At 39.7% G+C, this 256,407-nt stretch overlaps 2 protein-coding genes and 1 long non-coding RNA gene across 8 annotated transcripts; 2 read left to right on the top strand and 1 right to left on the bottom strand.

Moving 5' to 3' along the window:
- Positions 1-28,709: 28,709 nt before the first annotated feature.
- LOC143150382 (uncharacterized) lies at positions 28,710-29,468 on the bottom strand. The gene is made up of 5 exons (XM_076318613.1): positions 29,411-29,468; positions 29,179-29,314; positions 28,975-29,067; positions 28,800-28,923; positions 28,710-28,745 (listed from the first exon to the last, which is right to left on the bottom strand). Exons 1-5 carry the CDS (start codon positions 29,442-29,444, stop codon positions 28,710-28,712), a joined length of 423 nt encoding a protein of 140 aa, XP_076174728.1. The 5' UTR covers positions 29,445-29,468.
- Positions 29,469-93,711: 64,243 nt separating this feature from the next.
- Mub (poly(rC)-binding protein mub) lies at positions 93,712-230,966 on the top strand. 6 transcript variants are annotated; one of them, XM_076319300.1, is made up of 8 exons: positions 93,712-93,907; positions 177,372-177,627; positions 201,524-201,580; positions 202,575-202,958; positions 205,587-205,709; positions 218,977-219,073; positions 219,957-220,236; positions 229,512-230,966. In XM_076319300.1, the coding sequence occupies exons 1-8, from the start codon at positions 93,867-93,869 to the stop codon at positions 229,594-229,596; spliced, it is 1,323 nt and encodes a 440-aa protein (XP_076175415.1). In that variant the 5' UTR covers positions 93,712-93,866; the 3' UTR covers positions 229,597-230,966. The 6 variants fall into 6 exon arrangements, with proteins under 6 accessions (XP_076175415.1, XP_076175414.1, XP_076175410.1 ...); XM_076319299.1 differs by lacking the exon at positions 229,512-230,966 and adding an exon at positions 223,627-226,548; XM_076319295.1 differs by lacking the exon at positions 229,512-230,966 and adding an exon at positions 223,627-226,548 and having other exon boundaries at positions 205,587-205,991.
- LOC143150365 (uncharacterized) lies at positions 230,735-233,382 on the top strand. Its single transcript, XR_012993041.1, has 3 exons — positions 230,735-230,746; positions 230,933-231,075; positions 231,148-233,382. It is a non-coding gene; the product is annotated as an uncharacterized LOC143150365 (long non-coding RNA).
- The last annotated feature ends 23,025 nt before the right edge of the window (positions 233,383-256,407 follow it).

Here is a 256,407-nt window from a genome sequence, read left to right as displayed (position 1 = left end):
AATAATTTTGTTTCTGGAACAATTTAACTCTTGGAAATCATTGATACGTGACATTTGCTTCAGCAATTGCGTTAGCTAGGTTGTGAACTATCATTGAAAATAATCATTTTGTTTCTGGAACAATTTAACTCTAGGAAATCATTGATACGTGTTATTTGCTTCAGCAATTGCGTTAGCTAGATATTGAACTACCATTGAAAATAATAATTTTGTTTTTGAAGGAACGAAATACTCTTGGAAATTATCGAAGTGTCGTTGCAACTTCTAATACAGAGTGACACAACTAATAATCCAAATATATAAATTAGGAATGCACTAGGTGTTCAACACGTTCTCATATAGATTTTGCAGACGTATTCTATGGCTAGAAATAAAATTAATAACACATTCTTTGCATACTGTGCATAAATATTTATTCGTTGCGTAAACGATATCACTGGTATTTGAAACTTTGTTTCAAGTATTTGTTCATTTAAGTAATGGAATATATCGTTATTGAAAATATTTACTATTCCAAATAAATCGATATTTCAATTATTTTCAAATAACTCTGCGGCAGATTGAAATATTGTGTCAAATAGCTATTTCTTATTTTAGATTAGAATTTGATCGAGTCTGTATTCGTTCGATAGTTACTTGTTCATTATTCTCGGCTGCTGAATCTGTAATAATTTACTCTCTTTATGAAGAAATTTTGTCTTAAAGACACGAATGTGTCTGTGATAAATATTTTTCCAATAGACGAACAACGAATACCGAATAAAGTCCATTCATTCGTTATTCTCGGGTACTAAATAATTTACTTTCTTCGTGAATAAATTTCGTACCGGGAGCAAGATTGTACTCGTTCGTTCGCACGAACTTTTTTGTTTGTAAATAATCAGAGAATAAAATCATTCGTATTACACGGAATGGAAGGTAAAGTTTTGAATGGCGAGCAAAGGAATAAATTTGTAGCTCATGTAGAATTTTGCTTGAGGAATATTCTTGGCTGTAATATTCATTCGGTGGAAGTTCGTGACATTAAAAATTAATGAACGAAAGACCAACAATTTTCTCTTCTTATTCAACAGTATCATATTATTTAGAAAAGAATATTAATTAATTTGGTTAGATTAGATTCAAAGATCAGTCTTCTCTATAACGTAGCACTATTGATTTAATGTTTATTTAATTAACTGATGTATCCAGAGAGTGTTTTCGGTTCACGTAACTGCTTCCATTAAAGTTGTTACGTTAATACTCAAATAATCAGGATCTGATTAAATAAATACTTTCTGAGTCGATAAAAATTAATCAATAAACGATCGAATAGTCTATTTTAGGATTTATGTGGCATGTTTAAAATTACATCTGTGTTATGTCAATATAGACGAATCGCGTTTCACGCCAATATTGAATTCAACAAATAGGGTTTCACGAATTGACGACCACTTTTAAACTATCAAAACTAAACAAATTGAACGATTTCTGTAATTAAAATACATTCAGGCCAGCTATAAATTAATACTTGGTATAACTTTTTTATTCTTATAAAAGTAAAAGTTAATTTATCGTTCATTTTGTCAGATCGATTCACATTGTAATAATGTGATTACAAATATAGAGAGTTGGTTATGAAAAAGCAACGATTATGAAAAGTTGTTACGTAATTCCAATTTGAAATTCTTGTGTAAATTTAACGGTAATTTAATGTAATTTAGGCATGTCATTGACTGTAATCGACAAATTTAGTATCTCATTTGATGTGCAGCTAATTTTATAGAATTGTATCGCGACTAAAAATATCATTTTTACTCTTGAATGGAGACATGTTCTACATAGTCTATCCCTATTTTCTATCTTCGAAGTCACCAGTGCCTCTAAATGGCTCTGTAACGTAATTGCCTCTGCAAAAGCTTTCGATCGGCTATAACCTTCCAGTATTTTCGCCGCGTCGTTGGCTGGAGAGATTTTGTCCACCCTATAGCGTATAAGCGGCATGATAAACTGTAAAGCACGATGGGCACGTTGATTCACTTAATAATTAACTCACCGTCTCTGTGCTTTTAAGATGTTGAATCATACGCGGTTATTTATGACTTGGAAATTGCTCAACACAGCACGTGTGCATTAGTTTTTAAAATTTCGATCAAATTTTATATTTGTCGAACATAATTTCGTGGACGGTAATGCACTATTTGGAAGTAGCCTCCTCGTTTACATTGACGGTGTATGTATGATTTTGGAAAATATTATTTCTATTTTATAATTGTTTGAAAAATATTGTGCGCTATCATTCTCGTGTTCTATGACGATCGGTGATGTAATAGTTCGAGAACATTAGTTTCTGTGCGATTACGAAGATGTAGTATCGTTCCAGGGTTACGTCATCATGGATTGTTATATTTCTCTTTTCAACTGCAAAACTATACTAGGGATTTGTGGTCCACATTTTAGGAAACACTGAAACGGGGCTAAGTAACCTAAAGAGTTTCTTTATAAATATCTGATTTAATTACACCTGGTGGTAGGTTTCATCTTAATATGACGCTTGACAATATGTTATTACTTATAAGAAATAGCTGCACGTGGAAGCTCGAATGAAAAAATGAAATGGCGAAGGTACGCGATGCTAGCGACGCACGAGGAAAACTATGGCACTAAATCCGATTTTTGGTCTTACGCTCCAATGCTATCTAATCTACTTCTTTGTTCAAACAGTGCTAGAGTTGTCTACGCTTCCATTCATCGAGGTGCACAGTTTGTTTTTCAACGTGTGAGATGTCAATTACAGAATCAAAACCAGGTTAAGTACCAGAGTTTTCGATGTCGGTGGTTGTCAACTAGTAAAAACATTTTCAAAATATGGTAATTGTTAACATTCTTGGGCGACGAAGGAACTCTTGGGACCTGGTTAGGACTAAAAAAAATACATACAAATTTTCGTCTAAATTTTCTCTCAAGTGATCAACTACTGATCACCTCGATCCTCGATTACATACCGCACAACTAATTAACCTTCTTACATAAAGGCTCGTTGGCTCCAGAAATTTGACCTACATAGTTCCGTAAGAACCAATGAAAAAAAAAAAGAAAGAAAAAAAGGTATATCAATATTCGTGACGATTCTCTCTTAAATGGTCAATGACTGGTACATTTGCCTAACAAGTGTCGGCGTCCCGGATCGTCAGCCAGAAACGCGCGCGTCGCCGCGGCGAAGTCAACGCACCCCCTTGCCCGATGTTTCCCTTTTACGCGACGGGATCGATTCCGGACCCGTTCGATAATCGAAAGTTCCCCGATAGACCGTGCCTTTCCACCATTTACGCCGTAGCCGCGGAAGATGAAGCGACTGTACGTGAATCGGCGCTGGCGGTGGCGGGACACGGACGAGGGGGGGTGAGGAGGCGGCTGACAGGACTGTGGATGTCGGTAGGGGGAGTTGGTGGCAGTGAGAAGGACCGAGAGACGGTCCATGGCGGGTGGCCTATGGTGGGAGGGGGGACGTATTGCAGGGCCTGGCAGGCACGACGATGCATTTAATAATTAACTCGCTGGATACACGACGATGGATGTCTGACGGGGTTTCGCCGTGGGGGCCCTCGGCGCGTGCAGGCGGGGTGGGGAGTGCGCGAGGGGATGGGGTGGGGGGTCCTGGGGGGTGGTTTGTTGCAGGAATATAGCACCGGGTAGGGCGAAGCGAAGTAGGAGGAGGTCAGAGGAGAATGGTGGTCTGGAGGAAAGTGGGTGGGGCGGCGTTGGGACGAGGGAAAGGGGTAGGTGCTTGGGGTAGGTAGGAAGGTTGGCAGCCGGAATGGCTCTCGTGGATGCTGCGCGACGATCAATACACCACGTGATGCCACGCGTCACGTCCCCCCCCCCCTCCCCCTACCTCCCACCCCCTCCAACTCTCGCTTCTCGCTCTCTGTCCGTCACTCTGTTCTCTTTTTCTCCTCGCTTGTTCCTTCTTTTTCAGTCTCTATTATAGTCTGTCTGTTCCGTCGCACTTTCTCTCTCTCTCTCTCTCTCTCTCTCTCTCTCTCTCTCTCTCTCTCTCTCCCCTCCCATTCTCTCTTCCTGCTCTCGTTTCCACTTACTGTCTTACTCCATCTTGCCCATTCCTGCACCCCCTTCTCCACCCCTTTTCTTCTAGCCAGTACTCTTCTCTTTGTCACGTTTCTCCACCTCTCCTCTCCGTCTAGGTCTCATTTTTTCTCCCTAATTGTACTCGCGGTTTCTTTTTTCCTTCGTTATTGTCTCCCCTTTTCCTTACCTTATTTAATTTAACCCTCTTTTCGCTGTCTTTCTCCACTTGTTTTGTCTTTTTGCCCTTCAAACTTTTCCTAACTCCCCCCCCCCCCCCATCCATCACCCAACCAAACGCTCTTTCCTTCTTTTCATTCGGCGAATGATTTTATTTTTCCCCGGTCCCTTTCTTATCTTCCAGGGAGTCTCACCGCGCGGTCGGCATTGCGTCGCGTTCACGCGTTTTCATTCCCCGATCCCTTTTAACTCTCGAACGTTCGCTATCTTTTGCATCCTCCGCGCGGTACCTCCCCCACTCCTCTCTTGCCTCCTCCCACCGTTCCTGCTCCTCTCTCTCCTTCTCCTCCCACCCGTCATCGTGCGGTTACAACCCCTGTAATTCATCCGGGGCTTCCCGATGTAACGACGCGCTCGAAGATGACGGCGCGACGTTTTATTTTCGTTTCTTTCTCTCTCTTGCTCTTTCTCTCTGTTTCTTTTTTTTCTTTTCTCCTTTCTTTCTTTTTTTTTTCACGTTTTCGTTTCATCCGGGGGAGAATCACTCTTCCGGAAAATTCACGCGAATCCGCTGTCCGCGTTCGATGGAACTCGTCGCTCATTCGTTTATCGAGAGGAGCTTCGATTTTTTTATTATTCCGTCACTTCGTTTTGTCCGGTCGTTATCGAGCGACGCTCTCCATTCCGTTCGCGTCTTCAATGAACGCGCGCTTTCGCGCGTCGGGACGCCCGTTGTGCGCCGTTGTATCTCACGCGAGACAAACGACGCCGATCGTCCCGCGGCGATCTACCAGCGCTCCCTGTACAACTGTCGCTGGGCCGACGCACACGTTGGCCAATTCGATCGCTCGTGATGAGAATCGAAATATCGAATATTCTAGGTACGTCGTTAAAATCCATTTACTTCCAAATGGGTAACGAAGTAACTGCGATGAAATTATTTATAGATAAAAAATAAGGGAGTATCGGTTACTCTGTTGCGCATTAATCGATCGACGGTGTTTCTACGGTGTGATTTTATTAGACCTTCTCGGGCATATAAAAAATAGTTATAAATATTCAACGTTGCGACACTTTTGCCTCGGTTTGAGGCCCTCTTCGTGCATTTCACCAAGTTTAAGAATAAAACCCTCGCAAATTGTTATTACACGCTGGAAAATATTTTAATAGTGCGAAACATAAAGACGGAATAACGAAAGGAAAATTTACGGACCACGAAGTAGGTTAAGATCGTTGCATGTAGTAAAGTCTACAATGGTAGAAAGAAAATTTAAGATTGTTTACCAACTTCTTGGTGAAATACTTGACATACAGAAAGATTTACATTTTCATCGTACTGTAAAGAATCAACGAGTGTTGGATTCAGTTCGTTATTAATATAGAACATTGACAAATTAACGATCTTTGACTTTTGTATCGTTTGGTGCGCTGATAGAGAAATACATGTTTAGTAAATTGTCTAAAAACAAAATGAAAATGGAAAGAAATGTTGGTTTTTACGAATCGAGACAAGGTGTAATTGAAAATTTCACCAAGTGATAGGTGATGCTACTCTAATCGATTAGATATTAATGAAAAAGTAATCTTATTCACAATTTAGGAAAATTCGTTCACAACTTTGTAAACATTTTATTCAAACATTGTGATCGTTCGTAACAAACCAATGTTTTCGTTCATATTCTATATTTTCTCTAGTTCGTTTATTTTTCCAAATGATTCCAAATATTCATTCATAATATTGAGGGTAGTTTGCATCCCCGAAACGCAAATAAACAAAGACACTTTAGATTGTCAATTAAGTGACGTTCCTTATGAGTGTTCAGTAACCAAGTTTGGAATGTGCATTGCAGAAAACACAAAGCTCTGCTAATAAAGAAACGAAGCGTTCGTAATTTTAATCTAGAAAATGGAGGTTTCTATTCTGTATATTTCAATACTGTGATTTATTCGAGTGTTTTAATATTGAAGTACAGAAATAGAGGAATTTAAGGAAACAACGTTAGAAAATTGAGGGATATTTTGGGCCAGGAAACTTTAACGAAAATATTGGGTTGTTCGGAAAGTCATTTCGTTTTTTTTGGTGAAAATGAAACGCTTTTTTTAGAGCGTATAAACATTTTATTAAATTATATATTCTCCATTTCGAAAAACGAAATGTCTTTTTTTTCTCGCTTTTTTTGGGTGAAAATGAAACACAATTTTTGTAAAGTGTATAAACACTTTATTAAATTATATATTCTCCATTTTGAAAAACGAAGTGACATTTTTTTTCGTTATCTTTGGTGAAAATGAAACACAATTTTTTTAGAGCGTATAAACACTTTATTAAATTATATATTCTCCATTTTGGAAAACGAAATGACTTTCCGAACAACCGAATATATACGTTATACCTAATCGATGCGATATAAAGATTCAGAAGTGACGTTATAACGATGGCACTCGAGCCTCGCGATTGAATATCTCGCGTTCCCGCGATATTCTCCTTTTGTACCCGCAGAAGGACTTCGAGAAGACAATCTTCGGAAAAACGAGAAGGATATCATTAGTCGTTCCGAAGACCCGCGCGACTTTAATTATGATGTAACCGGATCCGCGTCGTCTTCTGGAAAAGTGGGACGAGCAATGAAGGAATTCAGGGAGTTATCGAGATTCGTGTCCGCTTACTGAATTTCTCTCACTGGAATGAATATTAATCAAAACAACAGTCGGCAGAGGTACGTCCCCGCGAAAGGAAATGGGCGGCAACGGGGGTACACGGTTGCAGGGAATTCAAAGCGCGGAAAATAGTCGCGACGACCGATGTGACGTGCCATTTGCATGGAACACTCTGCTTTATATATTTCCCGTAAATTTAAAACACTCCGAAACACACAGATTGTTTTCCAACGATACGAAATTGAACATTTTAATAATTTCGAGACGATCGCTCCCCGTAGACGTGTAGTTACTTTTCCATTTTCCACCGTCTGGTCCAGGAGCTAATCAGATATGTACAATTGCGAAATATACCGAAAAAATATTGTACTTTTTCGTATCGGTGTACAACGCGAGACTATTTACCATTTCCACTGTGTATCTTTAATTACCATTAAATGGATCGGACGATGAGCTTGTTTGCTCATTAGACTTCGGTGTTTCTTTGGTATACAAAAGTGTAGTGTGCGGGAGTGAAGAAAAAATATTTTTCTGAAACGTAATCTCTGTACCATGATGTGTACAGTTCTCAGATCTCTCCTCCGGTGGTAAAATAGAAATATTTCTATTATCGTCGAGAAAGTATAATTTTGCTTGTTCGAATCGTTTTCCTCAACTCAAATAATTATCTTCCAAACTTTTTCCTCGATTCGAGTAATTATTCTTTAAATCTTTTACCCTGACCCAAGTAATTATCGTTCGAATCGTTTTTTTTTTTACGAGTCGACTCCATCTGACTGCACAGAGTGTCCGCGACACACGATGTCAAAAGATGACGCCATCGTTTAGTTTTATCGCGTCGTTTATAATTCGTGGTTATTGTTTCGCCGTTGAAAAATATTTAATACGCTTATCCGGCGTAATTCGTGCACAGACCTCCACTCGCCTCCTGAGGCACAACTTGCCCGATAAAATTTAATTTACGCCAAGTATCGCGGCGAGCAGGCGTTCGCCGACATGTGTACGTTATTGGTCTAAAGGGAGGAAATTACACGTAGAGTATATTCAGTACGAAACGCGAAAGACTGTGGAATTTTACGTTTGTTCCAACGTTGTTTGTTCGACCTTTAACGCGTCGGTAGATATTCGGAATGTTTTCCAGTTATTTACAGTGGTTCGTGTTGTTTCAGTGACTTCTTCCGCGTACCGATGCAGTCGGACGTGCAATATATTTGCTATCGATCCATCTTCTTTCAGTGCAATTTCAATAAATACCTTTTAATACCCTTCTCGTCATGTTTCATCCTGAGATATTAGTTAATATACACAAAGAACTTGCCTTTATTTAAAGCATAGTTTAGAGCTTGAATTTGGAGTACGACTGCTTGACTGAGACGTTGACTCGAGACTCGAATCAAAGATTGCTAGAGATTGACTCGGAACTTGACTCAGAAGTAGACTGAAATTCGAGTTAAACTTGGATCGAGCTTGACTCAAAGACTTAAAGTTAAACTTGCAGATCGACTCGTGTCGCTTTGGAGTTCGTCTCAGAGATTGATTCCTATTGATTCGAATCCTGATTCACGGATTAACCGAGATTGGCCTGATTTATTGCATCGTCCGTAATATTATCTGATCGATTATTGGTCCGATTAAAATAATATATTTCCAAGTACCAGCGTTTTGGAGATATTTCACATTTACTTGAACTATTGGGTCGTTCGGAAAGTCATTTCGTTTTCCAAAATGGAGAATGTATAATTTAATAAAATGTTTATACACTCTGAAAAAATCGTGTTTTATTTTCACCAAAAAAAAACGAAATGACTCTCCGAACAACCTAATACATCGTCCCAGTAGGTGAAATTTACATTTCTATACCAACCCTCGCTACACTTCGGCAATCAATGATCACGACGGAACTTAAACGAAAGTCAGTGAGAGACATCTAGACAGTGAACAACGAAGAACAACAATGGGTACCTATTCGAAATTACTAATAAACTGACGAAATGAAATGGCACTTACAAAGAACAGAGGGTAATCCCAGTTTACGGTACTGATATTTGACTCGGGATTGCCGTCATGGCTGTTCTTTATTGTCATCATTACCATAAACTTCGTGCATTGTAACGGAAGTGGATCGTAAACTTCCTTGAATATAATTAAGGAGCGGCGTAAAATTTCGAATAAGGTTCGTTCCTTGGAAAAATCCGACTGCGAGGACGCGCGCTCGCGCGAAGTCAGATTGTGTACCGTGGGGGATGGGGAGAGAGAAAAGAGGGCGGGGGACGGGGGTGTAAAATGAAAAAAAAAAAAAAAAGAAAAAAAAAACCAGAGAGGGAGAGAATGGAACCGTGCGAGTTGCAGGCGGCTTAAATATTCATCCGAGATCAATCGAGTGGATTTGCAATTTCGGGGCGTTTGTACTGCGCGAACGAGCCAGGGATAAACTGGCTACTTCATTTTACATGAAAGTTCCTTCCTTCTCTCTCTTTTTTTTTTTTTTTTCGTATATCGAATCCTCCGTACGATCAAAGCTAAGATGCAAATAGAATTTTCGGGTAGCTCGAGAACAAGCGTTTCCTTTAGTAGGAAAATAGTTTCCTTTATTCAGAAGAAGTTCTGATGGTTTCTTCATCGACCATCTAATTTTCCGAATTAAGTATCATTGAAGACGAGTGCAGTTTTTTCATTCTCGAAGAGTTTTGGGTAGTATTTTGCAATTGTAAAGAAAGAGTTCCAAGCAGAAATATCTACTCGATAAGCTCCATTCTTGAGATGCTCTGTTCTTTATGTTTTTTATTTGTTATATCGTTGCACACTCATCTAGTGAATTTTTACATTCTTTGCCTTGATAATTTCTCACCTCTTCGTATAAATTTGAAGGCTACGACGCGTCGATTAAAAGCTTATTTCGTCTACTTGAAGATGATCCATAACAGGAAAAACCAATAAACGATCCAAACAAATATTCTTTGGTGTAACGTCAATAAGCAGATACCAAATTCCATTATAAAATAGAGTGTACAAGGACTAGTAAATGTTCGTGATAAATTACGCATAGCAATAAAATAATTCCAATTTAAGAAACTAAAAATTCCAATTTTTACTCAAATTACTCTAAGTAATTTACCTCGAAAGGTACCGCCAAGAAACAACGAAAATCGAGGAAAATCCTCGACAAAGGTCCCGTAATATTTTCGCGATACCTGGACAGAAATAAAAAAAAAACTGCAACACATAAAGAGTAGAACCACCTTTGCAAAAATTACTTCAGGGATCAGCTTCCACCTACATTCGAGCGTCTTAAAATTTACAATGTTTAGACCGTACCGAGTACTTCTCGTGTGTACCAAGAGCAGGACTGTACTCTTCGGATACACGCTCGAGTAAACAATAAATCGGTATATAAATCGGAACAATTTCGTTGTCGTGTCGCCACGGACGATTAGAAAAGTCTGTTCGATCTAGGGTGAAAAATTGGTGTCGTAGAGGTGTCCAGGATCGCGCTTCGTGTCTTCGGTAGGCAGCGTGGAGCTCGTCGGTGACGATGGTCTGAAATTCAGGCTCTGAATGCACGCGAAGAAGCGACGCGGACGGGCTCAGTCTATGCACGGCGTGAATGCTGCCGGTGCAGTTGCAGTCTGGTGCGCCGTGTCTGGTCTTCGGTGTAATTGAATAGAGTACCGTCGGCGGTGGTGGTGGCGGCGGCGGCGGCGGCGGCGGCGGCGGCGGAGCAAGGGACTCGTGGGGGCGGAACGGTGACAAGAACAGACGGGCGGAGGAGGGTGAAAAATGAGAGAGACAACTTCTGACAGTGTAGGCCGGAACAGAGTCGCGCAAAGCGTCATTGTTCACGGATAAACCGGCGCTGCTCTGTTTCGTTGTCGTGAATGTGTTTATTCCCTTCAGATTGCATTCCCCGCGTATTGGTTCCCGGTGGGTTCTTGTACCGTTGGGGACAGTCGCTTGGAAGGGCACCCCCTGTTCCGAGTTGTTGTCGGCTGTCCTTCGATGTTGAGAATCAGACGATCGGGTCGAGAGGAATGTAGGCGCCATTGGGGATGGTTTTGGGCCGATTGGGGATTCCCATAAGGAATGCTATTATTTAGGTAACCGAGCGAAACAAAACCCTTGACCCTTGGGGTACAATGGTCGGGTTAAGGGTGACCTATATCGGTAAATACAAACTTATCGAATGTTTACAGGTGAACGCTCACGAGTACTATGAAAATGGAAAATTGGGGTGAGAAGTTTGGAAATGATGAGTAAAGAATGTTCTTTAACGTTTTAAATAAGCAATGTTTCTCGCGTACTTGTGCAAACATGTCTATCGCATAATGTTTGCGATATTTACACGTACTGTTGTTATAATTATTTAATGCACGTAGAAGGTCCCCTAGTACTGGTCATTTTAAGTTTTTTTTTATCGCAACCTGTGTCAGAAAGGGGGAAAATTTGTTTTTAGAAATTTAAAAATAAGAATAATGTACCGGCCACTTGTTTCGTTTGAAAATTAGTTTCGTTAAACTAAATTTAGTTTTGGATATTAGGTGGTTAATGAAAGGCGAATATTAGTTAAAATTTATTAGTTTACCAACGTCACAAATGAAATACTTAATGTTTCCCTGATCTGTGCACTGCACATGTGTCCATCTTCACACTGGATGCATTGCACTTACACTTTGTTGATTGATTATTTACACATAATATCTTCAGTGACTTTTTCATTACTTAATGCCTTCTCTGTATTGTCTATCAATAATTATCTATTCTATATTATCTACTAATAACCTTTCTCTCTTGTTTTTTTTTTGACTTTAACTGTTTGCTAGTAAAGTTAAGAATTAGTTTTGGTCAGTAGCGAGGAACCTTCCTTTATAACGTCCAGTGATCGTCTTTCGCGCCCAACGTAAACATAAACAGTGCCGGTAGTGTACGCATTATCGTCGACCGCCAACTCGACTGAATCTAAACTGACCCAACCATCGGATTGCGTGGACTAAATAAGCGTATTTATTTATACATTTCGATTTTCTGTTTTTGGGACCATTAGAATTTTGTGAACAATAATCAAAGAACAAATCAGGCGAACGAAAGTCTATTATTATTTCCATGTTTGATGCATCTATTATTATTAGGTTGTTCGGAAAGTCATTTCGTTCTTTTTTGGTGAAAATGAAACACGATTTTTTTAGAGTGTACAAACATTTTATTAAATTATATATTCTCCATTTTGGAGAACGAAATGACTTTCCGAACAACCCAATATATAATTACAGTTTCATATTTTTCTTTCGTCTTGGAGTTCGTTGGTCCTTTTCTCTTTAGTTATCGTCTTCTTTCAATATAATTAATAATTAAATATTACGTCAATTCCCCCCCCAGTAAATAGAAAATTTCTCCTTTTTAATATGCACAAAAGCATACATATCAAATTCGCATGTACTGCGTAGACAACCCCCTAATAAAAGGGTCAAGGAAACACAATTTTTTTAGAGTGTACAAACATTTTATTAAATTATATATTCTCCATTTTGGAAAACTAAATGACTTTCCGAACAACCCGATATTTCTTCCTCGAATAAATTGTAATTTTACCGATTTTAAGGAATTTCGATATTGCCCCAGATTTACCAATATTCGAGAGGGCTAAAGAAAAATAGAAGATTCACAGATATCCACTTAAGTCTAGTAGGAGTTATAAATAGCTATCCACTTTACGTGCACAGACAATTTCAAATCGATCGATTCGATAATCCCCGAAATATCGTGTCCACAGTTTTTCAGGTGAAAAAGTCGTCGAAATTTAAGGAGACAATCGCTCGAATTCGATCCGGATAATTTCTCATTCCTGTTGGTTTATCGATACTTTTGAAAGATTGGAGTTACGATTTTTCCGGATCGGTTGATTGCAATTAACGATGTTAGTACGGTTGGTTCCATTCGGGGGAAAAAATTGTCGAGGAAACAATATCGGAGAAACGTCTACACCGAAAGCCGGAGTAGGTACGTTTATCTTTGAAGCACTATTGCAGAGACGCTCTTTGTGCAAACGCTCAAGACTGTTCATTGCATTCCTGCAAAATTTGGTTTTCTTTCCCCGTGTACGAGCTTTGTTCGTGACAACCGCGACGTGATAAATTCACAACGTTTCGCGTTCGTAAACGATCCGGTTTGAGAGAAAAGCACGCGTTTGCTTTACTCCTGGTTTCGACAATGTAAAGCCTGGTTTAAATGGAGAAATCGACAACTCGGTCCGATATGTTACTTGAGAATAATTGATGTCGTAAAACGTTCGAAAAATATCAACGAAAGCTAAATGGAAATAGATGCATGAATGGGCGAAAAGATACGACTCTTTTATTACCTATTTGCACGAACAATCGTATGATATGAAATAGTGAATTGAGTTTTCATCGTTGTAGATTTTATTCGTTCAACGACGTAGCAGATTTTATACATTTTCCGGGTGTTGAAAAATATTTGAAGAATATCTGAAGAATATTTGAAGAATATTTTCCTGGGTTTATAGCAGTATCATCAATAAACACTTCAGATTCTGAGATCGGTATTTAAAATTGCAGAAAAGAATGATAAATATACTTTCTGTTTCGAAATTTCATGCTCGTCTCATTTTCAGAAATGCTCTAATAAACAATTGGACTCACGATAAAAAGTTACATACAATAAACACGTACCAGACCAGATTTTCATTTTCCCAAACCCAGTGGACCGTGATACGGAATTCCAGTTTAACAATATTGTATTAAAAATGTAAAATGAATAATTATAGATACCTCGTTTATTTTTTACCTGTCTGTACGTGTGTTATATTTCGTCGAGAAACCTTTATCGAAAAAGTTCCCTTGTACCTTTGTAAAATCGTTTTCAAAATATGCCGGCTGCACCCTTTAACATTGACCTGTCACACACAAAAAAAGGTTACGCACCCCTCTTGTTTGTTCGGGCGGTGAATTTTTCGTAAAACATTTCACAAAAATTATGTGCACGCGTATCGTGAACGCTCCATGTCGGTCCCATCGTTGCCTTCGATAATTCGCCCGCTTATTTTGAGAACACCCTGTGTATACAATCTGTTGCCAGTTTCGGTACGTGTGGAAACATCCGCGATATATACAGCGGTGCACGATGGCCGACACCTGATGCACACGCAGTCGGTGTCGTTATACATGCATTGCTTCTGCGGGGACGTTAATAATTCGCGCCGCGTTACGTAGGCGCTATTTGCATTCCTCGGCCTGAAGTTGTTGGCCGGCTGAGTAATGCACGATCTGCGTTACTGGAGTACGTATCGATAGCGTAGTTACGCGTCCGACTATTACCGATCCTCGCAAGGCTATTAATTACTATGTCCTGGACGTTGCACTGGTTTGACATTTGCAGACTCGGTTGCAACGGGAACGCAACTTGTTTGTTTGCTGTACGGCGGTTACCGTTCGCTACGCTTATGCAGTCGAGATTGGTGTCGCATTTATTTATTTATTTACACCGATGATGGAAATACGTTCATTTACGCACTGTTAACAATATCGCGATAATCGCTGCGCGTGCATTACAGTCGCGACGTTAAATTGCGTTTAAATTGGAGGTTACGTTGCAATGGCGTAGCAACGTATGCACGATAAACACGCGTGACTTGTAATCTGCAACGTGTTTGTCGAGGTAATAGCTTCTCTGTTTGACGGAATTGGATGGTTCTTTTTTTTTTTCTTCCGATGGCTAACATCTGACGAGCCAATTGCAATCACATTTATTTACGTTGCCCCGCCGTTGCAACCTAACCTACAATATAAACGCAATTTAACCTCGCGACTGTAACGAACGCACCTCGATTATCGCGAATATTGTTCGCGGACTCGTATTCTGCAACGTGTTTGTGTAAGTAATAGCTTCTCTGTTCGACGAAATTGAATGTTTTTTTCCCTAGTAGCTATTCTGTGATAAATCAGATGCAGAAAGATTTATTTACGTTACTGTGCCATTGCAAACTAACCTCGCAATTGTAATAAAAGCCTCGCGATATTGTTCGTGGACTCGTATTGACGTGTTTGTAGAGGACGTGTTTCTCTGTTCTACAAAGTTGAGTGTTTTTTTTTTTCCTTTTGCTAATGGCTACTAGCTGATAAAATAATTTAAGCACTATGCAATTGCGTAATGATGGATGCACAGTATACACGTGTGACTCGTATGTTGCAACGTGTTCGTAGTGGTAATTGTTTCTATTGTTCTATAAAGTTGAGTGTTTTTTTTTCCTTTCGCTAATGGCTACTAGCTGATAAAATAATTTAAGCACTATGCAATTGCGCAACAACGTATGCACAGTATACACGTGTGACTCGTATGTTGCAACGTGTTAATAGCTCTCTTTGGTAGAGTTAAATATTCTTTTTCTATTAAATACTATAATATCTGATAAACCAATTGCAGTAATATTTATTTACGTACTCTACGATGGAAATTATATCATTCACACATTGTTAACGGTATTAACGATAGTTGTGGAATTTGGGTACACTTGTGACGTCAAATTGCGTTTACGTTGCAGGTTAGTTTGCAATGGCGTAATAACTTACTTTATTCGCGTTTATTTTGAAGGTTAGGTTATTACCCAACGGAGTAATAATGTACGATGTAAACGCGTGATTCGCATACTGAAACCTGTTTGTAGAAGTAACGGTGTTTCTGTTCGATAATATTTCTTTTCTGCAATGGCTACCGTTTGATAAACCGGTTGCAACAGGGACGTAACATAAGTGGTCGCTACATCGCATATGTCATAATTGTGACGTTGAATTGCGTTCATATTGGAAGTTAGGTTGCAGTGACGGAATAACGTATACGCAATATTCACTCGTAACCCGTATGCTGCAACATATTTGTGGAAGTAACAGCGATGTTCGATAAAGTTGAATGTTTTTTTTTTTTTTATAATGGCTGCCATCTGATAAACCGGTTACAACAGGGACGTAACTTGTGTATTTACTATGTCGTGGTCACCGCTGCGACGATTATGCAACTCCAATCGGTACTGTATTTATTTATTTACGCTACGGTGGGAATACATTTATTTACAATATTATGATAATTGCAGACAAATATTATAATCGTGGCGTAGAATTGTGGTTTATTTTAAAGACGATGTTGCAATGACGTAACAATTTGTCTACAATGTACGTGTGTGTCCTAAATTCAGAAACCTGTTTGATGAAACACCTTCTCTGCCCGATAAGATTGAATATTTTTCATCTTCTCATTTATTTACACATTTTGAAATTTTAATAACCGTTCGTGCACAATTGATCGTAAATTTTCTTTGAATTAAAAATCGTTTGCGATTCACCGTTTCTCGTTTATTTCGAAATATGTTCTTTAGTTTCAATCACATCAGAGATTTCGTATTAGAGAATGAATAAATTCTATCTGGAAACGATCGATAGTCGAAGTTTTTTTGTAGTTACGTTTGATTGACACTTTGGGTAACATTTTGGAGCTGCTGACGAATAAACCGTTAAGAGCGGGTAACACTTACATTTGAGTACTTCTACGGATATACGGTTTTTAAAACTTACAAGTGCACTCACTTCACTTGTATGCAGTCGAGTGTCTCGTGAGTATCACGATACATCCAGCGAACCAAGGTTGCACAATTTTCTCGAGCAGACTCCGAAGGTGAATGCATTTTAACAATGACAAAGTGACGATGAATATTTAAAAGAATGAAAGCATGGTTGTTACAGCTGTAGCAAATGAAACTAAAACTCGTTTGCAAAGTAAGTTGTAAAAGTCAGTTGCAAACTACAAATTGAAATCCAACAATTTTTATTTCGAAAATGAAATCGTTGGGGTATAAAATAGATTCTAACTCATATATACACGTATATGTTTGTTTGAACTTTTTTTTTTTTTTTTTTTTTCGTGTCTCGAGCTCACCCCTATGTTATTCCCCATGTGTCAGGAGACACCCTGCGATACCGTTTTCGTTCCACAAATAAATCAGTAACATCACCGTGTGGTTTTTGCAAAAGCGTCGTTATAAAAAAAAAAAAAAAAAATTAAAACAGGAAAAAATGTAGCTCGTGAAAAAGCTACGGATGCAGGCAGGAAGCATTCTAGTCTATGTCAAAGGATCGCGTAACGTTTCATCGACGATGTTTGTACACGGGTGCACGCGTTTCAGCGGCGTGCAGGGAAGTTGACTGTGCTCGCTGCCAAAGACAGAGTCTCGTACTTCCAAAGGCATTCTCAAACGGCGGCTGTAGCGTAACTCATGCAATATATCCGACACTTACTTTGTGCCCTGGTTGAATTCGACTCCGGTCCGAAGGCAGACTTTAATTTTCTTCTTCGAATCGCGCCTCATGTAGCAGTTGATATAGCTAGCCATTCGAACCAATTCTTTTTTAGGTGTTGTATTGTTCCATAAACAATGGAAATTCTCGACCACCATGGAACAGAACCAACGTGTCAAACACAATGGGACTTTGGTTATTCGGACTGTCTAGGCCTGGGACTACTTCCCTAACCTTTTTTGTATTCGAATATTCTGTAATACGAATTATATTCGAATATTCTATAATTCAAATTATATTAGAATATTCTGCAATTCAAATTATATACGAATATTCTGTAATTCGAATTATATTCGAATATTCTATAATTCGAACTATGTTCGAATATTCTGTAATTCGAACTATGTTCGAATATTCTATAATTCGAATTATGTTCGAATATTCTGTAATTCGAATTATATTCGAATATTCTATAATTCAAATTATATTAGAATATTCTGTAATTCGAATTATATACGAATGTTCTGTAATTCGAATTATATTCGAATATTCTGTAATTCGAACTATGTTCGAATATTTTGTAATTCGAACTATGTTCGAATATTCTGTAATTCGAACTATGTTCGAATAATCTGTAATTCGAATTATATTCGAATTCGTTTAGAATGTAATGTAAGTCGAATTGTACTTGAATATTCAGTAGTAAAAACTCAACACTTGAGTATTTAGTATGAAAGAAATGGACAGTGAAATATTCTGGTTAGTAATACGTCAGTAATACGTTCTTCGTAGAATCGGCATCTCTGATAATAATTTTTTAAATATTACAAATACATTAAAACCTGAACTCTGTGACCCATTTGTCGGACGGAATAAAGAATACATTTTTCTGTGATCAAATTTCAATTTCGACAGGTGTGTCAAGTTTTTAATCACGTACGTAACGGGTTTTAAAATGAGATATTTATAGTATATCAGAAAATTTCTGTTTCCGACACAGACTTCGCATTTCCATACGCCGGAAACACGAGCGGTCGAGTTATCGCGGAATATGTCTTTATTTATAACATTCACCATGTTCCCGGTGTAATCGTAGTTATGAATATTTACCGTTGTACCTTTTTCATTTCGTAACGCAACGTTGCATTCGTTCGCTCGGAACTGTTTCAACAAACTGTTTTTCGTGAGCGCTGCGATTTATCGCACTCGATTCGATGCATACAGTGGGATATAAACGGTGCTTATTTGTTTTTCGTTTCATTTCATGGATGCGACTGTTGATTCCGGAATCTGTCGACGTTTCGTTCGATTTTTTTACAGTCCGCTAAAACCTCGCGATATAACAAATATCACTAATAAATAGAACTACAACTACTGTAACTGACGTGAAATTATATTACGGTCCAAACGGTTTTAATTATTGACAAAAATGGTAAAAATCGTGTTTCTCGTTTCACCGTGTTTTTCAATACCAACGACAATAAAAATATTAGTAACAACGACAGATGAAAAAAATTATTCAAGTATTCCGCATCCAGTCACCTTTGAAAGAATTTACATCTAAAATATTATATCTTACGAATTTAAAAAATAAATATAACTACTAACGTAACATATACATATAGTACAAATTAATATATATATATAGGCTTTATTATAGAAAATGCGTAATAGGAACACATTTTTTCTAACCTTTGCTATGTACCATTCGGTAGAATCCTCTTCATATTATGCTGCATTGTACTTTAAATAAATATTACATATTGCTTTGAACGGTACGAAATAATTGAAATTCGCAAGAAAATTCTTGGACAAACCCTTTAATAATCCTTTCCACACCAAGCGATAATGCAAATTTTTCGTTCGGACAATTGCGTTGTGAAATTGATCAGTACCGCTATCGTTAAATGTAACAATGTGACGCGAAATCCCCTCCAGAGTTTATTTGCACCCCGTGTAAGTTGTATCCACCCACAGCGTGGCGCGTGTATCTCGTTCTGCGGGATTGTCGCGCGACGATTAACTTTCCGGGCTGGCAAATCTGGAAAGGATCAATGAAAAATGGGGCGAGTTGGGCGCGTTTTTATAAGGTGAATCGACGTAGTCCTTTCGACGACGGGACAATGATTTACGCGGTCTGGATTCACGCCCGGCAAACAGGGACACGTGGGCGCACGCGCGCGCTCATGTGCGTTCCGTGGGGTGTGCGAAACCACGGCCTCATGAAACATTCATGCGGACACTGCCACCGTGACACCGCTTAAAACTGCGTGCAAAAAATGCACAAACTCGGCGCGAGGGTGATATAGGCACGTTCAAACGATTTCGCGGTTACGTGGTTTTCCGCCTTGATTTCACGTGAGCGTCTCTCGAAACGCCCCTTCGTTGTTGCGTCGTATTTCGTTACGCTGCCCGCGAAACCATCTATATTTACTTTCATTTTGTTCCTTCGGATATATTACAAGCACCGAGGGCGAAAAAAAAAAAAACAAGGAAAGAAAAAAAAATTCTGTACGTGCGATACTATAGCTTCGTACAGTATATTTCGCACAGTTACTCAAAATGTTTGACAAACGAACCAGCGGCACTCTGTCCATCGATCTTTCTCACGAGGCGAGACTCCGACTCCTCGAAAATCCCGATTTTCGTTCAATATTGTCTGATTTTCAGAGGGTGATTTTTATTAACTTTTTTTTCCATTTAAACGATTTTATTACACGATTTTTCAGACCGTGAGAAACTACTATACTTTTCTTCCAAGTATTTGTCTGTATTTATCACACTTTGCAAGATATACAGGAAAACATAAATCAACCTTGAAGGGGTGTTTTCATTCTGTGAAGTGAAAGAAAAGAATTCTTGGACTAGAGTATCCTCGGTTTGGATTTATATAGGAAATTATATAAAGCAGATTACCCAAAATAATAGGGGTAATTCAGGGGACCTTTGACGGTGCAAACAGAACGCAGGTGGAGTCGCAACATATTTAATTAACTTCTCCTGGTCAGTGCTCAGGAAACGAGCAGAGACCGGTTTGGACTTTTGAAAGTTCGGGGATCGGACGATGAGCAGGTAAAGTTGGGGAAATCCCCGCGATATAGGAGTGTTTTATTCCACCTTCCTCCACTCTCAATACGAGACGGAAGTAAGTCGAAGTGAGCACACATCGATCCTGGGATCCGTAGATTTCGTACGACCAATCTTCTTTAAACCGATAGAAGAGTTTTCGCGCGTTCGCGGATGATTCGCCATTGGGAACGAAAGATCTGTTCCTATTCAAGGTTGGTCTAATAACTCACAGTCTGGTTTGGGTTGCACAGCGTTTCACAGCCAGTGTCTGGGTGTTCCCGTTTTTTTTTTTTCTTTCTTTCTTTCCCCAAGCTCGGTCGCATTGGATTCTATTTTAGAGGATTTCGTGTGTTCCGGTTAGCTAGGACGAAACGAGCTGCCTTATTACCGGCCTACTTAACGTGCCAACTGCGTGCTTACGCGAAAATTCATTTAAATTAATTGCCGCCGCGAAACCCGGCCACGCGCTTTTAATTTCCCGCTAGATAGTTTCCCGCGCGCTCCATAATAGAGAGACGTTCGTCGTTAGCGCGTGGCGAATCAAATCCGTCGTTAACGCGCGTCAATTACGTTAATTAATACGACGTAATAATCCGACGCATTAATTGACTCGTTATCGCCAATCTTTACGCGGACCGTTTGTCCGCGCCTGCGTGCATTGTTGCACTTTATATCGATAGTGCAAAGCAGTTGGAATGCTGCTCGATTGGGAGCAGCGGTGGGCAGTGAATGGGCTTTAACACCGCATCGATTCCATCGATACCGGGCAACGAAGTATCATTTTACACGAAACCGTTTCGATACTTAACCGAAAGTATCGGACACGTGTCAATAATACAGACCGGACGAGAACGAGCGGTAACCGTCGGGGCACATTCTCGTTCTACGTGAAAAAACAAATCGAAAACATGGGGTAACGTTTTCTCATACGAGGCCTCGTTCTCGAGAAACTCGAGTTCGAAAACTCGCGGGGCACGCGCGTGTCGAGTATAGGCTGGTCAACGCGTCTGGCCATTAATCGTTGTTTCTACTTGTTAGAACGAATGCGTAATACCGTATTACGGTCGATGCGATGGTGTTTCCAACGCGAGTAGAAGTAACTTGCAATGGACAGACACGTTCGGTAAATCGTTCTCATCGAGCGCGTGCCCCAAAAATGTTCAAAACTCGTTTTCTCAGAGACGAAGGCTTGTATTGAAAAACTTCATTCTACATTTTCGTCTTATTTTTACACAAGGAACCTTCCTGTACACATTCGTACTCTGTTTACACGAACGTGTTAGATATATTTTTGCACAAGGAATCGTCCTATATAACTTCGTACTCTGATTACACGAACGTGTTACATATATTTTCAACTTACTTTTTCACAAGGAATCGTTCTATATATATTCGTATTCTGATTACACGAACGTGTTAGATATATTTTTGCACAAAGAATCGTCCTATATAAATTCATACTCTGTTTACACGAACGTGTTAGATATATTTTCAACTTATTTTTTCACAAAGAATCGTCCTATATAAGTTCGTGCTTTGATTACATGAACGTGTTAGATATATTTTCAATTTACTTTTTCACAAGGAATCGTCCTGTATAAATTCGTACTCTGATTGCACGAATGTGTTAGATATATTTTCAACTTACTTTTTGCACAAGGAACCTTCCTATATAGATTCATATTCCGTTTACACGAACGTGTTAGATATATTTTCAACTTTTGCACTACTCTGAATACACGAACGTGTTACACGTACGCAGTACACCGGGTTATGTCGTATTCGACACTGATCCACTCACTCGTGATACCACATTCCCCTTAACACCGAACCGGTGTTTTTTTCTCTCTATATAATAATACAACGTCGCCTCGCTAACCATCGCGGTTTCTGCCTCGTTAGATGTCCCGCGCCTATCCCCGCCACTTAACAACACCTCATTCGCTCCCACCGTTTCCCACTCTTTAACCGTATCCCAACCCTCTAATCGTATCTCGCTCGCTTTCGTCGTTTTACCGATCCTCGAGACGCACTCCGTAGACCGGTCGTGTCTGCAACAGTTAGCGACACCGTACAATGGTGACTTAATTTAACTCGCGGCGCTCGCAACTACGGTCTTGACCCGTAACGTAAACGTTTCGCGACCAGGCCTTCTCATAATACGTAACTATGCCATTCCGTATGACCCGATGAACTCTGCCACCGCGAAATTGCATTACGTTCTAATTATTCCTCGTAAACGACCGGTTTAAACGACGCGGCCGTGAACGCGTTTCAATTACTTTCCGCGCGCAGCCAAAGTTATTAATGTTTCGGAAAATAGATTAATGGCTTGTTTGACGCACGCCGACACATTAATTGCACTAACGGAAAGCAAAGTGTACTCTGCGGGTGCGTTTCGCCTGTTACCTCTCTGTTTAACTTCCCGTTAGAAAGCTCCAAACCATAATACAAAGGCATACACGACCGTTCGTTGCGTTACAGTTTAGAACCACTCAGGGAAGTTCCGTTTTCGTGGAACTACGGCCGTGCGGTGGCTGCTTGCGGATTATTACGACGAATAAAAAATTCCCCTCCAGCTCCGGAAACTGAATCAAAAGCGGAACCACTTGGCCCCGAACTCGAGGCTGGGTTTCTTTTAACGAACATCGGTAGTTCGAGGAAAGACACTGCGTTGCCTCGCTTAATGTTCGGACGATTGTCGATATGGGAGGTATAGGTAGAGAATTTATCGTTTTATTGTTCGATCGAAGTCGAACGAACTGGTCGATAAAGGCAACGAGTATCTTATTCCAGGAGATGGAATTTTCCTTTCTTTCTGTGAAAAAATAATTCCATCAGAGTTAAAAAATTACCAAACCATACCCCGTAACTAATGCATAATTCTTCACCGAAACACACATTACTTTTCCAAAACAATTTCTTCCCCACGTCGTACTTCGCGCAAACCATCGATAAAGGCAACGAGTATCTTACTCGAACGTTCCATCTTCGTGTGAGAAGAGTATTTTTTTAATTGTTTCTGTGTCGAATTATGTTTCTTGTTTTCAATATCAGGTGAATTGTACGTTTTTATACCGTATTCGTCCGATACTTTCATTCGTGGGAAAATCGAGGAGAATAAGTCGATCGAAAATAATCTGTAAGTATTATTTACGGGATATTAATTATCAATATGCGAGCTATGGGTAGAGTTGTTTTATCGGACTACAGTGGAGTACAATTTTGTTTTTACATGTATGTATTCACAGTGGTGATCGCTACTGATCGCGAATTCTTCTCTTGAAACTGGGTTATTATTCGCGATGATACAGGAGCTTTACTTTGTTTTGGATGACTATGCGTTTATTTTCGATTATTGCATTTTTCATGATGTTTTCCAATGTCCGAACGACCAGAGCCATTATACACGAGCAGAGATGATAATAACATATGGTTCTGAATTAATCATACTCTCCTGTGTTGCGTAAAGGTTAAGTCACCTATTCGATGATTACATTTTGCAGAATATTCTCTGGAAGAATGTTTTCACACGTATACTCTGTAAAAAGTTCCACGATTTTCGAAGCAAAGTGAATCCAGAATAATTATTAATTTCTCGTCGTTTACATTTTTATCGAGATACAGAAAGCTTGGTCCTTTGAAACTAAATATCCAATATTTTGCATCCGAGTGAACTATACAAAGTAAAAACTGCACGGAACGTGCTTTCCAGTTTCAGTAATCCGATTAAAACATACTTTGTTACGTAAGTTGAATCGAAGAATTTTCCTTTCTTTCTGTGAAAAAATAATTCCATCGGAGTTAAAATATTACCGAACCATATCCCGTAACTGATGCATAATTCTTCACCGAAACACACATCACTTTTCCGAAACAATTTCTTCCCCACGTCGTACTTCGCGCAAACCATCGTGAACGATAATAAAACTTCAAGATTTCGTCAATCAATTTGCAGACCTTCCGTTCATAAATTTTTACGATTATTACCAACGATGAATATTTGATACCCGTTGCTCGTAAATCGTAATGGGTATTATATTACACATCACTTACATTTCGCACATTTTTCACGACAGCATAAAGGAGGTTCGCAGCGAACGTCGACGATACCCTGCGTTCGATTGCTTTCTGAAATGTCCCCTGAGAACGAGAAAGAACGCGAACAGCGATGAAATCGATAGCCTTCGAAGAAACTCGCCGCGCATTCATAATTAATGGCGGGGAAATCTACGGTCGCGATAATTAGTTTCAGAGGTCTCCGTAAACGCGATGAATTTTTGTCTTCCGCGTCGTCGGGACGAAAAACGAGCTCGTTAATGGCTGGATGTAATTCGATCACGGACTTAATTATTCAATCACAGGGAACGTCCCGTGGGCGGAGAATGCGGAGGATCGTCGTTGAATCCCCGCGTATAAGCCACCTATCGGTGTCTCCTCCCTCGAAATGAGAAGACATCATAAATATGATAATCGGGCGGTTTAGACGCCGCGTGTTTGGCATGCCGATCAGTTCCTCATCGACCCGCTCTCGTCGTCTATCGTTCGTTTCTCGCGATTGGGACGGATATTCAACGTCCTCGCACCTCGTGATGCACATTTAATGCTCGCTACGAGACCACGTTCAGAAAGACGTTCGATGGAGCTCAAAATCTATTCCGTTTTACGATCCATTTTGAAATCCACTCGACGGAACGCGAACTGTTCAACGTGGAACCGGTGTTGGTATTTAAAATTTGTAACAATGATTTTTTCGCGAGCGGTATTTGGTACATGTGTTGACTGTTTATAAAGAAGTCTTCGGTTTAGGCGAAAGCCTTGGTACGACACAGCTTGCGCAATCGGCGCCTGGGAAGCTGAAAGACAATAAATGTTTATAAAGAAGTTTCAGTTTCGACGAGGTAACATTTCCTGGAAACTCTGTGGACTTTGGTAAGTTTATTTAAACGAAGCAACATCATTTGGGATAATACTGGTACCTTCGTTTCATGGTAACATAGTGTATAACGTAGTTTGTAGATAAAAAAATATTCGAATAGAAGGATTGTTTGAATATAACGTGGAGTAGTTACTCGCAGTAGTTTGTTCGATAAGTTTTGTCGTTTTTTCCATTGTAAGTAAATATACTATGACACTTTAACTTTGAACAACTGTAAATATACGACCGAGTCGACAGATCTATATGAAACTTCACATGTGTTCATCAAACAGTAATACCATCTTTAGAAAAATAAAATAACGAACCTAGCAGCTCCATTTCTTATCGAACGACAAAACTTATTGAACAACCTATTAGATAGTACCACATATGATGTATAGGGACGAGCCTTATACTAGGTTGTTCAATACTATACAGTACTATACTACATAGTACTGTTCAATAAGTTTCAACAGTACTATGCTATATAGCACTGTTCAATAACTTTCAACAGTACTGTACTATATAGTACTGTTCAATAAGTTTCAATAGTACAATATTACATAGTACTGTTCAATAAGTTTCAACAGTACAATACTACATAGTACTGTTCAATAAGTTTCAACAGTACTGTATTATATAGTACTGTTCAATAAGTTTCAACAGTACTATACTACATAGTACTGTTCAATAAGTTTCAACAGTACTATACTACATAGTACTGTTCAATAAGTTTCAACAGTACTATACTACATAGTACTGTTCAATAAGTTTCAACAGTACTATACTACATAGTACTGTTCAATAAGTTTCAATAGTACTGTACTATATAGCACTGTTCAATAAGTTTCAACAGGACTGTACTATAGAGTACTGTTCAATAAGTTTCAACAGGACTGTACTATAGAGTACTGTTCAATAAGTTTCAACAGTACTGTGCTATAGAGTACTGTTCAATAATTTTCATCCAACGACAAAACTTATTAAACAACCTATCACGTGCTACCTTGACCGATTTTAGTAATTTTGTTGAATATAGTTCCTAGAATTGGGAATTATATTTAAACGTAAAAGTCGCACTTCAAATAAGTGAAATTTTACGAGATTGGTATTTCTGATCTGGAGACTGATTTTCGTTATACTTAATTTTAATTCCTACACTCAAAATGCCTGAAATGTTGATCCAGTTAGTATCGATAACGTTGAAAGTTACACCGAAATGATCTGGATACAAATGAGATACAAAACTTATCGAGCAGCCTATTATGTACTTACCGATAGTACTCAAAACATAATTAAAAATACTGTAATTTGCCTACGCGTGCAACATAGTGACACCATGGTATATAGCGACATCTGTCCCAAATCGAGGTCTACACGCACCAACTCCGCGAGACTCCTAAAGAGTGCACTCCTGGAACGTTGTACAAATTCTGTGTTTCCAACTCAGCAACGAACGAATACATATAAGCTAAGAGTATACCCACCCAACAAAAAGCCACTACATTTTCTTACGTGTCCTCCTACTATTTTAGCTCCATCCCTTTTGATATATACGTTACTTAGAATCTTTTTCTTCCTCTGAACGTGCTCCTCGTTGTTTTATTCACATAATTCTTCCCCCTTGCACTTAGATACATTGTTTCGTCGTTTCGTTCGAAGCTGAATCAAGTTACGTTACGTTTACAGTAATGTATCGAGTATTGATAAAATTGTTACCCGGATTCGTGATTGGGAGTCATTCCCACCATTGTTTGTTTTCGCACAGACAATTTTAATATAAAATTCTCTACCAGTACTTTGCATATCGGTTGTCAGAAGTCTCAGTTTTCAAACATTATGTCGGGTAAAGCTTGTCAACTTATTTGGGTGATCATGCTGAAGAAAAAGTGTTAGATACACTCATAAGTCGATTTGCCTTTGTTTTCGAGATACGAATTTGTTTAGTTAGAGACTATTCTAGGTATACAGACTATTTTAAGATTATTCTCGTGTTTATCAAGACGAACTGTTTCCATAGTGTGTATGTATAGTTTGTAGCCATAAGAGCAAAACGTTGATGTAATTAATGATGTTTCGTCTTGAAATACCATGTATACTTAGGGTTAAAGTTAGGTGGTAACTCGCCTATTCACCATGGTATAGTCTGACTAACGAGAGCGATTTCAGGTTATTTTCAAAACTACTTATTATATCATAATAAACTTAATTTTAGACACTCTACTCACTTGATACTAATATGTATTTGTTAATACACTTTGTGTATTATAAATTGTCATCCATCTCTTAGGCATATTATCAACCAGTTTGACCCCATAGAGCCAAAGACCTTTGTACTTGACTTGACACTATTCGATAGTTCACACTTTCGTTTCTCTCGAAGCTATCTACGAACAATCACGCAAAAGACATCTAACGAACCGAAAAAAAGTGTCAATCTCCCTCTGAAAACTAACCCCCCCCCCCCCCAAGTATTTCTCGCAAAATGCTCGACACGAGCGACCAGTTGCGTTTCACTCCGCCATCCGTCTTCATCCAACGAATCGAAGGACCCCGGTTCGTAAAGTTCGAAACGGAACGGAAACACGAACAAGAAGGGCCGCGTTACGTGCTCCATTGACGTTGTTAATTAATCAAGTAAATTACCATAACCCTGGCAACGCAACGCACGTCGTCAAAGTGTTCTTCCAGGGGTCCCGCGATGTAGGCTCTTAATTATCGTCCGGCGGAGGTTGCTTTTAGTCGAACATTGGTTATTCGATTATGCACGGCCATGATTGTCCGTTAAAGTACCATCGGTAAACGTCGTTTATTGGACGTCTCTCGGTACGATCGGATATTTCACTTTTTTTTCCTAATTGTGCGTTCATGGTAACACAAACGCGAAAATTCAAGGCATGTGTGTCTCTTTGTATGTGTCTTTCTCTCTCTCTCTCTCTCTCTGTGTGTATTTGTGTTGTCCGCGACGTAAACAACACGATTACGTTCGTCAGGAGCTCGCGTGCCTATTTCCTCGGACTTTGCATGCGTCTGCTGTTTCCCCTCGTTCCCCCACTTTGGTACCGTACTGTTACGTCGCCTCTCTTTTCGTTACATTCCACGGTTCTCGTTCGCGCCCCCCTTTCGCCGACCCCGAGAATTAAAAATATTTAATTAAAATTAATGGAACACCTACGTCACATGCACAGGAGCTAGGTAGGTGGCAAGCTCGGTAATTGGAGAGGTCTGAACCGCGGGGTCTCTGCGCCCTTTTGTCCGCGCGGTACCAAGCATCCTCTTCCGTTCTCGCCGCCATGGGGAGCCTCGTTCACCCCCCTACCTGGCCCTCTACGTGACTGTTTCGCCGAATCTTTCTCGGTGTTACCTTCGCGGAAACAATGACACGTATAGGAGCTTGCGTTTCCTGTTGTGCAGGCTTCAGAGCTCGACCGACACACTGCTACCATCAGGCTGGGGAGAAGAGTGAAGGGTGTTTCGGTGAGAGAGAGAGATATATTTTTAGGGGGGTCTTCTGGTTTTTGGGACTAAGCACTTCTCTTTTCGTGAATTATAGCGGGTTGCTGTATCTCACGAGCAAGAAATTGCTTTAATTACGAAAACACGTTACCTAATACCAGGAACCATTGCGAGGGTAACTTGATCAGTGAGAAGATGTCTATGGGGTTGCCTGGAAATACAAGATGGTCGTTTTGAACATCTTTTGTGAAGATAATCGGACAACACAAAATCGATTGTATTCTGTTAACAAGGAGAGTTTAGAATATATGTTTATACAAACTTTTTTATTGCTTTTGGATGTACAATCGATTCTCGAAGTGCCTGTTCAGTGACTCCACCATTGATAGGGTAACTTGATCAGTGAGAAGATGTCTATGAGGTTGTCTGGAAATACAAGATGGTCGTTTTGAACATCTTTTGTGAAGATAATCGGACAACACAAAATCGATTGTATTCTGTTAACAAGGAGAGTTTAGAATATATGTTTATACAAACTTTTTTATTGCTTTTGGGTGTACAATAAATTCCTGAAGTGTCTGTTCAGTGACTCTTGCAGTACAAGGTTTGAAATTGTCCTTTTGCACGATAATCCTTCTTTTTGCTAATGGTAATAGTTCTCTTTGCTTCGTGTCTAAAAGTTCGAAGTGTAATAAGTGTACAAATAATACTTTCTTTGGTTGCTGGCAAACCTTAGGGAGTTTAATGATTACCGAGCCATTGTCTTTACCTTTTGACACGTTCAGACAACACCCATTTTTCATCCCTGATAAGAAGACAATGCTCGACTTGTCTTCGTGTAAGTGATGAGTTATAGATGATGGAGCGTTCAAGAAGATTTTCTTTTAGACAATTTGTGACTTACACAGCACCGCACTCAAAAACTTTTTACCAAATGTGAAAGACGATTTAATACAGTAGTATTGATTCTGTCTAATCGATTTGCAATATTTCCTACTTGTTACTAGAGCTGGGAGTACTTATCGAATTCTTCTGTATTCGAACATTCGAACACTTCGGTGATTCGATGCAGCAAGGAGAAGTGGATGTTATATGGTCAGACACGCTTTGCAATCAATATCACAGAATTATATCTGGGTAACTTATCAGACGTGCAATCGATGCAAACTCATTAGTCTTTACCAGCATTGCTATTTAACATTTTCGACCCTATTTTGGCTCCTCTGCGGAATTGAAATTAATGAAAAATAATATCGAAACTAAATAATGAAAATTTCATTTCATTGAACATGGATTGAACTTACATTTTTGTTAGATTATATATCTTTTGGTTAATGTAGATGGTGAAGGAGTTCAAAGGAAAGAGTTAAAAGTGTTAGATAAAAAGTTCTCGCACTGACTAATAACATTATGTTTAGTTCACATACTACCCGGTTTAAAAATTGTACTCGGCTAAAAATTCGTTGTATCTCAACAATTTCAGAGATATTTATCAATCGAGCTCCGTTCGCCTCTTTGGGAGGAACGTAAAATTTGGAAAATTTGTAATAATATTATTTTAAACGATAATTTGTCATTAGCGAGTTAAAGGAGAAAGCCGTGTGTTCGTTCGAAATAATTATCTAACGTAACGTTAAAATAATATTACAATGGGAATGAGGTTCAAAGCCACGTTCGAAAAACACAGATGTTTTTCAAAGAACAATGTTCTGTTATGCGATTCCCGGTTACTACGGTCAGTCGTTTAATCTAGAAGAATTTTTCGTTCTGCGTTAAAACGAAATCAATCAAGAATTCGATTTCCAAACTCGTTCGTTGCTCCATTGCAATCAACAAGTTTCATAAAAACTCTCTCTTTCTCTCCTTTTCTTTCTCTATTTATCATATATGTACGTGTACGCGTGTGTGTGTATGTATATATATATATATATATATATGTATATATATAAATATATATATTCCCAAATAATAAAAAAAAACAAAGAGTGAAAATAGAAAGCGTCCGCAAACGAGAAAAACGTTCAAAATTTATTTTCGTTGAAAATGAAACTGGCAATAAAAGTTATTGACGGAGCAGTGAGCAGGGTATATGGATATTCGTCCATTGAATATATTTTTCCATGGTAAAATGTTCGCGGAAAAATTATTTAAAAAGAATCATTTCTTACCACGTTCTCATTAAACGCTCGCAAGAGCTTTGTTCTCCGTTTAAACGGAAATCTAGCGGATTATCAGATTGCGAATGGAAGCACAATGTAATCGTCACGGTATTCCGCGATTTTTTTCTTTTTTTTTCTTTTTTGTCATTCCTCTCTTTCTCCTTTAAATTCGTCTGTACTGCAAGGCGTACGAGGCTGTAATTAAACTTCAAACAGTGCGTTCCGCGTGCACGGTGGCGGTGGGGGTTGCGAGGGGCCGGAGGGGGATAGGAAAAAAAATTTTTAATCACGCTGTGTGGATCTCCGTTATCGACGATGCTCCGGGAACTTTATTTCCTTCGGCGGACGTGCGTCGCCATCGCGGCTCTGCGAGAAAAATTCAATTTTCCGGCAGTTCTCCGTGCGTGCCGCGCCCCGCCGGGCTAACTAACCGGTTTACTTCCGATCGTGAGAAATAATAATTACGTTTCCGCCGACGGGGTTCCGCGAACGCCGAAAACTGAATAGCCAATTAAGCACGCGTCGTCGGATTGATACAATTAAAGTGTAATTTTCGCGCGAAAACTCCCGATCGAATTATCGATGCGCGAGCACACCGATATACACGCCAGGCAGTAAAATAATCCGTCACATCGACTCTACTATCTTCCCGATTGTTCGATTTTAACTGGAATCGGGACTGTTCGGATATTAGAGTATTCGACTGATTTACTATTCGAATGTTTGAGTAATCGGACAATTTGCACGAATACTTGAGTATTCGAACCATATTTGAGTTATTCAATAATTTCATATCAAATATTTGAGTATTCGAATTGTACAATTCAATATTCGAATGTTCATACTTGAATATTCATTATGGATGTATGATAGTTGTATTTAAGTACTCGAATATTTGAGTATCGAGTATCACTATTCGAATATTATTATTCGAGTATCGAGTATCAATATTCGAATTTTATATTTGAATATTCATTATGATGTATGATAATTCTATTTAAGTATTCGAATATTTGAGTGTCGAGTATCGTTATTCGAATTTTAATATTTGAATATTCATTATGATATATGATAATCGTATTTAAGTATTCGAATATTTGAGTATCGAGTATCAATATTTGAATGTTAATACTTGAATATTCATTGTGGATGTATGATAGTTGTATTTAAGTACTCGAATATTTGAGTATCGAGTATCACTATTCGAATATTATTATTCGAGTATCGAGTATCAATATTCGAATTTTATATTTGAATATTCATTATGATGTATGATAATTCTATTTAAGTATTCGAATATTTGAGTGTTGAGTATCGTTATTTGAATTTTAATATTTGAATATTCATTATGATATATGATAATCGTATTTAAGTATTCGAATATTTGAGTATCGAGTATCAATATTTGAATGTTAATACTTGAATATTCATTGTGGACGTATGATAGTTGTATTTAAGTACTCGAATATTTGAGTATCGAGTATCACTATTCGAATAGTATTATTCGAGTGTCGAGTATCAATACTCGAATTTTATATTTGAATATTCATTATGATGTATGATAATTGTACTTAAGTATTCGAATATTTGAGTGTCGAGTATCAATATTTGAATGTTAATACTTGAATATTCATTGTGGATGTATGATAAGTATATTTAAGTACTCGAATATTTGAGCGTCGGGTATCGTTATTTGAATACCATTATTCAAGTATCGAGTATCAATATTCGAATTTTAATATTTGAATATTCATTATGATGTATGATAATCGTATTTAAGTATTCGAATATTTGAGTATCGAGTATCACTATTCAAATATCATTGGTTGAATACTATAATTCAAATATTATTATTCGATTACTGCTATTGTTATATCAAATATTTTTATGTTTACATTCTATTTTCTTCGTTAAAACGCGAACTGTATATTATCTTAAATTTAAATAAAGTTACAAAAGTACAATCGACATAAAGAACTGGCTTCATACACCACTAGGCGAATACTACGAATATTGCAATCCTTGGATCACTGAATTATTCGAATATTCCAATAGAGAACAATTCTCGCTGAACATAAAAACATAACGTGACTATATATTTTAAGGTATATAGTCTTTACGTAGTATAAAGGAAATACACGCATATACTGGTACAAAAGGCCGGGCACAGCTGCCTTGCTATTAAGCCTATTCAATAATGGTACTACGCCGTAAACGAGAAATGCACACAATAAGAAAAATAACAATAAAAAAACGAAAGGATGAATAATATATATATATAAGAAATAAGAAAAGGTTGGGAACTATAGGTGTTAAAGAATTACCAGCTCGTGTTTCTAAAAAGAGTTCGGTCAAACTGAAGAGGGATCATTCAGGAGGAGGGATAATTCTGAGCAATGTATTTAAAGAAGAAAATACTGCGAGTGGACACGAGTAGGCGAGAGATTTGAAACAACGAGGCATTACAAAACTATTTTGTAAAAGTTACACCTACAATTGCCCAAAAATGAACGAAATAAGTAAACAATCTCGCGAAACGGTTCACAAATGTCAAGAAATTCTAGTACTCGATATTCTCGTTTCAGGGTTTATATCTACAATAATATTGATACCCAACATTGAGTACACTCGAGTCAAAGACTCGCATCGAATTAAGCTCCCTAAAAGTTGTTATTCCCCAAAGAACCAGACTTTGTATAAATTTTTTTTCATCCACGCCCATACACGATCGTTGACCGGTATATCGTCCGATCGGTCCCATCGCTGATCTCAATGAATAACAATTAACCGAATCAGGCACGCAACAACGCAGATCTCACGGCCCCTCGGTCCATCCACGCTATTTCCTCGAAATCAGTAGCCGGGTATTAATCATTGTGGTATTGCTTCCGATGCGTGCATCCTCTCTCTTCTTTTCCCCGTCTCTGTCTATCTCTATCGATATGACGATACGCGACATCGTGAATTCGTCCGAGGCCTGACCCTTTAAGCCAGACAGACTTTTCTATGGCCTCCACCTGCAAAGCTGTATTGTAGTGGGCCGCCCCTCCACCGTTCCCCTCGCGCCTCTCGCAAAAGAGTTTTTTGCTTCGTGCTCGCACCCACACGGCCGCGCGATCCTCTCGACACGCTCGCGAGCGAGCGAGTGCGCGCGCGCGCGCGAGCGGGAGGGCGGCTGGCGTGGCCGCGTGTATACACATTCACGATATATCCCATATCGTTCCGCTCGGGCACAGAAACTCCCCCACCGAGGAGGGCTTTCGAAGCTCGCGCCTCTCAGGCCAGACTGTCATTTCGATCCCGAAAGAGACTTCAGCGGTTCTCAGCGCGGCTGCATTTTCATCGAGGGGGCGGAGACAAAAATGAGGGTTCGACGCAAGTCTGCTCACGCGACTTCCGGAACGTTCGCCCGATGATTTCAGCGAGACGGTTGCGAAACTGTTCCGTCGCCGCGCTCGATGACGCTTTGAGGGCTCCGTAGCCCGAGTCTAAGGGATGCTTTTACCGTAAGAGAGTTTCGACGGAATGTTCGAAGGCGGTTTCCTTCGGATTTTTACGATTTTCGTGGAACGATGATTTTTCACGTCTCGTCGCCGGAATCGGAAATCCGTTTGCTTTGCAAGGTCGAGAATTTTATTGGGATTTTCGGTTACGGTTGCGATGAGATAATAGCTCGGTATTTCTATTTCAACGACGAATCAAACTTTATCGAATTACGGAAGGTGTATCGTTTACGCGCGTTCTGTACCAGATCCGCTTTCAGACTGACTGCGAATCGCAGTTCGTTATGGTAACGAACTCTTGTTTTGTTCAATAAACATCACGTGTTCGTAGAATAGAAACTTGTAGAAGATTCCAGGACATTCGTATATACATACACGTACATGCATATGGCTACCAGAGATGATTTTTCTTGCGACGTCTTTCGATGGTATTAGAAATTCAACAGATTTAGGTCGTTACGGGTATATGAATAATTTAAAATTCGAATATTTGGGTGTCCGGATGATTCGAGATTCGAATATTTGAATAGTTGAATGATTTGAGTATTCGAACTTTCGGGTATTTGAACTTTTGGGTATTCGAACCTTTGGGTATTCTAATATTGAAGTATTCGAATATTTGACTATCCAAATATTGGAGTGTTCGAATATTTGAGTATTCAAATATTGAAGTGTTCGAATATTTGAGTATCCAAGTATTGAAGTGTTCGAATATTTGAGTATCCAAGTATTGGAGTGTTCGAATATTTGAGTAGTTGAATGATTTGAGTATTCGAACTTTTGGGTATTCGAATCTTTGGGTATTCGAATCTTTGGCACTACGAATATTGAAGTATTCGAATATTTGACTATCCAAGTATTGGAGTGTTCGAATATTCGAGTATCCAAGTATTGGAGTGTTCGAATATTTGAGTATCCAAATATTGGAGTGTTCGAATATTGGAGTATCCAAGTATTGGAATATTCGAATATTTGAGCACCATGATTTTAATGTTTAAGTATTCGAATGGCATAATTCAAATATTTGAGCAATCGATTATCGCAATTCGAATATTTGAGTATTTAAATAGTTTCTGCACCAACTAATTTGATTAGTAGGATACGGACTACAAATCAAGTTCTTTAACTTCGTCGATATCCAACTAACGATAATCAAGTACTCGAATTTACAAAATTTATTCTTAAAATTCGAATATTAAATTATTCGAATAGTCTCAGCACCAACACTGACCAGGTTTTTTTTAAAAATAACAAACGTTTGTGCTTTAATTGTACAAGTCGGCGTTAGAAAAAGTAGTTATCTTTTTTATTGCACTGTTGAACGTTCGTACATTGATCCGACGAAAACTGGGACACGTACAGTCGTGTACTTGGGCATTGGTGACTTATTTCTTAAGTATTTAAATATAAAATAAACTATTAATTTTACTATGAAAATGAAACGTACTATTTATGCACCATAAAATGCTTTATTCTCTCATATTACAATATCGACGAAAAATAATACTCGAGACTTTCCATTAACATTCAAAGTGACGCTTATAGAAAAATGTGTCGGCTGCCTGGTAATTTATTTCATTCGAATACTTTCGGTACTCCGATTCGTTAAAAGTAGAAAAATTGCAAATGTAGTGCTACAAATATTCATCTATATTGACTGAAAGAGTAATCACGGAAACGATGAGTAGAAGAACACGGTTGATGGACGTAATCGCCCCATCTGAAACGATTTACACGAAACCGAGGCTATTTCTGCATACTATCGTTCGTTGTTTTTACTATTTACGTACATCGTCGTGCCGCGCGCATTAATTCCAAGCTTTCTAATTCACTTTTCCATGGTTGTATATTTCCCCGTTTGTTTTTTCATCCGTGTATTTGAAATTATAATATCGCCGTCGGAGATTTCGACTGGAAACGCAAGGAAAAGAAACGTCTAAGAAACAAATGATTTATTCGCGCTGGCGGTGAAATTAAAATGTGCACCGGTACTATGATTTGCTTTCACTCGTAAAACGAGTTAACTCGTTAACAGCGTAATAAGACAAACCAGAAAAGAGCCATTATTCGGAACAGCGTGGAACACGAGTTTCACTTTTCAGTTGCAGCTGCGTCTAGATGATTTCTGTATTCCGTGCCCAGCGTGTGAGCAATTCGACGATATCAATTATTACGCTTAACCACTGTCCCGTCATTTACTTAATCTTTTTCACATTTCCAGACATCGTGGAATTTACGACGCGACTGGTACCGATAAATTTTTATTCCCCACTGCGGCCAACGATCGTTCAATAAATTGCACTCCACTTCGCCGAAGAAGCGTCGGGAAAGTCCCGTATCGTCGTTCCAAAATTAGTTCCAAAATATCGCTTCCGTTCTTCCCAATATTTCTCACTTTATCGGTAATTCCGACTCGCTCTTTATTTTTACCACTTTCGTTACCCACGATCCGCGCGCGAATTTTTATCGCGTTGTTCGTTTTTTAACGTCCCGATTACTCACTCGAAGATTTCGCACGAAACTCGCGCATTTGGTACACAGTTGGTCAAATTTAATTCCAAACGACGAACGAAAATTGCAGATATTTATTCGCGAATAATAATCGGAGATCTATTCGTAAATATCGAGTGCAAAATATTTTTCTACACGACGAATCAAAATTACAAATTCACTCGAAATACAATTTACTCGATCGGAAGGAAATTACTTTCAATTTCGAGGAATTTCAACGATTGTGCGAAATCATTTTACATTGCCTTGGGGGGGGTTTTTTTTTTCGCTGGGTTATTTTTTTCGTCTTCCAGCGGACTGGTGAAGTTTTATCGTAATCGTTGCGCTCGAAATTGCAGCATTTTTATTTATTTAAATTCGCTCGAAAAACGATACGTCCGACAGTTTCCAACGTTCGTATTAATTTCGTGCACGCCATTATTTGCATCTGAAACTTTGCCACTGTTCGCAATATGTATCGGTCCTAAACTGTTGTTTGTTGACTGCGTTTACATGGACATGTAACTGCAAACAGTTTCGAACTGTCGTGTAAGATAATCCATTCAAATTAATTCGAGACCAATGAAAATATTAATACAATAATCTCGGCGTTCAATTCACTTCTCGCGGTTAAGATCGAATTTGAGACGATACAAGTTCGATTTTCGATTATAATACAAACGAGACTGGAAACGAAATCGCTGAGAACGAGACCGTAGAATTATCCAATCTAATAATCAAAGTTTTAAAAACGATAAAAGAATCGTGACAAAAAAATAGATTCTGACGCAAAGAGAATTTTTCCCCCCGAAACCCATTAATAATTAGCTCGATAAATAACCTCACCTTTATTATCTGCGCACCTTTATTTCGTGGGTAGGAGTTGGATTTAGTTACACTTAGTAACGTCATAATCCACTAAGTGCAAGTCCAGTCACTTCCCTCCTTCGACGTTGCTTAACATAATTTTATTAAACAACACCGCGCGTAATTTCTCCATAAGGAGAGCGTACACACTGTTCCCAATAAAAAGCAATTCACTCTAATCTCGTCTAACGTGCTCGCTATTTAAAATTTCTTTGGAACGTAACCTTCCTCAAAGTATGGAAAAAAACCTTGTATCGGAAAATACTTCGAAACCTCGGTTCCCCAAACTGTTACGCTTATACTATTATATGAATATAAGATTATTCGAACGGTTCTAGGTTGAATTCCACCACCAATCGTTGGAAAAAAACATTAATGCTTCGTACCTATCGTTTGTTCCGTAACTCTAATTTAGACGTTTACGATCCAACGGTGAAATTTTGCAACAGTCGGGAGTTCTGCTGTTTCGTTTGTAATAAAAATTGAATAACTGGTCGGAGGGTTCAATTCGGATGGACAAGGTTCCCCTGTCGGTGTTTAACGATCACCCGGTAGAATCGACGAGCGTATGCAACGAGTGGGCCCGTTGTAACGCTTCAGCTAGTCCCTCTTCCGCCTCCTCCTCCACCCCCGTCGACTTTACCCCCTCAAGAGAGGGACGGAGCCAGAGAAGCAACGGCAGAAGGGAGAGGGGGAGAGGTCGTGCAGACACCCCCCGTTCTCCACTCCGCGAGCCACCCACGCCATGATCAATATTACGCCCCAGAGCTACGGCATCCAAACCGACCTCGAGACGAACTTCTTCTTGTTCGAAGTATCCGACCGAGAGGAAAATGCAACTTTCGTGCGCGAAAGTTCGCAAAAAGTGGCCCGAAATCTGGAACCAGAAATTCGAAAGACGACCACGCGGACCTGGTGGGGGATTGGTTGGATGACGAGGACCCTGGAAATCGCGCGAAAGAATCATCGACGAATACGTCTGGGGACGAGGACACCGAAAATGGGTTTACGAAACGTGTACGGAACGATAGTCGCGATAATCGCGATGTTTCGACGGAACCACCGTGCCATTGGGAGTCGTCACGGGGGTCTATGATATTTTAGGGGCTGCACGTGTCACGTGTCACAGCGTGAAATCACCCCCTATTTAACGCGTTGGCTGCCACGCGACCATTGGGAACGATTCGCTCGGAGTTACGTTGATTTCTCAACGCCTTCTCGTTTGTTTCAACGGAGAGAGGTAATTCATTGAATTTTTCCACTCCCTTTTTTTTTATTTTCATACGTCTGGTATTTGCTCCGTTCGGAGTTTCGATTTTTCGACGCTTTCTCGTTCGTTTCAACGGACAGGTAATTCATTGAATTTTTCCCTTCCCTTTCTTTCATTGTTGTATTTCTAATTTATCGAATTTTTCCAAACGTTTCATTTTTGTATTTTCAATGTATTGAATTTTTCCATCCTCCCCTCCCTTTCTTTCATTGTTGTATTTTTTAATTTATCGAATTTTTCCAGATCTTTCATTTTTGTATTTTTAATTTATCGAATTTTTCCAAACCTTTCATTTTTGTATTTTCAATGTATTGAATTTTTCCATCCCCCCTTCCCTTTCTTTCATTGTTGTATTTTTAATTTATCGAATTTTTCCAAACGTTTCATTTTTGTATTTTCAATGTATTGAATTTTTCCATTCCCCCTCCCTTTCTTTCATTGTTGTATTTTTTAATTTATTGAATTTTTCCAGATCTTTCATTTTTGTATTTTTAATTTATCGAATTTTTCCAAACCTTTCATTTTTGTATTTTCAATGTATTGAATTTTTCCATCCCCCCTTCCCTTTCTTTCATTGTTGTATTTTTTAATTTATTGAATTTTTGTATTTTTAGTTTATCGAATTTTTCCAAACCTTTCATTTTTGTATTTTCAATGCATTGAATTTTTCCAACTCTTCGAGTTTTCTACTTTTAATTTTTATATCTTCCGTTTCTTCCGAACGGATATTTTTCTGCTGAAATCGCTAGGGATTTTTCATTCGGGGTTACATTCATTCTCCTTATGTCTTCCGGTTTCGAGTGGAGTATCTGTACAGAACCAACTATTCCGTGGAATAATTTTTCTATCCCTTTCTTTTACAGTCTTGTATTTTTAATCTTCATACTATTCCTCCCGAAATGAATTAATTCTTTTTCAGTTTTATATTTTTAGTTTTTATATCGTTTCTTTTTCGTAAAATGGGCAGTCTCTTTCGGAACCATTAGGGACTCTACGTTCCTACTTTCACCATACTAAGACTTTATGTTTGATCATCCTAAGCTGCTCACAATCAGGATTACACAGTCACTAAACGTAAGTGCCTCGGTATTAGACAAATGGATAGATTTTCTGGAACAAAATTTTATTCGAATGTAAAAATACAAAGAGTAGGCGATTAAGTTGAACCGATTATTAAAATCATCGATATTCACTGTTTTTTTATGGAAGTGGTTTGAGTAGAAAATTTGGAAAAATTGAACGCACTCAATGAGACACGATTCGTTCAATGATAAATTGACTTAATTTAATACGAAAATAGGAATAGACTCTGACTGTTTTACGTAACCGTAACGGTAAGTATACAGTACGGAAACTTACTTTCTCCCATAGAAATTTTAAAACATTCCAACACAAACGATAAGAACAATCGAGTCTATTTTTCTTGCCGCCTTGGGTTACCTCCTTCTTGGAATTTTTCTTTCCAAGACTTGTACTATATTTGCAACGAATGAAACAATGTGGATGCTTATGTTCAGACCTCCATAAACCATTTTTATGGGGATACATGAAAAGTTCGTTCGGTTCATACGTCTGAAGTTGATGATGGAAAGACATCAACGAATGGACTTGCTCTCGTACGTTCACGTATCTATTATTAGTTTTTTTACGACCAGTCGTTCTAATTCTTACAGCTCGTTTACAGGAAGAGAAAAACGTTAATGCTTTGTACCTATCGGTTGTTCTATAACTCTAATTTAGACGTTTACGATCCAACGCCGAAATTTTGCAACAGTCGGGAGTTCTGCTTTTTCGATTGTAAGAAAAATTTAAGAACTGGTCGGCGGAGAAGATTTTCGTTCGCGCATAAACTTAGGAAAACATTTTCAATTTTCGACACTGAATACGTTTTACAAGAGGTGACCCATTTTAATCTTCAAGGGAACGTGTGTTAGTTGCACGTTGAATGGAAAAGATATTAAACACACGAAGGTCGAAGATGCAGTTTTACAAGATCTCGCGACATATTTAGATCATCTCTGCGGTAATGGTTATTTCGTAGCCGAACAAAATACGTAATTCGTTAATTGGTAAAAAATAAAGCAAAAACAGGATATGACGTAACTCGCGGTACAGGTCGCCGTGCATTCCTCGTGAAAGAGTGACTCTAGAACGCGGAATAAAATTTTTTCGTACGAGGTCTCGTTTTCGAAAAATTTAATTTTGAAAATTATTATACATTTCATCATTTAGCGAACTTCAGAGGTGTACGTTTAGTTATTAATTTATTTTAAATATCGTAACACGAAGGTAACCGCTAAAATCGTGTGTAAATATTAATAATTAAATTTTCCAGTAATATGACGCAAGATTAATGGATAATGTTATGTGTCAACCGCGGTTTACATTTTTATTCGTCTCGAACGAAGTAATTTATCCAGTACGTTTCATCTGTATCTCCGTTTGTAAACATTATTTATGCGCGTCGACTATCAATGTACATCAGAAACTCGTCATTTAACGGTTGAATACTCTCAAGGAATTCAACAACCCTCTTATTGTTTCACGGTGTGGTCAGTAATTCCACGATGTTTGGATTTAGTCCGAGAACCGACCTCCGTTGTTCGTCTCTCTTGCATTCAATTAACATATGCTCGACCATCAGCCGGGTTTCGCACGTTACAGGTGGATTCATCTCCGTCCGGTTACGGTCGGTGTGCCCGACCTGCTCCGAATTTTCCCAAAACAAAATTACTCGTTCCGTGAAAACGATCAACGAAGAATCCGACAAATTTTATTTCCCCTCGGCACGAATTGCACTCGCCGGAAGATCTCTCTTCCCAGCGAGTTTCATCCAAAGATCAAAAGCGGATAATTTCCAACCGAGAAGTAGGATCTGCCTCGTTAACGAGTTCATCAACAGATCCAGGACGAAACTCCCAAACTTTTTCCCGTACGACGAAACTACACCTTTTGTACCAATCGCAATAAATTTTATTTCCCCAACAATGACAATTAACAATTCCCCAACGATAACGACTAACAATTCCCCAACAATGACAATGAACAATTCCTCGATAATAACGATTAACAACTCCCGACAATAACAATTAACAATTTCCTTCGAAAGCTGTAGCAGCTTGACGAATCGACTGCTCCGAAATGATCGAAGCTTCAACCCCCCCGTTTGGCGTCGTATCTCCCGATATGATCGTCGAATAATTCAGTAACCCGGAAGCGGAATCCGTTGTTCTTGTACGCGCAAGGACGTCGTCGTTGGTGCGGCCCGGCCGGAAAGGAAAACGTAAATAATTTTCGCGTCGACGCCAGCGTGGTATAGTCGGGCCGTCTGAAAGAAAAGGGAGCAGGCCGTCTACTCCCAAAGGGTGGCCCCCGGTATGCAACGTTCCTACTCATACTCCGCCGCGACAGCCGGTGAAGGGTGACGCGGGCCGCGGGCCGCGGGAGGGTGGCGAAAGAAGAACTCTCTCTCGCAGGGGTGGCAAGGAAGAGGCTGGAACAGAAGGAAAAGGAGAGACGGGGAATAGAGGTGGGAGGGAGGGGACGGGGCGGTGAAAGAGGGCAGGAAGAGGACGGAAGGGGGCCCGATGGAAGAAAAAGGGGGGTGGGAAAGAGGGAGTCAGAGAACTAGAGGAGTGTCACAATAGCCTGCAGATTGGAGAGGCAGACGTACAGTCCCTGACCTGGCCGTGTACAGTCCGTTTCGAGGGGCCGCGCGTCAGCCACCGCGTAAAATAATGCTCGCTGCTACCACCCCCCACCCGTCCGCTTCGACCCAACCGCCCTCCCCCTCTACGCCGCCCCATCCACCTCTCCCACTCTTCGCGAATCCGGTACGGCCGATCCTTTCCCGACCAAACCGCGATATTACTACTTGTACAAGTACAAATATATGCCGAACTACCCTTCTCGGGCAACGGTTCTCAACTTGGACCGAGGATCGTTTACTTCTACGTTCCGGTCGTATCGGCGCGACGAGCACCTTTTGTTTGTGTTTGGGATTGAAATCGGAGCACGGACGTGCAACGCCAAGGAAGCGGATCGAGGCGCGTCGGTTTTAACCTCTTGGTGCTCGCCGGTTGGATGCCGCGAACAATATTTGCCCTTCTTGACGCGTGTCGGGCTGTTTTGAGGCAAATATAACGAGATCCGGAGAGGAATAACAAAAAGAGGTTTGGGAGTCTGTTCGTTGTTGTTTGCGAAGAATCGAGTTGGACGTGGATCCTAGTTAGCGTTAGACTCGAAGAGTAATATGTCAAAGAAAGACACACGCTCGAGTTCTTTTATTCTTCGCGAAAGAGTCAATGTGAAAGATTGCATAGAGTGTTGGTTAAAGGAATCGAGTCGAGTCCTCTTGTCGCAATGTTTAGATCAGTCAATATAAGAGATAGTATAGAGTGTTGGTTAAAGGAATCGAGTCGAGTCATTTTGTCACAATGTTTAGGAAACAAAAATGAAAATATCCTGGTGGATGACCGCGCTCGATATTTGTTTCTGGATTCTCGATACCGCAAACTGCAGTAGCAAAATTTTGGCACACCGATCGGTAAACTTTTTGCCCGTTCGTCTGCCATCGCGCCACGTGCGCGCCAATTGCTCCATGCCTGCGTGATAAACGATAGAGAAATTTCCACGCTGACGACCGTATAACGATGACCTAGCATTTGTCACCGAAACCTGATCTTTTTTCAACAGCATCGACTTTCCATCCAGTGGGCTTGTTTACATTTGTTTTGGTTACATACATTGCTTGCCGTAGCTCATTTTCACTAACCCTTTCGACGTTAAGAACCCTCTGAGATACTCATCATTGGGGTGAGACCGTCCGACTTTTCTCTATTCGAATATTCGAATACTCCAATGCTCGTAATATTCGTCGAGTATAGTTTAAATACTATTCGAACACTTGACTATTCAAATACGCGACGATTCGAATACTTGTTTACTTGAATATTCGAGTACTCCAGTGCTCGTAATATTCGTCGAGTATAGTTTAAATACTATTCGAACACTTGACTATTCAAATACGCGACGATTTGAATACTTGTTTACTTGAATATTCGAATACTTGTTTACTTGAATATTCGAATACTTGTTTCCTTGAATATTCGAATACTCCAGTGCTCGTAATATTCATCGAGTATAGTTTAAATACTATTCGAACACTTGACTATTCAAATACGCGACGATTCGAATACTTGACTATTTGAATATTTTATACACTGATCAAGCGTCTGGATATTCGTGGTATTTGAATAGCGTAATCCAATAAGTAGTTCCAGTATTAGTACAAGTACAAATTTATATTTTTTTCATTTGGATAATAATATTTGATTAATAATAATCGAATAATAGTACTGAAATACTGGTGTTCGAAGCATAAAATTGTAAAATAAAATACCAATCCTGATTCACCCCATGCGGTATGCTGTCATGGTGTGTCTTTGGATGGGAACAATTTTTGTCAATGGGTAATCCATCACTCGAGGCACTGGAAAATGCATTAACAAATAAAATCAATAGTACCGTATTTGGCTTTTCGCGAATAAAGTTTCGTAACGTATCACGTACTATTAACTATCTTTGAGTTAGGCAAATTGCCGTTTGGCCAACGAGGGAACGCAATCGATATAGATTTATGGAGAATCGAATCGTTCTGAAATCTGCTGCGCTGCGAGTTAATGATCGTTATTTACGAGTCGCTTATTTATCGTGGTAGATAAAAATTCAAATATAAGACCGGGAAATATGGAGATAGTTAAGCTCAGAGTTTGCAAGGTTAAAGAACTTCTTCACCACTATTCCTTGTTAGGAAGTTCGTTGGTAAAGAATGAAGCTTATCGCAGGAAAAAAAAACAGGATGTACATTCCTGCTTTAGTTTTCCAAAGTTACGTCTTACTCTCAGGGCGCAATGAGGTAGGCGCATAATGGAGAAACTTTCTCCGACGAATAGAAAACTATACGTTTTCAGCAGCATCGGTGCTTTAACTTTACTTCTTGACAAAAATTACATTTTCTGCGATTCCTGGTTAACCATTTTTCTTGTCGATTTTACATTTTTCCTTCATTTCGCTCACAGAGAATGCTGAATAAAAAATCAATATTATTCATACAAAAGTTGTTTATCGTGTTTAATATTAATAGGAAAATGAATAATGGAAATGTAACTGATTTAAAATCACATCTTTTTAATTTTATTCTGAACGCTTTTTCAATACCGATTTAAAATCTCGTATAACATTTTTCGTGTCTTCTTCACACCTGTTCCTCTACTGTTAACACAATATTTTTTCTAAAACGAACGTATTCTGAAAACGACTAAAAGATATCTCGAAAACGATAAATCTTGTTCTTGTTACGATTACATATTATTAATATAAAAATTGTAATTTTTGATTAGTGGATATACTCATCTCCAACTTGCCAAGGATCGATCTCCTTTACGTGTCGTCGAACATGTAATGCGAGTCTCGTGCGCTGTTGCTCTGTCTCTCTCGCTCCCAGTGTATCTCGTTCGCTCTCCTCGTTACAAGGTATACGCATGGTTTGGCCTCCATTAGGATTAGAATCGATCGATTCCTGGAACGGAATCTCGACCTACCTCGTATAACTGAAACCCTGAAAACTCGATTTGATTTCAATTAGCCGGATATTATTATATTTATCGCTTCTTTCCACGAATATATTTTATTTCAGTAGGACGAATAAACTCGTTACAATAAAAATAAAATGAAGATGAATCGTCGCTGCAAATAAATGCGAAAATGATAAAAATAGATACCAACTTACAATCTAATCGATCTATAAACACTGTCGGATGTTCTATGAAATAACGAATAGTTTGCAAATGTGCGTGCACCATCGGAATAATTTGACATCGACACTTTAACGTACGATTTATTCGTTGTTTAAAATTTTACTGTCGGGATTTTTAGATATTTCTCGCGTGGTCTTAATTAAAATTCGTGAACGTGAAAGAGCAAAGTAGCCTGCGAGAACCCGTAAAGACGGCACAGATGGAAGCGTTGAGCGGGTCGGTAGACAAACAAAAATCCATTAATCCGCAGAAGTGCAATCACGACGTTAATAACGGTGGCTCGATTGAAGATCGAAAGTCTTCGTGGAGATAATGTAAAAAGTAGAATTGAAAGTCCGTGATTTTTCATATTTCACACTGACGATATCTGGAAATGATGGAACCGTGTAGAACTTAGGCTAAGAACGATAAAATGACCGAGAAAACGGATGCCAGAATTCCGAGAATAAAATGTTCGAGTATCGGATAATTCCAAAGTCTTGGTAGGTTTTTTTAATTAAAAATCAATGTGTTCGTCCGGGAATGAAATTATTTATTCGATCGATTGAATAATTATTTTTCAATCGGGTCGTGTTAAGTTCCAATCGGTAACAATTTTTTCATAAAATTAAATTCAAATTCATGAATAAACTTACCTCGATATTACCTTGCTCCATTCTAACAAAGTGCGATTACTTTATACTTAATTTTACGAGTATCGCCTACGTATGTATTTTACCGATTAATCTCTTTATTCCGATCTTATACCTCCAATTTACTTTTCGTTCATAAATATTATTCATATTATATATATTCATATTATACGATGGTTACTTCGGTGAAAATATTAGATCGTTGATAATTCTGCGATTAATTTTCAAATTCAAACCGACGATTCTTTTTCACAAATGCTTGTGCGATTGATCGTGTTAATTTTCGAGGGATATCCTCGTTTAAAAATCGGAAACGTTGATCAAAAAGATTGCTCGAGAAGCCCTAAAAATAAATTGTTCCAAGAACGAGTTTCCTTATCTTTATATCCTTTTGTACAAAATGTACTCTATTCCCAAAAGTGTTTCGGTGCCACGAGTTTCGTCTATATACACTGTACATTCGAAATCGGTTTCGCTGCTAATTTTGCGCTTAATCGTGCGATCATTAACTCTTAAAAGATTCATCGTTTCACCCGGACGTGGTACGAAAGTAGATTGCAAACGTCAATCCCGGCGCTCTCCTAACCGCGAATTAATTTTTAAGATGGTTTCCGCCGTTGGGCGATGTCGTCCTTCTTATTTCCAATTTGTAACATCAAGGTTTCCACAAATTTGCCCACGATTACCAGGGCCGCCCGCTTAGCCAATTTCGTCATATAATCTGCGAAATCTGTGCAATCTCACTCGTCTCGGCCGCGTTCTCCTCGTCTCGGATTACGCTAACTTAATGAAGTCCTTATTAACCGCGAGTTTAAACCCGCCAGACGAGAAGTCCTTGAAGTAGCTAGAAGCGCGGGAATCGGTCGATACTTTTAGTTTACAAATTGCTTTCGCAGTATCCACGGATGAAGAAATCCCGCGCTCTTTATTTACTAACGAGGAACATTTATTCCCATCGGAGGGGCTTCAATCGTCTCGGGGCTGTTTTCAAGGAATATTGCGCATCGAAGAAGTTCGAGGTCTTGGTTATCAGTGTTTTGCTCGGTAACCGGAAGAATCTTCTCAACGCTCGTCGCCAGAGAACCGGTGGAAATTTCTATCGATATTGAAAGCTTCCCGAAGTTACTTTCGCGTCTCTTTATCGACCACTATTCGCTATTAACTAGGGATCCACGGTTTTAGGTGACGTCAATTGGGTGGAGGAACACTTGGATGGTCATTCGTTTGAACACCAATCGAATTCGCGTTATATCGAATTTTAATTAGCGGGGTGACGTCGTTCCGAAGTATCTCGTTTTATGATTTGGTCAGCTATAATCGAATATCCACGACTACGAGCAGAATGCTCGATGCTTCTGACCGTCAGTGAATTTCGGATGATTTTGTCTCAAGTAGCTGAAATTACATTGTACGGGTTTCGAGTTGGTGGTCCGATCTAATTACGAACTCGTCTGTTTTTGTTTGTTTTCGTTCGAACGGTTCGTACTATCGAATCCAATTTCGAATGTATATTGAAATACATTTTTCCTTCGAATCGATTGAAATTTCCAATTTACATCAAAATAATAAATTCGTTTCGAATCAAATCTAACCATGACTCGCGTCGATACGAATCTACCACACTTCGACTTGAATTATTATTCGCCTTTAGCACGGTGTTAATCGATTTTAAAAACCGCATTCGAAAACTTTTTCATCTTCGTGGCGAGAGTAAATCAACATCGATATGTCCTTCACGATCATTATCAGTCCTCCCCCTCCTCTTCACAATATTTCCATGTTCACGGACAGGAATATCCTCCCGTGACGGTAAAAATACGCAGCCTCCATTAAAAAAAAAAAAGAATATATATATACATATATACATATACATTGATAACCTAGAAAAAAGAAAAAGAAATTTTTATCACAATATTTCCGTCTCCCAAACAAGCAATGTTTTCCTCCGAAATAAATATTTTCCAATCGTCGAGAAACAAGTAGGCCACCCAGTAGAGGTTTACCCGTTTAAAGCGATCTAAAAATTTGCACCATGTTGATCCGAGGTTGGGTAAACATCGATATCGTTATCGATATCGTCTCCGTGATCATTATCAGCCCCCACCAATCCTCGAAATATTTCCACCGTCGCGAAGCGGGGTATCCTCCTCGCGAGTCAGTAACCGGGGCCAAGTGGCTCCGTGTTCCGTCAGCGATATACACACCTGGCCCTTCCCCTCTGTCCCCCGCGCGTCTACGGTTAAATAGAAAATGTCTGGTGGGAGTCGTCCGTGCACGAAAATTTTCCTCCGTGAAAATGTCGACGTGCTTTCGCTCGTATAAATCCACTTTGGGCCGGGTTGCGCACGCGCGCGCCAAACGCGACCAACAGGCCAGACACGTCCTCGCAGCGTGTAACGTATAAATAACGTCAGACCGGCGTCGCGAGATCGTATCTCGAATTATGAATAAAATATCGTACGTCCCGTTGCGCGACGCGCCGCGCCACGCCGCGCCACGCCGCTCCACGCCGCTCCACGCCGCGCCGCGCCGCGCGCGGTATCGACCGTCTCGATTACGCTATCGTTCGTTCGTGTTGGCTCCGAGCGTTGATTAATCCAGCAATCGCGCGTCACTTCCCTGATCGAACTCGCGAACTTCCACGCGGACGTAATCGAATCGGTAGCTTCCGACCGATGGTACGTCCTAACGCTTTCAACGCGGCCATTTTAATATCGTTGTTGGTGTTCCCGCATGCTTTGATTAGGCGTGACAAATTTCCAACACGCTGACGAACTTCTCGCGGGATTCGTTTGCTCGGTTCAGCTTTACGAATTGATAAAGTAAAAACGATTCCTCTTGCAACGGATTCTTCTTCTGTCGCAAAAATATTTAAATCGTGGAATAATTTATAATTATCTGAAACGAGGAGCATCGATTCCGATGACCTTGATCTTGGGGGTGCGTTGCAGAGGGTTCCGAGTGACGTGCACTTCGTTCGAAAGTTACGGCGGGAAGAAAATTGAGCTTTTCGGAAAAGTGGCGCGTAGTGTTCATTCGTCGCGTATGTAAGAACGTTGTCCCAAAATTTCGTTTTAATATTCCGTTAATTAAGATCATTTATCGTTTAATCGTGCGTACTCGAACTCGAAGCAGACGTGGTACGAGTATTTTACGATTTCTGGAAAACAACAAAGTTCTTCGAGGGGTGTTTAACAATCAATTCAAACGCGGTTATGTATTCTAGAAAACTAGAGCTAAAACTTTCGATGCAATTTATTCACCATTTTGAGTTATTGGACTTTTTCCCCCCGAAAGCTCCTTAATTGTTTTCCAGAATAAGTGGTTCACTTACACATATCCTGGTCCAGGCAATTGTCTTCGAATTAATCATTCATCGTCGTGTATTTGACAATCACCGGTGTATTCCAACAGTATTTGAATTACACTTGTTCAATAGTCGAATCATCGACGAGTTCGAATTCTCGAATAATACGTGTAAAAGTAGTCCTGGATAGAGGGAGATCGACAGAAGATAGTCTAGGTTACATTAGAGTCTAGATTCGACAATGTAAGACTGGTCCGTTACACAAGTACCTTGATAATCGGTTCGTTAACAATAAATATAATATTTTTTCTGCTACCACTAAAGCACCAGAACAGAACCATGATAAAATGTTTAAGACCAAAGTGTCCTGTAGTCCACGTTGGATTTCACGAAGCGTCACCCTCGGATATAGTTTTACGAGTAAAATGATTCCTCGGCTAATAACTGTCCCGAGATTCTAGGGCTCTGGTGAAGTTCAACTGCTCAACTGACCCCGGATCACTCGTATCTGGCATCCCAAAATTCCTGTTTGCTAGGTGCCAGCAAAGCACTTCTCCGACTGTGGAGGATTCTCTTGGTTCTCGAATGGTTAATTTCTGCATGGCTTACAAAAGACTCGATTGTATTAACTACGGTTCGTCTCTCGGAAGATTGAACGCGGCATAAAATCGTATCGATCCGGGGATCTCAAAGGGGGCTCCTGGAAACTCGCACGTGCATCCGCCGGGACGTCGCGGTGGCGATTTTCCGACGCCACTCGTGTGCACCCTATTCGGTATAATTGTGTTTCAGAATCGATCAGGTAGGTGTGGCAGACGTTGCACGACGAACGTAATTTCCCGATTTAGTGTTTTCCTATTATCGTATCGTACCTCCGTGTTCCCTACCCCTGGTCTGCTCGCCTCTGGCATCGTTGAACCGATCCTCGAGCCGTGATATGTGTTGGTCCGATTGCTCCCAGGTCGTACCGCTTTGTTACGTCGATAACACGATCTACGGGACCCATACCCCCTGAGATTTCTCTGCCCGTCCGATGTAAGGGCACGTTCGCGACCGGTCAGGTGATCGTATGTTGTCCATCGATGTGACGGCACGTGCTGTGAACTTAACCAACGATGTTTATGGACGCAGAACGCCACACGGGTCCAAGGAGAAAGACGAAGGGACAAACGGAGGGTTGGAAGCTATAGGGGCCAAGTTGGTTCCAACCCTTTCGTTTCGAAGGGCGTGCGCGAGGGGTGTTTTCGAAGGTACACGACAGGTCGATTTGGGTGCCACGAGCTGAGATTGAGATCGGCTGGATAGGAGACAAGAGAAAGAGCGGAATAACCCGTTTGTGAGGGTGGAGGGCGTTTAGACTTGCTGATGGGGAGTGTTTGCTACCATTGTAATTACGGCTGATTGGGAAATGCTATTGACTGTGTACTTTCAAGTCAGCGAAAATTGTCCTTGAGATTAGACGGAGCTGTTACGTGGAAAGTGATGCAATATGTGGCGGCTAGGGAATGTTGACAATTGTCGTTCGCCGGGACTAGGGACGATCTGGTTACGTGGAATGGGAAACGAACGAGCGAAACGCTTGGAATTTACGTCTTCGATTTATTTTCGTACGAGGAATCGGCCCTTTCACGGTATACCAACTTTACGAAGTTCTCTCGCATTAACCGGAGGATTTCTGGGGTCTTAACCAACTCCGTTCCCGGATCATTCTCTATTCTTATTATAGGCATATTTTCTATTTATCGTGGAGAAAGGTATACAGAATACTTTCCAAAAGTAACGTTACTTTTCTTCGATAAATACCAATCACTGTTCAGAGATAAAATTTAGATTCGAGTGGAGTCTGAACGAAGAGCTAAACTTCGTCTTAGGGTTAATATTTTTGGATCGTTCCCTGTTCTCTTTTACCACGAGTAAACGTATAGGAAGTATCTTTTCGTGACGTTGTTTGTCTTTTATAAGCATTAAGATCTCGTCTTGAATTTAGATATACAATTTTGCTCCGTCTGTACGAAATCCAGCAGACGTCATCCCGGAATTAATACACGAAACCAAATGTTTGACAGCGTATCCTTCGTTGTGTTAAAAAGGGAGCACGTTCCTCGACGTGCCCGGAAGTCTTCTTAGCAAAGAGGCATTCAGGGCTACACTTAACCGGTGATGTTTCCGTCTTCGTGTCTCGAATATATCCCGTGGCGTGCTCGCAGCGCCGACAATGCTGTTGGTGTCTGGTACGCCCTGTTGGCGGAGTGTCAGTGCGAAGCACTCCAGCGGCCTTAATTGCCGTAGACTCCCTGCTAATTAGTTTACATTACACTCTCCGTATCCTCTAGGTCCTGGCCGGTCGCTCTCTATCCGCGTGCTTCCTCCGATATTACGAGAGGCTCTTTAACGTAGAGCGCCTCGCTGCGAATACACGTGTACGAACGCCATCCCCTGCGTCTGGCTACACGTGTGCACGTACGTCACGTGCCGCGTGATATCCTACAACCGTTGTGTGTGAGTGTGTGTGTACACGCGAGAACCGTGACGCGGTACGGCTGTCTTCGCAGCAATGCGCACTTGTAGGTTGAACGATTCCTCTTTGTAGACTTTGCTACTGCACCATCGTCGCAACCTGCGCACCTAACAGCGAGAATTAGCTTTCGGAACGAAAGATTAGATTAGAACGTGATTGGAGATCCTGCGCGAGTTATGCGGGACTAGTAAGAACGTTCTACGTAGGTTAGAAACTGAGTCGAAATCTTGTGCGAGTCAGGGATAGCAATCATTGTCTATATTTTTTAACGATGCGTATTTATGGAGATACAAAAGGAGACGTTATGAATCTGATGGGAATTCTGATAGAAATTATGAGGGTTTGCAAAGTCTTTAGGAATGTATAGAATCTATGCGGAGTCTGAAGGGTTCTGTAGGGACTTTGGTGAAATCTATAGGGATTTACAGAGACCTAGAGGAATCAATAGAGATCCAAGAGACCTACAAAGACTTATAAGGATGAATAGAGATCCAAGGAACTTGGAGAAAAAATGAAACACTTATAGAAACTTATGGATACCTATAAAGACTTATAGGAATTAATAGAGGTCTAAGAGACCTATAGAGACCAATACAGGTCTATACAAACCTATACAAACCTAGATAGACCTATATAGTCCTATAAAAACCTATAGAGACTTATGAAAACCTATAGAGACCTATAGAAACCTATAGAGACTCATACAGATGTACAGAGACCTACACAGACCAATACAGATCTATACAAACCTATACAAATCTACACAGACCTATATAGGTCTATAGAAATTTATAGAAATCCATAGAGACCTATAGAAACCTATAGAGACTTATACAGATGTGTAGAGACCTACACAGACCAAGATAGGTCTATACAAACCTATACGAACCTACATAGACCTATGTAAACCTATAGAAATCTATAGAAACCTATAGAGACCTATAAAGACCTATAGAAACCTATAGAGACCCATACAGATGTATAGAGACCTACACAGACCAAGACAGATCTATACAAACCTATACAAACCTACATAGACTTATATAAACCTACAGAAGACTTATAGAGACTGTAGTATAAATCTCTCTTGAAATTTCTTACTACAAGGAACTAATTATTATTGGGAACACGTGATTTAAGTAACTGTGCTATTTAACATTCTATCTCACTCAGCTGAGATAGTTAAATAATCTTGAAATATATAATATTCAATTAATTCGTCAGAAATGAAATAAAATTTTAATCGTAAATGAACTGTCGTCTTTGAATTTCAATCGATTTGTTGTTTAAATAGAAAACACTTTCTAAAAGTTTTCGTAATCGTTATACGACGTCCAAAATGAAACTGGTTGCAACAATTTCAATGCATTGAGTGATCAATAATTCTGGAATATCGATTTCATCATACAGTAACTGCGCAGAGAACGTTATGCTGTATTATTTATTTCCTTACCGGTAAAGGTGAACCGCGTAAGACGAGAACAGATATTCGAGGAAAATGCAACTCTAAAGGATACGACTGGAATCAGATTATGAAAAACGGGAAACGTTCCAACGCGGAGATGCAAAGAATACAGAAGGAAGATATTGTTTTCTCAAATAAATCCGCGAATAAATTTACTAATTCTTGTCACGTTCTATTCGAATTTACAACGCGACGAGTTTACACACAAAAAGGAACAATCGTAATTCTCTAGCTAGCGCAGTCAACAAGTAAATCCGTTGAATGTTCCAAAAAATGTTCCTATAAATTTACACGCACATATTCAATAATATACAAAATGATTCAAAAAAAAAAAAAAAAAACTCCCATTTAAGCGTTACTATTCGTTCTTCAATTCTTAGATTTAGAACGCTGTTGATAAATATTCGTATCGCAACTTTTAAACATATACATTCCTGTATATTCGAAATCAACGAGAAAAAAAAGAATTTTGTTTATCGCGTGACGTTCAAATTATGTTTCCAAGCAATTAAGCGTCCCGATTTTGTCGGGATACCTTGTGCATCGTTATCGTGGTTAATTTAAAACAAATGTTCCGAACGAATGCGACGCATAATTAATTTACCGCGCTCGGCCGACGTCAACGATTATTTACGCCTCGAAATTCCCACAACTCGTCGATTGTCCGTCTTTGATCGTTTCCTGGGTACTACGGCCACGATATAATTACAGACACCGTCGACGAGTATTCCGTTCGCGGATATAAAATTTCATTTACGATCGTCGCGATTCGCGGACGTGTCGAGCGGAGAAAGTTGCTGGCAAAAGTCTCGGTTAGAGGACAGTACCAACGGGAAAGTTTCCACGGCCTCCGAACGATATTACGTACGAATTGAGCATCGATATTCAGGTCCACCGAAAGTCGACCCCGCGAGAAGTTACGTGCTTCTCGCGACGTTCGTTCTCTCACCTGTTGCCAGGAACTGCTCTCCTCGCACGGTTCGCCCCGCGATTTCGTGTCTTATTTTCGCGGCTGCTGACGATCAAGCGCACTTACCTCCATCGGGTCGCTTCTCCTTTTTCTTCGTTACCCCTCGAGGATATCGTCCCATTTTCCACGCGGAACGAAGCGCTCGCAGGATACCCCGATAAGCGAGTTCGCGTTTGCGAGATTCTACGCGCGCTTATCGTACCTGGAACGTTCCTAAACGAAAATAAACGACCGCTCGAAACAATCAAGTATGCGCGCACGATGCGCCGGATGGTTTTCTCTTTTCGGAATAAAAACTACAGATATTTGAAAATAGTGCGAGCGTAATCGATGGTGCGAATTGTACTCGAAGTTGTGTGTACATTGTATGTTAATATCGGAGTGGTGTGATAAGATACTGTAACAGATCGTTGAAGCGCGATGAGGAAACTCTTATGGAAACTAAGTGACAATTTTCGTATCAGATTCGAGCGAAGAAAAATAAAAATTGGTAGATTTTTCGTTACATTTTCGAGACAGTATTGTTGTCAATGGACGAGTGAGATTTTCTCGACGAAAAATAAGTGCGCACGGAATTTGACTTGGTTTGTAATTTTTTGTCACTCGTGACTAAAAATAATCCGAACGAGGTCGTTGTTTGGATTCATTTGTCAATAATACTCCGCCGAGGATACAATGACAAGTTCTCGGAACCATCGTTTCTCAAGTATGCTTTCCTATTATTTTAATTACGAATAATACCGTTTCATTCGATTAATCGAATTTAATTAATTAAACGAAATGTACGACCAATCGATATTGAATAACGTCGCATAATGTATATCAATGGGTGGGGTTTGCCGCACGGTTGTTGAAGTACGATATTAAAATTAGTCCTTGAAATATTTACTTCAAAATAACGTAGCCAGTGATTCTTTCGTTTCGTGAGCCTTATTAGGATTTCCAAGGAAAACCCGTCTCCGTGAACGGTCGTTAGCTGTAATTCAGGCTCCATTTCTGAAAGATATTCGTAATGGGAGCGCGTTTCTGTTTTTTTGCCGTGAGGTGCTTGAATCGCGCTCCACGGATGTAAAGATAAGATACGAGCGAGCCGGGTCCTGATATCATGTAAATGGCGAGTGTTGGGTTGACTGGAATTATCTCGAAAAGGGTGTCCAGGAAATCCGCGTCGGTGCATTAATGTCAGCCGATGGACCAACCCCCGGGAGCCAGGAAGGAGAGATTATGGCACCTCTGAACTTCGGCCAGTGGACTCTCGATTAAGATCAACAGAGGAGGTCGGTTGCAACAGGTGAAGTCGCACGCTTTGCAGGATCCACGAGCTTCGTTTCGGTACACACAGTTCGAGTCTACGTGCAAGATAAAACTCCGCTGTGAAGGAAAACAACGTTCAGATACTGTGTACACGCGTCAATCTCATCCCCTATTTCTTTAAAGCGAAACTTGGAGGAAATTTCTGATCACGGGTTGAAAGTACAACAACCATCCGAACTTCTTTGAAACTTTTATCTTATCGACGAGCATATCGTGACTTCGGGATTCAATCAGACTCGGTGTATTTACGAGCTCGAGGATATAGATTTTCTTTACAGGGAAATTATTCGAAAAATTCTCATCACGAGACAACTATACGTTTTTACAGTTCTTTGAATATTTCGAAGAGAGACGAATCTCTTTTTCTTACGGACGAGTGTATTACGAGTTCGAAGTGTAGTCAGATTTGGAAGTTTGGAACAGCACGTTGGTAAAGGTTCTTTCGTTCAAAAAGATGCGATATTATTTTGGACGGTATACGAGATACCCGACTGTTCCGAGTTACGAGAAAAATATCCCAGCCCTCCAGAGATGCTTTACTTTGCATTTTTACTCGGCATGAAGTAGCCTTGACGGATTATTCCAGCGGGGCATCGCCGTGTAAAGAAACAGAGGGATATTTGTTGTTTGGTAGAGTGGAAGTAAAAAGTTTCACGTTGACCGAGATCGTGTATAGTGTGTGCATCTCAAGTCCGTCTCAATTCCGTCAAACTTCTGACGAAAATATGTACATACATAGCGCCAGACACAAGGAAGTGAAACAGTCGAGAAGAATATTTAGTTATGAGAACTTTTAGATCAATACTAATCCACGAATGTTGAGAATGTAACAAAAGTGCATCCATACGTAAATAACTTCGTATAACTATTTTAAATAACGAATAAACTTTTATTCGAAGCTGTATTTATTCATTAGTGATGAATAATTATTTTCATTCGTACTGGATACGATTCGAATAAAATTTCATCCTTACAAATATTTCTCGAAACGTTTGTTCGTACTACACCGAACTTTGGTAATCGCCGATTAAGTTGTCACTTTGGTTCAGCATTTGTATTTAAACAAATTGTAGCGTATTTAGTTATCGATGACAGGTGTTCGATGCTTCGTTTCATCGACTCGTCGCGACTGCGAGCGCACAAATATCTCGTTTAACTGTCCATAAAATACGTATCGCCAAATACGAAATCAAGAGATACGTTCGAACGAAATTGATCGCGTATCGAGTTCCATTGTTTCGGGGCAGCCCCGTTTTTATCCGCTGCGCGGATATTTCAAATCCCGCGCCCAAGCGGACCTACCCTCTGCCCGTGCGACATTCGAGTTTCCCTCTCGTCCTTTATTCCGCTTCCGGGATTGGTTCTATCGGTCAGCGCACATGACAAGGCTGATGCGCGTACCAGGATGCGCACGAAGCACGCGCGTATACGCGCCCGCGGACAGTGTCGCGTCAGCCCCCGGCCCTGCTACACCACGTACCATCATCCAGGTCCAGAACCTATACCTGTTCTTTCTCTCTCTCTCTTTCTCTCACTTTCTCTTCTCTTTTACCACCGACCGACCGACCGACCGACCTAACCCAATCGACCCATCCACCGACACCACAACCTGGCTAACTTATTCGATTGCCACGTTGTCGAGTCAAAAGTCGATCAACTAGTGTTTCATCGTCGTCGTCACTGTCGTCGTCGTCGTCGTCGTCGTCCTCGTCGTAGTGGTGGTCTGCAACGTTCGACCTTTCGACACGCTGGATTAATCTTCACTGGCAAGTCCTTTCATCCTTCTTTTTTTTTTTTTACTTCGATATTTCTCTCACGACTTTCGATCGAAATCGCACGAAACACGTTTGACGTTTACGGAAACCAACGCCATTGATTTCGAACGCGGTCACGTGACTACTGTGCAACAAATTCTTAACGCGTAATCCTTATTCGGTTTGTTTTGTTATCGACTTTCTTGATTGGTTCGCGCGTGTTTCATAAGTGAATCGTTTCCGGGGAGTCTATACATGAGTTTTAATGTGCAAATTGCATTGCGTAAACTCGCAGGTGACGTTGCGCCGCGACGCGGCGAATGTGAGGTTAGGTTTTTCAACGCGATCCTATCCGGGTATATAAACACGACGGTTCACGTGTCTACGTCAGGCATGATTTTTCGAGCAACGAAGTACACGTGTACGCTAACGTGTAACGATAAAATTACGATTACGCGAACAATTATTGAAAATATTTCGAATAATGCGCCGACGTGAATTTATACACGAATCCTGATTACTCGAACGATAGTGGATATCTATTTTACACGAATTGTATGGATATTTCTGAAAATTAAAATTAGAATTCATAATTTGTTTTACTATTCTTAATAGGTGCTAGCGAATTAATTTGATTTAGCAGGGATCTTGATAGTCATAATATACCTATTAATTGATAGAAAATTAGGAAAAATTTTGTTGCTACGAACAGATACTTGTCTGATAGGTTTACGTTGTAATACCACATGTGGTTGTTACAAATATTATGAATTGAACCGCGTTTTTGGTATGAATATTCTGGTTTAAGGAATATTACGTCATCGTACTTTATTTTAAAAAGACGAAATAAATTTAAACTCTTAAAAATACAAGAAATTAATATCAATTACTCTGGATCTGTTCCAGTAAGTAGAATACGTTTCTATAAAATATTCTACTCCAAAATGAAATTCACGAGAGTAGCTAAGCTCTGCTATTTTGTTACAACACGCACGATGTTTACTCGTCCAAACGAACAATAAATTATTAAGAAATAAATTTACTATATTTCCCAATATTTTACGAAAATAATTTTGTAACAATTAATCATACGTTTCTGTTGTATTTACTCCATTCGTCGTGGATAATCATGTCCGTATTGCTTAATATTTAACCATTTATTATTTTGTATAATCTGATTGTGATTTTAGTTTGTATTATCGATCGTCAATTTCAATTTCTCCGAATTACAATTTCCACCAACAGGACACGGTAATTATTCGTTCGGTTTCTGTTGTCATACATGTGTCTCGTTCTGTTAAACACACGGAAAAAGTTTCCGTGAATTTCAATTTCTCCGAATTTCAATTTTCACGAACAGGACGGTAATTACTTGTCGGGTTTCTGTTGTCGTGCAAGTGTCTCGTTCCGTTAACACACGGAAAAAGTTTCCGTGGATTTCAATTACTCCGAATTTCAATTTCTCCGAATTTCAATCTCCACGAATAGTAACGGTGGTTACTTGTTGTTGGCCTTTTTGTTTTTGTACACGGCTCCCGTCCTTTGAACGTCTGAGTCACGAGCAGATTCCTTGTACCTATTACTACGTGTTTGTACACGTACATAAATACTACGTTCTTGGAGTCCCTGAAACATAAGCACATTCCTCGTTACCATGGCTACAAACAGATACCTATTCAGTCACTGTTTCCACGCGGGTGTAACATCCTTTGAAAGTTTGAGGCATATACCTCGTTTCAATGACTGTACACAGGTACCAGCTGAGTCATTGTATCGCATTGCAATCATCCGATAGAAGAATCACGTCCTTCTGATCCGTGAGTCTACGGTACATGGCTTGTTGCTATAATTATAAACAAACACCCGCCGTGTCATCGTTTTCAACCTTCAACGATAATAACAAGTTTCTAGACATTCGAGGTTTCTTTATTTACAATTTCAACGGAATTGGTAAAACGATGATAATCATTTTCGAGACTTTCGAGGCTCTTTCTATATTTTAAACACGATTTACGAAAATAATCGTACGGTCGATTGTAATCGTACATCATTTTCGGTTTCGATGATTAGGATTAGAGTGATTGTATTTGTATCGATATAAATATGTGTGTATATATATATATATATATATATATATATATATACATATACATAGGGTGCGCAATAATTGCGAACGTTAGCTCGTGTTGTTTCGTAATTGCTTTTCGATTCGAAAACATGGCTCGGAAGTCCTAGTATAATAGATTCCCCGTTTTGTTAAGAGGCCACGAAAGTTCCGATAACAGGCAACGTATTGAAGGAAGCTCGATAGTCGTTTATACGGACGAAGAGGAACGGGAGGGAAACGGAACGAGGCGATTTTTCTCGAGGATGGCGCGAAACATTTAATCGAGTCTCTCGTTGTTTTCTTGCGGGTGGATTTTTCCCTTTTTCGACGATACTCGTAATTACAAAAGTTGCCGGGTTGAACTCTTTTTGTCACGTGCGCCGGCGACGTTCACGCGACTTCGTTCCTTTTACTGGGAAATTAAATGTATTGCGAGCTCGGTGTTCTTTGGAAACCTCGTGGACCGTAATTCTCGCGCGATTACACGTTGTTCTTGTTTACCATTTTTCTACACGTGCAGAATTGGTTCGCGCGAATCGCGTCCTTTGTTCGGGGATGGAAAAGATTCGTACGAGTAGCTCCCGCTTTCAAGAAACAAAACTGGAGCAGTCGATTTATTCGAATTGGGGGATAGATAGCGATTTTCATCTCGAACCGAAGCCAACCAGAATCGACCAGTCGCTTGAATTGGATGAACTTTAAAAAATGTTTTTTTATAATATCGTAGCTGATGAAAACACGAGTTCAATAACCTGCTGTACAATTATTTCTTCGGTTATTAAATAGAGGTATATTCGATTCGCGATTGGTCAACGAAGTATGAATTATTGCAAATTATGGTGCAAGTGAAAATTGGAACCTGGACTGAAGTTTGTTTCCTGTATTGGGAGTTTTAAAAATGTACTTTTTTTCTATCTTGCAAATTATCGTGCACAAGTGTTTACATTTTCATTGCAAATGTCTGAAATTTGCCCTTAATATCAATCGTTTGATCAATTTCCAATTTTTAAATGTCTAGCCAGAACTTAGAGTTGCCCTGTCTATGAATCAAAATATCAGTGTAAAGGATCCAAGAAACCATTAATCTCGGAATATCCTTATCGTGGACTCAAGCCCTGTTAACAATGGGTGTAACAGCGTGGAAGAGGGTAAAAATTTAGTCACCTAGATAGTTTATCGAGGACTCATATCCACGTGGTACAGACCTAGAGGGAAAAAGTGGAAGACCAGGAGTTACCCGAGCGAAAGCTAATCCAACTAAAAGTAAGTGCTGAGGAGATCTAAATCGTCTGCGCTCTGGCCAACCCCTAACGATCGCTTTTTCGCATTCAGTGACCGTAACTACGGAAGCTACGACATCGCGGTCCTTAACTTCGAAGGTCATTGCACGCAAATCGGGATTTTGATGATACTCGTCGAGTAGGGGAACGTTCTAAGTAACCGCGTTAAGTCAGGTATTTATAAACCCCGTAAACTCTTGCGCGAGCGTTAACTTAGGCATTATGAACGACCAAGTTATGCGTTTGCAGCCAACAGGTTTGTAAACAACGTTGGATCGCGTCTTAAACTTGGATAAAAGACGCGAGAGTATTGACCAGGACTCCTTTTCAGAACGATTGAAATTTCTCTTTTTATTCGTCGGTTCGTAGTTTAGTCTAATGGTTAAGGTAACAATGCAGCAGCGGCATTTTTACGATTAAAGACACTTTGTTGATAAATAGGGCTAGGATTATTGAAAGAATTTATCCGTGTTCGAATATTTGAATACTATACAAGTACTCGGTTGTTCAAATATTCGAATATTTGAATACTATTCAAGTACTCGATTATTAGAATACTCGAATATTCGAATACTATTCGAGTACTCGATTATTCGAATACTATTCGAGTACTCGATTATTCGAATACTGTTCGAGTACTCGATTATTCGAATACTATTCGAGTACTCGATTATTCGAATACTGTTCGAGTACTCGATTATTCGAATACAATTCGAGTACTCGATTATTGGAATATATTACGCATTACGAAGAGTCTGGATTATGGACTATAAATTATGTTCACCAAGTTTATCGTTTCTCTTTAAACTTGAATTTCATTTAAGATATTATGAAACATTCATAAAAATAACTTTCGATATTAAATTACCGTGAGTGTAGCGGGTAGATTGATAATGATAAACCATCGCACGCGATCTCGTGCCCCATCGTAAACTAATTTAAGACCAGGGGGCGGGGCGAAATTTTACTCGAGTAAAAGATGACGTATAATACCAGTTTGTTCTTTATTATCGTTATGTTAAAGGAGCATGAAGAACATCACGTTTTACGTCGACGAAAATATGCCGAGTTCCATTTATATTCATGGTTTAATAAAAATTTGTCGAGTTCCACAGAAGATGTTGGGTACGCGAAATTTCCACTGAGACTTTACCCAACCGCTGTGATATTTCGCTCATAACGCGACTGTGAGATTTTCGCAAAGTAACCAACGCTCCCGAGTTAAAGACGCACGGGAATGCGCGCTCGGCGTATACTTGTTTGTTCCGGCAAATATTATCGTTAGGGGAACTATTATTACATCTAGACAACAAGCGCGACAGAGCATCGTCGACTCGAAGCACGGGTCTGCTAATAACTCGAAGTCGGTGAAAATAGACGCGCGTTAGAGGGCGGTAAATACGCGTGTGTGCTTGGACCCTCGCGTCAGAGATCAGGTCGCCGACTGTGCACCGGTAGGGCTGCTATAGTTTCTCCAATTTTTGTGTATCCAAATATTTAAACAATCGAATGATTCGAACATGTGGTGAAATTATTATTTATTTTTATTGTATAATTATAAAATTTGCCTGTTCGAATACAATTCGAGTATTTAATTATTCGAATACAACTCGAATACTTGAATATTTATACTCAAATACCCGACTATTCGAATATTTGAATATTTATACTCGAATACTCGACTATTCCAATATATTTCGAATACTTGAATATTTGTACTCAAATACCCGACTATTCGAATATTTGAATATTTATACTCGAATACTCGACTATTCCAATATAATTCGAATACTTGAATATTTGTACTCGAATACCCAACTATTCGAATATAATTCGAATACTTGAATATTTATACTCGAATACTCGACTATTCCAATATAATTCGAATACTTGAATATTTGTACTCGAATACCCGACTATTCGAATATAATTCGAATATTTGAATATTTATTCTCGAATACTCGACTATTCGAATATAATTCGAATACTTGAATATTTGTACTCGAATACTCGACTATTCGAATATAATTCGAATACTTGAATATTTATGCTCCAATACTCGACTATTCGAATATAATTCGTATACTTGAATATTTATACTCGAATACTCGACTATTGCAATATAATTCGAATAATTGAATACTCATACTTGAATACTCGACTATTGCGATATAATTCGAATAATTAAATACTAATACTCAAATTTGAATATAATTGAATACTTGAAATATTGTCCTGCAGTATTTGATATTTGAATACTCGATGCCGATACTTATCTGAGTATTCGTAGTACTTGAATAGTATCAGGTGGACTGTATAATCGAATTGTGTACGTTCACTATTCTTTCTGGGACTTTATTCTCCTTTGAAATATTTTGTCACCAATATTCTATACGAAACGTCAGTCTTAAGAAAGAACTAATGCATTGTTTACCTAGAAACAGCTTCTTTTTTGCATCTCTGTGTGTTTATATTACAGAAAAGGTTCTTAGGGGAAGAATAATTTTCGAATACTCACATATTCGAATACCGAATTATTCGAATAGTGATATTCAGTGGTACTCAAATATTCCAAGTTTATTCGATACAATAATACATATGTAATCGAACGATCCTAGCCTATTTAGTAGATACGTCTTGATTTTCAATACGACCGAAACTTTCCCGTGAAAATATATAGAAAACGATGGCTTATGCCCGCGACATCTTTCCATTCCCTTGGCACGTGAATTGCATGAATTCTCTAATCTATTCGCGGGAAAATACGGCGCGACAGACAACGGCCGTGCAGAGATACTTTGCTTCCGCTTCGCTATTTTCTCAGTCGGTTCTAAGAACCTGGTTACACTGGCTGATTTGTAACTGGTACCAAAAAGACGCAACCTTCTTTAAGATCCTCAAAGAGACGGGTAATGAGAATACGAAACGTACTCGAGAATCCCATAAAAGGAGTGCTTCTGACAGATCGGGTTATTGCTCGGCAGTGCAGATTTAATGAGGATGCTTGCTGTTGCTTTCATACACGATGGATTTTCTTTGTCTAAGAGGACGTCGGCAGAGAAAATTGCTACAGTTCGCTTTGTATCTCGTGTAAGTCGGAACGTATAAAGGGCGTGAGTCTCGAGTTTTATGGCGGAGTAAGTGTTCAATTCTGAGTATCCATACCTCAGAATGTAAACGAACCATTTATCCATTTTGGTGAAAATTTTTCTCGAGAATCAGAAGTGTCTCATCGTGAGAGCTATGAGAAGAATTCATTGTCGTAGAACCTCCATTGTCCGATCATTCAATCATCCGAACAGTATGTTTCTTTCTGCAATTACAAAAGTGTATTTACTTCTCTATCGAATCATTTACAGGCTTAGATAATTCGGCAATGGCGTTCGTTAAAATTAATTTTCTATTTGAAAGGATTATTCGCAAGTTAACATTGCTATCAAATTATATAATTAATTAATAATACTAAGAATGATTTTTATTTAAAGAAATTTATTCTCTTTAAATTTATCCTATAGTTGGGAGCATGGGGGATGCTTTCGTCATTTGAATTAATTGTGAAAATTATCACTCGAGAGTAGGGAATGATAATCACTGCTATAGCACTAAATTGTTCGGAAAGTCATTTCATTTTTTTTTGTGAAAATGAAACACGATTTTTTTAGAGTGTACATTTTATTAAATTATACATTCTCCATTTTTGAAAACGAAATGACTTTCCGAACAACCCGATACAATTTCTACTCTTTCGATAAATTCTGACCTTGAGGTAGAAGGAAAAATATCAACCGATAATATCGAAGCCGTCGTGCGGTTTCGGAGATAACTTGCAACCAATTTGTTCTCCATTTTCCTCACTATTCTTACATGTGAACGAGCTTCAGCTCTCTCTCTCTCTCTCTCTCTCTCTCTCTCTCTTTCTCTCGCGTGTATCTTGACACGCTCGAAAATACCAGTTTTCCCGAATGGCGTACTAAAAGCGAAGCAAAGTGTTTCTGGCGTTTCTCGACTGAAACTTATTCGATTTTAGGGTTACAATATTAAAATGGTGCAGCGATGGAATAGCTTCGGGCCAGAGAACCCGGTTCCTTTCCCTTCGCTGTCTGGCTTCCTCGAGGGCGTTGCGTTAATATTGCAGGTGACCCGCGGGAAAGGCGGAAACCTTCGTACTTGGAGACGAAGGTGAAACGATGTGAGGGTTAGGTCTGGGTATCCTGAAAGTGCACCCGTGTAACTCGGACCTCGAGCTATACGGACATTTATTGCTATCCACTTCCGGGCCACGTTGTATTCGGTTGACTCTGACTACTTGCATCCGCACGGTTTCTCTCATTTGCTCTGCGAAGTATTCCGAAGTGTTCTCGACTTAACCTTCCCGCTCATGGCTCGTTAAAAGCACATTGCATTTTATGTTTTATTACGAAACATAATGGAAAACAATTTCACCCGTTTATTCCACGTTTTCCCGCATTCCGTACGTGTATATCGAGGTTAGATTATATAATAGTAGTTTAGCTGCATTTCGCCCCGTTGCACTTTTCTTTCGCTTTATTTTACATTTACCTCGTTTCTTTTCCGTTGTTCACCATCTTTTGTGTTTTCAATTCATAAACGGTACAATACAGACGTAAATAAAAACAAATAACTAGATATTTGTTGTATACTCCCAAATAGATATACCAACTTACCTTACGTTCAACGTGTAATTGAACTGCGAGCTTGCGTTACGTTATTGAAACAAATGAGTTCGTTTAAAGAAAAGGGTGTAATTAAAAATATAGGTATTGAATGTAAATTTTAAATTTGATTCGTCTTTACGTATACTGAGAGCAATCATTCTGTATTAAAATTCACACGGGTAACATAATTTATGAATTGTACGTCCCATCGTGACCGTTATCATGATTTTTGAATATCATTTTATATGGATTTATTTGAAACGGATATAAAAGGAATAATTTTAAATTTATTAAACGGGCGATTTATCTCGCGGCAATTTTTATTTAGAATCTTTTTTGTCACACGAAACTTCAGAAGCAACCAATAAAATGTTAATTCGGTACACATTGTATATTATTAAAAACGAGTTGCTTGAATTTCCTATTCTATACAAGTATCATTATTTTCGCCTGTTTGTCCAAGGTCTGTCGTTTATATACATATGTTCACTATATGCCCTATATTTGTGTTTTGCTCCTACCCGTCGTATTTTACATAAATTTCGGTAACGTTACGTTTTGGAACGCAATATGTTTGATACGCTCTTGTTTCGCTTTCTCTACGCCTCTGGGATGCATATTGCATTAAACATAGTAAAAGCGGGAAAAAGAAGTCGGAGGGTTTTCAAATATTAAAGGCAGTTTACGTACCGGGTGAAAAATCAACGGCGGGAAATTTTTACGCGAGTTTTTCCAACGTCACCGAATGTATCATAACTTCTGACACAATCTTCTCCCCGCGTCTAATATCTCACGAGGAACTGAGGTTTCAAACACACGTTCTGCCCCTATTTCATCCACGAATAAATTATTTACACCATATAATCTCCTCCTACTATTACTCGCTAGATGTTTCGCCGTTTCCGAATAAAACAGATACCCGTTACGCGAGTAGAATTTGTTTAACCTGTAATGTACATACTAACATTTAAAACACGACCTATTCTAGCATTCTACGTTGTATATGTAGAATATCATAAACTGGTATGTATCTCAAAATGGTACTCGTGTGACAGCTTGAGAGACAGGTAGACGTAATTAGATCGTCCTCGTGTATCTCTTGCCTCACGATTTAAGTTTCGATACCGCGTGTTATAATCACCATCAAGATCGCAACTATAATTGTCCTCGTGAATGCTATATTTCCTTTCGGAGAACGTTATGTAAATATTTTTTTCAATATTTTCAACATGGACAAGATTCACCCTTGGTTCTTACGTTCGGTCCGATTTCCTTACCACGAGTCTCGCACGATATTGCAGGCGAAAGGGTTAATAGCTGAACGAAGATAATTTCGTGACAACTCGACGGACAGTGCACAGTATATCGTTGCTCCGTATACATTTACTATATCGAGCAACGACGTTTCGTTTACGCGTGTACACGATGCTTTTCGAACGGTACACCCGGTTTCGTTAGCCGGTGCACGCAAAAACTGCATCCGTACTTCTGCATCAAGTTGCAATTACCATCTTGCCTGGGTGGGCGAGGAACTACCCCCTTGGACCTCCGTCTGCGTGGCTCTCGCTTTGTCTCTAAAGAAAGCTCCCCTGCTACCCCTCCACCCCCCGCCACCCCCTCTTTCTTCCTGCTTCCAGCTTTTCGTGTTATCTCGAACGTGACAGTTGACGGTGTGCGTCGAAACTTTTGTTCCGGTTACATGCTCGCAGGTATGCGAGTATTTACTAGAAAGAGGGCGATAGCAACCGGGGAGAGTCTGAATAAGCGAGAGAGAGAAAGAGAGAGAGAGAGAGAGAGAGAGAGAGAGAGAGAGAGAGAGAGAGACACGCGTTTGTCTGAAGAGGCGTCGTTAGTGCCAGGGGCGTAATTCGGCTATCTCTGTCGGCCCCTACGTCCGTTTGTCCGTCAGAGGGGCACAGACATAGAAAGGAAAACCTGCGACGTGTGTACAGGAAGTTTCAAAATCGTTGGCGCGATCTCGATCGATGAACAGAAACTCTGAACGTTTATAAACTGTCGCGCAACGAAACGCATTCGGTAATTTATTCGATTTTCTTGTCTACGCACGACGATAAAAATTCGTGCCAAGTTAGGGGAATATGATCGGATAGCCCTTCCCCTTGTCGACCGCGTCACGATTTCGCGCGTTTCGGTGCCTGGGCGGCTGCGCAACACAGATGCGCAGAATCATTATGTCGCCGACCGTACGACGGAACGGTCTCTCACTTTTCGTTAGGTCTGGGTTAGACGGTGGTGATCCACTTACGAGTACCATAAATCTAACGTAATGCTGTGTTAACAGTATGGATAAATTGAAAGTTTACAATGGATCGTTAATTTAACGAACGGATTATTATTTCTTTGATACGAATCATTGTACACTTGGAATGAATTCCAATGCGTGTAATAGAAATTCTGTAGATTCTGTTCAAACGATGGTACACGTAAATACGTTACACGTGTCTAATACATAGGCGTATGCATTAGAAAAATTAATACATTGCACATTTTAATAGAATTTCGTCTTCAATTCACTCGGACGTATTATATTACTTAATAGAGAATAGTGTAATAATCGGGTGTTGGACCGTACAATAATATTCAACTTTATATCGCCTTCCATATTTTTCAATTGAAAATATTGCGTCCCATTGTGCGATACACTTCGTATACGGTTGAAGAAATTCGTGGAGCAGGACTTTGGAAAATGCGCGGATAGAAGTCGCGTGAATATTCGTTGCTGGAAAATTCCGATGCTTCGACTTCGTTCGGATGTAATAGAGATCGCATCGAAATCGAATCACTGGATCTCCGTATCGTTCCGTGTCATTTGTTTTCTAAAGGTAGCGAGCTTTTACGAAAATAGGTGGCTATTTACTCGTGGAATCAATTTTAACTTCGCCGTCAGAGAGTTCTTATGCACTGGATGCAAAAATATGACGCGCCCCACGCTACAGATGCGCTATACGTGACTGTGAAGTGGGCGGTCCTTCGGAGTGATGCGCGAGACAGCTGTGCAGTTGCACGTTTTGTCCATCTGTAGCGATGGAATTTTTAGAATAGAGGATCTGGTTCCACTGGAAGTTTATTTTTCCACCGTATACACAACGTACCTTGTGTCAATCCGATGAAACAATTATTTTCCACTATATCAGGATCCTATCTTCGTTCGTTGCGTATTATACATAACGAACGTATAACGTACGTACATCTGGTTCGTGGAATTTTGATATCGTACAGTTGTGGTTAAAAATTGCTTCGAGTTTCAAGTGTTCACCTCTAAATATCTAGAAAGGAAAAGAATATACCGAAGTAATAAAAAAACAAAAGTATTATACGATCCGTGGTGAAGCGCACGCACGTTATAACGATTATTCATTCTCGCAGCAGCGCTATTTGAGGCGGGTACAAGACTGCAGTATTTCGGCATGTTTTATTTTCTTTCAGGTGGGCATAAATATTCGCGAACTCGTAATATTGCGACCGTTTATTTCCACCGTGGCGACGCGGCGTTAGAAAAGGAACAAGAAGTGTATTTTTCCTAGCTAAATTAATTCGCAACGTATCACCTGACAAGGTTGCTTCATTCCGAATGATCTGTGAAATCTCTGCCAGTAATTCACTCTTGGACGAGGACTCGAGCGCCGCTGCCAGTGGCTGTTAATTTATGCGCCCAGATATTCAAATGCTGCTGTCAGTCAATTCGTAATCGTGTAACTCACGAAAGTCCGTGCACTTTAATGGATGCTATTACCCTGTTTTTTATCCACCTTAAATGCCACACTCGTTGGACGTTTTTGTTTAACTTCGTGAATCGTTCGTTTCATTTTTAAAACATCTCGGAAATTTGTTAACGGTTTGCAAATCTTGTCAATTGTTTCGAAAAGTATTCATCAAATAGTGCTTAACGATGCAGGACGATTGAACAGGCAAGTTTCTTTTTTCTCCAAATTTTCGTCTTTTAATTTTCTTTTTCTTTGATATACTTTATTCTGTATGTAAATATGATTTCTCATTGTTTGCGAAAGTAAAGAGGAGAGAAGAGTTTAAGGATTCGTGTAGAGACGATTTTTAAATGATAATTTTATCGATCGTGTTGTTTAAGTGGGAGAATGGCTTAGTAATTTGTCTAGAGAAGATTGTTAAGCGGTCATTTTCTTCTATCGCGTTATTTAGGTGGAAAAACGACTCGAGGATTCAACGTGCAGTCGATATTTTTCTCAATCTCGTTCAGTCGTGTCGTTTAGGTGAGAAAACGGTTTAAGCTTCGTTCCGGTGGTAAATGGACTTCCCCTCGTAATGAATCAAAGGAAGTAGCATAATCAATTCGCAAAATTCTCTTCTCTTCTTTGCTTTTGGTTTCCCCGGAAGAACCTTGATGGAGAAATATCGACGGTGGCCTGGAAATCATTTGTTCTAATGGATGAAGAGGCTCCTATCGTCGAAAAGTTCGAGTCGTGGGAATCGATGTGCAAGATAATTTTCCTCGTGGTCCCTGGGGCGTGCAAGGTAGGAACTGGTCTGAAGTTGCGAGCACCAGGTTGAATACCATCCACTTTGAGAATTTTACGCGGTGGGACGCGAAAGGCTCAAGAAGTGACGAACCCGAAGCTTAATGGATCACGCAATCACGCACTTAGCTCGTAACATCGAATGAAAAATGAATAGGTGTTAATAATTTTGAAAATTTATTTTTTAATACCCATTAACGGAATTGTTGGAATACTTGCGTCACTGTGAAAATGATTAGTGTGTCTCCGTTACACGTGTATCTGGTACACAAAATTGTACATTGCGATCAATCGACACTTCATTATGAACCTTCCGCGGGGAAACTTTCCGTTAATTAAATTCGTAACTTCCAGAAGGAATTCGTCCAATGAATTTCGGAAAGTCAAGGTTTCAATAAGATTCTAAATGTAAATACACATCATGCTCGCGTGGAATTGAAACAACGATGTACTAGTTGCTTTTAATTGATTTGGAACGTTTTGATACGTGTCACGTGTAACGGAAATTTAACCGCTTTTAAAACCAAATTTGAAATATTCAAGTGTAGGGCATTGTCAGTGTCGAATGACGATTTTCTTCGTTGTGTCATTTAGATCGCGTAACGATTCAAGGATTCAACGTGCAGGCGACTGATAAATGATAATTTTATCAAATAGGTTACAGTCATATTGTATAGATGAAAGAACGGCTTAAGGATTTAGCAGACGATGTTGTTTAAGTGGGAGTTGAGCTTAAGGATTGCACGTAAAGGCAACCGACGAGTGATCATTTTATCAAGTAGGTCACATTCGCGATGCATAGATGGAAGAACAGCTCAAGTATTCAATATGTGAGCAACATTGTTTAGGTGGTAGAAGGGCTTAAGGATTAAACGTGCAAATGACTAACAAAGTGACAAGAGATCACTTTATTAAGCAGTAGTATTGTATAGGTAGAACAAGAGCTTAAGGATTCAGTATTTAGTTATCATTGTTTAGGTGGTAGAAGGGCTTAAGAGATCACTTTATTAAGCAGTAGTATTGTATAGGTGGAACAACAGCTTAAGGATCCAGAATTTAGTTAACATTGTTTAGGTGATAGGAGGGCTTAAAGATTAAACGTGCAAATGACTGACAAAGTGACAAGAGATCACTTTATTAAGCAGTAGTATTGTACAGGTGGAATAATGGCTTAAGAATCCAGTATGTAGTTAACATTGTTTAGGTGGTAGAAGGGCTTAAGAGATCACTTTATTAAACAGTAGTATTGTATAGGTGGAACAACAGCTTAAGGATCCAGAATTTAGTTAACATTGTTTAGGTGATAGGAGGGCTTAAAGATTAAACGTGCAAATGACTGACAAAGTGACAAGAGATCACTTTATTAAGCAGTAGTATTGTATAGGTAGAACAAGAGCTTAAGGATTCAGTATTTAGTTATCATTGTTTAGGTGATAGAAGGGCTTAAGTGATCACTTTATTAAGCAGTAGTATTGTACAGATGGATGTATAATGGCTTAAGGATCCAGAATTTAGTTAACATTGTTTAGGTGATAGGAGGGCTTAAGGATTAAACTTGCAAATGACTGACAAAGTGGCAAGAGATCACTTTATTAAGCAGTAGTATTGCACAGGTGGATGTACAATAGCTTAAGGATTCAGTATTTATTTAACATTGTGTAGGTAGTAGAAGGGCTTAAGAGATCACTCTATTAAGCAGTAGTATTGTACAGGTGGAACAACAGCTTAAGGATTCAGTATTTAGTTAACATTGTTTAGACGGTAGAAAGGTTTAAGAGATTACTTTACGAAGCAGTAATACTGTACAGGTGGAACAACAGCTTAAGGCTTCGATACTTAGTTAACATTGTTTAGGTGCGAGAGGAACTTAAGAATTTGATATACAGGCGCGGGTATTTTTTATTCGTGTCACAGTGGTATCATTGGATTGTTCGGAAAGCCATTTCGTTTTCTTCGGTGAAAATGAAACACGATTTTTTGAAACTGTATCAACATTTTATTAAATTATATATTCTCCATTTTGGAAAACGAAATGACTTCCCGTACAATCCAATATTTAGGCGAGAGAACGGCTTAAGGGTTGAACCTACGAGCGACTGCCAAGCGATAATTTTTTCCATCGCGTCGTTCGAGTAAAAGAACGGGCTAAGTTTCAAGAGAGGCGGAGAAGTGATGTAACGATGACAATAATCGCACGATCTACAGAAATACGGTAAAAATGGCCCGCATCGTTATTCATGCTGTATGCGAGTGTGTTAAATGTCTAGTACATGTCGGTGCAGTGGATCGATCGAGGATTCCGTCGGTGGCGGCAGTTTCGGCCGGTCGCTTGGTCTATAATTACACCGTGCAAAAACAATCCGTACTTCATGATGCATCGGGACGATGCGTGTTTCTCGGATCGACGAGGTAATTAGGCCCGTGGCCAAGACCACTTCTCAAATCGTGCACCGAATGTGAACAATACGCCCATTCGGTTCGCCTTGAAAATTATGTAAAATTAGCGAACCCACCGAGATCGTTGAGCTTCCCGATTAAATGACTCGCTCATTGGAGATTGATCGATCGTCTCTCCTTTTCGTAATCTGTGCTCGAATTCGTCACTCGTCGGACATGTCAGGTCTGGTTCAGGTATTAAAAGTTCTCCGTATTTTTCGCACTTGATTAAAGTAATTAGCGCATTTGCTGAAATAACTTCACGACTATCGAAGTTATCCAACACGTCGGTTCAAAATCTCATTCTGACAATTTCAGTCCAGTTAACACCAGATTTACCAACCAGTCGAAACGACTGGTCCCAACTGCTTTCAGAATGAAATTCGTTTGAAATTCCACAGCATGCTCATCCAAGACGTAATGATTTTTTATATTCTACACGTATGGTCAATTTAAAAAATTCCTCTTTTTCTTCATCGATTGATTTCTTTCGAGACACATATGAGCTATATATTAATATTCCGAAATCTATCGGTAGTTCTAGTATCCATCCTACGTCGAAAAGGGAATCGTAAAGATTCATTTCACGACCAGGTTGACTCCGGAATACTTTGCTTCTCGGTTGTTTGGAAATAAAAATTTCTCTCGTAAAGCAAAAGTTCGTCTCAGTTTGCTATTAAGCGAAACTCCAAGTTGTCGCGCGCACTTCGACAAACTCCTAGGTTTAATCAAACGAAGCGTTAAATTCCCGCGGGTGACTAATAAACAAACGGGACAAAAAATACCCGCGCAACGAGACGAACACGTTAATCCGCTCGTATACCGATCGCGCGTGCATATTGAATCCCGTAATTCCATTTCGGAATTTCTGGTCACCGTGATTCCGTCGACGCCTGCAGAAACGGTGCTCGAATAAAAATGATGCGAGCCGTGGTGAGAAGAAGTGTGAGAGAGAGAGAGAGAGAGGGGGGAGAGAGGGAGAGAGAGGGAGAGGGAGAGAGAGGGAGAGGGAGAGAGAGGGAGAGGGAGAGAGAAAGAGAGAAGAAACGAGAGACAGAACGACTGTGTCCCGGCTGAAAGTTGGTCGAGGACCAGCGCGAGGAGAGTTATGACTTACGTGGAACCTTTTGTCTTTCGACAATAGCCAACTTGGTTGTATTGCGAAGCGACGTTGTCATCCTCCCAAGACCTTCCGACTTTCATAGTTGAACCCCGCTCTCTGACCGTCGGTGTTCCTGACGGATAAGAGTCTTATGAGCAGCCACTCGCCTGGTATTCACGCTTCGTTGTTTTATAGAGTGAAATTGGTTTAAATCGCTGCGATTAAACGCCAACGGCGGAATTGGATTGGATGGTACAGTTACGTTCTTGCGAGGGAGTCTCTGATCGCTTTGATATCGCCATTTTTGGATCGGACGGGGTCGAAGTTGCGGGTGACAGTAGATAACAAATTGTAGAGTATTGGCTGCTGAAAGTGTGCCATTTTTAAGATAACCTCTCTGCGATGTTGAATCTTGAACATTGTGTATCTTGGACGTATAGTTGGTTAGGACACAGGAGGACGACGATAAGTATCAACGAGATGTAGGATATTGATCGATGACCTGCCAGTCATTTTTAATGCAAGGAAATTGCACGTATTAACATTTGGATAATATTTTCTGAAACACTTGCATACGTCAGTTAGATAAGATCTAGGAGATCAGGGTTTCTAAGTGTGTTAATAGGTTGAATGTTCATTGAGTCGGTTTTGGTTCAGATTCTCTCTGTACAAGTACAACTAATGCAGTCGATCCCAAAATTGTTCCGAAACTTACAAAGCATAGTTATGACATCGATGAAGAGAAAATTGGGTAAAAATGTTCGTAGCGATGAAAATTGTTTCTCTGGACGTTCAAATGGTATTTACACATTACACAAGTGGGATTGCGGATTTAGGACACAATGGTCACTAGCTTCGGGCAACACTTTGATTCGAAGTATCACCCAATTGAGTCGAAATGAACATAGGAACTTCGTTTCGTGTGCACACAGTACACGACGAGATGAAATATTGTAAACAAAAAACAAAATCATCCCTAACGAATCCACAATCCGAGTCGAACAAACTCGTTTGAGAGGTCAAATCTAGCAAAACTACATTCGATCGATTGACTCTTGTTCTTCAATTTTCATAAGGGTTCTCGTTCTAAGTAATGTGTAGTAAAATTTGTAATACTTTTTTTTTATCAAACTTCGTATATTGGGCAGTGGAAACGAAGGAAGACGCTTTGTAATATACCAATATAGGTTTGTCGAAGCTCCAACAACATGTCGCTTTCCAGTCACATCGGTCCGCAAATAAAATTCACTCCAATCGTGAATCGAACGTTATATTCAGCTTTGGCATATTGGGTGTCCCAGAAAGTCGAGGTCAAGTTTTAGGAGCATATGGTACTTATGGAATCGAGCAAAAAAGTGTGAATAAACATCGATCAAAATGTCATTAGTTTCAGAGTTATAAGACTTCCAACTATGAGTCTTTAGCACCATGACTATATTGCGTATCTACCTGCAACTTATCGAGTAAGTCGTTAGATCGAGTAATGTAAACACAACACACCAGTGCTACGTACTTGTAGATAACCGATGTCATTTTAGCGTCCATGTACGTGTAGAGCTATTTTACGTTTTACTTTGATATTCTCGGGGTAATGGTTCGTACTTTACCAATAGAAATGTTTTATAACTCCAAAACTATTGATATTTGGATCCATGTTTAGTTCGTTTCGATGAATACATATATGTATAGTATATATTCCTGTAGATGCAGCTTTAAGTGTAACTTGTTACCGATGAATAAGCAGGATCGCTCTAAACAACACTGAACCTATCCACCATTATTGATCAACGACAACTATCTACCCGTTGGTTTGCGAAGGTAGAACAATTTTTAGTATTTTTTTTTATCATATCTCGTATACCGTACAGTAGAGACGAAGGAAAGTGCTTTGTCATATACCAATATAGGTTTCTCGAAGCCCCAGCGGTGCGTCGCTTTCCAGTCACATCGGTCCGGAGATAAAATTCGTTACAATCGCGAATTCAATGTTCGTCTTTAATCTCAACGTGGCGATAGAGTTAACGAAGTAAACATGCTGTTGCACCATCATCGATCAACCATTATAACTACGTATTTCGCTTGTTTCGAGATGGTGGTAAAATTTTTAGTATTACCGTTCTCGGACCTAAAGAGATCTCGATTGTTGAGTAATCGAAGTCACGATCGACTGAGAAAACATTCACAATTACCCCGCGCAACTCCCTCGATGTTTCGTCCATCGACGAGGTGTATATTTTCGGTCTTCGAAATTCAAACCGCAAAGAAAGAGAATTGCCGTTGCATATTTAATTGAGAGAATTCGCGTCGCGGAGGTAATGTCGCGCGAGTAACCCAGTTTTCGCTCCGCGTGTATGAATTTTCACGCGTGCGGACGATATATAGGAAATAGGTCGAGGGTGATTTCAAGCATATAGGCGGTTTCGTTAAATGAATATTAATGCTTCTTGCGTCGTGGAGAAACGAAGCTGCCCTTCCACCTTCCTTTGCTCGTTTTATTCAACTGTACGGGAACCCGATATCTTTTGTTCCTCGCGGTTGAACGGAGAGACAGGGGACGGGTTAGGGAGAACATGCAAATCGAAGGGAAGGAGTTCCGCGTTTAGCAAATAACCCGATGATTGCATGTATCGAGTAGGTATGAATTATGCATTCTGGACGTACGAACTTTGCCCCCTTCTCTCTGCTGCAACTGATTTGTTAGTAACTGTCACGGTCTGAGGTAAAATTAGTCGGATTTTAGAGAACGATGAACTTCGGGAACTTAATCACTGCACGAAACAATCGAATAGTCAATTACACTAGCGATCGAGTATTCAAATGGGATTCGAATAGGGAAGTATTCGAATAGTCAGGTATTCAAATAGGATTCGAATGGGGAAGTATTCGAATAGTCAGGTATTCAAATAGGATTCGAATGGGGAAGTATTCGAATAGTCAAATATTCAAATAGGATTCGATTGGGAAAATACTCGAATACTCAGGTATTCGAATAGAATTCAAATAGACAAGTATGCGAATAGGATTCGAATGGGGAAGTATTCGAATAGTCAAATATTCAAATAGGATTCGATTGGGAAAGTACTCGAATACTCAGGTATTCGAATAGAATTCAAATAGACAAGTATGCGAATAGGATTCGAATGGGCAAGTATTTCAATAGGATTCGAATTGGCAAGTATTCGAATAGGCGAATATTCGAGTACAGAAAAATTCGACAAGAAGTTCGAGCAAGTTGTTAATGCTATTTTCAAGCAGTTGGCAAAATTTGGTTATTCAAATCAAATTGAAGGTAATTTCTACCGTAACCGATAGTGTTTAGTGTTTAGTTTTGCTAACGCGGTTAACTCTGTATCGTAGCTGGAACAGTCAACTCGTTGTCTTGCGGTGAACATCAGGAGAGGGAAGTTCAGTGTTTTCTTAGAGTCGTGGAAGATTCTCCATCAAAGAGTTGACGACTACGACTGAATTTTCTTCTGATTTGTGACGACGCGTGAAACATAGTCTCGCGGCAAGTACCACTTAGCGCTCTTCCACTGTATAAACACGAAACATTTGATTGTCTTCGGGAGCATCGGAATAAATTTACGAAAGTTCAAAGCAGAGAAATCGTGATAGATTTAAATTCTATTTGAGATTTGTTTCTACATCTCTGTGTTCCTCATATTTGGTAATTTTATTATATTATTTTTAATATACGTATTAAATTAAACAGACCCAATAAACATTGCTAACGTGAAGAAACAATTCAGTTCGTGCTACTGGTATCTCCTTTTGCCCTCGTTTTCAAGCTACACCATTTTGTCGAGAGACTCATTTCCGATTCGTTGTCAGGGAAGCAAGCCGCAAATAGGATGCATTCTATTTACCACCGGTGAACGTCGAGCGAGTTTAAAGTTTCCAGTAGCCATGACTAAATTATTCTGTCGACAAGTACGAGTAAGAACATAACAATCTATACACGCTTTAAGTCCAGCATAATACACGTTGACGGCCATTGTTGACCCTCTCAGCATGGCTGGATTTTCATCAAACTTTCCGGAACATCACCCAGCCTTTAGAAAGATCTATTATGTTCGCTTCGTCGGATAAGACGATTATATATAACCAGTACTGTGGAAGATATTAGGAATTTTCACGTGAATGGTTTCTGGATTAGAATAAAGGTTGTTTAGGTTTGCACCAAAGTATTAAGTAACAAAGAAGAATTGAAAAGTCAAAGGATGTTAGGTTCGAGGTTAGATTTCATTTCCATACTATAAATTTGACGTAACAAAATAGGATTCAAAGGTGTTCCTTAAATGTATGTTAGGTTTTCGAGCTTTCGCTTCAAATTAGACGATGCACAGGAAGAAAAGATATACAAACTCATTCGTACTGTAAACCAAAGATAAGAATACAGAACTCAAAGATGTTTATGAAAAAGAGATTAGGTTTGACATCCGCACGGTAAAGTCGTAAAATAAACAAACGATAAAATCTATGGCGATCAATAATACGTAACACACCGTTAAGGCATATGTGCCTTAAGTAGACGACCGCTACTATCGACAGATGCATCACCACCTCCTGTTGAGCTTAGGTAATCTCATTCAGTATTAAGAGTGTGGAAAATGGAGTCTTGGGTGTTGAAAGAGTTGCAGAAATTTTCGTTCTGTCGTTGTTGTTGCTATGTGTATTGGACGAAAGATCGAGCCAATATCATGTGACTCGTTTATAAATCGTCACGAAGAGTAATAGATAAGTTCATCCGCAGTTAGATTCGTTCATTCACTTTACCCGATTCAGACAATGGTAACCGACTGTCGCAGGCTCTTCTCTCGTCTGCGTCCAATTGTATATAACCATTGTACTCTCTCTCTCCGCTTATCTGTACTTCCCGAAGCCGTCTAGATGTCGTCCTGTCGAGGAATCCATCATCTGGGAAGCCGGCTCATCTAGTCGGTGAAATTGACTACGTGCACGAAATATCCTATCTGACTGCTACCAAATGGCCGTGGCAGGATGTGGACGAAAAGCAGGAAGATTAACGAATTTCAGGGTCAAAATGAGCAAGTACGATGGTTTCCCATCGGTTCCCGTTGAAATACGTCCGTGCATTTGTTCGAAAGTTAAATCGCGTCTAGAACGCTTTGCTAATAAAATTGAAACGTTCGTCCGGTGAACGAGATTTAAATGCAATCAGCCATCTTGATAATCGCTTTGTCGTCATTATTTGTGTATTTAAACGCATCTTTTACAATGGATTTAAATTGCTCCTCTGAAGCAATCTATCGTTTTGTTAATGTGTACGATTTTTATATCGTGGTTCTCGTCAGAAAATAGCATAATTCACTTGGTTTTGAACGAATGGTTTTCAATTATTTTTAGAGTCCCTTAATACCGAGCCTGAAAGTATACTTTTGCAGTTGTTGCATTTCGATGGTCAATAGTGTTCGTTTTGGGAAAGGTGAGACAGTAATTAAATAAATGAAACGAAGAAGTATTCAATACTTGGAGTGAATTGTGGCTACAAGGTTAATAATACAAACAGTCAGATTCTTTTGAGTCATCGGAATAATATTTCACTATTTCTTGTGACTGGAGAAGATTGCACAATGATGAGATTCTGTACGAATTAAAATTTTACGAAAAAGCATGGTCATAAATTTATACAGGGTGTTTCAGGATTATAGATGCAAATTGTAATTGTAGCTTGAAATCAAGGAATCGTGAATATTCACTTATTGGGACAATCTAATTGATTAAATGTACACACAATAATTTCATAAGTACAAATAATTAATATTACGATGTATAATAGGTTGTTCAATAAGTTTTGTCGTTCGATAAAACTTATTGAACAGTACTACATTGAACAATACTATGTTGGACAGTACTACATTGCACAGTACTACATCGAATAGTATTACATTGAACAGTACTACATTGCACAGTACTACATTGAACAGTATTACATTGAACAGTACTATTGGGTTGCTCGGAAAGTCATTTCGTTTTTCAAAATGGAGAATATATAATTTAATAAAATGTTTATACACTCTAAAAAAATCGTGTTTCATTTTCACTAAAAAAAAAAAAAACGAAATGACTTTCCGAACAACCTAATACATTGAACAGTACTACACTGCACAGTACTACATTGAACAGTACTACATTGAACAGTACTACATTGCACAGTACTACATTGCACAGTACTACATTGCACAGTACTACATTGAACAGTACTACATTGCACAGTACTACATCGAATAGTACTACATTGAACAGTACTACATTGAACAGTACTACATTGCACAGTACTACATTGAACAGTACTACATTACACAATACTACATTGAACAGTACTGTTCAATAAGTTTTATTGAGCAACCTAGTACTATACTGTTCACTAAGTTTTATCGAACGACAAAACTTATCGAACAACTTAGTAAGTTTACCAAAAAGCAATGGCGAACACTTCTATCGTACTAACGTCACAATTCTTATATACTCTGAAGGGCGAGCAAGGTCGAAACCATCTAGAAATTAATCACTTCGAATCGAATAATTAAGCCAACCATTCACCGTTCTCGAAAGAAAAGAAATTGGTAACGCATCAACCGTGGAGTCCGAAACGATCGAGGTGTATAATGATCCCGTACGATGGTTTTAAAAGCCCAATCCTACTTTTCCGTTAATTCTTCGTTCGCCATGTTTATCCAATCCCGTCACTAAACGCATTAACAACCTGCCGCTCTGATATTCGATATCGAGCGGGTAACTTCGTTAATGAACGACAGATCGCTATTATCTCGCGGGGACCTCTAAATAGAGCAGTATTGTTCAATGCTTTACGGCGAAACGTTATTAAATCATCGCGGTGTGCCTTGTAATTGATCATTACAATCCCGTGACGCGTATTTAGATCGAAATCGTATTTATACGAAGCGGCCGACCGCGTCGATACGTTCGACGATCGATCGATCGTACGTTTTCTATCGGGGTAAACCGATCGATCCTCATCGATCTCGCGTTCTCCAGTTGGCAGCCAGGCATCGTACGATAAATCATTTGGGCGGTGTCGTTCGTTGACCGAGACCAGGCAACCGATAATGCAATTTGCTCGCTCGATCGCGAGGTCGTTCCTTCGTGGCGATGAACCGGCGCGCGCGCTGCGCAGTTTTATATTTAATATCCTCAATTTATTGAAACGGGGACAGGTTAATTGGAACGCGCCTGCGCCACTGATGATCTTTCCTCGGCTATTTAGCGCCTCTATTTTTCGTCCGCGAGCGTTGTCGTCGATGGTAATTTGCAGTTTAAATGGAATCCAAACAACAGATTGTTTAATAAACAACGTTGAAATTCCATTTGAGGGGAGCCCGTGCACGAGTGCTAATATTGTATTAAGGACGAATTTTTGGACCGATGGCGTGGAATATATTTCGAAACAGGTGGTCAAAGTTTTTTTTTTTTTTTCGAATGCCGAATGTTTCTTGCTCTCGTGGTTCGCAAACAATCGGATCGTTTCGAAATTATTAAATCGAATGTGTACTCGGTGCTCCAATTTCTTGCATCACCATTATATGCATTTGCGCGCGCAGAGAGTTGCACTTTTGTCTTTTTGTACATATTTGACAGATTGCAATGACGTCACCTGTGAAACGGTGAAATTTGTATTCATATGTTGCAATTGATGGTAAAATACTGAAATTTTTACATTTTCAACATTCTCTTCTATCCTCGTTAGTTTCCAAGAGGTTTAACGAAATCTGGTCGGAAATACTAAGTGTAGTTTTTACTCTTTGAAAATGAATATCAATCCATAATGAAAATACTGTTTGCTAAGCTTCGTTGAAACTGGAGATCAACAATTGGATAGAGTAACTACCGGAGTTACGGTAGTGTCATTAGGACGCGTGGATAAACTCTTTGTTGCAATTCTCGATAAAAACCTGTATCTTTTCCATCAAACGTTAGAAAACAAAGATCCACCTTCGTTGCAACTGTTCACGGTGTGTTAACTTCCATGGGATCACCGTCGATTATATCTGGGTCTGTGCTCTGTCTTACAGACGATACATGGCTGTCCATGAGGCTCTGTTCACGAGATTGACGACAATAAGTGAATTTCGAGTCCTTCGTGGCTCTGGAATGCCTACTCCGGCGACACGACATAATTCGGTAATGTCCTTTTAGAACGACAGCCTCTCGTGTACCCTGTAGACCGTGAACCGCTTCGGAATTAATTTATCAATAACTCGCTGGCTCTGTCTCGAGCTTTTACCAATTTCCGATCCGTCGAGCAGAGTTCGAAAAGTTGGGCTATTTGCAGGATGGGTACGCAATCGACGTCGTACGAGGCATAGGCGAACGTACAACATGGTACCAATTGCATTATGGTATGACGTTGGTCGAACTTTCCTGCAGTTCGTAAACTGTCTAATTTGCGAGCGCGACCGTTCGTTAATTGCGAGACGATAATTAAGTTTGAGGGCGGGTGGGACATCGGTTCTTCCGGCTGGGATCGTTCGTTCTGGTTAATTTTCTCGGGAATCGACAGTTGCCTCGACAGTTGCCCTGATATCGAACAAGGGAAAGAATTTGGGAGTCGCCCCTCCCCTCTTCGAATTTCATGAAACTTTTGCGGTTTATATAGCAGGGGATATGTATCTTTTTTTATAAATATAAGGGATGATACTCTTCACCTTCTGCGAAACTACTATGGAAACTACTGGAGATGCAAGGAAGTATTTTAACGAATTTTGTACAGCTTTTAATGGATAATACCATCAGCAAATAAAGTTAATAAAAATGTCAATTTATAGGGGAAACAGTATTTCTTTCATCGAGAATATCACTTTAGGGACTTTCTTCATAAATAGATTTGAATTCTTTAAAAGTATTTGTCAGGGACTTGTAACTCTTCTGGATATATACATATAAACAGTTATCTATATACGCAGAGTCATTTGTTAATGTGTCTTTGACGTATCTGTGTGTATCCGACTTAGTATTCGGATTTCAAGAATGAATCAAAATAGATGTCTTTGAGACGAAAAGGTCAATAGGTAAAACCCTGCTCATCCTAAGTGTCAGCAATAACCTGGTCCAGCAACGTATCTGTGTGTATCTAGCTTACTACTTATGTTTAAAAAATGGGTCAAAATAGGTGCCTGTGAGACAAGACGGTCATTGGCCAATAGACCTGGCGCAATACAGGCAATTCCATACATCCTGGCGAATGGACTCGATGCAAAAGGTCTCTCTGGTAAAGGCACGCCCCACAGGCTTTCTTTTGCCCTAGGATATTATAGATCGATATCGAGTGTCCTTCTACAAGAGGACCGAGTTGGTAAAGGAAATGCTTTCCGACTCTAAGCTTCGACAACGACTTGGACTAGTCACGCATCTACCTGCATCTGACCTAGTATTTGTATCTGATACGGAGATAACGAATAAAAATGATACATCCCCCGGCAGTTACCTCTACCAAGAGATTTGACTCAGAATAGTTATTTTATTCGTCGTACTCGAATCATCGAGTATCTGTACAGGATGTGAATTTGGAAAGAGGACTCTATGCTTTCCATCAATTGCAAGAAAATTTACTCTCGGGTACTTTTTCCTATTGAAGTTTTACAAACAATTCCACATCTAGCAATTGCGTATCGAGAAGCCCAACGAGGCAAGACGGTTGTCAGCCAGAATGTGATCATTGTTTATGATTGTCGCCCATGATTCAAACATTCTGATTACTAAGTCTACCTGCCCCACAGAAGACGGTCGTCAAAATCATTGTTTACGATTGTCGTTAACTGTTGAGGTAAGAAACATCGTCAAACTTTCTGATACGACGTGGAAGGTCTCCCTGTCTCACGGAAAATGGTCAGAATAGGTCCAGGGGAGACAAGCCGGTCGTCAAGATCATTATTTACGATTGACCGTTAACCGTCTCGGTAACAAACATCGTCAAACCTTCTGATACGACGTGGAAGGTCTCCCTGTCTCACGGAAAACGGTCAGAATAGGTCCAGGGGAGACAAGCCGGTTGTCAAGATCATTATTTACGATTGACCGTTAACCGTCACGGTAACAAACATCGTCAAACCTTCTGATACGACGTGGAAGATCTCCCTGTCTCACGGAAGACGGTCAGAATAGTTCCAGGGGAGACAAGCCGGTCGTCAAGATCATTATTTACGATTGACCGTTAACCGTCACGGTAACAAACATCGTCAAACCTTCTGATACGACGTGAAAGGTCTTCCTGTCTCACGGAAGACGGTCAGAATAGGTCCAGGGGAGACAAGCCGGTCGTCAAGACCACTGTTTACGATTGACGGTTAATCGTTTCGGTAAGAAACATCGTCAAACCTTCTGATACGACGTGGAAGGTCTCCCTGTCTCACGGAAAACGGTCAGAATAGGTCCAGGGGAGACAAGCCGGTCGTCAAGACCACTGTTTACGATTGACGGTTAATCGTTTCGGTAAGAAACATCGTCAAACCTTCTGATACGACGTGGAAGGTTTCCCTGCTTGACGGAAGGCCTTTTTTCTCCCTGTAAAACGTACAGTATCCCCCGTTAAGACGCGCTACTGGAGGCGGGGTGTTCCCAAGCGCTGGTGGAACGAGAGCGCGGTGTATCGAGGTCGTGGGAGAAGCACGAGAAGGGTGCGGAGTTATTTAAAGCCGCTTTCCTTCGATAAAACGACGCGTTGTTTCGCGTTGCAGAGCGGGGCCGCTCCACTTTGTGGTCCGTTTCCCAAGGAAGGGAAGTGTTCTCCGGAGCATGCGAGGTTGGGAGCCTTCGTCGAGGCTCCCCGTGTCCGTGGCGCGTATCGCATGCACGGCCTTCTTCACCCCCGCGCGTTTGCAGGTCTACCGTGTCGTACCGCGGGGCTTCGCCTTTATTGGATGAGCCCGTACGACCGCTGCTAATTATGAAATCCCCTTAAAGCCGCCACTTCGGCGTACCGCGGCGCGGTTCTTGCGCGACCCGGACGAAAATAAACAACGGGCCCGGCTAAAATTCTAATTAACTACGATTTAAACGTTCCCGTTCCCAATTTTCACGTGGTTCGATTTCTTTTTTTTTCACCCGGCAACGGGGTGTGGGGTGAACCGGGTCGGTTATTCCGCGACGCGTAGCGGGATAACGAGCGACAGGCAAGAACAATTAAACAGTCTGATGGTCGTTTATCGGTTCCGCGGGCGAACTCGAGCCTTCGATCTGGCTAGGGGTTCTCTTTGTCGAGCCACCTTATTTTCGTCGACTTCTTCCTCGAGGGACATCTATTGGCTGCTGGTGATCATTAGGGTAGAAACGGCAGGCAATGGCGGGGCAATCTGAATGGGTAGTCTCTTTTTTCTTGGCGATGAAGATGTATTTCAGAACTACCACGTCTACACTCTACCGTGAAAACTTTTTATCCGTTGTTCCGACTCTCGAGAATGAATACACTCTGTTCTGGTAGTCGTTGCTCCGACGTGGCCACTGTCTCTACGCTTGAGTATGTTCTTCGTAAGATGGGATCTATTTCTTGTTTTTTTTTTTTTACATCGATGACGATAAATCGTGAGATGGGATCTGTAGGGAATGTTCAGTAGCTCTTCACGGCTATGAAAAGTTTTCCAGATTTCCTCGAGTCTGTTGTCCGAGGATCTTCGAAAGACAGCTGCGAGTGCTAACAGTTAGACAAGAGCCACGATCAAGCTTCGATACACACGATGTGCGACCGACCAAGATCCTCAGTTCGCGTTGCCAGTAAATTTTCTCGTGGTTGCTAGCTCTCGAATGCTCTTTAACATTATCAACCGTGGCTCTTACCTTGACACTAAGATTCCATTCTTCCTACTTCACCCGAACCCAAGATATTTGCATTGCAATGTTCCTGTTCGGTTCACCCCCATCTCCATCCTATAGATAATATGACGTCCGTTCTATTTTTATCGAGGATCCAGGGCGGTAAAGTGATTGAAACCTTGTTCGAACGTCTCTGAAATGTTGGAAACGAGTTCCTCTTGAGGTCGTTTGAAAACGGAGCTAACCAGCCACTCATTCTTTGTAATACTGTTTTCGTAATGTTAGACCGATGGCGGTGCACGTTGCTTAATGACCATCCGACAAATTGGCCCTCATTGAACGTCTCGGTCTTGGTAACAAAGGAATCAAAGATGAAGCGTAGATCCGCGTTTATTATCCTGTTTCTCGAGGGTATCCCTATTCCATGCAGATAAAGGCGCCTCTTTCTTCTCGAATGTTTTCGAGAAGAATAATCGAATATCCTGCGTTCAATTATCGGACCGGTTGTTACACAAACGTTGCATCGGTCTCCGTGCAAAACTGCTGGGAAACGGACTCGTCGATTCTGTTCTATTCTTCGTCTTCCTCCACGCGACGATTGTAAAATTCTACCATCTAATGGAAGCACAGCGATTCTCGGATCGGAGATACTCAACCTCGGTTGTTTTCGTGTATCCGAACGGTGTCTATTTCCTCGAGCGATCAACACTTTTCTTGTATCTTCAACCGTGATTCGCGCGTAACGTCCGTCGAGTCAAATTTCAAAAAACCATCCATTACAAAAAATAAAAATGTTCATCGTATGTTCGAGAGAGTATTACCAATGAATCGGCGGTGTTTTCCCGATGAAAATGAGTCCAAACACGACCACATTCGGATTATTTTTACTTCTAAGTCATTAGAAAATTTTTTTTCCAAATGATTCGTAACCGAATGACGTATAATTCAAAATAGTCCGAATGTGGTCGTGTTTGTACTCGTTTCAATCGGGAGGAGATCGCCAATCCGTTGGTGACACACTCGTAAGGATACAACGATAAATATATAAATTTTGATTTTCAATTTTTGCAATAACAGCGGTGGGGATAACAACATTTTCTCTGCGCGTGGAAAAATCGGTGTCGCGTTCACGTCACCGCGGTATCGAGACGGAATCGATGAAAAACTCGAGACTCGAAAATATTGTCGGCGCAGAAGCGAGAAACTCAACCGTACGGGCAGATTTTACTGATCGCCTGTAAACATTGAAATCACAACGAACCGCAAACTGATTCGCCCGCTGTGTTCGCGTGCTCGCACGTTTGCGGCGAATTTCATGGATTTGCATAACAGCAACGTACGTGTTGTTGATAGTTTCGCGTAATCGGCGTTCCCCGGAATTCGCCATTTCCCTTTCGTTTTTACGGTCCAGTATCGATTGTCACGAGGTTTGTCGAGCATTACGTCCAAGTTGCTGTTCCGTGAAAAGGTTTTCGCGAGTACCGAGTGCTTGCATAAGAGGAGAACTCTCTTTTATCTCGCGAGATTCGTCTATGAAAAATCCTTTCGTCGTTCTTTTATCGGATTTATCCGTGGAAAATATCTTGTCGATGAAAGGGTGGATGGAAATTAAGCAGATTGAATGAAGTGGGATCGATAGCAAATAATTTCAACCCTCTGGGAGAAAACACTCGGCCATTGAAATAAATTATATTGGATTGCATCCATTCGGCTGAAATAACGAGCTAGACTCTGGCGCGCATGACTTGAGCCAAAGTGTGCATACAGTGGGTACGAGTCGAACTCGTGACGAGATGTGTTATGCGATGCATCTCATAACGCGGGAATAGCACTGTTTATGTCGTGTGGCCTCTTTTATCGATACAGGTATATAAGAAATATTTTCGAGATGAATTCGATGCGGTACAATTATGAAAAGCGTTTATATAAACGTTCGCCTTGTTCGAGCTTGTATCTAGTAACTGATAAAATTTTATTCTATATTAATTTTGTACAGATATGTGCACTAAATACTCATGATAATAGTATATTTGCATGTGCAGAGTAATTAAATATATTGACACGTCTGGTTGTTTACACAACCATTTGTTCCAAATAGAATAAAAGAGTCAAGATATTAAGAGGTTAATTAGTCGTGTCCGGTATAGATTTTCATAAAAATGAATGTAATATTAGAGTGTGATTCTTCGTGAAAGAGTAAATCGAAAATGTGGAATACAAGTTCCCGAGGAAATCAGTTTTATAAACCATAGGGGTACATGTTCAATACGTCTAAACGAACGTGTCTGATCATTGCTCGTTATTTCTACTTATATATTGGTGCTTGTGAACATCAACGGTGATGTATGTTTTAATTGGTACTAACCAGTCGGAAGTTATTGCGATCGACAAGATATATAACACCGTGACACCAATTATGTTTACGAGAACAAGTGGAAGTAACCAGCAATGGTCAGACAAGCCCGTGCCCCACGAATATTTGAAACTGGTGCACAGAAATTTCATTCTATATTTTCACGTAAAGTCGTTCTCTGTTTACTGGTACTAGACTTTTCCGGTCACCCTGTACTTTCATAGAAAATACCAAAAGGGTAGCGCGAACAAAAACCGTCGCCGTAACTTTCACGGTGCACGTGCATAAATTTCGCGATACAGTTACTGCAACTATAGCGGCGTTTAAAAAGGCCGTGGCATCCAAAGGGTTTATAAAACGCACTTACCCCTTTCTCTCCACTGACAGCATAAAACGATATTAAACCTGCGGGACTGGGACGGAGACTTGTTTTTTATCACTGCTGGTATATCTCGTGAAACATCCTCTTAAGCGAAATTTTGCTCGAGGAGCGTCGTTTAGAACGCGCCCCAAACTTCTGCGTGCCACCGTAGAGAAAAACACGAGCGAAGATCACGTTTCGCCGTAAACGAGTCGAAGAGACAGATTTTCCACCATCGAAGCCGTAGTTCCGTTCGTCGTATTGGCAACAATGGTCAACGAGACGGGAATCACTGCTGAAAAGTGTCCCATTTTTCTAAATCGTTCGAGAAAATTTCAATTCTCTTATGCATTGCCGTGCAACAACAATGCAAATATTCTGAACGAATTCGTGACGTTTGCCCGATTAAAACGAGCCCAAACACGATCATGTTCCGACCAGTTTGAATTTTTCAAAATTGGAAATTTTGCAAAAAAAAAAAAAAAATTCGAATAAGATACAAACGAAAGTAATCCGAATATGGTCGTGTTTGGGTGCATTCTCATCGTGAGAATCCAACCAACTCGTTAGCAATGTTTTCGTACGAGTACAACGAATTGTATGAAAATTTTTATTTTCATTAATGAATCAAATTTGATCTCGCGAGTTTAAGGATCGTCGAATAAACGAAACGGTGATGATTCCCTTTCACGTATTCGGGACAACCAGCGGTTTCAAACATTCCGGTGATACTGTATTGTTATAGAATAAGAATTTCACCATCGAATAGAACACTGACGAAGATGGAATTTCGACGAGACGGATTTTGCGCTCGCGAGCGACCATCGAAGTCGCGATTTTCCTTTTTGTATGCTCGAGGGAGGGGTCGTGGGGCTGAGTGAGAAGGTAAGGTCGAGAGCGAAGGTAATTCTCGTGCGGACGGCGGAACGTAAAGGGCTCTCGAGACAAAGTCGATCGTGGAAACGCGGCACAATGGGAAAGACGAGCGGGCACCGAGATTCGGAAAAGTTTGGTCCCCCCGGTGTGTCTCCGGTGGTCGCGGAAACGACCGATCGATCTTCCTTTCTTCCGTGTCGGCTTCGATCCCCGATCTCGTCGCGCGGCAGTCAACGTTCAGAGCTGTTCGTCGTGAAAACTCTGAAAGTTTCGGGACAAAGTCTGCAGAGCTACAGACTGCGGCTGGATGAGAGCCCGATACAATCTCAACTCCAGTTTCCACGTTGGCTCTTCCTCCAGGACGACCGCTGGAACGATCGTATAATTTCGCGTGAAAATTTTATGGGTTACCGGGCCGTTTGGCTGGGTACATTTTGCGCCCCGTTTGGACGAGAGGGGGGCAGTCTTCCGTGCTATGTTTCTCGACTGCATCGACAATGGTTTTTGGATCCGATGTCGATGTACCGTGACATTGGTTCGAATCTCTCGAGTCTCTAACGATAGGGATATATGTATGTGTACAATTCGACTATTTCTTGCATCAAGTATCTGAATACTCATTATATTTGAGTAGTAGAAATCGTTGTAAGTCTGTGGAAAGTTTACGAATACTTTCTTATTTCAATAGTAATACTCGAATTATATCGGAGTAACATTGTATTACTATTTGGGATATTTAACCGTTTGAATAATGGATATTCGAATACTTAAATATTCGTAGTATTTGTAGTATTTGAATACTCACATATTTTCAGTGCGTTCGTAGAATTCGAATATGAGAGTATTTGTAAGATTCGAGTATTTAGATATTCAAAGTATATTCGTAGTATTCAAAAATTCGACGTATACTCGTAACACTTGAATACTCGAAGTGTATTCGTAGTATTTGAATACTCACATATTTTCAGTACGTTCGTAGAATTCGAATATGAGAGTATTTGTAAGATTCGAGTACTTAGGTATTCGAAGTATATTCGTAGTATTCAAAAATTGACGCATACTAGTAACACTCGAATACTCGAAGTGTATTCGTAGTATTTGAATACTCACATATTTTCAGTGCGTTCGTAGAATTCGAATATGAGAGCATTTGTAAGATTCGAGTACTTAGGTATTCGAAGTATATTCGTAGTATTCAAAAATTCGACGCATACTCGTAACACTCGAATACTCGAAGTGTATTCGTAGTATTTGAATACTCACATATTTTCAGTGCGTTCGTAGAATTCGAATATGAGAGTATTTGTAAGATTCGAGTACTTAGGTATTCGAAGTATATTCGTAGTATTCAAAAATTCGACGCATACTCGTAACACTCGAATACTCGAAGTGTATTCGTAGTATTTGAATACTCACATATTTTCAGTGCGTTCGTAGAATTCGAATATGAGAGTATTTGTAAGATTCGAGTACTTAGGTATTCGAAGTATATTCGTAGTATTCAAAAATTCGACGCATACTCGTAACACTCGAATACTCGAAGTGTATTCGTAGTATTTGAATACTCACATATTTTCAGTGCGTTCGTAGAATTCGAATATGAGAGTATTTGTAAGATTCGAGTACTTAGGTATTCGAAGTATATTCGTAGTATTCAAAAATTCGACGCATACTCGTAACACTCGAATATGTGCGAAATAATTGAATATTAAATTATTCAAATGGTCTCAGCGCTACTTGAAATAGTAGCTTCCGATAGCTAAATAAACCTAATGAAAATTTTTACGTATTTAACGTCTTTATTACTCGAACGGGGTGCAGATACGTAGAAACGAATTCGATGTAAAAACGAAGTTACATATGTATGTGCTTCGAGGGCACGGCTAAAATGCTCCTATTGAAACTTAACCTCAATTGGCGTCGAAGATCGAACAAAATCTTCGCTCGTTCTGTCAGAAAATTCAACAGATTCAGCGTCTTTTTCCCCTCAAATCGAAACGTTCTATCGGTCCAAACCAGGACGCTCCTTTATTTCCACGTAATGATGGCTTCCCGGTGTTAATTTAAGAAGACACGACCTAAGCGTTTCTACCTCACGTGCACCGTAATTAACAAGGCGCGAATTACCCCAACCTCGGGATACAAGCTTGCTCGCCCGATCCTACAACCTTTTTTTCGCTTAATGATACCGAGCGTAATTATACTATACATTTTAATCTTTTTCCACCGCTCTCTTTTACTTCACTGCTCGTTGGTTCACACGGTTTCATAAAGTGCGTTACTATAGTTCGTGTCTCGTGAAAATCTTTCTTCCTTCCAGTTTCTGGGAGTCGACGAGATTCTACTTAAATTATAGCACATTTCGTTAAGAGTACGGCACGTTGTTGGTCACAGTTGGAGATCAAAATCGTCATCGTCGCCCCGCTTACAAGTAAACGAACGGTCCCCAGTTTGTTTCTTGAAAGCGGACACCACTGTGTACCATCACTTGTTATACTTTTTCCTTGGATTCAAAACTACACGCGAAAACAAATTGGACAAAACTTTGATGGTTTCGAGAAACTATTATTTTCCTCCGAAAGTAACATTTTCTTGTAATTTATCGGGTTTGTTACGTTTCTACGGGAAATTATTACACACGCTTCTGTCTCCTTGTATCTTGCAGCTCACACGGAGATTGAATTCGATCGTTCGATCTTGGAATTTTTGACGAGAGAAAATTACGATCAGCATTTTCGTCTTTCGAAACCGTGTCAGCATTCTGTTCCGCAAGTTCCTTTCTATGTTCGAATCTGATAGATACGTTCAAGAGTTTCTTTATAGGGGTGACGTCCTGTGTCGTGTCAGCAAAGAATAGGCACCAGGCTTCTATTTGTATAACTGAATCGTCATGGATTCGGAGTTGTACATTTGGGAGTTAATCGTTAGGTAGACCGCTAAGTGGTCATGCGTCGTTAGATGGATTGTTAGGGAGGTATAAGGTCTTAATTGGAGAACTAAAAGTACATGAATCTCTGGTCGAACAGCTAGGTTGTCAACGGACTCCAGTTGGACATTTGGGGTATCGTGCATCCCTACTTGGACCACTGGAGTCTCATGCATCCAGAGATGGACTGTTAGAAAATTTCGGACCCCAATTTGGACAACCATAAAGTACCCCAATTAGTGGACAACCAACGAATCCTTAGATTTCTAAGGATAGGGTCCTCGGTTGAACCACCAGGGAGTTTTGGACCCCTATTGGGACAACTTAGGTAATCATGCATCCCTAATCTCTAGAGATTGGACAAATCTACTCTATAAAATCTGACTAAATTCCAATAATCTTCTCCACCTTGTTCTTTGCAACAACTTTCGGGCTACTTGCGTAACCACGTTTTAAAAATCGAATTATTTCTGTTCGCAGGTAAGAAACACTTATAATTGATATTTCATCCGAAACCTGCAAAAGCACACAAGGTTCCTCCAACGAGTAAGTAAATTCTACAACAGTTACTATTTCCGTACGTATATATTCCAGACGTGTTACCACTAATTGTTACCTCTCAAACCCTTCAAGGGCAATTATCCTGAACTGTGTTGACAAACGCATACCCATTGTTCCCCGAATCTCGGAACTTCACGATCTAACAGTCAAGCATCAACTTCGTTTAACAATCGGGCTCTAATTTCACGATTTAACGGTAAATTCGATAAATATTTCGCGTTCCGTGTAATTGTTGCGAAAGTTCGACTCGAGGTACGCGGACAACTCGAATGGGATCTCCACTGGGATTTCGTTTGCAGAGTTGTTACGGGTTTCGTTGTTGTCTGTCTCGTGGTAATCCGTTTCGGGTAAAAACACTCGAAGCTCGCAGATCGACTCGAAATAAGCCTCGAGGAAACGGAACACAGATTTTTTCGCAAGCTCTCTGAGAAGCACCCTTCGCTCAATTTACTCCCGGGGTTAATGGAGACCGCGGCTGGGGACGTGCTCGTGTAAAAATTAATCTCGCGCAACGATGATGTAATTTTGCATAATCCGTCGGAATCTGATATAACGCGGCGAGGAGCAGGGCTCGTTTAACCGAGCTTTGCGCCCGCTGTCGTCGCATATTTCTCACGGCACGATTTTTTCGCGGAATTGGCTACGTCGTCTGCCCGCGGCGTGAATTTAACGTCGCGTTGCCGCGACGCCGTGCTCCAAGAAACCGTGAAACCGTGAAACAATTTACATATCGGGCACGTAGACGGTGCCGGTGCCCTTGGAAAATCAATTTGTACAAAAGATGTGAAATTCTATCTCGTTCCGTTTCTCACTGTTTTACCGTGATCTTATCGCGTATGCAATCGACACGAGTTTCACGACTGTTTGAAAGGAAAAAAAAAAAGAAAAAGAAATGGCGTGTACTTTTTGGCCGTGAGAGCAACGGAGATAAACGTGAGCCCCCTGCAAGAGTTGACGTGAAAATCTAACAATTGATCGATGATAACGCGAGGTGGTAAAAATTGTTTTGTGTGTGTGTTTTTGTAATCGTTAAACAGATTTTGGTAATTTGTCGAGCAAGGTTAAAGGATTGAGAGACTTTGTTATTCACAAATGTTAAAACCCTGATGAACACTTTTTTTTTGAGAAGAGCTGGACATTGTTTTCTTTCCAAGGAGAACGTGGCTGCTTGTTAGGGACAAAATGGACGAGGCAACGTGGACAGCACGAGGGTCTACAAACGTGTATGTGTTTTAAAAGTATACTATACATATCAACTCGTATATCGATTAACTGTAAAATAAGTCGTGGAAAATTTCTGCCGAACATTCTGCGATGTTCCGCAAAATCTGTGCAAAATTTTACAATACCATTTTTCCGATTAAGGCTCACAGCTGAGGAATCGTGGTAATATTAGATATATGTTTTATTATGAATTGTGCTCAAGGAAAAGTTGCAAATTTTTTAGAAATTTTATCCGCGTAGAAAGTTTATTCACCGGCGGATTGTTAAAAAAAAAAAAAAGAAACGAAATCTTGTATCGAGTACAGTAGAACCTCGATAGTTGTACAACTCGATAGTTGCGCGTGAGCTTCGTTCGATGCATTATGTTGACAAGTGGAAGGTTATGGTTACTTAGCAACAAGTGAAATTGGAAGTGGACGTCCGTAGAGACCAATGATTGCATGCGAGGTCAAGCATGAGCTATGGGTAGTGGGGAATATATTGTGTAAGTGGAGCTTCTACTTATTGGATCTGTTGTCTCGATAATTGCACGATTCTTGTTACTCGCAGGAATTCCAGGATCCATTTTTCCACAGCCATTGAAGTTCTACTGTACCTTAACTTCGGTCGTTAATCGTTTATTAAAACAATATTCTACACAAACTCGATAACGCGCTAAAATTACCGATACGATCCTTTTATTATTATACACGATGAATCATTCAAACGAAGATATTTAAACATCTCTGTTCTTTATGATTCTGTGAACAAAACTGTTCAGAACGATGTTGCAATGTTTAAAGAAATACGCGGAGGAGTAACATCATATTTTTCCAAGGTCTTCTCTTTACGAGAATATAAGAAAATCGATATTTTTTTTTTTTTTTTTTACGACACTGTACATCATAAAAAACAAGTTTAACCTCGAGAAATTTACATTAATGTGTTTTAACGTTGTCAAACAGTTACCGAGTTATGGATTTTTACTGAAAAATTTATGTGACGATTCTCATCACTGAAGACGTTCGTTGGAATTACTGTTTCGAACGAGTCGAACAAGTCTTAACTTTTAACAAGTATTTAAATGTTGAGCAAAGTATGTGGATGTTCGGCACGATGGATGAACTTGAAAAAAATAATGTTACCGTTACACACGATCCTTCGAATAATGCAATTTCGTCCCGAAAATGTACACCCTGTACATCGCAACAGAGTAATCACGTAATTGCGAAAACCGCTAATAAATCTAACCTCAAATTCACGAATGATCAAGAATACTCGATACCGCTGATTACTAGACAGATTTTACGCATTTATCAGCGCACGCGAATATAAAACGCATACGTTAAACGCACGATTAATATCGGCACTTAATCGAATTGAAATATTAATATTATTGTATTAATTTATGAAATACACTCTGCATATATTTGCACGTGTCTTCTGCATCGGGGTAGACCACAAATACGTAAAATCTGCAGTCCATCGATCTCAATTATAAATCGAAACACGAACGCGAATAGATGTTCGTCAAATTCGTCGATAATCCACGATTGGTGAACGAGTCGATGGTTTACCGATGAATCTTACCGTGTTACAAGTATATTTATATCAACGTTTCAAGTACGTTAAACGTTACCACCTTTTTTACCGGTGATATTCGAATTTCGTGGAACGACACGTTTATAATTGATTGGTATTCAGGGGCACTCGGATCGAGCTTGATCCCATCTCCGCTAAACGGCGATCAAGTGATTTCAAAACAAGATCACCGCTTAAAACGGGGCACAATACGGATGGTAATACCGAGGGAATCAGCCGTGAGAATTTAATTCGACGATCGGGTGTCAGGCAGCTAATGTACTGCGTTAAAATTCTGCTCGTTTAACATTTCTGCGTGTCGAGGCGGTCATCGGGGGATCCGATGGTTTTCGTTTATTGTTCGGATGCCGCGTACGCGTTTACGCTCGCTTGTGGATTTCGCTGATTGCTAATCGCGCTGACAAGTTAATTCGTTGGATGTTAACGAACTTTTCGAAATTCGCGACACTGGCGAGCGAATGGAACGATTCGTGCGACATTGAAAATTAAACTTGTTACGCAACGAGTGCATTTCGGATGGAACGAAATATATTTCGTGCGTGTTCAGTTTTTTTGTCGTTCGCGATACGTTTGCGGGAGCATCGTTGGTAAATCAGCGAGATTTTCCCGTTTGAAACGAGTCCAAACACGACCGTGTTCCCACTGTTTGGAAATTTCAATTTTTCAACAATTTTTCTATATCATTCGAGCGACGTGTAATTAAAAGTAATCCGAACGTGGTCGTGTTTGGGCTCGTTTTCATCGGGAGAACCACGCCGATCCGTGGATAATGCTCTCACAAAGATTCGATATGTGTCCAAAATTTTCATTTCCAAAAGTGAACGAAATTCCTAAATAAACAGGAGCACAGTGCTGGGAATGATTCCGTTTCGTCTATCTGGGTTAGTTCTGCGCTAGTCCGAGAATATCGTCGGCGTATAATTCCTTCTTAGCTATCACCGAATTTTGTTTGCATTCTCCCACGTAAATTGGGATAATATCGTAATTGAAATCGAGGTTAGATCCGAAAACAGTCTTTGGCTGTAGATGGCCTCTTGCGAAATTTTATTCTATTACGCGAGATGCAATTCCTTCCTATTTTTCACGCGAAAATAATCATTCATTTTCTAAACAAGTACACGATACACGAATCACCGTTTCTTTTTTCATTTCTCGTGGAATTTTATCCAATTACGAGAAATGCGCGTTCTTCCAATTTTTGGCGCAATAATAATAATAATAATAATAATAATACACTTTGTATACAAATACACAATGCATCGTTTCTTTTTTCATTTTTCGTGGAATTTTATCCAATCACGATAAATGGGCATTTTTTCAGTTTTTGGCGCAATAATAATAATAATAATTATAATAATATCTTTTGTAAATAATTACACAATGCATCGTCTTTTTTTCATTTCTCATGGAATTTTATCAAATCACGAGAAATACGCATTTTTTCAATTTTTGGCGCAATAATAATAAATATAATAATATATTTTGTAAACAAATACACAATGCATCGTCTCTTTTTTCATTTCTCGTGAAATTTTATTCAATCACGATAAATGCGCATATGTTCAGTTTTTGGCGCAATAATAATAATAATAATTATAATAATATCTTTTGTAAACAATTACACAATGCATCGTCTTTTTTTCATTTCTCATGGAATTTTATCCATTCACGAGAAATACGCATTTTTTCAATTTTTGGCGCAATAATAATAATTATAATAATATATTTTGTAAACAAATACACAATGCATCGTCTCTTCTTTCATTTCTCATCGAATTTTATCCAATTACGAGAAATGCGCGTTCTTTCGATTTTTGGCGCAATAATAATATTACATTTTGTAAACAAATGTACGGCCACCGTTTCTTTCTTCTCTCTTCTTTTTCACACTTATTACAACAATAATAAATTTCGCGAAGGAATACACGACGCGCGAGACACTTTTACGTTCGCTACTCGAGACTGATAATTGACAGGAAATTTGTGGCTACCAAGTTCATAAAGAGTAACTCCGGGGCGCGGAGAGAAACGAAATAAGGTATAATGAAATGGAAGCGCATCGGACGGATGGAGTACCGACGAGGGTCGCATTTATTTATCCATTTGCGCGCGCCGCGGTCGAACTTTGAACGCCGAGGCGCGAAGATTTATCGCGCGGTCGAATTAACCGGTAAATGAAAATTCATGGATATCGCGGCGAGCCGTTTTCTAAAGAAACGGGTCAGCTATGGCTTTCACGGTTGCTGCCGAGTTACGCTACACACCGTGCACGCCAATCTGATTTAGTTTCGACTTTAACGAACAGTGGAACGATTCCGCGTGCCTCCGTCCCTATAAATTCCCATAAAAGCGGCGTTTCGTTGACGGAAGGCTATTTTGGTGAAAGCTTTTCGCAGCGATTTGTTGAAAGGTCCGGGAGAAGAGCACCGAACCAAGCTGCCTTTATTGTGTTAAGTATATCGGCTGAATTGTCGAGTGATTTTGTTACTTCGAAATCTGGCTTTCGAAGAGAACGCACGGAGACAGAAAGAGGCTGGTATATTCGATTTATTGCTATTTTCCCTCCGTATTGTATTTTCCACTCGGTGGGAGTGGGTGGGGGGGAGCCTTTGAAATATTTTACGAGAAATGTGTCGCAACTAGCAGCGAATTTCATAGACACGTTTATCGTCTGCGTGAGGAATAAGAGCGAACGGATCGTCGATCGTGCTCTTTCGGAAATAAATCGTTAAATTCTCGACGTAATTGGATTCCCCGCCGATTCTTCGATTTACGAACCTGAACGATTTTCGTGGAAACCGTGCGTTCGAGAAGGAATTTTTGCTAATCAAGTCGCGCGAATAATTAATAGAAATACGCGCGCTCGACTTGCAGACGAGTCGTTCCACTTACGCGATTTCGCGTCCTTCCGTGATATCGTTGAAAACGGGACGGGTTCGCGGAGTGAGGAAGGGAGGGGGCATTGGCAGCTAGCAAAGTTGCTAACGACTCGTTCGATAACGAGGTTTACTAAGCGCTTTAATTAACGCCGTTAGCGTCGTGCCGTGTCACCGACTCTGGGAGCTTTAACTGCGTCCCAGAGGATCGATTACTGCGCGAAAAGCGAGCGAAATTCATAATTAGCGGGCAATCGATACGACGAAAGGACGACAGTCGAATTCCACAATAATCTGGCTAGGTCTCGGGAAAGATCATCGTCTCTGCGAGACACGGTAATCTCCACTCGGAATCAACAATAATGGCCACTGGATCGCTATTATCGTTTAACGAAGCGATTTTTGTTGTCCGAAATTTTTGGTTTTCGTAATTTTTGCTCTCGTATCTTCGCGATAATATCATAGACGGATCGGCGATGTTCTCACGATGAAAATGAGTCCAAACACGGCCATATTCGGACTATTTTTAGTCACGCGTCATTTAATTACGAATCATTTGTATACGAAATTTTGAATGACGTGAAAGTAAAAGTAGTCGGAAAGTGGTCGTGTTTGGACTCATTTTCATCGGGAGAATCTTGCCAATTCGTTGGTAGTACACCGATGAAGGTACGATGGAACTATGCAAATATAAAAATTTTAATTTTCAATATTCGCTAATGTTCGTACCGGATTAAGAAGCATTTCGAAGCTGACTCGAACTTGTAAATTTGCCCATGTCTCGTACGATATAATCTATAATATAAACGTCTTCGAGAAAGATTGTATCGCGAAGTAATTTTCTCAGAGTTTTCTAATTCAAGGTATTATAATAATACCATTGAACCCCATAATTTAAAATAAAATATCACCGATTATATTCACAATTAATATTCACGAACGTCTGAAAATTACACTTGTATTCTCACAAATAGATTTTTCGTTTTCGCGATTTTTACAGTCGTAAAATCGACGTAATAATTCGTGTTCGAGAAATTGGATTTTTCCGTCGACGATCTTTGTCGCGCAAGATCAGCGTTAATCGACAATTTTTCGGGATATCGTTTACGATCTAAACGATGCTCGCGTTTAGGAATATTTCGAATCAGGTGAGAGCTACGCGAATGCGAATTCGACTTGTGACCGTAATGAAATGCATTCTTCCGCTCGAGCGGCTTACAGGGTCGATTGCAATGCGAGGACAGTCAGTGGCGGGAATTCGTAAAGTTTGAAGACCGTGGCTGCACGCTGAGTCGATATCGGAAATGGAACTGAAAGCGACGTTGATATCGGAGCCGGGCGTACGACTTCCCGGCGGCGATTAAGAAGGAACATTTATTGGACCACCTAGAAGTCGTGATTTTAAACAAGTTTCGTCGTGTATATAAACTCGCGGAAGAACTACGGTAAAGTTGATCGACAGTTCGAGATGTTAAAAAAGATGAAGAGGAGTTGTATTGTGCGCCGAGGACCGCGAGAATTCGAACGATCGAACTCAATTGTCGCCGCCAATCATTTTTTTTTTCCTCGCTCTAATACCACCAACCCTATAGGAGAAGTATTTTTATCGCTGCTCAATTTTTCCCCGCTTTCGAGCTATGCTTTATGTAAGCGTATTCCGGTCGGGTTTCGAATGCATACTTTCTGATTCATCTTGGAGGTAGCACGAAAAGCTTTCACGGAAGAATTCGATAGATACTTTTTAGATATTCAAATGGTATTCGAATAAATCTGGAATATTTGAATATTCGGATATCAGTATTCGAGTATTCGTATATTCGAGTATATAGATACGGTTATTCCAATACGTAAGTATTCGAATATTATTATTCGAATACCATTACTCGAATATCTGAGTATTCGGCTATCAGTATTCGAGTATTCGTATATTTGAGTATATCGATACGGTTATTTCACGGAAGAATTCGATCGATACTTTTTAGATATTCAAATGGTATTCGAATAAATCTGGAATATTTGAATATTCGGATATCAGCATTCGAGTATTCGTATATTTGAGTATGTAGATACGGTTATTCCAATACGTACGTATTCGAATATTATTATTCGAATACCATTACTCGAATATTTGAGTATTCGGCTATCAGTATTCGAGTATTCGTATATTTGAGTATATAGATACGGTTATTCCAATACGTAAGTATTCGAATATTATTATTCGAATACCATTACTCGAATATCTGAGTATTCGGCTATCAGTATTCGAGTATTCGTATATTTGAGTATATCGATACGGTTATTCCGATACGTAAGTATTGGAATATTATTATTCGAATACCACTACTCGAATATCTGAGTATTCGGCTATCAGTATTCGAGTATTCGTATATTTGAGTATATCGATACGGTTATTCCAATACGTAAGTATTCGAATATTATTATTCGAATACCATTACTCGAATATCTGAGTATTCGGCTATCAGTATTCGAGTATTCGTATATTTGAGTATATCGATACGGTTATTTCACGGAAGAATTCGATCGATACTTTTTAGATATTCAAATGGTATTCGAATAAATCTGGAATATTTGAATATTCGGATATCAGCATTCGAGTATTCGTATATTTGAGTATGTAGATACGGTTATTCCAATACGTAAGTATTCGAATATTATTATTCGAATATCATTACTCGAATATCTGAGTATTCGGCTATCAATATTCGAGTATTCGTTTATTTGAGTATATCGATACGGTTATTCCGATACGTAAGTATTCGAATATTATTATTCGAATACCATTACTCGAATATCTGAGTATTCGGCTATCAGTATTCGAGTATTCGTATATTTGAGTATATCGATACGGTTATTCCGATACGTAAGTATTCGAATATTATTATTCGAATACCATTACTCGAATATCTGAGTATTCGGCTATCAGTATTCGAGTATTCGTATATTTGAGTATATCGATACGGTTATTTCACGGAAGAATTCGATCGATACTTTTTAGATATTCAAATGGTATTCGAATAAATCTGGAATATTTGAATATTCGGATATCAGTATTCGAGTATTCGTATATTCGAGTATATAGATACGGTTATTCCAATACGTAAGTATTCGAATATTATTATTCGAATACCATTACTCGAATATCTGAGTATTCGGCTATCAGTATTCGAGTATTCGTATATTTGAGTATATCGATACGGTTATTCCGATACGTAAGTATTGGAATATTATTATTCGAATACCACTACTCGAATATCTGAGTATTCGGCTATCAGTATTCGAGTATTCGTATATTTGAGTATATCGATACGGTTATTCCAATACGTAAGTATTCGAATATTATTATTCGAATACCATTATTCGAATATTTGAGTATTCGGCTATCAGTATTTGAGTATATCGATACCGTTATTCCGATACGTAAGTATTCGAATATTATTCGAATACCATTACTCGAATATTTGAGTATTCGAATATTGTTATTCAAGTATTATTATTTATATATTTACACGATCTGAAAATGCGATCTTTACGAGAATCAACTTTCAAGATGGATAAAACGAAGGTATAGAATCAAAATTATAAATCGTGAAAAGATCCGGAGCGATTCTGAGAGGAAGTTTCATGAAATTGGATTGGCAGGCAACGTATTAATAAAATATTTGAAGTCTCAAAATGTAACTAGGTATAGAAGCAAAGCACAAACTGCAGAAATGCAATTTCTAAGGGTAGTCAACGATTTCGCTAAAAGAGAGAAGATTAAGAAGGCATCGCGAACGAAATGGGAATAAATCTCCTAATCGAAATTGTGTAGTCGATACGGTTAATATTCGAGCAGAAATGAGAAACACGGATCCAGAAGATGCGAGCGTGTGACATGATCAAAGAAACGATGGGTGTTGGGGATTGGGTGTTCAAGAGTGAATGCACGACGGTGATAATGACAGCTGCGCGAAAAGTAGATATAAATAAAAGTACGTTGGCACGGACGTTAACCTCGAAAAATAACAAGGTGGAAATTGAATCAACAGTATAAATTTTAGCGAGAAAAGAAGCTCAAAAGAATCGTCTCTCAACGTGCATCTAAGAGCAAAAATTAAATTAACGGTGACAGTAATTGGTCGTTGCCAAGAAAATTATTCGGTTAAATTGTTCAAGGAAGGAAAAAATTGATCGAACGCACAGAGTTGTTCGCTCGCGGGCAACAAGATTCGAATTTCATAGAACAAATTATCCCGTGCTAGTTATTTTAATGTACAGAAACATTTAACCGCAAATATTACGTTAAATTTTACCTGCAGATAAATTTACCTTTATTTGTGCATTTCATCGTATCGTAGCAATAAATACGAACAAATTTATCATAATAATTAGCATTAACTCGTTCAAACGATTAAACAACTTACAAGAAAGCAGCAATTATTATATTCGTTTCATTGTACGGTCGAGATAAAATTTCAATTCCTCGAATATCCAGCAATTAAATTTTCATACCACGTGGGAGATACTTTGGAAAACTAATCGACTGAGAAATTGAATGGATCAAGAAAGCGAAATCCCACTCTTTGCTGAATCACAGTGGTTGCCAATCTTGGAGGATATAGGGGTTACCATACAAATCTCGTAATTCTCGGTAAGCTAGTTATTTGGATCTTGTAATTGATGCAATATGCACAAATGGAAATGACGAGTAACAAAAATATAAATACGACGAGTAACATAAATGCAATCGACAAAAAAGGAGGAATTTGAAAAGAACGAGAGAATAATATTTTTATTGTAAATGTATTGTTGAAGACTGAATGGTGCTTTTATTTACTAATTCTTTGTTTAACTGATTTTTTAATAAACTCAATTCTACAAAGTATAGTTTCCTCAAGAATACCTCGATATAAGATCACTCTTATAAATCTTATAAAGGATCGTTTTGTGATTAAAATTCAATGCAGGGAATATATTTTCAATATCGGTGGTCCACGAAATAATAAACGATAAATTGGATGAAAAATTCAATTTTATTTTTTTCTCTTTTGCTGGCATAAGTTAACACGTGCAACCAATCGCGTTCATCGCTTCGTCAGACTCTCTCACGGTGGAAGCATAATCCTTTCGCTTCCGGTTCATCTTTCCACGGTTCGATGTATCGCGTAGCGTCGACAATAATCGTTTCAGTATCGTTTCATAATCTCCAAATCGGAGCAGTCTGCGAACGAAATCCCAATTATCTACGGTCAACGCCTGCTGTATAGCATGTACAAACAAATCTCGCGGGATTCGCGTTTCCGGCCTCGCTGAATTTCCGCCGAGATCGGATTACCAGGTGCAAAGGGTTCTGGGAATCACGACTTATTTGCACGGTCCTGATTCGAATATTCTGCCCACACGATAACAGGCTTCGATTCTAATTGTTCATTGACAAGACCGCGAAAGAATTTTCTTTAGTCTGGAAACGTGTGCCGATACTATTGCTACTCTAACGTTTGGAAATTTTCGAAACACCCTTGTGGAAATACAAACCGTTCGTTTGACAAGTTTTTTTTTTTTCACAGTGAATCGAATTCCTGAAGTTTATCCTCTCCTCTTTATTTTTTGAACGATTATTCGTGGCAGTGAAATAGCTACAAAAAATTCGAATAGTCCCAAACCTTGTTCGTGACAATATTGAAGCGCGATTCTTACGACTATTAATAATTTTATTAAGAGAATTAATTATTAAGAGAATTGAAAATGTAGAAAAACATTTTTTTCATACGTGACTTCGTTTACGAGAAAGTTGTGTTCAAAAAGTGTTGGAGTGTGCGATCGAATACGATTTAACGAGCATCTGATCATTGCTTACTATCTCTACTTGAAGGTAGGTGATATCATTCACTGCCAATTACGTTTGCAGACAGTAGTATCATTAAAAGTAATGAGCAACGGATAAACGTGTTAGCCAAATCGTAACCGATCATATATGTGGCCCATGAATTTTCAAAATCAATTTTCTCGAAAACGAAGCATCGTTTGAAAAAACTTTATCGCATATTTTAAGTTAATTTTCATCCGAAATACCAGGAATCGCTCTTTTTTACACTTGTCGCATTTGGTGCCAGGAAATTTGATAAAATTGAAGTACGATTACGTTCAAATTTGTTTCAATAATAGAAGATCTTGTAGCTCACGACTCGCCTAATTTCTCAAATGTGAACTGTACGAATAAATTTGAATTTGAAAAAAAGAAAAGAAAAACGCTCGGTAGGTAATCTTCAGGTTTCGATTTTGCAAAGTAATGTAACTTCGAACGAATCGCATTCCGCGTGAAGTCGTTTGTCGAAGGAAAATTAATTAGCTTTCAAAACTCTGTCATGGGTCCTATCAGTGTCAACGCGAACAGATTTGAAGTTACTATTGCGCCGTGGAAACCGTCGACTCTTCGTTTATATCGGAAACAACGGCCCAAACTCATTTACACGCTCGTAAATCGATTTAGGTTCTCATTAGTTTCCGCGCACTGCGTCCGTGTAAGCGAAAACAATTTAGCCGGATGTTAGTCGACGCGCAATTAGAAGTTCCAATCAAGCTATCAATGAATAATATCGTTGACGATTTATTCGGTTGTTCCGCTTGAATCGCCAGGGTGAGTTTGTTCCCTAATGGACTCGATTTCGATTAAGAACTAGGAAAGAACTTCTTGGTGCTTAATGAACTCAACAGTTCATTCTAATCGCGCGTTTCGATACCTTTACGATTTCTGAATTTCAAACTTCCCGATTGTACGTTTACTGCTGAAATTTTTAATCAGGGTGCACGTAACGCGTCAGCGTGGCCGTGAAGTAACTTAAATTAGTTTGAACAAACGTATAGTATTCAAATACTGCGAGAATATTCGGGTAATTGATCACTGCAAAAAATATTCGACAAATAGTGTATTCCAGTAGTGTTCAAATAGTATTCACATAGTTATGTATTCGAATTATATTCGCCGAATAATCACCAAAATGTTCGAATACTCGCCAAATATTTTGCAAAATCAATTCAATTTTAGGGAATCGATTATCATTATTCGAATATTAATTGAAAACACAGTTTAAATCATTTTAATTCGAATACCACGAATTCCAGGTGCATCAGGTGTTCGAATAGTCGAGTATTAAAATTGTATTCGACGAGTATTCGAATCACCGAATTATTTGAACGTTCGAATGCAGAAAAATTCGACAAGTAACCTCAGCTATAATCACAGTTCCAAGTGTTCCGATGTTCGAATAGTCGAGTATTGAAACTGTATTCGACGAGTATTCGAATCACCGAATTATTTGAACGTTCGAATGCAGAAAAATTCGACAAGTAACCTCAGCTGTGATCACAGTTTCAAGTGTTCCAATGTTCGAATAGTCGAGTATTAAAACTGTATTCGACGAGTATTCGAATCACCGAATTATTTGAACGTTCGAATGCAGAAAAATTCGATAAGTAACCTCAGTTGTAATCACAATTCCAAGTGTTCCGATGTTCGAATAGTCGAGTATTGAAACTGTATTCGACGAGTATTCGAATCACCGAATTATTTGAACGTTCGAATGCAGAAAAATTCGATAAGTAACCTCAGTTGTAATCACAATTCCAAGTGTTCCGATGTTCGAATAGTCGAGTATTGAAACTGTATTCGACGAGTATTCGAATCACCGAATTATTTGAACGTTCGAATGCAGAAAAATTCGAGAAGTAACCTCAGTTGTAATCACAATTCCAAGTGTTCCGATGTTCGAATAGTCGAGTATTAAAACTGTATTCGACGAGTATTCGAATCACCGAATTATTTGAACGTTCGAATGCAGAAAAATTCGATAAGTAACCTCAGTTGTAATCACAATTCCAAGTGTTCCGATGTTCGAATAGTCGAGTATTGAAACTGTATTCGACGAGTATTCGAATCACCGAATTATTTGAACGTTCGAATGCAGAAAAATTCGAGAAGTAACCTCAGTTGTAATCACAATTCCAAGTGTTCCGATGTTCGAATAGTCGAGTATTGAAACTGTATTCGACGAGTATTCGAATCACCGAATTATTTGAACGTTCGAATGCAGAAAAATTCGATAAGTAACCTCAGTTGTAATCACAATTCCAAGTGTTCCGATGTTCGAATAGTCGAGTATTGAAACTGTATTCGACGAGTATTCGAATCACCGAATTATTTGAACGTTCGAATGCAGAAAAATTCGACAAGTAACCTCAGTTGTAATCACAATTCCAAGTGTTCCAATGTTCGAATAGTCGAGTATTAAAATTGTATTCGACGAGTATTCGAATCACCGAATTATTTGAATATTCGAATGCAAAAGAATTCGACAAGCTCTAGTCACAACTTCTATTACGTTCGACTGCTGTCTTCCCTACAATGAGAAACTTTCGCAAAGTAAGGGGAATATCATTCAAAACGCGGCATGGCATTTTGCAGATCGAAGGAAAACATAGCTGAGATTTCCTCGCTGAGATCCTTCGAACAGTAGAGTTTAGGGTATTCAGATCCCGATTATCCGTCGAAGCAGCGATCAAGGAGAGCTCGGTTGTCGACGAGCGGTGCAAGCGAGACAGGGTAGTCGTCTCTCTCCGTAAACTAAGAGAGCGGTTAGTGGCGGGATTTATGCGCCTGCATTAATATGCAGCTTCGAGGATTTCAATGGTGAGGTACCGGGAGAGGCAAGCACAAATGGCGGGAATAGCGTGAAATAAGGAGGGTGGTGCGAGTCGAGAAAGACATTGAGGGAAAAAGAGAGAGAGAGAGAGAGAGAGAAATAGAGGAAGGGGGAGACTCGAAAGCCCGCCAAACTCATCGATGATCAATACCTTTGTCTACACAGACGTGCCAGCTAATAGGATTGAATCGTACGGGCGTTTGTGCACGCCTGAAGTTATAGGGTATTCCGTAATTTATGGTGCACAGTTGTTCTTCGTTTAAAAATAAATTGAAACGGTGGTACAACATTTTTACGTATAACGCTTTCTAATTTTGAATGCGCGTTACTGTAACGTATGACAATTTTCGTTTTCGAGTTACGATGCGAGATCGTCGATTGATTCGAAAGCGGGGTAGGTAGCGAATTTTATCTCGCGCTGAAACCGAGAGTCGCGTGAACCAAGAACGAGAGAGATGGAGCACGCGTTCGGTCATTAAATGCAATTTTATTGTATATTTAGAATCGTTGAACTCGAGACAGTATCGCTGTGTTCGAAAAATTATAAGAATGCTAAAAATTAGAAATTTATCTCCATTCTTTCGAGAAACGTTAACGCGTAATTTTCTACGTTTTTTGTGTATACCCGGTAGAGGATCGAAGTCGCGATTTATTTGAGCTCATATTTCTCTTAGTATACCTTCAGAATTCACAATTTTGGAAACAATTCCAAACAATTTCAGTAAAACACATACGATACTAAGAACAGTACTTTTCCAATTTATGATCCCGAAGAAATGTATGAGCAAAAGTTTCAAAATTTATACAATTCTAAAAAATTGCAGCAGAACAATTTTTGAAGTAATATTACTCCCACGTGGTGAAAACCAAAATTTCATTCGTTCGTGTTATACAAAGGGAATATTTTGTATTTTTGCACGACGAAGTTTTGAAGGTACCTTAAATGATGGATGGAACACTTCATGTTCGTGCGAATCAAATCCACATAGCCATGGAAGACGATTATAAATCGACAGAGGCGAGTCACGCCTGTAAATATCTTTTGTAATGACCGATCAATAACTGGTTTACGGTTAAATCCGAGCAAAGCCGTCAAAAGCGAAAAATTCAATTATGATCGGCTACGCTCTGGGAAAGGCCGATACCAGGGGTATCTATTATAGTTCGTACCGGCGACAAAAGTGACACCTCTGATTCGATGCCAGCGCACGTGCATTGAATCAGGAAAAGCTGAAAATTTTAAGCATCTACGTTGCTACAATATCCTATTGTTTCGCGGTAATGTAGTTTGACTTAATGAATTCCTGTTGGAAGCTAACTTTGACCCGAACGAACGGGAAACAGAAGTGTTGTAGTTTTGTTTACCCCAAATAGGAAAATTCAAAAATTTGGGAAACTATAAATAACACCGCGAATAAATGTACGGAATGTATAATCGAATGAAAAAATTAAAAAATTCATTAAAAAAAAAAAAAAAACGCGACAAAAACCTATACGCTTTTACCTATTCTGATGGAATTTTCCAAAGTAAGTTTAATTCACGGGTCTGCAAACAACTGAAACATAGATACTGCATCACGGTTATTTTTGATATCAAAGTAGAATCGGATGATATTGGATCGTAAACAACGTGAATTGATTCATGGAAATATAACATTCGTGACACTGGGAGCATTAGAGCTAATGTGCCGAAAGATCTTTCTAGGAAGATTTTTCTAGGAAAGTATGCTTCGAGGACCGCAGCTAGCCACACATTGATCATTCCAGCTCGCCCGTCGATCCTGGCAATCCGATTACTGACCACAAGTGAATCCTGAGTAAGCTATTATGTCACCCAGCTACCCTCTATCGACCTCTTAGCAAAGCCACCCTCTGTCTTTGACTCTGAGATAACCGCTGGAATCTGTGCGTTTAGGGGTGTCCTCTAAATGAAATTCGAAGATGAGTACATTGTTCTGTTGCGCGATCTCCATACCTTATTACGAACTTACATCGTTCATCAACGTGAAAATACGAAACGGGATTCTGACCAAGTTTGACACAATGTATCCGAGTCGCTCCAATTTGACGAAGTGTCGAGAAAAAAAAAAACTTTTTCTCAGGATCGATTCCTCGTGCGAAAGGAAACCGAAAAGTCCTTTACTATTTTGCAATCCGAAGCTTCGTTGCCGAGATATAAGCAGTTAAAGCGACTTTCGATGCGCGCCATTTTTCTCCCAGTCAGCTGATCGCGCTGTCACGCATGCGCCCACGCGTGAAAACTTTAATTACTTATATCTCGATAACGAAACCTAGGATTGAAAAATGGTAAAGGACTTTTCGATTTGTATTGGCGCGAAGAATCGTTTCGCCTCTATGTTTAACGAATGTGTTAAACAAATGCCACTGTTGAATTTTCGTCCACGGAACGTACTAAGCGTTTCAACTTTTACGTTGAAAGCTTCTAATTTTTTACTATATAAAAGTATCCAAGTGCAGAAATTTTATAGGTTACAATCCAGTATCTGTTTTATTCAATTTCTTTATCGCACGTATATGTATATATTCCAGTAAAATATGACAAGAATTGTACAAGTGAAACCGTGCTAAAGTGTTCCTATTAACCTAAGCTCAAAACCATACTGACCAGTATTCCGTGAAATAAGGGGATCGGGAAGTCTTTGCATCGGATCGTTGAGAATTATTTGACGGAATTAGCTCACCAGAACACGACTTACACGGTCCTGGTCGTTATAATAAATTGTCGAAAATAGCGGTCGGCTTTATTGGATCACCAGTGCCTGCACTCTGACAGATAACAGTATGCTTCATCCTCTGTATGCACCGTGAGCGCGGCGCCGCGCTAATTGTTCATTAATATCACGATACGCACGAATGAACATTTCTCATCGGGATTACCAGTCTCTATTTCGTTTCATCAACGTTACCAAGACTCGTTCGACACTTGGATTTTCGCGACACAGTGCCTCTTCTCGCGGTGTCGATGGTTTATTCGTTTCGAATCGCTAGAATCCTGAGAAACGGCTCAATTCTACTGTCAGCGGTTAGAAAGATTACAACAGGAACTCTCAGAAGAGAGACCTGGTAATAGGAAGGTCATGATCATAGAAGAAAATCGCTTTGGGATGGGAAATGTTGCCTCGTCCTTCTCGCTATTCCCTGGAACATTCGCCAGCTAGGAAAAGATTTAAAAGATCGATGAACTGAGAAATCACCTCCGAGAGTAACGATAATTAATCAGAAACCTTTCGAACGAAGATGGCGAAGTGTTATAAATAATAATGGCGGTATTATTAGACGCCTCGGAAAGTTTGCGTGATTTTTCCCGAGTGGTAATTTCGACATTTGGTGTTGAGTTGTTTCATTACCTGTTATTGCTTTTACACGTCGAATAGCTTGAAAAACTCGAAATCGGTTAGTTTGTACATCTTCGATGTATCACGTTTACTATAAATGCTCGCTGGAAAACTTCTGTTAACGCTGTTATACGTGCATGTTTGTTCAACAAGTTCAAACTTGGATCAAAGGTTACCGAGTTCGAAAGATTTTTATGCACTTCTACAATAATTGTGAAGGTGTAGCATAAAAGTGGTTTGAACAATTTAGAATAGGGATAAGAGATTTGAAGATATCCCTGAGGGACATATATTGTATTTTGAAGAAAAAGTTAACATCACAACCAACCAATGGAAGGTAATTTGCAAGGCTAATTGCTAATAGTCTTTAAATATCATATACAAGAGGTAGGTAAAATAATACCTCCTCAAATGATTTAATGATTTAATACACGTATTAAAATATAAATAATTTTTCCCATATATTTCACCTCAAATTTACTACACAAATAATACAATTCTAATAGTACTACTTTTCGTCAAATATGATAGTAATCAACAAATACAGAATCTGTGGCAAATGCTCCGTTGGCTCGGTGCTAATATGAATTATTTATTTATTAAATTATAAATAACGAATACTTTGACGAGAGATAGATAACAGTAAATAATATAACTATAATATGTTGCTCAATAAGTTTTGTCGTTCGATAAAAAATGGAGTTATTCGTCGTTTTATTTTTCTAAAGATGATACTACCGTTTGATAAGCATATGTGAACTTTCGCGTAGATCTGTCGACTCGTTCGTATATTTACAACGATATTTAACTTGTTCAAAGTTGATCGTCATAGTACTATATTATATTTTTTTTTACAACGAAAAAAAACGACACAACTTATCGAACAACCTCGTAATACAACTCTCTACAACGCTTAACGACTCTTGGCTCAACACAGACTTTTCTTCCGAAAAAAGGAAGGCCCTTAACCCTTTCCCTCACTCCCATCGCACACTCTCTTCCACCCTCACTCGTTGCTCGTCAAATATCCGACACAGACTTCCTCTTCCATTACCCTCTTTCAGGATAATCCTTAAAACTACGTTCTCTTAAATCTACGTTTGTCCCGAATCTACCATGTGCTAAAATTACGACACGAGAAATAATAAAACACTGAACCTAAGCCACGGAAGTTGATCACTTGAATACATCGATGAAAAAATCAAAGGCATTTCGGTGAAAACTCGTTCGTGTATTTCGTTTCGAATACGTCGTTACACGAACCTTAACACCGTTGCCAATAACGTGGCCAATAAATCCCTGTGGAAGTCGCCGAAAAACCTAACCGTTTAACCTCCATCTGTCCGCGTGGCTGCTACACCGGCGTATCGCGCGCGTTTAATTTCTTTTGTTGGCCTCTCGTCGACGATGCTCGATAGTGACGGTAATTAAAGTTCCGGGGTTCGGAACCATTCATATTTGTCATCGTTCCGGAAGGGTCGGGCAGAAGGGCAGAAAGGGGCGGAAAAATTGCGCGTACCGGGCGCCTCCGAGCCTTTTCATTGGTTTTCAATTTTCGCATACCGTCCGCGTCGAGCACGTCCGCGAATCGGTTCGAGACGAGAGAACAACGTGGCCGGGTAGCCGTGGGGTTGGTGGAGAAGAGACGTCCGTCTGGCCGAGTTGAAACGGATATTATCGGGTTATTCTATTGAAAATCAAAAATCGAGAACTATCGAACGATCGAGTTTTGCGGCGAGACGGTCCTGTCCCGCGACCTGTCCTATCACGAGGGGCCAGGCCGTCGAGGAACCAACGGAGAGAGGAGAGCGAGAACGTTTTATCGATCGACAATCCACGCGCGAGTAGGGGGACCGCGCGCGAATAGAGAGACCTCGAGAATAAGAAATGCTGGATCGGAGAAGAAGAAACATTTTCGAATTCGTGGACGGTTGGAAATTTCTTTCGGTGTCGACGAGACGATGAGAGTTTGCTCGAATGTTTCGAAGTTGAGAACCGTATGCCTTGTTTCGTTGATACTCTTATTTCACGAGAGGAACCAACCGTTTTGAAAGGTACGACGTGTAAGAGCGAGCGAAAAATTAAATTATTCCTTCGAGGATACCTTCCGTGATTTTACACCTGGTTACACCAGTAACGATAATTTTCATTTACGTATTTTATTTATTTACGTACAGATATTAATATTTACTCGGTCGTGCCAATGTTTTTGTCCAATCTTCGAAAAATGTTTGACAGTCACTGTTTTTTATAGCCTTCGGCTCTTTCAGCGATTGTTGCTTTATTTCATTGTCCTGTTGTCCTTTCAATAACCTTTTCACTTTGGGAGATAGAAAAAAATCAGAGGGGACCGTACATGACGAATACGGGGATCGTTGCACCGTGACAGTACCGTTTTTACGTTGGTGCGCGATCGTGATGAAAAATCCAGGAATTGTTTGCCCGCAGTTGTCGTTTTTCTTTTAATTGTCGTCCGCAAACGACGTAAAAGACGGTATAAGCGTTTCTTTTGGTCTCGAACTGTGCATCCAAAATGGCTGAAAATTGCAGGGATGATCGTAGATAGCAATACAAAGCGTAGTACGAAAAGAAATGAAGAAATTCTGGTTATTTTCTCATCGAACCTCGTACGTGTCACATTCGCTCCATACAATGCTAACTTTCCATTCTTCGAAAACGTTCCAAACAACGTACCGTGTTTCCAAACACCGGTAAATTAACGGAGAAAATATTCGAAACAAAATTCCCCGTCTAAAAAAAAAAAGAGGAATCTCCATCCGAGCACCTTGACAATGAAAAACGACGCTGTGTTATCGCGGCGATTTTTTCATCGGGATTCGTGGCACCGTGGGTCGTCGGCCGTCGAGTTCAATCGACGGATGGAAAGCGATATTTCGAAAGTCAACGAAAGAACCGGAATGGTTAACGGAAGGGGTTGCATGGAAGAAGCGAGAGAGGGAGAAAGGAGACCGGCAATTAACGACGAAAACGCTGACTGGCCAAGTGCTGACGGCGATCCCTGAAAGACCCTAGAAAAATCGTCCACGGTTGCGCCCGGTGTGACCGAATTCTTTGATCCGCGGCCGTGTTTTTCCTTCGAACGGGGCGTAAAAGTGAGCGGCTAATTAGCCTCTGTCCCCCTGTTACCACCCCCCGCTCGTTATCGGGTGGACTGAATAGACGACAGCCAGGGTTTTCGGCGGCCTGCCTGCTTACTGCACGTAAATGCGCGGTAAACGAAGGGCCGTAGGTCGACCGTTTGGATTCAATTTTCACTAACTGGAGCGTGGACTAATTAACCCGACGCGAATAGCCGCTCGAGAAACAATGCCGACCTGGCTGAAGGGGATAGTCGCTTGTGCGCGTGTAAAGGACTGTCGCAGGGAGGAGTTGCAGGGCACAGAGAGGGTGAAAGAGCGAGAGGGTGAATAAGAGACACCACGGACTGCTGAATGGTAGTCGGTCGATGGCTGCACCGAGGAATCAACGAAGGAGGACAGGAGTAACAGATGGCGGTGGGGGAGAATATTTTTTTTTTTTTGGCGTTTTTACTTGCTAATGAATCTCCCAGGAGAGAAGTCGCGAGCTTGTTTTCCGCGAAATTCTGGTGGAAAATGGCGCGAGAGTATGAGAGAGGAGGGTGGAGAGTCGTATTACTCCCGGTGAATGAACGGAAGTTAGAGCACGATAGGGGTGGTAAGTTTGTCGGGAATTGTCTGTCTGATACGTCGAAGATTGAATAGTAGTGTTTACTGAGGGTTCTGCGTAGAGGGTTCGTAGAATTTAGATTGAAACTCGCAAGAATGGACGAAAAATTCCCAATTCGTCACTCTTTTCACCTCCCATTAGGGAGTCTAATTACTGTTTAAATACATGGAAAAAATTAGAGTTCTATATTTAGAAATTTTCTCACATCAGGATCGATTCGTTGCGCGAGAAGAAGTCGAAAAGTCCTTTGCCATTTTGCGATCCGAAGTTTTGTTGCCAAGATACAGGCAGTGAAAGTTTACCTGATTCTCGGCACGCGCCATTTGTATTTCAGTCAGCTGACCGCGCGGCTGTGCGCACGCGCCGCGTGACATTCGCGCGCGCGCAAACTTTAAACGCTCGTATCTCGACAACGAGGTCTCGTATTGCAAAATGGAAAAGGATACTTTGATCTGTATCGACACGAGGAATCGATTCTGAAAGAATCTCGTGAATTTTCGTTATCATTCTATACAAAAGTAAATAATTGTCTCGAATCGAATCGTGGTTAGTTTAGTGTCCCGCGAACGAATCAACGAACCGGTGTCCATCTCCGCGGAGAATTTGATCCTATTTCTGGTAACATAAATTCACCTCGCACAACGTCCTTAAATAATAAACTCCGGGAAGAAAGAAGCCAGCCGATAACAACAGCAAGCGTAGCAAAAACATCGTTTTTCTCGGCACGAACGCAGGGAATCGTTGAAAGAACGAAAAGAAAAGCAGCGAGACCTGTTTTGACCCGTTCCGAGCAACGGGCCGGGACAAAAGGGGCAAAACGTTCTCCGTTGAAAGGAAGCAGCGGCGAATTCCAACTTCCACGGTAAACTGTACGGACCGTGGACAAGGGGGACAGGAGGGAGTTCGAAGTGGGATTAAACTACGAAGAAAAGTGGCTTCTAAGGCCGGAGAGAGGCCGGCGTGGCCGCCGAAAGCTGAAACACCTCTCCAGTTCTTCGCTCCAGCGCCACCGAACTCCCTTTTATCTATGTCGTTCTAGCCCGAGGGCCATGGTGCCTGGGATTCAGGGGGTGTGCTTGCGTATGGAGCACACGAACCTATCCGCGATTGCACAGGCTGAACAGCATGAAAGAAAACACGTGTATCTGTTTGCTGTTTCCGAAGGTCGTAACTTTTTTCTCGAACTTGCACCATTCAAAGAACAGAAGATCATTTAGAGATTTAAGCGGAGACGTAACTTCTTTGAATAGCAGTAGATGCAAAGAGTGGTGTAATGGGCGTATTTGTCAATGAGACCGTCTAATGGACTTGTATCTCAAATGGAGAAAGGTATGTTTCCCTTATCTCGTAAAGGCACCAACGGGACTGCTTTAACTACTCTTGCTAAAATGTATCGATTTCCCCACGATTGGATGCTTGACTAACCTTTGTTGCAATGTTTGAATAGCACGACACCGTGGCATTCGTCCAATAACTCCCTTCTTAGAGAGGTATGTATTCTGTGAATAAAGTGTAGAGCCTATACGGTGTACGTAAGTTTACTCTACGATAATAGTTAAAACGTTGAGTGAAATTTATAGACACCAGTATTCTTCGCGCTTAAATATCCAATACTTGAGTATTTCAATATTTCGTTGACTGATCAAACATATGGATATTCGTAGTAATTGAGTAACACCGTGTGTGTTTCAAAGCAAGTGTTCGAATAGTTTGAATCGTATTCGTCGAATATTCGAATCATTCGAGTACTCGAATATTCGAATACGGAAAAATTCGACGAGTAGCCCTAGCGAAACTAGACGAGTAAATAGTACACGAACGATTCGAATATTAAATTATTCGAATAGTTGCGGCCCTAATTGTAATCTTTGCTCGAGTGAATCCTATTAGAGAGAACAGTCACGCGTTTTCTTAAATAGAATTACGTTCTTGCAAAATATTAAACGTCAATCTATAATCGCATCCAATTTCAGTCATCCACTTTGGAGAGCTGCTCAAAACGCTGACCTTTGACATTAATACAGCGTGGAAGCCCTATTAGTACTCTTATTCGCCGAAGTTTGAAACAGCAGGTTGCATTTTTTATTTTGTTTTTATCCAAGTAAACCGAAAAACGATATTCGTCAACCGAAATAGATAACACAAAAAGACACGAACCGACGTATATTCGTAACGTGTGATTCAATTACACGTGACAGGTTGCAATACGCGAAATTGATTTCGAGGTATCAATATTGTATTAATGTCAGGGGTCAGCGTTTTCAACGATGCTTGAACAGAACGATCGGAGCAATGCGTTGTTCTGGGGCATTGTATTCTGTGTGTAACAAAATTTAAATTCACCGAAGAAAAGCCGAGAACAAAGGCTCGAGGTCATAAAATAAATCGTAAAAAAATTCTGGATGTTAAAATATTTGAGAGATCCAAATTAAAAGATTTTGGTGTTCTGTTAAAGGTTGATCCAATATCCATTATCGTCCAATTACTTGAGTGTTCACTTATCATCGAGTGTTCTGGTTTATATGAAAATGGTCTCAAAATTGATAGACCAATCTAGTCGACTTACATTCGATTAAACATTCGTGTCTTTTATGGGTGATGCTTGGAATAGTTTCTCAAGCTCTTTGTACGATCTAAATTTTACGTATATCGTCAAAACCTCTGTAGAAAAAATATTTCAATTATATATCCTTTCTCTTCCTTTCAGATCATTCATTTTCAGTAAACAAAGTCATGGAAGTATATACTTCACAATTAACTCGAGGGTTTTCCTTATCTCACAGCAATCTTTGAAGTATACTCCCTTCGTGTACTTTAATTTATAATTAAACTTTGAAGACTTTGACAGGTCTTATCTTATACAAAATTTTCAGTTCCTGGCTGAAAGTATTTTAGATATCTATCATATATAGGTGTCTGTTCGAGATACGTTCTTTGGTCTCTCGCTAGTGGTTGACGCTTTTTAGGTATCCTATTTTATATAAAGAACGATACAGTATAATATTCAATTCTTCGCGAAAGGTTGAGGTCGTTTGAATGTCTCGTATACAGAACAAGGTAGCCTTTCCAATTTCTAACAACGACCTTTTAGATATCTGACCTTATATACAGAACTACACATTTTCTTCGACTTCTATCTAGCGATTGAAGCCTTTAAGATGGCTTAACCTATATACAAGACGAGGTATTCTCTTCAGTTTCTAATTACACGTCGAAGACTTTCAGAGGTCTCACTCTACATATATAGACACAGAACAAGGTGCGTTATTTAATTCTTGACCAGAGATTGAGACTCTTTAAATATCTCACGTTCTATGCACAGGGCCAGGTATTCTCTTCAGTTTCTGATTAAATTTCGAACAGTTTCAAATGTCCCACTGGAGATCGAGTTCTTTCAGATGTTTCATTTCAGAGGTTGAGATCTTCTGGATGTTTCGTCCTATATACCGGACGAGGTATTCTTTTCAGTTACCTAGGTGATCAGATCTCTAAGATGGCTCACCCTATGCACATAAGGAGGTCTTCACGTGTAGAGATGTTTCAGATGTCTCACCCTAAATACAGGAGCTAACTAGGGGTTCGTGCCTCTTAGACGTATCACCCTCTATACGGGTCGAGGATATACATAAGGACGTCGTGTACACACGCATGTCAATAAACGTATCGAACCCTTATTGGCCCTGCTCGACCACATGGGTCACGTGACCGAACAAGGTAGGGGGCAAGCATCGAGACGGTAGCTAGAGATTTTCATTTCCGTCGCAAGGAATCTTTTCACATCGTTAAAAGACCCAGAAAAATGTCCCTTTATCACGCACCTCCTGTCACGAGGGAAATAGAGTTTATCAGCTGCGGACGTTTCTTAGCCGACCAGTGAATTACTGACCGAAATCGAGATACTTTAATGTACAACGGGATTTTCGATTCGCTGTAGCGGTATATATCTTTACAGTGTGCAAGAAACTTGGCTCTATAATTCCTTCAGGATCTTTACGATCTGGATTTTTCTTATTTTTACGGTCTTCGAGATCGAGGCCAACGCGTATCGCGTGTGACCGAATGTAAACCGTAGAGAAGAACGAGTATAAAGGAACTCTAGAATATTAGCCGCTAGTACTCAGCCGTCTTGATGAAAAGTAAAATATTACGTTCCATAATTTTCAAACTCTTCATCTTGAATTTTATTCAGAAATTCTTATTCACCGAGAAGCAAAGACTGAATAGGACCGAAACTATTCGAATAATTCAATATTTAAGTACTTTATAGGTATTCGAACGTTGCGAATAAACTTTGAATACTCGAATATTTGAGTCATTGGAATCGCATTATGAGAATGTTTGAGTATTCGAATATTATTTGAAAATTTCCCCAAAGGACTTAAAGAACTCGCTGTACAGTTCACATCGAATTATTCAAACATCTGGATACTCGATCAGTTCGCAAAATATTCGAACAGTACTCGGATATTCTAATAGTAGTGATCAAGTATTCGAATAGTATTCGAAGAGTAGTCAAGTATTAGAATCGTATTCTAATAGTAGTGGTCAAGTATTCGAATAGTATTCGAAGAGTAGTCAAGTATTAGAATCGTATTCTAATAGTAGTGGTCAAGTATTAGAATAGTATTCGAAGAGTGGTCAAGTATTAGAATCGTATTCTAATAGTAGTGGTGAAGTATTTGAATAGTATTCGAAGAGTAGTCAAGTATTAGAATAGTATTCGAAGAGTGGTCAAGTATAATATTAGAATCGTATTCTAATAGTAGTGGTCAAGTATTCGAATAGTATTCGAATAGTAGTCGAGCATTCGAATAGTATTCGAATTATATTCGCGCAATATTTGAATTACCGAAGTGTCCGCAGATCGTACATTTTATCAGATTACCCTCGAATTTTGGGTATTCGAATCGGTCAGCAAATCCTTGGATCTGTCTGGCATCGCGGAAAGCTTTTATGATAAATGTACAACCAGAAACGATGTCTTCGAGGTGATAATTTTTTATCGAAACAGAGTCTTTCGCTTCGCGGAATAAAAATTCACTTTGCCGGTAGCGGGCGAAGAAATACGATCCTAATATACGTGCAAACGTACAAAGGAAGCGGATTCTTATTCTTCGCATCTTCGCACGTTTCGCAGTTTCCCCTTTTACCATTTTCATCTTTTAACACTTGAGCGACTACGTGGATAGCGGGTTTTCAACGTTCGAACGTCGCATTTTATCGGAGACACTTTATAAATAGAATAAAGCGCGGAAAAGGTACATGCAGAATGAAAACGTCAGTGTGAAAATATCGCGGTAGATCGGGCTGATGGGAAATCCATATTTGTTAAGCCGGGAAAATCGAAGTCAATGTTTCCTCTGCGGAAAATAGCGGTGCCGAATGAATCGACGTAAAAAAAAAAAAAAAAAAAAAAAAAAAATACGAACTCGAACGCAATAAAAACAATTCTCAAATTCCAACCTTTGTGCCCAGTCACACGAACGATTTATTTCCGATTACGAATACATAAATCATTGATAACCAACGTAATTTACAAATCCCTTCTTCCAATATTTACTTCACTTTCAATTATTCTTCACCAATGTATGCGTTCGACGGAAGATTTAAAAAATAAATTGGAAATTTTCAACTTTCAACGATCGACCGATATATTTATATATATCCGGGATTTTTACTAAAAAAAAACTTTATTACGTAAAGCAAAGAGGTTCGCAACGTGCCTCATTCTCAGCTCCTAATTGCTATAAACCGGTTCGCGAATAATTTAGATATACGCTCTCAGCGTCTAAAACTTGAAGAAAAGAGGTCGAAAAAATCCACGTTTTTAAACGACTGGAGTCGAAAACCCCTTAATGATCCCTGCGTACACGCTCTATCCGATAATGACTTTTTTGAGGGCTCACAGTCGCTCGCCTCCGGATTCATCTCCGGCCATCCCCGGGGTGCCGTATAAATCGATGGAAGCTATCCGTCGATGTAACCAAAGTTTTAGTTAGTTCTCCCGTGCCGGTGATTCGATTCCGGCCCTAGGAAACGTTGGTAATAATGTCTACGCCCCCCCTCCCCCTCCCCCTCACTAAACATGGAAAACAGAAAATCAAACAGAACGTTCCGGCTTAAGGGGACATTCTGCTTTGGAATGCAAAATATCGCGGAATTTTCAAGAATTTTCGTCGAGGAAACGAGCAAAGGAAATATAAAACATTGCAGACATGTTTGTCCACGATTCTAGTAACTACATGAATTTTTTTGCGTTCCAATGTTTATTCTGTCGCTATGGAACACAATGGAATATCTCTCGGAGAAAGGAATCGAAAATATCCTCTGAAAATAATTGTTTAATACAGGGAGGAAACATGTACGATGGTAAATCATTTTTCCATTCTCCTACGTACCGTACAACATTTGTAGGAATGCTTCTTCTTTTTTTGTAAACATCTGTTACTCGTGAGATATTCCACCGCGTTCAAATGAAACAATTTGTGCCAAGAAAAAAGGAAAGACAATTATTAAATTATAAAAGTAGGTCTGTTAATGGAAACTCGAGTATCGAGAAAATATTGAAAATTGTTTGCCATGGGAATATTTTGACAGACTGATCAGGGCAGGTTTCTCTAATAAATAAATAGTATCGTTCCTGTCGACGTACAGGGTGTCCCAGTCATCACCGGTCGATTTGAATTTCGCGCTACTTTTGAAACGTCAAACCGATTAACCCAAAACTTGACATATGTGATCTAGACGGATGGTAAATTAAACCTGGAGAAGTATACGGTGAAAGAACGCGTGGAAATTATTCACACGTATCACGAAAAATCATGATCTTCAACGCTAACGATTCGGGGAAAAATAACAAATCGACCGGTGATGATTGGGACACCGTCTATAATAAAAAAAAAAGATTACGGTTTCGACAGTAGGTATTCATTGGGAATGGTCTACGAAATTGTCCAGGTTCCTCGTAAACAATAATCATCCCCCCCCAAAAATGCAAAGTTGCTTCGTCCACGACTCTGGAACTCCTCGATTTCCTTCATATGCGGAGATTGGGGTCCAGGAACTCGAGGTTGAAGGGTCTCTATCTTAGCAGCAAGTTTTCGTGACTTATCTCGTTGTCTTGACATAGTTTCGATGCAGGTCGGTCGATCCAGCGATGATCATCGCGAGCAAAGAACCGTGCAGGGTGAAAAGAGGATACGCTATCGTCTCAAAGTATGAGACAAGTAGAGAACAAAGTACGAGTACTTTGCTCCGTGCAGATATAAACAAAAATCTGTGTTCGCGCTCATCTTGGGTTACATTGTTCTTATTTCTCACCGAAGAAGACAAAAATGAGTATTTATTGATTTTCTGGAGTCAATGATCTAGTCTTGTAAACCGAGACGATGATACCTTTCCTATCGAAGAATTAATCGACAAAAAATCAACTCGAAAGACTCATCTCTTTCGTCGAATGAGTCGAAGATTGAAAGGAACGGTTTTCGAAGAGAATTTTCATCGACGATACGACTATGCCTTCAGTATTTTAGTACCTGGATAGTATAACTATCTTTCCAATAAATTGTACAATTCGTTTCAGGTTTTGGAACTTTCGTACAAAAGAGTTCGATACAAAAATAAAAGGTTAACTATTGATTCTTCGGAGTGAGTTGTCCTCCATTTTGTTCAGATATAATCGTCCTTCTGGTGCATTCTCTAATAGTAGAAATGACCTATGATCGATGCATTACAAATTTATCAAATTGAACGTATCCTTTGCATTTACTTAATAGGTTGCTCGACAAGTTTCGTCGTTCGATAAGGAATAGAGCTCTTAGGTTCGTCGTTTTATTATTCGAAAGATGGTACTACCGTTCGATGAACATGTGTGAAGTTTCACGTAGATCTGTCGACTCGTTCGTATATTTACAGTTGTTCAAAGTTGAGTGTCATAGTATTTTTTTTACAATGGAAAAAACGACAGAACTTATCGAACAACCTATTACATTCTGTGTTCCTTTTTTTCTTCAATATTTTCTGTATTCTTTATTCTCTAATCATTCTTTTTTTTTTTTTGACGAGGCTTTCAGAATGTCCACTCATTGACTCGAGATCGACGAAAACGCGTCTGTCGAACTCGAATATACGAATGTATTCCGTTAATGGAATTTCGATCGGACGCGTAGGATAGAATTTAATCTCCGAATGCGTTTAATGGCGCGGCATTACGTTAGAACTCGTCCCAGCGAATAGAACGAGCCATGGCACGACAGTAAATTCACAAAAGGATCGTTCGAAAGTATTTTTGCCGGACTTGGATCAGCGTCTGCATGGAATTTTATTATTTTGTCCAGACAAGCCTATAACATCAACTTACCACTGTAGAATCATCTGATTACCAAGTCCAAAACCGAATACGCAATTAATAAATTCTGAAGTTCTCCACGAAATTCGTACTGTAAATAGAATGTATTCTAAGGATAAAGAAACATCTTCCTGGTTTAAAAAAAATTTGCTACCACGAGCATAGTTCTAACACTAGAACTACCAACAGATTTCGTAATACTAAGGTATACCTTATATATATAAGGAAATTAATCGATGAGGAAAAATAGGAATGTATATAATTGATCACATACGTGGAATAGAAAAATCGTAACATCTTCAGAAAACGTACCATGGAATTTAAAGTAAATTTTACTATGAAAGCAGTTGAAACCAGTCATTTTGACTGGTTGGTAAATCTAGTGTTAATGATTCTTCTCCCAAAGTGCTCCTTCCAAGATTGATTTTCCTTTCTCCATAGAATACATTTGGTATACAATCTCGCGTTCGAAAATGATTTAAAACAGATCCGTACATATTCCTTTATTAACACCCAAATAATAGATCGTTCGATGAAAATACTATTCAATGCAGTACTGTTCGATAAGTTATATCGAACGACGAAACTTATTGAACGAAACCCAGTACATCTATAAAACATGTCTAAGAGGTATAAATGAGAGTACAGCCGTGTAAGTCGAAGATTCACCGTACTGTATTATTAAGTATGTTCCTTCAGAAGTTTCTGTCAGGCCATTTCATGAAACATTTTACCCTTTCATAATTTAACATTCCTCGAGATAATTCAGATCGGTAGAGGGAGTGGAGAATATTTGATGAGGAGGATGATACTGGACCAATACTACTACGTTAGTTTCCAAAGCGAATACCACATATTAGTAAGTATCCGTATCTTCTTTCGCTGTTATAGCGCAAAATCTCAGGCCCTTGAAGTTCTTGAGCAGTGCTGTCCAGTGTACAGGCCCCTCGAGTATCTGTATCCCCCTCCAAACGTTCGTTCGCCCCATGTAGTATAGCTACGTTGTCAGAGAAACCACAGGACGCAGACAGCCATGAAAAGGCAGTCCCCCCCACCCAAGGAAACTCACAGACGCTACGCACGACACATAGTATACATAGACGTTTGACCTTACCCAGGTGTGCTGAAACTCATTACCAGTATACGCGGTATATCGGAGCTTATTTTCCTGGAAATGCCTTTCCTGGTCAACAAACGCCCGGCTAATTAAATTCTGAGAATTCAAGCACGCGACAACTGCTTGACCTCGCTAGTCGATTTGTGGCTTTCAAAACGATAACATACGGTCTTCCAAAGCGTCTCTGACCGAACGTAAGCAGAGTGATCGTCTGTTTCGTTCGAACGAAGATGTTTGACCGTTTCGTTTGGAAAGTGTTTAACATTTGGAGCAGTTCGAAAGAATAGAAACTCTCAAAAGGGGAAGGACACTCGCTCGTGAAATTGATCACAATTCTCGTCCGATTCTTGGCAGATCTAGAGAAACTGGTACGATAACAGGGATTATGGTTCGAACAAATTTACATCGTTACGTCCTATGCGAAGTTACGTGGCTTGCGAAAATTTGACAAGTGGTGGTCTTTTATGGAGAAAAATCGTCCCTCTTCGAATGGACCTCGCTGATTGTTTCCGTGATAAGTGCAAGGAACCAATGTTCTTCAATCGGCACAATAGACAGGAAGGTGCTCTGGGGTACCGGCTCTTACCAGGAAATTATCGAAATTGTCATCTTCACAGGAACGTACCTAGGTAAGGTCAAACAGTTGACGCGGAGTGCATAGTGTCACCCTTAGACATTTTACGAGATCTTGGACAGTGTTATAAACTGTCAGGTTGTCGCAAGGTCATCCCTTCCTTTCTCGCGAATTCTAAATTGAACCCTTTGCACTCGAGAGACGAATCTGAATTGCTATAGATTTACCACGGTAACTAGCATCGTATCGAGTTGTGAAATATTGCAAGATTTCGCGTTAGATTATTGTATCTCGTAAAGTGTACAAATTTACGAAATATTGAGTTAAGGAAATTACTATATTTTCGAAATATGTAGTTTTTGTTTCAAGAAGTCTCGAGCTGGTTCTTCGTCACAGAAGAGAAAAGGTTAAATATTCATTTATCTAAATTATCTCCCCTGTCCCTAATTTGTATAATACAAACAAAGCGCGAGGCCTATTTTTGCCCACTCATGAAGGTTTCACTTGACTTATCGAAACCTGACATTCGCTTCATACAAGACCATAGTTCTATAGTCTCTTGTATTTTCTTCTCGTATCAAAAAAGATTCATCGATCCACAATTATTAGCACCTGCAATTACGAAACTAAGGAACTTTGAAAGTTATAATCGAAATATGTAATTATTGTTTTAAGAGGTTACGTCGAGCGATTAATTCTTTTCCACAGAAGAGAAAGGGTTAAGTTTTAATGTATCTAATTTATCTCCTCTGACTTGTACAAACGAAACGTAAGACTTATTTTCGTCCTTAACTTTTATTCAACTTATCAACACTTAACATTCTGTTCGCATAAAACCATCTTTCTACAGTCCCCAGTATTACCTTTCCGCATAAAAAAATATCCATCGATCCCCAATTATTAAATCAAGAATACCCCATCTTGGTATTTCCTGCAATTAAGAATATAAGAAATTAAGAAGAAATGATTTTTGTCCCTAACTCACAAACTTTCTCGTGAAATTTTCACTTAGCTTTTATTCAACCTATCAACACCTAACATTCTGTTCCCACCAAACCATCTTTCTACAGCCCCTAGTATTACCTTTCCGAATAAATATCCATCGATCTCCAATCGTTGAATCAAGAATACCCCATCTTGGTATTTCCTGCAATTAAGAATCTAAGAAATTAAGAAGTTTAGAAAGAGTCATCCTCTTCAAGTCAAGAAATTAAGAAATGATCTTTGTCTCTAACTGACACACTTTCTCGTGAAATCTTCACTTAACTTGTATTCAACTTATCAACACCTAACATTCGGTTCACATCGAACCATTTTTCTACAGTCCTTTGTATTACCTTTCTGCGTAAAAAAATATCCATCGATCCCCAATTATTAAATCAAGAATACCCCATCTTGGTATCTCCTCCAATTGAGAATCTAAGAAATAAAAAAGAAACGATCTTTCTTGTCCCTAACTAACAAACTCGTCTCGTGAAATCTTCGCTTAACTTTCATTCTGTTCACACCGAACCATTTTTCTACAGTCCCCAGTACTACCTTTCCGCATAAATATCCATCGATCCCCAATCGTTGAATCAAGAACACCACGTCTCGATGTCTCCTGTAATTTCCACGAGATAGTAGATCGGCGTGTATCGCGTACCTTTCGTTCGTACTTCAATTTCCAATCCCTCCCGGTTTTATTTTCGAGCCGCGTTTCTCGCCTCCGCGGCTCACGAATCACGATCGGGACGAGTTTAATACGATCCGAGGGGGGATGGAACTGCATATAACGCGCGGTGCACGATCCAAGGGGGGGCGTTGGCCGCGAGGTAATGGTGCATGCGGCGAGCCTGACACATATCAATCAGGCAATGGAATCCTCCGGTGCACTGACGATCCGACAATCCTCCGTTTCTACATCGGTCTACATCCCTCTCGTGCGCCGCGGCGCGTCCCCTCGATCCCGCGTATCGACTATGACACGCGGCCGCGCGCATACCGTTATCGAGTACGGCCTGTCGTCGGCTTGGAATTTCAATGCTAATCAGCTGTGATGTCTGATTGAATGGCGGATACTATGGTCCTTGAACGGATCGCCACGAGCGTTCGCGAGCGAGACGTGACGATATCGCGGATCCCCAACGATGACGTCGCCAGCGGAAAAGTGTTCGGTGATCTTGAGACGAGTAGTCCGCGGAATCTGCGATTCGATTTCTTTCCAAACTTGGAGCGAAAACGATTTCCCTCGACTCGTTCACGAGCGATGATACAATCATCTTTCATCGATTAGGGGAAACATTGAAACCCTTCGATTACTTTTACCGAAGGATAATTTTTTTAATGTTTCTTTCGGACGTGGACACGTCCAACCGAGGGAGAATAAACTTGTATGTGGAATATTTTCGGTGTTGGTAAATTCTGAAAAATATTCGTGCAAAGTTTCTTTAAGACGTCACCCTGGGGGAAGAAATAAACTTATGTTTCGACTGTTTTTACTATTGATGAATTCCGAGAAACTTAGTAAAAGGTTTCCTTCGTACACCCTGGGGGAAACATAAATTCTTGTTTTGACTAATTTTACTATTAACTACGAACAATTTTTTTCCGTAATCAAATGTCTCTTTTGCGTACTATTTGGATCGTTAGACATACCTTGTTTTGACTAATTTTACTATTGACTACAAACAATTTTTTTCCGTAATAAAAAATCTCTTTCGCGTACTATTTGAATTGTTAGACATATCTTGTAAATATTCTTACTTTGGTAAATTTTTTGGTAAAAGACTTTAATATTTGCTTTAACATTTAGAATGTTCGATACTGGAATGAAACTCTTTTCCCTCTATTTTTGATAAAACTATAGATTTGTGAAACGGGGGAAAAAATAAGGGGTGACGCGTTGTCTTTTGATCTTAGAAACATGCGATGTTTCTTTTAACAAAAATGGACAAAATTCAAACAGAAAGAAACACTCGTTTAAACTTTGTATCGTACATTTCAAGCCTTCACTTTCTAAAAAAATTCTTCCACGATTACCTCCTTCTTTTTATCGTTTATCGAAGTTGTTTTAAAATCACTTTGTAATAGATCATTGGGTCTGTTTTTCCATTGGCTGCAATGTATAAAAAGATTTAGAAACAATTCATTGCTCGCTGTAGCAATAAAGAAGCAGCTGATCATTGTTTTTGACACAAGCGTGTATCAATTTTTTGAAAGCCATAAATTTGTACCATGTGACCCCTTTTTCCACACACCCATTCGGTTATCGATTTGACCCTATATATAAAACTAACTGCAAAAAATGTAGAAACGTGAACGAGCAAGAGCATTTTCTAATTTCTTTTTTTTTTCGACATTTCTGTAACAAAAATTAAAAGAAAGTGTACGTGTGTCATAATAGAGTAATTACATAATTGCCTAAAGGCAAGGTACAACCGCAGGCTGCTGATAAACTTAACCTCGAAAACATTTTGCATATTCTTTGCACGAATTTGCTGTTTGGACGAATGCAAGTACGTGACAGAAACGTTCGTATGTTGCACGTGGCATTAATTTGAGGAAGAAACGAATTTAATTCGCACATTCGAATGTGTATCATCGAATAGAGTATTCAATCTACGCCTACGAACTTGGTCGAGTGTTGGTTGCCCTCAAATTGAAATTTCAATATTAATCAGCTGCGATGACCGATAGGCTGAATGATATGGTCGTTTCAGGATTATTAATAGCGTGGTCATGTCATAACCGTACGATGATGATGACAGATTCAATAGCTAGAATGGAAAATACTATTTCGTGGAAAAGATATTTCATTAGTTTCTCTGGAACCTAATTTTCAATTTCGTGACCGTGCTCGAAAATGGCGCGTCTCAAAAGTAACGAAAAAGAACAATGCACGAACATCGGATGCACTTTTTTTTCGTGTTAGGGAAATGCAGCGATCCGGTCTCGTATCAATTAATGTTAAAAAGTTAAAATATTCCCCTATTGGGCCCACATTTATTAATATTAAAAAGTTTGAATATTCCCCAATTGGGCCCATATTTATCAGTATTAAAAGGTTTGAATATTCCCCAATTGGGCCCATATTTATCAATATTAAAAAGTTTGAATACTTTCCAATTGGGTCCGTATTTATTAACATTAGAAACTTTAAATATTTCTCGATCGAACTAATATTTGTGTTGGTCGATTCGAACAATTTGCTTTGTAACGAAAAGCATTGATATCCGATAAAATTATGCAAGAAGCGTAATGAGAATAATTAGGAAATATCTTATTCGTTCTAATGTGATTTAGAAATGTGATCTAAACTCGTAATTGCAGCCAACAAAGTTTAAACAAGTACATAGTACCCGTAAAAGTTCCAAGAGGATATTTAATAACATTTCTACAATCAACAACCGATCGACGGTAAACAAAGTATCGGTTCCGACACATTGCAATTCCCATCGCGATAAAAAGTAATCTTTCGACGTTTATTCATCGGTATTAATTCGTACGCTTGCAACAATTGATTATTATTTAGTTTTCCGTTCTCCCTCGGGGAAACGAGATTCGCCTGATTCAAATTCCCTTCGTCAGTTTAATCGCGGACACGCCTTACGCAGTCGATACTCTATCCGAGCGATTCCAATAGGTCGATCTATCGCTCGCTGGCTATAGACTATCCTCAGCTTGGAATTTCAGCGCTGATCAATTACCACGGGCCGTTACCTAATTGCCAATCCCTGAGAGTGGCTTCTAGTCTACTAACGTAACATTTCCTTTGACGAACAAGTGTTTGTCTCGCGGCGTGGAGCGATCGAGCGACAGAGAGGTGTTCTTTGTTGAATTTTATTTTATTTTTTTATCCGGGTCGTTCGTCCGGCTGAAAAATCGATTTCAAGTCCTTTCTTCGACTGACCTCTCTCTTTCTCTCTTTCTGCCGTCAAAGTAAATCGGTTTTGTCGTAAAATTAATTTCGCGTCGTTCGTTCGAATGGTTCATTAATAGAATTTAAATTATTACTCGGACAGAATTGAATTCTTTTTCGAGGCGCGCAAAGCGGATCAAACACGACGTTTCGCGGAACGATTTTTCCATTTAAAAACTATCGAGAATCGGTGGCTCACGTTGGTAATATAATAAACAACGAAATTTTAATCGCTTTAAGAAGCTTAATGCTTATTTCTCTATTTGCATCGATTTCTAGCCGGGTAAGACTTTGCGAATATTTCCATCCATTATTCGTGAGATTGAATCAATTTTTGTGTCTTGAATAATCAATTTCTCATTTTCGTCATTTCTGACGGTTCGTACAGCGTTGATTATATGCTTTGTTTATAAAGAAATTCGTTCGAGTATTCTTCAGAATATCGTTCCACAAGTAGTACGTTGCTCGACAATTTAAGTTCACTCGAATCGTGTAATTTCCTAAATTGAAACTTGATGGATTATTTGGAAAATTAATATCGAAACAGGAAGTATTAGTTCTCATAAGTTCGATGATTTTTATGAATCAGAGTGTTCTTCGGCATTCGTGTCAATAGCGACATTAGAAATTTCAAATAAAAAGGGCAAGTAACAAATTTTTGCACCTATATTTATGAATAAAAACACTCAGCTTCTTATCGTAACAAATTCTTTGTTTACTTCTCTAAACGTTCTCTAAAATTCTATCAACATTCGGTAAATATTAACAAAATTTTGTTCGATAGGATAGAACCTGATATATTAAATTAATGTAATATTCATGATAATTCGTGTTAAAAAAAAAATGTTTTCACTTTGAAGACTTGTTTAACATTTTATTGCGCGATAATAATACGGAAGAGAATTAAATAAAGTCGAGAAAGGAACACTAATAATGAAAAATTAAAAGTGAAAAACTTGCAAAAATGGTTAAGTCGATAATTTTCGGAATATTTTCGTCTAACTCATTTTTATTCCTGGTGGTCTCGTCCCGATTGCCGTGGGTAATCAAGGCTCCGTTGTTACTTTAATTGCACCGTACATCGTTTTAACGTACTCTCGAGAACACAGATCTTTTTCAGAATTTTTTTTTTTTTGTCTGGAGTTCGGTTATTTGAGGAACATTTGACCCCGATATTTTTATCAGTCGAGCTTCTACCTACCCCACAGAAACGAATAAATTCCGTGAGTCGCGTCTCGAGACTGGCGAATCTTGTTAAGCTATTTAATTACAACTAATGAAATCGGAACCGTATGGCGACCCACGTGTCGTGTTCCACTTGTCGGAAAACGTATCAAGAGTGCTCATTGAATTATCCCAGCACGAGAACATTCCCATTCGACGTGCAAACTTTTATCCATTTCGGTAATTACACGTGCGATGTTTGTATCGGTTACGATCGTTACGTAATCCAGATAATAGAATATTTATCTTCGAAGTTTTCACGCTCGAAGATCGTCGTTTGTGTTCTGGGATAAAGGCCCAAGCATTCGTCGATACACCGTAGAGAGTCTTCTGGTTATCAAAATTTAATTATTTAAATCAAATTTAAAAATTTAATTATTACCTTATATATATTTATTATATCGTTTTCAAGGATTGGTCGATAATATTATAGTTGTATCTCGTTTTGTACCGAACGTGTACTCAATTGTATATTTTTTTCTTCTGTCGATGGTGTATTATAATTTTGGTACCTTTTTAATGCATACAATCTTGATACAATATATCGTAACAAATTTGATCAATTATCTCTATGTTTTTGCGTATTAAATATTCTTATTAAATGTTTTTATTGTGCATTATGTTATTACGCACTGTATGTATTAATTTGTAATCATTATTTATTTAAATTGTATTCGGTATATTTTGTCTGTTCATTTTATCGAATTACGAGTAGGAGCAATTGGAGGGTTTTATTAATTTGTGAATTTTATCGGTTTTACATATTTGGTCGTGCATTATTTACATCGAAGTTTGAATCTTTAACCTCGTTCTGGTATCGAGAGCTCGTACCGCACTTGCAATCATTTTTTCAATGTCCAATGAGAACGTAGGTTTTAAATTTGCAAAGGTTAAAATCTAGTTTATATCTATCGTTCGTGGTGTATTCGTTTTAATTGTTTTAATATTAAAACAATTTCGTTGCACTGTGTTCTTGAATTTATCGACCATTGAAAGTACAGTATTCCCTCGTTAACCGATCAACCATCTTCCTCGATAAATGATCAACCGCTTTTCTCGATAACTAATCGTTGTAATAATTTGAGAACGAGTGTTCAATTATTTTCTACCGAGGAGGCAGGGAAGCAAATTGAAACGAACAAAACTACAAGAAAAATCAGCAGTAAGTGAACGACGTCGGCATCCGCGTCATCGTCGACGCCATGTCGGAGTTAGTAATTCTGTTTGCACGACGAATCTTCCCTGTACAACTGCGAATTCGATTCGCAAGGCGCGAGAAGAAGGCCTCTCCGGAGGCTATGCTACGAACTCGAAGTTTCTCGCGAGTTTCACGCTGCTTGCATCTCGTAATGTACAGGGTGTGCCTGAAACAGGTAGTTAAATTATAAAACTGCATTTCATTCAGTTTAATACTTTAATGGTCACACGAATAAGTGATTTTAACAGCTAGAGGTTATCGGTCACTGTCACGTATAGGTGGTCTTACCAGCCAGCAGTTATCGGCCGCGATCACGTATACGTGACTTCCCCAGCCAGCGATTATCGGCCACAATCACGTGTACGTGATTTTATCATTCGACTGTTACAGGTCATTGTCGCACATAAATGATAGCATTACTTTTTTCCGTTGCTATGTTACCCCCTACACGACGTATTGAACTTGTTTAGGTTTAAATCGTACACTGTTGTCAGTACTACGTATGGACAAATACACGAAAAAGTGTATTTGCACGAACTTTTCTCATCTATTTTGCCTCACTGACACGTGGTATAAGTTCGGGAATCTTTTTGGATACTCTGTATATATCGAATAAACGAAAACATCAGTGAGGGTGACTTCGATTTCATCTATCCGGGGTAAAGTTACGCCTTGCAAGCCAGTGTTCCAGTACACTAGCCAAGGTAGCTTTATCTCGAAGAATAAATTAAGCGAAAATATGTCTGTTTCGCTAAACATTACTCATAAATGCGATACAATAGAAACCAAACGAAATTGTGGGATACTTTCGAAGCATTTTACGTAATTTTGTTTCTTCGCAAGAAATATCATTGAAAATATAGAAAAAATTCAGTAAAAATGTAACTTTGCATATGATGCAGAACGTTTGAGCAAACGTTTGAATTCGTTTCGTAGGAATATTTATTAAAAAAGAAAATCTAAGGTATTTCAAAACGTCGAAAAGGTTCGTTTAACAAGAAAATAGATTTTCAAATAGGAGTAGGGAAAATATAATTGAAAGTATAGAAAAAATACGTAAAAATGTATCTTTGCATTTGATGCACAACGTTTGAATTCGTTTCGTAGGATTATTCATTAAAAAAAAAAAAACAACCTAAGATACTTCAAAACGTCGAAAAGGTTCGTTTAACAAGAAAATAGATTTTCAAATAGGAGTAGGGGAAATATAATTGAAAGTATAGAAAAAATACGTAAAAATGTATCTTTGCATTTGATGCACAACGTTTGAATTCGTTTTGTAGGATTATTCATTAAAAAAAAAAAAACAACCTAAGATACTTCAAAACGTCGAAAAGGTTCGTTTAACAAGAAAATAGATTTTCAAATAGGAGTAGGGGAAATATAATTGAAAGTATAGAAAAAATTCAGTAAAAATGTATCTTTGCATTTGATGCACAACGTTTGAATTCGTTTTGTAGGATTATTCATTAAAAAAAAAAGAAAACAACCTAAGATACTTCGAAACGTCGAAAAGATTCGTTTAACAGGGAAACAGATCTTCGAGTCGGGTAAGGGGACGGAGGTTTTGCAATTATTCGAAACCGTGAAGGAAATGAAACAGTGTACGAATCCCAGAACGCGACCCGTTCCCCGGAATCTTTCCCATTCGATTCGTTGTCAAATCTGCCGATTTTTCCGCGCTGCCGGTGTCGCAGATAACTCGAGGCAGGCTTGGGGAGCCCTGCGACAAATCATATGTAACGCTGTTCGAGTTTCGCGAAGCGTATATAAAATGCACGGGAGATAACTGACTGTCTGGACGGGCCGCTCGAGACCCGGCATTTTTATTCGAGAGGACGCTCCACCCAGTAAAATGCGATCGGGACACCTCACGCTCCGGGATATTTACGCGCGAAGATGTCACGGGAGGTCCGTGTACATTTGCATTCACCGGAGCTCGGTAGATTTATATTACGGTTCCACGTCGACAAAACGAAGTGTTTCCCCCACTCCAATCGTCATTTAAACGTTCGGGAGGTGTCTTGGGAGGCGTAGACTTCCTCAGGTGTCTTGGAATCATTTCGGACGTGTTCGATATTTTCTTTCGATGATCGCGTGTACTTGAAACCGACCGTTCCCATTTTTAAACAGGGTTGGTGGATATTTATCCATATCGGTAATTGTTCTCTAATTTAATTGTTATTTCTGGAACGATTTGACAAGGTTTTTGAACGTTTGGGGCAATAGGGGTGTAATTTTGTGTAATGGTAGACGATTAGGGCTTTTTGTAGCGTACTATACGAGTGTGTAAACAAATTTTAGCTTCGATGTTTGAAATACATTTTTACCTCGTATGAAACAATTTCTACTCGTGCGTATAATATTAGTATGTACTCTGTTTTATATAAGACATTTTTTACTCTGATATGTGAAATGATTTCTACCCGGATGTATGAAATAATTTCTGCCCTGGTATATGATACCATTTCTACTCGGATAAGAGAAATAAATTCTACCAAAGTGTGTAAAATAAATTCTACTGATATGTGATACAATTTCTTCCCGGATATACGAAACGTAGTCGTTTCTACTTAAATAGGATGTCGTTAAATATAATACACTCGTTGAAAGCACTCTCTGGAATCTGATTGGTTGGAACATTGCACTCATTTTACAAGAAAACGACTCGTTTTTCGCGCATGATTTCGTTTAAACTATTTTAATCTTTAAACAAATATCTTCCTTTGGAAAATTTATTTTCGACTCATTTTTAAAAAAGTAACTACACCCAAAATTGATAATATAATTCAAGAATAAGTCTTTGATTTGTACTGCGTAGTTTAAGACGCCCTGTTTTGCAGTTCAAACCTTTGAAGTTCCTATAATGAGCTGAAAATTCCTGAGAAGCTAAGTTAATTTCTCTTAAAATAATACTAACAGAGGAAACCTGTAGAGTGAAAGAAGCAGGTGATGACACTATTCGTGATCATTGAATGCGAGACCTACATATAATGTGAGAGTTTTTGTTTAAAATATATTCCAATATCTAGTTGCAAACGATTTGCATCCTCTCGAGAATGTAGTATTACGATTTGCTGGCAAATATTCGTCAACGACTGTGTCTGCACTGTAACACTCATTATTAGGGAGGCGTGTTTAATCGGTATGCGATAACACGTGTCAGATATAGTTCAACGTTTGTAACGTTGAGTCAAAAAGCAATTCTCATCGTAAGAACTATTATTCTTATGAAATAATTATTCTAATTAAATAATGAAAGAGGGAAAGTAATCACTGTGACATATTTTTGTTCCATTGATCGATACTTTTAAGTCGATTTTAATTTTCAGCGTAAATATCGATTTGAAAATATAATCGATATTTTGAAACGTCGTGACTGAAAAATTTGTGCCTCGAGGCACCTGGTATCCATCGTCCGTTACTGCGTAAAATCTATAAATGAAACTCATCGTGGTTACTAATGGATTTTAAGCTGCCGCGATATTAAATAAATAAATTCCTGTTATCGTGATAGTCCCTTTACGCTATTTAAACACGATCGAATGCTCCTCGGTGTTCTTTTTTTCTGTTTTTACTTGCTATACGTTTAACGAAGCATTAAAACGTAAAAGGCGCGCGCGACTCTTCATTTCCGCGCCTTCGACAGGAAAGTAATCTTCCGGTTCTCACAACGGAGCTTCCTTGCATTCGCTTCTTCGAATTTTATGGCGGACTAACGACCATCGTTATTTCTCCATCGGTTTGACGCAAAGAATCTGATTCAATGTATATAGTTACGTTTATGTACATAATATACTGTACACATTTCATCTGAAATATAATTATATATTCAATATATGAACATTTTCCTCTTAAATACATACTCAATAAACTCACATTCGTTTTTAAATACATACTCAATATACACACATTCGTTTTTAAATACATACTCAAGATACACACATTCCTTTTTAAATATATACTCCATATAAATACATTCCTTCTTAAATATATACTCAATACACACACATATTCCTTGTTGGATACATACTCGAGATACACATTCCTTTTTAAATACATACTCAATATGTATACATTCCTTCTTAAATATATTCAATACACACACATATTCTTTCTTGGATATATACTCGAGATATACATTCCTTTTTAAATACATACTCAATATACACACATTCCTTTTTAAATACATACTCAATATACACACATTCCTTTTTAAATATGTACTCAATATACACACATTCCTTTTTAAATATGTACTCAATACACACGCATATTCCTTCTTGGATACATACTCAAGATACGCATTCCTTTTTAAATACATACTCAATATGTATACATTCCTTCTTAAATATATATTCAATACATACACATATTCCTTCTTGGATATATACTCAAGATATACATTCCTTTTTAAATACATACTCAATATGTATACATTCCTTCTTAAATATATATTCAATACATACACATATTCCTTCTTGGATATATACTCAAGATATACATTCCTTTTTAAATACATACTCGATATAAACACATTCCTTCTTAAATACATACTCAATATACACACATTCCTTTTTAAATATGTACTCAATATACACACATTCCTTTCTAAATACATACTCAATATACAAATATTTCTTTTTAAATACGTACTCAATATACACACATTCCTTTTTAAATATGTACTCAATGTACATCTATTCGTTTTTAAATACATACTCCGTATACACACACACACATTCCTTCGTAAATGTATACTTAAGTATATACATATATGTATAAATGCTTCCTCTCGGTCGGATGTTCTCATTAATGAGAATTTTATTCGACAGGTGACTTCCCTTATCCCTTTTTTTCTACGCGAACATTTCATCGTATTCGCGATCCTCCGTCCCTTATTCCGGAGTGAGCTCGGTAATTCCCGAACAATTCTGTCTCGTCCGCTATCTTATTCTTCCACTGTCCAATTTCTTTCCCCTTGAAACAATTCTTTACCCCGGAAAGGATGAATGGGGATTTCGCGCTGGCAAGAGAAGACGAGAGAAGAGCGTCCTTTGAAGAGGCGTGCGCACGCGCGTATATTAGACCGTGCGAGCTTACGAAATAATGGACTTTGTTATTGAGTTTAATTAGTCGCAGTGGGCCACTATACTTTTGAAAAGTAAATTTTTGTAATATAACTTTGCAATCTACTACGGTAATGGGAACGTGATGTAACTCGCTACATTGTGTCTTGTTCAAACCGTAATAAACTTTTCCCGGGAACGAAAATAAGAGGCAATTATTTGAAACAAAATTACAGTCTTTCATTCTTTGCAACTTTGTCTGGAAAGTACGAAAGTATCGATTTATTGGAAACAATGTACATTTTAAATAATCATTGAAAAGAGTAATCGTTTACATAATTCATATTCGTTGATTTATCTGAATGTTTACTTCAGAACCAAGCCTGTGACAACCTGAGGGACAATCTTATAATTAGTTCGTACTTTCCCACCTATTTTAACACAAAAATCCTTCGTAACACCACAAAACAATTATTTTTGGACCCATGTTTGTCAAGTCTTTCTTCTTCGTTTTCTTCATCTTTTCCCCCCTCGTTATAAGTAATTTTTGCTGTAGTCACGTTGAGCCAACCTGAGAGGTTGCTGTGCCAAACTGAGAGACAATAGTATACTGTATATTAGTTACTTTCCCACCTATTTCAACACAAAATTCCTTCATAACACCACAAAACAATTATTTTTGGACCCATGTTTGTCAAGTCTTTCTTCTTCGTTTTCTTCCCCCCCCCCCCCCCCGTTATAAGTAACTTTCGCTGTAGTCACATTGAGACGTTTGATCGAATACCTTTTCGCTCAGATGCTGTATAATACAAGAATTTGACGTAACTCGTGACAATCTTTCATATTTCATCGTAAGAATTGCGTTTCCCATTCCAATACCGAAATAGCATTCTATCGTTCGAGAGCACCCTATACTTTTACAGATTTCGCGCGAACGATTCTTTTGTCCCGTTGATTCCGCGTATCGAGTTTCACAGAAAGAGAAATTTTTTCATCGGTAGAGATGACGAACAATCAAATTACAGGCAAACTGTGTTTTTTCACCGAATTGAAATTCGTTAGTCGAAATTCTGGTACAGCGTGTTTTCGCGCTCATTGTCGAGTTTTCAGATCGAACTTTTTCTCTCTATTACAGACCACTCTTTGTCTTCGCAATCGAAATGATTGTTTTCATGAGTAAGAACTCGACAGAAAACTGTTATTTATATAAAATTTGCTATATTTAGCGCAATCTTTGTTTAAAATGTTCCTTATACGCAATGCACGAATAACAATGCAGGAAAATAAATCAAACTTCTGCAAAGAGAGGTACTGAATACTTGTTAAAAACAGTTTATACATCGAGAAACATCGTGTTGATTTCTTAATAATTATTATTTACACTTTGTATTTCTCCATAAATTGAAATTATATTTGCATTTTCCAACGTTCAATATTTTGTCTCAATAAGAGTTATAAATATTCTTAAACTCTGGTTTCGAGTGTCTGTGAAACATCGATGTTGTTTAATTAGAGATATTTCTTCTCCTAGATTTTTAAACTTTGTTGTAATGGCGCCTTTAAAACGCGAATATTAAGAATTGCGTATTAAAGTTACAACCTTCTTATAATTCATGACTCACGAGAGAATAAAACGATCGAGCAGGCAGTTGGAAAACTTCCTCGAAAACTATTCGAAATGAGGATACCTTTACGACAAATAATAAAATTCAATGTTTTGCCGAGGGAAGTGAAGGTCGTTAAAGAAAATAGATGTTCGACAAAATTCTGCACATTTTGCATTTAATGATCCTTCATTTAAGATAGAGAATATTCTACGCCATTTAAAAGCGGATTAAATAGAAGCTTCGTAATGCTCGGTACAATATCGTACAAATCCAACGAATCTGCAAGCATAGAAGAACTCGGTTGCACCGAATTAACTAAAAATTCAATGTCTTCTTAAAACTCGGTAACTTCACATAAATTCATACAAATTTGGCGCTGCTTTAATAAAATAGGTGTTATTAAGGGACTTATAAACTTCCTTCGTAGAACAAAATTTCTACTCGAATTGAATGGTGCGGATTAAATAAAATTAAACGAATCTTTGTAACGGTCCAAAAATATGTTTTTTTTTTTTTTTTTTTAAATTCAGTGGGTCGTTACACTGAACGCGTTCTCAAAATACGGAATGATTTTTTTTGGAATAAAATCTAAATAATTCATCAAAAATGTATTCGATTGTCTGAAATACAACAACGTTCAATGATCTCGCACAAAAGTTCCTCTTTATTTCATCAAATTAAATAGATCTTTTCGTTCGCGCAGAAAATTCAATATTTTTTGCGAGAAGAAACGCGATTTGAAATTAGGTTAACGGGAGTTCAATATCGAACAGAGTAAAGCGAATATTAACATCGCTGGCACGTAACGCTTTAGCGGCTAAATGTTATGCACGCGTATAATTAATGAAACGCAGTTTCACGTTTATTTAAACGACGTCGTAAGCGTACGCGTCCCAGAAATTGTTGCACGATATTAATTCGAAGTTCGATCTTGAACACGCTAAAGTGGCAATTTAATATTGAAAATAATAGTTTATCGAACAAGGTTTGAAAAATCACATTGCAGTCAATAAAATGTTTTCACTAAATTTTAACTTTCGGACAATCGTACACCAACTATATCTGGTCAGGAAGAAGTTTGCATTTCGTAATCAAAGAATTTAAATTCGAAAATTCAAAACATTCTTCGTGGAACCTCCAATCTTTCGAATACTTATCAGAAACATTTAAATATTGAACAAGAAGCATTCAAACATTGAGGATACATTCGTAATTCCACTTGCAAACACTGAAACACCGACCGAGAATACATTCAAACATTCCACTAGAATCATTCGAACATAATTTGAGTCGAAATATTAACACAAACTCGTTCAAACATACAAACACCAACTGCAAACCTTCAAACATTCACGAAAATCGTATCATCCGATTAAATGCAGAACATCCAAACAGTGTACACAGTCACTTGCCACACTAGCGAGTCACGCAACACTGTCAAACATTGTTTCGTTATATTCAACCTCTTAAAACGAGCCTGTCACAGGATCATTCGCAAGCTCGCAATATTTCTCGAGCCAAACCGACTCGCGATGTTTGCTTCCCCTGAAATACGCTGCAACTGGTACAATATTGTTCCGAGGTTCCACCGACGCAGACTCACCTGGGTTGTATTTTCATCGAAAACGATTCCCATCGGGCTGGTTCTAAGCGGAAAAACGCTGGGTTTATCAGCCCGGGGTATTACGCGACTGGAGGAGCCTGGACGCACCCACAAAGCTAGGAATTCGCCCGCGCGAGTACCTTTTCTCTCTAGCGCGCGCGAGTACCTTTTTTTTTTCTATTTTCTGTAACGCGCGCGTGCGCGCACTGCTCGTTCGGTATTGTGTACAAAGAACTCGTCGAGGCCCACGAGATTTACGAGATGAAAGAAAGGCGACGGGTGAATCCGGAGGTTCTCCGCGGCGCGCGCATCCGAATCTCGTAATTAACATTTTTATTTGCCTCGGTTGCCCTTCCGAGCCCCCCACCAGGTTCTTTCTCCTCCTTCCAGTCGACGACGGAAGTTTACCAAAGAACCGGGAGAACGTCCGAAAGAAACCGGCGATATAGTCCGCGGAAGAGGTCGATTAGATAATTACTCGACCGTCGAGGACGGGCCAGTTTCCGTTGGATCTTTCTATCTCTGGCAGTTTTCGTTGGACGACGGGCTAGGAGGGGGAGGGGGGCATCATTGGTACGTCGCCTCGTGACGCTATTGTGCAACCAACGTAGCCTTTCCGGGGCTTAATTAAAATCCTGGAGAAAGGAGTCTGTTTATTTTTCATCGTTCGCTCGCGGATCGAAGCTGATTCAGGGGTCGAGCACACTTGTCGCGCGAACTTAATCACACGGAACAACGCTTTTTGCGAGAGAAGTGTTGCGATAGGCGTCTGGTCGGTCCAGACCGAAGCGGAAGGATTTGTTGAGTTTCTATGTACGCGAATAGTCGAATGCTTTTGGCGAGTCGAGTGTTCGGTGAATGTCCTTTGACGACTGGTACTCAATAATTCGAACGTTGCTCGAATACTCGTGAGATAGAATGTTATTCGAATATTCGAGGGTTCGAATACCTTTCGAGTACCTGAGAAATAAAGTACTATTCAAATACTTGGGAATACTATTCGAATACTCGAGTGTTTGAATACCCAAGAAGTGGAATATTAGTCAAATGCTTGGGAATGCTCAAGGGTTTGGTGAATATCCTTTGATGACTGGTACTCAATAATTCGAACGTTGCTCGAATACTCGTGAGATAGAATGTTATTCGAATATTCGAGGGTTCGAATACCATTCGAGTACCTGAGAAATAAAGTACTATTCAAATACTTGGGAATACTATTCGAATACTCGAGTGTTTGAATACCCAAGAAGTGGAATATTAGTCAAATGCTTGGGAATACTGTTCGAACACTCCAGAAATCGATTACAATTCGAATACTTGGGAAATACTTTGAGGATTGTTCGTGTATTTGAGACTCAAGGGTTTGGTGAATATCCTTTGATGACTGGTACTCAATAATACGAATGTTACTCGAATACTCGTGAAATGGAATGTTATTTGAATATTCGAGGGTTCGATTTCCATTCGAGTACCTGAGAAATAGAGTACTATTCAAATACTTGGGAATACTATTCGAATACTCGAGTATTTGAATACCGAAGAAATGGAATATTAGTCAAATGCTTGGGCATACTGTTCGAACACTCGAGAAATCGATTACAATTCGAATACTTGAGTAATATTTTGAGCGTTGCTCCTGTATTTGAAAATTCGTTATATTCAAATAACGGGAATGCTGATCGAGTATCCGAATATTTGTAGTGTTCTCAAACACAGAATACCCTAATACGTACAGTAATTCTAAATAGTAAAAACCTTAGAATAGTTTACCTGTTCAGTCTTTAATAAAACCGAAGCGTTACTTTCAATATTGAATTATCAAGAATGCAGTTTCTTAATCATCTACAAACCACCGATTTCTCGACTACGGTTCTTCAATGGTTGCTAATACTGTGTAATACTTAAATACATTACCAGTCGGTGGATTACGTAAACAGTACAAATGTACGAATACTTTCTCAATTGAATGGTAATATTCGAATAACGACACTGTTATCCCTTACTTTTTGGAAAGTTTCATAAAAACCACAGGTACCACAGTACTTTATCTTTACGAAATGCCTCCTGCGTCTACCACTATCCACCGTATTCGAATCGTCGACCATAATTCGACGAAATTATTTCCGAAAGTTTCGAATTGGCTCGTAGATTCGTCACTCGAGTACGTTAACTCCACAAGGGATGGGGATGGGGAGGGGGAGGGGGGAGGCATTCGATCGGTGAAAATGGACAAAGATGGCGAAGATTCACGAACAAAAAACCGCGGTCGACGTTTCACCTACGCGGAACAAAAACCTCCAGATCGTTCGACACAGTTCCTTCCGGCATTCCGAGCATTAATCGTGCAGATTCCTCGCAAAGACCTCCGCTACAATTATAATCATGAAAGAGTCACGTGCACTCAGCCGACTCAGCGGAGTAGTTCTTCTCAACTTAATTCAAATTATCCGATGAGAAACGAGACGGTTCCTCGCTGTACCGACCAGAGAGAGCGAGAGAGCGCGAGAGCGCGAGAGAGAAAGAGAGTAGGGTTCAGCTCTCGAGACGACCGCTATACAACTCGCTCGCGAACTCCGTATCGAGCCATCGCGCGGCCTCTCTCGATTTTTTAGGGGCCGCGTGTAATCAGCGAAATCCCGCGCTGCGAATCAATACCGTAGCCGTCCGCCCTCCGACTCTGCGCCTACCCCCCCTCCCAAACTCCTCCTCCACCCCCCCTAACCCCCCCTAACTCTGCTGTCCCGGCATCCTTTCGATTTCCGAAACTTCCGCCTCATCGTCTTCGAGGCGTTATTACCAGCCCACCCAGCCGCAGGCATTTTCATTTCCTAGCCCCCGAATTTTCCATTTTCATCGGTTTGGAGGAGAGAGAGTTCCCCCCCCCCCCTCCCCCCCCCATCTCGTTCGTCTCGCTCTATCCGCTACGGTTCCAGCTCACGAGGGTCCCTCCCGTGTTACGAGAGAGCGAGTGGGGAGGAATAAGCCCCTGGAGTCCCCGCCTCGGATGTCCAAGTCGAAACCGGTGGGGTACGTGGGTTAGGTCTGGAGCCTTTTCACCAACTTCCATCCTTTTCGCGGCTCGATCCTTTTCCGCTGGAGGATACGATTGGCTCCAGCCAGACAGGTTGCACGCGATGAGTAGATACACACACGGTGATGCTACTGGGGTTAAGTCTGGGTTAGGGGTGCCCAGCCGTGGACCGGTTAACAGCTGTATGGAGATCCTCCCGGATTATCGGCCGCTCTTCCGAAACGCGGAGGGGTGCAACGAGACCGAATGGTACTTGTTAATGGTACTCCTCCCTCTGTTGCGAATGACTTCTCTCGCGAGCTCTTCCCTAGGAAGCGAAGAGTCTGAGCGGAAAGCTCAAGTTTCTATGGAAAATTTCTCTCGATTTTTTTCTCGGTGAGCTCTTAACGTGGAGGTGGCTCGTGTGTCGAAGTTGCACTTTGTTCTGTACACCCTGGGCGCTATTACTTTTGGAGAGTGACGCGGGATGGGTACGATAATCCCCTTTTTTCGTTTGGAGAAGTTTTTGGTTGGTGCCCGGCTGGAACGCTAGATGGCGCGCTAGGGGGCATCCGGTTGTGCAACCTGTCGCGTTTAGGTTAGGCGTAATCTAAATTCGTTCTCGAACGGGAAATAATACTCTCAGCCTCGAATTATAGAATTTTGAATTCTAAATATCACAGAAGTGTTTATCTAGGGTTGCCTAGGTGTAAGTAGAAGGGTATATGGTACACTCTTTAAAAGATGGTGATTCGAGAAGAGAAAAAATTCTATTAGGTTGTTCGGAAAGTCATTTCGTTTTCCAAAATGGAGAATATACGATTTAATAAAATGTTTATACACTCTAAAAGAATCGTCTTTCATTTTCATCAAAAAAAAAACACAAAAATTCTGTTCTGTGAGTTACAAATGAAAAGATGTATGTAACATAATTATTAGGTAGAATGTTTATCTAGTTTCATCTGAAATTCGTTACTTCGATACTTTGAGCCTCGAATCGATCGTGAATTTTGAATTTTAAAAATCAGAGAAGTGTATCTAGGGTTGCCTAGATAGCGGTTGAAGGGTATATGAAACATTCTTTAAAAGATGATGATTCGGGAGGAGGGAGAATTCTAATTTCGTTATGTAAGTTACAAATACAACATAATTGTTAGATAGAATCTTTATGTAGTTTCATCTAAAGACCTTATTCGTCACAGTGGAAAAAAATATATACGAAAATATGACATAGGTGGGATAGTGATATTCAGTGAATAATTTGCTACCTAACCTTACACGTTACTGTGTTTAAATTTATTATTGAAAATTTCTCTCCTTCCGAATCGACGACTTCCTTGAAATGATCGATTTAAAATGAAAATGTCAAGGAGAACATAGTTTGAAGTTAAATGCGTCCGTTGATAATTATATCAATACACAGATTATGTATACATAAGTTGTGCACTAATAGTAACCTATATATTTGATAATGCTCGGTTGGAGACTACGTTCTTTGAGTCATTAATTGTACCGGAATAATGAGTTTAAAATAGATGAATCGAAGGGAATATATCTCGAAATTTATTCACTGCGTTGTATGCGCAGTAAAAGCTAGAATAATGTTTTATATATATTTTAACCTGACTTTCTTTGCATTTGTTCGTGAATCATCAACAGCAATAACCTTCATCTCCTTCTTATCTCTTATACCCTTTTTCTCTTCTTCTTTCTTTCTTTAACGTAATTATTCTCAGCTCTCGTGTTTCGTATTTCTGTATTAAGAAAATTATAAATCATTACAGGTTACACTTAGTAGCAGCACAGCTGAGTCTCATCTTTTAAACCACCCTGTACACGAATCTTCTTCTTGCACGGTATAATAGAGACCTCGTTATTTTTATTTAAATATAAATTATGAGCATGCATTTGTACGTGAACTTATTTTCTAATGTTTATCACTATAATTACATTTATACACGAGTTTCACCCAACTTCTATTTCAGATTTATATGCGAGTGATAAAGTTCGATAGATGACAAGTTTTTCTGTACGATTAGCTTTGAAAAAAGTGTAATCGTTGCCCTGAAACTAATAGTATTTGAATTTGAATTTATTTCTAAATGTACAATAATGTTTCATGGATATCTGTTTCCATTAATTATGAAACTTTTCTGAAAGCCATAATTGCAATATGTAAATCCTGTGGGAATTGTGCAATAATAAAGTGCGTTATATACTCGTAGTATTCGCGTTCGTAATTTGTCTACGGATGTTGCATTGCGTGCATCTAAAACTCGTCTACACAGTGATTTGTTAATTAGCTCGCCCTACAACAGTGATTTATTTCAACAGCAAATTTTGGTTTACCAGACACTGAGTTCAAAACTTCCATTTATTTTGTACAACTCGTATTATTCAAACACGTGTTTGCGTACTGTTTACTTCACTATCATTTCTTCAATAATATTCGTTAATCGTTTTTGTTCATTTCAAATAGGTAACAAGTTATCTTTCTTAAAATTCTTATTTGTACAACGAAAATTATATTTTATAAATATTCTTCGATCTTTTATATTACATTTTCCCTTTTTTTCCCTACTTTCTGATTTCTACGTCGTACATTATGCCATCGTGGACACTGTAGAATATTCTCATTCCTTCTGTCAAAGGTTTGTACAAAGGTTCGTAATTTTTTTACCGTTCCCTTAAGAGACACTTGAGTCCTCCTCTCCTTAATACAACTCATTTGTCGGACGCGCAAGCATGTACAAAGAAACAACTTTTATTACAGATTTTCCACTCAAAGGGAATAATAACAGCCACCTCCTGCATACATTATTAAAATCCCTGCTTCGAGCACAATATCCATCAACCGAAAGCTTAGAGAACTAGCTCTCCAAGAGTTCAAACAACTTAACTTTGAAGGAACTTTTAATGCGACCATTTACACACAGAAACATCATACTTTCAAATAGAAAATCTTGCCACGCGAGGTGTACTCAACGGTCACTATAAAACACGAGTAATTAATTATTATAGAGATGTTAGAACATTTCCGTCAAAATTCTTCTCCTTTTCTAATAACTATTTAAACAAGAATGTTTCACTACATTCTTACACATTTTACGAGAAATCACCAAAAACAGAGAATAATTGTCCAGCAATTAGTGAGCCAATTAGCTACTAGTTTCTGAAATTTGTATGTGGAAGAAAGACTTAATGAAAAAAGACTACCAGATTCAAACGTTCGAGGTGTATAATTCGAATACTATTCAAACACTCGACTATTCGAATACTGTTCAAATACTCGACTATATGAATACTTTTCGAATACTATTCAAACACTCGACTATTCGAATACTATTCAAATACTCGACTATACGAATACTATTCGAATATTGTTCAAATACTTGACTATTCGAATACTATTCAAATACTCGACTATACGAATACTATTCGAATATTGTTCAAATACTTGACTATTCGAATACTATTCGAATATTTTGCGCACAGACCAAGTATCTAGATATTTATAGTATTTGAATAGCATGGTGTGAGTTATAAATCAAGTTCTGCGCATCTAATAACGTTCGAATAACGTCATTCGATGTTTCAATTTAGAAACGTACCGCGAAGGAGAAACTGTAGACTTTGCAAGCTCTCTGTGTAACGTAATGTACCTTTAGACTCATCAAGAGACGATTGATGAAGACGGTGTTCAGCATAAAATCTGTAACGTAAAATTAATTCTACAATTTTACAAAATTATTCGATTCGTAAATTTTTAAGAATCGCATAATGTAATAACTCGTATATTAATGTTGTTTTCACCAGGCAGCTCGAAAACTGTCCACACCGTGCTAACGTTCTCGTTTAAAATTGTTTCGTTCTCAAAGGATTAATTCCCGAAGGATCGTGGTCAAAAGGTAACACGAAACCGGTACCTCGCGTATTTCAGTTTACGTGACCTCGAGAGTAAATCACGTTCCCATCTGCATCGTATCCCCAGGTTTACAAGGTTGATATCGTCGCCAGTCGAGAAACGTCTGCTGTGTCGCGCGCGATAGCACGAGTTCCTTGGCTTTTCCCCTCTACAGGGTGTAACAAAAATATTTGTCACGTTTCACGGATATAATTCCGCACGTTTGCATCGGGGGTGTCAAAGAAACCTGCTGCAGAACTCTTGATCTTGAAACTCAAGGTGAAATTTTCTTATGATTCTTAAGTATTACAAATTTTGTTCTCTTATGATTCTTAAGTATTACAAATTTTTTTTTCTTACGATTCATAAGTATTACACTTTTTTTTTCTTATGATTCTTAAGTATGTCTCGTTACATTCTTAAGGAAGTATCGTATAGATTTTCGAAATTTAGGTTTGATCAAAATAATTCGAACAGAGTTTCGTTTGGGCTCATTCCTAACCTCAAAATCTCACGAATCTATCGGTAATACTATCACGAGGGTGTAATATAAAATGAAGAAAATTTAATTTTCATTGGTGGACGATGTTCCATCCCTCGTCTTATTTGAACTGAATGATCGCACGAAAATGGAAATTTCTGCATTAGTAACATTGGTACCGGTATTAGTATTTATATTGCTCTTCTGTCTTAGATTACTTTATTAACTCTGAACAGTTCCCGTTGCTATTGTATCCTGCATATAGTATTCTATATTATCTTAAATGGGATACTGTCCCAGGCCAATAAATATCTATCCAGCTTACAGGCGATAGTTTGTAATCGGCTCAGCGATTACAATTCCCCTCGAATAGAGAGTCTAACCTCTTCAGGGATAACACCACGTGTACTATACACGTGTGAGCGTTCAGTTCCCAAATCATTTTAACCCAATCTCGTCGTATTTAAATCTCCCTGATAAGTTCTACTACTCAGATTTAAATTCTCTATAGGAAAAGTTAGAAATGCTCACTCATAAAAATTCATCAAAAATTAAATAAATATTTTGCATGCACATTTGCATACACAGACCGTTGCGACATTGCAAACTGTAATCGTTACACGATTTCAAAACCTCAAAATGGCGCGATGATTCGAACGAATTAACCTGTACCTGCCTTTCCTAACCTGTACCTGACTTGGGTTTTTTTCGGGCATAGACTTCTATACTACACGATTATAGCGTTACTATACTCTTCCTTAAAAATTAGGAAAAGTACTATTTCACAACACACGCAAAATAAAGCAATAGAAACAAATAAAAACGATAGAATAGAATTTTCGTTCGGAATATTTGTAGGAGCAAAGTCCGTTTTGGAGTGACGGGTCCGTTTTGACCCAGGCGAGTGAATTCATTTCTAACAAGTACTTGTAATTGATGCGTCGCTGTAAAGCTGATAGATCGATATCGATTCCAATTATTATTCCTTTCGAATAATTCCTCCCTGAATTGATTACGACCTAACCTCAAAGCTGTTCGGGAAATGTCACGGGAAAGAGATTTATTCGTCAAAGACCGAGCTCGTCGCGTCTCGTCCACTTGATGTCGTCTACCCTTTTTATCTTTCGCTTCACTGGAAAGGGTCGTTCGCGAACGACGCGAGTTTGATTCAGGATTTTCGCATCTTTGCTCGCCGGGGCGGTCCGCGACGCGCAGACAGAACGAGGCCCCCCCATTCATTCCGCGCGTTCTTTCGGCCGCCATGATGAAATCCTCCGCTCGGTACCGTATCTCCTACGAAGAGGAGAGGAGAGGAGCGACTTGGTGGGCTCGGTGTTCGCGGATGTCTGGGAACTGCGGGCGAATATAATAACTCGAGTTCAGAGCAGCTTTTCGGGACGAGATGAAGTTGAACTCGGAGGTTACGCGAGCTGAACATATGTAAGACTGTCGAGTGGGAGTTTATGCCGAGGGTAGTTTACACTAACGCGCGCCCGCGCCCGTGTGTGTATGTGTACGTATGCATGGCAACCAGGAGGGTTGAACTTATTCGAAAGTACTGGCTCAGGCGCGTGTAGTTTGGCCGGATGAAGCATGAGTATCCGAGTTGCAAAACTCGTTACGTATAAATAAAAAGAGTCTTCAGAGGAGGACTTATTTGTTCGCGATAGACGCCGCTGCGCGGTTCGCGAAGGTAAGTATATAGTAAAACGTGCAAGGTTTAGGATTATTTGCACGGTAGGAACTTGAGAGAATTACTGGTTTCATTTTTTTTCTTTTCTTTTTTTGTTTTTTTTTTTTTTGTTTTCGTTGTCGGTTCACTTTGGGAAGAAGAAAGTTTCGAAAAGCTGCCTTCGTTTCGACTTGGCGGTTAGTTTCAGGTCAGGTCGAAACAAGTACAATGTCTTTCATTCTTTTCGCGGTGGGGGTTTGTACACGTTTGTCGACCTTGGAACAATATTTTATATATTGTTATATATAACAATATATAATTGTTGCTGCACGCGAAAAAATCGAGAAACGAATAATAAACACGTTATAATTAATTCTTGTTCAAGTCACTTTGAGTCGGTCCGTGAATAAAAGTGAGCTGGTATCGAGTTATCGGTTAAATGAGGTTTTTTATTCGTTAGCCTTCATACTGTGCAAATATTACAAATATACAAATAGACAGTATACTAATAATAATATTAGTGACGTTAGAATGCTTTTTGAAACTATTATCTTTATTTTCTTATCTATTCGTTAAAAGACCATCAGTCTTTGATTTTGCATTATTATTATTATTCGTGTATAATTTTTAGTTATTTAATAGGGACACTACATAGTCTCAATACAATTCCTAAAATGTTTCGTATTACCATAACGATTAAATTGAGAAATAAATGTTCTCATAGAAGTTCTCGTGGAACTTCCCTCGCCAATCACGTCGGTTCGTTCGTCGAACCGGTTGTAAGTAGTATTCTAAAATTGCAAATAATTCATTTGTTTATCAATAAAACCCCTCTGCGAATAACGATGGAGAATATATTTAATTAAGACGTATCTAAGCTTTGTCGTCTTCTCCGAGCAAGTCATGGTGATCCAACCTCGTGGCTCGCCACAAGTTTCGATTTATACGTATAAGAAATCGTTTGCATGTACCTAAATAAAGACGCATCCTTCGACGTCAGTTGCACTGTCAGTTAGAATGGTGTTTCGAGCGTCAAAGCTGTTTTCAACGAAGAGTCTTCGCGATTTCGAAGTGTCGACTGTCACCAAGATTCCTGACGGTTTCGAATTTAAATATTGCTTCCATCGCGATTTTCGGACGCCATAATTTAATTGGCGCGTTCACGCGAAGCCAAGAATGAAATTCTGCGCGTCGAGAATATTTAGAACGTCGGAGGTCAGAGAAGACGTTTAAGCGTTTCTTCGAACGTGGGAATAATTATGAAAGATTCGTACAATAAGAAATAATAGGATTATACGCGAATTATAATTTCTTTGAAAATTTCAACGATTCAAATCGCACTGGTAGCTTTCAATTCGGCCGCTTTGTTTCAAAGAATGCATTTATATTTAAATTCGGGAACCGATGTTTCTGTATTCAACGCCCCCTATGGAATAAGGACAAAAATGATCGTAATTGAAAACGTTAATGTTACGTCAGAGTTCACCCCATTGTGGAATTCGAAAGGTTAATTTCAGAGACGAGATCGCTGTATTTATCGTTGCATGTCGTTAAAACTTTTCAATTAGAATCGCGGTATTAAATCGTATTTTATTAACGTTTCTTTGATACCGATACAGATGACGATTATTCAAAAGCTTCGGGTCGGATAACACTCTGAGTATATATTGTAGAATATTCTGAAAATTTTAATCGAGGAAATCGGTATCTTAATCGACAAAGTGAACAGGAGTTCCACCATTTTGTACCCAGTAACGTGCCACAATTTTCTGCAATACGCGTGGATGTACATTTTGCAAAATTCCGAGTCCTATCGCAACATAGGCTATTATATTAAAATTAATCTGCCTTGAATTTCTCAAAACTGCTGTGATTCGAAGATTACTGTTTGCGAACAGAAATACATAAAATTGGAAATAGTTTCGACATGGAAGCTCCGTGGAAACATTTTAAAACTCGAAGCTAACAAAAATATTTCACCGTGAATAGAGGAGTTGTAATCGAAAAATGTTCAACTTGGAAAGAGGCTTTCAAAACTCAACACACGAAAACGTTAAAAGCAAGATTAAACGAGAATTTAACTATACCGTACTACAATATTCGCGTCTAATAAATACGTAATTTTTCTACGAGACAGCGACTCGCACTCTTTTGTCGTTTAATTACCAATGTCGACTAATTAAAACGTATTGTACGATTAGAATCTCGCGAGAAACGACAGAGAATGACCGAAGACATTTGAATTGTAAGTCACTGTTGACTGGCAAAATTTTCAACTAAATGTGCCAGGCTGCAATAAGTCGTCTACTGAAACTTTCGTCTTCGCGCGAGATGAACTTTCGACGGCGTAAACACGACGATGCGAGTCAATACTAATTACCATCTCGAGTCTCGTAGCTCGAGGAACAACGGGGATTAACTTCGCTTTAATTGCTGGTTTTAACGAGGAAAAGACAGAAACGCGGGTAGGAAATGTTGCTTACGCGGGAAGAAAGGACGAAAGACTACGCAAGACGGAATGAAAGAGCGTCATGGTGAAAAAGCGAGGTTAGAAAACCGACCAGCTTGGCTATTCACGTTGCAGAAGTCGGGAGTTTTCGTTTGGGGCTCGTTTGGAGCTCCTTTGCCGCGTGGACATTCTTTTTTATTAAATATAATTATAATCTTTTGATCTCGCAGTCACTTTTCATCGTATTAACGATACTGCGAGAGGTGATATTATTCCATTGATAATTATGCCGCGTTTTAATCCAAATCTGCTAGGCACACTCCTCGAGGAGAACTTAGACCATTCAAATAGTTTCATAATCGAATTTTTATGAGTGTTATTTGAGTATTTGACTACTCGAATATTAGAATTCGAGTATTTGAGTAATCTAATATTAATATTCGAATATTTGAGTACTCGAATATTAGAATTCGAGTATTTGAGTAATCCAATAATACTATTCGAATATTTGAGTACTTGAATATTATAATTCGAATATTTGACTACTCGAATATTATAATTCGAGTATTTGAGTAATCCAATATTACTATTCGAATATTTGAGTACTCGAATATTATAATTCGAGTATTTGAGTAATCCAATATTACTATTCGAATATTTGAGTATTTGAATATTATAATTCGAATATTTATGTACTTGAATATTATAATTCGAATATTTGAGTAGTCCAATATTATTCGAATATTTGAGTACTCCAGTATTATTATTCGAGTATTTGAGTACTCCAATATTACTATTCGCATACTTGAGTATTTCCTAAAATAGCATAAAGAAAGAATCATATATACTCACTTAAGAACACTCACTCATTCGTTCGGTATAATTCCAGTTTTGATTACCACTTTCCTCGTTACAATTAAGTAACACAAAAATTGTACAAACTCTCGCGACGGACATTCTATATAATCGGAGGTGAGCAGTATTTTATTCGAACAATAAATAACGAATAAAAACGCTGCAGAACTGCTTATTCGTAACATTTATTCCAAAGTTATTCAAATAAGCTTTTATTCGTTCAACGAAAAATATAATTCAGATTGTATTTTTTGATGAACAAATTTATCTTTCATTCTTTATGCGAAATTTTTATCCAGGCAAAAATTTTGCTCATTTCTGTTGTACAACTGCGAACTCATATATGTGAAAAACGTAATAATTGTTATGCCCAGCGGCAAATTGCATGGATTGTGCAAAGTACGGTGCTCGTGTATGAAAAAATACACATTTTAAGGGCAGGTCTCCCGCAGAAAGTGCGAACAATGCAACGGAATTGTCGCAATAAATACATCCAATGAATAAAAAAGTCCGTCACAATTACTTAACAGCACGTGACGCGGATCGCGCTAAACGATCAATTTGAACTCCGCAATATCAATACTCGACATAGCAAAGCCGTGGAATTCATCATGTGTAGACAATAGATTTCATCCAATAACCGATCTATTCGCAAATACGCGACAACTGTATGAGCGAGGCTTAAAACGCGAAACAGTTGATTCCCCATTGACCGATATTATTTAACGGCGAAATTTTACTGTAAACACCCGCGAATTGTTCGATAAAATTTCGAGACACGAAGAAATTCAAATTTTCCAAAAGAAACAAGTTTGATTATTAAATAGAAATATACGAAGAGAAACAAAATATACTCCATTGATGAGATATATACTACATTGATTTTCAAACTTTACTCAAATGTATCAATATCTACTACGATATTGTATAACACACTTTATATCACAATTGATTTAAAAATTGTTCGGACAATGACAGCTTATTTGTTTTATACATTGGCCAAAACTGGTACAAGTCACGAAACTATAGAAACTTTAAAAATAATTATTTACACTGTACGATTTCTAAAGGAAGTACACCTTATTTTTAAGTGTACAGAATAGCGTATTTTAACATTAGATTTACCAACCAGTCGAAACAACTGATTCCAACTGTTTCCATAATGAAATTCACTTAAAATCCACAGCATGTTTTCCCAAGACGTTACGACTTTTCTATTCTACACGTGTGATCAATTTTATAAATTCCTCTTTCTCTTCGTCGATTGTTTTTCTCTATTTTTTTAGTTACATACGAGATATATACCTCAATATTCCGAAATCTGTTCAGTCGTTCGATTTCTACAATTCTTGCGACGCGGTATCGTATCGATGTGAAACGATCGAAAGCAATAGTTTCCGATCGGTAGCGTTTAGAGATTCAGCGTTGAACGTTGTACTCCGCACGAGCGACGTTGTCTCCATAAATCTGTGTTTGACATTGATTCGAAAATCATCAGGAGATGGAGTGTATGAAACGACGGACACGAAATGGAAATCCGAAGTCAGACGCAGAGAGACAGAGTATATGCGGAGATTAACCGTAATGGAGGATGAGAATTACGTGATTTATAGGTCGGTGTCCGACCCGAGAGAAGACCAGACAACCAGAACAGAATACCACCAAAATTCTGAGCTTTCGAGCCGTCAACGTTTCAGTGTGGTTAATGGAAACCTTTGCACGAACCTTGGCTCGGAGAAACAGTCTCCGTTAATGAAACGGACGATAGAACTTAGATAAATGCAAAATCGTTGTTTTCCTTCTCGGTGAGCTGACTCGTTCCCTTTAACGAGGGAACGAAATGTATTTCGGTGTAAAGAACGTCGAAATGTTTAAGCGGATTACAAATGTAACGTGTGTACACGAGTCTTTGAAAGTAGCATAGAAAAATGTTGACGATAATATAGCTTATTGATATCTTCGAACATTCACCGCGATAACAACTCAACTAAAAAGATCGTGATTCTCGATTTACGATCGTAAAGCAAATTGGTAAAAGGTACACATTCACAAGTTGCGTGTTCCTCAATTGTATCGTATCTGCAACAAACGAGTTCTTTGTTTTACCATCAGATGACCGGATAATCCGGAGATCGAACAATCTAAGGTCGGATAATCGAGAAACTGCTCCATCTTGTTTTCGAACAATTGAAGCTATTATATTCCACGTGACTAGATGCTAACCAATGTTCCTCGGATCTCTCGTTGCGTCGTAAATGCAAGTTCCGTGCATTCGATGCATTTTTGCTCGAAAAGTGTGCACGATCTAACGTCGTATTCGAATCCAGAAAAGTTCAACGAACGGATCACAATTGATCGTCCAACCCTACTCGTAACTATCGTGTTCCGAACGACTCCCAATTTGTACAAAGACGTACCCTTAACACGATAGCTCCCCACTGCCGGAATTTACGTCTTGTTACGATCGATGCATTATCGGGCGTCGCGTCGGTCCGATTTAGCTGCTCCTTGGTTCGCGGTGACACGCGTTAACTACTTGCACGAACAATATGGAAATTATAATCCACTTAACGAAGATCCGGACTCGTTAGAATTTCATCAGAAGCATCTGCCGCGAGGAACAGAGAGGCTCGGTGACGTTGCCCCAGGTTATTCCTAACGAGGCCTGATTAAACAAGTGACTACATGCTTCCCGGTCAAGGTACCGGGCGAGCCAGCGGAGCCCAGGAAAACCTTAAAACCGGTGGAGAGCCCACGGAAGAAGCAGGCGGGTACGGGGACACGAGACGAGAGAGAAAAAAAAAAAAGAAAAAAAAGCGAAGAAGAGCAAGGAGAACAATGCCTCCTAGATGAAAGAGTTTGCAGGCCCCGGGCCACCGGAGGCTCCTCTATATTCTTCCTTCGCCCTTCTGTGCACTCCGTCCCGCGGATACCGAAACGTTCACAATTAGTCAAGCGAATTGAAACAAAACAGTGACCATCGTTTTTGCCAAGTCCCTTTGTAACACCCGAACGAGGGAGAGTTAGATCACCAAGACTCGCGGAGGATCCGCGAGGCGAACGAAAATGTTTGCTCGGTGTGGGGGGGCATCGTATCTTTGACAGGGTGTTTGCTAGAAATGTACGACATTGTTCCGCGTGTTTCGTGGAATAACTTGCTCGGACATAACGTCGAGTTGTTTCGAGGAATTAAGGATCACTCTGGTTGGTGGCTCCGAGGATTACCACAGATTATTGTGTAAGGTTGGAGAAGTTAAATTTGGAAAAAGGGATTTCATCGTGACACGATAAGTTTGGTCGTTGCTCGTAACGTTTCTCGTTGTAATCGTCGTTGTCGGGTCTTCTATTCATTGGTATTGCGATTCTGTTTCACGGTTCGATCGTTGCCAAATCATTAACCAGGTCTCTCCTACGGATTGTGGACTCTGCACTGGACGGCCCATTGTTTGCTCAGGAACACTGTGATCCGACTTGAAATATCTCAACTGTCTTTATAGGTAATTAATGTGGTAGAGAAACATTGAGAAGATAGCGAATTGGGGATTTAATAGGTAGAGAGAAAGGTTGCAATCTTTGCCAACGAAATTGAAACTTACCTGCTGGATGTTGAAATATTATCGATTTGTGCCCTACTTTAGTCTCAGAACGTTCAGTGATTGAACATTCAAACGCAACTGTAATTTTAATTGACACGTAACAGAGTTTGTATAAATCTCGAATCAGTTACTATATATATTCATCTGACTACTCGGTTAAAATGTAAAGGTTCACTGTCACGAATACAACATCAAGTGAAATCTCTAACCATGGTCCATCGAAGTAGTTAGTCACGAAGTTGACCTGAGATTGACCTGTCACATCAAGAAAACAGGTTTGGTTAGATGATGGCCAATTATTCTTAATCGTTTACCCTGAATTCTTGCTGTATGAGAACATTTTCGATTAATCAATTATTTGATTAATGAGGTTTGAATGTATAGATATTCGAATACTCAAATATTCAAATATTCAGATATTCGAATACTCGGATATTCAAATATTCAAATATTCAGATATTCGAATACTCGGATATTCAAATATTCAAATATTCGAATACTCTAATACTCAAATATTTGAATACTCTAATATTCAGATATTCAGATATTCGAATACTCAAATATTAAAATATTCAGATATTCGAATACTCGGATATTCAAATATTCGAATACTCTAATATTCAAATATTCGAATACTCTAATATTCAGATATTCGAATACTCTAATATTCAAATATTCTAATACTCTAATATTCAGATATTCGAATACTCTAATACTCAAGTACTCGGACATTCGAATACTTGGATATTCAAGTACTCGGATATTCGAATACCGCCACTAATTTCAATACTTAACACAATATTCGCAGAATTCGAAAGCCGATAAAATAATTGAATATTCCTCAGCTTCAACTGATTCCCGCACGCAGAACTTAGACAGACCCTCGGTCGTCGGTAATTCCGCGTCAGCTCATTAGAGCCTCGTAGACTGTAGGAAATTCCACCGTTTCGATATTCCGGTGTCTCCGGAAATGCGAGAAAGAAGCACTTCGTTCGCCCGACTCGCTGCGTACATTGACGCGTCTGAACCCGTGGTCCGTGCCGTTCCAATAACGGCGCGACGCGGAGCTTCAATAACTATACGGCTTATTCCAATATCGTTCCCCCGTTGGCTCCAACATTCTTTTTTTTTTCCTCCACCCCCTAACTTCATCCACTCGTATCGAGCCACGGGGTTCCCCGCGGCCGATTGCCTCCGTCACGGGTCGAAATCTTGTCGCGGATCGTAGACGTCGTCTCATTTCCGTCAACCATCCTCGTTCCCCAGCGGATTTCTCGAGCTGAGAGCCACCATCTCGTAGGAGGAGGGTTAGCTTCTTCGTCTGCTAACCGTGGTCTCGCAGCATCCGCCACGTGAGGGTTTCTCTCGGTACGTACACCGAGGCATTTGTTTGCGCGTCGCGAATCCTCGCGTCGGCGAACGAGAGGCGCCGCGCGTTTCAGAGAGGAAATGGAGGAGGTGACGAAGGTGAAGCGGCCGAGGTCGGGCTCTATTTCTGGCTTCTCAACCCCGTTACTCGGGGCTTTTCGTTTCGCAGTCGTGTTACGTGATCCGCTTGTCTCCGCGAAGATTAGTCGAACGAAAACATTAAAATTAACGGATCGTTCCGCGTTGCGCCCCCCCCCCCCCCTCTTCCCCAGGGGTCTGATTCCGTTGGTTTTGGTACGCTTGGAGACGACAGTATCCTTCACGAAGAGGTTACAGAGGGCGCCATTAGTCACCCTTCGTGAACTCGGTGAACGGATCGTTTTTCGAGAGCGAGTCGGAGAATTTTGTTACTCGGACGACCGAATCGCCCTCGATCGAATGCTATGGATTCGATGAGTTAGGAATACAATAAAAATAAAAATTAGACATTTTCAAGATTAATCGAAAATATATGTAAAGTGTGTTAGATTACATTGGGTCGAGTACAGTGAGAAAGAAGCAATCTATTTCTAAATGGAGCAATTTCTATAGGTATTACTGTAAATCCTTCTATGGACAAATCCATGTAATAAAAACAGGATTTTTATATAATATAGAGCTGTAGACTACTCGAATTTTACCGTATCTGAATATTCCAATACTCGAGTGATTCAAATATTCGGGAATATAATTCGAATACTTGAATGATTCGAATATTCGGTGAATATAATTCGAATACTCGAGCGATTCAAATATTCGGTGAATATAATTCGAATACTCGAGTGATTCGAATATTCGGTGAATATAATTCGAATACTCGAGTGATTCGAATATTCGGTGAATATAATTCGAATACTCGAGCGATTCAAATATTCGGTGAATATAATTCGAATACTCGAGTGATTCGAATATTCGGTGAATATAATTCGAATACTCGAGTGATTCGAATATTCGGTGAAATGTAATTTGAATATTCGATTATTCGAATATTTCGTGCAAGACTCGAGTATTGATTGTTAACGAAAATTTGCAGTCTTCGGGACATAACCGATTTCCTACGGAATCACGATTCATCGTTGTTACTTCGAAAGAGAGATGATTCTGAAGAATGGACGATTTCGATACGCGCGCAATACTTTCTCTTCTCGCGTGTGAGACAAGGTAAATCGTTACTTCACGCGTGGAATTGAAGATGGCAATAAAGTCAGCATGCGGGTCCTCGTACATACGTAAAACGATTGCAACGAGACAGTGATAAGTGGAAAAAGAAATTGCATTTTTCTCTTACAACTTACTTTTCTATCGAGGAACACCGCTGAAATGACAAAGGCTGGTTACAGTTCGATTCCCAATCGTATCTTCGTTGATTCAACCGTTTCAAATTTGGTTATTGGCATAAAATCCAATTAAACGTCCATGGTAATTCCATGGAAAGAAAAACGTTGCGATCTGGTGTGAAATTGAATCCAGCTTCGATCAAATTTGGAACCACGAATCACAACCTATGCTAAGATTCGATTCGCAGATTTAACACCATCCCCTGTTCGCGAAATTCATGCTCGCGTTTGTTAAGCATATTCATCGAACGCCCTCGGGCATTTTTCGCACACAGTAAACCGATCGGTACACTTATTGGTTAAAGTTTTTTCGTGTGAACATTTTTATTGTCTATTTTGTCTCCCGCTACTCGTTTAGCTGTCCCATTTATTCTTCTGTGTTTGTACAACAAGACGCGTCAATCGAAGGGTCCGTGTTTGCTGAACACAAACAGTTATGGGCAAACATCTGCGATTAATTCCTCTAATGACTCTCGTGTCTGCTTGTAAGCAATTTTAGGAGAAATTGAATTTTGAAAGAAAGCAAAGCAAATATTAATTGGGGTAATTGGAGCGATTTCGTGGTTCTGAAAGTATTTCTGCAGAATTCCAAAAATTCGAAAGCATCCGTTTGAACAAAAATGTACAGTCGAGATATAGTATTCCATTTTTTTCTTTTTACGAATCCTGCACCGCGGTGGTACAAATCTTTATCGTATTCAAAAAATATTAATAACGAATCAATGATTCATTTTAACGATGAAAATGAAAATAAACATTTTCAGAATTATGTCGAACAGTGGTGATAATTTTATTTATCATCAAGGTCTACGTTATTAATAATCGTATACCATCTACTTATTTCTCGGTACATTTTAATAATAATATTACAATCTAATTTTACTCGTCTGGCGTAGAACTTTCTAGATTTCGGTTCATTGCTATATGTCTTCGGGAGGAAACGGAAGGGATGAAATAGTGGACAAAAATTTTGCAGCCCGCAGCTGAGTCTGGAATCAAGTTTAAACCCTCCGGATTAGCATTCTTTCAACATACCACTGTGCGGTCAGAGTTAGCTGAGGTTTAAAGTGGAGCTACGAAAACTAAACGTTCAACCACTAATGTTGATTTTTTCAAAACAATGAACATTAAACCTCTCACCTTTCCACAGACTGAAAATAACTAAAAATAAATTGCTTTCTACTTTGCGTATACATATAAAATATATTGATCGATTTTCAGTTCTTTTCATTCTGTGAAAAGGTGAAAGGTTAATATTCAGTGTTGTATATTTATAAAAAGAAAGGAAAAAACAAAATTATTCCAACAATATCGTGTGTTATCGTCTGAATAGAAACATTGATTTCAAGGGGGTAGGGGGGTGAATTTTTCTAGTTCGTTTTTTTAAAATACGAGTCTTAAGTCTTTGATTATTTTTCTCATTTTGCAACCAAGTATTTTAAGGTCTCGCCGTTGTCTACCGAACAGAACAGTCGCTCGATTACCTTTTATTTTCCAGTAACGAAATAATTTCAAGGGAAATGTTTTAATGTCGCTCGGTATTTGCCGAGATAGTTTCTCGATCGGTTCGCGCGTCATTGGTAAATATGTGTAAGAAATGATATTCGAAGTGTATTCCCGATGGCTTCGGTGACGAACAGTTTCCCGCGCAATGGGGGGAATGTCCCGGGAATTGTGTCGGGGCCGAGGGCATGGATGTATCCCGAGTTCTAACCACTCAGAAAATATTATACGTTTCCTCGATCCGCCGTATTGCGATAGCCGTGTTCCGCGTCCCGCTGTTTCGATTTCAACGAGCCGATGTGTTATTCGAAACGGTACAACTGTCCGCAATTTTTCAGAGTGCAGCGCAAGCTGAGCACGAAACCGAGAGATCGAACTGCAACATCCACATGTATAGCGTCGTTGCCACGTTCCTCTGTTCCCAGTTTCTTCTCCGACCCGGCGCGTTAAAAGTATTAAACTGTGAAAACGTAAACCGCGGTACAACGTTGAATCGGTAACCTCGCGACGGAACATCATCGAATCGTTATTAAATTCTCGAGCGTCGCAGTTCTACGACAAAACCGCAGAGATAATTTTATCCTCAATCGCCTTCGAGAATTTTTATTTTTTTTTTATACCGCGAAACGTCATCGAGGTGCTATTAACTTCTCGTTCGACGATCACAAAGACGCAATTATTATCCCCTTTCGGCCCGCGTAATTAAGAGACACGAATGAATTGGTAATGTTGTCGCTCGTTGTCGCGTTCTCAGATGGATTTCGGACTTTTCTTTATCGAAATATTCGAACGCTACAGCGAATCGAATATTTGGCGAATAGCAGTGGGAGTATTCAACTGTTCGAATACCCACAGAGTGATATTCGAATAGTTGAGTATTAGAATAATATACGAATAGTTGAGTATCTTAGTACTCTTCTGATATTCGAAGAGTACAGCGAATCAAATATTTGGCGAATAGCAGTGGGAGTATCCGACTGTTCGAATACCCACAGAGTGATATTCGAATATTTGAGTATTAGAATAATATACGAATAGTTGAGTATCTTAATACTCTTCTGATATTCGAACACTACAGCGAATCAAATATTTGGAGAATAGCAGTGGGAGTATTCGACTGTTCGAATACTCACAGAATGATATTTTAATATTTGAGTATTAGAATAATATACGAATAGTTGAGTATCTTAATACTCTTCTGATATTCGAACACTACAGCGAATCAAATATTTGGCGAATAGCAGTGGAAGTATCCGACTGTTCGAATACTCACAGAATGATATTCGAATATTTGAGTATTAGAATAATATACGAATAGTTGAGTATCTTGATACTCTTTTGATACTTGAGTACTCGAATAGAATTCGAATACTTGGTGTATCGATTATTTGGGTATTCGTAGTATTTGAATAATGCTACTGTAGGTTATGAAATTCATTTTTAAGTTCATCGGTCTTTTTTCAAACTTTAGCTTCATTTAACATTCTAATACTTACCAAATATTGGCATACCTAGTATTATTCTAATATTTATCAAATATTGGAATAACCAGCAATATTCCAATATTATCAAATGTTCGTATCATGATACTCAAATACTTACTAAATATTGAAATAACGATATTCATGTATTTACCAAATGTTTCAATAGTAATATTCCAATACTTATCAAATATTCAAATAACGATGTTGAAGTACTCAAATATTCAAATATTGAAATGTTCGAAGCTTACTCTTAGCATTCGAATACCTGATTCTTATAGTGCTGGTATATTTTCCACCGAGGTGATCACGGCTACGGTATTGATTTCAACAATTATACGTATGTTTGTTGTTTGTCGTAATAAATATCCGTAGTAAAAATATTCTAGTCCGAACAAGCATTGAATTTAATCCTTTACGTGCTGCGGATACTTGTGAGTAGAAATAGTATTCAGTTAAACGGTACAATAATGCTGTGAACGCTTATAAGTGTTTGACGAATACATTTAACAAACTTGGTTATGGGATTTTCGCACAGTATATACAATTGAGTTTTAAATCTTAATATCGGAATGGCAAACTATGTTCTTCGATCTCCTTTTCGCGTTTTCTTTAATTATTTGAAGTTTTTCTTTTTTCGATAATGTAAGACATATTTCATCACGAGAAAATACATACATATAATCTCCTCAGTAGTCACGGCGTCATCGAATCGATAAAATATATTTGATTAATTTTAATTAATAATAAGCACCTGCAGTGGGTAATATTTGAATATTTATATGGCGCTGAATAATAAAATTTCAGATTGAAAAACCGTTTGGAATTTCTATATTACATTAAAACTCTCGTCTAGCGGCAGGCAATAGTATCAGCGTAAAACTTGCGGTCATCAAAGCGTAAGGAAACCAGTTTTCATAAACGTTTGAAAATAAAACGTCACTAAAATTTATTACCTCGCTTAATATAATTTTTCTTACCAGGTATCGCTAACTTATCGGCACATACTTGTCGCATCGAAAAACTCAATAATTACAGTACGATCGTCGATAAAGTTTGTAAATTTCGCGACGTATTTGTTTAAACGTTGCTCAATCGTGTACAGGTGTTTGATGCGCGCCGTTTAAAGCACGGCATAATCGTCGAGAAAAGTGCTTCCTAATGAGCTCGCTCTTTTGCAGGTGTACAGAAGTAGTGGCGGTCTCCGTTAGTCGAGATCGAGGTTCCATTGGCCATTGCAAACTGAATTTCCGATAATTGCTTTCCGCGCCGCCTAAAATGATAATTAAATTCCTGGTCGCGCTATTACCCATGGCAAGCCATTGTCGTCATAATGGCCTTTCAGTGAATACCGTAAGGGGAAGTCGTGGGGTTACATTTAAGGATGTTCTATAAACAACATCCCTGGAGCCATGGTAACGAACAAAATGGGTAACGTTACACGCCGGAGTAACGTTTAATTAATCGTTCGTTTAATACGCATGGTTTTGCACGCTTCACTTCAAACGGCCTGTTTTGCGCACGCGCTCACGGCAAACATCTGTACGATACGTCTGAAATTATGGGCCGTGTAACTGCAACGCAAGGATATAGATACGTCACTCTACGTCAAACACGTGAAAGAAACCGCGGTTAATACTGTCGTCCAACAACGCGACAAAAATCAATGCCATTTCCCGTATTCGTGGTACTACTAATAGGATTGAGACGTGTTTCGATGCCCCCAGTACATTTACTTCTGATTCTATTCGACTACTCGAATATCATTACTCGAGTAATTCAGTATTCGAATATTATTACTCGAGTAGTTCAGTATTTGAATATCATTATTCGAGTAGTTCAATATTCGAATATCATTATTCGAGTAGTTCAGTATTCGAATATCATTATTCGAGTAGTTCAGTATTCGAATATCATTATTCGAGTAGTTCAGTATTCGAATATCATTATTCGAGTAGTTCAGTATTCGAATATCATTATTCGAGTAGTTCAGTATTCGAATATCATTATTTGAGTAGTCCAGTATTTGAATATCATTATTCGAGTAATTCAGTATTCGAATATCAGTATTTGACTATCATTATTCAAAGATTACTATTCAAATAAGAATTCTTCATACATCTGCACTATTTGAATGATGCAAATACTGGTGGGTGGTATATTCAAATATTACATCTCGTCATCGATCGGTTATTGGGTCACACATGCAGATGCCAATAATAATGGTACTGTATTAATAATGTTTTGTAAACTAGAATAATTTTTATACGTTATAAATGAATTCCGTTTCTATATTATAATTGATATTATCTTTCATATTCAACTTTCTAGTAATTATTCGAAAAAATAATTATTATAATTTCATTTTAAAAGTAAAATCTCCTGAAAAATAAATGAAAATATTACATCGATTGTCCAAATGAATAGTTATTCAAACTTATTTGAATATTTCCGAAATTTGATAATAGAGTATCTTGTTGATTCCAATAATAATTTGTTTCGATATTCGTTTGATGCCACGACACAATGTTTGGGAAGTGACAGGTGTCGCTATTAATGAGTATATAATTGGATGGGTTCCATCGCAACGTAGAACTGTAACGTTTTTGACGAAAGGTACAAACGGAACCGTCACCTCTAGTGAAATTGTCCTTCAGATTGAAATGACGTGTAACGGACGTTGTGTGTCAAAATATAATAAAGACAGTTAAGTTACGAAAACAGGAAAATAATCACAGTATTGTCTAAAGTAGTCTTCTCGCAGAGAGTGTATAAGCGAGATTCACCAAAAAAAAAAGTTGCTACGAACATACGACCTATTTCGCATTGTCTCCAAGTTACCTCTAGCTTTGTGTTCCAACAGTTCTGGAGCTGGTGTAGCTGATTCTATTGAAATGTTTACGAACACCGCTTTGTATCTCGCATACGACCTGATTATTCCGTATACAGTGCCGCCTCATAGCGTGTTATGAGTCTTCACAGTTCGTTCTCTTGAGAAGAACAACTTTTATTACGTCACAGTTCTGACGATCAGTTGGACGACACTTTGAACGAGCCATTTTTTATTATTATACCTGGAAGTATTTATATACACGAATCTACATCAGAATAAAGTACATCTAGAACACGTAGTTATAGCCAGAGATGCAATTATAAAACCTAACCTCGTTTTCTGGCAAATGTGTACATTGCGCAAGACCTGTTATTTGGTATTACTATTCACGAAGAGACCATCTGAAATTAATTACTCGCGGGTCATCCATCGAGAACGAAGTTGAAATACTTTATCCAATACGTGTATACAACAAAGTTGTCGACAAATCTGAACGACACTTTCAGTGAACTTTATTGAATTAAATACTCTTTAATCTGTTGCACTGTCGGCAAAGACTAGTCAATCAAACTTCCAAATGTGGACTAATCTGCAATAGTGTCTTTATTTATGTACATATGTCTACTTTTGGAAATGTGCCTTGCTATATGCTCTATACCAATGATAATACATTATCGATACAAACGTCGTGCTATAGTTTGACAACGAGCTAAAATAATTCTGCACGACAATAGAATCCCGTGTGCAAAATTAAACTCTTTGGAAGACTTCTAAAGCTTCATTCGAGTTTTCAATTTATTTTTTTCATATTCCATCACTATATACATTCCCCTAAACGTGTACAGTTCACTTAAAGTAGATCCGTGAACTCTTACAAGCAACACTTTCTCTGTCACGGACCACTTTCTTTTATAACAAATATTACAACTTTACAATGTTGGATGATAGTCTATTCTCGGTTAGACACATCGATGCTCAATTATAACGAAGTTTGGCTTCCTTGATGTTACACAGGACACCTTCTGATGATGCCTGTTCATTCATCAGAAGCGACTTCCTCTTGCAAAGTTGCTCGTTGACGAGTACTCTTTCATTATCAAGTTTAATTCGTCAACGTTCACTTTTACACGGGCGATTCGTTCCGGAAGTCCATCGTTCGATGCAAATGGAGGAAAGTAAAATGGCTACGAGAAAAAAAAGCATGGTAACTTTCATCAGAAATTGGTCACCAGTGCACGTAGACAGCCACTGGCGGACTAATTAGTGACGCCTCATAATTCGGGAAAATGATTTTAACTGGCCAACCGATTGCAGTGATTGCTGTAGATGAGATTTACAAATGATCATTATGGGCATTCAGAACGATTATCGTAGACGTTGATTTCCGTGGGTCGTCAGTCGAATTTCGAATTTCCTCGATGAAATAAACGTTATGGTGGAAGGGAGCAATGTTCAATATCGTTCGGTGTTAGTGACAATGGTTTGTTTGCAAATACCATCGCGAGCTGCACGAACGTTTGCATATTCGATTGTTTATACGAACGTATGGTATTACATTAAACTCGCACGGAATATAAGATAACTCGATTTCCTCTTAACATACTCGAACGTGGTAAACATTAACTAATGCACGATCATTTAATCGGTTGTATTGTTATGACAATCTGTTGTTTCGTGACGTTCGAAAACGACAGTTTTTTGAAATAGATCGCATTGTACACGAGTATATGTATCCTGCCAAGAAATTAAGAAATGTGTATTTTAAATAAGTGAGAACGATCGTAATTTATCTAAAAGCACGTATGATTATTAGACAGAGATTTGTACACTTATGTGTTATTTATCGTTTTCGTTTTCCATGGAAAAAGTAGTCGTTGGATTCTTCAAAATTTATTACATCGGGTAATCGTGTCAAGAAGTACTTTTCTGGTATTTCAGTTGTAAAAATTGATTTTTGTTCGTTAAGAAAGCTTTGAATTCGATGTTTTTTTTATCTAATATCAAATATAGAACCATTTGATTTCTTTTTAATATATAGTATTCTCTGGATAATGATTTTTGGTTAATTGATTCTCTTTGATTCCTTTTTAATATATAGTATTCTCTGGATAATTAGAAGTTGTAATCAAAGTCGATTACTAATAACAACTAAAATTTATGAATGTGTCTTAATATTTTCACGAGAGTGTTAGGAACAAATTAAGGAGTTTTTTTCGATGAAAATGAATCCAAGCACGACCGTGTTCAAACTGTTTTCAATTATACGAATTACTTTTGAATTTTGCAAATCAGAATATTACGTAACGAAAAAAATCCGCTTGTTGCAACATAATTATTATGTTGCTCGCCTCTCATGAATTAATAATATCACTGCCAAGTCAAATAATTTGTCTCTGCGATCCAAAAACAACATACCGTCGAATCTCTTGCAGAAAATTAATGTCGTGTGACTGTTTCGATGGAGGAATTAAATTGCGACAGGAATCAGAGTTTCCAAGTGACAAACAGATCAAATAAATTGTGAACAAACAACAAACAGATGTTTGTACAATGATATGAATCGGGAAACGTATGTGCCGATTAAAATCTCGACAACGAGTGAAGAAATTTGGTCGATATTACTCCGTTAAACCATCCTCTCAATTTCCATCAATCGTTATACTAACGAGGCAATTATATTTACAAAAAATACGATCTTCTCAAAAGAAGTAATAAACTTGTGAAACCAACAGAAATAACAATACCTCTCGCACTTTGTTTTTGTAGAATTTAAACTAGCCTTGTGAAAAAATTAAATTATTCAACTTGTTGATAATTTTAATCTACGAAAGTGTGGTATAATGATTATGTTGTGAAAAAGCAACTTTATCGCCGCGATTTAATTTTTTAATTAAATTCATATAACGTACATTTAATATTCTCCATTCTTAGAGGATAAACAAAATTAAATTGTTATTGGTACGTATCTTAAAGCTTTCGAATACGAGCCACCGAATACAGGTAATCGATGACACACTCCTTATTGCTTGATCGTAAACAGTAATCGATTCCTGAAACAAATATTCGATCTTTTCTAAACAATTGAAGCGCTTAGAATTGTTTTTCGGCGTTAGCAGAATGCTGTACTACTTTCCTTTCAACGATAGGACGTTCGAAAGTACCGCCGTGTCTACGGATTGATAGTAAAGCGCGAACGCTATTGGTCAGCCAATGACGTGCGTCGAATGCCTGAAGTAACCCGAGACGCCGCTAGCTGACGCCAGTGGCGCACGGCGAACACGCAGCAGCGGTGCGCACAGCGCCGCGCATCGACGGAATAGAGCGAGACCGGACATAAGAGAGAACGAGGTAGACTCGTTCGCGTTCCGCCGAGGTGGTGCAGTTTTCCAGTTTCGCGTAGAGTGTAGTGTTTTTCTTCCTTTCCCCCCGTTTTCGTGCATCGAGTGTAGTGTGCGTCGATGAGGCGAGGCAGACCTATCCCCGATGATTAAGGAGTGCATTTAGGTAATTAAGAATTTTCTCATACGGCCGCGCCCCATTAAAATGCGAACCTCGTCCCTTCGGGACGCCTCGCAACGAGGTACAACTACGGTGCGCCATCATAGCGCACACGCTGCGCCGGCGTTATTACCGTTCGTCCGTGTATTCGGAATTGTACCGTGAATTACGTGATCGAAATTGCGACGAGCGTTCCGCGAACCGTACCGATCGTCGTTTTCGGAATAGATCGCGTGTGTCGTAAAGTCGTGCACAAGGTGTGCACGAGAAGGAGAGAAAAAAAAGTACGGTGCCGGGAGGGAGACCGATTTGCAGCGTGGTGTGACGCCGCGTCAACGTCGCTTCGTTCGAAAGAGTCGGTCGAAGGTTCGTAAGCAGATTGAGCCCGACCACGATTTACCATTTTCCATCGTGGTGCGCGGAACAACGTGTGCTATGTAGATACGAAAATAATTGTGCTCTCGGCTATCTTATCGTCGGTATACGGGGAACAGTGGCAGTGAAGCAGTGTTTTCGTTGCCGCGTGTATCTCGCGTTATATCTTACATTTCGTCGCCGTAACGGTCGTCCGTTGGCTGCGTAATTTAAACAGACACGGAATAGAAACCCGAGCAACGAGGAAGATAGGAAGCTAGTGCTGGCAAATCGAACTATCGGTTCTTTTCCCCCCTACTCCGGATATTAACGAAAGAGGGAGAGAAGAGATACAGAGCGAGATATACTGTAGAGAATGAATGCCTGCGCGAGTGTGTAAGCGAGACAGACATTCTAGCCTCGCGATTAATTTTCTCTCGCGTCTGTACCGCCTCTGGTCGTCGACTTGTATCTGCATACCTTTTTCCACGCACCCGATACGCGCCACACATATACCACCGCGTGCTACTGCCCTCCGAACAATGCTGCTTTTCGTTCCACGCTTTTGATCCCGAAAACGAAGGATGCAACCAAATAGTGCACGTACGTTTTTAATTGTGCTCTTCCTGCGGAGAACACGAACGCTCCGCTACGTACGCTTTGTATTACACTTGGATAGATAGATTTCTCGGTGTGGCCGATCGAGTTTCTTCCGTCGTAATTGTTTACCTCGCGATTGTACGTCGTTGTCGAACAGTGTTTAACAATGTTGTAATTGACCGTTATTATTTCCCGTATACGGACGGTAACACGGTAAATGCCCGTTATAGAGATTAATACAAATTTCACGAATCGTATAAAACGGAATTGTAATAGACCGTTTCCGGATTATACGGTTTGTCTTCTAAATTGATAGTGCATGAATCGCGGGTTAAGCGAAATAACTACCGCGACGTAAAACTCGTTGGCCGTTGCATTTATGGAAAAGCCGGTTTGTGCGTTATATAAAGACTCCCGGTTTGTTTGTGGTGCGAATGAACTGTCGGTGAAAGAGAAAATTTTGCGCGAATAGAAGCACGAGGTGCTTAGCTCCTTTTGTTTTCCTAACGGCAAACGTATTCGAACGTTGCTATTTACTTCGACCTATTCGATCTCGAAGTCCCCGTTTAGTCGGGTTTTGTGTTCGTAAACTGTGCGGTCGTTTGGAGCGGATACATAACTCAGCCAGTAAGGGTAGAATACATAGATTGACAAATCGTAGCGATCTTGCACACCGGATCGCACGAATTATGGATGGATTGTGATTGCTCGCATTAGTCGCGGCGGGTCGTCCGTTAACATTACGCAATGTGTGGTACAACGACCCGCGTTCCGTTCGAAAAACGATACTTTATTTTTTTATATAAACGGGAAGCGGCCTAAGGATAGCAAACGGTCGGTTCGACGGTTAAACGATTGGACCATTGCCGTCGTTAAGTTCCACACACGCAGAACGCAGGTATAACGGAACGCAGATTGCACTAAATTCCACAGTTCAATTGCATTGCGGACAGCAGCAGAGCGAAACGGTCACAGTCGCCAGTATAGACGTGTGGTCGATTAGAAAGACAGGCAAGGCTAAATATAACACATTTGCGTTAACAGAGCTTTTCAATTTGAAATTCAGACAATCCGCGATGCGGTGCGCCGATAATTAGCGACAGTGTGTACAAGTATTGCATACCGTATTATTCACCGAAGAAAGGAACAAATGAAAGTTGGACCGTCTGTACTCGCGTTAATCGAGTTTTCATATTAAAACGGTCGACCGCGACAATATTTATCGCGCTAGCGTATTGTTGTGCCACGATTTAATCGGGATCTCTCTTTTCTTTTCATCGAATCGCGAAATTTTCTTCAAGAAATTTTCAATCAGACATTTGAGACGTTTTCTCGACAATTAAGAACATTCTTGACAAGTAAAACGTTTCAATTCGTGCAGTATCATCGGTCTCGTAACTCTCTTATCAAAATACAACCAAAATTAAAAAGAGATTAAACAGATATATAATTATACGATGGAGTATCAACGCGTATGGAGTTATTTTAATTTTTCTCGGTAGGTTGAAAAATATTCCGCCGTGCGTATCAGGCTATTAAAAAGGTGGGACGTTTCTTAACCCCACTATGCTCCAAAGAGTTAAGCGCAGACTACTATTGACGAACGATAACGATCAAAGTACATCTGCTTCCTGATGTACTATCTGCCAGCGCGATCTCACGTGCGCGCGTCAGTATTCGCAGTCACGATTCAACGAACAATACGCGTTTTCGATTCGCGTTGGCGCGTTTATCATCAACGTACGAACGCCCAGTGCCATCTGTACACGACGTGCAAATTCTCGCTTACAACCGGGCGGCGTAGAAAAAAAAAACTCTCGCACTTGGCGTTCTCTGTCGGTGATATTCGTGTCCGTTCGAATGGTTTCCCGGATTTTTCGCGGCGTTGAAAATTTTCACGATCATCGTCGATGCCTTGCGGCTTAACATCGACCTCGTGTATATAGATACTATATATATATACACACATACACATACATATCACATGCACGCGCGCGCGCGCGCGGTTCAAAATCTACATTGCCCTAAAGACTTTCCAGTGTAACTGCGGGAAACTGGAACGTGGGTCAATATTAGGCGGGTTACATCGCGTAGAGTAATATCGCGTAACGCGTACGGGTGCATTATTGCGCGAAAATTCGTCGACCGTTAAAAATGCAGGTACCGTCCGATCGATATATCGGCCCGATGGAAAAAGTCTGGCCGAGATAACGCCACTGTCTGATAATGCGGCATGCAGAGCATGCGACCAGTGGCTTTGTCGAAACAAAGTGTCTCGCTACGTGTGTGACACACGCACCCAGACGTGCAAGCTGAAAGCGCCGTTCGTAACGGACAGAGCAAGAAACCCGTCTGGCGCACTTTTAGGTGGAGGGGAGGGGGTGCAGAGGGGGGGACAGGCATTGAGAAAGGGGCGTAGCGACGAACGTGGGAACCCCTTTCTGTTTCCTATAGCAAATGGAACACCGTTTATGAAGTATACCTGGTTTAAATGTATACAGGGTGGCACGGTAGAAACGGAACGGTTGATTGTTTTCTTCGGGAAGAAAAATATACGGGAGAGTGTTCGAAAGAGGACAGTCGAACTTTGTGGAAAAAATATTCGAAGTTTTTCGCGATTTTTCTCGCAATGACTAAGAATAGATACTTTCTCGCGCTTTTCTTTTTAATGTTTTTTTACGAAAAATTCAACGTGTACGTTACATTTTCGTTGATTAAATTTCCGTGAATTATATTTACGCGTTTGCTGTGTATTCGAAGCCTTGGTGCAGAGTAAGGTACATATATCGAGTAACTCAAGGTGGAGTGTATGTTTCGTGTGTTTGAAGTTTCTTAAGAAAATATTCACATGGCACCGCTCGCTCCAAATTATCATTTAGCGTTCGGTTTCGAAACTGCTGAATACTTTGACGGGGAAGAATGTAATTGTTTGACCAATGGTTGCGAGAAAAATTATTACCACTGACAATGGAATAGAATTTTAGAGAATAATCGTTGCAGATTCAAGGTCGCGATAGTTTCTTTTTTCAAAGAATTTGTTTATTTTTCATACAACGATTGTGTCGCGAAACAGACTCAACCTTTGGGAAATATTTCCACGGAAACTGACAAGTCATCGTGTTTCGAATAATGATTTACATTCGTCGAGTCGTACAACAGTCAGGACTATCGGAGCTGTTTGTGTTTACCGATACTAATCTGTTACGGACCGATAATTGAAAATCATTATTACCCGCTTGTTAATGTGACGGTATCTCATTATAGTTCAATAGGACTGGCATTTTGCGTGTAACGTTGATTCGTGGTTTCCGTCACTGACGATGACAAAAATTCATCTGGTTTTCGAAGAATTTAAAAAACACACCTAAATATACTCCATAGTGTCGAATCGTTAAAAATTATCGAGACCATGCGTTGAACTGTACGCATTATACTATACACGGCAGAACCTCGATAATTGTGGAGAAACAGGGCAGAAAATTTCTACGTGTATCGAGATCGATACAATGATCGAGGTAGCCAATCCAATAAGCCCCCCACTTGCACAGAATATCTCCATTACCAATGGTCACTGTTCCTTCCACCTCCACCTAGACTCGTTGCTAAGTGACCATCCCCCACCACTCGTCAACAGAATGCAACGAACGAGATTCTCGTGCAATCGTCGCTGTTACATATATCGAGGTTCTCTCGTATCGTATATGTATATCGAACATTTTGCACGCGTTTCGAACTTTTTCAATTTGGAACACTTTCGTAGCAAAAGATAACGTAGGATAATAAATTAGTCGGTCGTTTGGCGCGAACGAGTATAAACGGTGACGCTTATAAGAGAGTTGAACGTACATAAACGAAAGGATCATTTAGGTAGCTAAAGGTCACACGTTCTGTTTCGAAAGCAACAATTCTGTTGTCCCATGGCAGACGGAAGCAATCGAGGCGATAGACGAGAGATACCGACGAATCGGACTGTGAACCTTAAACTCGAGTGTACATGCTCTCCTCTTGCATTCTGTGCATGAAAGTAAAATAAGCAGCGGTGTGTTCACGCTGTTGTGTCCCCTCCGCGACACTTCTGGTCGCACTTTTATGTATTTATCACCTGACCTGAAAACTGAACGCGCGAAGCCATAGCCAGAAGCATTACACTTCATTTCCCTGGAACGGCTAGCATTTCGTAACCGTGAATCCCTTTACCCGTGTTTTATCGTCGTAGAGAGTTCACGTGTGCGCCTCGTAACGTCCTAATTCAATGGGAAACGCCTCGTCGGAAACCCTTTCACGCACTATCGCACCATAAATTTGCAACCGGTGCCTTGATTCTTGTTTCGTCACGAGCTTCTCGTTTTTTCGACGTTTTCGTAGGACCTCTTGCCCGAAAATAATCCCTATCGTAGCTACGTTTCTTAAAATTAATATATTAGGTGATATCGTGAATCTTTGCGTATTTGTTTCTTTTTTTTTTTTTTGTCGATAAAAAAAGTTTCGAAGCAATATCCATTGGGGAAAAATATACAACGATTTATGTGAAACTTTTGAGTACATACGAAAGTGTGTGTTTTTTAAAATCTTAAACTTTTTCGCGCGTGTGTATCTATTCAAATTTTTTATACAACGCAAACGACTAATTTACAGAGATTAGACGTTGATATAATTATCGTGCAACGGCTAATTATTATCGTACGGTTTATCGTGAAAAAATTTTTGTTTGCTTAGATATGGTGTGTATGCCTGCTCGCGTACAATTTGTGTGAAATACGCAGACTTGTGAAATCATCTGATATCTCAAACAAGCGAAAAAGTAAATGTTTCGTATGTGTTTCCATTTTCAAATACAGTTGCGCCCGTTCGTTTCGAGAAATGACTTTGAAAGTAAGATTTGTGTATCTTGGATTATGATACACTCGCAAAAGCAACGAATAGATAACGGGAAGTTTTTCAATTGCTCTCTGATATACTGTTTTCGCATTTAACGTTCGGCAATTGGAACGATTGCACACGACCAAGTCTCACGAAGCTGTACAGATATTATTGTTGTCGAATAATTGTTATACCGGAGCGAATTAGATCGAGTAAGGTTCGTTCGATCCGTACATCGGTTACGTATGAAATTTGATTTGACGAGAGATTAATTTTATTTTTATTCGGGGGAATTTTAAATTCCAAGTTTTCTTTCGATTTCAATAATAATTGTCACAATACGGTAGCGCACTCTGAAACGTGACCGGAATTGTGGAAGTCACCTGAAACGAATGTATTCAAACGAATATACATTAACCATTATTTTGTCAGCGGTGGTTGAACTAAATGAATAATGAAATGTTTTTATTATTCGACGATCACTTTCTTATTTCAATTTCAAATTAATCCTTTGGCTACGGCGCGCTTGATCTACAAACGCTCACGGTATATCGAACAAGACACTGTTAGTATGCTATACTCGGTAACGGAACAATTTTGCAACTAGTGACGCAAAATGCGTTTACGACGCAAAAAGGAAAAGAAGCGGCTCTTCGTCGGTTCTCCGTGAGCTTGTTCAAACAGTTATAAAGAAATTTAACAAACAGAATGCAATAAATGTTCAATTTTCAATTATTTCGATAAACGTATGATACATTTTAACAGGCATTCTAATTACTTAAATTTTCATAAATTATTCGTTACGCAGACCGAGGTTTCCCAAACTTTAATAACAATTTGCAAGATCGATTTACAGTTCTAAATGGAACATTTTGATGAAATTTACTCGAATATTTTTCTGATCATAGTATCGCTAATTTGTGTAATATTTACAAAATTTACACAGTACCTCGTATTCTGTTGGCCAATGTTAGAATTCTTTCACGCGTTACAAATTTTACAATAATCTAATAACTTGAAATAAAAAAGATCGGATCAAATATAAGAGGATCTCTTCGGAAGATCGCTTCTGTGTCTTAATCAGCGTTTTTCGAGTCGAGTGAGCAAGTATCCGTTGATTCGTAGACTAATCAGTGTGTATTATTATAACGTTTCTACGTAAAGACACGGTCGAACTTATTTTTCCGTTGTCTTGTTACGCCGTTTAATTCCCACAACGGTTTCTTTGTGATAGAAAGTTCCATTTAAGTGGCTACTATACACGTGCCAGTAATGAGGAAGCGGTTCGTTAGATGCAACAAAGGACAAAGGACCGTTGATACCACGTACGTGTTTGAAAATAGCGTCAATCCGAAACGGAATTTTCTTTGTACACGTGGAAAATAGAAATAAGCGCGAGACGAGTCGCTATGACTTATGCGAGCCACCGTGTCCACGCGTGCTCCTCGCTCTGTTCCTGGAACGCAGTGTTGCACCGACGACAATGATATTCGTGTTGCAGTGTTGTTGCAGTTGCGATTGCAGTTTCGTTTACGATCGCGTGCGGAGATTTTCACATTGAAAATAGAACTTACGCGTTGCAAGGGTAACGAGAAAAATTACTAGAGCTTCTTTGTCACGAGAATTCCGCGATAATTCGAAATGTTTACTTCATAGCGTTGTTAAAATATCGAGTTTAACGAAAATATTGCTCCGAACGATACAAAACGGAATAGTGTAAAAAAGAAGGTTTAAAAGTATGAATGTTTTGTGAAAATTATTATAGTTTTAAAAATCCTTTTTACATTGCTCCTTTTTTTTTATTTTATAGATTAATATTTTTATGGAAGGAGTACGGAATTCAAAGGTTCAAATTAATCTTGCGTCGATCATTGTCATTATCCTATCGATATTGAATACGACGAACAATTTTTATGTAAATAATTTGAAATAGTAATTGTTACAACTCCTCCATTCGGAATAAAAATCTCTTATGTACACATCTTTCGTATACGCTATTAAAAATATTAAATCAAATTCGAAAATTACAAAAATTGGAATTAAATGGAGTTCCATATAAATATTATTGCAAAGGGATTGGTACTTTCAGCCAAGTATTATATGTATTAATTATTCGCATGAAATATTAAATTGGCCGGTAAAATCAATTGGAAATGTATTTTAACTTCAAAGCGAAAACGTTATCCTCTTTTTGCAAAACTTTATGTATTTCGTTTTTTTAAATTAATACGTTTCAAATTAATTTTTACCGACCAGTTTTATATTCTCTATAAAGTAGTATTCGTATAAAGCAACTCTTTGCAAACATCAAGATTTTTATCTCGAATTACCGTTTACAAAACGTTAACCTACATAATGAAAATTTATTACTCCGACCTAATTCGCTCACTTGAAATTAAACATAATGTCTTGTTTTTAGTTGACGTAGAAAATACAAACATTGTAATCATTCAAATACTCTTTCATCCATCACGTTGACAATTCATCTTCTTGATGGATTTTATAATCATACATATGATGGAGATTAATGGCAAAAGGAAACAATGATCAATCCACACGTCACGAAAATAAAAAGTTATACAAAAGTAATATCCCATGGAAAGTAAATACGTTAACAGATTTTTAATATACAAACAAACAATGCACCAGAATGACTTTATTGTATTTTCACAATTTACGTACCTTTATATTTTGCATAATATTCGTTATCGGATTGTTTCGTTGTTACGTACGATCAATTAACTTTAACGAAGGTTACAATTAACTATACAGGGTGAATCGTTAGAAACTACCATCTAAAATAACTTTTCATTGGCTTGAGTTTAGAGAAAAATATTTGCAACATTGTACTTGTAACCGATGGAGAGAAAAAAATTCATTCATAAATAATGCCTAGTCTGGCTACATTTTTCCTACTGAGGGTTAAGGTCGTTTGAAGGTCACGTCGCGATACATCGTTAAATTCGCTTTCTCTCGTGCAGTCCCGTGCCATTTAAAACATTCAAGGTCACCTCGACGTCTTCAAAAATATACGATATGTACATTAAAGATTATATATAGTATATCAAATCCCCGCAGGAAAAATAATAAGTAAAAAGTGTGTCACCTTCACAGAAGAGAGAAAAGAAATTATTATAATTTTTAAATATCCCTATTGTGTATTATTCTAGAGAAACAAAATTTGAATTGGGACTATTTACCAACCTTCCGAATATTGGTATACAATTACTGCGTAATCCAATAATTAACAATTGTTTAATTCGTCAGTTTTAGTGTACAAGTGAGAGATATCTTGCTCCAATAATGAGCCTCTTTTAAACGAACAAACGAAAAGTTATTTCAGGTAAAAAAATGAGCAGAATTCGAACAATGGATGACGAATAAAAGCTCCGTGTAATTATTTATTTACCAAGTTTATTCGTTCCACGATTGTTTAGATAAATTTCGATCGGTTCGTCGTGAAATATAAATAGAATTTGCAATTGTTTGTCAAAGTTTCTTCATATTTCGCTTCTTCGTTGTTCGAAGTTTGTATCTATTGTAAATAAAAATGTTTCGCCACTCGTTGGTTCTTGCTGTGTGCACAGGACACTGAGAATGTTTCGTCGTTCATTATAATCTTTCAATGCGTTTACATTGTCATAGAACAAAACGTTTATGGCGGCACGTGATACGAATTAATAAACGGCTATTATATGCCGTGTTTGATGTTACTCCGGCATTCCGTTGATCGTTTCATAATCCATCAAATATTCTGCTTGCAGTGCAAGGACTGAGCATACCTGGGAGCGTTTGAGAAGCACGTCCCCCGAGACCCCTCCAGCCAAAATCACTCGCCTAACCTCTCCCTTGCCCTCCTTATCCTCCTCCACACCCTTTCCCTCCGTAAATCTCGAGAAGAAGACCTCCCATCGCAATCACAGAATCCGTGACTTCGTTATGGACGGTATGGATGCGAAGCCAGCCATGAACGATGACCCGTCGGTCACCCTGACCATCCGCCTGATCATGCAGGGCAAGGTAAGACGTACAATAGGTTCGTGTTTATCAGTTAACGCTGGTTCCTTGGTTCGTTAACCGCGCGTGGCCCTTCGAGAACCACCTGTTAATAATTTTACAAACCGGAATTGAGTTTCTCTCGGATCTACCGAGATTCTACAGGGTGTCTGAATACACGTCTTTGAATTAACGATGATTCGTTGAAGGAAAGAATTACTTTCCCAACGAGATATGAGGCTGTCGATTATTACACATTTACTTAACATTATAGTGTTATATATAAGTATAGTAAATACATTATAGTGTAATATATAAGTAAAGTAAATACATTATAATGTAATATTGGTAAAGTAAATACGTTATAATGTAATGTATAAATAAAGTAAATACGTTACACTGTAATATATAAATAAAGTAAACACGTTACACTGTAATATATAAATAAAGTAAATACATTATAATGTAATATATAAATAAAGTAACCACGTTATAATGTAATATATAAATAAAGTAAATGCATTATAGTGTAATATATAAATAAAGTAAATACATTGTAAACATTATTACACGCAAATAAACTTTATTTATATATTACACTATAACGTATTTACTTTATATAATGTAATATTTATATGTTACGTTACAGTGTAAACAATTAAAATGGTTCATCATGTATAAATGTAACTAAGACTTGAAATTATTACCTCAATAGCGGGTGTGTCTTCGAATTTCCGTAACAGACACATTATGATAATTATCGTTCAAATTCGGCCGATTCTGTTCATATTTTGAAGAATTAAATTTTGTTTTATGTTCGTGCTGATTTTTTATCGGAGTAGAACTCATTCCTTTAACCGTATAAGAAGTGTGCCACTTGGCGGAAGGAAGGTTAAATAATGTTTACATTCCGCCTATAGTTTATAGTCTACCATCTCACCTATCTCGCGTATTTCGTTATTGGTCACTGTCGATTTTCGTCATCCTCCTCGGCCAATAGCGACAATGCGTGCGATGGTAGGCGAGCTGGTAGCCCGTAAAGTGGAGTGAAAATGTAAACACTCGTTAGCCTTCTTCTCGTGGACGTATAGTAGGATTATGTACTAGTTTTCTTTCCATTTATAAACCGAATCAATTGTCCAATAATTACGTAAGAATACACGGCGAGCGCGTAAAACCAACCGACGCAATTCCATTTAACGTCGAAGATAAATTGCAAATATAAATCAGGAGACGTTATTGCACAACGTTGCACGAAAACACAGATTCATCATTTCGGCCCACGTTAATGTTGCGAAGTGATGGTATTATTACACGTAGAGTTCACATGTCCAAGGAACCAGTTATGGCGATTACGTAGAAATAAATTAGAGTATAAAAATTATATTAACGACACGTTCGTATTGTAATTGTGTTATCATTGACTGCAGGAGTATCTAGTAGCAGCACATTCAAATCTCGTTGGGCATCGTATCGCAAAAACTAATTATTACGGGGGAAAGGTCAAGAATATTCGATGGGGCTGGTATTACAAATTGTGCATATTTTTATTTTCTTTATGAAAAGAACATTGGACAAACGAAATCCCTTACTGGGTAGATAAATTTTGTTGTTTCTCATTTCATAAATCAAAAATATCATCAGTTGTGGATTCAGATATCCTGACTCCAAATATTTACAATTGCCAGTTCAATCAAACAATCGGTAAATACAAATTGTAAAATGCACGCGCACTTCAGGATCATTACAGAGACCAAACGTTCTTAAAGATGATTATTTAATTTACGTCCATACATTATTCTTGATTTATATCCTACTTAAAGCAATTAGGGGATCACGTTGCTGAACAATTCAAGAAAATGAATTGTGGAACTGGGTCAAGAGAGATACAGTGTATTTAATATACGAATATGTTTACCGAATGTCCTACATTTTCAAGTTCCTATCGTATCGAACAATGCACTTAGCGTTGAAATTACCGGTACAGGCTCGCTTGTAATTGTTTGGAGCGGTATACAAAATTTGTCATTGAGGTGCTAAATCATCAAACGCGGTGAACGCGTATAGGCGTTCAACGAATACGTTCAATAAACGCTGGTATCGAATTTCCGTACGCAGCACGTGCTGATCGTTCGTACCTCGTTATGAGATAGGCTGACAATAGATCGAATCGATCTACAAAAATTCAATATTTGAAAAAAAAAGAAAACACTCTTTTAGAGCGTATTCTGCACCGTCTGTCGTAATTCTTACGAATTTCACAAGATCATAAATCTCGTCACACACGGCCACGATGATAGTCGGACCCACGGTTGTGTGATGCCAAATTAATGACATTAGACACAGTCTCTAGAGTAAATTGTACAACGATACTTTGTTTCAGAAACATCATAACTTAATAAATAGCAATGTAATAAATTGTACAGTGCTGTAAACATTTATGAAGAATGTCTTTGAACGAGGTTATAAATGTGAGGGAAATCCTTCTTATCGTTCATAAATTTTATTTTCACAATGACAATGCTATCGGTCATTAATTTGTGACATAAACTAATGACTAAAATTCATATTAATGGTGGAGTAATCTTTCCAAAAAAATTTCTAAATAAATCGCTTATTCCCTATTCCAAGTGGAGGCATTCTTTTCGTCCGACCGGTATATACAGGGTGATCCTCCTGTTCGTAGTACAGCAACATCAAAGGTCTATCTGTTACACTATCGGTCTTTGATGCAGTACAATGTTACTATCGGACGGATCACGTTTACTGCCTTTGGAGTCTCTAATGAGAGAATCACCTTGTATACACCTAATGTGAAAAAATCGGGACACTCGGAAAATTTGAAACGAGGGTCGGTCGAGAATTCCCGAAACTCGTTAAATTCGAACGAGTCGCTCGAACGAGATACGATCAAAACGAACGACATAAAAATTCTATCCTGCGTAGCTTCAGAGAGTTCTCGAACATAAATCTGTCGACACTGATTCAAAATGAGACTTTTTATACTTTCCGTTACATTTTCAAGGGAGTAATATCAATTGATTCGAGAGTTTCCTCCAATGAGAACGAGTCTAAACAATACTACAATCGGACTAAGTTTAAAAACTTGAAAAAAAAAAGTTAAAAAAAAAACATGATGAAAAAACGGTCGAAACAGAGACGTGTTTGAATTCATTTCCACCGGGAGAACCTCATCTATCGGTGATACTTTGTCAAATATACAACGAAAGGTAGGAAAGTTGTCGGTTTGTAGTAGTGACTCTCGCACCGATACGCGCGCGGCGTCGCTTTGAAGTCCGGTCAGCCGGTTTTTAAACCCACAGCTGCCGGCCCCTCGGGTCGACGGATCGTTCGAGCCGGAGAAACATAAACAGTGGTTAGGGCAATTCCTCCACACGTCTCCCTAACGTAGATTTTCACAATAAGCGAGACACGAGAGCTGTATTCTCGAGCTCTCGTTTCATTAACGCTTGGTAGAAACGATATCGATCGCGAGACGTACAGAGACCGTCGGTTACAAAATTTAAAGAATATATAAACGTTTATATATATATATACGTTTATTCTCAGATGATAATTCGAGTAAAAATATCGCCCTTCAGGCCCAATCCGAAATAAAAAAAATCGCGTTTGTCGAAAACGTCGCGACGAGGACAGTGTCGTCTTGGCTCGCGTCACCGGTGTAAATTTGAGCAGTGTCGTTCGTCGAACCACTCGCCACTCACGGTGCATCATTTCGATAGTTTATCGTGGCATGTTTACGAGACACACGTTTCGTCGCGTTCTGGGTCCCGTTTGTGTATTTTCGCGCTAAGCAGGAGAGTACTGCACCCGGAAAACGAGGCGGAGAAACTTTCACGCGGTTAGAATGTACAGAATTGTGTGCAACGCAAGATCCACGGATTAATATACCTCCTATTGTTCCTCAAAGATATACCAAACTCACACTTTGGACGTGCATATTATCCATCGTCGTTAATGCAATCCGAAACGAATCCAAAGATGCGCAGTAAAATGCATTCAGAGCCTCCTTTGACGCACTTGTAAATAAATTTCTAAAATATCGAGAAATTTTTACGGATGACTCAAAATTAAATAAGGAGACATGGGGATATGCAGATTGTGTTCCAGGAGAAAAGTTATAGTTCAAACTTTCAGGTATTATACTTTCTCGGTGATGTCCAGCGAAGCTTTCGCCATCCTACAAGCCCTCGAAACGTATAATATAGTCGACACGCGATAAATTCATTATTCTTACCGAGCCAGTAGCTTCCTTATGCTCCAAAAGCGTCGTTTCAGCGTTATGCAATCCGGAAACCGAAAACACACTTATACGGAGGCTCATGGACCGGACAGAAATACCAAAAGACGATCTAAAATATATTTTATACTCGTGGGTCATCACAGGAAACGAAGAGGCTGATCTAGCCGCAAAACAGGCAATAAACAGTGCAGAATCTTGCAAGATTGTCCACATACAGGTAGAAAGTTGATGTACTTTGTGTTTTCTTTATCTTGAGCATCTAGAATAATATTATTGCTCCCTCTCGGGTATACTCGAGCCTAGCAATTAGAAGGTTGAGAAATCTCTCTTATGGAAATATCTAGTAGCCCTTCAGGTTCAGTCACTTGTTACTAATTTTTAATCGGAGGAATTCTTCAACTTTTATCGAAGTGAAACTCCGAATTAATAACGAGGAATGCTTGCAATCTTCGATTTAATGTTTCGCAGACGATTTTTACCAAGCAAAGCACATACTTGGTAAACAAGAGGTTAATTGTGAGAACAGGTGCAATTCCTTCGTTAAGGTCGTTATATTTGTTTATTATTGACTATCAGTTTAGGATCAATGCCAGTAATGTTTACGGAAACTTAGTTATTTTCAAATGAATCTTCTGGCGATATTTTCGTCGTTGGCGTTGCCAAAGTCAAGTATTGGCTTGTCAACTGTTAAGCCTAGTTGACTTTTAAATTATCTTTATATATATTCTTTCGTCATATTCGCAAGTTTTTTTTCTTTTCTTCGTCTTGTATTTGCCACTCTTTAGAGGAAATCTATATACAAAACGAAGGAAGCAAACACTCGGTGCATATAATTCGTCTATGGAGTACTGAAAATTCGAATTAAAAATTTAACGTATTCACTTTTGTTTCCAAATTTTCTCAAATTTATCAAAACCTTTCAACTAAAATTTCTTCCTTCTATCGTGAACCACGAGAATCTTCCCCACCCAATTCCTACCATAAATTTCAGACCATCTTGTATATAGGACAAAGTTCGAAATCCTCGTCCCCGAAGACGTATTTAAATTTCGTAAAAATTTGCGATCCTTTGGTGCACGATCACCGAGAATACTCGCGACGATCCCGAAGAGGTTCAAAGGACCAAATCGTGACTCTCTTAAGGTGTATTGTCACGATGGTTCCGCGCACGCGCAGTTTTAGCTCGTAATAAAAGTGCCTAGCCGCGTGTAAACGGGTATCCCTTCGTCCTGGTCTTTTTCCTTGTTCTCGTAGGTAATATTGCGAGTTAAGTGACGCTGCTTGAGAAACAAATATCAACGACTACGAGACCACGAAAGAGAAGAGGGTTTCGAACGCGCGCGAGATTGCAAGGGGCGTTTATATTCGCGTCCGTGCGCTTTACGTGCTTCTGTTGGGAAACAGGAATATAAGGAACACGGGACGAAAGAGCGGACCCGTGTCAAAAATAAAATGAAATCGTGTACCACGAGCGTCTTCTTGGCACGCGCGCTAACCAATTTACTGTTGACTCGGGTCATGGATATGCGGCGAACGATATCCACGCGCCGAGAAAAAGAAGAAAGAAATCAACGGGACTTTTATCACTCCGTTTCTGATTTCGCGTCACTCGAGCCTCGCGAGTCGAAGAGTTCGTTAAATTGCGCGTGAAAGTGGCACGTACTTAACAGTATAACAACCGATGACGTACAACTGAATCCGTGAAAAAGATTAGTACGAATTTATTTCTCGACGTCGATTGTTACACTTTGCAGTTTCCAGACTCGTGACAGGTTTCCATAGTAAAATAAAAGGAAAGCAGCCTGGTGTTCTTTGTGTGTGTGTGTGTGTGTGTGTGTGTGTGTGTGTGTGTGTGTGTGTGTGTGTGTGTGTGTGTGTGTGTGTGTGTGTGTGTGTGTGTGTGTGTGTGTGTGTGTGTGTGTGTGTGTGTGTGGAATTAATCTAGTCTTATTTTTGGAGAAAAATTATACTCGACCAGTTAGAGATTAAGAATAATTTTCAGTTAAAATTTGTGTGCACAGATTTGCAAACTCTTGTGTTTCTGCTACATTGAATAATTAGTAAAGCAGTGTTTCGTTGTACGTCTACGTGAATAAGAAACTTATCTGTGAGATAACGTTCACAGTTACGTTTACACTAAATCCTCGTTGCTTTACCACAGTAAATCATCAACGTAAATGGAAGATGAATATTTGGTGCGGTATTATTAGTAATACCATTATAGAATCATATTTTACACGAGGTACTCTAAACGAATCTGCAGAATTTTTATTGGATACTCTTCCTAAGTGACGAGCAGAAACAAAGAAATGTAAAGAAGAGAAGTGTTGCCAAGAGCCGAAGATTAAATGAAATCTATTACCTCGCAGTAGCAACGTAACACAAAATGTTATTTATACGACCCTTGGCAACCTTGAAGCTCTTCATTTAACAGGTCATTGTATTCATCGTTAAAATGGTTTCGTTTTCAGATAAATGAAATATATAATACCATTTAAAAAAACACACACACCATATTATATTCTCTTTCAAATTATATAACTTTGATCCAAAACAGTTTTCAATATAATTAAAAACGAGTGAGGTATTCCAGTTGATAAAGTTAAATGGAGCACCGTGTATACCTTCCCGTGTTCTATATTAGTTTTTCGTCTGGCTATTAATTTTTCCATCTTTTTTTTTATAAAAATTCTTTAATCTTAATACGATGAGTTTAGTTAGATATCTTCGATCTACCAGCATTCTTTAGTTCCTTTCTAACGAAATGGAAAACGGAAGGAATAATTCATGTCGAGTTGCTTGGATCTAACCGTATGGATAGTGAAACATTCGAATAGTAAATTATTCATATAGGTAGTGGAGTATTCGTATAATATTCATACAGGTAGCAAAGTATTCGAATAGCATTCGTATAGGTAGCGAAGTATTTAAATAATCGTACAGTTATTGAAGTATTCGAGTAATTGTATAGTTATTGAAGTATTCTAATAATATTCGTGTAGTATCGTAATGCTCGGGAATTGAAGTGATACTCATATAATATTCGAATATTTATGTACTCGAGTAATAATTGTGGCTGTTCGAATTCAAGTGCTCGAGTAGTATCATGTGTGTTTGAATATTCAAGTTCTCGAGTAGTATCATGTGTGTTTGAATATTCAAGTTCTCGAGTAGTAATAATGGATATTCGAATGCACAAGCACTCAACCAGTATTCGAATACTAATCATGTGTGTTTGAATACTCAAATATTCGAATAGTAATCATGTGTGTTCGAATACTCAAGTGCTCGAGTAGTAATAATAGGTATTCGAATGTTTAAGTACTCAACCGGTATTCGAATAGTAATCATGTGTGTTCGAATACTCAAATATTCGAATAGTAATCATGTGTGTTCCAATACTCAAATATTCGAATAGTAATCATGTGTGTTCCAATACTCAAATATTCGAATAGTAATCATGTGTGTTCCAATACTCAAATATTCGAATAGTAATCATGTGTGTTCGAATACTCAAGTGCTCGAGTAGTAATAATAGGTATTCGAATGTTTAAGTACTCGAGTGGTAATCATAGATATTCGAATACTTAAATATTCGAATAGTAATCATGTGTATTTGAATACTCAAATATTCAAATAGTAATCATATGTGTTCGAATACTTAAATGCTCGAGTAATAATAATGGGTATTCGAATGCTGAAACACTCAACCGGTATTCGAATAGTAATCATGGGTGTTCGAATACTCGAGTACTCGAATAGTAGACGAATCGTTATCACCGATTATTCCAATCACCGAATTTCTCGACCATTCGTATAGAGAGAACTTCGACAAGTAGTCCAAGCCGTAGTCGAGATCGGGGCCAAACGTTTGCGCCCCGTACAAACTCGAGCCAGTCTCCAGATCTAAAGCCACAATAGCACAATGCGTTCCGCGAAAAGATGCTCGAACAGGGACTCGCGGCTCGTTCGACGTCTGCACGGGCGATTAATTGCTAAGACGTTGGACATTAATTACTCGTGCTACGACCACGCCGTGGCCTGCGTGACAATTAATTACGGATCTAGGCGAAGCAGCAACGGTCGCAGCTCGAGACACACGAACGCTTCGCGTGGAACGACCGAAACCGGCGAACTTCGACACCGTAATAGATCGTAATGGATCGTGAAATCGGCGGAATACCATCTCGACTAGTGTTCTCGTGTCATCGAACGTTGTTTGCCAAACGACGCTACATTTCGGCGGCACTTCAGCCCGAGATGAATCCGCCACGAGATTGTGAAATCCCGTAACGATGCATTGTGATTTATTCATCGACGAAAAAATAGAAATAGATGTCGGGAGGATCGGCGAAGGGTAGGAAGTTCAAATTCTTGGCAGTGCATCAGAGTCTCGGCAGATCGCGCGTTGCTCGCTCCGCGTTAGGCAGCTGGTAGATTCTCTTTTTTCTTTTCTACACGGAGTTGAGTACTATTTGACGTGGAAGCGTTTAAAATACGATTTTGAACGACGGCTGCCAAAGTGAAATCAGTCGAAAACAACGATCCGAAGGAACGGTCTAGCTTTTATTTTTTAAAATTGAAATACTACCTTGATCAAAAAGTTATAGGACTGTCCCCCGTGTGTCGCTGTCAATCACCCGATTGTTTCTTTTTTTTTTTTTTGTTAGATTACCATATCTGTCATTAACACTTCCTTCCAATTTCAGCATCATAGCTTGATATTTGTAAAAGTTACGTTGTACTGAGCACATCTCCTTTGTTCGTGTCTTCGATTTTGAAAATGGCATCATTTGAGCATCAACGAGTTTGCATTAAATTTTGTGTAAAAAACGGATTTAACGGTCCGCAGACCTTGGATATGTTGGAGAAGTGTTTCGGCAACGATACTCTTTCGAGATCAAATGTTTTTCGATGGCACGAACGCTTCAGAAGTGGTCGTGAGTCGGTCGAGGATGACAAACGCAGTGGCAGGCCGACAACGTCGAAAACCGATGAAAACATCGATAAAATTCAAGAAATGTTGTCCGAAAACCGCAAATTGACCATCAGAGAGCTGGCAGAGGACTTGAACATTGCTTATGGATCCGTTCAAGACGTTTTGGTTAGTGAATTCGTCAAAAAAGGCCAGATTTGTGGGCAAACAACTCGTGGATTTTGCACCACGATAACGCACCGGCGCACAATGCGATCCTTATCCGCGAGTTTTTGACGAAAAACAACACGAACACTATCCAGCAGTCTTCAAATTCACCAGATCTGGCTCCCTGCGACTTTTTTCTGTTCAACCGAATTAAAAAACCGCTTCGCGGAACGCGTTACAGTACCCGAGAGGAGGTCATGACAAAATCGAAGACGGCTCTGATGGACATACCGAAAATTGAGTACCAGCGGTGTTTCGAGGATTGGATCAAGCGCTGGCGCAAGTGCATTGCAGTCAATGGGGACTACTTTGAAGGGGACCATATCGATTTGGACGAATAAATTTGTATTTTTGATTTTATGAATAAAGTCCTAAAACTTTTTGATCAAGGTAGTATATTCCGGCGAACATAATTCAAGCACCGTTCGAATGTTTTCAGAAGAGCGATTTTATAATTTTGTATCCGATTTATCGTTTATGTAGGGGGTAACGATTTTCCAGAATGGCTTTTCTTTGTCAGAAACTTCTGGGGTTCCTTTAATAATAATTTTGTAGGTCGAAAACCCGTACCAAAGTTGACAGTAATTACTTACTATTCGATCACTTTTGTAGTCGATCAGTCATAATAATCGTGATCAATCGAAGATCAATTTAATCGAACAGTTGAAGAACAGTACACGTCTTCAACAAAAAACAAAATACTAGAATTGCACGATAGGATTGAGTACAATACAAAAGTACTCCATACTCGAATACGAGAGCATAGTTTCTAACACTAATTTAAAACACCGAAAAAAATTCAAATCCCAAAGAGATCTAAACAAGACAGCAATTATTAAAAAGTCAACGGTATCTAACGTCGATGAGATCCAACAAAAAGAATAAAGTACGAAATTGAGATCAGAAAATCAACGAATGGACAAAATTTTCACCAAAGTTGAAATATTATTCCGATCCGAAGACCCAGCGAAAAGGTACAAGTCACAGTGGGGAAAGTGAATGGAATTCTACTGTCTAACGATAAAGTGATAAAACAATCCATCGTCGAATTACCACAAAATATACTACACAATTTCTCGTACATACGCGTCAACGATTTATTATACCGCGTTGAAGTTCCACCGGTGTGTGTCAATAAACATTCGAGCAGCTGTTCGTTGTCACGGACTAAGACACGGTATACAGAAAAATTCGTTAGTTTCTCTACCGCGGGGATCACCAACTCCGCGGTGCAAGATCTGCGCGCGCATCTCTCGTGTGACGCGCCAACACAGATGCTCCCATTGGCGCACGTAGTCGATATACCGATACCGGTTCGTGCTGAAGTGCACTACGGGAATTATTGCACGTTTCTGCATATCTGAATGATGCTCGGCTCCACAGGGCTCTTTCCAGGCTCGGTTCATTCGACTCCCTTTATCCTATCGGCGTTCACCCTCGGCGAGCCACCCTCTTGGAGGGTTTCCTCTCGCGTGTGACCCTCCCCCCTCCCACCATCTTTTCTCCTCGGTTCTTCGCGCTTTCTCCTAGCCACGACTCCGTTTCGACCCCCCCACCCCCCTTTTTCTCCTCGGAGTTGGCCTTCGTGCTTCTCGCTCGTGGCGAGTACTTCCATGACAAATCTCGTTACACCCGGGTTTTTTATACCCCGATGGCGACGTCGATGGGGCTTCTCCAACCCCTGTGTAGCTTCCTTTCACTCTCGCGAGCCCCCCGTTGCATCGTGGGGGCCGATGCAACGACTCCGGCGCGCGCTTTTCTTCATCTGAAAATGGCGCGCATCGCTTACCGGGCTTTTGTGAGCATTTCTCGCGAGGAGAGTACCGTTCACCGATTTTAACGAAATTTCACTCGGAAGTTTACCTATAACCTGATCGTAACTTAGATGGACGACCAGTTATGAGAGAAATACAGCGGATCATAAAAATAAACTCTCCTCTAGGGAATCTACTAAAATAAGAATTATATTAACGATTTTTATTAAAGGTATTCAATTATTGCGTATCAAATCAACGTTTCCCATTGAACTCGTATCTATCAGTCTGGCGTGAAATAGATATTGAAATATTGTTTTTATTTAATTTCGATAACCTGATCTTAATGAAAGTTTGTGCACATATAAAGCACACTGGACCGTATATGACATAAGTATTTTATCGACGAAAAATGTTCTCGACAGGATAAAATCTAGACTGGAAAACTCAATGTTTCTTTATCGTTTTAACGAATTTTCTCGCGGTTGAACGATAGAGTATTAAAAAGTGAACATTTTTTGTCAGAAAATTTTTCAAATCAGCCTTTACAGTGCTACTTTCTCTTCGATTTTTCAAATACAACTTCGTAACCGTTTGAAATTCAACTGTTATTGCTCTATCATTCTGTTGCAAGAAAAGTCCGAGGAAAAGTCGCGTTAAAAAAATAAAATAAAACGTTGAAACCTTCGAGACTTGATTTTTCACCTTAAGGAAATTTCCTGTGGACAAACAAACTTCTCCATATGTGCAATATTATGCTCTACTTGCGTACAAACTTTTCTTATAATACAGCGTGGAAATACTTTTTTAGAACCACTGTAAATGTAAAGTTTCTAAAAATCGTGCAATAGGTACAGTATCACCTTTAGAAACTCTGGAGCCCGCTGTAGTGTACCTAATATTATTGTAAAAATCTGTATTTTTAATAAACCTGAAGATGGTGACAAATATCGCCACAGTGTACCTGGTATTCTTTTAAAAATCTATATTTCGTTCATTGTGAAATATTCCATTTTATTATTCCAATTCCAATTCTCATTTAACCGGTAACGAATGAAATATTTTTTTACTCGTTGTTGGAAATTTTTGTCTAGATAGAAATTTTCCCATCGTCGAATTCACAGTTGTGCAAACATCTCGGTATGTGTACGTTTTTACGCAATGGTTTTGTGATGTTGCATCAGTTTGGTTCACTTTCAGGAAGAATTTGCACCGTATTTATTGCGGTATTCTGAAATAATAGAACAATATCGGAAACATTGCGAATTGAGACATTGCAAACAGGAAATTTTAACAATTTTTATTAAAGGTATTCAATTATTGCGTATCAAATCAACGTTTCCCATTGAACTCGTATCTATCAGTCTGGCGTGAAATAGATATTGAAATATTGTTTTTATTTAAACGAACCAAATTAAATGACTTTTTCCAACAGGTTTGATTTCAAATGTACGTAAGCTTCGCTCGTGGCTGTGCCTGTAGCTGTGTAATCTATTCAACATATATCTGTTTTTTCGTTTCTCTTTTTTTTTCGCCTCTCTTTATTACGTTGCGTTCGAATTTCCACAGAAAATAATATTACGCAATTATTTATTTCACGTTGAAACTAATACGAAAGTTTTTTCCACTGGTTGATTAACGACTGTGTTCTGCTTCACTGTACAAAATTACCTGTTTGTGCTATAAAGTTTGGCGCATATCGCTGTCCTTAATAGAAGCGCGAAAAAGTTTCACAAGAAAACAATTATCTCCTCGTTTTTAAATTCCATTTTATTATCGTTCCATAAAATTTTCACGGTAATTTCGTAGAATTTAGAACTTGTCGTTTGCTCTCAATATTTCGCTAAATTCCACGATGATGTTCAGAACCGAAAATACAGCAAATGGATAGTCCACGTTGCAATAATATCCGATAACGATCTATTTTACCTTCTTTATCGAACGAGATACGAAAATTGGAAAAACGATACCTGTGAATATAGAAAACATTTACATCACAGAACGTTGATTCGAATCAGCGACCCCTCACGGCCATGACCCCTCTTTGCTAATGAAACACTGTCTATATTACCGATGAGAGTGATTCGATTAATTGGATCAATAGTTTCATCAAAATTAATTGTGAAACCAATCAACTCGTCTCGTAGCTGAAATCACTACTGATTCCTCGGTATCGGGGATATTAATATCTTTAACAATATATTCCTTCTATCTCTTCAATTTCCATCGTGTCACCAAATTTTACATACTACAAAAGACTTGGAATAATTTTTTTACTACAAAAACAACCCTTGTAATTGTTCAAGTACTTTTTTCTTATCGTTTCTCGGGCACAGATTTCCCAGTAAACAAAATTCTACATAACAAAAGAAGCTTATATTTATTCCTTTACTACAAATACAACCAAACAAGTAATTGTTCAAATACTTTTTTTTTTTTTATCGTTTCTCGAGAATAAATTTCCCGATAAGAATGTACTCGCTGAAGATTTTCGTGAGCTCGGGGTTAGAAGAGGGTCAATAGTTGGAGAATCGCGGGCGCGTATAAACATCCTAAAACGATGAAAAAAGAGACGAATGCTTGTTCGAGACGTCTGTATGCCATTGAAAGGATAATGGAATCATGATAATTCGCATTGGACCAAACGATTGGCCGTTGGCCCTGGCCAACGTCCAGCTTCTGTCCTAGGAGCTCGCGGTGCATATTCTCCGCGGCGCAGACATAATGCTTCTTCGGCCAAAAACGCGGCCAGATGTATTTATTTCGCGCGAAAGAGTATGTCCCCGCGTATCTCCGTTTTACACGCTCACAGTCTGGCGCAACGAAATTTTTCAATCGCTCTCCACGAGCGATCGAACCAGTCCGCGAGATCGTTTTCGCGAGAACACGATCAGCCGCCATTGTTTCACCGTATTTCATCCCGCGAGTCCATCGCTTTTCCAGCGAGCCATGGCGAATTGTTTCAGCGGGACCGTAATTGAATTTAACTTTCATCGACGAATCTCGACGGTCGTTCGAACAAAAACATTTCTGGCGTTTGCACGCCAATTATTAATACGGATATAATCGGCGTATCGGTTCGAATTTAAAGTTGGCGCAAAATTCGCGACCGTTCGGGATTAATCGGAAAACAATCGACTCGGGATCGATTTTGTTATCGCTGCGAACACGGAACGTGTATCCTCCCCGAAATCGACTCGAGTACTCGACGAGCGTGAAATAGAAAAATGATCGAGTTCTTTGTAGATTTATCGAGAGAAGTATTCTCGAGGAACGATGAAAAAAGAATTACGGTTTCAAGGAGCAATTATCCGAGTTTTCGCTAGCAGGGAAACTACTCGAAACTTGTTTTATTATGTAGAAATATATAATTTTGTTTAGAAATCTATTCACGAAGAACGATCAAAAATAATTTTAATAATTGCCTGGTTTGTTTTTGTAGGAGAAAAATTATTCGAAGATTCTTTTATTACGTAGAAATTTTTTTTTTTTTCGAGAACGTGTCCTTTTGGACACGGATTCGAGAAAAATATTCAATTTATTCGCTCTTTAAAGATCTTGATTTTTACAACGAGGTGTACTTTGCTTTGTATTTTTTTTTTTTTTTATTCGACGTTTATTCACTTGAATAAACCATACGGATAAGTTGCTTCTTTAATTAACATTGTGACCTTCGTTACAAGGAAGGAAACCTTTTTTATCTTGAGAAGATATATCCGATTAAGGGACGATCCATTTAGGTCGAGACAAGATAAATTATTCGATCAATGTCGTTTCCATTCACTCCATAGGACTCCGTGCAGAAATCTTTCACTGTTCGAGCGTAACTAATCTCGTAAAAATGACCACCGTCGGTGGATTTGTACGGATATTCATCTTTTATTTTGTAACAATGTTCGCGAGATGTAGTATCAATGACGAAACAAACTAGCAGCACTTTAGAAACCGAATATTTCACGCATTATTGATATAAAGAGGAACTGGCAGAGTTCTCCGCATTAAATTGTCATTTTGACAGGTGTTACTTGGGTTTTTGGAACAGAGATGCATTTTTCGAGGTATGAATCAAGTTCACCGATGCAGGGGCTAAAATAGTTCAGGAAATGTTCAGCGTGGAAATAATCCAGAGACGTTTCACGAACAACCGATAGTTTTTCTCGATTGTACGCCACTTATTGTTTAACAATCTACACTGACAATTATCATAATCATTCGCCACAATGGTGAAACGAATTTCGGTGGCAGGAATGGTACGGAAGATAAATTTTCATACACAAAATACTAACAACAGTGTTTATTTTACGCGCATAAAATTTTGTTATCTCTGAAAACATCGTTGAATAACAATTTGAAACTCGGGAGTATTAGTTTCGTGCGCAACTCTCGATTATTCGCTGATAAAATCTTTCGATTGAATTGTATGCACTTTTGTAACGTTTGACAAATGTTATTTTTACTCGGTACCTTTCGTAGCCTGTTTAATCATTCGATCGATCGATCATGGATTTTCATAGTCAGATTCTCTAGCAGAGAGTGTTGTATTATTAGTAGCCAGCTGCAATTTACAAGGTTCTCTCGCGTATGTCTTTCCAGTCAAATCAAACACGGCTCCGTTGCGCAATGTGTTCCTGAGATCGATTAAGATACTTGATCTTTTTAGGCCGAGTTCTAGCTAAACGCGTAATTACTTCATTCTTAGCTAGTCGAATTACTGTGGACTGGTTTTGTCGAGCAGTTTCGTATCCGTTGACGTAGAAACTCGTGTTTCGCGCGGTTTGAGCAGCGTGCCGTTTGGTGCCATTTTTGAGCGTCGTTCTCATTAATTCCATGATCACCAATAACAAAATTTGATCCGTGATTGCCAATGCGTGCATTAAACTCGCGTGTTTTTCCGCCCACTCTGCACAAAACCTATACAACTAACCGGTGCTCGATATACATTTTCGCAATGGTATCATTTTTTGCCATTCATATTCCAGGGAAAGTCGATTGCTAATACGTTAGATACACATAACTCGTTTTACCAAATAAAAATAAAAATCGAGTGATCACTGATATCCGATTATATTTCATTTGGTTATTGTTCGGACGTGAAACTTTCCTCGCGAAGGGACCAGAAACCTGTTGATAAATATTCTCTGGGAATTACATTTGGTTATTTAAACAAATATCACGATTCAAATTAATTCTGATCCGGTAAAATAAACAAATGCGATATAATGAAAATATTTATTTTATTTTAACGAACAGTAAAGCGATAGAAATATGTATGTGCAATTACTTAATTCGATAATATGATCGAACAACCAATAAACTCGATTGATACATTTAATATTGGTACGTTCATAATGCAGTATCTGACGTATTGTATAAATAATGTAAAGTTAAAATAATCACTTCTCCGGAAGCTCTCCGTTATGTTGTATTTTCTTGCTTCTATTGTGAAAATTATTTATAGAATTAGTCGCCTCGATGATACCTTGTCCTCGTCGTGTATTTTTCAAAACCTTTCTAATTTGTTATACCGTAGATGTTCGTAATACTTTCAGCCTCACGATAGGAAAAACATCCCCAAACAAGGATCGAGCATCATCATGCTTAATCGTAGATAGGAAAGCATTCTTTCCTCATCAGCTTGTCCATTTGTTCCAGACAATTGAAGTTTTTCCATAAAATGTTTCCCCACGTTTCAAAATCCAATTCTCGTAACTCCTTGCCCGACTCAATGTTCCTTCACTTTTCTCTCTATATTCTTTTTTTTTTTTACTCTTTAATTTTTCTAGAAAAAAAGAATTACACATATTTATTACATACATTCGCAGTCAATCGTTAATGGTTATCAGGAATAGTTTGAACAGTTAGATTTGTTACATCTTATTAACCAGTTCAATTATTTTAAGGAATTCGGTTTCTTTCTTATGATTTTTTTTTTTTAGTTTGTCCCTTTGCGTTTGGTTGGAGTATCTTGGTTCTTTTTCTTCTTTTTTAAATTTTAATGTCTGCGCGTGTTTCCACATTTCCGAGCGTCCAATTGTATGAAGAACATGGTTCCTCGCACAAGTCCCGACATTTTTTCTCAATTCTTCCTGCAATGTCACGGTCGTTCCATGTGACATCGGCACGAGACAGCTCCGTGGCATCGACATAAATATCTGGCTCGAATCCAACACACACACACACACACACCCGCATCTTATCTTCGCGCTTTGGCGACATTTTCACGTTTCCCGTCTTTTTCACGCGCCATTTTCTCGTGAACGCACAGTGGAACAAAATCATCAGAAATGTATAATTGTACAATTTCCAGTTGTAAATTGTCTCATCTCGCACGAACAATCCGCTCAGTTAGTTGCAGTACGATCTCCAAACACGATACAAATTTTATCGGTGGTATACTCGAAATCATCAGGTTCGTCTGAAAATTTGTTTAAAATACTACAACAGTTTCGAAATAAATCATGAACCTTCTCTTTTTACCTCAAATTATCAGATTCGTCTGGAAGTTCATTTGAGAGACTACGACAGCTTCGAAAAGATCTTGAACCTATTCTTTCTACTGAAAATCATCAGATTTGTCTGGAAGTTCATTTAAGAGACTATGACAGCTTCAAAAAGATCTTGAACCTATTCTTTCTACTGGAAATCATCAGATTTGTCTGGAAGTTCATTTAAGAGACTATGAAAGCTTCAAAACAAATCTTGAATCTTCTCTTTCTTCTTGAAATCATCGGGTTCGTTCTAAAGTTGATGCAAAAGACTATTACAGCTTCACGAAATATCTTGAACCTATTCTTCCTACTTAAAATCATCATGTTCGTCTGGAAGTTCATTTAAGAGACTATGACAGCTTCAAAAAGATCTTGGACCTATTCTTTCTATTTAAAATCATCAGATTCGTCTGGAAGTTCATTTGAGAAACTATCACAGCTTCAAAACAAATCTCGAACCTTCTTTTCCTACTTGAAATCACCAGGTTCGTTCTAAAGTTGGTTCAAAAGACTATCATAACTTCAAAAACAATCTTAAACCTACTCTTCTTACTCGAAATGATCAGGTTCGTCTGGAAGATCATTTAAGAGAGTATCTCAGCTACAAAAACAATCTCGAACGTACTCTTCCTACTTGAAATCATCAGGTTCGTTCTAAAATTGGTTCAAAAGACTATCACACCTTCAAAACCAATCTTGAACCTACTCTTCCTACTCGAAATCATCAGGATCGTCTGAAAGTTCATTTAAGAGACCACCACAGCTTCTTGATAACATTGACGATACCCTGATGCATTACTTTCCCCGATAATTATGTTCGTGCCCGGAATATTGATAAATGGATCGTTTGAATTTTGAGGAGGATGCAACGGCAGCGTAGAGTCGCGCTGGGGTTTCGCTCGCGTCCTCCTTTTGGACAGAGGCTTTTCAGGAGTCCTCCAGATTCCTGGAGAGGCTGGAGCGTAGCCAGGGCCCACAGCCAACCGGTCGTCGTCGCGGATCACGAACCCCGCGTCCGTTCGTCTAATAATTCAAAGGCCGATGCAATTTTTGCCGCGAGTATCGAGCCCGTCCCGGGTAGTTCGTCTTCCGCTTCGAGGAAACCAGAGGGGTACAGGCGCTGGATACTCACGCGAGTACCGGTGAGAGGGGCTCGGTAGTGACCTCTCTAATTGGCTACTGGCCAGCGAAACCCGGCTCTATCCCGAGTCTCATCGATGTCTTCTTGTTCCAGCTATATTTGCTTCCAAGGAGATTCGTCGACGGTGACGCGGTTGTCCAGCTTCGGTTGGCGCGGCCATGGGGAGGGCTCGCGATGATTTACGGGGCTTGGCGCCTTCCCGCGGATCCTCGCGATCGTTTATTTCGACCTGGTCTCGGGGCGCGTCGAGAACGCTCGCTTGCTCGCTCGCAACAGCGCGATGAACAAAGGGAGCATCGAGAGATCGCGGGGCTGCTCGATGCCTTTCGATGTCTTTTTTGATTTCGAGAACCCGCGCGAGACTCGCAGGTTTCGCGCGTTCCGCGGAAACGAGTTATAAATCCGTGTCGTCTATATCCGTACCCGCAGGGGTTGATCCTTTGAAACGACTCGCTGGCCGCGCTGAAATGTACGCGCGAAGGACTTGAAATGGGGACCAGACCGATGGTAATTTTAGACGAAAATATCGATGCTCGTTTTCGGGATTTTGTTGGTCTACGCGGTCTTCTCGAGTATCTGGTAAATTTGATCCCGAAGTACGAGAAACTAACGATTCCGTGTGATTTCCACAGTGGACGAACATAATTCGAGGCTCGTTAAGGGTTGGGGACTGCTTGACGAAGTTTTCTGTATTTGAGTCTTGGGGCTGTTTGGTGAGTCAAATATTTGGGGAATAGTATTCGTATACTCCACTCTTCGAATACAATTTGAATACTTGATTGTTCAAATTTAAATTGAATACTTGGCTAGTCGAAAACAGTTCGAATACTCGACTATTCGAATACTTGTCTATTCAAATACAATTCGAACACTCGACTATTCGAATACTTGTCTATTCAAATACAATTCGAATACTCGACTATTCGAATACAGTTTGAATACTCGATTATTCGAATGTAGTTTGAATACTTGTCTATTCGAATACAATTTGAATACTTGATTGTTCGAATACAAATTGAACATTTGACTATTCGAGTACAGTTTGAATACTCACTATTTGAATATAGTTTGAATACTCGACTATTCGAATACAATTTGAATGCTTGATTGTTCGAATACAAATTGAACATTTGACTATTCGAGTACAGTTTGAATACTCACTATTTGAATATAGTTTGAATACTCGACTATTCGAATACAATTTGAATGCTTGATTTGAATATATGAAATGCTACGTTTAAAAAAATTGGAACGAAAAAAAAATTCAGAGGCTCTTATCAATATTGTCTTTCTTCAAAATTGATAATAATAATATCTGAAGGTAAAGAAAATGCATGTATGTACAAAGTAGAAAAAAAAAAACATTTTTTATTCCAATGATACAAGCGTTAACATTTATCAGCACGTTGTTCGAACGTGACCGGCACTAATGTTTAGGTTACCGCGACATATTTTTATGCACCGAGCGCAAATACAAATAATGTTGCGTAAAAATCCAACGATTCTCTGCGACAGCTTTCTGTCGAACTACTAGAGATAAAGATATTGTATTAAGAATATAGATTACAAATGAACCCAGTTTGCCTGACGAGAAGTTTAATGAAATCCACTTTGCAGTAAACGCGCTAATGAGGATTGTTGGCAAAGCATCGCGTCGTGAAAAACAGTTCGGGACAATTACTTTCCTGATAAACTTAGGTCAGTGTGCGAGCAAACGCGACGAATGCGGCTCAATTTCTGCGAATTAAACACAACAAACGAATTTACATTTTTCAAAGACCAGTTCCCTCGTTTGATCGCCCTGGCTCGCCCAGAATTAGTCATTTGTACGGGATTTGAAGTAATTACTCTCCTTGCGTTGTTCACATTAAACGTTTTAATTAACCGCGACATTGAGACCGGCGCAATTACGGTGGAAAAAACTCCATTTGCCTCCTCGCAGAAGTTTCGTATTTTCTGATTTGTTGCCAACCTCTCGACTCAACCTTAACGACTTACTTGTCGCGCGCACTGGCTGTGACTTGATTGAGTTATGAAATTGCACGAAAAATCTTGCAACTGCTAGAAACATTTCCCTCTGGCCCTGATTCATTAAATCTACATCCGTGGAATTCAATTTTATCGCGTTTAAAATTCAGTTACGACGCTTAAAAATAGTATCTGTTTTAATCATTCCCTCTGTCTCGATTTCCATCGCTTTGGTAATGCGATACCTTTGAAATTTAGATTTAATTCAATTTAGACAATTTTCCGTAAGTTATTTAACAGCCTAGGCTTCATTCCCGAACGGTTTATGAAATTTGTGAAATTTCATAGGAAAAGTTTCGCAGTGATGGTTTTCAATGTGTTTTCTCGAATATTTGAACAAGTTCCTAATGTTGCGCGAACTGTGAAATGTAAAATGCGTTTATTATTATCGTGACAAAAGCACCACAAGTCAAAGTTCCAAGGACTGGATCGAAACAACAGGATGATAAATCTTCGTCTAATGTGTGCTCAGATTACCTGTAACCTTATCCGATACGATTTGCACGCAACACGCACCGTTACTTGACTTATTGTCACTCTTTATGACGGACAGGCCAAGGATTAAACCTACGACAATCGACCTTTAAAAGCAGCCATTTAACGATTGCTTTATAGCGAGACAATCACTGTCGTGTCCTTAGCTGATACGGTTCTCGATCCAAATGGTTGTATCTTATCAGTGAAACTCATTTACCACACTCTATGTGTAATAGAATTTTTTTGCGAAAAAGAGAGCTGAGTTTACGACTTGGAAACTATTTTCGTAGCGCGTGTACGCGATAATCGTGTGGTGTCTACGCCAGAAAACACTATACACGGATTAGAAAAGATTAACAAAAAATGGTAAATTTCTGAGACTGAGAAACAAGATTCTAGATTCTGTCTGCAAAGAAAATCGCGCCCGAAAAATACCACACACGCCACACGAAAGCATCGCACGCTCTGCTTCACCAAGCTGAAAACTACATAAACTAAAAATTAAAAAAAAAAAAAAAAAGAAAGGGAATTCATCGATCGCTGCTACACTCGGGATTTATTCATCACGGAGAATATCTTATTTGCCAATGAGAACGATAGAATCTCGACCGGTTGTAGATTGAAATTTCTCGAGAATTCATCGCCTCGTAGCAACATATTTACGTCTGCACGACGGATAAATATTTAATCGCTCGTCTACGATCCCCCCCCCCCCCCCCCCCCCATGTTGCTGTCTAGATGACACGTTGCCCGTTATCTAATAATCAGACCTGGTTCGCGCGTTGCAAAGATCAACATTTCCGTCGGTGTCAACAGCACCGAGATTCCGGGCCAACCAATCCGCAAACTCGCGCGCAGATAACACGAGACGCTCGGTTCGATCCTCCTCGTTGGAGAAATGAAGAATTTAGCACGATACGCGGAGCGTCCACGGCATCGTCTCCTGAGGAACGGGACGCCTGGCATCTCGGCCGACGAGCCTGAGTTTGTAGCCACCATCTAAGTTTAGAGGGAAGCGCACGAGCGCATACCTGCTCGCCCAGAAGCCTAAGCGGTGACATTATCGTGGGGTCAGAGCGTGTCAAGGAAGACACGAGATCTGGCTGGACACCGGAGGGGGAGGCGCTACGAACACGCAACTAATTATAGGCTCGAGTACACCATGTCCCGCGTGCGGTCTTGTCGAGTTCCGCAAAGAGAGAATGCCTATTGCAACGGCCCGCTTTGTGCCCCCGAAATTAGCCTCGTGATCATAATTCGGATGAGGATTAGCGGACGTTTACGCGGGATTTATCCGAAAGATTCCCCGATAAATTTAACTATCTCTTTATGGACACTTGCAGAGTAACAAGAGCGCCATCGTGCCCAACCGTGTCCCTCGGGTTGTACCGAAAGTCTCAGCGATGAAGAGATAACGTTAACGACTGCTTCGGGACTATTGGACCGAGTTGTTGCTATTGTTTCATGGGAGTCTTTCTGGTGATTGCGTTTAGGGGAAAGGAGAGGCTCGATACGACAATTTTAGGCTCTTGTTTGATACTTTGCAATTGCAAACAGAGAACGATGGAAGGTACTTGGGAGATTTAGGAGCTTCGCTAAAATGATCGTGAAATATGTGTTTATTAGTCTCAAGGAACGAGTAATTATATATAAGACTTTACCGTTTTCGTGAAAGGAGCTGTGTATAATATATGCAATACAAAATTGAACTTTCATCGTGTAAAATAAATAGTCTCTAATTTAAAACTCGAAAATACATTCAGTGTTTTTAAATTCGATCATTTTAGTTCTACCTTTTCGTTCTTACTTTTCTGTTACTATTTAAGTTCGTTTTAAATTCGATCAAATTTCACTGACGTTTCGCCCGTGTAACAGCCCTGATCCTGCAATTAGGGCTGTCTCTAAAATTGTTTTATCCGAAATAATTCAAATCGTATTATAACCGCGCGTATTCTTATTGTTTTATTTCGTATCAGTCACCTGTCTCGTAACGTCAAAATTGAACAAACGGAGTCAGAGTGGATTCGCCTTTCATCGTGTGTTTGTGTTTGCAAAATAAATGCAGACAGCATTCGAAGGCGTAAAATCCGACGTGGCGAAGCAACATCGGTATGCGTCATGAAAATCACTCCCGATCGAGCCCTGGTCAGCGATATACGCACGAAACTGATTGCTGGAGAGCGTCCCGCATATTTAGTCGGGTAATTGGGTGCTGGTGAGTGATTTTCATGTGTCAAGTGCACGCGTATATCACGGTTTGCAACGAACGTTTAACGCATTTCCGCTATCGATGCGTTCGTTCGCGTCGTTCTGAAAGATGGAAATTGTGTCAGAAATGATTGTTTCATTGTCTTTCGTAATCGTATTACAAACGCGGAATTTATCGCGCGTCAAAGGCGTTATAAATTCATTAGTTCATCGAAAAGGTGTACCGGGGGCGACCGTTACCCGGCCCTCGACCAGCTGGTATTTACGACCGATTACCAACGTCGCCCAGTTCCTGGGAGTATAGTAACTCAAACGCGTAATCAAGCGCACATTTCAAAGTTTATGGTTGCGCGGTGCGTCCAGGCGTTCTAAATGTTACGAACTGTACTCTAATGGCGACATTTTATTCTGTTATAGGAGGTTGGAAGCATCATTGGGAAGAAAGGAGAGATCGTCAAGAGGTTCCGCGAAGAGGTAACTAATAGATGTCTTACAACGTTTATCCCTCGTTTTCTTTTTTTTTTTTTTATATTTTAACACATTTCGGACCGTTTGTCCTCTTCTTTTATCAGAGGATTGGTCCGTTCAGTTGTTTGGGTAATGCTGGTCTGGAATGTGTTAAGATTCCAAATGTACACATGGGGCTTTTGGAAATCATTATAGTGTTTCAATTTTAATAAATAGCACATTGGAATATGTTGGAAAACATTTGTAAGATTAACAGGTCTTGATGAAGATACAAAGTCATGTGTTTACAATTGTAGAATATTTCGAAGTGCTATAAATATACCATATTCATATCTCAGTAATTAATAAGTACAACTTAGATTCAGCATATTGATAAATCTTGTCATCGAAGATCGTATTTTCTCCTTGTGTTGTCCCTGATCCTGTCACCTGAGTACCCAAGGCCACTGGGAGGTTTTCCTCGCCACATTTGGTCACGCCCATCGCTGTCTTTCTGCAAACACGCCCTCAGAGGTAAACTGGTCAGTGAATATAATGGGCGTTTCCAAACGATACAGTGGGCGTGACTTCAACCGACCTTAGGCAACTAATTAATGGAATCTACTAGCAGAAAAATGACAATCTTCGAGTCTATTCGAAGATCGTGCTTTCTCTTCGTGTTGTCCCTGATCCTGTCACTTGAGTATCCAAGACCACTTCGAGGCTTTCCCCGCCACATTTGGTCACGCCCATCTGTCTTTCTGCAGACACGCCCTCAGAGGCAAACTGATCAGTGAATATGATGGGCGTTTCCAAACGATACAGTGGGCGTGACTTCGACCGACCTTAGGCAACTAATTAATAGGATCTACTGGCAGCAAAATGACAATCTTCGAATCTATTCTTCCATCGACTTCAATCCCGTTTTTGTTCGGTTAGGAGATCATAGAGAATCTTAAGTGTCAGTCACGTGGACGAACAAAGAAACCATTTTTTACGCGACCCTGTCTCTGTGTTACAGTCCGGCGCAAAGATCAACATCTCTGACGGATCCTGCCCAGAGCGAATAGTAACCGTGACAGGACCGACGAATTCGATCTTCAAAGCGTTCACGTTGATTTGCAAGAAGTTCGAGGAATGGTGCTCGCAGTTCAACGACATCCAGGGGGGCGTCGGCGTACCGAGGCCGCCAATCACGCTCAGGCTCATCGTGCCCGCGTCGCAGTGTGGCTCCCTCATCGGTAAAGGGGGCTCGAAGATCAAGGAGATCCGCGAGGTGACCGGCGCGTCGATTCAAGTCGCCTCTGAGATGCTGCCCAATTCGACGGAACGTGCAGTAACTATATCTGGCACCAGCGAGGCCATCACGCAGTGCATATATCACATCTGCTGTGTTATGCTAGAGGTACGTACCCCGGTAGTACGTCCTCTTGTCAATGTCGTCCTGGTTCCTGTGACCGTTAGGTCTCGAAACGTTCGAGAAGCTTGAAAGCTTAAATTTGTACAGTTTGTTGTACACCGTTTTGGGATCGCTGATAACAACTCGTCTGGTTGACGGAGCTCAAGAAAATGAAACCAAAATTATGATAAATGTAAGATACCAACTTGACTGGTTGGCGAAGCTTAAGAAAATGAAACAAAAATTGTGATAAATGTAAGTGACGAGGTAGACGTCCTTTAGACATTCGATTATATAGTCAGCGAGTTTATGGTTCTTTGAGCGCATAATGTGGGATGAGTGATGTCTCGAGAGTTTCGCGAGTTAGCAAGTATTATTACTTTTATTTATATTCGCAGTGAGGTACACATCTCGAGCTACCGTAAATGCTTGTTAATATTCCTCTTACCTGCATCGACGTCTCATAGTTATATTTCTTTTTCGTCTCTATGTTAATTCAAGCCGACTCATCGTTGTTATTCAATTACGGAAATTACGGATATTCGTAATATATATCTAGATACTACAAATGGTAATACGAGGAATCGGTTATTCTACGGTACGTAGAATCGTGCGGGGATCGATCGGCTTACAAATTGGAAAACTCAATATCGCCTTTGTTTCTTTCCACGAGTTCTACCAACTAGTTAAGTTTGTATCCATAGTCTTGAGAAACTTTTTGTACACTGGGCAGAGTACAGTTTGCAGTATAGCTAAAAAGGAAGTGGTTACTCGTTCGAAAATGAGTGAAAAAAATTATAAACTGTATAAGTTGTCCGAAAAATTAATTCATTAAGTACCAAAGTATCTTTATTTCAAAATTGATATTTATCATCTAGAAACAGGGTGTGATTTTCAAGTAAATTTAAATACCAATGTATCGAAATACCAACATTCTTGTCAAATGCGATAGCACTTACAATTCATTACAAATTGAATTATTCGTACGACAAAATTGTTATTAGACAAGGTTTATTTTCAACCCGAGGAATCACTTGCTTCCAGATTGTACGACGATCCTGTTTTACCGTGTGTCTATTTAAACAAGGAAACTCATCAGTTGATATGCATGTCGGGAAGGAAACTAATGAATGTAAAAATAGCTCAAAAACATTATTTGTTGTGAGATTTATGCGACAGAGATATCCCAGTGATTCCGACCCACTGTCAATGTCACGTCATTGTAGCGATAAAACGTCCCCTTCGTATGTAAATACGATAACTAGTAACAAGTAACAAGTTCTTGATACTATAATGAAAATATATAAAATCGACTGATGGGATTGCCGAATCGAAGGATTTTAATCCGGATCCTTCGTTTGCTTTGCGACTGCTCTAAAGCCACGTTTCCAGGTGTAAAATCCACGACGATGTAGAATACCCTTATAATATACGTTTGGAACATTCGTGACATACGTTTGAAACGCTTGAAAACACTTTTCAAAGAAAGCGAACCAAAGTAGCGTCTCAAGGGTGTTCTGCATCGTGCATTGTATACTCGATGGAAAAAGTATGGTCGCGTTACAATAACAGCATGTGACCGTATTACACTAGTACGTCTCTGTAATCAAGTGCTCAGAGATGATTTTGTGTACTTTTGGGACACTAGCTTGTTAAGAACCTCAAGCACATCGCTCTAACGAACACATACTGTTGGAGTATGTCTAAGTAGGCACTATATACCTTCCATCTAGCATACACAGACATAAGAACACGATTTAACAAATTCACAATCCGTGTCTGCTAACAAGATACCACCTACAGGAGAGGTGATAAGCTTTACGAAGCAATAAACGTTCTGCCTTGCTTCGTAAATATTATGCATCAACGCACTAATGGTACCATACAGCTTCTGCAAAAGACCTGCACGCGGACTGTGAACTTGTTAAGCATTGCGACTTCCAGGTGCAACCTATATATCCTCTTGAACAATTATTTTGACATTGCTGCATTAGATTTCTGGGGGACGTGTTGGTAATACAAGCAGAAAGAATGCTCAGCAATTTAAGAGAAATGTAGGTAGTTCCAAAAAAACTAACTAATAGTTAGTGAAATAGTTTCCTGCGAGGACATCTGATAACTCTGCAGGTTCAGCCGCTTATTGTTTACTCAGAGTATTGATTAATTCGTAGAGGTGTGACTACCCAAGAAATAATTCTTTCGATAGAGCAATTTCTTACACGACTGATCCATCTTTCAACCATTTATATACAACTTGCACCTGGAAGCATCAGATATTACCATTGTAAGCAGAAAACTCACAAGGAGGTCCCACAGATATCCCACTGGAGACTCGATGACACTCTTCAATTTTCAAACTTGAAATATCCTCCACAGAATGTCTGTCACTCACCAATCCTCGCTCATCCTCTCCAAACATCGTCCAGATCTCTAGTGGGAGAGCTGGTAGGGGCCCCTTGATCGGTTCAAGCCTAGATAAGAAATGGTTCCACTTCTCAGGGGCAGTACCAATTGCACCTAATCGGTCATTGGAACCAGGACGACGTACTACCGTATTGAAAACCGGAAGCTAGAGAAGTTAGTGATCTCGGATCGGTGTATTCGCACTCGTGCGTGTGTTCTTTTCTGTTTCAGTCCCCTCCCAAAGGTGCCACGATCCCTTATCGCCCCAAACCCCAAGTTGGTGGGCCAGTGATCCTGGCTGGTGGGCAAGCCTACACCATCCAGGGTAATTACGCGGTGCCCGCCCACTCGGACGTAAGTACAGTATTGCCATTGCCCGCGCCCGGTGCCGGGCCCACCCCGCCCTCGCTGAACACCCAAACTTTGACGACTTCGCCCTTCGCGGCCCACCCTTCCTCCTCGGCCTTCGCCGCTTCTCACGGGCATCCACTCCTATCCACGGCCCACCTTACGACCCCACATCATCCTCTCCACCCGAGCCCCTTACACGCCAGCGTGGCAGGCCTCGCCGACCCCCTGCTGAAGAGTGGACACTTGCAGGCAGCCCTCCCGCCCGCACACCTCGTGGCAGACGCCGTAAGTCTTTTGTTTTTCGTGATCCACCCCTCTCCCGTACCCCCCACGAGAATAACTACCACCAGACCCCAACCGGTACACAACCAACCACGTGTATACAGAGCGCGAGCGGACCTATTACTCTGACCCCCCTCGATCACCACCGTAAGCCACCTGATGACCCCCCCGTTCACCCGCTACACACGCTCTCCGTGCTCCACTCGGATTACAACCGAACCCCCTCCGCACCCTCCCCGACGATCGCGGTAATTGATGGAAATCTGGACAGAACGATCCTTACGTGAGGTAATACTTTGATTTTTGTATTTTTGAATTTTAGTATTTTTTATTTCTTATTTTTTTTTTTTTTTTTTTTTTTTTTTTTTTTTTTTTTTTTTTTTTTTTTAATTGCACAAATCTTCATCGATTTAATTTCAAAACGACGAGGTTTTTCGTTTGTTGCTATTGATGGACTCTGTGAGAGGCTCCTTATGTCGGAACCGTTACTTTAGCGTAGAGTCTTTATTTGTAGATTGAAAAATGTTTTGGATAAAAGTTGTGACAATTTTGGAGGTGTGTATATTGGTAGGGACATGTGTTCCTACTTTTTTCTTTTCTTTCGAACAGTTTCCTCTTACTGCTCTACAGGTCTCGAGAAACTGGACGATTTTTATTTGAAATGCCTTTGAATAATTTTTTGTAGTTTAAGAATCGTGTGTAAGCACGAATTAAATGACTTTTACACGAGGAGTGATTTCGTTGTTAAAGTACGAAAATAGTAATAACGAAATATGGTGTTCTTAAGTCGGGCCAATAAACATTCGTGCAAAGTTACGTGAAAATCAGTATTAGATAGATCGCAATGTTCTTTTGCGGATCGTGAAAGGATTTCTCTTTTTTCTCGATTGGTTAGAAGTTACCGGTAGTCAAGTGGGGGGAAAGTTATGTTTACATTCCACGGCTAAATTTAAAGATTTTCACCTCTTAGACTTCAAATCTTTATCGTGGTCAATACCAGATTTTCTATTTAAATACTTTTACTCGTCGGATTGTTCCATATGCGAATATTCGAACACTTCAACGATTGAAATATTCCTCGGTGTAATTTATATATTTTGTGTACTGTTCAAGTATCAAGATATTCTCAGTGTTCGAATAGTGAGAAATGTGTACTATGAATCAAGTTCTTTAAGATTCGTTGTTCCTCTCAAACTTCATTTTCATTCAATATTCGAATATTGGTATTCGAGTATTCAAATGTTGTAAGAATGATGTTCCAGTACTCGTATATTCGAATACTCAAGTATTCAAATAACTGTATTCTAATAGTGCTATTCGAGTACTTGAATATTCAAATAATTGTATTCGAATAGTGAGATGTGTACTATGAATCAAGTTTTTTAAGGTTCGTTGTTCCTCTCAAACTTTATTTTCATTTAATATTCGAATATTGGTATTTGAGTATTCGAATGTTGTAAGAATGATGTTTCAGTATTCGTATATTCAAATATTCAGATAATTGTATTCGAATAGTGATATTCGTGTACTCTAATATTCAAATAATTATATTCGAATAGTGATATTCGAGTACTCGAATATTCAAATAATTGTATTCGAATAGTGCTATTCGAGCACTTGAATATTCCACTAATATTTCCGATACCCGTATTCGAATACTCAGCTATGAGAATAATGATATCCGAGTACTTGAGTTCTTCGTAATGTTTGAATATCCATAAAACATTCATAGTTTACGCATACATTCAAAGTTCGCGTTCGTAGCATTCGAATACCTACAAACTACTCGATGTTTCTTCAAAATACATCGAGTGCTTACCAAATATTTGAATACCAAACGACTAAAATAATCCACGTCCCAATTTCGAGCGTCCAGTTTCCATCAAATGTCGCAACGTCGCGTAGAAATGTTTGCCCGCGTGTACCGGAATGCTCCACTGTTGAATAGGCCACCTGGTCCCCATCCTAGGAAACCCTTTTACCCAACCTTCGTCCACTTGCATGATCCCCCTGAACACCTCGGCTTTCTGCTCGACGTAACCCGTGCAGCTTCGAGGGAATCGTCCAGGGGGAAATGAGATTCCTCTCGGTCGAAAACGAGATTTAGAGGCTCGAGTGTCTTCTTGAAGGGAACCCTCGAGCGTGTTCTCCCTTAAGAAACCTAACCCGGGGCTGCGCGTGTCACGTCGGAGTTTCCAAATCGCGCGACTTCACGAGGAATTCGCGTTCCTCAGAATCTATGGGAAACTGAAGCGAACATTTTCCGCGATCACTGAATTATTCGCAATATTCTCTGTTCGTCCTCGAGTAGTTTGTCTACGGCATCGATGGCAACGAAGTTTCGCGTATGCGTGTTTGCTGCGTTCGATGAATCGACAAGGTCGATCGTAGTTGGTCGATGAAGTTTCCGACACTTTCCTTGAAGTCACGCGTTGGTACGTGCTTTGCTTTTTATGTGAACCGCACGTGTCTGTTACGTGTATCGGCCGTCTCTGGATTTTTCATTTCCCCTTTTTTTTTTCTTTTATATTTATATATATATATATATATATATATATATATATATATACATATACATATACTCGTACATATACATATACATACGTATTCATATATACATATATGTTCACCAATGCTTCTGATGTACTCCCAGCTGAGGTCTCGGTGTTGTGTCTCTCCCTTTCTTGTGCTTGCGATTGGTAGTGGGTTTAATGCCTGAAAAAAACCGCTTGCCGTCCTTCACGGTGCCCAGATTAATTCGTTGCATGCGACATGAGATATACACGATCGTACAAAACGCGCGATAAGCACGACTGCTAGGAAACAGGAGCGAATCGTCGGCAACCGGGTCCGTTATTTTTACCGATTCCAAAGTTGTTTCTGCTATCGTCGTATAAAAAACGGTTAAAGCATTCTGTACGATCAATTTAACACCGAAGTTTTCCATTTCGATTCAATTTTTTCGTTCCGTTCACATTTCGAAAGTATTTCAGGGAGTTATGAAACGGATACCTTTTATTTCTCATTGTTTAATATACGGATAAATTTTACTTATGATGATAAATTATGGTTTGATTCTCGCAAAAATTGAACATTTTACGCAATTACACGTTGGATTATGAGCGATGTTGGTTTCCAATTTCAAGAACAAAATATTTGTATTAAAATATGAATTCCCAAGGAGAGTTAAATCGATCGTGTGAAACTAGCCAATTCGGTTGTATTTTAGTATAAATTTTAGGAATTACAACTGATACGAATTCCTAATCTAGAAACTAAAATCGATCGCGGTTCTTGAAGTTGTCGCAGATTTTGTATTTCGTGCAGTGGAATTTTTTCCAGCAACAATTACTTTCCTTCGACGTTACACCTTTTGTAATTGATCAGTTGCATTTTCGTACAGGGTGTTTCATTAGTTTTGCTAGTTGAAATTTTAACGAGTTTATTTGTTATATCGATGTGAAAGTTTTTTTTAATTTTACAATGAAAACGATCAAATACAATCTTTGCAATAAGAGACACGATATAATAATTCGAGTACTAAAAATAGCAAGACGAGATAATTCGAAAAAGTGTAATCTGTGAATTGATCGGTTAAACAGCTGATATTAAAGCAAACAAAATTAATTTCTTTTTTTTTTTTGATACTCGTGGTGTTCGAATAGGTCGAGTTAAATAATAATTAAACATCTTTCCGAACCTTTTATTACTTCAGAAAACTTTCACTCTCGTTAGTTTTTAACCTAAACCACGAATGAGAGAGAAAATAAATTTGTCAGATACATTTTGCAATCAATATGACACTTTATACGTGCACTATTTGAGACATTATTTCAAGCAATAGTTTTTCGTGTTGCTAAGATTTTCAGAGATATCTGATCGTTCCAAAAAAATTCAACAAAATATTTGTAATAATTAAATTCTTGGCAACGTTAATCTAACACCCTGTATATATTGTTGACCATAAGTTTAAGACCGCCTTTCTTAGTACATTTACATTTTATATATGTACAGTAAAAAAAGAAACCGTTACAATTACCATTTAGCTTCACTGTATCTATTCATAAATAATTCCCATTTGTTTGCACGTAGAATAATTCCTCGATAACCATTCTATCACACATTTAAATTCAGGTATCTCGTCTAAATTAATATCAGACGGTATAATTAAAAATTAAGCACCATAATTATAGTAATGATACTAATATAGGACTAACATACGTATTCTTCAATGGCGTACGTATTTAATTTGGCCTGAATTAGGTTTGGTTGGGACAAATAAAAAACATACACTAAAGGAATTACCTTAAAATTATCAGATTTTTATACATGATCAAATCGGTCAACATACTACAATTGTAACAAACAAATAGCGTACTTACAAAGTACACGTACAGAAACATATTAATAAATACCGTAATCTATTATACGAAATTAAGTGCCTCTGACGCATGAGTTATTTTAAATAAGGAAGATAAGAAAATAGGGCATTTTATATACAGTCACTCTAGGAACGCAAAACACAACTAAATCTTTCGTTGAATGTACAACCTTTAATTTAGTAAAAGCAGAAAAATATGACAATCGGAAATTAAAAAAGAAAAAGAAACTAGAAACTCACGATCAACAGAGAAATGGGAGAAAAACAATTCTTACAAATAATAATAAAGTAATTGATCGTTCGTGCGTGAAAATAGCAATTTCTTTCTTTCTCGTTACAAAGATAACGTACAACCTTCACACCTCGAGAAAATTAGCAATTCGTTTCGAGTTCCAATTTTTCAAGCAATAATTGCGGTCTTAAACTTATGATCGGTATTGTACCCTTACTCGAATCGTTTCTCCTTTGCGTGCGCGCTGGAAACATACACTGGACAGATATTTGTTGCTGCAAGATTGAAATCACCGCAGTATTATGCAAATCGCCGGCATAACGAAACGTCAAGTGGTCGATTGAAACCTGTTTATCGCGGTTGAAGTTTAACGACTCGAGGGCAGCGACTTCAATTGAAGCCGGTTTCAGAGTTTCGTTGCGTCCTGGTTTTTCGCTAACGTTGAACGTTGAACTTTGTTAAAACCTTGATCTCCGTTAAGAGAAAGGAAAATCATCAATGAAAAAAAAAAAAGAAAGATGGGAGAAAAAAAACATAGAATCTGCCGTGCAAATTGTTCGCGCGCTCGTGGCATCCTATTTGTCGCGCGTTCTATCCACGACCGTGGTATACTCTTCGCAAGAATCGTATTAGACAAGGACCAGTCCACACACGAATGCAAACCACCGCAATCTAGACACCGAAAGAGGACCGAAAATCGCCCCCCTATCGTGTCGCGTTTCTGTTATCGTCGTCGGGTACAGCGACGTTTCGTTTTATTTCTCTTCCCCGATTTCTGTGTCACGATGTTACGTCAAAGCTCTACCATCAACCCCTTGGTTTGGTTTGGTACGATCATCGTGGAGGAACTCTTCACCGCTGATGAAGAACTTAAACGAAACGCGCGGCCCCGAAAGACGCTCGCGAGGTTTTCTCCCGTACGATCGAACTTGCTTTAGCATGATCGCTAACTCACGGGTCGCACGATGGATTCTTCGTCGTAAGCGTGTCGCTGGATCCGTGGAGACCACGGATCCTTCAGCTGTCGCGAGTTTCCAAAATGGCCGTCGTAGCGCCGCTCAGGCTGCTCACGAACTGCTCGCAAAGTTGAGTCGTTTGGCCGATCGATCGATGCCGTGCCATGAAACGCCACCCTGATAGCGTCGCGACGCATACACGGTGCATTTCGGCGTCGTTGAGGGCCTTAAGTCGGATAAGATGAACGTAATCGGTGCTGCCCTCTGTTAGGAGTTGCGCTTCAGTCTGGTTCCGCTAGAGGGCCACGAGTTTGCAACGGACGATGGAAATGAAACGCGAGACACGATTATAATAATACATGTAACCGCATCTTTCTGACTTTTGGCCCTCTGAATAGAGCGAGTTTGAACAAAACGCAAACAAAACCTTCGTTTTCGGGACTAGTCGCTATGACGAATCGTCTTTGAGACGCTTATGGTCCAGGTTCTTGCAGTTGAAGCTGTTGAAAGTTTCCAAGTTTCGAATCTTTTCGAGAAATGGATTTCAGTGTTCCGTCAGAATCATAACTAACCTCGTTAGCAGTCTGACGTAGACTGATGATGAGAATATTCAAATACAACGAATATGCCAGAACAAGTGGTTAAAGCTACTGATTTTATTTGTTCTCAAGGTAGGATCTCAATGAAGTACATGTAATATTGTAAATGTAACGCGTCGATTTTTCCACGTATGAATTCAAGTCACCCTATGAACAGAAAATCAATTTTCAAATTACCAAATTTATAAGAACAATAGTATCACGTTTTCTTTAAACTGTTAAATTCGAAAAAGCTGTCAACAATTTTAACTGCAAGTATCATGATCCGACTCGGACTCAATAACTCCTTATAAGTCGCTGTTGGACGCTTTTTTCTTTTTTATTAAAATTTAGTATCGTTTTCTCGTTGGTTATCCTATCGAAAGCGTTCCAAATTCGCGTGTTCAAGACTTTTTTCTCCAACGATAGCGCGGTGACAGTTGGGGGGTGGGGAGGGTCGTTTGCAGAAGCAATTGATTCTGAATTTTCTATCTGTCGGCGCAAACGACGCCCGGCAAACATAATTACTGGCTTTAACGCCGACGTTTGCTAATTAGGAACTCTTTTTGTGCGTGGGTGGAGCGCAAACAGCGGCGCGCGCGTTCTCGTTGCCGAGCTTTGTTGACAGACTGAATTATTCGAAGGGTGCGTTTCGTGGGCTCCCCCCAACCCTTTGGTCTCTTGTTCAAATAACCTCCGCGTTCGACTCGGGTCAGAATTTTCAATCCGTAATGCGGACAAAAAATCGGCACACGATCGAATGTTTTCGAAATTTTCTCGATCATTACCCGAAACGAATTTTGTCTCCCTTGTAAAAACGTTTCATTGGGGGAATAAATCCGTTGAATCTTGACTCGGCGCACGAAACGCGTCGTTGGACTCGTTTGTCTCCCGCGGTATCGCGCATGCGCGTCGAGTCGCGCCATCTGACGGCCGCGCTGGCAAACTAATCCATGTCCATCAGGGTGGCGTATCGTTGCGTCTCTCACCTTCACGGGTCTCCAGCTTTCTGTTTCTCTGCGCTTTTCGACGACTGACACGGAGCCCGACTTCCACGATTTCGAATTGTCGCAACGATGGCAAGGGACACACGCAAACAACGCACCGGGCACGCTAAACGAGAAAATGTCGGCCGACTGGTCGCACAACCGCACGCCGCCTTTGTCACTTGTCCGCGGCCCGACGAGTTCTCCTTTTCGATACCTTCCTATAATTTCTTTTTCGTCTCTGTTCTCTCTACTTCTTCTGTTTCGTTCCTCCCGTTTCTTTTCCTTGTGAGATACGTCGCTCCGGGAGAGACGCCAGCTGATATATTTATATATACATATATACATTGGGGGATGAGGTTGGTCGACAACAACGACGCGAACGATAAGCGAGGTGTACAACAAAACAAAGACCAGTATGCATGCGTGGCACGAGAAAAGGTAGATTACATAGGTATATTATTACTACATTGCGCTTTATCTCTCTCTCCACGATCCTCCCCACCCCCAACACCTGATATATTCTCAGTTTTTCAGTCTGCCTGATATGAACACTCTTGTCTATCTCTCGGCTTACAGAACACGTATACTTCTTGGCTTCTCGTCCTCCGTACACTGTCTCTGATTTTTCTATTTACGTTCTGCTCTTCTCGACGCGATCTGATCAGATGCCTTTTAGTTCTGTACCCACTTAAATCCTGCCCCACTTCGAACGGTTCGATTGTTCCTTCACGGGGGAACACGGTTTATCGTTGAGATATGAAAACGATCGAAGCGTACAATTTCGAGTAACTATTTCGTCGTAGAAGCTTGGAAAAAGACGAATCAGGTTGAACAGAAATGTGTACGTGCGCCTGCTTTACTTTAATTCTGATGTGTATCGTTAATACGTCTGTCAAAGAGAGACCACGATCAGAACGAGTGATTTTTTTTACCGAGACTGGGATTGAATTGTAGAGATCGTTGTCTGTGAACAGACTATACATGGATACTAAATAATTAATGCGTTTGAGAGAACCCTCAGTTTATTTATGCAATTAATGCAATACAACATACAAGCAGTTGATCAGTTTTTTCGAAAACTTGAGACTAAAGACCAGAATAAAGTGTACATAAGTATTGATCAATTTTAAAAATAATTTATTAACTTGGAATAACAAAGTTACTTGAAAACATTACTAATCATACTTACAAACCGAGGCGGAGGTTAAACGTACTCAATGCTGGTATTTACTTTATTTTTGACACAGAAGTTTTTCATCAGCCTAATTTATAAAAGTATCTTACAACACAAGATCGTTGCAACTTGATTGCAATACTAAATTAAAATATCAAATCTATGCTTAGTGCTTATTGTATCTGATATCGAAAATCAAGAAATTAATTAATCATCTGAGAAAAACATTAAAAGAAGTATATTAGTATAGGAAAATTATTGCTTCTTTCAATGAAGTATATGAAAAGTAAAAGTCAAGAGAGAGAAAAATTATTAATAAATTAAAGCACATGGAGGTATGAAAGAAACTTTGAAAATTGTAGTACAATTTATCATTCTTACGGAGCGTGTGCCTATATATAACTATTTTTGATCGAAATAGCTAATCAAATACCTTTTAGCGTTCCGTCTACGGTTTGAGCCCAGTCACGCTCAAAACGCGCTCGTCCCGATCGCAATCTCTCCGTGCAAGCTTATTTCAGTAAGCTTGCTCTTGTCTCTCGTCACGATCGAAGCTATACTTAAAACTGACCTTTCGCTTATCGGACATTGCTATCGAGGGAGGGGACAGATTACGCCGCGCCTCACTCTCTTTAATTTCACCGGTACGTCGCAACGGAAAAATAAATAAACGTTCGCCAACGATGCGGAATCGAGTTTGTCTCGCAGTTTTAATATAGCTTTCGCCCGCGATTCAATTGTCTTCCATTGCATACAGCGAACGAGAGAAACATGCGCTTTGAACGTGCGCCCGAAAGGTAAAACCTTCATCCGCAAGCAAGATCACTTTTCGCTTCGTAGAATCTGTACTAAACAATCAGCAAAAAACGTACGACGAACCGAAAGTGAAGCGAGACACGTCGCTGAAACGATCAAAAAGTACGTACACGCTTTCGCTTTTCACGGCTTCGCAAGAGAAAACTTCCCACCCAATCCAGTTTCGTATCTCACTTCACACGCTCATACGTCTATCTCTCTATTTTCCTTCTTCGTCGGGGTCAGACTCGTCGCGGCTTGTTCGATTGGACGTTGCCACGACTTCACAACAACGAAACCAGTGATATCGGGGCAACATCATGGAACAACGCCGACAGCCAAACGTACTATCGGCGACTCTCTCTATCTATCTATCAATCTCTATCTGTCTCTTTCTCTCTTCATTTTTGTTCGTTTCTTCGCCTTCGTCCTGAGTTGTCCATTGTCCTCTCGCCATCCTATCTTAGAACAGCATGGCTTCCAGCACTCTCTTTAGCTACGAATCAAGAAGTTCGCGCGAGGGTGGGCTGCCCTGACATCACGTTTCCACCATCTTAAGCAGGGTAGAAGTCACGTTGCGAAGATCATGATCTTTTGGTTTTCGGAAGTACGAACCGCAGACGCCGTTTGACGCTCCCGTTCCACGTAGAAGCGATGCTTGCGCAGCGTCTTTGACCGATTTTTCGCGTGGAACATCTACTGTGGTCGGATCGAAATGTGTTGGCCGCTCGAGGTCGCCGAGTACTCGTCCCCACTCCGCCGTATGGCTATCCTCACCACTCTGCGTCCTGTAGCGCCGCTCAGGCGCGCCAGTGCGAGCATGCCGGTGCGAGCGCGCCTCAGTCTAGAACGGACAGCCGACACGTGAAGGTCGAAAGCTCACGACGAAGAAAATATGGCCTCGAGCAACTAGACGATTTCGATCCGACTACGGGGCGGCATTTGCAACGTTTGAAGACACATGGTATACGTAATGTGTAATTATACCGCGTGCACATAGGCTAGTCTAGATGATATTGCAGATAGAAGACCAATCATACATTCGGTTTTCATGTTTTAGGACACAATTATACATACACGAAGAGAATCCTAGATCTTTACCCCCCGCCATCTCGATCCTCCTCACGGCAAGGAGTAAGAGAGAATGCAATGTTTTTTTTTTTTTTTTTTTGTTTTTTTTTCTTTCTTAATTTTTCTTAATACTATTTCTTTTGTTCTCAACTCATATAGTCTGGTTTGAGATCATACACCATGAGTATGCATTTACGTACAGACATTACGATCGTAGTAATTAGTTGTTGCAGTTTCTATTCCACGTTTGAACACGACGGAACGATTCCGTTGTGATTTACGTTTTACATTGGTTCGATGCGTTGCGTTGTTTTCTGATAATTCCGAGTTTGTCGTTATTAATGTTTCGAGGGAACGATGCTGGGCGAATTCGAACTCTAATAACTGGAACGCTACAGGCACGAATATAACGAATTAGCTCCATCATTTTTATATACGTATCAAATAGTATAAAGTACCTTTGAAATTGAATAGACCGTTGATTAAAATTTTTACGATACTGAAAGCTCCATGCAATTTTCTATCTGGAGCTAATGGAATTGAATACTCTTTCATGTAGGATGATACCTTTTCAAATAAAAAATTCGACCGTGCTAATACGCGGATAAAAAATTCTTCGAGGCAAGTTTCAAATGGAAACGCAAAAATATAGTTATAGGTAAAAATTCGAGCTTTTCTTCTATAAAAGATTCGAGATTATTATTTTAATGATGTGTTAGCTATGTTGGAAAATTTTCGAGAGTGCAAAAATTGACTCGAACTGTTCAGGGACAATTTTTAGATAATTGAGAATCAAAACTATTTAATTTACATATTAAACCCTTTACGATAAGTCCTTTTACCATGGATACTATTTTAATTGATAAGTCAATTGTTTATACGAGTAAATTTTCTAAAATCGATCTAGTAGTATTTACATTCGTAGCTTACATAATATGATCATACGATTAAATTATCTAATTACATTAGACAGTAAATTTATGTTTTATTTCCGAGGTTAGTTTTTAATAAGAGACTTCTATTAAATTAATTCTATACTTCTCGTCTGTCTTATTTTCGCAAAACAAAAAATCAATTCATCATTTTCTCAACTAGAATTACTTCGGTTAAAAATAATGTCCCGTGTATCGTTCTCATTTGCCGAAAATAAAACCAGGACACGATATATTCTCCGTGTAAACAAGTATCACGGTCAACTGTAGACAGACAAGAAATTCTAAGAAACAATTCGTGTAAATCGTCGTAACGGTCACTTTGGTTAGCAATTCTCCACGAGTGATATAAACGCAGTGTCGTGTACGAAACCGGAAGATAAATTCACGAGAAATTCGTCAAGACTCGTAAAAACGATTCAAGCTCCGTAGTCACTCGAGAATACATTGACCATTCGCAGTATTATCCAGTGGATGTCCCTTGTAATTAATACGCAAAAGGGTATAAATAGAAAATGGGTCAGCTCGTTCCATTCAATTCTCGGTTGTTTTGTTCTTCGCCCGGGTGGATAATGAATAAAATTCGAACGCGCTCGTAGAAACGAGCAATCGACGCGAGATTCGTTTCAACCGTTAATTCCAACGAGAATGGATAACCAGTTACTTAGATACCCGAAGAAAACGATACAATACCGTTTATATATTACCAGGAGCGGTTTAATTGAATTGTCGTGTGAAAGCATGCTCGAACCGAACCATTGTAAAATGTCTTGTTTCCGTTTCGAGTCGGATACGTAGATGCATGCTGTCACGAGCTCTCTTCTCTCCTCCATATATCTGTCTCTGTCTATCTCTGCCCCTTGGCCCTCGAAGTCGTTCCACCGAGCGTAGCTCCGATAGGTTCTCTTTGATCGATGCTCAAAGGTTCCTCGACTTCCGGTTCCCAATAGCGCATCGCGATCTCCAAAACACCAAATAAACGAGTTACCGTACTCCACCAGTTTTCGTATTCGTCATCGACACCTATCTCGATGGTTAATCCTCCCAGCCGGGTTCCACTGTTCACTATAACGCGCAACACCATCGATTGGTATCATCAGAACACGAGGATTCGAGCAATTCTCGTTGGTGCTCGTCGTTTCCTCTCTTTCGGATCAGTTCCGTTTCCAATTCGCAGTCGTGACCACGGGATTTGATCCATTTTCGTCACCGACGAGTTCTCCGAACGAGATTCTCGTTCGTGCATGATGGGCGGAATTAGCGAGCAGGAAGTTCGAATCAGTATCGGTCAGGCTCGGCACTTACGTTTCGCGTGAAACGCCAGTCACGATGCTCTGTACGATCCGATTCTATCGGTGTACTCTGAGAAGACCCAGCAAGTTGCAGATTACACCTGATGCGTAACACTCGTCGAAAATACGAACGCTTTTGGATTGGTCCCAGGAAGTCGGGACGTCCTGCTGGTCGAGATCATAGCCGGAGATTATGGAACAGACGTTGCTCGAGAAGTTCGCGTGCCGACACGACAACCCCGTAGAATCCAAAAGACGATCGATGGATGATCATCGACGGAGGATCGAACCTAGAACATTTATCCTCGATTCGCATTTACTGTCCGGACGATGATTACTTTGTGCCTTATTTCTTTCTATTTTTCTCTTTTTTTTTTTCTTTTTTTTTTTTCTTACTTTTACGTCTTCAGTGGTTCCTTTAATCAACGATCCTCGAATGTGAGACGCGCGAGGAAGCAGGCAGATTAATACCATCCTTTTAGATATATATTTATCGGTGTCTTCGTATACCCCTAAAGCACTATAACGATCGTTTAGCGGCGGCACGTGTTGTTTGTTGAGCGATGGATCTCTTCGTCGTTGTTACAGATGGGCAAACTTGGTAGTAATCCTCTGGCTGGGCTCGCGGCTCTGGGCCTTGGAGGCCTCGCCACACCTGCTAACACTGGTGGACTTAATCCAGCAGGTAAGACAAAATTCGAGTGAACGTGCATGATTTCAACGGTATCGATTGCAGTGGTATTCTATCGGTACGTGTAACAATTGATCTTTTGCGAGCAGACATTTGTTAAAAATTTGGAAATTGAAGATTGATTTACGTTGAAGTACACTGATCTAGCTTCATACATTTTCTGTACGGACAGTTTGTAAAGTCTGCAGAGAAATCTGTAACGTTACAACTTATTTCAGTCGCGTGCTATATTTTTTAAACGTAGCTCGTACGTTTAAAGCTAGCTTTAGCGAAATCGAGACATAAAAGTGATATATTTTCAATATTGTTTCAAGACCAATCGGTTACTACAAATGTCACATCGTCTATTCCATTTATAACTGAACATAGAGGATTGAGATCGAAGGACCTCGAACGCATTTTAGTAAACATTTATGATCTTTTTAAAATATCAATTTCAGGGGACAAATCTTCTTCGTAGTTAGGTACAAGTCTTTCGTGCAAAACCGAACCCGAATCCGGGGATGGTAGTGTTTCCTTCTTAGAAAATGAAATTCCTCGTCGTATCCTCACGAGAGCACTACTAATGGATCCTCAAAATTTTCTGGTTAAAAACAAACCCAAACACGACCATGATCGGACTATTTTTGATCGTTGTTCGAAACGAAAGAAAAATTTGGCAAAATGTTCAATCAAACCCGACTAAAAACAGTACGAAGTGGGTCGTGTTTGTACACGTTTTCATCGGAAAAATCTCGTCGATGCATCGGTAACGCTCTCAAAAACTCTTAATCACTCTCGTACGGTAACCCGTACAATTTACTCACTCGATACATGTTCACGAAACGTTTTCAAACGTGGAAAAGAAAATAGAAAAAAAAAAATGTTTGTTTCGCAGCCCTGGCAGCGCTTGCCGGCAGCCAGCTGCGCACCAGCAATACAAACAGGCAACAACCAGCGGCGAACAATCAGACGCACGAAATGACCGTGCCGAACGAGCTGATCGGTTGTATCATCGGGAAGGGTGGTACCAAGATCGCCGAGATCCGTCAGATCTCCGGCGCCATGATCAGAATCAGTAACTGCGAGGAAAGGGAGGGAGGTGCCACGGATCGTACGATCACCATAACAGGGAATCCGGACGCCGTGGCATTGGCACAATATCTCATCAACATGAGGTGAGTACCGCGGGGCCAGAGCGCTCGCTGTGGTTACCGAGATCGAAGGACAGGGTCCACGAGGAACATTGGACCTGATCTTTTACACCTCAGGGAAAAAAAAAGAAATGAAAAACCCGGTTCAAGGTTCCTACCGATCGAATTTACATATCTGTTGAAAGAGAAAAAGCAAACTCTCTTCCATTCCCATCGAAACAAGTCGAACTCGTCCCGGCTACGTTTTGCGCTAGATCGCGATACATTACTCCCCACCACAACCACCAGCCCCTACTTACCCTCCCTTACCTCTCGATCTTTCTTGATTTCTTACTTTCTCATCAACGGCGATTGGCGCCGCACCACCTCGGGTTGTGTATGTCGCCGGTTTGTAGATTACACGTTATGATCCTCGACGGACAACAATCCAGCCCCCACCCCCCCTCTATACGTCTGTTTTTGTGTTACTCGTTCCTCCCGTAATTGACCTTTCTTAGCCTCGGTGTCTTGAAGGTGATCAGTGAGACTAAGGGAATAGTCGAATTGGCGTCCATCGCGACACATCCTATCATGTTTGTTATTGTTACTGTTGGCTCGACCGACGACGCGCCGGTTAACCGACCCTACGTTGTTAGATCCCTTGAGATTTCCTCGTTGCGAAGAGGACGCGGTAAAATGGACACAATTGAACACGGACAATCTTTATCGCACCATCGGTGAACGTTCGTGTCGTTCTATCGGCGCGTCGACTCGAGCGAAGTATCACGAAAGAGGTGGCGGTACTGCAGAAAGAACTTGCACGTGGAACCACGACCAAAAGAACATTGCTACTCGCAGAATATCGTAACGCCACCTCGGTCTCTAGCGTAACAGGTGATATATATATATTTATACATATATATATATGTATATGTATTTTCACATATATACATATATATACCGTAGTCGTAAGGTTATACACCATAGCACAGAAGACGTCGCAGCGCAGCGAACGAGGGATCTACGTCAACGCGGAGAGTCACCGGAAAATCATCTTCGTCTGTCACGGCGGAAGAGGATCTTAATCCTTTATTTCCAGGTCCTGCTTTCCAGGTCCAGTACCCCGAGTATCCTGCAGACACATCTCCGCTCAACATCTGTTTCCCATTTGTCGCTGGCTGTCCTTTCAAGTAAACAAAACCGACAGAAACGACACGTCTAGTCGAACGATTCCAGCTACGTCGTTCCGTTGATTACGATCAATCCTGAAGAGTCCCGTGCAAGCAAAAGCATCACAAAGTTCCTCCTTTCGATTCAGTCGTTCGACGGTGTTCCAGAATTTCTTTCCAATCGAAGGGACAACTTTTGGCGAAGGCGTAACGATCGTTCACCAAAAGAGAACGAAGGAAAAAAGAAACATCCAAGCAGAAGCCATCTTTGAATCGACAGTTCGGATAATTGAACGTGATCGGTATTCGTATCCAGAGACGTAGTCTTCGCCAAAGGGTCTCCGTCGATGCATCTTTATATTTTTGATTTTTACGTTCACACCTCCGCTGTTGTCATCATTGCGTGCCATAAATGTTCGATAGTGAATGTCCACGGATGCAGATCTGTTTGTTTCCCAAAATCGTGTTATGGGACTAACCATACCTTTCTCACAACGGCGACACTTGAATGCTGAACGATGTTAACGTAGTCGTCGACGAGATTCGAGATGATTGAACGCGTCCGCAAAGAATCCCCTCTTAAAAAGAAAAAAAAAGAAAAAAAAAGAAAATAAAAAAAAAATGAAAAAAAGAAATTTACCAACCCCCCCACCCTGCCCAGCCCCAAATTAGCACGACCAGCAACGAGTGTCCAAGTTATCAGCCGCTCGAAACGCGAGTCGAAAACCTCCACACTACTCCCCCCACGTTATAATTATAATCCATTATATTTTATTCCAGATTGTCACTCATAATTTACTACTGCATTTAATAGCGTCAGAATATTCATCATTTCCCCCGATACTTCTTGTACCTGCTCATAACTTGGTAGCCATGATTATTACATATCCAGCATTCCCGCGGGCCAGGATGTGCACTTTGCCGTCCGTCCAATCCCTGACTAGACGCGCGTTCCACGAGCCAATTATCGACCGAATCTCGCCGCGGTGAAATGTAGAGGATTTGCCAGAACAGCGAGACAACAGGCTTGATATCGCTCTTGGCAGAGTGCACGTCCTGCGCCTCGTTTAGTTTGATTTCCGCTTTTCAGTGACACCGCAGAGCCATGATGCGTCCCACGAAATCACGCTTCGTCAAAGTATCCTTGATGCGATACCGATCGTCATTATTGCAAAAAAGAAAAGAAAAGAAAAAAAAAATTAATAAAAATCAAAGCAAAAGGCATCAACGGTCATCAACGTGACATACCCATCCAAAATGACGCGTTCTCGATTCCTGCTTAATCGATCATCGTATATCATGCGACGTACCATGGCTCTGCTATGCCGGAGAAATGGACACTGTATTCGCGAATGGTGGTAGATTTGTGTGGTAACCGTTTATCGTGAGTTGAAATGGGACTTGTCTGGGCCCGTAGTTAGATCGGGTGATCGATTGTCTATGACTCCAGCGAATACACGTCCCTTTTTGTGGCGGTTCCTTGCAGCGCCTCCTCCGCGTCGGGACGCGATTTTTTGGCCGGTCGGGAGCTCACCGCCCGACGAGCGGAACGTGACCGTACCTGGATTGCTGAACCAACACCTGGACGGGACACTTTCCGTGTCACGTTGTTTGGCGTTCTCCAGGTACCGGCCAAAGCGCCTCCCGATGCGACAGACTCACCCCCACGAACCACCACGTAGCCGGTGTACGTGAGAGTATCACGCTCCATAGAGCACCTGTGCCATAACTCTCTGAAGCCTCTTAAACCTTGCGACTTGATTTCTTTCTTTCTTTCTTTCTTTCTTAATTCTGTTTCCGAGCTCACGCTGCTGTTCTTTTAATCGATAACTTCTTCTAGCAGCCCGGTTTAATTTTCGGATCATCTCTCTTGACGCGCCCACCTTTACGTTCTTTTAAACGAATATTTCTTTCTTTTTTTTTTTTTTTTTTTTTTTTTTGAAAACAATTCTTTTCTCTTCAAATTTTCTTTTCTTTTTTTTTTTCTCTCTTTCGTTTGTAATTTTCTATATATCTTTCATTTCCGTTTCTCTCTATCTCTATCACTGATTCTCTTCTCATCTGTCTCTCAGAAAACACCGTACACGTACATCGATACACGAACGCGTATTTTACGCACAGAGAGAGAGAGAGAGAGAATTATATTACACGGTACATACTACACGCATATAAATATCTATATATATATACACACGCACACGCACACACACCGTTTTAGAGGAACGTTCCCACCCTCACCTTTTTACATTTTGTGTCTTTTCCCCAGTGTTGAACTGCAGAAAGCTAACCTAGAGGCCCAAAATACCCAAACCCCTGGCAGCGGTACCACTCCCGGGGCATCCGGGGCCAGTGCTTCTCCCTCTACCACCACTACCACTGCCTCTCCCTTGGCCAGCGCCATTCCCTTGGCTCAGCTGCTAAGCAAGCCAGGCGCCCTCAACGCCCTATCTAGCCTCACCGCCCTCGGCGGACTCACGGAATTGCTAGGTGGTGCTGCTGGCGCGGCTGCATCCGCGCTTCCGGTCCAGACAACCGGCGTGCACCGGTCGCACAAGTTCACGCCGAGGCTACGTAGCCCTGGCGCACCGGGACCTACCGACAGCGGGAAATTCAAATCCGAGCGCACCAAGTACAACCCGTACTGAGCCAGCGGACGACCACCGACGGAGAAACGCGACAGGGAGATCATAACACATTCTACACGCATTACTCATCACCACCACCACCACACACACTCACGGAACACGAAATTTACATCGGAGAAAAGTGCGTACGGACGCCAGGGTAGCGCGAGTCCGGATCAAGACTTGGCTAAGGATCGGACCACGATTTTTTCATGGACTTCCTCTTCCTTCTCGATGGGGTGATAACGATGATAAACACACAGTAGGGTAAGACACGCCGACCGACGGGAACCAATCTCTCCCTCCCCCGTTGGTGTCGGTCGTTCTCTTTTTAATCGCGCTGGAACTATTTTTTTGCTTTGACAATTATTTTGTTGTTGTTTTTCTCCTTTTTTTGTTCTCTCTTTTTTTTTAACGTCGACGTATTTTCTCGAATTCTGTATTTCTCCGGCGACATCCGATGCCGAGTCTTCGGACTAGCTCGACACTAGCGCGACACGTCCTCCGAGTCTTTGCGGAATGCCGCCATCATGGTCTCTGTTCGACGATTATTCGTCGCGCGAGAGAGACAACGGCACGGGAAATCTCGATCATTTCTGTTGACTTTTATCAATTTTTTCCCCTCCCCCGCTTTACAATCTCTTCCCCCCCTTCGTCTTACCCCCTATCGTTTTTTAAGAGTCTTGTAGTATCGTACGATACCGTTGCGAAGCAATTTTTCCGAATTCGAATCCCCGCTCGACTCGGAGGACGCGACTGCTTGTGCACCGTCGCAAAGCAGCCTTTTATATATACATATATATATAAATATAATTACGATGAATTATTAATTGATCAATTGATTCGTGTTTGATGCAAGAAACATCTTACTAGCGTTAGGAATTCCGATGTAATTTTTTCTCGTAGTTATAGCCGACCAATTGAATCGAGAGAGAGAGAGAGAGAGAGAGAGAGAGAGAGAGAGAGAACGAGCGAGAGGTGTATTGAACGAACGCGACAGTAGATAAAATAACGTGGTGTATGAGAGGAATTATATATATATATATATATATATTATATATCGTTTTTGTTTTTTTTTTTTTGTTTTTCATTTTCGTTTCAATTATATTTTTACAAAAAAGGAGAAAGAACCGGAGTAAACGAGGATGTGTATGTAGAGAAAAATAATTAGAGGGGGAGAAGAAAAAGATAAACTGATGAAGAAGTGAGACAAAAAAGAAAAAAGGCGTCGTGTGTAGTAGATGCACCGTGTCGTAATCATGTAACGTGCTTTAAAAACGACGACAGACTTCCTCCGGAAATGGTCTTTACCGACCGGACCGACACAGATAGAGAGACAGAGAGTTAATCCGAGAGCTTATCGTGCCTCGTTCCCCGAGGTGGCTTCATCGAATTGTCGTCAGTGAATATACATTTATATATTCGATTTACCAGGTAATCAATCAATTTACAATAGTGGTCATTTTATTGTAACGATATATAATTATATACAATAAACAGAACGTAATCATACATGAGGATACACGCTCGATTATATATATATATATGTACCGGATAGAAAGAAAGTAACGATTCTCCAGCGAGTTCAGATAATTAGCGTAACCGACATTTTAGATACGTATACGTGTACACCGATACATACACTAACACACAGCCACGCGCATACGTACACTCACTCACACACACACGCACACACATAGACACACAGACGGACACGTGTACACACGCATACAGTATACACGAGAGAAACAGGACACGGTCGTGTGTGTTTTCGAGGAAATCGTAATTGTACTCGCCCAGCGCGTCGATGGTCTTTTCTTCTTGAATCGTGCGCGAAGCGGAAAATGGTGAATGTGAACGCGATAATTCGGAGCGTCGACGATACAGAGAATCGAGCCCGGCGACGGAGAATCGTAAAAGAAGAAAAGACTCCGGCGATGCATGATGATCGTCCGTTCTCAATGAACGATCCGGCCGCGTGAGAGCGCCCAGATCAATGTGTGCTCAATTTCTAGTTTGTAGCGAGGAAGTACTTGCATATAGTGATCAACCAGGTGTAGATTTACGAAACGGGTGTATTATCGCTCGCATAAGCGACTTGGCGCGACATCGTGAATCGCGGATCGTCGAGTAGGATAGCGTGATTCAAATCGCGTAACGTCAGTTTGTCGATCGATCGTGTTCTCGACGATCCATGGAGACGAACCGCGAACACGATCTCGCGCCCCTCGTAACATATACTGCTTATTGTGTTCTTCATTCTGTACCACTCCGTAGTCTCGCCCCATTTCGTTTTCTCGTCGAGACAATAATGATTTTTTCACACGTCAGCGACGATTCCCGCGGAATCGAAACAAGGATTTAGAGGTTACATCGTAGCGCGAGAAACGGGAGGTCGATCAAGATTCAAAGAGTATACACAAGGATTTTGTAGGTAATTAGTCTTCAATTGTATATTGGTCTCTATAACGATGTCGCAGAGCTTGTGTGCTTAACAGACATTAGCTACCCTGTATCACCTTGTTAAATAAAGCTAGGCGTGTTTAATACAATACGAGAAGAAACCATGTCGGCCTTCCTCCGAACGGGGTCCCGCAATGCACTCGATTACCGTTTCCAAGAGTCTGAACAAACTTTTTCGGTGGTCATCACCAGCCACGTTTCGGCCTGGAGACGCGTTTGTTATTTATACGGTACATCGATCCAGCCTCACTGAAGGACGAATTTCTGCAGTACCTTGCGCGACCACGTTTCTGGCGTGCTGCATTTTATTGTTGCTACCTCCTTTTTGAAACGGGGCTCAACCGGCCGTGTAACGAACGACCATGTTATGCACAGGGTTCAGAGCGAATCGACAGAGTGAGATAAGAGATTCGTAAAGATGCGACAATAAGATGCAACAATTTGAGGAAGTGTGTCATTGCTCGATTAAGAAAATTGCAATTCTTTTTTTCTTTTTCTTTTTTTATATATATAATCTTTCGGTACAGTAAACATATACTACACGAGCGATCCGATCAGTTTGCGAGACGAGCGACAAATGAAATGATCGAATAATTTACGCGCAACAATTTTTGTAGCTGTTGCAATTTTGTGTAAAAATGACGAAACGGAACCCTTAGAACTTTCTTGTCCCTCGATAAGTGAGACTCTAGAAAATAGTCGCGATAATTGGAAGAACGTTGCGCAATTGTCGCCCTTTTTTTTGTCTTTTTTTTTTTTTTAAGAGAATCTCGAGTCTCACATGTTTCGCGTCGATTAAGTCTGGACCCGGCTTTCAACGAGTGTACACGTTGAACGTGCCGAGAGAACAGTGTGTAACTCTATAAAATTACCGCGTGAACGGTGAAATCTTTTTGGTGTACAGCAGAGCCTCGATAATTGCAAGAAAACGGGCGTGTAAGTTTGTGCAATTATCGAGGTGACCAGTTCAACAAGGAGCTTCGCGTACGCACTATATCCCCACTCTTGGCCCTTTCCACGCCCAACTTTTACTCGTTGCTAAGCGACCATCCCTTCCACCTCCTACTTTTACTCGTTGCCAAGCGACCATCTCCTTCATTTGTCGACGGAATACAACGAACGAGGTTCTCGTTCAATTATCGAGGTTCTGCTATACCAGCTATTTCGCGAGGTGCAACGTTGTCGCGCCACGTTCACACAAAGTGTTCTTCTCCCACGTGTTCGCTACTGTCGTTGCGATCGATCGATCGGCAGCGGCTCGCGGTAGCGCATCCTATATATAGCAATCGTACATACATATATGTATGTACGTATGTATGTATGTATACATATGTTGTGTGTGTACATACGTGCATGTACAAACGTACCAAGAGTGGAGAGAGAGACTCGTACAGAAAAGATGTAGAGAAAGGGAGAGTTCAACCAACTTGACCCAGGCTCCTGCCCGTCTTTGGTAAGCACCATCCGTTCCTTTGTAGTCCCGTTAATCGACACTTCTCCCATTTTTTACGTACCGTTGGTTACGACAAAATTTCGTTACCTATTTATTTACTTATTTATTTTTAATTTTTTTTGTCTCTTTTTTCGTTCAATACTCATTTAACGCTTGTTTATTCAGCTGGTTTTTTTTTCAAACTCTGTGCAACAAACTGTTGTTTCGGCCAACCAGAATACAATACGACCAATCATCCAAACCCCTCCGGAAACGATTCCACGAGAATAATAGCCACCCTCTCGGTGTTGCGTCCCGACACACGGTTATGCAACAAATTTTCTACGAACGTTCGTTTCAAAATTCTCCTCGCGACAGCAAATTCTCTTCGCGTCGCTTCTACGATGTCGATAGTTCGTATAAAATTTTTTACATCGACCGACGTCAGCCAACCGAAATCAAAAGTAATGTTTCGAGGACCACGGATCCATAGATCCGACGCATGTGAAAGAGATGAGCGAAGAAGCGCGCCCCGTTGCTCGTTTCAGAGACTCGAGAACGTTCTTTAATCAAATTTTTTTCTACCCGCAAAAAAAACCGTCGTTTGACCTGTTCGAATGAAAATCGTAGATTCGGGAACTTTGCGCGAAAACTCTATTAATTTTCATGAAACTGCGAAACGACATATTGTAGAGCTGACTTTTAAATCGTATGCTCTGTTCAATCCTTTCAGTACCGAGGTTTCAAAGCTAAGCACATGTAGTACACGGAAATCACGTTACCGAAAGGGTCGACAGGATTGTAATTTTTAATTAATTTGCTCTTGGATCGAGCAACATTTAATGTATCAAAGTAAAGTTTTCCCGTGCGTCAAGTTTTAAGAACAATTTTATCTAAAAAAAAGATTAGAATCGCATTCTGTACAGATTCTATGAAAAGGTCTTTACAGTCCTTTGGATTGATAGAGTCTTTCAAAATCAAAATTCGTTTCGTTTTTGCATATTCTACTCCATCAGAGGATAAAATGTTCATATGGAAACATGTGTTGCAAACGATCTGTTCTCTCACAAAAATGTATCAAAGTTCCGACCAATCGGATAGTAATCGTTCCTGAGAGCAGAACTCCTTCCACTTTGTTCCCTCGCATAAAGTCTATGCTGCTGACAGAGGTGAACAGAGTCACTTGCGAGTTGCAATGGGGGACACTTCGCGCGCTCCGAGTAGCTAAGACTCTGACAATCTTTTGTGGGAAAACTGTACGTTATCTACGTTTGATTCTTCGGGAACATTTTATCCTTAACGATTCATCTAATCATTGGTGAAATGCTCGCCTTGAATTTCAAAGTCGAAATTAAATTTTGAAAGAAATATTTCTTTCACATCTTCGGCAAAAGTGTGCCGCGTATTTTTCCACTGATTCATCGCGACGTCAATATTTACCATTCGTTTCGCTTCGCGCGTTATCAAAGTTGTACGAATGTTTCACGAAAGAACTTTTGCGCTGATGAGATCACCGAAACGAGCAAACCGGAACGTTCCCTCTTCGCGTCACGCTCCCCAGATTCAGCGGAAAACCTGGCTCCCGAAAGCTGAGCTTAACCCATCTGACGAACACGGCCAATTCTGTTTCAGGATATCGCAGGAAGCACCGGGAATCCCGGTACCCGCGTACCACTTCATCGCGCCGGACCACATCGTTAAGTCGCCGATCCACTAAAAGTGGTGACACACGTATGTCGTTGTCGTCGTCGAAAGGACGCGGGGCGTCGCGACGCACGCGAAGCTGTCAATGGCATCTGGGGCTGGGCCACGCAATGTGTTCAACCAGCTTGCTAATCGACACACTTGCAAAACGAACAGCAACAGATCTGAACACACCGACAACAACAACAACAAGAACATCAACAGTGAGAGAGGGAGACACGTACACAACACAGATCAGTACACGTATACCGCGATACACACACCGGGTGACTGAAAGGTAGTCCGCGTTGGTACAGAGATATTCTGATGTCTGGAAAGGAATGGTACATAACACAGACGGGAAATACACACACGCACATACCTGTACACACACCTACACACAATTAGGATATTATACAACTTGTGCGCGCACTCTCGATAAAACAATGAGAGGTGTACATACGAGGCAAACGCAGGAAGAAGGGATTTACTTGAGCACGCGCTTAACACGCGAGTAGAGACGAAGAAGGCACGCACGCGCGTACACGGACATATACTCGAGTGTACAAAACTGTACAAAAGATATTTAAACAAACAAACAAACAAACAAAAAAAAACGATGCACGCCGCAGCCCGGCCGGGGTTGCTGCCGATTGGTAAAGGGAACAAGCCAAAGATACGTTAGTTTTCATTTTTATATTTAAACGAGAAAAACAAAATGATACGAGACGGGAGAGAAATACGAGAGAATTATTATAATGATTATTAATCATGAATGTGTGAACAAGGACGCTGAATACTATATTAGGCCGGTTCTTAGCGTTTTTTCTATCGATGGTGTTCCGCCGCGTCGCTGAACCATGGCGACCAACTCCTGATCCTCCAGCAATCTTGGATAACCTCGAGAGTGCTATGAAAGCATCTATTAACCCGTTCACTGTCCCGTGACCCACAACACGAGTCGGGATTGTCTTCACTCGTGAGTCATTCAAGACTTGTTGCCACTCTGGACGACCAGCTCTGTTCATGGAGTCAGTGAACGCGTTAACCCTTTGTGGTCCACTGTATGGATGCCGCTACTAACGTGTGTGTGATGCTGTAATTGTTCGATAGAACACTGTTGCAGTGTCCTGGCGAAAGTTCGTTTCTCCTCTCTGTAAACCACCTGGAACATGGGCAGAGAAGTTCGTGAAGAGTCGACTTTGAGAAGACGAGGAGAAACACGAATTTAAAGACACAAATATCTGTGTAGTGTTTGAACGATGATCGAATATTCCTTCGAACACAGAGAACGTCCAACAATGAAAATTGGATCGACGAGGATCACTTGATCCGGTACACGCAGCATTACAAGTCACATCTACCGGTAGAGTAGGCTACTGTACGAGAAAAGTGGACTGCAAAAGGGTCGATCGCCACGAACGTTGTTACCCATCGCCATAAGCAATCGTCCTAGAGACGCAGCAATCATCGTTGGTCAAAGTCTCCCGGACGGTCGCTGTACACCATGGACGTAATTGACACTTTTGTTAAAAGTAAATTAGTACAACTTAGCCCACTTTCTGCTGAAACATTCGGATTTCAGGGTACAAGTAGAAGAAAATAAATCAGGATGTCGATGGGGATTGATTTGCACAACTTGGAACGTCTCGAATCGCTCTTGCAACGTTCACTCGTGTTCTCTGACGCTGTCGACGCCATTTTGAAGCGTTAACCTCAAACGAAGGAGAATCTTCTTAGTGGCCCCTCCTCTTTGCCCATAAAAATGGCTCCACTCTACGGGGAGGGGAAAGGAGTTCGAACACTCCTTTCTTTTCCACGATGTGGCCATTTTTAACGATCTTGTAGTTCTCTCATTCAATCTCGTCCGTCTTTAATTCTCAGACTTCAAGTACTGTCTCGTAGAACAAGATGGCGCCCACCAGCGCACAATGGACAAGAAGGGAAACGGCTCGGTGGTAGAACCCCGTACGAGTGGACGTTTCGAAGGTTTCCATTGTCTCGAGGAGGTGTCTCGAAGCGGCGAGGATCGAAGGGGATCGTCGAGCATGGTCGTGCATGCGCGGGGAACACCGAAGAGTGACAATTGACCGCGCGCGGTAATTACGTAGTTCCGTAGATTTTTGCATGCGAGACTCGATTTCAAAATTGACGGCAAAAAAAAAAGAAGAAAGGGGGCTTTTTCTTTCTTTTTTTTTTCTTTTTCTTTTTCTTTTTAATTTTTCATTTCTGGAAGCGAGCCGTGGCCGGAGCGTCGCGTTCCGCTCTCGGGACGCGCGTGACGTCCTGGAGCGACGAACCGGAGCCAATATGGCCGCGGAGCGTTTAACGCGCGCGTACCAGCGTCGTCTCGGACGAAAAATCCTCGAAGAATCATCTCGAGGAGTAGCCGCGCTCGTCGAGCCCTCGCTGGACGCGCCCTTCCGTTGAAGGAACAAAGGAAATTATTACGTGGAAATATAAATAATGATATATATTATATATATACATAATATATATATTTATTATACGATTAACAAAAACCAAGGAGGAATACAATTAGAGGGGATAAATCGCGATGAAATGGTGCGAGCTCGAATGCCCAGCTTCGATCTGGAGGCGTCTTCTTCATCCTTTTCTTCATCTTCATTCTCCTTCCGCACTTCTTCCACTTGCCCCCCTCTCCTCCTCCCCCATCTATATATTCCTCTTCGGAGGCAAGCTGCACGAACTCGTAACCGAGAAAGGGTGTGCTTTTTTCGCTTCGACGACACTGAGCCAATCGGACGTTTTTTCGGTGTATTCGTTGCAGGGTAAATTCAGTGTCTTCTGAGCGACGATGATCGCGAGCCATGATTCCGGCTCGTGGGAGACGGTCTTCGATTTTCTGTCGATTATTGCGTTGTTACCCAACACGCGTGTCGTTTTAAGTTCAGGTTCGGTTCAGAGACTGGTTTCTTTTAATAGACGCCTAGGTTCGGAAACGCGTCGTTCTGGGCGACGTCAAAAGACTGTCCAACGGTATTATTCCACGTCGACCCACTTCCAATCCGTGTGCCAAAGACGCGCGAAATTTCGAGGAATGATTTGTTGTGTTCAGAGTGTTTTCGCGCGCTCTCCGTGCTTCCTGTCGTACATCTCTCGAAGTTCCTCGTCCTGGGCGATCCGTGTTTGTCCCTTTCCATGGAAATTTTTAAAATCGTTTTTTTTTTGTATTTTGTTTTCTTTCTGTTTTTTTCTTCTTCTTCGCGTTTCATTTCTTTCGTCGTTCAACAGCCACGCGAGAACAACTGTCTCGCTTATTAACGATCGTTTCATGATATTCTTGAACGGACGAAGCGTGCAATATGGCACCACGTTGATCTTCTAATCTTCGCGTAGCGCTTCTGTGATCGACGCTTCGTCCAGTTAAGTTCGCTCAAAATTATCGCAATCTTTTTCGCAATTCGATATCTTGTAAATATATATATCGTTTCTCGTTGTACATATTTATTGATTCTTCTCGAATCCTTTCGTACTCTATTCTTAGAATATTATTGGACTCGTCTCATTGGCGATCAGCGAACACATTCGAGGTTTCTATTCTTGTCGCGCGACTAAATTGTTTTATTTCTTTTTTCTCCTTCCGTGCTAAATCGATTGCTTCGTCGTTTGCCCGGATGAGTTTTCAATCGAAACGAAAGATGATGCCTATTTCGCGAGAAAAGTAATCGAGGTATATTTAAATACGTAGAAACGCTGCGTTTCTATTCCTATATATACGTATATTATCTAGTGTGTTTTTTTTTTCTTTTTCTTTTTTTTACGAATTGCTAGATACACTGAGCGAAATAGAGACAGATATTCGTTTTTTATATATACATATAAATATATATACATATATATATATATATATATATATATATATATATATATATATATATATATATATATATATATATATATATATATATATACACATACATACGCTAAGTTAAGCATTAACTTATTTGTACTGTTATTATTTATGATAATTTTTAATGGTTGCGACGATGAAAAATTGTATGCATTGACGTGTTTATTCGACGAAGCATTTGTCTCTTTTCTCATCTATCCAAGAGCCACGGCCAACCAAAAAAATGAAACAAAAGGAAAAAAGACAAAAAAACTACCACACTCTCCAATCCCCTGCCCCGCTCCCCTCACAACGATCATAGAATCTTCACGTTGTCCTCTCTGTCTTCGTCATCGGTCATCATCTCTTCGCCCTTCGGCGTCCCTGTTTCTTCATTCGCAAACCCTCACCCCTGACCCTCCCCCTGTCCCAATTCCGTTCTCTATATATCGTCGAACGTACGATGGACGACGTACCGAGATATACACGCGAAACATAGAAAAGTGAAAAAAAAAAGGAAAACGTAGACGGTGTGATTGGTCACCGGCGACAAACGACGGCATCGTTGTACGAGCGATAAAAAGGTATATAGCCTCTGCTATGAAAAACGAAAAAAAAAAAAAGAAACACACTCACACACGTAAGTTATATCGAAAATAATTAGTGAGAGACGCTGTATGATTGTGTATATCAACAATAAATAATTGCTGTGATTAGAATCGATTATTAGTAAGTAGTTAAGGACAATTTTTAAGGGCGCATCGCAAGAGAGAAAAAAAATGGGATTATAAAGAAAAGAGAGCACGTGATACGCGCGGTCCCGCGAGCGCATCCGCGTGTGTGCATCCGCGTGTGTGTGTGTTTGCGCGAAGAGAGATTGAGAGAGAAGGGAGGTAACGACGGACGAACGAAACAAGATACACTGTGCGCCAGTGGAGGGAGAGAGAGAGAGAGAGAAACGGGTGAGAAAAGTGAGAATCGAAGCGAGCGCGTTCAGGGGAGACTTGAAAATGTTTGTTTTGTTTTTTTTTTCTTCTTTTTCTTTTCGGTTTCGTTTTCCCCCGACGGCGAATCAAGTACGTGCGCGCGTGCGTGTAATCCTCCTCGATCGTCGAGAGGCATTACGCAAGTCTGGATACAGCGATCCCCGTGTACAAGGGAACGCCGTAGATCCGTCGAAACGAACCGATCCGTATCCTTCGAGGAAAAGAATCAATCAGGAGGCGATTGCCGCGCGCGTTTACGTAGACAAACACAGACACACACGCACACATACACCACAGAGCGCTCTCCTCGACCGACTCGCCACCTGGGGTCGAGAATCGAACGGATTGTGATGGTCCGGATGAAGAAGACCTTCGACTTCAACACTGGAGATTAAAGTGTCTGATTCGTGAGACAGATATTCGATACGTCGGAGATGGGAGTTGGACCTAGAAGAGGTGCAGGCCTCTTTGATCCTTTCGGTGCTGTAGCCGCTCGTAAGCGCTAGGTCTACTGCGTTAAGTGCTGATGAACGCCTACGGGGTGTTCGACAACTATGCTTTGACAAACGCGGCCACGAAACTCGAGGATTCGGAACAGTTAGCACCGAAAGGGTTAATGGTGAATCGACGGAGGAGAGCGCCGTTCATCCTCCCGTGAGATGAACGGACCAAGACTACCCTATGTTCCAGAAACTCCCAATAAGTTTGATTTTGTCCGTGTTCCACGCGGAGGGGTGGTGGTCGAGGCGAGCATTTCTCGTTCCCCTCACGTCTGTTCTCGCGGGTGTCTATATTCTCGAGGGGCAAGAAATGTCGTTACCGATCACCGAGCTCCGACCGAAACCAAATCCCATCCTACCCCAAGGCTCGCGATGGTTTCCTCGTATTCGTCCCCCATGCCCCAAGTATCGTTTTATCCTGTCCTCCATTTTGTTTCCCACCTCGTTACGCAATCAGAAACCATCGTCGCGCCTGATATACTCCAGAAGCATATCCGGTGACACATATGACTAGGCTACGAATAATTAACCTCTCTTTTGCTCCGATAAGCAAGCTCATATTTATTCGGCGTGTATTGTCACTCTCAACTAGATGATCGATTAATTGTATACTTCTTCGGGGCATCTCTATCTCGTAGATACCTTCGATCAGTCGAGTCTTCGTAGTGTCTAGTAGCCGCTAAGGTATCGTCTATCGAGTGTAATTTTCGTATTAACTGGTGGGAGGGAGCTGCGTCAGAGGGATCAACTAACGAAAAGGGGGTGTCATGGCGCGCGGGTACGCGCGACATGGATCAGAAGTGTCGCGTTTCGTTTACTGTTATTGGATTACCATTCCGGGAACACGCGATGTGTCGGATGTGTGAACGAAAAGAATGGAGAACTTTGAATTGCGACACTTGGGACAGTCTGTGGCCCTGAGAACCCTCATGGTTCTTCCAGCGTTTCAATCTCATCCGTGACTCGACACGATCTGGGGCATTGTGAGCCGATATACATGCTGGTACAAAGTCATCCAGGACTCGACAGTGCCTAGAGCTATGTACGCTGGCAGAGAATCCTTCAGGACTTGAAAAAAATTAGAGCTCTGTACGCTGGTGTAACGGTACAAAGTCATCCAGGACTTGAAAAGACGTATGCTGGTACAGTGTCATCCAAGAACTCTCGACGACCTGGATCTTTGTACGCTGGAAGAGACCGTTTCAACGTTCTTCGACAAGTTCAAGCTGGAAACCTGATTGTCGCGCGCGTGTACCCGCCCAACACCTTCCCGCCATTTTTCACATTGGAATACACAAACAATACGAGCTCTAGCGATGTTCGAGCGCATACTACGAGTAGCTTGATTCGAGGAAAACGAAGAATGGTATCCGTGTGTCAATCATTTTTGGCTCCCCGTAGCCGTACGGGAAACGTCGATCGATCTGATCGTCCCACCCTCCCCCTTTCGTCTCGTCATTTGCCCTCGAACGAAGTTTATTGAAAAGCGAGGACGTTGCGCGCGTCAACGTCGATAGGAACGCGATCGTATCGTTGTGGCGTAGAGCAATCTGTTAGTGCAGGGGCCTTATCCTTACTGCGCGGGTCTTGGTTGCGATTCGTCACGATCGCGTTTTGGGATTTCATGTGAAACGCATTTGGATTCCTTGGAAGGTATTGAAAAAATTTATCGGTCCGATTGAAAAAAATCAGAGGGATCATTTTTCTAGTTCAGCGAATTTGTTCCCAGGAGTAGAACGACTAGTGAAGAAATAGCTAAAATTAACTGCTAAACGCAAATTAGCTAATTAAAAATAACAAGATACCACTGGAATTGGTACGTACTGTTCAGAGCAATTAGGGGATCGTTCCTAATTTCGTAAAACCAGCCAGAAATGGTGGACTCGGAACACCAAGGTTTCCATTTTGAATTGCATTTTTTAAGAAGATTGAAACGATTAGCACGTTGATCGCCAAGTGTATCCCAACTATTACACTACAAAAATTTATACGTAGAAAGTATGGTTGAATATCTCTGTTAGGGCATCTCGAAGACTAGGCTTACGATACGGACGTTTGGTGTACGCCATTTTAAAATATCTGGAGAGTTCAAGAATCGATCAACGACCATGAACGGAGGGGCACTCTCGTGCGAATAAATTTTCCTATACTTTCTTATTTCGACCAACCTATTTGACTGACTATTTCCAATAGTTCTAATCTGAGATGCCCGATACCGATCCAAATGTGGATAACAACAGTTCTGACTCGAAAGTTGAGCGATACACAGATCGGTACAAGTATAGCCCTGTAATTGATCGTATAATTCTTCTAAAACCAAAGAATCCTGCCCTCCAGAGCAGAGACGATGATACACAGTGTTTAGAAAAGAAGACAGTGCATGCTCGAACGTAGTGAAGAAACCAAAGATCCTTTAAGTGTTTCGAACAGTACATCCAGGAACAGATATCACTATCAGAGAATCAATGTAATTTACGTTTGACGAACGTAGCGCTAGTGAAAAAAAATGCAGGGTGCAATCCAGAATTAAATCGCGCGAAGCGAGATTAAACAGTTTCCAGAAATCAAATATGGCGGGCGATTAAGTGTCGATGGAACTCCCCACTCCGCGTCACCGTTTCCCGTGCTCGTGACGGATGGTCTCCAGGTGCCCAACCTTATTGTAACGCAAGGCAATCAGCTAAGAAATAACTTAGTTTTTATAGGATATTGAGCACGCGCTCTACTCCGGCGAGGCGCGGAATTAAGGGCAAGAACTTCTATCTCTCGCCTGAAGGGCGCGTGAAACAAAGGGTCGAGCGCGATCGGGCGGTCGGCCAAGATTCTCAACGGCATATTTTTCTGTAACGATTGAGAGAGAGAAAGAGAGCGAGAGAGAGAGAGAGAGAAATGAAAGAAATAAACGTGTATTTACAAACAAACAAACAAACAAAAAAAAAACGATAATAATACGAGGGACTAAAGAGAACTTCGAGTACGCGAAAACACGTACATTCAGGATAATCGAATCGCAGAGTAGCATGGATGCGCGCGAGAATTTAATTGTTTTCTTCTTTACGTGTGCCAAACGAACGAGAGAGGATAGAAGAAAAATATGATATCGTGGAGAATTGTTCAGCGAGCGGCTCAACCTTGTGCCAAGCTTAGATAAAAATTCGCGGACTGAATAATAAACACGTGTGCCAAATCGTTGTTACACCTCCCCCACCCGCTGCAGCTGTTTCGAGTACAGGGAGGCTATCCGTTCTGTCGATTCTTTATACATTCGATGCCGTGCTCGGCGCCAGCCTTTCTCCAAGTTCTTGTTCACCTGTAGAATATTCCAGATCCACGGGAGGATCTTCGTTATAGACTGTATCGCACCAAAGGGGGAACGGTATACCCCAACTTGGACAAGGGGGCAACTCGAGAAATCGGCATCGAACGACAAAGAATTAATCGTTTGGGTTGCAACGTGGACGAAATGTCTGCTTTCTGTATTTGAAATCGAGACACTTGACACTTGACGGTCGATTCTTCCGATTTTCTGGCATGTTCGCGAGGAGACCCGCCGATTTCGCGCGAGCAGCTTGGAAATACCCGTATCAGGGTCAAGTGGTCTCGTCGATTGCCCGAGGATCTTCAATTGGGTCCCTCGAGTCTCCTCTGTCCGTATTGTTGCCAATTTTCGAGACTGGTATCGCCGGAAGAGGAGTCTGGACATCTGTGCCAAATTGACGTAACTCGCGGCTTTGGTCGCAGAACTGAGTCCCGGGAAGTGTAGAGGTTGACTTTTCAACGCGGTGCAAATGGGGGAGCATCGTAATACGGAATCCTCGAGCGGACATTTCAGACGTTGCAAACTCGGAAAACGATAAAAGAGTTTCTTTCTCGTCGACAGTTCGGATCGTACGTAAATTAGTGACGCGCCCTTGTCGGGCACAAGAGACAGGGATTATAGAAAAGTACGATAGTCCGACCTTACGAGCATTGGGAGCTTCAGTATTTTCGGCATCGATGTTCGCGATCCATTCGAAAGGTCGTCTTGCATTATCCAGCAAAGATAACGGGGTTAGCGCGCTTCCGTTACGGAAACCGAGCAAGCTAAATGTATCCCTCACCCCTCTCCCAATTGATGTGATTTCCAACCCCTTTTGTCTTCCCTTTTGTTCTTCTCTTCCGTCTTCTTCGATAGTTGCACGCGAACTGTTTCATGATCTATACAACTCGGTGAATGTGCTTCCAGCGCAGCGTGGCGAGAAGCTACGACGATCCGCGGTAGACGTAGATCGAAAGAAATAGCCTGATTAAAAATCGGCAGCTTTTGGAAGTCACAAGTGTTCGTCGTACACTATTGCATATCAAGCTTCGAGGACCTCCGTGAACGCACGTAGTTGGATCGACAGTTTGGGAACTCAAGGCTACCGCGGCGTTACCCCCACCATATTCTATCGCCTCTTGGCTCCGCCCACATTGGTTGTTTTACACACCGAGAGCTCAAAATATCGAGCTTGCTGGCCAACATCCACGGAAAAATAGCGAACAAGTTAATATCGAAGATAGAGGGCTAAAGTAAAAGAACAAGTTCGAATGACTGTAGAAAAGGAGACAAATAAGGTTTCGTCGTTGCAATGATGAATATTTCTACAAGTTCAGACGTGTCCTCTCGTATATCCAAAACAATTGGAAACGCGTGACGACGTCATAAAAGGGGATGGGTCGTTTGTGACGTCATTAAAAGTGGAGGGAGTGACCTTGAGTGACCAACTGAGTTCGATGCGACTACACACGTTACTAAAGCGTTACGAATATCGCATGGGATTGGAATAGTACAGTGAAAATGGAAAAAATTGTTACCACGAATATTTTATACGTTTTATTACTATTCAAACCCTTAGATCGACTGTAGGCGGCAGCTATTTTCTTAGAGACTCAAAACCGAATGGTTGATTCATAACCTCCCGTAGATTCTTAACTCCATCGATACGAATCGTATAATTTCTGAAAGCCCGGGGTATCTTTCATCGCAGTTGAAACTGTCAGAAGCCTCTGATAATGACATATCACAAACATTCAGGTGTCCAAGAACGCAACGACATATTCTTACAGTTTCAACTATCGTACGATATCTAAAAATGAAAGATCATTTCGAATACCAGTCGTGCTAGAGAAGTTGATAAATTGCATTTAAAATTGAATCACTCGAGATCGACTATCGCGGATCGTTTCGCATCCACCGTACTCGCGATGATATTTCATTGGCATTGGCCGATGAAATTGCGCGCGCAGGACAAGCACGTGACTCGAAAGGCCAATCCTGTTCCCTTCGCACCAGCACCAAATCTGATCCGATCACGTCTACGTGTGTATACTTCGGCTGTTCCTTCTCTTCTTCATCTCCGACGTCTTTCCTTTTTATCTTCCTCGGCCGATAACGACTTATGTTGAAAAGCCTTTACGAAAACAGGGTCATAAATACTTACGTGTAATACGAGTATTTTAAATTTTTATCGCGGTTAAAAAGAGATAAAAAAAAAAGAGAGTAAATACTAAATAGGCGAGAGAACAAAATGGAGAAACAAAGCAAGCGTAGTGTGCAATGTAACAATGAACAAAATAACTTAATGAAATAAAAGAAAAAAAAGCGAACAAAAAATTTTTACAAAAAAAAAGAGAGAGAGAGAGAGAGAGAGTAACGTCACAAAAATGCGTAGAAGAACGTCGCGACTGCGTCTTTCAAAGCGTTTCGTCGGATATGAGAGCGAAACGTCGCTTTTTATAAACGTGTTGCTGCGAAGAATATATATGTATGTATATGTGCGCGTAGGGTTACATGCTGTGTCGCGTAATGCAGATGCGATCGTGCGAGGTCTGCCAGCACAGGGATAATAAAGTGAACACCGTTCTTGATCGCGATATCGACGTGAAAATCGATTATCACGGAGACCTGATCGGATCCTCGGCGATCCGTTAAACACGTTTACCGTCGTTGCATATTTTAACACCCTGCGAGAGCCAGTCGTTCGACCGACTTGCCTCAACTGGCTATAATTGGCGTAAATGTTTAATTAAAAAGTGCCACGAGTGTCTCGCGTGCAAAGACGTAGCGTGATAAAATAACAGCGACACGGAACGTGAGAAGCAATATTTTCCAGCCATTGGCGTAGAATTGTTAAACTTGTGAAAGAAAGAGACACGAAGTCTATGATTCGGATCGCTCTTGATTCCACGAGACGATCGACCACTTCTTCCTGCAACGATCAGATTTGGGATTCGTTCTCGTCCCTGAAACCCTTTGGGTGCTGATAAGCGCTCGATCGTTCAGCGAACCGTGTGCAACTCTCAGCGCTGAAAGGGTTAAGTTTCGTTCTCATATGATTTCAAGACATCCGTTTTCGAACGTTAAAGACAAAGCAAAGGAGACTATCGGTTGCCTGGGTAGTTTTGTCGTTGGAATAAACAGGACGTCCAGGTTCCAATCGTGGTCTCCTTGGCTTTCCAACTCACGTCTGTTAATTTACAGTCGAGAATCGTGAAATGGTCCCGTGATCGGTATTCCAGGGTAACGTTTTGTACAACCTATTCGTCTAACGAAACAGAAAGGCGATGCGCACCCTTCGATGACAAATACGTAACTTAAAAGTGCACGAACGTGATGATTGAACTTAGACGAAGGGACGAGTCTTTCTTAGAAATTGGATGATAACGCGAGCAAGTATGGGAGGGAAAATAAAACGAGACACCTGATAATAGGTCGACGGTGCATACGGCGCTGCACGTGCACATTGGCGTCCTCGAGATCCGTCACCAGTTGCTACCTACTCTGTAACCGCGTGAAGAAGAAAACAAAGATTAGAGTAAAAAAGGCAAGTGCACGGGTGGATGAAATTGGATGCAATCGGTGACACCCTTCCGGGGCGCCATGTGCCATGCGGTGCTGTACATACGTATATATACATACAGGCATATGTGTATATATATATAAACGATATACAATTACTGTAAGCGTATAAGAGATATAATTTATACATAGCTGTATTCTACGTCATCAGTACATGTAGAACAGGCTTGCGAGTGTTCACATGTGATCGTCTCAGCCGGCGTGAGAGTGCTTTAACCTAGAGATTGCGTGAGTGATAGAGATACATATATACATATATATATACAAAAAAATATATATATAATAAATAGATAGGTACAGAAAGAGGGAGAGAGAAAAATACACTATACCTTGTAGTAGACGTGTTACATATCTTTAAACTTGTTCGTTTGAGAGCGCAATGCCGTGCGAGTTAGGTGACGCCCATCATCCGCGCGTTCATCTTCCGCGAAGAGAAACACGCCCGCTCGAAACGCGACGATTCGACGTGGCGTCGCCGATATTCAATCCGCGATCGATTATGCCCGTCGTCACGGTAGCAAAAAAACAAACGTGTGTAGACCCGTGAATGACGCACAGGTAGTCCCTCGCCCAAAGTCAGTCTACATATCAGACTATCTAGTTAGCACCAGGTCCCTTCTCAACTTTGGACGTTTTTACGAATTTCTGGCGTGCTCGTCGTTTCACGGTCCTGCCCGCGAACGAAATCACGGGAAAACCGGATCGTGAATCGAAACACTCCAACTCTTGAGTCATTCGATCTCTCCCCCGTAGCCACGGGTGTTGCGCTCGTTTTGTCTCGGGTGATTTCGGATCGACGAGCGAGATCGTCGCTGTCTTCTCGGAGTTGCCTGGTCCCGTGGTTTGGGAACTCTCCCCCCTCCCCTTTCCTCGAAACACAGCACATCCTAAAAACATCAGGAACAGCGCTGTCCAGCATAGGGATCCCTCGCGTACCTGTTTCCCCTTCCACTCGGTCCTTCTCTCCGCGCAGTCTCCGTCGCGCAGTCTGGAGCACGCGACAGCTGGCGCGCGTCATTCGTGCAGTGTCTCGCGTTCAGGCAGGAGCTAAGGGGACCTAAAGGTCTCGCGAGGTCTCGCTCGGACAACGCTGACCCGGAATATTCGTATCGCCAGATACCGCTACCGACTGCAACTATAATCGCCATCGATAATCGCTACCGCATCGCCCCGTTATCTAACGTACGAACTGTGTACGAAACTATGTCGAAACGGGATTAACGAGAGGCCAGACTCTTTCGAAAGGACATCATCGTCGGTTAATTTTTTCAGTAAGAGATAGTATAATCCATTTATTTTCATTGTTTGCGCATCGGTACTTGATCAAAGCTACGTGCTTCTCTCCCCACTCGTCGTCTTCTCTTGATCCTCATCATCGTAACGGTGCTCCTCTCGATCACGTGTGCTGAGAGAAAATTGTAGTATGCTCGCGAGTAATTCGAACCGTTAGTTGCGAAACGCAATACACAGAATCGGGGTAACTGACCGCTCAAGGTCATCCGAGTATAACCAAACGTAGCGTTCCGAGTAGGGGGAGTTAAGATTGAGAGTGGATGACCTTGAACTGTCAATTGAGTGGGATCTAACTATAGTATACGATAAATTCGTTGGAGAATGAAAACAGTCGCTTCGAAGGGCTAAATATTACGACGAAGAACAGTTCTTTTTCGAAGGTTATTTTCTCCAGATTTCAATACCGCCGAAATTTATTTAAAGGGGACACAATGTTGTAGCCGATAAAGAGGTTGAGTCTGAATCATATGTAACGTGTGTGCTTACGTTAGTTTTAGATTAACTTTCATTTACAAACAACTTGTACGAAGAACTCTTCGTGTACAAATATATAGTACTAAAGAATGTGCTCAAATTAACATCTTTTAGCTAATCTAGTATTGCATCATTCTACGAAATACGACTCCTTGAAAAATTGTTGGTAGTTTGGAGATCTCAAAGTGTTTAATGTATTATTATTCGTCTCTTCGAAACTACCATTTCTGTCTTCAGGCATTCTTCCGCGTCGTTAAAGACAACCGTATATATATATATATATACATATTTCGAGTCCTAATATAGGCGAGCCAATATTATTGTAAAATGTATTTAACGAAAGAAAATATGTTTCATCGAAGTATTTTATTAACGTTTTATATTACTCGTACGATCACGAAAATGTAGAATATTATATTTTCGATAATTCGGTTTTACGGTTTGCGATCGTAGACGGCAGCCATTATTAGACTCGCGTAGATAGGATTCGCGGGAAAATTCCGCTCCACCAATCCGATCGACCGATTCTGTTTCCGTCTGCGCGATATTTGTCGATTTCTCTCAGCGCGCAGCCCTGCCATCGTTTCAGTATCATCGTCGAACCTCTCCGAAATCGAAAGCTAACTTCGCGGACGTCGCGAATGTTTATTGTGATAATCGTAAAAAGCCGTTCCTGCGGATGCATAGTGACGTGCAATCATGTATCGATGGAAGTTGATCTGTTGAACGAAAGTCTGACGGCGAGCTTTTACGATCATTGGTCATCGTTATTAGTACGATTGTCGATGTATGTTCTCATCTCGCGAAACGAACGCAGATGCAATGTTTTCTCACGGCAATCTGTTTGTTAAGTATCATTACCGTCGATACCTTTTACGTAAAAGTATAAGCGTATATGTTGCTTGTCATGTTCAAAGCAAATATTGTAATAAATGTAACTCGGCCAAGCATAGTTTACTTTCTGTAAACGTTTCGATTCTTAATTTGGGTCCTCGTCGATATAAAAAAAATTAATCGTCAATACTTGGAAACGTGTGGTAATCAAATTGTAAAATGTGAACAATTTGAAGTCTAGTCTTAAAATGTATATTAAATACATTTAGAACGAAAAGAAATGTTTTTACCTACATAGAAAAAATAACGTGAAAAGAATTACAAACGTAAAATGATTCTCTTACAGTTTAATTACTTAGATATTTCTAGGTACTGAGTAGATATTTTTGTATACCAAAGACGGCCCAAATCAAAGCTCGAAAAATTTATAGAAAATAAATTGTTTCTTCGGATTATATTTATTACAATACTTTTTACCATAAATCGATAAGTTGTTGATTAGTTGCTACACGCGGGAGAACGAAAAATCATCGTGTTGTTTCCGTGAAGTGACTCACGGTGTCTCTTGAAACGTAGAGCATAAATGAAGTAAACTGCACAGTTGATGGAACGAATACACTGTGAAACTTGAGGCACGCTCGAGTGGTTTGTTATACGATACCTTGCTGTTACGAGCCGCACTATCGTCTTCGCTATAGTTTTTACGATCACGTTGTGCTCGTTCCGCCAACATATAAACGGTGTTATATACGTAGAGCTGAGATTATTCGAATGTTTTACAGGTACTTGAATACTGCGAATGACGTATTCGAGTACCATTACTCGAATATTTTAGTATTTGAATATCATTATTTCAATATTGCATGAAAATAAAGTTTGAAGAATAATAATGAACACAAAGAACATGATTAATAATCCACATCACGCTATTCAATTTCTATAAGTATTCAAATATTTTGTACACATTGGTGAACAAAATATTCGGATACCATTCGATTACTTAGACATTCGAATACCTTTCGATTACTTAGATATTCGAATACAGAAAATCTTAACAAGTAGTCTCAGTTCTATCCATATTTTGCGTAAGTGTCATCTTCAGAAAAACGTACAATCGTGCGTCGCGATCGGGTCACGATGATTTGCGTTCTCTTTCTTTTTTTGTTTTCTTTTTTCTCTTTATGTTTTAATAAGCTTCGGTTGCTCAAAAATTCCCTCTCCGCCACTACGGAGAATGTTTTCCGTTCGGCCGAATATTCTCGCTACAGCTACGCCGCTACAAACCGGTGTCAATTGTGTTTCCGCTTAAAATCGTGCGTGACGAGATGTTTTCGTTTCGCATTGACGAACGACGATTCATTCGAACAACAGGATCCCGTATTCAACGGTAGACATCGTGTACGTACACGAATTTTCATTTTTTCTTTCCTTTTAGCGCACTTATACGCGCGATAGCGCTACCAAAAGATTGAAAAAAAAAAAAAATTTTTTTTAAGCGGTCGATAGTCGACAATTCCGCGCGCGACTCTCCGTTTGCGTTTACCGTTCCGCCTTCGTGTTCAGTTGATGTCGGATATTCAGCGATTGTACGTGTATATAAAATGTAAACACACGCATATACACACCCACACGAACACAGACACACGTTGTAATTTATCGTCAGTGTTACTTAGGTGTCCGCTAAGACTTTCGAGCGATAAACAATTCGTTCCGACGGATATACTTACAGAATATATAATACACGTATTATAACTTATACATATAATATGTATATTATGTATCATATACAACAGCGCTGTCCAGCGTAGGGCCCCCCACGCGCCAGCTTCCCCTTCTACCGTTTCTCCCCCCTCCCCTGACACACAGTATACTACGTCCCCTTCTTCCACCCCCCACCCCTACAATATACCTGGTTACGTTGTCATCGCAACCGCGCGACGCTAAGGAGGCATCCACGACAGGCTGCGGATGCTGCGCGGAACGTACGCGCAGTGTCGCGTCGTGGGCGAGGTAGTGGGGGAACCCTAAAGGTTATTCGCGCGGTCTCGCTCGGACAGTGCTGATATAAAGGGATATTGTAGCCCGTACAGTTTAATCACGACCAAAAAGTGCCGAATACATTGGCGAGAAATATCGAAGAAACCGGGTGGGGGGGAGCGGTGGGTGGGTAGGGGAACAAATACGAGAACTTATCGTTTACAAGGTAATCGTACACGCACGATCGAGATATCGAACCACAGAGCGAATCACGAGCGTACGCAGAGGGACACACGTAAATACGCACGTAAATGGACGGTACTCTCGTGTATACGCGTAACACATGCATATATATTACGTATATGTATACATTAACAAGAAACACGAAAGTTTTTCGGCATCATTAACAGCAGCAGCTGCACCTCTTTTTTGATTCTCACACGCACTCACACCGATCTTCGATCGAACATTCTTTTTTAGCGGTCAGAGAGAGGGATCGCGGATTTACCAACACTCGAATAGAGATTTAATGTTTGTAAGGGCAATAATGATTGTAAATTTTTCAAGTACGCTGTGTATTTGAATGTATAAGTTGCATAAAAAAGACAGATTTTTTAGATATTGCACTATAATATTTATTATTCTAAGGTAAAACAAGACGACAGGGTCGCGATTCGCCGCGCTCGCGATACCTCGCCCGCGCTCCTCCTTTTAACGGCCTCGATCGCGGTTCGATGCTCGAACGATCTCGGGGATCGATCCAGCGACGAGCTTCTGTATCGATTACAAACCGCCGCGAGCAATTTCGTTCTCAATCCTCGCGAGGTAACCGAGTGTGTTACCGATCACGAGCGAGGAAACATTATTTAGCGATCGACGCCGAGTCGCAAGCGCGGCCGCTTCGCGGCGATCATGAATTAATATTAATTAATAAAGAGACAAAGCGAACGCATTGTTCTTTCCAATAAAAGAAGAAGCAAGATTTTTAGTGTTTACACTACAATTGATAAACGATTCTATTATTACATAATATTATATTAATAACAATATTATTACTGTAATGTTTGTTTTTGGTTATTAAAGTGTGTATATAGCAATATATTCTAGAAATGATCCCTCTTGTTGAATCTCTTTGTTCATCAACCTTCCAAGCATCGTATTGTTTTTGTAATATTGACAATTACTAGGTTTTTGATTTTTAACAAAGTGTCATAACGTCGTTTCGTTTTTTTATTACGCCTGTGGACTTGAGAATTTTTAGTCAAATATCGTATTAATAATGATGTACGCGTTATACGTTGTTACGGTATTGTTTTAAAGATTTTTCTTTCAATTAATATCACTTTGAGCAGCCAGAAAGTATTTAAAACTGGACAAAGGCAGATTTTGCGAACTTAGGATCGTGTAGCTTTCTTTCATTCTGAAGATGAGTAGAATCAATTCCTAAATATTGGTCATTTTTCTTTTTTATATATATTCCAAAGACTTTGTTTCATTTAGCAAGATTTATTGTAATTGTGTATATTCGTAACGTTTATATTCTGAACCATTTATTTTGTGCATCATCATGCTGAGTATCAAATTTATTTTATTCTTAAGAATGAATAACTATTTTGTAATCGATTTGAAATTATCTTCTATTTTTATATCTTACATATTTGAGAACTGTTTTTCACATATCTCAGAAATTAAAACCTCAATTTATTTATATACGAATACTACTAGATTACTAGATTACTATTATTTATATTTTCATTCAAATATATTCATTAACAATTACAGCATTAGAATATTAAATTATCAAAAGTCTCTCAGATCTAGTCTCGAAAGATTTCAGAGCAAAAATAAAATACTTTCATTACCACTTCGTCGTGAAATCCAACGTTATCGATTCAAAATCGCGTAACACTATAACGCTCTTAGCGGGAAGAATTAAAACCAAGTAGTCGAAAATTACTTATTGGTACATAATCAATCTAAACGATGTCATATATCGGCTGATTACAAAGGTAAAATCACTTAGTATTCTAACTGCACTCGGTCGGTATGGAGAGTTATTATTATCGAACCATTTATCACGTGGCTCGTATATCCACGTTTGTCGAGTAGTATACTAATTAATAGACGCGCTATGTAATTGGATATCACGTATTTGTGCTCAAAATGGCCTTAATTACTCTTTGTTACGGTTTAGGGTTCAACCCAGTCATATCATGTACTGGTTGCAATGAGGATTGCTCAATGCCTTTGAAGCTTAATGCTAGTGGAACAATATAGATTAGCTCTAATTCTCAAACGCGGAATTTTTTCTTCGCAGATTTTGAATTAGTATTTTCGGTATATCTTTATCAAAAATAGGAATAAAAACAAAGTGTACGTCTTGCAATAACCAATTCTTTTACAAGGCTTAAACTCATTTCGGAAAGACTCCTGACCATAAGAGATTGTCGTCCCTATGGTCATTTGTAATTTCGAAAGGTAGTTAGATTCAGCAATGGTAAAGTTAAATTATAAGATCTCGTATGGCGAGGAAATAAATTGCAGGAATTTAGGATGTAGAAATAAAGTACGACGTAATTAGTATAATATAATATATTCTTTTGAAGAAATGATACAATGGAATTTAGAAATGAAAGCGTTAATTTAACGAATATTTGATCGGCATCCTTTTGTATGATACCAAATTAAAACAATAGGTGGCGGGTGCATTGATGGTATGCAGTTCTGCCATCTACGATTTGATAAGACAACTGTTCTAAAATTCCAGAATACAGATAAGATATAAAATAGACGTTACCGACAATGATATTTCGTGTTGCTAAAAAATGACTAAAGTAGAAATACCAAAAAGTAGAAGCTTGAAGCTTTCATTTGTTTCCTCTTGTATGCAAATTTGATAGATATTAACATAGTTACGAAACTTAAAAGTTTGATCATTTTTCTTTTGTATTCAAGTGATGTAATAATTTTTCCAGTGGTCCCTCTACTTTGATGTAGTACAATAAATTCGTTTCGAATAACGCACATAGTTTACTTTCTTTCTTCGCTTTGTTTCAATTTCCTTCATGTAATCATAAATTGTAACATGCTAAACAAAAAACTGGTATTTTACGTGGCCGATATTTCTTCATCTAAAAGTCTTTGCTATTTCATACATGGTTCTAATTCTTACAACTAATAGCGCTGGATATTTATTTCAGCCAGATCGGTAACATTGAAAGTGACACGAAAATGGTATCGGGTTTCATTACTGCTTGATTCGTATAACGCGAAAAAGTATTGCTTGCAAAGTCTATTTTATATATCATCTGTCTCTGTACATCATTTGTGTCTATCATTACACAGGATTGATGATAGTAAAAAAGTAAAATGGCAATATGTGAACGTGAATTGAAACGTTGATTCGTATCTTTGTGTTTTTATTGTACAATCTTACTACCTGACGTATCGTTACCCGCAGAGCGTATTATGAATGTCATTCGAATTACGAGCTCGGTGACGCTTAATCCTTTTCTTCGAAGTACGTATCTCAGCGGGTGATTGGAGCTTCCCCCACCTATTCCCAAGGTGGAAACTCGACGACTTATAGCGCGAGAGCCTCAGTTGCTCCGCGGCAGTCGAAGGGGTAGGATTTGTCGGTCGATTTACCAGCATCGAGGTACGTGATCGCTTTCAATCATTATTACCTTCCAATCATTAGTAGTTTCAATAGTTCGTTATTAGATGGCAGGACAACATACCAACATTACAGACACCTACACATATTAATGCGCAAATTCGTACATAATTTATTAAATATCTATTAGTACTTTTTAAGAATTAATTCTGGAATATCTAAACATTATTTTACAAATTTTATCAACAATATTTACATAAATGTATTAAAATGCAGTGTTTTATTCGTGATATGGTAATCCATTATGTATTTAGAATATAGTAACCTTTACGTCATAATAAATAACACTCACACAATCTAAATTATATATTTCCAAATTCATTCTCGTAACAAAATTGAACATAGTTAATAAATAATACATAAAGTTTTAAATTAAATTTCTACATGCGTAACTAAGTTAGTGACCATATACATATGGCGCCATATTCCGACAAAAGTAGACACTACATCTCGACGAACCTGGCTGTTTTCTCACCAGGATCGCTACATACAAAGACCATAACTTTTGAGATTTCGTCGTTAGATAACAGGACAACATACCAACATTACAGCAGAATATAGTGAATATATTCAGAATATTCTGATTATATAACTCTCACAAAATCTAAATTATATATTCTTAAATTCATTCTGAGAAAGGAATTATACATAGGTAATAAATAATACCGAAATTTTTAAATTACAGTTCTACGTATGCAGAAGTAGTAAATGTTCGAATATTGTAGAATTCCTCACTGTTCTTACTGTATGATTCTCACAGTACTTACATTATACCCATTCAAATTCATCCTCAGAAAGGAGTTAAACGTAGTTAATATTCGTAATTAGTTTTTATTATACTAACACATAATTACTTAATACAATCTATAGTTTCTGTGACAGGATCTCTCACACTCACTATTAGAAGGACACTCAACTGCCGACCGTTTCCCATAAGTTTCCATACCACCGATGGGTATATCTAAGATCCTATTACTTAATGTCCTGGCGTATAAGGCAGGCCCTAGTAAGATATACTGACCAGGCCACTAGCAAGCAGAACTAGGATAAATAGTTCTACCTTCGTTCCTCTATCTCGCTCACTCGCTTTGCTTTAACATCATTTTAAAAAGCTATATTTCAAAGCAATAACAAGTATTTCTAAAAGGCAAAAACTATATATAGCATTTGTAATGTGTATATTAACGTTAATAAACAATAGAAATTCATAATACCTTCATTGTCTTTTAATTTATCCATTTCTTTACCTCTCCTTCAATCATTTTCCTTAGTTTCCCAAACTTCATATTAAGCGATTATGTTCTCCTGATACGAAAATCTTGAAATCGGCGAAAAAATCTAGCAGAAGTTCGACAATTTGTTTAAAATTCCCGCCAAGTTTCAACACGAAGAAATTCCTGGAAATTACGTCATTTCCCAGAAGCTGCGGAATTGTGCCACATTCTCGGCTCTCATGTTCTCCTGATACCAAGGTCTTAAAATCGGCGAAAAGTTTTAGCAAAACTTCAGAAATTCGTTTAAAATTCCCGCCAAGCTTCGATTCGCAGAAATTCCTGGAAATGACGTCATTTCCAAGAACCGACTGAATCGTGCCACCTCTTCGAGTATCATGTTCTCCTGATACCAAAGTCTTAAAATCGGCGAAAAGCTTTAGCAAAACTTCAGAAATTCGTTTAAAATTCCCGCCAAGCTTCGATTCGCGGAAATTCCTGGAAATGACGTCATTTCCAAGAATCGATGGAATAGTGCTACCTCCTCGAGTATCATGTTCTCCTGATACCAAAGTCTTAAAATCGGCGAAAAGTTTTAGCAAAACTTCAGAAATTCGTTTAAAATTCCCGCCAAGCTTCGATTTGCGAAAATTTCTGGAAATGACGTCATTTTCAAGAATCGATGGAATAGTGCTACCTCCTCGACTATCATGTGCTCCTGATACCAAGGTTTAAATATCGGGCAAAAGTTTGCGAAAATTTCGGATTTCCGGACTTTGGTATCAGGAGAACATGATAGCCGAGGAGGTAGCACGATTCCATCGATTCTTAGAAATGACGTCATTTCCAGGAATTTCCGAGAATCGAAGCTTGGCGGGGATTTTAAATGAATTTCTGAATTTTTGCTAGAATTTTTCGCTGATTTTTGGACTTTGCTATCAGGAGCACATGATAGCCGAGGAGGTATTCTTATTCCGCGGATTCTTCGAAATGACGTAATTTCCAAGAATTTTAGCGATTTGAAATTTTGCGGGAGTTTCAAATGCATTTCCGCAGTTTTGCAATAATTCTTCGTCGATTTTGGGGCTTTGGTATCAGGAGAAAATGATAATCGGGGAGGTGTTTCGTTTTCGTTCTTTGTTAGAAATGGCGTCATTCAATTATTGGTAGAATGATTCATAGCAATGCAGGAAAGGGAAAGGGAAGTTGTAATTAAAAAAATTGGAGATATTTTGAATATGTTTGGTTTATTTTACATAACACACATATTGCTTCCTGTTACAATCATATTCCTACTTTTCACCGTCATATTTCTAGTATCATAGACTCTAATGCGCAAAGGTTTTCTACGTCCCAATATGCAAATCTTCTTACTCTTTAAGTAACTTGCTCTTAGTGCGTATAATTGATATGACAAAAATTATTCTAAATTCGCAGCCAATTAGCTCAATACTAGCCGCGACAAAGAATTATCGTTCGTCGCGAGTAATACCGATTACCAGGTTTCACCACGTGGAGGTTGCTGCGAGCGGAGACCCGGAGAGAGATAAATGGAATCAATGTTCCCTCGATACGCAGTACAAACGAAATTACTAAACCATGGGGATAGAAGGAATCAATGTTTCTTCGATCTCCTGGTTTAGTTCTGCCAAGCAATTACATCGACGAACTAAACGAGGCAAAATTGGGGAGGACGCGACGCGAACCGTGGACTTGATCCTACTAGGGCGCTTCCGTTTCCCCTAAGTGAGCCCGATTCGGGAGGAAGTGGCCGACGCTGCCAAAAGAAGCGCCCCATTTCTCCACAACTTCGCGCCATGAGACACAACATACGAAGGATTACAGAAGAATGGGTCCTCTCCTGCGATCAGTGACTTCCACAGAGGCAGAGGTAAAGCCTCCCTCTGTGTTCGCAACATCTTCCTCTGGACTTAGTCTAGGCATAAAACTAAAGTGAAGGTCTCACGGCCGCTGCGATTACGGAGTCCTCTTCGTTCTTCGTTCTTCGTTCTTCGTTCTTCGACGTTCCTAGATCCTTCGATGTTCCTCGGTTCTGATATACCTAGCTAAGAGAAACAAATTGAAACGCGACAAAGATTAAGCAAATGAAGGCATAATAGAAAATTTAGATCTAAAAACAATGAAATACATGACATAAATTAGGTGGCATGCAGTAACAAAGGAAAACAAACGAAGCAGTGACAAAAAAAAGTCTACATGGAAAAACAAGTACAAATTAAAATTGCAGAATAAATACAAATAGGTCATAACAAATAAAATAACTGAAACAAAGAAAAAAAAGTTAAGGAGTGATCGCCGGTACTGACCACCGCCTATCATCGGTCAGTATCAGTTACCAAGAAGGCAATTGACGTCCATTGCTATCCGCGGAGGGTCATCGTACATAAAATGGAGACATCCGTCTACCTCGGAGGCTCCCGTGACAATGAAACTTTCGTTAACTGGGGGCTCCTTATATACCCACCACAAGGTCACTTATCGTTACTTCGATTGTCTTTGTTCGATTTAATCGAATATTTCAACAAATTGATGGCTTTTTAGCCATTCTTTATACTAGAACATTGTTAATAATTGTTTAATCTACGGTCCTACGATGATTGTTAATAAATATGAGAAATAAACATCAAAATATTTCGCAATAGCGAAATCTGCGAAAGTAAACGATTTCGGTGAATGATTGTTCATATCCGCGATTGTTATTAACATTTATGCATGTTCCCAATATTAATCGAACAATGTGCATCTTATTTATGCATTACAAATGATTAAGTAATTTATAGAAATTGGTTTTGATCGAGATTCGAAGTAAAAACGTGTTTCGTAAAGTTTTAAAACATGGAAAGTAATGATTGTCTATTTGGTACATTAATTTAACATATGTTTAATTCTTATAATTTACACAGTAAGCGTAGAAGTTGTACTTTTTTCTTAAAAGCGCCGAAATTGAATTAATCGCGTTTCTAGATAGAAAAATCTTCATGATGAACACTTGTGAATCGATAATCGACATGTGTAGCCTTGACAATGTCGGTTGGACCTCAATGAAAAATTCTATCGCGAACGAAGACTACTTCAACAAATTGATACAGTAGGCCATTATTTATGACATTATTAATAATTGTTTAAAGTATGGTCTTATGGCATTTATTATTTATCATGATAAATAAACATCAAGTTATTCCGAAATCTGTAAAGGCGAATGATTTCAGTGATTGTACCTTCCTCTACGCGATTGTTATTAACATTCACGCGTGTTCCGAATATTTATGTTACAATATGCATCTTATTTACCTATTAAATGTGAATGATTTACCTAGAGCAATTAATTTTGATCGAGCTTCGAAGTAAAGAAATGTTTCTGAAAGTTTTAAAATATGGAAAGTAATAATTCTCTATTAGATATATCAATTTAACATTTGATTAATGCTTGAAGAATCGAAATGAATACCTTCTCGGCAATAATGTTCTCTGGATACCAAAGTCTGAATTCGGACATAAATTTTAGAAAATATACGATTTTGGTATTCTTGGGGTCAGGAGTATACGATATGCGAGGAAGTGGCACGATTTCCCGAATTCTTAGAAATGACGTCAAATTTCAAGAATTTCCGCGAATTAAAATTTTGCGGGACTTTCGAATGAAGTTCTGAAGTTTTGCTAAAATTTTTCGTCGATTTTGGACTTTGGTATTAGGGGAACATGATACTGGAGAAGGTATCCTTATTTCGCAGATTCCTAGAAATGACGTCAAATTTCAAGAATTTCCGCGAATTAAAATTTTGCGGGACTTTCGAATGAAGTTCTGAAGTTTTGCTAAAATTTTTCGTCGATTTTGGACTTTGGTATCAGGAGCACATGACACTCGAGAAGGTATTCTTATTCCGCGGATTCTTGGAAATGACATCAAATTCCAAGAATTTCACCGATTTGAAATTTTGCGAGATTTTCGAATGAATTTCCGAGCTTCTGATAGATTTTCCGTCTATTTTGGACTTTTGTATCAGGAGAGCATGATAGTCATGGATGTATAGTTTTAACCAGTTTTAGCAGTGCGATAGAATTGGGTTAAGGAAATGGAAACAAATAATGGGCAAAAATAAAGTTTCTGTTGTTAGTCAAATTGAATCTATTGAAATACATCGATACATCGGAAATACAATCGCACTCTTTCGATTCATTAACATATTCGCACTTTCATACTCATTACAAAAATATTGTTCTTTAAAGTACTCCTCTCGTTCTTATACCGTAAAAACTATTATTCTAAATTCGCAGCCAATTAGCTCGGTACTACCCGCGACGAAGAATGATTGTTCGTTCCATCGATCTGCCTCGACACGAGTTTAAATAAAATTACTATATTGCAGAAATGGAAGGAATGTTTCTTCGATCTGCTTGTTTAGATCTGCCCAGCAGTTACATCTTCGAACAAAATGAGGCAAAATTGGGGAAGCCGCAACGCGAACCGCGGAGCTGGTTTTACTTAATTAAATTTTGTCTCTTTTATGTACGAATGTAACTTTTACGAGTATCGTGTAAATAGTAGGTATGAAACAAATGTTAAATTAATATATATATAATGAACAATTATTTCTTTCCATATATTAAAACTTTACTTAGATGAAAATTATTTCAGTATCCATTTCTTACTTCGAATCTGTATCGAAATTAATTTTTAGAGATTAGTTTTTAATTTAGAATACGCAAGTAAGATGCAAAAAGATGTGAGCATAATGAAATGTAAAAATAATTTAAGTTTGAACGAATAAAAACACGAATAAATCCCTCTTTTTCATCACTCACCATCTGTGAGCAATTGACTCTCTCAATCATTGTTCATAACACCTTTTTCCAAAACTAAACTCTCACGCATCTTTTTTCTACCACAGACTACAAGACTATAGAGAAAAGACTCGCACCCATCCAACGTTGCAAACATATACCAACAAAACTAACACTTACAAAAAGACATGAACATACGAAACGCACGGAAATATTTATAACACATTTACTTTGAAATAAAAATTAATTAAATTAATTCGGCCTTCACAGATTTCACGATGTCTCGATGGTTATTTATCGTAGTTATCAACAATTGTCGTTGGGCAACGGTTGAAATAATTATTAGTAATATGTTCGT

This window comes from Ptiloglossa arizonensis, chromosome 8, assembly GCF_051014685.1.
Source record: "Ptiloglossa arizonensis isolate GNS036 chromosome 8, iyPtiAriz1_principal, whole genome shotgun sequence".
NCBI lineage: Eukaryota > Metazoa > Arthropoda > Insecta > Hymenoptera > Colletidae > Ptiloglossa > Ptiloglossa arizonensis.
Note: the sequence above shows the minus strand (reverse complement) of the source record. Positions and strands in the feature narration are given on the sequence as shown.

Bases quoted from the DNA above. Each gene is read 5' to 3' on its own strand.
- LOC143150382 (XM_076318613.1), bottom strand. From the start codon at position 29,444: ATGAAAAATGGGTGTTGTCTGAACGTGTCAAAAG. The intron at 29,315-29,410 runs GTAAAGACAATG...TCGAACTTTTAG, and splicing joins TTGTCTGAACGTGTCAAAAG to ACACGAAGCAAAGAGAACTA. The intron at 29,068-29,178 runs GTTTGTATAAAC...TTGTATTTCCAG, and splicing joins CACCCAAAAGCAATAAAAAA to ACAACCTCATAGACATCTTC.
- Mub (XM_076319295.1), top strand. From the start codon at position 93,867: ATGGACGAGGCAACGTGGACAGCACGAGGGTCTACAAACGT. The intron at 93,908-177,371 runs GTATGTGTTTTA...TTCTGCTTGCAG, and splicing joins GCACGAGGGTCTACAAACGT to TGCAAGGACTGAGCATACCT. The intron at 201,581-202,574 runs GTAACTAATAGA...TCTGTGTTACAG, and splicing joins TCAAGAGGTTCCGCGAAGAG to TCCGGCGCAAAGATCAACAT.